General features: G+C 40.4%; 7 protein-coding genes across 25 annotated transcripts; 3 read left to right on the forward strand and 4 right to left on the reverse strand.

The window, feature by feature from the left end:
- Window positions 1-5820: 5820 nt before the first annotated feature.
- Window positions 5821-22501, reverse strand: yme1l1b (YME1-like 1b). Of its 2 annotated transcripts, none has more exons than XM_006634094.3 (19): window positions 22322-22501; window positions 18074-18205; window positions 17368-17533; window positions 15476-15577; window positions 14586-14695; window positions 14048-14198; window positions 13599-13682; window positions 12919-13001; window positions 12742-12832; window positions 12393-12545; window positions 11565-11697; window positions 9851-9913; window positions 9649-9761; window positions 9096-9251; window positions 8399-8550; window positions 7255-7381; window positions 7105-7178; window positions 6780-6866; window positions 5821-6457 (listed from the first exon to the last, which is right to left on the reverse strand). In XM_006634094.3, exons 1-19 carry the CDS (start codon window positions 22352-22354, stop codon window positions 6314-6316), a joined length of 2154 nt encoding a protein of 717 aa, XP_006634157.2. In that variant the 5' UTR covers window positions 22355-22501; the 3' UTR covers window positions 5821-6313. The 2 variants fall into 2 exon arrangements, with proteins under 2 accessions (XP_006634157.2, XP_015209533.1); XM_015354047.2 differs by having other exon boundaries at window positions 13575-13682.
- A 2860-nt stretch (window positions 22502-25361) lies between these two features.
- On the forward strand, window positions 25362-39759 carry mastl (microtubule associated serine/threonine kinase-like). Its single transcript, XM_015353936.2, has 13 exons — window positions 25362-25447; window positions 25604-25807; window positions 26510-26647; window positions 27204-27343; window positions 27460-27548; window positions 27752-27858; window positions 28773-28944; window positions 30080-30252; window positions 31650-32882; window positions 33732-33870; window positions 36239-36352; window positions 37543-37644; window positions 38349-39759. Exons 1-13 carry the CDS (start codon window positions 25433-25435, stop codon window positions 38504-38506), a joined length of 2784 nt encoding a protein of 927 aa, XP_015209422.2. The 5' UTR covers window positions 25362-25432; the 3' UTR covers window positions 38507-39759.
- A 2293-nt stretch (window positions 39760-42052) lies between these two features.
- On the reverse strand, window positions 42053-64779 carry acbd5a (acyl-CoA binding domain containing 5a). Of its 6 annotated transcripts, none has more exons than XM_069191262.1 (13): window positions 64699-64779; window positions 63517-63603; window positions 57435-57555; window positions 53546-53618; window positions 53349-53466; window positions 51676-51831; window positions 50899-51120; window positions 50169-50263; window positions 49565-49796; window positions 48184-48383; window positions 46120-46170; window positions 45384-45493; window positions 42053-44635 (listed from the first exon to the last, which is right to left on the reverse strand). In XM_069191262.1, the coding sequence occupies exons 1-13, from the start codon at window positions 64745-64747 to the stop codon at window positions 44626-44628; spliced, it is 1524 nt and encodes a 507-aa protein (XP_069047363.1). In that variant the 5' UTR covers window positions 64748-64779; the 3' UTR covers window positions 42053-44625. The 6 variants fall into 6 exon arrangements, with proteins under 6 accessions (XP_069047363.1, XP_069047365.1, XP_069047364.1 ...); XM_069191264.1 differs by having other exon boundaries at window positions 64510-64729; XM_069191263.1 differs by lacking the exon at window positions 64699-64779 and adding an exon at window positions 64045-64132.
- Window positions 64780-64826: 47 nt separating this feature from the next.
- abi1a (abl-interactor 1a) lies at window positions 64827-122522 on the forward strand. 12 transcript variants are annotated; one of them, XM_015353991.2, is made up of 12 exons: window positions 64827-65088; window positions 81617-81784; window positions 96164-96340; window positions 101034-101048; window positions 102001-102101; window positions 103291-103431; window positions 105762-105862; window positions 109607-109693; window positions 113523-113735; window positions 117541-117627; window positions 119498-119683; window positions 120615-122522. In XM_015353991.2, exons 1-12 carry the CDS (start codon window positions 64972-64974, stop codon window positions 120788-120790), a joined length of 1569 nt encoding a protein of 522 aa, XP_015209477.2. In that variant the 5' UTR covers window positions 64827-64971; the 3' UTR covers window positions 120791-122522. The 12 variants fall into 12 exon arrangements, with proteins under 12 accessions (XP_015209477.2, XP_015209478.2, XP_015209479.2 ...); XM_015353992.2 differs by having other exon boundaries at window positions 113526-113735; XM_015353993.2 differs by having other exon boundaries at window positions 113529-113735.
- A 46-nt stretch (window positions 122523-122568) lies between these two features.
- pdss1 (prenyl (decaprenyl) diphosphate synthase, subunit 1) lies at window positions 122569-130303 on the reverse strand. Its single transcript, XM_015354000.2, has 11 exons — window positions 130093-130303; window positions 129565-129617; window positions 129089-129221; window positions 128392-128522; window positions 126396-126537; window positions 125735-125846; window positions 125398-125507; window positions 125213-125293; window positions 124867-124980; window positions 123395-123475; window positions 122569-123261 (listed from the first exon to the last, which is right to left on the reverse strand). Exons 1-11 carry the CDS (start codon window positions 130264-130266, stop codon window positions 123121-123123), a joined length of 1272 nt encoding a protein of 423 aa, XP_015209486.2. The 5' UTR covers window positions 130267-130303; the 3' UTR covers window positions 122569-123120.
- A 7585-nt stretch (window positions 130304-137888) lies between these two features.
- apbb1ip (amyloid beta (A4) precursor protein-binding, family B, member 1 interacting protein) lies at window positions 137889-184540 on the reverse strand. Its single transcript, XM_069191268.1, has 14 exons — window positions 184386-184540; window positions 166193-166252; window positions 164847-164934; window positions 163899-164170; window positions 162379-162456; window positions 159581-159740; window positions 154308-154429; window positions 151250-151327; window positions 150813-150956; window positions 149960-150070; window positions 144634-144732; window positions 143541-143655; window positions 142501-142601; window positions 137889-139192 (listed from the first exon to the last, which is right to left on the reverse strand). Exons 2-14 carry the CDS (start codon window positions 166250-166252, stop codon window positions 138716-138718), a joined length of 1905 nt encoding a protein of 634 aa, XP_069047369.1. The 5' UTR covers window positions 184386-184540; the 3' UTR covers window positions 137889-138715.
- Window positions 184541-191134: 6594 nt separating this feature from the next.
- nell3 (NELL (neural EGFL like) family member 3) lies at window positions 191135-199803 on the forward strand. 2 transcript variants are annotated; one of them, XM_015353938.2, is made up of 5 exons: window positions 191135-191246; window positions 193258-193908; window positions 195673-196211; window positions 196778-196844; window positions 197138-199803. In XM_015353938.2, exons 1-5 carry the CDS (start codon window positions 191159-191161, stop codon window positions 198655-198657), a joined length of 2865 nt encoding a protein of 954 aa, XP_015209424.2. In that variant the 5' UTR covers window positions 191135-191158; the 3' UTR covers window positions 198658-199803. The 2 variants fall into 2 exon arrangements, with proteins under 2 accessions (XP_015209424.2, XP_069047370.1); XM_069191269.1 differs by lacking the exon at window positions 191135-191246 and adding an exon at window positions 192609-192714.
- Window positions 199804-208365: the final 8562 nt, after the last annotated feature.

The following is a 208365-nucleotide window of genomic DNA, read 5'->3' on the forward strand; positions in this document are numbered from 1 at the left end:
TGCATTCACATTATGTTGTTTCACAAAATATTATTTATAAATTGTTTTTTGTTATTTTAAATGAACATTTAAAACTTTTGTTTAATTCTTGTAAGAAAAAAACAAAAACATTAGGGGGTGACAATTCTTTCAGGATACGAATTTATGAGTGATTAAAAGGTCTTTCAATGTGGTTTATATTCAACATCAGGAGTTTGCATTTTCCATTCAAAAGAAGGGGTGGTATGTAAATGTCTTATGAATACAGCTGTGTCTTTCAGCAAAGTGCATTATGGGGATTTTGTTTAAAAAAGGAGTAAGCAATTACAGCCCTTTTTAAGAATTAAATTTGTTTTTTTTTTACTTTACACCGAATGTCAAGCATTTGTGTGGCCCAGTAGGTTTTGGATACTGTAGAGTAGCTGCTTAGATAATGTACAATAGCTTTTGTATTTGAATTTATAATATTTTTCATCCTTTATTCTCAGCCATCATTGAAGTATGTTCATTGTCTAAACAAAAATCTTAATGGAAATACATTTTATGTGTGAACTACCCTTTTGTTTAATGGGTAATAGTACTGTACTCTATATTTAAATTCAGCAATACAGTGTAAGGCGTGTGCTTTTATGAAGTGTTGCTTTTTTAAAATTACCTGCATGTACATTATATATATATATTATGTGTGTGTCGTTTAACCCAGATATTCCTAGAGATTTAGTTCTCCTATTTAATGAATGACTAATTAAAAAATTTCAGCTCAAAGGATGTTATACTGTTAGTGGAGTTAGATCACAGTATGTCAACGTTTCACCTGTCAGTTTTAAAAGAGTTAAGCAGCATCTAGGTTTGTGGAGGATTTTGCTTTGTAACAAAACTATAGCTCAAAACTTGGCCAAGGATATAAAAGAACAAGTAAAGGTTTATTCTATGCTGAAAAGGATGACCCAAAGAAGGCTCCACAGCCAAAACGTTGTGTTACTTTTCTTCTCTTTTCAGCCTGGAATAAACCTTTACTTGTTTCTTTGCAGCCTACTCATGCTGATGCAGCTCCCTACTTGAACTACAAGGATATAAAACTTATGTATCAGCAAAGGACTCCCCAGTTTCCCATAACGAAGCATGATCGGTCTAATCTCATTTTCTAACTGCTTACTCCTGGTGAGGTATGATTAGTCCGTTTCCACTATAAATATTTAAAGCCTTGTAAAAGCAAATCGATTGGAAACCTGGCAGTTTATTGCCGAAAAGTTAATAAATTAACAATTTTTAAATATAGTGGCAGCAGTGCCCCAACAGCTATACAGTATATGAGTTATAAGTTACCCAGGTTGTAAGTGAAATCTTCTAGAAAAGACCTTGACTTAGAACAGAAGAAACCTATTCAGTAGTTTTACTGTAATAAACGAGTTATATCTACACGTTTTTTACTGTTAGAAGGATGTTTTCACTCTGCACAGACATTGCACTTCTACCATATGGTATGCCTGTATCACAGCTTTGTTTTTCTGTCAGCTGTTACTTATTTTCCGTTGTAATTGAATGATGTAATTGATTTTTTTGGTATTTACTTCATGTATTATATGCCCCGAAAAATGGCATCTACTACGTAAATAATAACGTATTTATACAAATAAATGTGTGTTCTTTTACAATATTTCCTAAACTTAGCGTTTTGTGGAACTTAACATGTATGTGTTCTGAAAAAAACAACAACTTTTCTACCTTAAATTGTCAATAAGTGTTTGCTAGGAAGCAACAGCTGAGCAATGTTGTTTGTGGAATACACATGCTACACTACGCTCGAAAATGCATTTTCTACATATTCTAAAAATAACCTTTTTTGTGTAAATACAAGACCTACAAACTGACAACTTATGCAGTTGTAAAAATGTGAGAAAAGGTGACTCGATGAGAAAAACAGTTCACGTGTTAAGAGCATAATTTTGTTTGAAGAACTCAATAACTGAATATCTATGCTGTACATTGCTGTTGAAGATATTCAATACTCTGTCTGGATACGGCCAGTAAAATATTACAAATCAATTCACAATAAGGCTGCATTCATTTATTTAAAAAAAAGAGATTTGGTTTATACAGTATGAAAATACGATATCCCAGTTTTAAGTGTCTTCACTACCCACTAAAACCGAAGCTGAAAGTTTCTTCTTCACGAGCAGTGCTTTATCATAACACATACCTAGTATTGCCAAATTATCAGATTTATTTAAATTACAATTCATATTCAAAGCTTTATTTAAAAATATTACTCAAAACAAAACAGGATTTTAGGATATTAGCGTAATAACACCTAACTTGCTTTACACATCTTGATGATAAAAAAAGGCAGGTATTGACGTCATTTTTCTTGTGAACGTCCATGTCTCACTATACTGTACATACATTAATAAAAGCACAGTCAATTTACTCTGGAATTCGAGTTTGCTAAAGGATTTGGAAACCTAAAAAACAAATATCAGCTAATGGATACCTGAAAGCCAAACATTGTATATCTATCACAACCCTAGTTATTTTGTGTTAGCTTTCATTAGTTATTTTTGTAGCTAGAATTAATGACCAAGTGTCAGAAAATGATTAATGCATAATTTGCACGATACAAAAATCATACTCTGTGTATCATTACTTTATGCTTCCTTTTACTGATGGAAAATTAAAAGGGTGTCAAACTACCCGTATATACATTAGAGGAGATAGACTCATATTAAGTAAATTCATTTAGAAAAAGTACTAGAGCAGAAAATTGTGTTTCTGGTTTTGGGTGTTGGTTTGTCCCCTTTAAAATAACTGTGAAACGATAGTCGGATAATTGAAAACACAATGACACCGAGACAAGGTTGACTCGTTGACCTTGTTGATTAAAGTTTCGAAGTATTTTCTCCTCTATTTGTAACTTCAAATCCATTCTTCTCATAGCCTGTATTTGGCTTCGGCGCGTTTGAGCTTTATTTTTTCCCGCTAAGACATTGCTCAAAAGATCTGCGGTGCTGAAAAATATAATTTAATCATTAAATAACAATGCACTTGCGTGTTGTCGGAAACATTAAAGTACAAAAGTTAAATACCTGAAGGTGGCACATTGCTGCTTTGCAGTGCTGGGGTCCTGTGGTCAATTTCCTGGGTACAGTCTGCGTGGAGTTTGTATGTTCTCCCCCTATTGATGTGAGTTTCTTTCCACTGCCCATTCTGTCCATACCATTATCCATAGTGGTAGGCTTCTGTAAAACTAGCCCCGATGGGAATGTGTGCGTGACTGTGTTTGTGTCTGCCCTGAAATGGATGGGGACCAGGGTGAGCCCCTGCTTGGCTCCTGTTGTTTGCTGGGATAGGGCCCCTGCACCCCTGAATTGGAAGAAGCAGTTAGACATGGCTGGGTGGAGGAACTGAATGATTTATAAAAGTATCTAAAACGAAGCCGGCGGCGGCGGCGCTGCTTAGTTTTTCCGGTATTCTGTACAATTGCCTGCATTACTGCCATCAAACATGTCAGCGATGAAAGCCAGGCTACTTCCGATTTTACCACCCAGTCAAACCCTACAGGCACCTTGGTACTGAAAGTTAATCTTCATACACCAGCCTTAAGCTTTTCCTCACGTCGATGCTGACAGGAAAAGCTGCCTCCTTGTGAATTCACATTCCCGTAATAAAAATGAATGGCATTCCTCAATTTATTTTTCCTTCTTCTCTGCTTTCTTTCACTTCGCCCCATAGAACACCGACATTCATGAAAATTCAAATGGAAAGTGAAGAGATTATTCAATTTTCCATTCTACAGAACAGTCTTCGGACCGTTTAGCTTTATCAGACTTTTCAGTGTTATGGTGACACGTATGTCTGGTTTCTCCATTCGACACCACAGGAAGGGTCTGAATACTTGAGCTTTAGGTACAACCACATGGAAAAACACAAGGACTTCAACCTTGTAATGAGGACAAGGAAAAAACCTGAAGTACCAGAACCTTAATATGTATAAGCAAAACATGAGTAGTTATCTAACATTCCTCAAGATAATTTAAATCAATAACCTGTTGAAGAAGTAATTACTTCTGCTCAAGCGTTTTTTGTTGCCATTTTCTCCTTAAGAAATATCTTGTCAGATTTGCACAACATTGAGTACAAGAAATATGAAGACTATATTATATTTTGGAATGGACAATTAAGATCACTTGCCTAATTTTACTTACCAATATACACATGTGCAGCACAACCCATGGTAACCTGTTCTAACACTGCATACAGTGCGTTGAAAAAGTGCTCACCTCCTACCAAAAATGTCATTTTGATTAAATTGTAATGATCAAATCACTTAAAAGTTAAAGAGCTCTAATATCGGCAAAAACTGTCAAGACAATTTGAAATTTAAGGATTGCATAATATTTTTGGACCTCTATTGCTAGTTTGCTAAAATCTAGTTTAATCTTTAAATAATGTACTTATGTGTTATTGAAACAAACTATGTCAGTATTACGTCAGTCTTATGTCAGTTAGCCCTCTTAAGCTGAAAACTATAAATCATTAAATAATGCACTTGTGAAGCATCTTTGATAGCAATTACTGTTAATGTTTTGTTTGGATGGATCTCTTAATAGGTTTGCACTGTGCAACATGGCATACTTTGGCCATTATTCCTGGTAAAGCTCTGAGAGAGTTGTTGGGGACCAGCGATAGATGGCGATCTATAAGCCTCACCTTCAATTGCATATTGGATTAAAGTCAGAATTTTGAATGGAGCACTCAAGCATATTCATTTGCTTTCTGTCAGACCATCCCCATGTGGTACTGACCTTGTGCTTTGAATGACCTGGTGAAATGTGAATTTTCAACCCAATTGTAGATAATTGGGTGACGGATTTTCACCTATACTTGGCACAATCCATTTCCCCTTCAGTGTTTGACAGTTGAGGTGGTGTTGACTGGGTACTATGCTGTGTTAGGCTTGTGCCAGACTATTGCACTTAGACCAAAAAGCGAAAAGCTCCACAATACAATCTCTTTCCGCAATGACCTCTCGTCACTCAGCCATATGGGTCTGTGTAGACTATTGTCGATATACAGTATGCACACTGATGTCCATCCAAGATACAGAACTTTGTAGATTACTCAAAGTCACTATGGGCTTCATAATAAAATCCCTAAATCAGTCTTATTCTCACCACTCAGTTTTGTAAGGTGGCCGGATCTGAGCAGCATTTGGGTCACGTGACATACATTCCACTTCTTAATGATCATCAACCTTGACATTTTCTCGTAACCTTCTCATTATCCAGGATTCACTACCACTTTATTGGTTGGCCTTATCACCATGCAAATTCTGGCTTGGAATTCAATATCTAACTAAAAGAACTTTCAGAGAGATGTTTTTGCTCTGAAGTCATGTTAAACCAATTTGATTACAGAGACCATTCCACTTCTCTGCAAAGTTTCTGCATTACAGGCTTTAAAAATGTAAAGTTTAGGGTTTAAATTTCCCTAAATATACAGTACTTTTATTGGCAAAATAAGAAATTCAATATTTACAAATTTTACATTTCAACCCGTATTTATGACATTTTAGAATACAGATACTAACACCAAATTAAGTTTATGCTTAGTATAAATCACTAATTTATCATGCTGAAAACATAAAAGTAGTTCATATTGAAAATTGTGTAGCACTTCTCTCTTCTGATATCTATAATGAAAAAGTAATTCTATAAGTTCAGTTTACAGCACACACACCTTATATGTAATTCAACCAATAAAACAGATTGGTCAGATTTCCCAAGCCCGTAAATTAATCATAATCACCTCGAGTTATATTAAAGAAGTCCAAAACGATCCCTGTTGCAAGCTAATTTGAAAGTTTATTATTGAGGAATTTTTTCAACTTGTGTCTTAATTCTTGTGTACACACAAAAAAAAATCAGAAAAAAGGTTGTTGAAAATAACTGATAACTGGACGTGAACAGGTAACATCAAAGGGGTACATAATGACACCTCTGAGGCAGAACCTTGACATTAAAAGTGTAACAAAAATAAATAGAGCCCATAGGTATTTCAGAAAGCACGGATGATGAGTTTTATATCAAATGACCGTACCCCTGAGATATTGTTGAAGACTTGCAGGGAAGCAGTAGGGATTTCATCACTACAGAAATACTTCACACATAAAAGCACAATCCTTATCAGAATCAAGGGGAAAAAATGGGATAAAATATGTATACACAATCATATATTAAGAAAAATAAACTACACAGATTCATTCAATGCTCCCCCCCCCGGTCTGTTGCATATTTACATTCATGAACACCCAACCATTTCTGCTGTGAGGAAGACATCATCTCGGCTCCAGTTTCTTTCCATTCATGATCATTTGGATTTCTTTGGCATCCAGAGTTTCATATGTCAACAAAGCATCAGCTAGGTTCTTGTGCTCCTTAGTGTGGGTCTTTAAGATGTTTTTAGCACGCTCATATGAATCCTGTTAAAAAATGAATAAACGAGATATGCTCAATCCCACACTAGTCTTTACTCTGTTGATAAACCTTTTCCATACCAACAAGAACTCCTTAGTCCTCACTACACAGCATCCCACACTGCATGTTCACAACTTGGAAGCTGAAAATCTGGTAAAGTTCATAACCTGCAAAACCCATCGGAAAATACAGGCTTTTTTGAACCAAAGCAAGTAGAGAGATCTATTGTATGTATGGTTGAGCAAATAACCATTTTGAAATCTATAATCAAAATATATTTTTCTTGTATGCATAAGAGCAAAATTTGGAAAGACAGGAGATCCTTACCCTCAGGAGTACTCTGACTTCTTGCTCAATAGCAGCTTGTGTTTCTGGACTGAGTTTGCTCTGATCGGCATACGTCATGACGCCCAGCTAAGGAAGGGGAACATCAGTAACAGTTATAGATGGACAAACAAAAAGCAAAGACTGTTCAGAACTGCTTCGCTCACCACCTGTAAAATTCCACCATGATTCCAGGTAGATAAAAAGGTTTACACTCTGCACAAATTAACCTTTCTTTGCAAGTAAACTTCAAATCACATTCTCCCTTAATCCTCACCTAATAAAGGTCAGATGCATGATATTCTGCAAGGACAAACACTCTTCCTACCTTTTCACTCATTCCAAATCTGGTCACCATCATCTTTGCTATTTTAGTTGCACTGTCAAAATCACTTGAAGCACCTGAACAGAAAAAAATAAGTTAAAATACAATAACACCTGTAAAGGTACTTTAGAAAATGTCTATGGTCAGGCTTACCAGTTGTGATGTTTTCACTCCCAAATATTAGTTCCTCGGCAACCCTTCCACCCATACTGACATCCATCTGAGCTAGTAACTGAGAACGAGTTTCACTCCACCTGTCATTCTCTGGAAGTAATGATACCTTTAAAAAAAAAAAGAGAATGGAAATTATTTTCCGGCATAAAAACAAACAAAAGAATTCGCCATTGAAAATGTACAAGAATTCTACCTATCCTTTTCTTGAAGGATCCCACAGAGTCAGTTTTACCACATGACTCACATGTATGATCTGGATTCCAACAATCATTTATGGAAAGTTGTGCCTCCTGTTTTGCGTCTTAAATGATCCTTAAGTGACTTTCTACTTTTGTCCTGGTGTTCTTGTGTTGATGTTGAATTTAAAGAAAATAATCCATAAAATAATCTGACCTTCATGATTCTGAATTCCCAACCCCATTTGTTTGTGGTGCAAACTAAAAAGATTCAGTTCTCTCTTAGACACTCGCATGGTACAAATTCACATTTTAGTGTGATGCAATAAAACCCTGTAATGTTTCTGATGCTTGCATTTCATTTGCAATTTATTCCAACCCAAATATAAAGAGCCTATTGCACAGATTCCACTATAATGCCTCACGTGCACAGTTTTGAAAAGAGGTGTTGGTTTGAACATTTGTGAATTCTGAAGTGATAAAAAAAAATCAGAAAATAATATTCTGGAAACATTACAGAAACAGACAGAAAATGTATCATAAAATTATAAAGTAAACAAAATATACTGATGGAAACAATAGAGCAATAACAAGAATAAGGTGAATAAATACCCAGCTGTGTCAACAATTCCTATGACACACCAAACATTCGATAGTTATAAAGCCATAAAGAGTGTGAGGAAAGCTGATGTTGCACTGGTTATAAAAAGTATTATGTAGAATATTTGAACACCAACATTTCTGTCCACCAGTAAACCCTAAGAATGCTGGCACAGAAAACGAATGCATCCTGGTTTCTGTACAGCATGTTAAACACTGGCCTCAGTTAACAACACCATTAAAATGTACTTAGCTGCAGCACAGTTCTTTCTTTCAGGCGCCGTATGCATGGGTACCAAACACACCTGCAGAGCTCAGTGGTCAGACGGCAGTTTTACTGTACTCACATGGCCAAGAGTAGGCCCTCGGGGCATAATGGTAGCCTTGTTGATGGGCATGGCGTCTTTGGTATAATAGGCAACAATAGCATGGCCTGACTCATGGTAAGCAGTGATAGTTTTGTTCTTCTTGTCTATCTCAACACTTCGACGTTCAGGACCTGATAAGGGTAAAATCCAGGAGACATTAAGAACACCTCCCCATAAATCTTGAAATCCTTAGAAGTCGCATAGGACAACAGGTACTCAATCCTCTGCACCTGAAGATCCACCAGCCCATGCAATCAAGACTGAAACCCTGTCAACTTTGAACTCAAATTAAAGTGACCTGCTGACAGACTCTTAAGATCGTGTGTAATTAAGCCTTGCTCTTCTATTGTTTTTCACAACTTCCAATAAATGGCATAAGCATAGGTGGTGCCTGAAATTAAATTTCAGCAGACTAACAGTGACAACGCTGATAATAGGGTGAAGCTACCATCTTTGATTTTATGGCTCACAGAAAAGCTGGTTCAAGCAACCTACTGCTGGGTCCTAACACAAGGGCTGAAAACGAATGTTGGAGAGTTCAGTGAAAGTCTCAAACTGCAGAACCTTTCAGGATTTCTCATTCTTACTGGAAATACATATATGGATACCTACAATAAGTACATAAAAATACAGAAATAATTAACCCCCCCCTAAACAAGGATATTAGAACACACACCCATCAGAATTTTGTCCTTGGAAAACTCAAGTTCCTTCATGGTGACCATATCCTTGCCATCCACTGCTGCCTTCAAAGCAGCCTGATTCACCAGATTCTCCAGCTCTGCTCCAGAGAAACCAACTGTTCCTCTTGCAATAATTTCAGGATCAATAGCTATGAAATACACAAAAATACAAGTAGGTTTGACCAAGTTCAAAAACTATAAATCAGCAAAGAGTGCTATACAAAACTTGTACAGTAACAGAATTTCCACTACAACAGCTCATATCACCAACAAGAAAAGCAAAAATCAAGAAAAGTAGAGAAAATCTTCCTTTTTTGGGATCTTTCTATATTTTTCCATTCAAACACAAAATCGTGAACTTTGTGAAAGTACTGCATGGTCACCACAAACCACCGGTCTTGTCACAAGTGAAACCGAGAGTTTGTGCGCATTGTGACATGATGCGGTCCTTTAAAATGTTTTATGGGTCTAATTCCATTCCATTCAACAGTTACAATACACAGCGATTAGGAAACCCTGTTTAAGGAGATATGATACTCTACGCACCACTATCAAATTTAATTTTGTTGAGGTACCACTTCAGAATTTCCGTCCTCCCTTTCACATCCGGCCTTGGTACTGTGACCTGCATATCGAAGCGCCCAGGACGGATCAGAGCACTGAAAAAGAACATTTCACAGTAACATTCAGGCTTCAAACCTTTCCGAGAAAAACTTCACTGCATTAAATTTAGGCAAAAAAAACTTACTTGTCCAAAGCCTCTGGGAAGTTTGTTGCTCCGATAATGATGACCCCTTCATTGGGTTTAAACCTGCAGGCATTTCAAGATTTAGAGAATTGAAACGGCTGAAATTGTATTCAATCAACCTACCTGAACATTACTACATTTCCTATCTGAAAAACGAGTGATGGCTGATGCATACATGTCACGATGGACAAAAATAAACATTTTGGCACTATATTGTGAAACTGTAGTCTCTCCAGGAAAAGTGAAGCAGGGTTGCAGAGAAAATAACATCATCTTCCTTAGCTGGATGTGAAATTTAACAAAAAAATCAAACTGAACTGTTGGTTAATTAACTGTTGTGCCATCACAAATTAAAGTTAAATCAACAGTTTTGTGTAAGTAAATGTAAGGAACAGCTCAAAGCGAAGCAGCTGATAAAAAGCAGAGTTAAAATCACATCCTGGTGGATATGTAAATTTTAAAACAAGATTTGAGGCATGTATAGAAATTTCTATACCAAGTGTTTTTAGTACAATACATCCTTGGGGCCATGTGATTGCAGGCATTATGTGTTTGTTTCTTATCTTGCAGTCTTATAATTCGTGCTCTTATTCACAAAAAAACTAAATAGGAAACAGTAGATCTAAAACCATTCAAGCTTTAATGGAGTCCCTGAGCATTTGGTGCATTTCTTAAAAATGGTATTTTCTTTCTTTGAGAACACGTTTGTTTGCCTAATGCCCTCCACTGAACTTCATGAAAGATCAGCTGGAAAATATTGCCATTTGGGAAATTTACATGACATTGTTCAACACTACTGATTCTCGCATCATTAACTACAAACTGACACACTGATAAATGTGCCCCACCTGTCATCACAGGTAAAAACCTGATGAAAAGTGAAATCTGAACCTTGCTTCAATCACACTGTACTTAAAATATACTGTAGTGATTCATTAAGCTCAGTGTTGTGTTCATATCCACATTATTTTAGATTTTATTCACATAACTCAACTTTGTAATGTGCACATATGATCCTGATCCTTAAAGGTTAAACTAAGTGTGAAAACAGTAAAAATTAAAACCAATTAACCTATTAAATCCCTAAGTCTGCACAACTATAAAATATGTTTTGGGCTAGAGTATTTTCACTGTAAATAAAAACTTTAATTACTAGATACAGTGAAAACACTAGCTGACTGTACCCTAACTATGCTGGATCAAAACTGGCTGAGGGTAGGTTGGTGTTAGTCAGAGCTCTCTTGGCTCTCAGTGACACAGAGACCATTATGACCTCTCGATCCTTTTTTGCCATGCAGCTCTCGTCGATGAACAAGCCTCTCCTCCAATCAGATATGAACCTTTGAAATAGAGCTGTGGTACAGGCTCAAAGGTGGGTAGTTTGGAGGAGCTTACCAATAATTCCTGATCAAAACTAAATCAAAATAGGATACTCAAGACAAAAAAAAACACTGACTACCTGGCATGAAAAATAAAACATTTTTCACAACCTGGTTGTAGAGTTGAGCACTTGGATAAAGAAAACAAGACAAAACCAGACACCGTGGTTTCTACAAGACATAACGCACATTTAATAACATTCTGAAAATACAAATATTTTTGGGAGAAACCTGTCAAATTAAACCGCCTTATATTACAATGACTGGGCAATGACCTGCAGTGAAGGATGCTGATTAACCTTTGGTGCCAAGGGCTTGATTAAAGTGTAGCTTACCCATCCATCTCTGCCAGGAGCTGGTTAATGGTCTGTCGGGAATAGGGGTGCATAGGAGACTCGATTCTCTTTCCACCAACAGAGTCCAGCTCGTCAATAAAGATGACACAAGGCGCATTGCCCTTTGCTTCTCCTTAGAGACAAGGAAAACAAGCCAGAAAGCATTTGAATATATGTGTTCAGACACCTTGCTGAACAAGCCTGGTGAATATTAATCTGTAAAATGAATATACCCATGTGAGGTTTGTTCAATAAAATGGGAGTCCGCCAGTGGCAAAAAAGGACTGTAATTTTCTTGATATCTTTGTGAATTTGTTGAAGAGTGGTTTGGAGTCTCTACTTTGTGAAAAGAAGCAGTAAAAGGGTGTGTTAGGAATATGTTTGTAAAAACATCTTGACCTTTTCAGAACTTGTTTTTTCAATTATATCATTCGATGCACATGTTTTATGAAACATGGGCAAGAATCACGCACCATCAGTTTTTAAAATTATACTCATTAATGAAAATTACAATGATCCTATTTAACACTTTGCAATCCTTTGAATGTAAATACATAATATACACAGATGGGGCCTTTAGACATCAATATGACCACAACTCAACCTTCTCACTGACTTGCCTCTAAGCAGAAGTGCAGTTCAAGGTTAGTAATAGTGTGATGTTCACTGTCCTATCAGGTGTGAATGAGCATCTAATCGACAGCAGTACTACATATACCAAGTAGAGAATCTTGCTGGTCCACTTTTTGTCATGAATAAGGTGCAGTCGTCACCCCTTTGCTCAGCTCCAAAAGACAATAAGTACAGGTTCCCCGTCAGATAACTTACTGAAGAGATTCCTGATGCGACTGGCTCCCACACCAACAAACATCTCATCAAACTCAGACCCCGAGGCATAATAAAAGGGGACGTCCGCTTCCCCAGCCACTGCTCGCGCTAACAGGGTTTTGCCTGTGCCCGGGGGGCCAACGAGAAGGATGCCTAGAGAGAAGGGGGCAAAACAAACGTTAGAAAGCAGGTTGAGCTGCTAATTTAAAAACTGATGGATTCATGAAACAAATTCAGTGGGTGCAAGAGTTACAGAGAGAACTGAAGCCAAATCAAATTTGTGCCTGCTCAGCTAAGCAAAAGTCAGGCATTTATCGAATACAAGGAGTTTGGCTGTTTTTCTACCCACCTTTAGGTAATTTTCCACCGAGCACAGTAAATTTCTGAGGGTTCTTAAGAAATTCCACGACTTCCTGTAGTTCCTGCTTAGCTTCCTCAACCTGGAAAGAGCAACCAGTTGGAAAACCATAACTCGGCTAGCAAAGGCAAGTAAAGACCACTAATTATCGTACAGATGGAGATGTACCCCTTTCACGTGTTCAAAGGTGACATTTTTCATCTGAATGGGATCCACTGCAGCATCAAGTCCTGATGTTGTTCGGAAACGCACTGTCCAAAAAAAAAGGTCGACATTGTCATGAAGGCAACACCATGACTGACATTACTGTAGATGTAAAATGTCAAATTTGGCATAACATTAGGCCAATGCAAAGTTTATCTGAAAATTAATGGGCACTGACTGACGTTTACTTATTTGGAAATTAACATGTAGGTTTGTAAAAACCAAAGCTTTACATAACAGTGAACTGGAAATGAAAATCAAGTTCATTCTGATCTGTTACTTGTGTGTTGGAAGAAAGGAAATGTTGTCAAAAGCAGAACATCAAGAATGATGAACTGAACTGCTCAATTAGAGGCCAAAAGCAGAGATTTTAAGATTTCAGTATTCATATAGAGTTACTCGATTCATTAAAGCATGTTTTAGATGTGTGTGTGTGTGTGTGCATTACCATAAGCCTACTGCTTGGCAATCAATAAAAGCATAAAAAATAAATCTGCACACCCGTGTTATGAAAATGTTTTGAGAACTGGATTTCCTAGTGAAGAATCATTCAGTTACAAGGTCAACACCTGGCATACAACATTAAAAGCAATTAAAACAAATAAAAAAATGCAACAAACCAGGATCAGAAAAGGAGCCTTTACCAGATAAAAATGGGGTTCTTGACAGCCCATAAATGCCCAGCAACAACAGGACCAAAAGAATGAGCCGCATCCTTCTCAATGAATCTGGAAAAAGAACAACAGACATCTAGAAATAAAATCTCTTAATAAAACAGAGGTCAGTATATGAGTGCCTGACCTGAGGCAACTGAGTGTTCATAGGTGGCAGAGAGAAGTAACAATGACCACATTTACAAACTTAAACAGCACCATCTAGCGTTTATGAACATTCACTCAGTCAACACAGATCACAGCAACAAAATGATTAATCATTCCTATCTAGATATGGCATGGATTATCAATTATGACTGATTTCATATCAATTATGAAATTCTTGGATGTCATTATGTTGTCAACATTTTGCACAAACAGAAAATTTGTTAAAAGTAGACAAGCAGAAACTAAACGCTGATGAAAACATGATTACTTGCCTTGTGTTCGCTGTGTGAGTGCCTGAGCTTTCAAGAATCCCTCTGCAAATCCTGTCTTGAAAGCATCTTGCTGACCATCAGGGATATTTTTACTTTTCAGGAGTTTGTCTAAACTTTCTACTTCTGTTCCTCTGTCTCTCATCAGTAGTCCCTAAAAGACAGATCAGGATTAAACCATTTTTTTAGAAAATAAATTGAAATTGGATACTTATCACAAAGGAAGCGTGGTGAGAGAACTACATTTTTTTACCTTACTCTACAAAGGTTTGAGTAAATGTCATAGAAATGTAATCTTGTTTAATGTAATAGACTACATCTATAATCTGAATGTTTTTGATTCTTTAATAAGAAATACTAGAGTTCCTATATACTATCCAGAAACACTATCCATCAAAATAAAATAACTTTAAACAGGAGACACAAGTCAAAAGCATGGAGAGAAGAAAACGATAAACAGTTACAAGTTATAAAGTTATACAGTGAGAGAAAAGATATATCCTTTGTAAAGCTGGTCACAACTAAAAAAAAAACAACAGACCTTCATGAATGATGGGGTGTAGCCTTCAGGCTCGGCAACCCGGTCAGAGTTGGACTGCAGGCGTTTGGTTTTGGATTTCAGCGTTTTAAAGCCTCGGCTTTGAATCCACACTTTTAAAATAAAAAGAAACGTTGCAGCAGATCATACAACAGAGACCTCCATTTGTTTAACCTGATAAGCGATCAGACTGGCATCAGACTTAGTCTGATCTTTGTAGCCTGATGGCAGCCAGGGTTTTTATGCATTGACAGCTGTAAAAAGAAAAATTCCCAACACTGCCTTTAAACTTGTGTTCGGGGCATGAGTTCACCTGGTGTCTTCACTCTAAACAACATTGACAGATTTCTGCTTTCTGAAACTAAAGAAACCCCAAAGATGGCACACCACCCCATGTTTATTTTTGTTACCAAGGATATGACAATTTCTCTGTATCGTACAATCTTATCCCTGTTGTAAAAATACAGTCATATAAAGATATGACCGCTGTGATCAGTGATATGAAACACATTAGAGATTCAGAACATGTTACGTGGCTGTTATGCTTAAAAGTGCCTGGAAACATGATGCATATCGAGAATGGTTTCACTGCACATCACTTTAAAAGTTTTGAAGTGATTTGGTAATGTAGTTTTAACTGCAATAGAGCGATACTGTACTTTTTAGTAAAGGGCTTACACAACACTGCAATGTTATAGTGAACACCGCTGAGGAGCAGTCCAGTGGCGAAACCTGAAATCATTATATAGCTTTTCGCTTTCGTCTTGGAAGTGAATGAAGTTAAGACGGACTGCTAAGTGGGATACCACCAGGAACACAACAAAAAAGGGCCTGTATTTTTTCTACGCTTTGGCATCAAACAGCATTTGTCATCTAGGGTTGTACTTCCTTACCGGGCCAGTGCTGGAGATCTGAGCAAACTGCCTGCAGAGGGGTAGGGCTCTGCTTGCACAGTGCAGGGGAGCCCAGGAGACCCAGTGTCCTGCTGGAGAACCCTTCAGGTAATTACACACAAAAACACAGTTGATGATGATCCAATATAATGTTCTTGTCAAAGAATAAGAAACAATGCTGCTGCACATTATACACTAGAGTGAAAGTTGTCAATGATCAGTTTTACTGAAACCAATCTGACGGCCAGGGGTTTAATGGCTACCTAGGCTACAACAGCCTGTGGGCTTCTAAGCCGTTATCACAATAAAGCCAACCTGGTTTTAAATAGATCAATATCCATTCATTATCAGTAATCTCTACATCCTTCATAGAGTTAAAGTGAGCTGGAGGCCAACACAGCATGTACAAGGATCAGGGCGGGTTATCATTAGAAAAATAATTCTAAAATCTGAAGATAACTTACTTCAACTGATGGAACAACCTGACTGTCATAGCAGAATCAAGTCCATAACTTTCCCCCCCCCCAAAGGGTAAAAACTTTTTACATGCATCTTAAGCTACAGGTTTCTCTCTGGGGATGCTTTTCAAGGTCTACAATCTCTTGTGCATGTTAGCATTGAGATGGTACATGGTTTTGAGTATATTGTACCTGGATTATACTGCTGCATTCTTTATTTTATATTGTCTTGCTAATTGCTGAGTAATTAAAAATGCTTAATCGTTTTAAATACACACTTGAATAAGCAGGCTTACATTTATTAAGACAAAAAACCTTACTTCAGCACAGCAACTCTGTAATTTTAAGGAAATGTCATATAAATCTCTTTCCCCATCGAGTTCTTGACAATAACCAAAAGCCAGTCCTTCTTGATCTTCACTTTTGCCCCTTCTGACTAAATACCCTTGTCCAGTAAAGCATTGCACATTAAATGAAAATCAAATAGCCCTCATTCTAATCTCGCTAATGACTCCCACAAACAGCCATGTGCTCTTCTTGACAGCTCATAAGTACCAACTAGCAGCACCCACATGTCAACAGCCCATTTATGGGATTCAATCAGAGGCAAAGTTGTGCTCAACTGCACACTGTTCACTACATAATAAGATGTACAGATTGGTGGTTTGAGTATTATAAATAGCAGCACTTCTGTGTCATAAATGGGCTCTGCTACATTTTGTCACAGTGATCTTAACACTATATTTTATGGTTTGGGCCTGGAAAAATTTACACAAATGTACACAATCTTCCAGGCAATGGAAGGACAACGTTTATTCCTGTATGCAGATTTACTCAGGGAGTTCACTACATCTACTACCTGAAAATAAAATCTAAACTGGCTTGTGCTGCAGGGATGCATTTGTTATACAGCACAAAATGCAACAAATTTCTGTTCAATGGAAAGAGACTCCTCCTTTTGAATATTTCTGGTAAGCACACACACATTACCACAAAAATCAATTTTTACATTTAAGGTCATTTTATACCTCTTAATTACATTATTGATGCCAGGGGAGGGAAACAGACGTTTAAATTGAGAATTTTCAACTAGCTGCTTTCTATTTTAGTTATTGTCTCAAAATAAATAATAAATAAATAAATCCGTTTCCAATCAGATTTACCAAAATATGACATGGGTATATTCATGACTTTCAAGGTGAAATATTAGATCTGCACTTTCTGAATACATTTAATTTGCAGGACTATTAATTTTAGCAGGTGAAAATGAAAAGCCTAGAATGTTTAGAGAGGAACAAAGTCTAAAGAGACATCTTAACAGAAAGCACATTATACTCCAATATTTAATTACATTAAAAATACCAAGGTCAAAACATTGGCAAGCCCAATACGACTGCATGTTAATCCTGAATTATTTGTGCACACAGTATTTACCATGCTTATTCTGAAAGAAGGATTCAGCCGAGACATGGGATGTTCTCCAAAACGACTGTCCGGGGGGTTCCTCTGTGGATAAACTGGGCAGAAGTCCGTTTACAAGGTCATCCAACTGACTAACACGCAGATCACTTAGACCCAAATCCCTCAAGTTTAATGTGGGCTGAAACAAACAAACAAACAAACAAACAAACAAACAAACAAACAAACAAACAAACAAACAAACAAACAAACAAACAAACAAACAAACAAACAGCAATCGTAAAAAATGATATTTTAAAATTAGTCAAGTCAAAATAGCCAGAAAGAATCAAGATTCCAAAGAACTGTTAAACAACCAGTCTTTGACAAATAAAGGATTTTAAGCAGTTATTAATGTTATTCAAAAAGGGTTCTGGACAAATAAAACCTCGTGTCTAATTTTATCTGTACATACAATACCAGAGAATGGAAAGAAAAGATTGTACAGTATTCAGTCTCAGATCCCACTGAAACTGGATTAATCCATTGATACTCAGACAATAGAGATACCACGCTCAAAACATGGGTGTGATTGAAAAATAACTAGGCATCACCAGCTTAACAGTGAAATTGACTGCGTGCTTATCCATGACAGTTCAGGCTTTATACTAATGCGCATTCTAAAAAGCAATCTTGATTTGTCTGCCTTATGTCAGCAGGACCGCCTGAAGAGCACGGATACCTCAGCGCTCTGGAAGTCCGGTTCTGGGGCCACCTCCCTCTGTAAACACTGAGCCGTGGCGGTGCTCACAGAGTTTGCGGAGTTTTTGAAGGAATGGAAGGCATTGATGAGGTGGCTCAGAGGGACTGTGACCTGCAGGGGGAAAACACAGATCTAGTCACTGACAGAGAACTGTTTGATAGGTAAACAAACTGCCACCAACAATAGACTGTGCCCAAACCTAGGCAAGGCGATGCTATATTACATATGAATATTATATATTAATTATTTCTCATTTCACCTCTGACGGCCACGACCACTCTAATCTCTCCGTCTGTGTTCTCCAAGACTGTTTTCCGAACTCATACATCAGAAAGACCACCGAAACCAAACTTATTCTGCAGCTAGGATCACACATTCTCCCTTCTCTTAACGACAGACTACTGTTCTTTTAAATTTTCTCCATTCATTGGAAGTTTCATTTCACACCTCTCTGCACCCATTCTGACTTCACACCTCTTGATTGGCCTCTCTTTCTGTCCCCTGCTCCTGCCTCTCACTCCTCCTCCCTCCCAACCTTTGTTCTCCCGCTACTTTACCTTTGCCTACTGCCCTGTCTCTCACACCTGAAGAAGGCTCCACGGTTGTGTTCTCTTTCTTCTTTTTTTCAGCATGGAATAAACCTATTACTTGTTCCATTGCAGCCTAGCATGCTGACGCAGCTACCCACCTGAACTATATTACTGTGAACTATCATAATATCACAGCTGGAAGAGATCTGAAGGTTTTTTTTATTTAAAAGTCAAACCATATTTTTTGAACAAGTTCAAGATCCTTTGGTTTCCACTGAGCTTTCCATTAAGAAGCTGTAGGGCAGTGCCTAGCCTGCGTACTCGTCTAGGTAAAGTGATCATTTCTTTGAGGAGAAAAACCTCCCGCTGTGGTTCTTAATATATCATTTGTTTGCTGCGTTGAAAGATCAAACTCTCATAAAATAAAAACTGATAAATGGAACAAATAAAAAGCATTTCAGTTGGTCAGAGCGTGTCTGTCGTGAGGTTACAGCATTAGGTAACTGACTGTGCCTTTGGACTATGGTACTGTCATATGGAATCTTTCCCATATCCATGCTAAAATACTTGCACAATTTGTATAAAAAAGTAAATTTGGTAACAATATTGGGTCTTAATCATGAACAAAAATAAAAAAAATTGAAAATGCAGGAATCACAACTGGCAGTGTATCTACCTTATATTATTTCAATGTTTTCCTAACCTTTCAACGTTACTAATCTTATTAAGACCAAAAAACACCATATTTGCAATTAGACTCTAATACATATTATACTAAATACCACTATCCAGAAATATCAGAATTTTGATTCCCATAGACTGGTTATTTTTGTAATAAATAGAAAGTGATTTGTCTTGACAGACAAATGATTAAAGCATTTTTAACATTTAACAAAAGAAAACACAATAACAAATCAAACTTCTGTCGACTAATCCTACATTTGCTATAGCCTGCTCAATTTCATTATATTTTCAAATGGGTTCTAAATGTCTTAGATTTAACATTTATTATTAACTCAAGATCAAATAAATGTCATTATATGGAAAACTGTTATACATATTTAGGATTAGTGATGAATAGCTAAATCAAAATCAATGAGGATATAGAAGAGGCTGCACAGGAGAGGAGGCCATTTCGCTCATCTAGCAATTTTGACGGCTAGTAGCTAAATTATTAACTGCCAGCAGCCATATCATCCTGCAACTCAGAACTGGCAGCCCACTGAAGCTCAGCGGGTGTGAGCCTGGTCAGTACCCGGAGGGGAGACTCCTGGGAAAAACAGGTTGCTGCCGGAAGGTGTTAGTTGGGCCAGCAGGGGGCGCTCACACTGTGGTCTGTGTGGGTCCTAATGCCTCAGTATAGTGACGGGGACACTATACAGTAAAAAAAGTGCCATTCTCTGGATAAGACGTAAAACCGAGGTCCTGAGTCTCTGTGGTGATTAAATATCCCAGGCCGGCTCTTGGAAAGAGTAGAGGTTTTACCCTGGTGTCCTGGCCAAATTCCCCCCTGGCTTTTACCAGTCATGGCCTCCTAATAATCCCCATGTATGAACTGGCTTCATCGCTCTGTTCTCTTCCCCACTGAGAGCTGGTGTGCTGTGAGCAGACTGGTGCATCATGCAGGTGGGGCTGCACATTGATGGTGGTGGAGGGGAGTAAGGAATTATCATCATTAAAGGATCTCAGACGGCCGTTTCTCCAAAGAAGCCTGGGCATCGGCTCCATTCTAACAATCTATCCGTCCATTTCCTAACCACTTTATCCCACACAGGGTTGCGGGGAGCTGGAACCTCATCCAGTAAGCGATAGATGCAAAGCGGGGTACACCCTGGATAGGATGGGATGCCACTCCCACTCCAGACGGGGCAGACACAGACACAAACACACATACAAAGCATGGACAATTTTTACAGAAGGCAATTAGTCTCCCTGTATGTTTGTAGTCTAACGGAGGTAACCGGACGAAACGCTTGTGAACACAGAGAACACACAGGAACTCCAGCCAACTAGCACCTAGAATCCAACGATGTGAGGCAGCAATGTATACCACTATGCCACCAAGCTATTCCTATTCAAACAATTGGTGTAAAATGATGCCGTTCGCTGGCAGTTTTAAACACACTTCTGTGACGTTTTCAGTTGTGCCTTCTAGTTCAGGATGATTTTGAAGAAGCTCGCTTTGTTGAGTATTTCAACATCTTTGAGGATTTTGAATATCTGGATCTAGAAACCCACAGGTCTTTTTTTCTGATCAAGACCACAACAATCCTGGATAAAAGACCATGTCAGTGGAGGACATTCCTTTGATTCTAAGAATGTATTCAGTTGCTTTACATTCTCGGTTTCTCTTGTTTTTTGTAATATGCTCACAAAAGTGTACATCATGTTTTTGACAGGTTCTTACTAGTGCACAGTACAAACTGAATAACTCTGGTCTAGAGGATGAAAACGCACACCTAGGAATGAGCAGAAGCTAATCTCACAATATAAAAAAAGAAAGAAAAAACAGGTCAGCTGGATGCTGCCTCCTAATACGTTTTGACACCCATTTGTCATAATCTTAAAAAAAAACCATTCCACTGCCAACATTTCCTCATGCTGAAGGACCTCTACACTTGGACATCTTTATAGAGATCTACCTGGCATTCAACCAGTGTCCTCAGAATACAAACACATGCCTTTTTGATAAGACACTCCTTCTGTACTCCAAACTAGGGAAACAACTTGCAGTTAACGTAATATAGATAAGCCTAGATTCTTTAGAACCTAGATCATTCAAAGAACATTTGTAGTTTCTGCACAGCTTCTTCACTACTAACAGCCTACATTTAGAAATCGTCCTTTAACTTGACTGTTTTGTATTAATCAGCATACAGCTAATAAATATCTTTATGCACAATATTGAAATGTACACATATAAGCGTCATCTTCTGGAATAGGCCAATAGGCTAGGTAACTTGGCGTCCTGCATTTTGAATTCTGCAGTGTATACAGGAATATGGCTCCAGCAGTGTAATTTCAGTTGTCAGCCGCAACGCTGCGGCACTATTGTACTGTACTTGAACATTAAGGGTGACTGTACGACTTCCTTTCACTTAGTCTAACAATGTTTACACTGCGATATATATTTAACAAAAGCCTGATAAAATCCCTGTTGAGCACTTGATGACATTTTCGTAGATGCTTAACCATATAAAACGTAATAAATATCAGAAATATTTTTGTTGGAAAAATACATTTTTAGACAAAATACATCAGAAACCGGAACGAAATAATGACGGGTATGATAGCTGGCATATATTTTGGGTCAATTTATCCTCAACATAACAGTTAAAGACAAGGGTTGAATCTTTAATGTCAAGCTTAGTTTTTTTAATAAGCTTTTTTGTCTTATAGTTTAGTTTTTTAATAAGCTTTTTTGTCTTATAGTTTCAGTAACTTTTCTCGATTCCAAAACCACGCTTAGGTGGGTGAACATAACATTCAGGCAGTGCGCAAACTTAAGATAAATTAAATCAACAAAACATACCCGCTGACCATAATTCGTTTGGTTTTATCTAGAAATGTCTTTAGACAAGACAATGTAACTAATACACACATTTATCTCAGGGGCCGACGACTGGTTATGAGTGAAGAGCTTTTATCACAGCTAAGTTGCCATTTTCATTCGTCAAAACCGCTCGCTCATTCTTACCTGTGGCTGGACCGTAGTTGAAAAAGTAAACATTTCCAGTACTATAATAAATTAAATGTTTACAGCTATGCTTCAATATTGATTAACCTAAATATAATCCCGTCCACTTTTGTCCTTTTCCTCCTCTGAAGAAACTCCTCTGCAGTAACCAACACCGTATTATGAAATTGAAAATGGCTTCTACCAAAGGTCAACCGGAAATTCCCCTTTGTCGTTGTAAAGCGATCACTGCCGGGTCACATCTCATTACATTATAGGGCTGTCTTTTTTTTCCATAGGAGATTTGTCATTTTGGGAAGAAGCTTTGTGATTATGCTCTGCTTAACTTAACATGTAAATATGTAGTATGATATTATGAGAATGATTTACATAATGACATAATTTATTGTAAACTTTTTGTTAGTACTTGCTAAATATAATTTCCATAAGTCAACATTCTCAGATATAAACCCTAAGTGGCCTGTAACTTCTTCAAACAAATGTGCATTTAGAAAGGCTTAATTGCTATGAAATATTACAAAATAATTTAAAGGCAAACCATTTACCATCTTATGATCTCTGTATGTTACCCTTACGCTTTTTTTTCCATTTTAAAAAATAATTCTATAAATGATGTAAATTAAAGTTTAAGACATATTTTGCCCATAACCTGATTCATTTTTATGAATGATTCATTTTATTATTAATTCATAATATAATTGTATATATAATTTATAAGAACATTTATAAGAACGATTTTACATAATTTCCACTTGCTTCCTTTGGTTTTCGTGTCCCTGTTCATTTTGAAGAAAATACTGAAAAAAGAAAAGAAATGAAAAAGAAGTACACTGGGTTGACTTTGGCAGTGGGTTTTAAGTTTTTCAACACTTGAATCAGGACCTGTAATAATAATAATAATAAACTTTATTTTATATAGCGCCTTTAAAGGTGGCTTCTCAAAGCGCTTTACAGGATGACAATAACAATAAATAAGAAGACTACAACAATAAATAAGAAAATTTCACAAGACAGGACATAATTATAATTACAACAATACAACAATAACAATAGAGGAGACCGTGGAAGATGGTATTAAGAAGAGCAGAGGGGTGAAGAATGGAACCAGTTAAGTAAAGGCTTTACTGAAGAAGAAAGTTTTGAGTCTGGATTTGAAGGAGTTTAGAGAAGGTGACTCTCTAATATCCTTGGGTAAAGAGTTCCAGAGCTTGGGGGCATAGCAGGAGAAGGCCCTGTCGCCCATACAATGTAGACGGGCTTGGGGGACAGTAAGGAGGGCAGAATTTGAAGAGCGGAGGTTGCGAGGTGGGGAGTAGGGCGATAAAAGTTCAGACAGGTATTGAGGTGCCAAGCCATGTAAAGCCTTGTAGGTGAGCATGAGGATTTTAAAGTCTACGCGGAATTTGACCGGAAGCCAGTGCAAGGACTCCAGGATAGGAGTAATGTGAACACTTGTACTAGACCTGGTCAGAATTCTGGCTGCTGAATTTTGGACATACTGCAGCTTGTTCAGAGTAGATTTAGATACACCAGGGAGCAGAGCATTGCAGTAGTCAATTCGAGAGAATACAAATATGTTGATCAGCTTTTCAGCCACAGTTAATGATAGCATAGGGCGTAGTCTTGCGATATTTCTAAGGTGAAAAAAAGATGTTTTGACAGTATGCTGTACATGTGGGTCGAATGTTAAGCCAGAATCGAATATAACCCCAAGGTTTTTCAATTTTGATTGAAGCTCAAGTACAGAGCCATCTACAGACAGGGTTACAGGACTGGCTTTACGAAGTTGATGGGGGGTACCAATAAGCATGACTTCAGTCTTGTCACAGTTAAGATGAAGGAAGTTTTGAGTCATCCAAATTTTTATGTCAGAGATGCAATTAGATAGGATAGAGACAGCCACGTCAGTGTCGGGTTTGGTATGGATGTATATTTGAGTATCGTCAGCGTAAAAATGAAAGCTGAGGCCATGTGATCTTAAAAGCTCAAGTACATCTTAAAAGAAGTACTGTAAACTTCTTTTAGTCAGTGGAGGACTCCCTTAAACCCAGGAATGTTCGTCTCCGGATACTTTCAGAGCAGCAATATATTTTCTATAATGTGGTGATCGAAATTGTGCAAAAACGTCTGATACTAGAGCTTTGTATTTTATTCTTTAACGAAATATCCTAATGTAACCTTTTAATTGCTTCCCCACTCCGTCTAGAATCCGTCACCCTAAACACGTAAGCCTTTTTAACAACTAGTCTCCTCTAGCTCAGCGTGTCCTGTTTTGTATTATGTTTTTAATACCTGCACTCAAAGCCCATTATACGTCTACATTAAACACCATTGGACAAGTGTTTGTCCAGTCTTGAATTTCATCTAAATCTTTCTGGGTTACACCTGAGCGCCGCCGAGTGTATTGTGGGAATAGTTGGTCCAAACTCTCTCGGGTCTCAGCGCCAATCCTTTATTTACCCATCACCATACGGTACAAAGTGCGTTTTAAAATGTGTTCAATTAACTTGGATCCCTAAACACAAACCGAACAAGATTTCGGAGGCATAGTTTTAGAGATTTTCAAGAACTTTAAACTGTGTAAAAAGAGGTGAGCGTTATACTTTGCGATTAAATGGAAAAACAGGGGCCACTGTACAAACATCAATTTTTAAAGTTAACACAGAAGTTAAAATGTTTTTCATTGTGGCCGAAATAATACTACGGATAATGTTTGCTATTTTATACTGCACTGTCCAAACAAGGGGAAAAAAACGTAAGGAATAAATCTGGGTTTTCTGTACTCAGAACAGAACTGAGTTAAAAACAAACACTTCAGGCATAACGTTGAGCAAGTTTTCATGCGCTAATGCGCATGCTCCCAAAGTCTGACTTATTTCTGCCTGTCTCATTTCGCATAACTAGCTAATACTGCCATATCTTAAGATGAAGAGGAACACACATTTCCAAAATAGCATACTTATAAAACAGATATATGTGCTTCTAATCTTTGTTGTGATGTTCTTAAATATGGAAGTGGTTTTTTAAATTGTATTTTGTAAAGGCAGGCACAGGCCACAATACAAAGGACCTCAACGCGGAGCGGTTTTCAAATTTTCATAACAAGGCTAGATGGGTGTTGATGTTGTGGGTAGATTTTCTCTGATGTTTTTTTATTTCGTGTAAGACGTTTGAAAAGTCCTGAAGTATTTAAAAATATTTTATTGTTATTGCTATTCTGGATTTACTTTGATGACTCTGTGGTCGAGGTAGTGTTATCAGGTTCTGTATTCGTATTTAAAGGTCGAAATTTCCCTCGCCAAAGGCGCGATGGATGGAGAAGAAAAAACCCACAACTTGAATCTTACCAAAATGACAGAGGCACCTGAAGTGCCCAGACCTCCATCGGTTCACGACTTCTTGGTTTTAAAGCCGATCAGCCGCGGTGCCTTTGGAAAAGTGTACCTAGCACGGAAGAAAAGCAACTCTAAACTGTACGCAATCAAGGTATGACCATTGTTTATCATGCCCTGGTTACTTAAAGAAACCCGTAGAACTACAGTGTTAGATTCCATAAAAAAGCATATAACTACAGCAGACGTTTCTCGTAAAAATAATTTGATTTTTAAGTGTATATTGTGAATGTTCGGATTTTAATTCAGCAGAGTACTAAGGGAAAAGTGTTTCCCATTGTGTAAATAGCAATTTTTATATATTTTTTTATTATTTTGCTAAAAATCCACCAAAAATGTACATTCCTGCAGTGGAGTGTAAGCAGAACTGTGGAATATAGTTCTACAAAGAAATTGTGGATAATTTTTGCAGCACCTTTATTTGCAAAGTTGCTGTCGCGAGTCGTTATTGACCTTCATACAGTTTGTGTTCAAAATTGAGCTTTTATTTAATACTTCATTAAAAAGTATATTTTGGTAGGGTGTTGTAAAGTTTTGCAATCAGGTCGCGTATGTTAACTACCCAGCGGTACGGATTTGTACAAATGTAAGTTGGATAAAATTCAGTCAAATAAAAAATAATAACTCAGTTCATTTCAAAATTCTTTATTTATTCCCAGGGGGGCAATTTGCGATACATTTGAGAAAACTAAAAACTCTTCCATATCCTTAGCCATGCAATACAGTAAACATTCAGTTTAATGGACATTTGTGAAGATCTTTATCATTCGTAATTTGTCTGCTTTGTTTTTTCAAGGTGGTGAAGAAAGCTGATATGGTGAATAAGAACATGATAGACCAAGTAAAGGCAGAGAGAGATGCACTGGCTCTGAGCAAAAGCCCCTTCATTGTGCACTTGTACTATTCCCTGCAGACTGCCAGTAATATATATCTGGTAAGCATGCTCACATAGCCTTGCTCCAACGTAGCTGAAAAGGATAGATAGATACTTTATTGATCCCGTGAGGGAAATTGCAGTGCAACAGCAGCTTAACATAGAAAAGCTGCTTTCTAAGCTTGGCTTTAAAAAAAAAAATCAAACTGTTGGTTGTCTTGTTAGATTTCCATTTGGCCATTTCTTTTCAACATTCTTTTCTTTTCAACATTTCTTTTGAAACATTTATCAATCCTTTTTTACGATTTTTTTCAGCGTATCTGGGGCGTTTTTTTTTTTGTAACTGCCCATTTGTGCAATTCATGGATTTTGGCTTTGCCTCTCTTAATTTCTTATTCTGTGCCTGCAGGCATCTGGTCGGATATAAATGCCAAAACCTCGTTTTATCACCCAAATTTCTATTCTGTGACACTCATTGTTGAATCATCCTCTGTTACAGAGAGGTGTATTCTCATAATGTTTGCCAACAAAAGTTGTAACCCACAACTAGTTAAGTGTGTTTGATTGTGAGTTCCATCAGTGCTTTCACAGTGTGTTCGAATTTGTCTCGCCCCAGGTGATGGAGTACCTCATTGGGGGGGATGTCAAGTCCCTTCTTCATGTGTATGGCTACTTTGATGAGGGCATGTCGGTAAAGTACATTTCAGAAGTCGCTCTTGCCTTGGACTATCTTCACAGACATGGGATCATCCACAGGTAGCTCAGTTGATTTCACACCCTCTGCATTATTGGGAGGGACTGGGGAATTATCTCATTTTTTTTTCTTTCTAAACACGCTGTCTGCCTTTTCCAATTTTTTTTTTTTGGAACAGAGACCTGAAGCCAGATAACATGCTTGTGTCCAATGAAGGTCATATCAAGCTGACTGACTTTGGCCTTTCCAAGGTTAACCTCAATCGAGGTGGGTCCACAAACGATGTTGCTGAATAGTTTCAATGTGTTTAAAGAAGGAAGTTCGCTTCATTTCAAAAACGTTTATTGGGGGGGGGGGGTATTTTTGTTTTATTACATCTTATATGTTTGCAGGGCTTTCGTAGTTAAGATATTTTTCTATGTTCTTTTGCCAGTTATATTTGGAATGATGCCATATATTTTTCTTCATAGAATTAAACATGATGGATATCCTGATGACACCTTCCATAGAGAAGCAGAAACAGGATTATTTCCGTACTCCTGGTCAAGTTTTGTCTCTGATAAGCTCCCTTGGTCTTGTAAGTAACACAAAGAAAAAATGTAAATGTTTTGCAAGTCACAGGAATAAATTAATTGTTTACATTATAAATGTAATACATTTCTTGGTTATTTTTTTAAATTTTATAACATCGAGAGCATTGGTGACTGGGAAGATAAACAGTAAATAAGTATGTGTCGCCTGTTTTGTGATCCTGTAATTTTGTAATCTTGACTATTTAGTAAACATAATTGATCTCCTCTTTGATGGCAAAACTAATGCTGTGAAGTCCAGATTTTGGTGGCTGTATGAACATCTTCAGCACCCTTCAAGACATAAGGAACACCTGTACTTTGCACTTAGGTTATAAAAACTTGGACTGGTGCCCTGTAGTTTTTGTTTGCTTGTCAACTATTGATGGTATTTTAAAAGCACAAAAAGCTTGGACCGCTAATTTATTGCATTTAAGACTTGAAAGATTTTAAAATGTCTGTTTACTGGTACTCTTGTATGTTTTGTTTATCTTATCGTAAGAATTGCAGTAATTTGCCAGCCTGGCAATGAGCATACTGTCGTCTGTATTTACACTACACGTAAAAATTAACAATCGCAAATAAAACGACTTTATAATATTACTGAAGCGAAGCTTGTGATAGTTGTTGGTTATAGGCTAATTCACGTGCAGTCCCTTGCATTCATTCGTCACAATATTTTTTTTAACGGACGTTAGAAAGAATAGATTTGAACTAAAATGCTGCCTTGAACCAACACACGATTTTGATTGTAACTGCTAGAGGAATTAATTAAAACCATACACTCTCATCTAACCATGGTTTAATCATGTCTAATGTTTAATTCAAGTGTATTGCAGTGTAAAACCATACGGGAGAAAATGTGTAATATGTAAAAATGTAATGTGTAACACAAGCTTTACTTTTTTTTTATTTCTCATAGAAAACGCCGATGGAAGGCAAACAGCCGAATTCAGCCTCGGCATTTGCCAGCCCCATGTCCTGTGAGAAAGTGCAGCGTTTCCGAGGGACTCTGTACTCGCCTTTGATGACCAGAAGGAGAGAACTGCTGCTTAACTCTCCCGTTTGCAGCAGCAGCGCTACCCGTGCTTCCTGTAAGTGGCGCGGACGGACGTGTTTTCACTCTCATCGTGCTTTTCCAGGTCTCCGGTATGAAATCCGTTTTAAATCCGAAACCATTTGAAAATGGATCCATTGGTGTCTTTCCCACTATGAAGTGCCACATCAGTCTTCACCTCGGCATGAATTTCGCAGTGAACTGGATTGACAGAACGTGCCAGGCAGTTGCTGTTGAAAATAGTGAGGCACGATGTGATGAGAATTACATTGCACAAAAGATAACGTAGCCGCTACCGCATTCTTTTTCCCGGAGGGGATGATAAAAAGTGGTAAAAGGTAAAAAAAGTCAAGGTAATCCATAATAATAACAACACCCTGAAAGGCCATTTTCTGTAGAATACATTGTCTTGGGTAGTGTAGAGAATAAATCCTCTTTCCACTGATGTGAAGACATTAAATTGGACAGCAGTAAAGTGCATATTGTCACAGAAAGATGCTTACCATAATTCAGAAGATGCTTTACTTCTAACTAATGATTTCTGAACTGGCGCAGTGGTTAGCATTGCTGCCTTGTAGAGCTGGGGCCCTGGGTCCAATTGCTGGGGTGCTGTCTGCGTGGAGTTCGTGCCGTATGTTCCCCCTGTGTTCGCCTGGGTTTCTTCTAGGTGTTCCAGTTTCCTCCCACACTCTAAAGACCGACTGGTAGGTTAATTAGGTTCTGGTAAAACTGGCCCTGGTGTTTGTTCGTGTCTGTGTGTGCCCTGCAATGGACTGATCTCCCTCCCAGTGTGTGTCCTAGCCTGCACCTGTAGCATGCTGGAATAGGCATCGGCTCCCTTGCAGCCCTGTACTGGATAAAGTGTTAAAAATTGGATGGGTGGATTTTTTAAATGGTATCGGTGTTATAAAAGGGGGTTGTTCATGTTTCTCCTCTTCTACAACTACAGAAAAAGGGTTCCAGGACTTGCTGTCACATTAACGGATGCGTTTCATAAGCTTTACTCGTTTTCTGCGTTTGGCTGAATATTTGGTAGCAGCTGCTAGTTCTAATTCTTGATGAACTCATGACAGTCGAGATCATACCAAAGCTAAACCGCACAAAGTGCCAAATGTCTCATCCAAACAAGCATTTCTTGGCTTTTGTTTTGTTTCTGTCCTTCTACATCTCAGGCCTTGAGAGTATGGCGGCTAGCCCTGGCGTTCCAGTGAGGTGTCTGACTCCCAGGTTGTTGAAGTCGAGGAACAGGATTGAGACTTCCAGTGCCAGCAACCAGTCTTATATTTTCCCCTCCAGCACAGAGTCTGACAACTGTGTCAGCCCTCAGTGGGAGACTGAACGGCAGGTCAGTGACGCACCTCCGAAAGACAAACGTACACTGGGATGTTGTGGCTCGACAGATGAAATATTGTAGCTCTCCTTTCTATTGTTCTTGTTTTCTTGAATCTCTTTATGATTATTAGTGTTGCTTTTAGTAATCGTTTGTAGGATGAAATAGGATGGATGAAAGTCTCAAATGAAGCATTACATGCTCTAACGTATTGATAAAATATAGAATTAGAATTGAAAGAATCTATAGTCTAATACACTTCACTATTTTACATAATGTAGCTGGTTTAATTTAGAATTAATGAAGTCCAAGAATAACAATATGATTGTGTGGAGAGAATGCGTTTTACATATGAGTTTTGTTTAATTTGAGTAGTAGTAGTGAATGCATATTGAGAATGTCACAATATTTGCTGGACTTCAGATAACGTGTAGCTGAATGTTGCTAGTAGCATTATACTGCCTGAAGCTAAAAACCTGAATAAATTCAAGTCATCCAGCTTCATTTTAACTGTACTTACGATCTGCAAAACATTATTTCCTGATACAAGAATGCTATTAAATTAAAGGGGAACTGCGGTCCCAATTTCTCAGACCAGTTATTAAATCTAGATAACAAAATAAATTCATTGATATTATAGAATGCATTTACACATTTCAAATTAAGCACCAAATTGTGAACTTTGTTTAAGTACCGTAAGTCCCCATGTCCGCATTCGAGTTCCCACGGATTGTGACTTGATGTTGCCCTTCCCGTTCACTAGTCACAGTGATGACTAATGTAATGTGATGTACGAGCGAATCAGTACAGGTTGTGCACAGCAGAAATGTCCTAATGTGATCTGCATGCAGAATTTACAAGTAGTATTGGTAAAACTCGGAGCAATATTTCTAATGGATTAAAAGAGATGTATTCACAAGCCTGCTTCTTTACAATGTAATAAGGCCAATTCACGTCACCAGAAGTTTTGTTGCCTCGTTCTGAATCCCAGAATATGGCTCTGTGCATACCTAGGAATATTTTGTAATGTAAATTTAAGATTTTACATGTTACTGTGTATGTTTTCCTTTTATTGTGGTTTGAAATGTACTCATCAAAGCTGATTCTTTCTAACCCTGAAATATGAAAATAACATTGCAGTTCCCCTTTAAGGAAATTAGTATTAAATTAGTCAAGTAATTAGTCTTGCAAATAGGACACGGCGTCCTTTGTCTTACAAGTACATTTTAGAGATGGGGACTGAGTTATTCTGAACAATGATTTGTTTTCAAAGTATTTGGAAGATGTTACTGTTGATGCAAGATATAGCTTTGTAATATTAGTTAAGTTCCCGGAAAATACTTTTCCAGGAAGGAAAGGTAAAGAAAAGTATGATGAGACCAATAATCCATAGTTGTATTATTATTTTCTAGGAACTGGAAGGAAAAGAGAATTTTCGTTATCCAAAGGAAATCAGTGGGATCAACAAAACAGCACCAGTCAATTCTGCAAAGCTACAGGATGGACTTCCAATGAATAATTTCAGGAAACCAGGGCGGGATTCTGTTCTAGCTCCGATGGACAACTGGGAAAATCAAAGATCTCAAAGAGGAAGCAGAGAAACCGTTCCAAAAGAGTTATCCAGGAAGTATCTTTATGAAAGCGAGTTTACTGAAAGAAAGAAGTTGCAGTTCAATGAAAAGGATTCTTCCGCACCTGGTCCACAGAATCCCGAATCTCATGCCAAAACGCCAACTAAAGATGTTTCAGAAGTTACCGGGCTATTTTGTGTGCCAGCATCGGTGAGCAGCAAGGAAGAAGAAAGCCTTAGAGAGACGACAGCTGTGCCTACTGGAGCTGTAAAAAGATGTTTTGAGCAAGTGGACAGAAGTCCTCCTGATCACGCAGTTCAGGCCAAGAAGACCACTGCTGAATATAAGCGAGGTTTTCCAATATCCAAAAGCGAGACTAAGTTCAGCACAGGCTTAACAACGGCGTTTGCTCTTGTAATGCTTGAAGAGATCCGAAGTGGTCAAGATGCACCTGCAACTTCTAAAGAGGAGCCGTCAGAGAGAACTAGTCCTGTTCCCATCGCTAAAAACCTGCTGTGTGAGCTCGATGAACAGTGCGGCAAGCATAACGTCCTGGATGCTATGAACTCTAGTGTTTCCTCTGTGGAGGAGGATGACCGAGAGCTAAGGAGAAGTCTAAGCCTGGGTTCAGATTGCTCAGTTCCTGATACGTCTGTCACTGACAAAGAGAATGCCAAACTAGACAGCAGCACGAAAGATCTGCCATTTGGCAATGATCACAGGAAAGAGGACCCCCTATTAAACCAGCAGGAGCATTTATCAGGCACCAACAGACTGAAGCCTCTTAGTTCAACAGACCAGTCGATCCAGGGCAAAGAAACGGAGCTCTTTATTGATTCCTATCCTTTGCAATCGTGCGGGACAAAACCAGCTCCTCTCCTTAAGCCTAAGAATATCGTGGCTTTCAGAAGTTACTGCAGCTCGATCAACAGGTCAAATGTGACGGAGAGCTCGCGAATGAGCCTGGGTTCCATGGACGCGATGGAGACCTCGTCGGCCTCCCTCCGAAATTATTCCCCAGCTGTAACGCCTGTGCAGAAGAGCAGAAGATCCAGCACTTTCAGTGCATATCAGGTAGAGTGTCAGGTAGAGAGTTCAGGCTTCCTGATTTGCATTGGCTAAGAATAAATGTGCAGCCTTAGGAGTTCGAAAGCAATTGGTTCAGTTAAAGCAAACGTTTCATATGTATCACAATTGCAAGCAACCTTACAGCAGTGTTTGAACAAGATCACTATGGCTGGTATTGTTTTCCAGTCTGAAATCAACATATGACCTTAAGAAGCCACTTTGTCTTCTGATTATTTAAGATGATGTTTCAGCAGGTTCAATTTAAATGTCCCTACAAAAAATTAAAAACTGATTGCTCTCAGCCCTTCATGAACAATCTTTAATTACTTTGTAGTTTTATTTTTTAATGAGTTTTATTTCTGTGAAATTATTTCAAAGATAATGTATTGCATATAACAAGTGACCAAGGACAGTTCATTTTTTTTTAATCGAGAGGATTATAAAAATGTAGAGATTCTGTTAGTGGCATTTGAGTCATTTTTATTCTTAGGCTATACCTAAATGAAACTTTGTATATTTGCTTGTTTCTTTGTTAAAGCAGAAAAAGTCTGTTTCGTTAAAAAAAGTCTGTAGTCATTATAAAAAAGGAGGGGAAAGATTAGTTGCTACCCTGATCCAATTCTTCCCAATGCCTCAAGATTTCAAATTGAGAGGACCTCCGTAGATTCAACATAATGGAACTATTTATAATTTTATACATCTTTTTAATCGATTGAAATATGCGTTCATATAAAGATTTTTAACTTCGTATCGCTTTCTTGTAGATGCTTTTAAATATTTTTAATGCTTTCAAATATTTACGTTGTATCACTTATCACAATACAATCACGCGATTGTGTGCCCCTGGTGTTGCAGACTCCCCAGCAGACCCCCCCTCAGACGCCATTCAGGACCCCCAAGAGTGTGCGCAGGGGGCCTGCTCCCGCGGCCGGGGAGCCCCTGCTCGGGACTCCAGACTATCTGGCTCCAGAATTGCTCTTAGGAAAGCTTCATGGTAAGAAACCCCTGACCTGCTTTTCCGAGTCTTCATAGCCTGGTCTCCCTGGCATCTGAACCAGAGGAATGCAGACCTGGTGACTGACAGTCTAGGCCAGGAAGACTCAACAGAAGAACGTCATCTTTGTCCACCAGGGTTTTGCAAAATACATTGGCCCTTTCTTATTGACAATACTCCGTCCAGATCTACAAGAAAGATTACAATTTGCCGAAGTTGCTCGTAAGATTTATTTTGACTTTTTATAATGGTTCTTACATTGATTTCCCATTCTTAATGATCGGTGTTTGATCAGATTTGTAAATGTCTTAATACCCAGTAAAGGCTTTAGCTTTAAGCTTTCCAGCACTATTACAGTGAACTACAGTGAGCTCCAGGTCTGACCTGGACAAGCGCCTGGCTGCTAGTGTGACAACCCCTCCTCCTTGAATAATGGGGTGAGGTTTTCTTTGACCAGTTGTGCAGTTACAGTGAAGTGGCATGATTCCGTTCATCTGTGTTTTCGCAGTTCTATCAGGTCAGAGACGCTAAGATAAAATGAATAGTGCATTTCTAAAGTGTTATACTTATACCTCTTCCCAGAACTTGTGATGGTGAAAACATGTGCTAGAACATGGAATCTGAAGTCCAATGAGATTTCTGTAATGTAAGGTTTCTGTTTGTACCTTGCAAAAGGTGAATATCAGGTCCTAAATTCTCCTTTGTGGTTTCGGAATCCATTACTCCCTGTAAAAACTCAAGCAGCAGTTCTGATCGGTTTGGAGGGAGGACAGGTGACAGCTGTCATGACTATTAATGCAGGAGCGTGGGCACCTGGCAGAGAACAGCCCTCGCTGTGGGACAGCCTGAGGAGTCCCTCGCCCGCTCAAAGCCGCTCAGGCCTCGTGCAACTCTGCGCTCTCGGTTAGGGAATTTTTGTCACAGTCAGTTTATAACATAGTCTTGTGTATGAACCGACAGTAGTAAAGGTAGCCCCTCTTCAGGAGACTGGGGAAAGAATCAGAGTCCAGGCTACTGAGGTGAAAGGATCATCAGGCCTTTGTTTCAGCTGGAGTTAAGGCACCCTACAGCCACATGAGAGGGAGAAAACGTTTTTCTTTCCTTTTTCTTCCTCTGCCCATTTCCCCTGGCAGAGCTGTCTTTACAGCCAGATATCAGAAGCTACAATTCTCATTCCCACTCTTCCGCCTCTCCCAGCAGCTGGATGACATTCCTTTCTCGCCTTCCTGTTATCAAAAACGTAATTTGTAGCTGCTTGCAGTCTCTGCATTACATCAGAGTCACAAGGACATATTGAGAACAGAAGAAGCATTTTAAGTATAACTTTTTCTGAATGTGAGGTCATCAGTGCTTCAAGTAACCACTGGGTTACACAGAACGTACAGGCATAAGGTTGCAAGTGTTATAATAACAATAATTTTGGGATTATCTTGTGTTACATATGGGGAAAAAATCTTCAATAGTAATGCTGTACACAAACTGTGCTCAATACCATCATTTTGACTATTTTCCCCACTCAGTTGTTATTCATATGTACTGTAAACGGACATCAGAATATCCTTTTGAATGATTCATTTTACCAAGCATTTTGTTTCTAAAATAACTTCATACCATTCTGCAAACTCCTAGATAAATCAAACGGATATAAGATTTTTATTAAGATATTGAACAAATTCTATTCTTATGGCCTGTATAACATTTATTTAATCCAGTCAGAGTTATCTTTATATTTTAACAAGGGCATGCTTGCACTGTCATTTAAACCATGCTTTTCTTTAGGTTTCAGAATTTCACCACTGTGGTAAGTGAGAGAGAATCCTGCTGATTTTTAAACCTTGATATTTCTGAGTTGCCAGTGTGTCAGGGAAGTGGTGTTGGTTTTCTAGGCTTTTCAGTTTTGGTCAGCAGATGAAACGTGGTACTATCAACATTTTTTAAAGGGATGAAGTGTCTATGCTGTCCTTGTAATTACTTTAACTGCTTGAAGTGCTGGACCTTTTATACTCAAGAGTGCATTTTTTTTTGGGATTAGGAAAAGATGCATTTTTTACGTTTGTTGTTCGTGCATAATTATTTTCCTAAATCTCTGTACTCTTTAATGGATCCTGTATTCAAAACCCTTCTGTGCTGAAATTCTTATTTCTTCCTAGGTAATTTAAGCATCTAAGCATTTTTAAATATGAAGCCCAATGCCTTCATTGTTTTCAATGTCTTGTTTTCTAAAACTCTGTGGCGTATGTGCAAATATTTCATTTTTATTTTTATTTTCTCATGGATCATGACGCAAGTCAGTTTTGTATTTCACAGGATATCAAGCCCGACCTTTCCCAATTCTTTATTCTTAACTGAACAGTATTTACTTTCGTAGATTACATGGTAGACTGGTGGGCTCTGGGCGTGTGTCTTTTTGAGTTCCTGACCGGTGTGCCTCCATTTAATGACGAAACGCCACAGCAAGTGTTTCAGAACATACTTAATAGAGGTGAGTTTGCAGATGCCACTCTGCATTATTTAATGTACTTGTGCTGCTTGAGTTGCCTCTGTGAGAGGGATTACCTATAACCAGCCTGACATTTGCCAAGCATTTGCTGCCACGTATTTCATTGCTGTCTCACTTGCAGCAGTCCAGACACTCACTCTCATTAATGTACTTTGCAGACTTTTATTTGCTCTTCCGTTCAGATTGCAGCACAAGTCATTGCAGGCCATTTCAGGTTGTGCAAGTGTAAGTCTGCCTTCAGTCGTGACTGAGTGGGACCTCTGCTGTTAGGGTTAGGGTTAGGGTTAGGATAGTCGCATAGTTTCAGTTTAAAGGGGAACTGCGGTCCCAGTTTCTCAGACTGTTTATTAAATCTCGGTAACAAAATAAATTAATTGATGGCATCGCAAAACTCTAGAAATTCGACACTACTTCGTGAAAGTACTGTGAGTCGCCATGTTGTCGCAAAACCCTGGTCTTGCCATGGTTGACCACGAGAGTTCACGTGAATTGCGACATGAAACGGCCCTTCCCGCTCACTAGTCACTGTAATGACTAATGCAGTGCGATGTAAGAGTGAATAAGTACAGGCTGTGCAGGAGAGGACTTCACTGCAGATATGTTCCAATGTGATCTGCATGCAGAGTTAACAAGCAAGTTGTATCTGTTGGCAAAACTGTCTTGAAGTCGAGACCAATATTTCTATTGGATTAAAAGAGAAATATTCACAGGCCTGCTTGTTTACAATGTAATGGCCACTTCACCATAGCAGAAGTTGTGCTGCCTCATTCTGAATCGCAGAACATGGCTCTGCGCATACCTGGAAATTGAGTCTATTGTGTGATTATAAATTGGAGGTTTTACACCTAGCAGTATGTGCATTTTACTTTCATGTGGTTTGAAAGGCACTCAACAATTCAGATTCTTTCTAACCCTGAAATATAAAAATAGCGTTGCAGTTCCCCTTTAATTATGAGTCGTGTAGGTAAGTCTTTCTGTGTGAGGATGATGTAGCCCTCAACAGGGCGCTCGCTGACTGTGCGCCAGGGCTAATTAAAACATTCGCCCATAGGGCAAAGGAAGTAGAAAGTATATAGTGTTACACTCATAAAATAAATACAAAAGATTGTCGGTTTTCTGTAGAAATGCAACAGATAAAGTGTATGACATGTTTTTTTGTTGCACACTGTCAGATATTCCTTGGCCAGAAGATGAGGAAGAACTGTCACCGAATTCAAGAAATGCCATTGAGATCCTTCTGACCATGGATATGACCAAAAGAGCAGGGCTGAAAGGTCAGAAGGGACAGCCTTTTCACCTCCATTACCTCCATTTAACAAACACTCATCTGAAACATGTTCAGTAGCCTCCAAATATTTGCTGCATTTGAACAACAGTGAAAGCAAAGTAGTTGCATAGACGACTGACTTGTCAACCTTTATACAGTAATGTGTATTTTAGAGGACAGAAAGACAAGGAATGAACAGTGTCACGCTTGGCTCATTAGTCAGGTAATTGTGGTAGAGACACCGAAATGTGAGTTGATAAACAGTTGGGGGAGAGTTGGCCTTTATTTAAGGAACAGCATATGAGCCTTACTCTAGTGATCAAGAAAAGTTGAGGCTTCCCAGTTTCCACCAGTGTCAGTCCAAGACTACAGCCCGGAATGGACACTCTGAAAGTGTTATCAGAGATTTTGAAAAATTGACTTATAAAAGCAGTGCAGTATGGAGTCCACCAGGGACAAGACCAAAAACGTATGAAAGAGTGAAGTAGATTCATTCCCATCACAGATGTAGTCCACTGTGGACAGATTATTTTTTCTGTGTGAGCAAAAGACTTTTGACCTGAATGAGCCTACGTCCAGCACAGACTGAGGAGTATTGCATACGATCTAAATTGTCTTCCAAACTGTTAGGGGGAAGACTACTACCTTAAAACAGCGTTTCTGTTTTTCATGATTAAGAATTGTTACCTTATTATTTTTAATGTCTTTCAGAATTGAAACAACATCCACTTTTTGAGGGTTTGGTCTGGGACAATCTACAGAATCAACCCATGCCTTTCATTCCGCAGCCAGAAGATGAAACAGACACTGCCTACTTTGAAGCTCGAAATACTGCCCAGCATATTACGGTTTCTGGCTTTGGATTTTAGAATTATTAAAAAGACGTTTTTATTGCAGCCTCTTTCAAGGTCAGAAACATTAAAGTGCTTAGAAGCTGCTTTTTAAAATTATGTATTCAAAATGGGAAAGTGCAATTATTTACAATATTAGAATTGTTGGTGTCTAACCTACTAATCACTGCAGTATTCATTAGAATATCATGATAATCTTTGGGGAGTCACATCAGGATTTACTTATTAAACTTAACCTTAAATGACACTAAACAAAACTATTTTAATCTGTGTGATAGTGCGCAGAGCAAGAGTCTTAAAATCATTTAATATATTTTTTTAACATTTCCCCCCTTAGACTTTTGTAGTTTCTTTATAAACAGACTGAAGCTGTTGTAGCTTCATTGTTATGTAATGAAGACAAAAACTGTCACATATCCCAATAATATTGTTAATCGGGTGGCAGAATGAGCACTACTGATTTCTAACCTGATCACTCTAAAGTACTCAGGGTGACTTAAAACTGCAATCTGTGATTCAAAACTGCAAAAAGTAGGTACCCGTGCACCACAAGAGGTCAGAAACAAACATTTTTTGTAAGTATTTAAGGTAAACATAGGACACACGGCAGGAAAACAATTCGCAACTTCTGCTGGGCCTTAAAAACTTTAGAAATGGCTTTGTGAGAGCCACTGAAAAGTTATAGGAGATCTTGGCAAAAAACACACTACTCTGTTATCCCTTCCTATCAGTTTCACAGCCGGGAGACTGTCCTCACTGCCCAAAGGGGAGACTTCCTTAAGGTCAGTGCTGAGAAAGGAGCAGTGCTATCTAGCTGTCACATCCTCTGAAGACTGAACAGAACTCGCTTTAGGAACACTCCCATTCAGAAGTGTTTTTATTTAAGATTTCTTTACCTGTGTTCTTAGATGTACTTTTACATAACTTTGTTTTCAGCAATTTGGGTATAAATGTTGTCAGACTATGTATTTGTTTGTGTTTGCTGTAATATTGAAAGTTGTAAAATTTCCACATTACTCGGGTTTGTTTTACTTCGTCTTGTTTGCACTGTTATGCATGTATGGAATTAATGTAATTTGTGTGGTAATGGTGGAAGAGACTGTTATAGTAATGATGGAAGATACTATTTTATGAAGATTGACATTAATCTGAGTGGGATCTGTAAGAGTGATTGAATTATGGCTTTGGGATTGTAAGTAACCTTTCATGAAAGTCTATGAAAAGTGCAGAGTCAAAATGTTTAATATATTAAAGCCTGCTTTCTTTTTGTAGTCCGTATCAATACAATTTTTCTTTTAGAGTGTTTAGTTGTTTTTTGTGTTTAGTCTGTAAAACCCAGTCTTGGATTTTGAGTATAGTTATGACCAACAGTAAACTGTTTTCTTAATAAATGTGTTCAAGGAAATCAAAAGAGAAAAGTGTTGAACAAAGAAATGTATAGATTGGTTACTCTTTGGCATTTTTTTTTACTTTGTTCATTTTCAAACTGAGTGTGGTGTTGGAAGATTGTCGGCCTCCACCTACCTCTCTGAAGTCCCAGAGAGCTCACAGGTGCCCAGGATGTTTCAGGCACTGCTGTGGGAGCCCCGTTCAACTCATTGCAACTCCCTGACATCGTGAACCAATTGTGTGCCATCACACGCTGAACACCAGTTCAACAGCTAGTGAAATGGATGAGGCTTGAACCCCTTCATTTCTGGATCATAGAGCTCACCCTGACCTTGGAGTGAGTGTCATTACTGAATGGATTGTAAATCTAGAGGTAATGCAACTGATTAAAATGTCCCAGACTGCGGATCGCATCTCCAAAATGTCACACTGCCAAAGTGGGGAAAAAATAAATAATCTCAGTGCAAACTGCTAAGAGGAAGGACATCTTCCGTATGTTCTGCAAGGAGAGGCTTTTGTATTGATCACCTCATCCCTTGAGCATACAACATTGTCTGTGTGGAAATGATCAAATCTGACTGGAAACAACCGAGGTCTCGGGAAGTCGAGAGGGTGGCAGCTCCGTTGCGGACTGCTTTGTCCATTCTGGTCGGCTTAGCTGGAGCAGATCCCTCTGTGAGCCTGGGAGATTTTTAGAGGATGACTGAATGGCAGGTGCCTGCTGTATTGGGTAACAAGGGAAACAATGGATTGACTACATTCTGCGACGACTGAAATGAAACAAAATGTTTGGTTTTTCATATCAAATGAAAGATTGTGAAGAAGTAGGGTAAAGTAGTGGGTTCAGCAGTGCTTTACTATTGGTGACAGTTACAGGTAGGTTATGGAGATGGACTGTTTTTTTTTAAATCCTGCAATGCACCAAACGACTCTATACTGTACACTGAGAATCAGAAGAAACACTAATCAGAAGTAAACAGAGTGTGAGACAATAGCCCCAGTGTGATTGGAAGCGTTCCAGCAGGTCAGCATGTCAAGATGAGAATTTGACTGCTAGCAAACGAATGTCCAACTTGCTAGGCTCGAGCCCCAACAAACATATGTATAGATACAACATTAGGGGCTCCATGGGAAGAATTGAACAGAACCTTGCAAGACAGTTGTTCAAACAGGTGCACAGCTTGTATTCCTTCTAATGGTGCAGCCTGAATCGGTGTGACGGCCAGAAATGTACATCCCGTCACAGGCTTATGTACGTGACAGTGGAGGGGTCTCTAAGAATGTAGACACAATGGGTTAATACCTAACTAGTACCAATATTTCTACTTCCTAGAGCTTCAGACCAAGGGATGTTTACTTTGTCATGCTGGATATGATAAACACTGATCAAAAGAATCTCCTCGTTTACCTTCATTAAGTGCTGGGTAAATGATTAATTGTCCATCAAGAGTCCAGAAAGACACCATATAAGCTCAGATTTAGACAGAGAAAAGATGAAGAAGAGGAGAAAGAAAAGGGGCAGACCACAAGAGAGAACTTGGACAGGAGCAGACAGTACTTGAATCTTGTGCTAGGCAAGAGTCCCTACTTCCTGATCATCCAAAAAAAACGAAATCCTACTTGAACATTGCTACAGAGAGCTTGCAATTCTGCTTTTAGGGAACGTGGAATTTGTGGGTAAGAGATATCTCTTACAAATGGTTAAAAATCTCCTGTCTTCATGTTGTACAGTATATTGGCCCAATTCAGTCCTTCACGTATTCTTTAGTGTTTGTCTCTGAACGCAAAGAATGTTTTCACAGAAGTGCAGGGCTTCTATTGGCTGTTTGACCCATTTCATGTAAATCTGGTCTGTAACTTGACTGCCTGTCTCACTGGCTTCCAGGACACTGGGTTAGATCACACTTTCACCTATTCCAAGCCAGAGGTTTGTGGGGGGGATTCATAGTGTAGAACCTTCTTCCGATGGCACAGAAAGCCCTGGGCGCCTTTTCCCTCAGTGTCCTCTCCGAGGCCACACCTCGCCTCTGAGGAGCTGATCTTCAGACAAAGGTATACATAGCTAGTTGTGTGTTCCAACGTGTTGGTCATTATTCATAGTTCTATACATGCATTTTCTACCTTTAAAGTTTAAACGACAATCTTGAGATCTGACACATAACATAACAATACCGATATTTTGTGAAAACTTTATTCATGCTTCAGATAGTATTAACATTTTCATGCTGAAAGCTGTCCATTCGTGGCCAGAAAAAGAAACAAAACACTTAAAGCCTTATTAGTTTAAACTTCATAGAAAGGAAGTACAGTATTTTAACAAAAAGACGGCTCTAGAACTGTAAAACTAGTTCTGTTGCTAATGTATGCTTTACATTGAGATTAAATTAATAGAGGTTTTCTATATCCTTAGGTATACCAAGAGAATGCAATTAAAATATTGCACTTTATTTTACATCTCTACAGTCTGAACTGTACAGCTATTATCAACACTATTAGACAAGTTACATTAAAAAGAAAAATAATCAATAAATTATATTAGGTAAATATAAGCTACAATTCAAATGGGGATGCACATTTAGAATTGTTGAAATCTAGACAAAATCCTCTATAATCCACCATTCAGGACATTTATATGTATCCTTGGTTTTCAGTGCTGCAAACTTTTTTTTTTAAGAGTAGGAAACAGAGGTATGATCCATTTAAATCTATATGCTCAAAATGTCTTAGTTAAGTGGATCTTCATCTTAACTTAGCCACCGAAGTTCGGTGTAGACGTATATCCACCAGGAAGATGTCAGAATTGAAAAACACGTAATGAAGGATGCATATGCAGCAGGAACTCATACACCATGTAGTGAAAAGCCAAGGAAGAGCACAGTCCTTCCAGGATGTTAGTCAACATGCTTCTGCTATCCACTGAAAATAATCAAAGAAACTCAACAATTGGCCTTGGACCTCTCTGTATATGATTCATCCTCTTTTATTCTGGCCCGTGATCTATTTTAGGATACATGCGACCATCCTTTTCACGGCCAGAACAAGAAACGCATCTACCTTCTAAAGCATTTGCATGTCTCTGTGAGGATCCCCGTAGAAAAGGCCCATTGATCAGGTCAAGAGGAGACAGACACCATTGGAATGCAGAAAGGCTCAAGCAACAAACACAATGCATTACACAGGTATTTGGCAAGATCTACTTACTGAAAAGAACAGAGATATTAGTAGAAAACTGAGTAAGGCTTAGGATTCAAATGGTTATGTGAAAGAAAACTTTAAAATCAAGACTCAGTCATGAGCTACACATTAACAGATGTTTTCGTTTTACTCTCATACACAACAAGCACACAGGGGTAATTGAGAAACGTCTGTTAATATAGCCATGACTTTGGGATGTGGGAGGAAACCCGCAGAAACACAGCCCAGTCTGTATCTAAAACAGAACTCGAGAGCTCGAGAGCAGCAATAAGCCCCAGTTTAACTGTGCCATTAAACTGTTATACTGTTAATTGTTTTGTTTAGTTTACTAGCTGTTTTAGTCTTTCTGTACGTCTTCACATTTATCAATAAATTAATATCAACAGCTTTTCAGATTGAGGGGAGAGTTAAGAGCAGCAGCTACATAGATAAATGATATGCAAAAAACTAGCCATTAGCTGTTTGTCCAATCAGAATACAAGAGGAGAGTGAACCCTCTAACAGCTCCTCACTCCAACTTTTAGCTCTCATGAAGTTGCCAGTCATGTACCAGTCTTTCACAAGGGTGAAACAATGATGGCTATTTTGACTTCATGTGTATATATCGGTATGCATCACGCACACATCCATTCTTTACAATCACATTAGAGGGTGGAGTAGTGGATTACCCCAGCTGCACTGCCATCAGTGCACGCCCAGACAGTAACAATACAATTAACCATCGTGATAGAAATTTCTTAACTACACCTAATGCATTCAAAGTTAATCAGATGCTGCCATCATACGCTCATAGTGACCCTTCCTATATCTTTAACTTTAGCATTCTTTGAGGTAAATTAATAAGTCATTATTGGTGATTAATACAGATATATAATCACCCAATTTAATTTAATCAACTTAATCAAACATATTTGACCACAGTATTGAACCTCATATATACTATAACCAGAGCTGAATAAAAGAGGATGATCTGTGGCTTCCACTGCAGTACAGCCACACAGCAGAGAGCTACAGGAAAGTTCATGATCAATTTTAAAAAAATAAAACCTTTAACAATGGAATTTAATCAAAATGCCCTTTACATCCGACAAAGGAGACATAATTCTGCCAGCATGCTTCCAAGTGATAATTGTACGTTTCAACTTAAAATATTTTTAAAATAAACAAAAACCGTTTACTACATTAAAACCATTACATACAATTAAACCCCACACAGCCAAGTTCGTACCTTCACGTTAGTCATGTGTGGTATTTGACCAATGAAAGATTATTGTATTTTTACCAGTCATCACATTAAGAGCTTGCATGATTATTTATAAATTGTAATGCAATACATTCAGATCTTCTTTTAATCTTTAAAAGATTAAATTCATTTCTAGTAACAGTAAATCAGTAAATCCTAAGAATGTTGCCGCTTGTTTCTAGTAGTGCCTCTTCGTAGTGCAAAAGCAGGAATTATATCGTTAGACAATAGAGAACAGTGGAGAACAAGTATCCACGGACAGACCTCGAGCACTCTCAGTGTATGAGTCTTCTGTCACAAAACATCCCAGTTAATGTTTTCTGAAAGAAAAACAAAACATCAGATCGGCAGTTCCCGAGAGCTCTCTCAATGCGTTCTTGCGTTGTCTCATCGCCATAAACCACACTGGAACTCGAAGGAGTTATATGATAAACCACAAATTCAAACAGAAGATAAGCGAGTCGGGTCAAACCCACACACGGCTATTCATCCATCCATTTTCTAACCGGTTCTTCCAGTTCAGGGCTGTGGGGGAGCTGGAGTGTATCCCAGCAAGCAACGGGAGTAAGGCAGGATTCACCCTGGACAGGACGCGAGCCCATCGCAATGCAGACACACACTCACACTCACACCGAGGGCCAATTTTCCTAGAAGCCAATTAACCTACCAGTATGGTCTTTGGACTGTAGGAGGAAACCTATGCAAACATGAGGGGAACATACAAACTCCACGCAGACAGCCCACTCAGATCTGGCATTGAACCCAGGGCCAAAGGGCTGCATGGCAATGAAGTACGGGCAAAGCTCATGCACCAACTTGAATGTAAGACACACCCACAAACATGTGTTGGATTCGTTATGAAATGATCCATCCAAATGCGGAATTAGACCACAAACGTCTTACACTATGCATGTCTGTTTTTGTTCAAGCATCCCGCCAGTCAAAGGACTCCACCGTGGGGTACTGAAGGAGCTCAAGGGGTTTGTTCACTGCACTGTGTTCTCAGTGTTGCGGTCTTCTCCCCTAGCAAAGTGCTGAGCCCCGTAGTGTTGCAAAAACTGTGATTACCTTCTATGTCGCTGGAGATAGCGACGCACGAGCCACTGGACGATGAAAGGCCAGACTACCGCGAGCGCGAGTGTGCCAGGAGAGATGTCAAAAGGCCACCAGGAAGGCTTCTGGAAGAACAGCACCCCGGTTAGCCCCCAGAGAGACGCCACCCAGGTACCGTACATCTCCACCCTGGGCGAGCGCCAGCAGACGCGCACACACCTCAGATGTGAGCAAGCGGGTTCGGGAAACAGCCGAGATTGAAAACAGCTTCCACGGTTACAAGAGTAATTCTGATGGCCTTCATTTTGTTTCCTTGTATTTAATGCTAATTTAAACTCACACAGTGGAACAATTTAACTGATTTTACACATATGGTAAAAATAAACCGACAAAGATAGGAACACAGCTGTAGTGCTCTACACTAACAATAAAACAACCTTTATTTATAAACTACAGGAAAAGAACTACATATGTAAAGAGCAAAGCGTTTAATTTAAAGCTAATGGTTAACAATGCTAATATAGGTTAATAAATGCTACAGTAAATACACACTTTGTGCTGAATTTTGAAAACATAAAAGGATCCATTGTGTTTAAATGGACTTCCAGTTCATAATGCAGCCCAGGTCTATTTTCAGATACAAAGTTTGCTGGCAGTATGCTACAAAATCGCATTCCAATAAATTAAGATTATTAGCCTGAAACAAAGAAGCCATTAAGAGATCTGAAGTACAGAAGGTCTGATGTCTTACCTTGTTAACTGGAGGAGGTGGGTAATTAGCTTGTAAAGACAATGATCTTGCCTGAAAAGCACAGAACAGATAAACCCAATAAATGGAGAAACACAAAGTCAGCAAAGCGACATGTTTGAAACCTAAAAAGGCACAAACTCTGCTCAAGAAGCATGTGCGTGATCCCAGTGGGTGCTGTGTGCCTTAGATCATGTTAGATCACAAGCTGGTATTCCCTGTGTGCCCACAGGTAAGAAAGCAGCCACCTGCTTGTTTGGCTAACCTCAACGTGCACAGTGTATGTTGAGCTCAGGGACCACATTCTCCAGGGACTCTTAATGGAACTGCTGGTTAAGAGAAAAGGCTTTACTGAACTAAAGCAAAAGAAACGATACTGTGTTAAAGGGCAATACGTGTTGCATTTAACTGTGGATGATATATGCTCGAGAAGAAGTACTTCAATTCAAGATCTAACAATCAGTACAACTTTCTGTCGTATTGCTGTTTGTTATGATAAGGCTTGCAGCATAAAGATTATTTCTCACTCAAACAGATCAAACATCACGACTGCAGGAAACAAGCTTTTCACTGCTCTTCCGGCAATATACAAGAGACACGCCACACCCTTGAAACCAACAGCAGTCCATAAAACATCTTAAAAAGACAGGGCTACAAAAGAACACAAACTTTCCAGTGCTGGAATATTTACCATAACAAAATAAAAGCCCTGTTATGTAAAAGACTTCAGAATGTGTGATGCTACAGTATGTTTCTTGGAACCTTGCAAATTATTTGTTAAATTTGTTAAAAGTGTTTAAAACATTTTATAAATCTTGTATCCTCCTGTTATTATTAAACTCACTTTAATGTGTCTGAAAGCAATTAAGTCTTAGCCCAGAAATATTATTTTTATTTAGATTAATAAGAAGCAAATGTAGCCCCCCACAATCCTTTGTCAATGAAGGCCCCCTCCCTCTCTTTGAAAAAGGATACACGACAAAAAAATTTCAAGCACGTTTTCAGTGGCTTTTAATTCCAGTGGCAGCAGTCATGTGATTCCATAATTTAAAGCCCGCATTTCAGAAAACGTTTGCAGGACTAGAGATTAATCGTGATTTGAGCTACACAATCACAAAAAATGGTCTTCAATTACAATTATTGTAGGAGTTCAGCCAAATAATAACTTGACAATATGGCAAAGAATCTGATTGTGATTTCTGTGTCAGTGCTGGTTCCAAATTAATCAAAAGCAGCGTCCACTTAATTCTGTTCACAGGCTCAGTGTATGCTACAATGGCCAGGATGCATACCTACCTTCTCCATCTTGAACTCAACTTTGCAAACTCATCTCTTTTTCTTTCCTTCTTCTGTGCCCCTCTCTATTTTTCTTTCTCTTATCTCCACACCCACTCCCCCCTCTTCCTCTGCTATGAACCCGTCTGTCTCTGTTCCTCGTGACCCTTCCTTCTCCTGCTCCCACCAGACTTCTTCTGTGCTGGAGTACAAAATGTCCTGCCCAGACTACTGTTACGCCCTCCTGGCTGACCTCCCTGCTACAGCCTAGAGCACGTCCACACCCTACGTCTCTAGAACTCTGCAAGCTTGCCTTGTTTCTTTCTCTTCCTTTCTTTTTCTCGACTTGCTTCGTTAATCCAATTCTTCCTCAGGCTCCCTACTGCCTCGTGACTTTAAACCCAAGTCTTTGCTTACACTGGTCTCTTCCTCGGCTCTCCCTAGACCTCATCCATTCTCTCTGCCTCTCCTCTTCCACTCTTCCACCAGGCTCTTTGTCCCTCTTCTCTGGTCTCCTCCTTCCAGAACCTTCTCATCCTCCACCCTCGCTCCATGGTGGTGGAATGAACCACCCACACAAATCACGTCCGTCCCGGACTACTTTTCCGCCTCTGCTCGAGATTTCAGCTCTTTGGAGCGCCCCCTGTGTGATGTTCATGCTTTCAGTTACCGCATCATCCAGGTGGGGCTGCGCACTGGTGGTGGTGGAGGGGGATCCCCATTACCCAAAAAGCGCTTTGAACCCCGTGGCCAGAAAAGCGCTACAGAAGTGTAAAGAATCACTCTTATTACCTGAGAGGCCGCGAGTGCCTCCAGCGTGTGCAATCTCTGCAGGACGCTCTGCATGTCTTCCTGCAGCTTGTTGAGAGTGGCTGCGATCTGCTCATTCAAGCTGCTTCGGGTGTTGCTGTCTGTCCCCCACCGCTCCCCGTCCCCTCCGCCGCCCTGCAGGCCTCCCTGGGCCCCTCCTCCTGCTGCTGGCAGCCTGAAACCTGATCCCAGAACAGCCGTCACCGACGGGCCGGCCCGGCAACACGGGCCGCGCAGATTCCGATGGCGGGGAATCTCAACTCAATGAACACTAGTGTTGCCAAAGTAAGAGCTCATGGGAATGGGTGGAACCTCCTAGCTATTGCTTCATTTAGGATTCAAGTGGCACTCAAAACCTGTCTCGGAAAGGTTCTCCCATTGTGTGCGTGAACATCAAAAATATGTCTGTTTCATTTCAATATCTTTGTGTACCAAAAAGGAGCAGCTTACTTGCTCTCCTGTGATGATTAATTCAGGATTCACCAAGAAACATTTTTCCATGCTCTTCAGATAAGAGAAACCGAGGAGGAACCAAAAAATATACTGGCACTCAACTAATACATAAATCCGAGCCTCTTGTTTGAAATACTATTATAGCGAATTTTGGAGTATGAATCTTATTGTGTAAAAAAAATACGAGACTTTTTGGAAAAAGAGATTCATATTAAAATATCTATATTTGAGATCATTCTCCTGTGAGCTCCACGAACAACACTCGCTAAACTGATTTTCTATTGGTTTTCAAGATGTTTCTAGGTTTATTAAAATTTTTATTAAAAATAAAATTGTGTTAACACAGCACCTAATCAGTTAAACTGATTAGAATACAATTGCTCTGCGTTTTGCATTTATCAGGGATTGTTTTCAGATTCACCAGGCAAGAGTAGCAGAGCAAAATGCAAAACAGAAACTAGAAATTGTTGACTTCGGACATCAATTAACCTTAACAGCCCCTCAGCCCTCAGAGAAAACCTTCATGACCACGAGGAGAACATGCGACAGCATCACTCTTCCATCTGCAAACACCATCCGTAAATACCACCTCTATTAAAATACATTCGATTCGAGCTTCATCCTCTGGGGGAAATTTGTCTTATGTCACAGCCCAATACATTACCAACAGAAGACATCACAATCGTGTTACAGGAGATACTCATCATATATACATACATCTGCACATTGGTGGTGGTGGAGGGGAGACCCCATTACCTGTAAAGCGCTTTGAGTGGAGTGTCCAGAAAAGCGCTATATAAGTGTAAGCAATTATTATTATTATTATTATTATTATTATATATGACATGTATGGCCGTTTGCAATCTGTCATTTTACAAAGTCAATAAATTAAAGGAATAATGAACTGTACCTCTTCCTTTCCTGGGTCCTGAAGTGTCAGAGCGTTCGGCACTCAATCTGTCTCTCTGCGGTGGGTTTCCACCGTCTTTCCCATCCTCCCCCCCGTGTCTGACACCCTCAGCGCCTTCCTGCAGACAGCCCCTTTGGGGCTCCCCTCCCAGCACCGGCTCTGTCCTCGCCAGGAAGGGAGCGTGACTCCATTCACCAGTCTCCAGGGAGAGGTTCACGAGAACCTCGGGGTTCTGGAAAAATAACAACAGACGAGATAAAAAAGAAATCCGATTGTATTTTTTATATCCAGTGTTAGGTGATTAGTGGTGTTGCTGACCCCAGTTTGTCCACTACTTCTTCAGCCCGCAGGTGAGCAATGAGAACTGATTGACTAATCAAGTTTTCCCAATTACGTTTTCAATGGTAGGTTTTCCGAACATCAGACGTGTCTGCTGAGGGATGGTGAGGCACTTTTACCACACACACACAAAATTATGTGCCACTCTGTAGACACTTTACTGAACTGAGTCTCACGAATATTATTGTGGATATGATTATTGGTATTCAGACCTCTATTACCAGTAAAACGTCCCATTTTCGAATAAACATGCTGTGTATCTTACCTCTTCTTGACCAAACTGCTCCATAGAATCGCAGTACACCTCACTGTCCGAGTCACTTGGCAGGTGATGCAAGCTAGACACATCCTCACTGTGATCTGAGGAGTACAGCACAATATTATAAAGAGAACATGAACATCCACTCAGCTCTGTTCAAATTATAAAAGAAATCTGTTAGAGAGAAAAAAGATTTAAAGTCACATTTAAAATATCTTTCATATTTTATTTGATACTACATACAACATACTATGTGATGTTACTAAATAGTCTGAGTAACAGGCGAGTGTAGCCATAGCATGGAGGCACTCTGGAATATTATAATCTACAATATAGGACAAGGATGATTATATAACAGGGAAAAATAATCAAATGAAATTTTTTTGAAAACCAAACTCCAAGCTAATTATCAGATCTCTCCTTTGTATGGTCTCAGGTATTTTCATTTTTTCCCCAAACTAGAAAAAAACTCTCATACTCTGAAGATCAAATTTTAAACGCATCAGTTTTTAACAGGACCAGAGACTAGAATACAGTAATGAGAGAAAATGGTCCCCTTTTTAGAGCACAGTTCACTACATCCTATGTTGACGGTAAGGATGTTCAGTAAAGGTAATTCCACAGAGTATTAAAAATGTCTTGTTTCAATTAAGATATCTAACCCTATCCTTGAAGCTCACAGAAATTATAACAGAGGAGTTGGATGAGTACAACCGATTGCATTCAGGTGGCTTACCCTGGAGGTGACCATTAACCCTGTGGTGCTGGTTTGACTCCAGTTTCTGGGTTGTGCCGGTCAGCTTCTCTTCCGAGTCCTCAGCGCTCAACGGGGTCTTCTGACCATCGATCTCCTTCACCGCAGACGGGACATCATGTTCCATGTCGGCACGCAAGACATTCTCCTTTCCCGAAGCCCCCTCGGTCGTTTTCCTCTGGTCCGAAACGCCTTTCACCGAGTCTGAGTGAAATCGAAAGGAAGATCGCGCACGTAAGTGTTAAATGGAAAAGTCGATGCTTATCTTCTTGGTAAGCTAAAGGGTTTTTGTGATAAACACTGCTTGTTTTTTCAAGGTTTCGGAAATTCTAATAATCACTGAATAACTAATACGTAAACCGAAATTAAATTAAATCTCTTTTGAGAAATGTTCCCATACATTTTTCAGTAAAACCTAATCTCTAGTTTCCATTTTAAAGCAGAGAGAGAATATCACTGAAGGATCTCATCTTTGAATGCTTTAGTTTGTTGGTATTGAACACTGTTTCTTTTTTCAGTAACTGCAGTTTTGGGACATTCCAATACAAGGAATATTAGTTTATATTATCTCCTACACCGGGTATACTTTAAGAACCATACAATCTTGGATTTGATTTGTAATGTTCCGGTGAACCAAAAAATCTTACAGATGTTCACAACAACAAGAAACAGCAGCAGAATGCAGGTCTTTATTCTGAGCGGTTTTGTGTGGGATTGCTGAAATCTCTGTTGCGTTTGACTCCTGAAGATCCTCCGTACCTTTTTCAGTCTCCTTTTGTTGTTCTTCTTCCTCCTCTTCCTCCTCCTCCTCCTCCTCGTTTTTATCACTCTCCGACTCAGCTCCGCTGTCACTGCTGTCCATCCTGCCGTTCACCGCAATGCTCTTCGGCGTCGACGTCAACATATTCCCAAAACCTGAGAGCAACCATGGTATGGAACAGAGTTGTGCAAAGCAGCCCTTCTAAAACAGCCCTTTACTCCTTCCAACGCCTCCTTACTGCAGAAGATGTAGAAACGGACACCGAAAGGCAATGGACGGCATCAAAACGATTAGTGCAAACATTAGCTGGTGGACAAAGGAAGGGATGAGAGAAAAACCTGGGGAAGACTACATGACAAACCTGACCTCTGTACGGAACTCACATATTCATCTATGGACCATGTTTATGTACGCTCCATATTAAATACTGAACATAGTTCGATGTCCAGAAGTAGCCAAGATTTGTAAGACATCAGCTACTCCTCCGATGTGCATTAACATTTTCTGATCCAGTTTAGGCCACAGCTTATATAACCACACACTGATACTTCTGTACTTTGTGTTCATCTTCAGACGCTGGTCAAGCACAGAACCAACAGGAACAGTGGCGCTACAAAGCAATGGTTTTGTACAGAGCTCACTAAGCCACGGACACTAACGGGAGCCGGACACTAATGAAGATGACACAAACCACACAAGAACACACTTGCCTTCCAGTGACCTAGCAAATTTTTCCAATCGGGCTGAGCAAGAAACAGAAGCAAACAATAATTATATTAATGCTGATGAATGCATTAGCAGGAAAACCTTTCATGCTTTTCACCCCAGTTCAAAAGCTACTCCTCTTCTTCTATCCTTTCCCCAAATTCTAAGTAAAACAACTAAAAAAAAAAACCCTACACTACACTTCTGTCAACTCTGCACTTTCAAAAGTTATAATCCGAAGATCAAGCAGACATTTTTGCTCTGCAAGAAAATATATATTCATTTCTAAATTTGAGTTTGGGGCAATGTTATCTCGCTTGCAGAAGAAAGTCGGTTTAATTTCCAAAAACAATCATTGTATAAGGAAATTTTGCATATCCCCCTCAAATATTGAGGTATTCTTAAATATTTTTACCAGTTATGCAAATTCTGAAGTTTTTAAAAAATACAACAGTGAGCAGTGAGAATTGTCTAAAAACAGGAAAAATGTTATGTTAATGTACTGTGCTGTTTTACATGTGGGGGAAGCAAACTGAAGAGCAGACTATTGTTTAGCTACAAAGAAAAGACAATGAAAAGTTTGGCATGGTATTTTCTACGAAGGTTCAATTTATACACGATACAGTAGTTTAATAATCTATGTCCTGTAAACATTTCCAAAATAAGTAAAAATCACAGAGATGATTTCCTTATTAAGGGCATACATGATGGTCACTAATCTGTTTTGAAAATGCAATTGTTTTAGGCAGTTCTGCCTAGACTTCATAGGTGATGAATATCAAAGATTTTGATAATCTATCTCAATAACCTTCAGGAAAAATTGAGACATTATGCATACTGCTACCGTATGAATAAACTTATATTATTTTGATAAAGGGATGGCTAACTAACTCCTGCATCACCATGCACAAACTCTCAGCTCGATCTTACAGAATTTCCCTCGGTGTAGCTACATGTGGTCAGTCACCTGAGGTCAGGTCAGATACTTGGGTGATCATCTTCTTGTCCTCCACTATTTCGTAGAACGGTCCCAAAACGCGTAGCAGTTCCTCCACTTTCTCCGTCATTGGCATTGTCTCCAGGATCTGAATTTTAAACAGGAATAGTGGTTTTTCTGTGTTTTGTTCAAATGAGTAAACATAAAATTATTGCAATGGACTGTACCTTTTTCATCTCTTCAACGTACGCAGTCATCGCTTCATCCTTGGACATGCTGCCTAAAGACTTCCAAGCATCCCTTTAGAAAAATATAACACAAGTCGGCTTTTATTAATATCCTTTTAAAATCATAATGAGTATGGTAGCTTCACCAGTTTGACATTCTAGACTAAAGGCTGTGAAACTCCTTCCAGTTATCTCTGTGACTCACAGCTCACTCATTATGTAGGGAATTATGACACATGCTTGATAGTTACCTTCATAAATAACAGTGGACTGTAAAAAGTAGTAGTATGTTTTTCATGCTACCTTTGTTTAAAAAACGTCTGTGCAACAGTTCCAAATTCAATGCTCAAACATGAAACAGTAAAAATAGTGGCTTGAAATATTTATCCTAGTGCTCTAGTCACATGCAAGAACTCACAAAATTATTTTGTACAATGTTTAACATGTCTATCAAAAACTGTAGGCAGGAAAGCCTTTTCCTTTGCTTTAATGCTTATGAAGGCATTTCTCTAACTAGGTTCAGAAAATAAAAAAACGTATACATATGACATAAACAGTGGTGTGAAAAAGTGTTTGTGATTTCTTATTTTTTTGCATGTGTGTCACACTGAAATGTTTCAGATCATCAAACAAATTGAAATATTAGACAAAGATAACACAAGTAAACACAAAATGCAGTTTTTAAATGAAGGTTTTTATTATTAAGGGAAAAAAAAATCCAAACCTACATTTTTGTAGCTATTGTACATTAACCGCTTTTTTAAGGTCATGCCACAACATCTCAATCGGATTCAGGTCAGGACTTTGACTAGGCCACTCCAAAATCTTCATTTTGTTTTTCTTAAGCCATTCAGAGGTGGACTTGCTGGTGTGTTTTGGATCATTGTCCTGCTGCAGAACTCAAGTGCGCTTCAGCTTGAGGTCACGAACAGATGGCCGGACATTCTCCTTCAGGATTTTTTGGTAGACAGCAGAATTCATGGTTCCACTTACCACAGCAAGTCTTCCAGGTCCTGAAGCAGCAAAACAGCCCCAGACCATCACACTACCACCACCATATTTTACTGTTGGTATGATGTTCCTTTTCTGAAATGCTGTGTTACTTTTACGCCAAATGTAATGGGACACACACCTTCCAAAAAGTTCAACTTTTGTCTCGTCAGTCCACAGAGTATTTTCCCAGAAGTCTTGGGGATCATCAAGATGTTTTCTGTCAAAACTGAGACGAGCCTTTATGTTCTTTTTTCTCAGCAGTGGTTTTCGTCTTGGAACTCCGTCATGCAGGCCATTTTTGCCCAGTCTCTTTCTTATGGTGGAGTCATGAACACTGACCTTAACTGAGGCAAGTGAAGCCTGCAGTTCTTTGGATGTTGTTGTGGGGTTTTTTGTGACCTCTTGGATGAGTCATCGCTGCGCTCTTGGGGTAATTTTGGTCGGCCGGCGACTCCTGGGAAGGTTCACCACTGTTCCATGTTTTCGCCATTTGTGGATAATGGCTCTCACTGTGGTTCGCTGGAGTCCCAAAGCTAGAGAAATGGCTTTATAACCTTTTCCAGACTGATAAATCTCAATTACTCTGTTTCTCATTTGTTCCTGAATTTGTTTGGATCGCAGCATGATGTCTAGCTTTTGAGGATCTTTTGGTCTACTTCACTTTGTCAGGCAGGTCCTATTGAAGTGATTTCTTGATTGAGAACAGGTGTGGCAGTAATCAGGCCTGGGTGTGGCTAGAGAAATTGAACTCAGCTTTCCAAAGATGTGATAAACCACAGTTGATTTATGTTTTAACAGGGGGGGCAATCACTTTTTCACACATGGCCATGCAGGTTTGGATTTTTTTTCCCCTTAATAATAAAAACCTTCATTTAAAAACTGCATTTTGTGTTTACTTGTGTTATCTTTGTCTAATATTTCAATTTGTTTGATGATCTGAAACATTTCAGTAAACACTGTAAATGACTGGTTTCTAATAAGGGGAAGCCTTTCAGCCCATTAAGCCAATGTAGCAAAATATCACAAAACATTACACAAATCACACATCTTTATTGTCTGCTTACAATAAAGAGAATCAAATATATGATTCAAGTGAAGTGCTGTTTCTCTCAGTTTAAGGCAATTGAACTATGAATTATTTAGCAGCTGCTTCTTGCTCCTTAGAATTCTTATGTGGTGATATATCATCTCATTGGAGAAAGGTTTTCTCAGGTCACTGTCCAAGTACTATAACAACCACGCAGCATTCCAACATGCCTGGAATTTCTGCTGCCCTTTCACAGACAGCATGGGAACACATGTCAACTCGGAGATGATATAATGGGAACTGGAATCACCGTGTTACACTGATTTATCCCTATGATCACAATTATTGCTCTCATCAATTTGACGGCTTATAACCCGTTCACAAAATAGATTTATATACCCGATGCGAGATTTATTTTCACGTCTCAGTTCACAGATATGAACGCTGTGCCCTTACACAGGACGGAATGAGGAAGTGGGCATGACGACGGAGTCTGCCGACACTTTCCAGCCATTACATTTTTAACATTTTGGTCCGGGGCAGGGCGTCCACTGTAAGAAAGGCACGTCCCTTGCCACCAGCACCACAAACTTGCGCCCAGGTGCCCAGGGTCTGCGTTTGCTGAAAATTCCCACCCTGCCCTTGGAGTCACAATCAGTCCCACTTAGTCAACTAGTGTCATGACTCAGACTCGAACCCGTTACGCCTAGATCGTAGAGCTCTCCCTCCCATTGGGGACGCACGATCAATCCTGGACACAGGGGACTAATGTCACGATACAGACTCGAACCCATGACGCCTAGATCATAGAGCTCTCCCTCCCATTGGGGACGCACGATCAATCCTGGGCACAGGGGACTAATATCACAAAACAGACTCGAACCCATGACGCCTAGATCATAGAGCTCTCCCTCCCATTGGGGACGCACGATGACCCATCACGAATCAGACCCTCAATGCCTGGATCTTGGTGCTCAACCTTAGACACAGGTGACTGTCCTCAGCAGATGAACCACCCGGAGGCTCTGGAACTATGTTTCTGCAGAAGAACCTTGAAGACACTGACGGGACACAAAACCCTTTAAGGTTTCTGAAAGGCTGTGGGGGGTCTGGAAAAAGCTACCCAGCCATGCTGATGAAGCCAATAACATTGGTCCTTTCAAGAAATAGCCGGACAAGGTAATTGGATCAATTAGCTATTGGCAATAAACGAACTCGATTGGCCAAAGGGCCCCTCTCATTTGTTGTCTTTATCTTCCAAACTCCAAAAATAACAAAAGCCAAAGCGGCCATAATTTTACTGAACACATATTCTATTCCATTCAATACTGTGACATGGCATCATCTGAAGGAATTCCAGTGGCATAATCTGACACTTCCCCCAGGAGGCAGAAGTTTTTCAATGGGATATAGGCAACACACAGTGCCACGTTTATTATCTGGGCATCCTTCCACATCTTCCTACAATTATTTCCCACAGCGGCTTCTATTCAGACAACACTTGTTTACTATTCTTTGGAGCTCTGGTAAGCCCGGCCAGGCTACCAGCTGTTCTTGTGCGACACAATTTTCAATTTGTAGAACAGTTTCCAAACACACCCCGTCAATGAGCCGCAGTGAATGGAGCTTGGTCTCGCTGCGCCAAGTGGAAGAATCCTTGCGATGCCTGTGATTGCTGGGTTTTTCACCTCGACTGCTTTGGCCCCATTTTTTAACAAACAAATTATTTGTATGTTAACGGAAGGGTAAAACAAATCTTGAATGATAACGCAGTTCAGGATATATACAATTACATAGCTCTTGGATGTCGCTGTATACTGCAGTCTAACAAAGACAAAAAATAACTGGTGTTCTGAAAATCCACTTTACCATTTGTATTTACCGATTGGATCCCAGAAGCCAGGCCGGGGGATGTTACAGGGACCTTGTGTAGCTTGCTTATAATAACTATAAAACTTCAGCATCATTTCGTTGGATGGCTGAAAAGAACCTGTTCAAAGACAAAAAAAAATACAGCAAATGATACAGCATGCAGACATCCAAGATCTGAAAAATGATCCAATTCAATTTCAAAGTTCAATTCTGTCTTAGTAGGAACCCAGATGCTAAATTCTCACCGGTAGCTGTTTTATTTACTCTAAAACTTCAGTTATGACATTTTGCTCGTACAGCTTCATAGCACACGGATGAACATGACAGTCACAAACGGTAACCTCAGACAAGCAAGCCATAATCACTCAAAACTACAACAGTCACCGCTGAAATAATTTTCTGTGTTCTTGTTGTATTATACTTATACAACTCCCTACAAAGGTGCACAGTAGGAATTATTTAAATTGGATAATATTTCAAAGAGATTTCTCCTGTGAGCGTGCCTAACTTGTTAGAATATTTTTAAACAGCGTCAGAAGTGAGACGCAAATGTAAATCTTCCGTACAACTTTAAAAATAATATAGCACCCTTCCAAGGGTAGAGTTTTTGAATCTGAGAAAATAATCAAACAATGACCCAGACTTGGATAAAATGAACTTACAAAAACATGAGATTCGGAGGAGCATGCAAACACTGTTGATGTGCCAAAGGAGATACAGTACGTACGACAAGTAATAAAGATAAACGCAAGGTCATGCTGGGGTTAGGAACACATGTTACAAATGTCAGAGGGGATGCACACATTGACTTAGTTCCGCTCTCAATTCGGAGTTACTGTACAAGTTAATAGAGACTACATTATGTTAAGGTTATAGAATGCACTAGTTGGACTTCATTTAGAATAAATGCTAATTGTGTGCAATTCTGGGCAAGACATTATAAAAAGGATACTGCACTCTCAGAAAGACTTCCAAAATCATTATGGTGGCTCCCTTGGGTCTAAAGGCAGTGTCACATATAGAATCTGACTCCCTTCAGCCTTGAGCAAAGAGGATTGTTCAAAGTATTCAAAGTCCTAAGAGATATTGACAAACAGGTTACATTCATGAATGGAAAAGGGAAGAGAGGAAAAGTAGAAATTGTGAGGAAGAGTGCTTAGGAGGGTAAACTGCGAGGTTGTGGGAGTCTGGAACACACTACCCTTACCAAGCTGTTGAGAGATTCCCTGGGATCCTTCCAAACACTCGAGATCCTTGGATTAATGAGCAACATGTCTCACCTAGTAATTTTAATCTATTAAATACTCAATTGCTTAAAATAGAAGATACATACCTAAAACCGCGCCCTTTTAGGAGTTACACATGTTTTTGCACATTTTGGTTTTTGTTTTAGAAGCTACATAACAGCTAGAAAATTATGCATATGGCAAGTTATCCAGACAGCTGGCTTGATCAGTAATGGAGAACACACCACGGAACACAAGTACCAGGTCCCTGCGATCGCTGAAGAGCACAGCAGTGCCATCAGTCCCTGGAGAACTTTTCCTCGTAAGAGTTAGGGAAAACTAGAGCTCAAGCATGAAACTGCATGAACCAAATATTCACAGCACATTTACAGGTAGGAGCTAATAAACTCTTCACGGTGGTAATTCTATACAGCGGCTACAACAGGCATCACCTTCCATACTTATCAGTTTCAAACAAATAATCAAATGCTCATTATTCCCTCATTTAGCTTTACTGACATATCAGGTGACCTGCAAATGTTATTCCAACAATGAAATAACTGACATTTTGAATTTGACAAGTCTTGACTCTTGCTAATTCAAGCACACTCTTAAAACGTATGCTTTTTTTTTTGCCAAATTGGAATTTGCTTATTATTATTTAAAGACCTGACAGATGACAATCGTTTATTCAACTAGCTTGATCAGGTGAGAAAACATTCTAATTCATCATAAAGACTGGACCAAGAGGCTCACACCGATGTTACAGAGAAAACAAAAGAGTGAAAGAAAGAGAAGGACAATAAAAAAACATGACCCCCTCCAAATCCCCTTGTGTTATTTAACAGGTGCGAGAGTCAGACGGAAGAGGTACAACTGAAAGCGTTCTCAGACTAAATGTGGGGAGCCTCAGCTTACTCTGCAGATTGTCCCAGTCACTGGCCACGGCACTTTCAAATGGCATGAACCTAAAGACAGCCGTTGATATTGGAAGGTTCAAATTGAAAACAAATTGCAAGTACTTCATCTTAAGGGCGGCACTGTGGCGCAGTGGTTAGCAGCACTGGGGCCCTGGCTTCAGTTTTGGGAACTCAGAATTAAGAGAGAAGATCACTTTATTGGCCCTGTACAATTTCTTGTATGTGGAATTTGTCTTTTCGCATACCCCAGCTTGCCTTCCATGAGACACACAGACAGGGAGAGAGAAGCTTGGGGTCAGAGCGCGGGGTCAGCCATTTATACAGCATCCCTGGAGCAGTTGGGTTTAAGGGCCTTGCTCAGAGTAGGATTCCTCTGCCAGGAGGAAAAAATAAATCACATGACAGAATAGCATAAGACAGGACTGACCAGCCCCCGTGTTGAAAAGGCACAATCCTTTCGATCTTCCAAGTCTCCTTTAAATCAGCCACGAGTAATGACCTGAAACATGGGCAAGCTTCGACAAATTCAGTAAGTTAGGAACCGGCAACTTTTCAGTTTTCAGCCACAGGCGCAGATCCTTCGCCACAGAGCCACCACACCACCATGTTTGCGTGGGTTTCCTCTGGGCGCTCCGGTTTCCTCTCACGGTCCAAAGACATGCCGGCAGGTTAACTGGCTTCTGGGGAAATAGGCCCTGGTGCAAGGGTGTGCGTATTTGTGCCTGCCCTGTGACGGACCAGTGTCCCATTCAGGGGGGCGGAACACCCCGCCTTGGGCCCGTCGCTCGCCAAGACGGGCTCCAGCTACCCCCGTGACCCTGAATTGTATAAAGCACTTACCAAATGGATGTATAGACTAAATCTTAAATTGATTTAGTCTGATTAAATTGATTTAGGCACAATAAATTATGACGAGGGGAAAGTATTTTCCTAACTTGTGTCCATCAGCTATGTAGATAATAATAATAATAATAATAATAATAATAATTGCTTACACTTATATAGCTCTTTTCTGGACACTCCACTCAAAGCGCTTTACAGGTAATGGGGTCTCCCCTCCACCACCACCAATGTGCAGCCCCAGTGCAGCCATAGTGCACCATGTTTCGCCACACACCAGCTCTCAGTGGGGAGGAGAGCAGAGTAATGAAGCCAATTCATAGATGGGGATTATTAGGAGGCCATGATTGGTGAGGGACAATGGGAAATTTGGCCAGGACTCCGGGGTTACAGGTGTCCCCTACTCTTTTCGAGAAGCGCCCTGGGATTTTTAATGACCACAGAGAGTCAGGACCTCGGTTTTACGTCTCATCCGAAGGACGGCGCCTGTTTACAGTATAGTGTCCCCGTCACTATACTGGGGCATTAGGACCCACACAACCACAGGGTGAGTGCCCCCTGCTGGCCCCACTAACACCTCTTCCAGCAGCAGCCTTAGTTTTTCCCAGGAGGTCTCCCATCCAGGTACTGACCAGGCTCAGGCCTGCTTAGCTTCAGTGGGTTGCCAGTTGTGAGTTGCAGGGTGATATGGCTGCTAATGATGTGTTTGGTAAGGGGTGTCAGTGGGGAAAAAATAAATCAGTAACAAATTCAGTAAATTCAATAGATCGTTTGGTTCAGTGAAGTCAGTAAAGGTCAACTGTGATCTCCGAGAGCTTCAGGATGTTTGGCATTTTCAGTTCAAATGATTACTTAACGGATAAAGTTTACCTGCTAATGGAAATGAAACAAAATTGTTCCAAGTGTTAAAAAGAGCAGGTTTTAAGGGCAACCCAGAAAACTCTGGTGGCTTGTCGCTCTGCAGAACTAGGTACTGAAAGACATCAGAATTCCCCAAAACTGCTTTATAAGCCCTGTAAAACATCACCATGGTCCTTAATGTGGAGTGCAAACATTTGAACTAGTATAACCTAAAGAAACCTGAATCAAGCCTAATAAGAGTAGAAACAAAACCTACATTTAAGCGTGCATTTTCTTAATATAAATTATGAACATTAAAGCACTATTCCACTAGATGTCTAGATATTTACAAAATGTGACCTGCTCCTCACATGATCTTTCCTGAAGCATTTTGCACAAGTTACTCAGGGAGAAGTTCAAAGAATCATTTATTACACAGCATACAGTTTTAGTAGTGCTGTTATTAGTTTTATTAGTATATTTGTTTTATTAATGCTTAGAAAAAGGTCAAGTTTATAGAAAGCCTACTGAATTCTGTGTAAACAAAACTGAAGATTAGTCATTAAAGATAAAGTGCATCCTGTGAAGTGTAAGATGGTCATCACATATAAGTAGATAAGAGACTTATCTTTTGACTGAGCAATACTGCTAACACACATGAAGAAGACCGTATGGACCAGTGATTGAAACCCGATGGACTTTTAAAGGGTGTGCAACAAACTATCTTATTATTAACAGAAGTAGTATATTCACTCTGTAGTTGTGTAAGTAATAGCAACATCATATGAGAGATTTTATAAACAACATGAATCCTAAATGCAACTTTTTGGAAGTATACAGTGATTCACCATATCAAACGCTGTAGATAAAACAATCGAGAAGGCTGCAGAAATGTGATTTTGATCCAACGTGATTATAATATCCTTGAGAACCTTTAAGATGGCAATCACACCCTGAAAGAAAACAGGCTGTGTATCTGCTAAAAGAAAACTGTCTAAAAAGAGCTGAACTGTTTGCGAGCAATTTTTCACATGTTCTTAGAAAGGCAGGGAAAAGTGAATACAGATCTACAGCAGTCAAGAGTCTGATTTAACAGCCTCTTCAAAACAGAGACAGAACAAGGGACTATTCTGAGTCTGTTAGGATTACAAGGAGTTGGAATAAATGAAACAGCAGAGTAGATATTAAATGAGTGTCTAATTTGATCAGAACTGGTTCAATACCCTTGTGATCAGAGGTCTTATCACTGTCAGTCTTCCAAGTTCAGTTTGTATTGACTCAGTAACTTGCTGCATAATAAAAATGAAGGGACTCTGGAACTTGACCACAACAGATTCAACCAAATCAGCCTTGTTGTTAAAAATTGACCTAGAAAACACGCAACCATATCAGTATAAATGAGATGTTCAGTGACTGAATTAAATGTGTTTTTCGTTGTCATAACAGTATTTTGGCAGTACCTAAATTGACTTATCCTTCATAATTTTAATTAACTTCCAAAGCTTTGTGTAAGAGGTCTAAGAATATATTATTGTAATGTTTTAGAGCTTTTACTAGCTTTTGTGGACTTTTGTCTAACTTGCAGGAAAGATAATAGTTATTTTCTGAAGAGGCCCTGGCATTGAACACTCTCGCACAGGGATAGGCCAGGGGCTCTCGCGATTTTGTTACTCAAATCAGCATCACGAGTGGTGAAATGTGATAATGTTGTTGATTATATTGCTAAAACAATCTTTGAAAAGATAACCAATCGTCTTCTACCGATGGGATGAAACACATGGTGTTCCAGTTCATTAAAACGAAATTGAATAGATATATATAAAACTGTATCCACCAAATTACCACGTTTACTGCATGGAACCCCAGCTAAAGCCAAGACAATGTTATCGAGCAGCAAAGACAGGGGCACTGCAATATAATATTTGGGAGAAAGATCCAATTTGAGTAGAAAGTTCCTCTGAACAGGTAGCTGCATCCACTGCCTTTCAAATGAAATGCTTACAAGACAGGAATGGGTCAACACAGTAACCTATTGTAATTTCAGCACCCAAACAAAGGACCCGTTACTACTTGTTTACAGTAAACTTCAGTTTACTTCATCTATAATGCCTTAAATGAAAGATAGATTTTCATTTCCGCAGACACACGGCTACCAACAAAAACTAACACGAAGTCCTGCTGGATCAAGGTGCTATTATCCAGAAGTAATTTGCAGGTAGTCTCGTGTAATAAAGCAGAAATCGAAGCACTTACCATTTTGCGGTAAACTCTGAATTACTTTCACTGCAGCATCAAATCGTTGCTCGTGGATTGGTTTTTCATCCGCCATTATGACAGAGGCTGCAAAAGAGTCAGCGACAAATCTTTAAACCTGGGGATTACAAATATGAACTGGAGCAGCTCACCAGCTGCATATAAGATTAAAGTGTACTTTTGAGTACCGACAGTCTTCAGAAAAGAACGACGTATTTGTTAAACGGTTTTATAACTAAATTGAATAATTACATGGTTAGTTACTGCACTGATCAACTCAACATTTCAAAGTTTCATTGAGCTTTTAAAAAGGAGAATTAAATATTAATCACTCGGCACACAGACGTAAACAGTATTTGCCGAACAGGTCATTCCTCTCGTGACATAGGGCTAAATTGTTACAAGAGTTCAAAATTACAAAGAACAAATTTGCACAGACTTAGCTACGTCCACACCTCAAAATTCGTATACCTGTCATACCCTTGTATATTAAATAGTTAAAATACTAGATAAACATGATGTACCTACTGTAAATACGTTGACTTCTCAAATACGTCTCTAAATAGGAACCAACACAAATCTGACATTAGCGCTACGTCCAGGGGATTTGTAGTTTTTTAAGGCCACGGGCGAGTGTACCAGAAAACAGAGTTCAGTCAAATTGACTACAAAAACCACAATGCAGTATTAAATATAGTGTTTTGTGGGAATTGTAGTAATATAGAGGATATTTTAATAAATTAACAGCCTTAATAAAGTATCAAGTCTCAATCTATGCATAATATTTTTACAGAATTGCGTGTGACAGGATTTAAGATTTCTGGAAATGTATTAATTTTCTTACATGCGTCTAAAGAACAATGTATATTTTTTCACGATATTTAGACAAGCATAAAATATCCATCATTTTAAATGCCTGATGAATGTATCAAAATAATTAAAATCAAGCTTAGTTCTAAGAATACACTCTTAGATTACGTATAGCATACATACATATACGAGTCACATCTTTTTCACCGACGTTCAGCGGATAGGAAGAACAGTTCAAATAGTTAAAGACAATTATCACGTTAAAGCAGGGGTGGCGGAAAAGAGAGAATATCTTCTGTCATCTACGCAAAGCGTAAAAGTTAACCGTCTATATCAGCAATGGCTTTCCAGTCTCTCTCAACGTATACATACACGCGCGAAATGTGTCTTTTCCCACACTTGATAGCGACAGTGTCATCATCGAGGTTTCGCTTCAAGACTACAGGTCCCAGCGTGCACCTCTGCGGGTTCCTGCGTCTCCCTGCTGCGGCGGTGCTCGTGTGCGCGAGCCCGGCTGGTGAAAGGTCGCGGTGGCGAAAGCGAGGCCAGGAATCCCACAATACCAGGCGGAGGAGCAGCTTTCTGGGGCAGAGCTTGTGGGTTCGATCAAAGGGAAGGAGAAGAAGAAATGCAGAGAGATGTAAGATGGCAGAGCTGCAGATGTTGTTAGAGGAAGAAATTCCAGCCGGCAAAAGAGCTCTGGTGGAGAGCTACCAGAACCTCACCAGGGTCGCTGATTACTGTGAAAACAATTATGTTCAGGTAAGAAAGGGAAAAAAAAAGAAAGCGATGTAATTCCGAGATGCGAAGTGGATGCCTCGGCTTTTTTTTCTTTCCCCGTGGAAGTGTGGGGAGCCGGAGACAGGAAATGTGAATGTTGCAGCGAAACTCGAAGGGATTAAAACGGGGTTTCAAAATCTTTTCGAAAATACCCCCCCGATGTGGCCCGTCTTTAAAGTTGTCTGCGTTTTTACCGACAGCGGCTCGTCCCTTATCGGCAGGGAAACGGCAGATCTTGTTCCCATTCATTTCCACCGTTTCGCGATCAGTCTGGTTCGCTAGTCCGGAGGGTGTGTCTTTTCCTTATCTTGTTATATTTCGACTGGAGGCTCTTGATTTAAATCCAGGAATGGCTCATTCGCCGACGGGGAAACGCATGTAGAGTTTAAATACGTGTAACGTTTTGGATCTCGTTTGAGAAACTTTTATTTGAGGGAATGGAGGGGCTCACGCGGTCTTCCGTTTTCGATTCTTTTCTGCACTAGTAGCCCGCATTTATCCAGTAAGTAATGCACACAAACTTGAGACGTGAAGTGTAAGATGTTTTTTTTTGTCCAGCTATCCGTAGTTATGTATGGAAAAGAGAACCGCTCTTTTCTGATTAGCGTGACTGTTTACTGTTCAATAGGCTGCTGTGTACAGCCGATCTTCTGGTTTAATACCTTTAGTGCATTAATGTGATGTAAACGCACCCCACGCTGCCAGGTACATTAGGTAATGCTGGTAATCTCCTCCTAAATTGCACCTTATTTGCCGACTCTTGCCCAATCGTTTTTAACACCACGGCGCCGCCGCTTCCTAGTAGCTGAAATTTGCCAATTTATTTTTCAACGTGAAGACTAACGGCGTGACCGCCACACAGGCGTATACAGTATGCGACGAAATCGGACTTCAAAAACTGAAGATTGACGTCTTGTGTATTCCTACGCCCAAATTGTGGTTTGGCATCTCTGGCGAGATGTCTTGGTTCAATAGTGTTATCATTGGGGGGGAAACGAAATGTAAGGTGTTAGTTAGCACGCGTTTTGCCGTTGGGTGTTTGAGGTGCTCCGGTTTTCATCGTCTTGAAGAGTAAACTGCCGATATAGTTCGCCATCAGTTGCGGGAGAACATGCCTTCATATGTGCCAGTGTCAACATGTAACCTGGAAGTAGCCGTGCTCCGTCACTGCTGGGGAAACTTGTGTTTCCAGGACGTGGCTGGCGGACGGCAGCTGCTTGTCCTGCATTCTTGAAATGGTTGAATCTGGCCGCTTGCTGGACGTGCTTTCCTTTCTGTAGCTTCATCAAACAGTTGAAGGTTTATTTCTTGCGTGCTGATAGTTGTCTAAACACGTTCACCTCGAAATATTTAAAGCAACCCTGATCTTAGGTAATGTATGTCGATACTGTATGACTGCTTAAAGCTTGCAAGGGGTATAGTATGAACTTATTCAAAACAGATTTCACAGGTGCACGTCAAAATGTATTCTTCAGTGATTACAGGAGTACTTACGAAATTGAACAACTCATTGGTCCCCTTTATGCACTATACCCGCAGAATATTAGATTTTGCACTGTGAGCCCAGTGTTTTGAGTGATTCTATACGTTTTATGATGGAAACATCTCACTTTGCCTTTTAATGACTGATTTTGATAGACTACCTCCCAGCTATTTTATTGAGAAAATATGAATACGTTAAATAAAGCCTTTAGTTTTAAGCAAAGCCCGTGTTGCCCTTTAACACACTGTGTTACTACTTCACATTAGCTGTTTGTTGTTAGTCGTCTGTGTGCAGTGTGAAAAGTGTCTGGGGGAGAGATTTTCTTAAAGTAACTGAAACCCTCATTTAGTGTCTGATTTTGGCTCCATTTTTTTCTGGTCTGATTTTCAAGGCTTCTGGTCAGTGGATTATAGTCAGCTGGCAGCCTAGCCTTAAATGCAGGTTCTTAAAATACCATTTTGAGGAAAATAAAAAACAGAAGTAGGTTAGGTTTGTGGTTAAACACTCTTTCATAGTCGGGGCAGTACAATAGATAGATGTCATTATGGATATGGCCAGGATGTTTGATCGCATGAACTGCAAAAGTGTTTTGTGGGTTTGATAGCTTACAAGCCTTTAAGGTGTGTCTGTCACAAGGCCAAAGGCCACTTCAGAGAAATATTTGACTTCCTGCTATTGACTAACTCTTGAATGGATTTGGGATTAATTTGTTCAGCACCAGACTTTTCCTTTTCTCCTTTGTGGGCCCATTTAAATGAAAATTTGCTTCTTTGAACTAAGGTGACGAGCGATGCAGCGACATCTTTATCCAGCGTCTGTCAGGGAAGCACGCGCATGTTCTCCAAATGAAAGGATTGATAATGGTCAAGGGTTTTCCTGTGCAGTTTAAAACGCAAGACACCTGATCTGTTCTATTGACATTCCAACTTTGCCTCTGCCATCAATAGGCCCTTTGTGCCCGCGAGATTACAGACAAGACAGTCCAAGATTTTCGACTGTTTTGTTTTAGCGAGGAAAGGCAAGTGTTGCCACATACAGCCGAATACCTAGATGGGCAGAATTAGTAAGGAAATGCAATGAGAAGGTTTTGGAGGCTTAATAACGCACCGTTTGGCAGGCATGCTGTTTTTGTTTGTGAAAACTCCGTAGATGTGACTAATTGGTGTAGCTGTTTGTGGGGTTTTCGAGGTAGTGTTTCTGAACTCTTAACCACAAGTCCAAGGCGTGGCTGTGTTCTGTCGAGAACTGCCTAAGTGAACAGTCCTCGCTGAGCAAGTGGCTCACCGTGTTTCCCACCCACTGATACGTACTGCCGAGTGTGATCTCTAGATCATCTGTACTAGCAATGCAGATTTTTCTCTCTTTAAAAAAAAAAGGCTTTATTTTTTCAGCCAAGCCCGAACCTGCGGTGAAGCTTGAGATGCGCTGCCTTTTTTTTTAAAGCGGTAGAAATGTTTCTTTTGAAGTAGCGGGAGGCTGTCGAACCCGAAAGAGCCTTAATGTAGCGGACGGCTGAAAGGCAGCAAGGTGATCATCGCTCAGCCAGTTGTGCGACTTCTCCTCCTCCCCCACCCCCCCTCGAGGCCGAGCGCTGGTTTCGGAACAGCTCAGAAGTTTGCAGGCCCTCTGCCCGGAGCTGATCTGCTGCTTGGTGATCTGCACTGCCGGCCATGCCTGTGAGCTCCTCTCACTCGAAACTGTGACCAGCCCGGGGCAGGCCTGCTGCGCTCCGCAAGCAGACATGCTGCTGCTTGCAGAACCTTACTGAGCATATTTTCCCTCCTCTGAGGTATCGAAGACAAATGGTTTCGCGGCCGCATAACCAGACAAGCCGCAACAGATGGAGGGAGCTGGTCCACGTAGTCAGTAACGAGGACAGCGATTGTCCCACTTGAATGCTTGAGAATCTCACCAGGCGTGAGACCGGTCATTGCTGTTTCCTTGAGCCTGGCAGACGAGAGTTTTTTTTTTTTTTTACTCTATAGGGAGATTGTTGATGAACATCCTATTTCTGCCACAGTGAATTTTATGGCAGCGCTTTCTGTCTAGATAACCAACCTGTCTAGCGATGATGTTGGCACGAGAGCAAAAATGTTCTCTCTGCTGAGCCGGGAGAATTTCGTTCAGCCGTTTGTGATTTTCGGCGTGCTTGACCAATGCTCTTTAGTGTGTGTGTGTGTGGGATGTAGTCAAACTACCTAAACAAAAATCATATCAAGGACAGACCCGAGAAAGTGTTTTCGTGGAAGATCAGGCAGGTTATAAGGAGTCTGACCCCTTCACCATTCTCCAAGAGAAGCAAAGTCTGACATTTTCTCAATGCAGATTCAATTGTTGTCTTTACATGTTTCAATACTTGGTGTTCGTCGCTAATCTTCTGTGTGTAGTGCCATAAGTGTGTCTGGAGGAGAGATTTGGTTTGAAATGAATGAAACCCTCATCTGGTGTCTAATGTTGGCTTAGTCTTCCTGGTCTAATTTCAAGGCTTCTGGTCAGTGGATAATAGTAGATAATAGTCTACTGGCAGCCTAGCTTTGAATGCAGGTTCTTAACATACCAGCTAAAGAATTACACTAATCTTCTTCCGAAAATTGTGTACTCTGACAGTTGGCTGTACGTATATCATTAAAATATTACTCGGAGAACCATTCCCGTCTCGTAAATGGAAAGCAGCCTCTCAAGTCTGCTTTACAAATCCTGCTGACTGTACAGAGAACTCTGTATAGTGTACAACAGTTGACCCAGAAGTATGAAGTGGTGGAATTCCTGGAAAAATAACAGTCTGCATATTCACAGATATTACAAGGAGGCTAGGGTGGCATGGTGGTACAGCAGCTAGCATTGCTGCCTCACAGCCCTGGGGCCCTGGGCTTAATTCCAGACCCAGGGTGCTGTCTGGCTCTAGAGCTTATATGTTCTCCCCATGTGCACATGCGTTTCCTGCCACAGTCCTAAGACTGACTGACTGGTAGGTGAATTAGCTTCTGGACAAATTGGCCCTGGCTTGATTGTGGGTGTGTGGGTGTGTGGGTGTGTGGGTGTGTGGGTGTGTGGGTGTGTGTGGGTGTGGGTGTGTCCTGCAGTGGGCTGGTGTCCTGTCCAGGGTGTACCCCCACCTTGTGTCTGTCGCTTGCCGAGACCCCGAATTGGATAAAGTGGTTTGAGAATCGCTGACAGAATGGATCAGTAGGCTATGCCGCCTACATTTTTGATCATGTTATGTATTTTGGTGATTTATTAATGCATCTTCCAATGCTTTCTACTAGAATGTAGGAGACTTCCAGTAAGAAACGCATGCTTTTGGAGGATAATATATGAGGATTGTGAAGTTAAAAAAATTTACATATTCTTTATCGTTACTCAATTTGTATTGGAGATCATGAGCTTAATTTGAAGGCTGAGGATGGTATCATATTTGATTTTTGGGTGGTCCACGCACCTGTGTGATAGTATTACAGCAAAAATATACTTGTGTTTAATTCAGTGATTTCAAGTGACCGTGAGAATTGGGATGTATTCACTTATATGGGTGTTAAAGTCATCAGTTGCAATTCCCTTTGAGACAGTAATTAATCAAGTCTGTGATGCCTTAAGACTCGCCAAACCTTGTGGAATCATTGGTGGTGGTTTTCCAAAAGTGCCGATTGACCTGGCCAGTCTAGATGTCCCTTCCTTTCTCCTGAAGAACTCTTTGGTTGCATTTGCTGTATGTTTTGTGTCATTGTCATGCTGCCTGCCATGAATGCAGCACAGTTTCGAGCCCTTTTGTGCTCCACAGACTGCCAATATTTCTGTAAGCGTCAGTATTCTTTCTGCTGCTCCCATCATTAGCTACATCCTTAATGCCGTCTTCTTTCAAGGATCAGCTGGTGTTCTTTGGCACATTTGCAGTTCCTTTCTTCTATTTCTTTTCAGCTTTCCGTCGCTTGAGTGAAAGTTTACCTGGGTCTCCTCTTTCTATAAAACTTTGGAACAAAGCTCTCATGGCTTGTCTTTGAACTTGTGTTCAAAGTCCTAGTCTGATTTTTCTGTTTTTGGTGGTGATGAGAGGTTTATCCTACACCGTGTGGTGTAGACTTTATAATTCTGCTTTCTTAGTGTTCTGTGAGCTGTGGATTAGGATTTCTTTACTCCTATATTCTGGAAGTTGGTGGTGGTTTCACTGAAAGCGTTTTCATGGTTTTCTTTTGATAAGTTTTCTGTCATCAACTGTAAATGTTTGTCTTGGCTGACTATTCCTCTGATGTCTTCTTTTATACATCTCTATCACTTAATTCTTGCATGCTTAGGTTCTGTGCTATGATTCTTATTGATTTAACTTTTCTTTCATCTCCAAATGACTCACAATCAGCCTAAGACTTTTCCTTCATGCTAACTTTTGCCAATGGACTGCAATCAAGGTGCGAGGGATTGAGAGGATGTTCACAGCTCTTTTATGAGCCTATTTACGCATCAGCGAATGCCTAACCAACATAAGACACCTGTCATCTGCTTGTCTCAATATTTTTGCTCCACCAAAACGAAGCTCTGTGATATCAGTTTAATGGACCCAACAGAGTAGAACTGAATTAAAAACTTAGGAGAGGTGCTCATCAGTCACACTTCTCCACAAATAATGATTCATCTCAGAGTTCCTAGAGCTCCGTGAGCCCCTTGATAAGACCTTGGCATACCATACACGATCCTCAGCTTGAAAGGAGCTTAGTACTCATTTGACACTGTCCTCTATTAAAACTTCAGAAAGTCGTATTAAAATGAGCTGTTGGCTGTGGGCATGATCAGATGCCTGCTGCTCACTTGAGGTTTGTGATCGGACTGCACTGAGCTGGCATCCAGGGGGAAAAAAATGCTCTGGAATACCTGCTGGTTCTGCCCTGTAACACCAGGGGAAAAGGGATATTGTTTTCTGTACGATCTTGTGACCCACACGGTTTTCTTGGACTGCAGCTGTGGCCCGTGTGCTTTGCAAGCCACTTTCCCTCCTGCACATTTCGGATCTGTGTGAAGTACAAGTTTTGATGGGCAGTGATTTAGGTTTTTAATGACCATCATTTCACATCTGTAACGGTGTAAGTAAAGACAAGACTGATAGACCCTTGTGAATATTGGAATATTGACCAGCTATTGCTCTTAGCCATATGAGCCCACAGACCCCCACCTGTAGAGCAGGGGACAAGTATTTTACGAAGGATAAGTATTATATGTACTTACAACTGCTTGGCCTACAAGGGCTGATGTTTGTTAAAATGGGGATTTGCTAGAGACAGAAAAAGAAACACCTGGTTTTAGGTCTCTTTTCTTTCCAAAACCTCTCCAGTGGTCAGACTGTGCTTTATGAGAGGGCCTGTTAAGCATTTAAAGGGGTGGTTTGTTTAATCTGCTTTACCACCATGCTCCTTGCTCATTTCTGGTTTTGAAAGTGTTCTCGCTGTTGGAGTCCTTGAGCGCTGCTCGATCTGTTTAAAGTCTTGTTCGAGCTGATCCAGCACTGCTTCCCAAAGAGTGGCGGGGAGGACATGTCAGTGTTGTGCAGGTTTCCAAGTTTCGGTATCCGGATTTATTCTAGGATATGTTGAATTTTACATTATTGCACACCTTTCCGAGCAACCCAGGGGTGAACTATTGCTTTAAAACGCAACTAATCTTGTTCTTTGCCTAGTGACAGCGTTAAGACAAACAGAGAGCCTGCACTGATGTTAGAAGCTTTTAATATGGATCTATGATCTTTAGGTTCTCCTGATTTGGGATATCTGGGTTGATCTCTTACCAGATGTTTTTTTTCCTTAATCTTGAAAAGCTGATGATGTGGAATTGGGCGAGAGTAGAGCCCTGGACCTGCTCTGAGTGTGGTCCAGCTTGGGCACCTGCCTCTTCTGCTTGCCTGGCCTCTGGCTAGTGCTTTAGTCCTCTAAGCTGTGCAGTACTTATCTCTCAATAAGCAGTTTTTGGGCAAGAGACTGACATTTTGGCTGTAGCCTCTTATCCCATTTTTATATTTTATTCTACATGCACTGGAGCCTTTTGCAATCTTTTTTTTCCTGTGATATTCCTGATCTATTTATTTTTGTCTGAAGAAACAAAGGAGAAGAAGTAACATCATCCCACAAACTTGGATATCCAAATGGTGTCATGATTCCCTGTAGTGCGACATTCTCCTTTTGTACACCTTTTCAGTCCCGCTAATAGAAGTCTTAATTGATATTGACCTACTCTCAGGGTGTAGAAGATGCTACCTTTCAAAAGCCATTAATTTGAGGTTTTTAATAATTCAGTAATTGAAATGAGTTTTTCTTTCGGAGTTGACAAACTACAAAACTGGAAGAATGGATTTTAACATAGGGCTGTCTGACATAAATCCATCCTGGAACAGTTTTGAACAAATGTGCTAGACCAATGCGTCTGCTGTACGTGTTGGTGCATAAGATTAGGTGGAACATTTCAGCATTCCTGACTTAATTCTGTTTGTCTTCTGTGGCAGGGGTGGTATAACCTTCAGCATAGAGATACTGTTGATAAGAAAGCTTATGCTGATAAGGACTGGCTTGAAAGACTTGTGTTTTTTTTTGTTTACATTTTAACCATATTTGTTAATGTATTGGGAAGGATGTAGCATTTTGGACACCATGTACAACACGAGGTGTGTTAAGGTATAAATGTATGTGCAGTATTCATCTCAAGGTACAGTAAAAAAAAAAAACTTTAGATACACAATTTTAATTGCAGCATTAATGCTGTGACCTTTTGCCTCATGATAGTCATTGCTTCTGTTTTATAGTTAATATTTTGTGAAATAAATTGCCAAGTCCTGCTGGTTGAGCTTGCAAAACTTTGCAAGTTAATATATGGGCCTTATTTCGCAATTTATTACAGACTGAAATATTTTTCACAGTTTCATGTAGGAACTATGTTTTTGTAGTTGTAATGCTTTTCTCCTCACGTTTAATGGTATGGAGTTCAATGATTTTAAGTAACCTAAGGTTTAAAATAAAACTGTATACACTAAGCATCAAAAGAAACATTTTATGCATGAATGTTCTTATAAAAATAAGAAGGATTTTAGCTATTGTGATTGCTTATGACTGTTATACATGACTGTTGCATAAATGTAAAATTGCCTAATTCATGAGAGAGATAACAAATGTCAAGACTGTGCACTGTGTGGGTCCCAATGCCCCAGTATAATGATGGAAAAACATCCTTTGGATGAGATGTAAAATTGAGGTCCTGACCGCCTTGGTCAATTCAAAGACCCAGGTCAGTTCTCAAAAAGAGTAGTGGTGTTACCCAGTCCTGGCCAAATTTTTCCCTGATCTTTACCAGTCATGGCCTCCTAATAATCTATGAATTGGCTTCATCACTTTATTGTCCTCCACACTGACAGCTGATGTGTGGTGAGTGTACTGGCAGAATATGGCTGCCGTCGCATCATCCAGGTGGGGCTGCACACTGGTGGTGGAGGGGAGACCCCATTACCTATAAAGCGCTTTGAATGGAGTGTCCAGCAAAGCACTCTATAACTCTAAGGAGTTATTATTGTACTTTCGTGTCAGATGTATGTTTAAGGAATATATGTCTTTTTAGCACTAATTCAAGGTTTGTGTAGACATCCTGACTGACAGAAGCTTGATATGGTTTAATGTAACTTGTGTATAAAGCACCAAACAATGGGGGGGCCTTAGTGTGAGAGTCTGGGCACACTAAGACTGTGATCCAGAACGCCGCTGTAGTGTGTGTGTGTGGTGATGCAGCACCCTTTTTTCATTTCCTGACGTAACTGCCTTTCAGCAGGCCAGTCTGCGACTTACTGTAAAACCCACTTACACCTTGTCGATCAGCCCTCCTGTATCTCCGTAGTCCAGATAATGAATTAAACCTGCGGAATTTCTCTTTAATACATCCTGCTACAAGAAAGATAACCTGATGCATTTTTTGTGCAGTTGGTGGTTTCTTTTGATGTTCAGTTTCTTCACGTCGATAACATCAGTTATTAAAAATAGGGCTGCATTTTTATTTAACCCCCAAGCGGTTGAACTGGTGTGTTTAGAAAATGGTCTGTCACGAGCTGGGCTGTTTTTTTTGGCAGGGAACTGACTTAGGTGGGGGTGGAGAAGTGGCTGATTCTCTGATCAGTGGATTTCCAGACACCGAATGATCTATGTGAACTGAACGGCCTTGCCGTTGTTTTGTAACTTCTCTCCTGTTCTCAGCCGTCATGACCGATTTAAAACGCAGCTGTAGGCATGGGGCGTCTGGCTGCCGAGACCGGTATGAATGACTTGCCCGTGTCATGATCTCCGTCGTGAGCGCAGAAATCAGGTCAGGAACCGATCTGGCTCCTTGCACAAAGCCTGTGCAGGAAGCGAGGCAGGGGTAACTGAGCTTTAGTAAACATATGCTCTGGGTGCATTGCTTCTGCCTGGCTGACTGTGCTGATATTACCAAGGAGACCTGTAATCTGTTTTACTGTGACTTAGGCTACATCCTGAGGCTTGGAACTCTGGCTGTCACCTGTTTTGTTTTGTTTTTTTGTCCCGATGAATGTGGCAAATGCAAAGCTGTGGTTTTCAAGTGCGATTTGGGCAAAATTAACCTTCAGTGTGCGCAGAAGCAGCAATTAGTTTTGGTGTTCTTAAACTCTTGGCCAGCTCCTCATTTCTGCCTGATTTCTGGGCGATAACTGGAAGGACTCTGTGAGAAATAAGTACGCCGTACGCTCCCAGCTCTGAGCTGTTGGAGTGTTCTGTATGGGGGCAGGAACAGAAGCTCGGAGAGGTGGGGTCACCAGCTGTGAACTTGGAGCCTTTCAGCCTGGACTCCCCAGCTGTGTGTACACCTACTTGTAACTGCACTGGGCTAGGGAATCTCCCCCTGAGGAGCGTAGGTTTTGTGGGTGTATTCCTGGGATTTTCCCAAATTTCCCATAACAATCAGGAATGGTCCTTGCAAGTTAAATTTATCTGAATATACAGCGATGGAATGCTGCCCAGATTATATTGTGGTTTTTGTTGTTGTTGATGTTCTTTAAAATTTCCTGCCTGCCCTGCAAATCTCGGTTGGGAGTCTGCACCCTGCCTCGCCGTTGAAATTGATATTTTGAATCGATGTGTGGAAAAGATGGAGCTGGCTTACTTTTTCAAAATGTGCCGTTTTGTGAGCCTTAACAATAAGTGTAAAGAGGAATCTTGGCTGGGAAGTCGGTAGAGTGGTTCGCTTTCCTGTGTAGGAAAGACTAATGATGCACAGGAACTTTCTACCCCTTCATTTTCACTCTCCTTTACTAAGGTTCTGAACATGATTGTAGGAACTCATTTTCCAGGAGAAAAAGGAAACCAACAACAAAATCAGAATGGACATGTCAAGTATATCACAGTAAGGCTGCCTTCATGATTTCTAGATTTCTGGCCATGCTTGTGTTCACTGCAGGTTTTAAGTTGGTAACTTTATTCTTCCTATTATGTGGTGTTATAATAGAATTGCATAGAGTACATACAGTATGCAGAGTCTTAGTTGTTTTTTGTCTGAATTTGCAGCCTGTTGTGAGAGTTGGCTCACAATCCTGAGTTATAGCCTGTCAGAGTGACATGTTTTGTATGTAACAATAAGCATTTGCTGGGCATTTTATGTCCTTTTTTATGGATGCTATAAAACTGTTCCAATTCTGCAGGGAATCTTTTCCTTGCAGACAGTATTGTAGGGATGGATTTAATTTTTTTACAATCTGTCCTATTGCCACATACAGATTCTTTACTGCTAAGAGTAGGTAATGTAATTTTGAAAGGAAAAACAAAGGTTTTTGGTTGCACTAAATCTAGAGTACAAAGTGGTGTAGCCTGTTAAATGTTATGGTGATTATTGTAGATATTAGATTATAACACCCAGTTTTTCCGGCTTGTCCAGTGCATCATTCAGACTTTGATGGAGCTTTTAACGCCTCTTTTTTCCAGCTGCTGTAACATTATCCTTCTGTTTCTGAACCGGTTGTGGAAGCAGAAGGTCTTTTGGCTCATAAATGCACTTCAGAATCTTACAACTCGAATTCCATTGTGGATTTTGCAGAAGGGCATAAATGCAAACTTTTTAGTGCTTTGATTTCAGGCCTGATGTCCTGGTATTTGGGTTCGCTGAGTTATATTTCAGTCGTCTGGCTTCCAGGGGTAAAGTCAAGTACTGCAGTTTTCGAAGTTAATGAGCAGCACCGACCTTGAGAGACCCAGGACAGGTGAAGGTGATCATGAGATCCGTCTGTACGGACAAGCAGTCAGTTTCGACACTGTTGCTGTGACATCAAGTCCTCAGGTGTTGGACTACAGCTGTCATTGGAGACAGTAGAAACAGGTGCTGAAAGGACACATCTTTGACAATGTCCGCGTCTAGAGTTGGAGGTGAAACTTCCTAAATGTTATAATGATTGTTGTTACAGTACTGGAATGCTGCTTTATAGTTGACATATTTTAAGCCGACTTGTAGTTTGAATGCAAATGTAAGCTCCCTTAGGGGGGTAAACCTTAATAAAGAGAGATTGTGTTCTAAATGGGAATGGAACATTTTAAAAACTTTTAAAAGATGGAGAGTGGGACTCGTGATTTTTTTTTTCTGCGGTTTTTTAAAACAAAATGTCTCATGTGGCCAAAATGAGACAAAATGTCTCATAGTTCCATTCGCTGGCCAGTGTCTAAAGTGACCTTGTTTCGCTGCATGTTTATGCTAATGATTCAGGAGAGCAGCAGAGATGCCTGCTTCATGATTCCTGTCCTACATAATTCTGCCTCTAATTTTAGTCTGGTGTTAGAGCAGGTAAGTAGTACACACAGATACATATTCAGTAGGCCCCCTGACTATGTAAAACAAGACAACCAGTAAATCTAAAATAGAGCTTTGTTTTATAATTGTGAAGGCTATTTAAAAAAAAAAAAGTGTAGCTCTGGGAATCTGTGTTTTTGGATTTCTGAAACCAGGAGGTTCCTGAAAATAAAAATAAGTACATATCGGACTCACCCCTCCAGTACCACCGTTTGCATTAGACCCACTCTGTGCTTATGAGGCCAGTCCTGGGTCAGTCCCCAGCTGCCTCGAATTTAGGTCAACATTTTGTTTTCTCTAAACCCCTCGTCACGCTGCACTTCTGTGGCAGCCTGGCGCCTTCATACTTGGGACTGAAAGGCCGGTCTGTTGGACTGGATGTCTGGACAGTTTTTGTTTGGTTTTGAACTGCCTCAGTATCGACAAAATCCAGGAAAAGTTTCTTTCGGTCCTTTTAAGAACGGGGCAGCTTTTTAATTATGTTGTGATGCAACAGAACGTATTGTTAAGTGTTGGAATCTAAAGTAACTGGTTATGCTGTAAACATTGTCAAAATGACCGCTAGAAATACACTCTAGTTTAAAAGCTTTTGTATTGCCTAAAAGAAAGAATATATGAACTCCTAATCCTATCCTGAAAAAGGTCATTTGTCGCTGTTAAAGGCAGTATTAAAGGGCTGTTTCATGTTGTGTTAAAACATGCTCAACTTGTCAGATCAGTGCACGGCTCATCTTCCAGGTGCAACATTTCAACTTTTTTTTTTGCTTGCTGGTGGATCTGGGTGTGGTCTGTTGCCTGCGCATGTCACCGCGAGTGCAAAACAGTCAAAAATGATCAGACTAAACCGTTTCAAAAACAAATCCAAGTCAAAAACAGACATGGAACCGACGTCATGTTTCTGCATTTTAAAGATTTTATTTGCTTCTTCTTCAGGACTTGTGGCATATTGCACAAGGAGAGCTTGTCGGTTGTCAGTGAGATCCAAGATGCTGCTCATTTCTCATTTGGCGCTGTAAGCACCCGGCGAACCGAAATCGCTTCGGACGTCAGTGTGCCTTTAAGCCTTTTAAGAGGCGAGCCTGCGGGAAGTGGGTCTCAAAGGGCGACGCCCACTGCTGTAATTCCGTTTGTTCAATCGGCTTTGCCGGCGGAGGAGCTGTGAAATACAGGCTGACAGGGCAGATTAGCGCGACGGGCTCCGACTGTGTCTGCACATCTGTCGCGCTGCGGCGTGACGGCGTGTCAGCGGCTGGGGGGGGCTATGTGCCCGCCAGGCAGCGGCGTGCGGGCGGAGGGCGGAGGAGGAGGGTGCGCTACCCCGTTTGACCCTGAAACTCTCCCCCTGGGAGGAAGCCTGTGGGGTTTCCTTCCTGCTGCCCTGAAGACAACCGCCGATAACGCTCCTTCCACTGAGGGAGACAGAAGGAAGGGTAGTGCAGCGTGATAACGGCCGAGCTGAAGGACCTGCGGTGACCTGCCGGCCCTGCTCTTTCAAAAAGTTCCTGCTTGTGTGCAGATTAACCCCAGAAGCGCACGTTTTAGTAGGTGCTTGAAAATAACACATTTGTAGCCTTTACCTTGGTAATGAGATGGGAAGTTTTTCTTGCGCACATTCCTCGGATGTATTTTCCACAGTTCAGCTGGTTTCGTAGCCTGTAACCTGTTGACTGGGGGGGCACAGGTTTGCTGAGCTCAGGGATGGAAATTATGGGGAGTTATTTTCAGCGTCCGTGTGCCCTTACAATTGCATGAGAAGGTTAAAGGATGTGCTCAGTTTTTTTTTTTAAGGTCACGGGAACAGTACTGCTTCAGGCACAAAATAAATCGGGAACCCTGATGGTAGGAATGTTTTCTGTGTTGCTTAGTTCTTGGCATCTTTTTTCCCCCCTGTTTAAAATGACTTGAAAGAAAGCAACTTCATTGATTGAATTTGCAGGATATAGGACAGTGTATTCTCCAGTTTGGTTTCGAATGCTGGCAGCATGTCTGCAGTACAAAGTGTCGAATGCCCAGAACATGATAAAAATTCACATGACCTTGTTTTCTAGTTCTTTATAGCTCGTGTTTTCTACTCCCTTGGTCTCCTGTAGCCTTGACTTCAGAGCTTCCTATTGTGAAATCGACACACTTTAAAAAGCCAGTCCGAGTGGGTCAAAATGTACGATTCAGATCCTCCGATAGAGACAGCGGTTTTTATTGATCAGAAATCGTTCTAGGCCGTTAGGATCCGTGAAAGAGGAAGCGCTCGAGAAGACTTGAGCTGCCCCGGCAGGGAGCGGGTGGAAGAGACGTCCTGCGCAGTGATGCGCTCGATCTCTTTGGCGTGTTCCATGCAGCTGCTCTCCTGACAGCTCAGGGCAGAGCTGGCAGCAAGACACTTTTTTTGCGCACTAACCTTTAATGACGGCTTTTTCCGCAACACTTGATCAGCAAGGTCCCCGCAACAGGTTTAAGCCGTTAGAATGTTACGATCTTAAAACATCGAGTGGCTTGGAGTACAAATGCATTGGTTCTGTTGATTGTTGGAAGATGCTAATTTTTTTTAATCTGAGAACACACAGTTGGGTAACATCATTAATGGAAAGGCTTCGCTTTACGGGAGGGCAGACAAAGAGCAAATTCACCCAGTCTAATACTGATTGTGGTAATCAGTGAAAATGGATTTTTAATTATGTCTTCAAGTTTTCTATAATGACTCTCCAGTACACATTGCCGTGTTGCAACCATTGAAAAATGCCACTTTGTTTAAAGCAGAATAGCTAGCTCCAGAATCAGGCCTAAGCTTTTGAGTCGTGTTCTCTAGACGGGAAGGTTCCCCTCGATATTTTTAATGCAGTTTTGTGAATTGCTTTGTAGTTGAAAGATGGAGGTTTGGTTGAACTTTTTGTCATGTGCAGCGGCCACCTCGGACTGGCGGTGTAGTTCCCATGGTCCAGGAAAAGAGCCGACCGGTCAGCCTGACCTCGGGAACAGATGGCCACTCTAGCGTTGAGGACTCTCGAGAGGAATCTCCCCTCATTCCTGCAGGCTGTTGTCAGCTGTTGCATCTGTTATTGCAATCCGATCAAAAACAAAAGGCTCAAGTTCTCAACATGCCTGGAGATTTCCTTTTTCTGTCTGGAATAAATTCCCTACCTTCTATAGCTCTTTTCTGGACACTCCACTCAGAGAGCTTTACGGGTAATGGGGATCCCCTCCACTACCCCCAGTGTCCGTCCCCCCCACCCCCCCCCACCTGGATGATGTGACAGCAGTCGGACTGCGCCCGTGCGCTCAGCACACAGCAGCTCTCAGGTGGGGAGGAGAGCAGAGTGATGAAGCCAGTTCCGAGATGGGGACCATTAGGAGGTCATGACTGGTAAAGGCCAGGGGGATATGCCCCTACTGTTTTCCCATTTACAAATTAATCAGAAATGTAAAGGATTTTTTTTTTCTAGAAGAAATGTTTTTCTAAACCGTGTCTTCCTTAAGAAGGAGGATGGTTTTGGTGGCTCTATGGTTTACCACAGTGATACCTCTAGTGACATTTGTGTCACAGCTGTGGTTTGTGAGCTGCATCTAGAGCCCAGTGTACGTGCTTAAGAGCCTTAAAAGGCCTTTCTCTCTTTAAAACATGCTGGCATAAATCTTAACACTACTGAATGACATGACAAATAGGCTTATAGACGCTGACCTATAATATTAACTGCTATGAAATATAATTGAAGCCTTTTTAGCTCTTTCCCAGGATTTTAAAAGTACTGTATATTTTGATGAGGAAATGACCTTTCATTTGTCATGCGTTGCCAGAATTTCTGGGAATTTTTTAGTGATCCTTCACATGAAATGGAAGCGTATATACTCTTATTCCTGTGTTACTAGGAATCAAATAGTTAAGCCAGTTTTGCTGTGAAGGGATTGAGGAAGTAGGGCACTGCGGATAGCCTTCTTCCTAAGAAAGGAAACGTGCTTTGTGTCATTGAGAATTGGAGCTTGAAAACTCTCTATTTTGAAGGTTAATGAAAACGGAGGAGATTTAAAAAAAAAAACCCTTGACCTTCTGTTACTTGTTTGAAAATTGGTTATACAAGTGCGGGTGTGTGATGGAGGATCCGAGATCCGCGAGACATCTGCAAAGATCTTGCCGGGTTCTCCATGGTACCAAAAACAAGGTTGTGACTCTTCTCAAGACCGGCACAAGTGCCAGAACAGTGCCAGGCCACGCTGAGCTGTACCTTTTCTCCTCAGGCCCAGGACAAGAGGAAAGCCCTCGAGGAGACTAAAGCCTACACGACTCAGTCTCTTGCGAGCGTTGCTTACCAGATCAACGCCTTGGCCAACAATGTCCTGCAGCTGCTCGACATCCAGGCCTCCCAGCTGCGGCGCATGGAGTCCTCCATCAACCACATCTCCCAGGTCAGTGCGCAGACCCTGTTTTTTCTCGGTGCAAGTCAGTGGAGCCGATGTGATTGTCTAAGGAGTGCAAATTGCCCCTCTAACTCAATTACTGTGGGCAGTTATCCCATAGTGATGGCACCCAAGGTTAGCGGCTGGTTTACTTATTGAAACGCGTCATCCTAAGTATTACTTTTTTTTTGGCGGGTAATTTTGGACTTTCTCCCTTTTCGGTAACGAAGGCAACAACATATTTTAAGCAGGGAGCTGCGTCGGCATGCGTAGGCTGCCAAGGAACAAGTTAAAGGTTTATTCCATAAATTGCTACTGCTGAAAAAAGAAGAAAGGAAACTGCTACTGAACTGCTCCAGCCTACTTCTGCTGCGACCTACTGTTCCTTCACACCCGAAGAAGGCTCTACAGCCGAAACGTTGTTTCCTTTCTTCTCTTTTCAGCAGGCAGTAAACCTATTACTTGTTCTTTTGCAGCCTACGCATGCTGAAGCAGCTCCCCACTGGAACTACTCAAACAGTCTAATTTGTCAATTAATCAGATGCTATGTAGGAATACTATGTATATGACATGAATGAGGAGACGCTGCTACTACATGGCGAGCAATAGGGAGAAAATACAAGGCGTGGAATAGAAAATGTGCTTTTTAATTTGACCAACCACAGAAAATAGTACCAAACTTCTGTGATAAACAGGGTCTGCTAAAAAATGAACAATCCTACGTTTGAGTTATTCCATATTACAGCTCTTACATCTGTGGGGTTTGCTTGAGATGTGGGGCCAAGATGAGCAGTTCAGGCTTTTCGGACCCTACAAATGTCCTGGCAAAAAAAGTTTTTTTTTAATCTTTCTCATTTTTGTTTTTTTGTCCTACTGTCCTCCAGTGTTTCACTCCCAGCCCCCCTAATGTCGCATCCAAACTTTTCAAAATTGCACATAAAGGGTTCTCATCTTTTAATTTACAAGCCCTCTCCCTCTGTGCCCTCAGTATCCATGGCAATCTGTACTAAAGATAGCTGAAGGAATGAAAAGTCTCGGTCAGCAGACAAATTTATTGATGGTCTGGCCTAGAGCAGCCGTGCTTGTTAGCCTTTTTTTCATTTTTCTTCTGGGGGGGGGGGGGCCCTCTTTTAAGCCTTTTACTAATGGAGAGCAAAATAACCCTGCTGCAGCCTGCTGGAGATGAATTTCTTGTTTGCAGTATTGAAAACCCTGCAGTGTTTTTATAACCACAGCTTTGGTGATAAGATTTGAACTCGCGGATGGCCACATATGGTGCAAACTGTCAAGTGGGGTTTTGCGCTACTGATTAATTGGCTCATTTATTGAATTGATCAGTTGGAGAACACCGAGTGTAAAAAGTACATCCATGACTCATTTCTGATGTGCCCGGGTCTGTTCTGTGCTCCTGGCCTGCGGTGTCCTGCTGTGCCGCTAAAAGAAAGTTAAAAGCGATGGATGGGCCCCGTTATCGGCTGTGCGCAGCGGGGAGGGGAGACTGACTGCGATTTGCCTGGTTCCTGGCCCGAAGGCAGCTGGCCCTTTGATGTGATCGTTACCGTCGGAGTTGGTGCGCAGACTGGCTTTCACGGGAGGAACACGGACAGATCTCAAGACCATTCTGGGTGTGAGCACGGATGAGTGTTGTGTGGTCTCCAGCTCAAGATCTCACTTTGGTAACCCCTGTCCTTAGCGAAACGTACTGTCAGCCTCGTGACGGACTACGTGCACCAGGCACAAAATATTTGTCGTGTTCTAATAGAACGTCAATGCCAGTGAAGCTTAAAGGGGTTTTATGAAACTGTTAATAAAGTCTTGGAACAAGTAGGGGTTTATTCCAGGCTGAAAAGAGAAGAAAGGCAATGCAACGTTTCGGCTGTGGAGCCTTTCTTCTCTCTTCAGCCTGGAATTAACCTCTACTTGTTCCTTTGCAGCCTACGCATGCTGACGCGGCTCCCTACTTGAACTATTAGTAACTAAGTCTTGTATAAGAAGTAAAAGTATTGCAAGTAATTAAGTTTTTTTTTTAAATTGTGGTTCATCCTAGGAAATGTGATTATATCTGTAAACTGCTATGGCTCTTATGTCATTTCTTCTGAGCATCTGCCCTGTGGAGCAGAAAATGGAGTGTCCTGGTTTAGCTGCTCTTTGGCAGGGCCCTAGGATGTGCATGCTGTAGGTTGCGGTGGTCGCAGAGATGAGGGGTGTTGTGCACTCGTTTCTGCCAACTTGGCAGCGAAGGGCCTCCAGTTGACTCCGACAACGGACGTCCAGTTCACGGAATCCATCCTCCTTCCTGCATACCTAAATCCCATTCTTGTCCTTCCTTTATCCCTGTCAGGTTAAACCTTTCTGCTCACCCGTCCGTCTCCTCTGCCATTTCCAGCTCTTTTTGCTCTCCCAACGAATCGGCGAAGTTCTCATACTTGGGTGTTGTGACCGACGTTGCGCCAGCGAAGTCTGTTTTGCAGTCGCAAAAGGAAGAAATAAAAAAAAATGAAGTGTCGTCGTACCTACTCCAGTACATGAACTGGCTGCAAAAGACTGCAGACAGTGAGGGCTTTGTGTGCTTACAAGGGCCTGTGGCAGTGAGTGATTCTCTCTCTTGCTTTGGCTGTAGGGTGCCAGAGAGTGCAGTCAAGACCATAATAATGCCCTATTCTGCTTCAGCAATCTCTACAGGGCGACATTGATGATCGCGGCTTAAATTATTAAAAAGGGGAATCCTAAATGAGCCTTCCAGATGAAAACCAAGATTTGAGTAGTGTCAGTGTCGCAGTGGTGTGGAAGAAAGCACAGATGTCTCAGTTTCTGGGTTTCAGGATCAATTCCGGGTGGGTTTCTCAGTTTCCATAGATAGGCTTTATTGGCTTCCCTGAATGGTCCCAATTTTGCACGGCCCTGCATTAGACTGGAGTCTCGACTGGAAGGAGAGTGGTCGTGTGCTCTCAGTCCCTCCTTCCTTATTACTCTGCCTTGCTGTCACCCCTACTTCAGGATCCTTGGATAATGCTGTCAGAGTACTATGAAAGGAGGAGATCAATCTTTAATCAGCACGGTAGTGAGAGACATTAAGATCTTTTCCTCATTGCACGCTTAGAAGCTTAAAGAAGTTGAAACGCCACCCTGCTGCAGTGTTGATGGAGGCAGTTGACCTACATTTACTGAAAAGCGGGTTTAATTCTTCTTGCTTATAATAAGTGTTTTGCTGGGTAAAAAAGGGTTGCAAATCGGAATATTTCTAATTGAACTTGTGCAGCTACAGTTATTTGGAAATACTTCTGTAAATGGTAGCGTCAGCCAAAACAGACCAACTATTCTTTGTGCTTCATGGTGACTTATTTTGAGTTGCTTTTCCTGGAACCTGTTGGATGTTAGGGGGGTGTTGTGATCTTCCTTTCAGTAGCAAATAAACGAGCACGGTACACAATGAATGCGTTTCGCCTTCAGACTGACATTTTAGAGTGTCATTCTACAAGTCTTGAAGGGTTACAGCTCTTTTTTTCCATAGTGGTGATGACAGTGCTGTGGTAACTAAAACGCCTTTCCTTGTGGGCTGGTGTCACCCTGATATCGGGCTGCTCTGCTCTCCGTCCTAGGCTGTATATATATATGATGTAAGTTCTGTAGAACGGGCTTAGTCTGGGACTTTAATTTTAAGTTTTGCTGTTGTGGAAAGGGTGTGAATGAACATTAATTAATTAGCTTTTTAAACTTGAGGAAAATATTTCTGCCATCATTGATCATCAGGTGCTACTCGTCTGGCTTTGCCTTATTTGATCAAACAGTGTTGCAGTTGCAGGGCTTGTGGGATTGTTTGCGTAAGAGCAAATGAATCTCTTCCGAACAGGAAGCCGAGATCCCAAGATAGCTGATCAGTCTCCATTTCTAATCTGGGGCAGAACTCTTCCCCAATTTCACTGCTCTGACAGCGCGGTCCTTGCTAATTCACAAGTTTCTTCAATAACGGCATATCCCTCTGCGACTGGGCTCCTGGTGTGAAATCACTTTGACTCACGTCTTCCCTGACGTCACGTTAGGTGTGAGTCTGAAGAGCAGTGATACTTTGCGTTTGAGAGGTTTTTTTTTCCCGTTATGTCTTAATGTGCCAAAGGATTGCTTAAAGAGCAGCTGCTGAGAGCCGGGGACCTGTGTTAAAATGACTGACGGCAGTTAAAGAGCTGCATATTGTTATACATTTCAAAGTCTGCGGGATTTAAAGAATTTCTAGAGGGGGATCTGCGTCACAGTGCCTTGCCTGCAAAGGAGCATTTAACGCTGAACTTTGCATGGTATAGGTAAGTGTCAGATTGGGCTTGCTTTCTTGAGGATCAGAAGCCTGCCCCGGATTTCAGAAATGGCTGGCGGGAAACTCCCTTCAGCTTCATGATCTGCCAGAGGCCTTCGAGCCCTTGCAGCGGCCTGCACAGTAAGCATGCCTCCCGCCCAGCTCTGACTCAGTGAGCAGGACACCCTGAGGACCGGTCATTTTCCCTTTCACACACAAACACAGCCAGGAAATGGGTGGGGGCAGGACTGTTTTATTTGCACGTCGTTTTGCAGCACACACAATTGTCTGTTCACGTTGGCACTCTTCAACAGTTTTTCTCGGTGTTGGCAAGGGTACCTTTTGAACTATTTTAGTGTTTGGATTAGAAGTTTTTTTTTTTTCCTCCCTCTCATCAAATGGTACATGTTCTGTCTTAGGAAGTGTATTGGCTGAAATAAGTGCATGTTAGCTGGAGTACCCTGCGCTGCTCTATCAGGCAATAAATCTTCTTCACATGAACCTCTGATAAAGCTACACCCAAAGGACATACCTGTCCTATTTATCCTAGTGGAAGATTGTTCCGTGTTTAATTTAGAAGAAAATGTTTTTAGATCTAGGTTGCGTTTTAGGGGTAGTTTTTTATTCTCCTTTCATTTCCTAAATGATGGTGGTGATTTTTATCACTTTATTTTTTGATTCAGAAGGATAGTTGTTTTTCTGTACAGGTTTTCCATACAGTAGTTTTTGCAGAAGGATTTTTTTAACCGATTCCTCAATACGAGAAAGTAGTTATGACAAAGAGATGCAAAGCAGTTTTGGTCTTGTCAGAGAAATGCGGAGCCTCTAAGCTTGTGCAATCAATCTATAGAACAGTCAGAACTTTATTGCTGCAATATTTAGCTAGCCGGTCATAATAGTCTCAGCAGAAATGATTATGCATGATAGAAGACTGAAACGAAATGCATTTTAAGCTAGTGTTTTGCTCTCTACTGTAAAAGGTGAATCTTATTAGACTGCTCATGACAGGGGTCCTTTAACTTGAAGCATTGTGATGGGGAGGGGAAAATTTGGAAGTGTCTTTTGTCTCCCTGTTTAATGAAATGAATCTTAATGGTAAAACATCTGGTTTAAACAAAGATCAGCTGTCAGTTTTAGTGGGAAGGAATGACGACTCAAAATTATGCCAAGGCCATCTGAGAGCCGAGAGTGCTAAAAACAAAGTCTTGCTTCGTGGTAAAGTTGCAGTAATTGTTTTAACACATGAGTGAGAAACTAGCATCGGTTTTTCTTCGCACTCCCGAAGGTTCAGAGTGTAACGAACTTTGTATTTCCAAACCATTCCAAATCAACTATTTTATAATGCTTTCTGAAATGGAATTTCAAAAAAAACGTTTGCTAGCATGTTTTCTAAAATCATATATTTTATCTTGAAGGTAGGGAAGTTTAAACAAGGGCACATCAGATGATTTTGTAAATGTTTTAGTATCAAAATAGCCTTATTTCTGTAAGCAAATCACCTCCCTGGCTGACCCTTCTCTTACTCTGACGATCAGGGGCATACTATTCATGTCCAAAAAGTCTTCAGATTTAGAGTGGATACGTTCTTGCTCTTAAATAGTAGAAAGATCTAGCTTAAGTCATTCTTTCTTGTTTAAAGTCTTCAATTTCAGTAGTTTAGCTGATTTACTTCTGTTTTGTAATGTGTGCTCTCAATTACACTTCCTCCTTAGAGGTTGGTGGGGGAAAAAGTGGCTTGAGTTGGCAAACGAGAGCAATTTCACTTATTCATTCTTATCTGAGCATTAAACAGTTTAAAACATCAAATCTTCTGTCCTTCACATCACAGCTCTTTGGCGTGGCATAAGAGACGAGGCATTCCTCATATCTTTTCTGGACACAACAAATCCAGGAGCTAGAAAAGGAAAAAAAATCGTAAAGAAAAGTTTTTGTTTTGACATGTGGTCACAAATTTATTTCCACATGATAATGGGGTTTTGTTGATTAGGATGCATTTATACTTTCTGCTTTAGGCTAAAATTGCACATCTGATTGATGCCAGTAATCAATAGGAGAAAATATGCACAATCTTTATAATCTTGCTGCTGAAAGGGGCATTATACTGGAGGCCTTTGATAAATGTTTTTAGATTATAGGTATGAAACTTACCAAGCGGTAACAGGAAATAACACGTGTGCTCTTGCACTGCTGTTCTGTGAGCTGAAACTTTTAGCTGTGGTCAAAATTTGAGTTTTTAATTCCAAAAATAATCATGCAAAGCGTGTACTATTTTTAAGCTCAACTGTATTTGTGCAGTAACCACAGAATGGCGGTGAATAAGTATTTGGTTCGTGCTGTGCATGCTGTAATCATTTTGAATCTACTACTGGATTGGAGGATAATTTGATTCTTCGTGGGTGTGCTGCTTCACATTGCAAGCATTTCTGTGGATAAGATTCTGAGCCTTGTTGAATTGCTGAAACATCTTTATAAGCACCATATACAGTATCCCTTTTTTTCCCCTGAGCTCATAATAAAGGCCTAATAGAAAAAGGGTCTCCAAATGGGTTTTCTGTGTAGAAAAGGGTCTCCAAACATGGTTCTGATGAGGCCTCATCCATCATAATCACCTCTCCTGAGACGATTAGGTACAACTTGTTCAAGCAGCTGATCAACTAAGCATGCAGTTTTTCAATGGAGGGGACCCTGGTCTTCAAGGGTAGAAACTTTATTTTCCATTCCTTAATCGAACTCCACCTTTTTAATTTATAGTAGTTGAATTGTTTCAGGCCTTAAGTTACAAGACCTGCTGGACTGATGCTTATGAATTCCATTTCGAATGTTGATTTGTTCTTTAACTGTTATTTACTCTATATAGGTAGTGCAAGAGAAATTTGCACTGATTTATGTAAATCTTGAAATGACTTTTAGGGCTATTAGAGCTAGGTTTTAACCCAAGCTACCTAACTAATGACCTATATACAAAAATCAACCTGTGTGAAACTTAATAAACTTCCATTTGGTTTAGGAGAAACTGTTTCTGAGTTATGGGGATGCAGGAATTCCCACAGAATCCTCCCTCATGTAGGTTACATATGATGCTGTCTGCACCTGAAGCACATTGCTGTTTCATGTCTGTGCTTTCTGCTGTCGAGCTGCTGTTTATAGACCCGATGCAAATGCATGAGATGTGCGAGACCTGAGAGCTTCGCGATGATGACACACCTTTTGGCTGCTCGCTGGCAGCTGATCTAGCTGCGAGTTCCTGCGAAAGAGTATTCTTGTGTATGTTTTGTTGGTCATCCGTTTGGCTAGGTGCCCTCCCCATTCTGCGTACAGCTCTGTGGGGGAACCCTGGGATGTTTTTCCCACATTCCTTTGTGGAGCCTTTTCCTCGTGACAGAACTGGAAAAGAGCTGGAGGTTCTTTGTGGACCCGAGTCCGCGCGTTCACTTCCTTGCTAAGTAAGTCCCCTAAATAAAGGCATGCATGAGAGGAAACGTCTGAGGCTCGCGTCCCGTTGCTGAACCGTTACGTAGCCCAGAAGCGCTCGTCTCTTGGGAGCGTTTTGCAGAAATGGATTCCTAAAGGAAGTAATGTCAGTGCTACGCTAAGAGAGCAAAGAAATGAAGCGAAGGAGTCCAGAGTGTCGGAAGAGAACAATGGTCTTCATTTTCCCATCATGTGCAGTAACTCCTTGAGTGTCATGAGCGGCCATTTGGATGGCCAGGGCTGGGGGGGGAAACCAGCTCCAATGTGAAGCGCTGTGGCAGCGGGTCACTTAACAGCTGGCCAGTCCAGTGTGGGAGTCGCATCAAGGAAGGAGCCGAGCATTTGTCGTCAAGCCCCACACGGTGCCACTCGTGCTGTAGTTACCCCATCGCGTCCCACCCCACCGAGCTGAGTTTCCCCAAATATGTGGGTAATGCAGAATTGGCTTGATGATCTGAAGGGCGCGAGGTGGGTGAGAGTATACGCTTCCAGTGCTTCAGGAAGAAGACGTTTGGTCAGCGCAACCACATGATGTCTATTTTTAAGACTGCAGGCAGTACAGGCGTGTAGTACATCCTGGTAAACCATGCATAACAAATATTAGGAACAGACACTCCTGAAGTTCGCCCTTTTATTTTGCCTCGAATTGCATATTCACGTGATGTCATCAAGCCTGGTTTTCAAACATTCACCGAGATTTATTAGATGAGATATAATGAACAGGAAGGACGTTAAATTCTTTACCTCTTGCACTTCCTTATTTTTTTTTTTTGCCAACGGCAAGATTGTTGCCGGAGGTTTTCTCTTCACAACCACTTTTTTTTTAACGGAGTGCCCATCCCTTTCCCGACAAAACAGAATGACGTGTTTGCGTTTGCTGAAGCAGTTTTGATCCGATGATCACCAGGGTAAGGTGTTGTTTTTTTCTCCCCCTGTTCACTGCCAAGATTCAAGACTCCCGCCTCTCGGGGGGTAATTTTTCACTAAGGCTGACCAAGACTTCCTAATCCACTCCTTCAAATGTTGCATTTCTTAGAGCCCAAGACGTCTTCTCCTTCATTAAAATACGACGCTGATCGAATAAATACTTGGGATGGATCTGTGTAAAGAGCAGTACCAGGCTGTGCTGTCAGAGGGATGGGCAGCAGAAGCCAGACCTTTGTCGGTCATTACAGGTGTGAAGAGTTGATTTGAGAACTGGTGTCCTTGCTGAATTCTTCAGCAGGAGGGCAGGGTCCAAACCCTCTGGAAAGGGTGCCAGAATGTCTCCACAAATGAGATGGAGCTATCGAGAAGAAATTGAATGAACAATGCATAATTGAATTAAACCTTTTGAGCAACTGATTTTTAATTTCTTTCTGTATTTGGGCATGGGAAATCTCCTTTGTGTATTCTGTTCTGTTGCTCTTCCCTTGCTTTGTAAACAAGGCGGTTAACAATTAATGAATATGCGCAGGTGTGAATTGCACTGGGTTCAGCACTCATTTTATGAGTATTATTAGGGCTTTAGAGATCCATTGTTTGGATTGCAGCTAGAAACTAAACATCAGTAAGTGGGATTGTGAATCCTGGCTTCTAGTGCAGGGCAAATGCTTGTTTCTAACCTTCTCTTACTGTTGAAGAGCTGAAATGGGTTTCAAAAAGCAAGTGCTTCCATTAATGTTTCAGTAAGTCTAATTTGGCTAATTGAGAGCTCAGCTGGAAAAAAACTGAAGGCCCAGGGACGTTGCAGAGGCAGAATTGGGGAACACTACGCTGAAGACAACTTCAGAATTGGTTATCTTTTCGTTCAGGTAGGGAGGGGGCTCCCTGAGCTCTTTTAAGAAATGGACGGATGGAATATTTTGGTGATTTAGCTGCTAAACGACAATATGAGCAAGAATGGCCTCCTCTCTTTTGCACACCTTGTTCTTATTAACGTACGTTAAGTGCAAGGCTTTCAGAGAGGAAGAAGCACCTAGCAGACCAGCACAAAGTACTGAGAGGTAATATAGCATCTCTCCTTCTTTCAAACTTTAACTAGCCCAAAAGGAATGCTTCACAATTTGGATTAATATAAAATTAGTTTGAATTAAACTGATTAACTTAGATTAATAGTAACATGGGTGAGTTATAGGCGCATGAATTGGAACCTTTTATAGCAAAGTGGGGACGGGTCTTCATTATGTTTTTTTTCCCCTCCGCCTGTTCCCTAGGAAAAACTGTTCGTTTGCTTATCCCTTCCCAAACTACCATTTGTTTTTGTTATTCATCATTTTTCTTTGCTTGACGCTTTATATCCACCAGTTAATATGAAGGGGTTTGTTTTTAGCTCTGTAATTTGAGTTATTGGAAAACGTGACTCAGGCAGCTTATGGCAGAAAAGCTCCATATTAGGGAATGGAGCACTGTTCCATTAGTAGAAATTAGGTTCTTAAACTACATTTCTTAAGAAACTTGTTCACATCATTGCACATGTTGTAAAAAAGAAAGCTTTTGCCCTGTCTTTTTAAAAGATCTTAAACATCAATTCTCCTAACTGTGCCCTAAGTTAATAAATATCTGCTTTTATACTGTAGCTTATACAGCATAACACTAACATTCCCAGAGTAAAACACTAGCTATTTCTTCCTTTACTGCTGTTCTTTGTCTCTTTTAGTCTAAAGAAATCCTGTATGAGCTCTTAGTTTCCAAAAATGCTCATCTAACAGGCCTACTAGGGCAAACACAAGGTTTCTTTCATCTCGGAGGCGCTTGTTTCATGGGGAAGAACATGAAGATCTTCCTGTGAGTGATTCTCAGGCTCTTCTTTAATCAGCAGCCATCTTTTTTTTATTTTAAAGAAGACTGGTTACCTCGTATAGTAATTTAAATATGAATACCTGTCATTTAAAATACTTCACATTTTTGGCTTTGAAAAGTATTGTGTAGCTGACAGTTTTAAAGGATATTTTTTCACTTTTTTTTTTCCCTCTGCTTTGCACAGTCTCAGTCAGAGCCATGCATGTAGCCAGTGGTTGACAGTGCAGGCTACAGCCGAAGGGACATGATGGCTTCTGCTGAAATCCCTCAGTAGTCACTTGTTTGTGCATTGCTTCCCAGTAAAACACCTTTCCTGTTATCACTCTTAGGGCAACTCGTGAGCTCGCGTTGAGCTCCTCGTATTTGAATGTTCAGGCTTCCACATTTGAAACTTAACACGTCAGGTACAGCGGGGCAGATTAATAATAATTGCTTATATAGCGCTTTTCTGGACACTCCACTCAAAGCGCTTTACAGGTAATGGGGACTCCCCTCCACCACCACCAATGTGCAGCCCCACCTGGATGATGCGACGGCAGCCATAGTGTGCCAGAACGCTCACCACACATCACCTATCAGTGGGGAGGAGAGCAGAGTAATGAAGCCAATTCATAGATGGGGATTATTAGGAGGCCATGATTGGTAAGGGCCAACCTTCCATACTGTCTTCATGTTCAGTCTTTGATAAATTCCGCCTTCAGTCAGGATTCGTGGGAAATGGCATGTTCCTATTTGCAGGTGAAGAAGGATGCGTCTTAGTTTGTTCCAAGTGCCGCTTATGTACGAGTGAAGTAACACCTACAAGTGATAATGTGAAACTGCAGTTCTGATGGAGTGCCCTTGTTCTTTCATCCTTTGTCTCTTCACTTTAATATGGAGGTACTGCTTCAAGGAAAGCCGTAAAGTTACATAAAAACAGTCCAGATAATGAATGGTCACTCTTGTAGTTGTGCAGGGGTTTATTATAATAAGCCTCAAAGCAAAACTTCTCACTATTTGATATGGCCAGCAGCCATATCACCCTGCAACTCACAACTGGCAGCCCACTGAAGCTAAGCAGGTGTGAGCCTGGTCAGTACCTGGATGGGAGACCACCTGGGAAAAACTAAGGTTGCTGCTGGAAGAGGTGTTAGTGGGGCCAGCAGGGGGCGCTCACCCTGTGGTCCACGTGGGTCCTAATGTCCCAGTATAGTGACAGAGACACTGTACTGTAAACAGGTGCTGTCCTTCGGATGAGACGTAAAACAGAGGTCCTGACTCTCTGTGGTCATTAAAAATCCCAGGGCGTTTCTCGAAAAGAGTAGGGGTGTAACCCCGGCGTCCTGGCCAAATTTCCCATTGGCCTTAACCAATCATGGCCTCCTAATAATCCCCTTCTATGAATTGGCTACATTACTCTGCTCTCCTCCCCACTGATAGCTGATGTGAGGTGAGCGTTCTGGCGCACTATGGCTGCCGTCGCATCATCCAGGTGGATGCTGCACATTGGTGGTGGTGGAGGGGAGACCCCATTACCTGTAAAGCGCTTTGAGTGGAGTGTCCAGAAAAGCGCTATATAAGTGTAAGCAATTATTAATTAATTATTATTATTATTACTATTTCTGCGCGCGTGTTTGTGAACAAGGCCTTTGGGTATTGATGAAATATTCACTGTGCTTGATGCACTCCAGTGACTTTGTTGCAGACGCACTATATTGCCCACTGGAGTGAGCTGATCGGGGTCAGATGAGGTGATACAGCCCATCGAAAGTCACTTATGGTGAAAATCGAACAAGATACTAAAAAGCTAGTATGACCCACTAATAAAGAGAACAGCACATTCTTGCCTTAAGTTAAGGCTGGCGTAACTGCCCTGCCATTGCTCACGTGACAAGAGCGCATCAGATGTTCTCTAAATTTGTACTTCTTGCTCATGTCACGGTCTGCCTTTTGAGAGCAATAGCTGTAGGAAACCACGCACACAAGAATGGGGACTCCACAAATAGCAACAGATAAGCTTCAGTTTCTTTTTGTTTGCTAAATGCATTTCAGTTGGTCTTTTTATTTTTTTCTAAAGCTTCTTTTTTTTGTTGTTTTTCAATACATTAATGAGATGGTCTTTGCGTGTGTATATTTAGAGCAGACGGAGACTCTGATCCATTTTAATGAAGAGTGACTTCACTACGTACACAATTATACGTTGCCCCTAATTTTGTTAGCTGAAAGCAGAGGAAGAGAATATTAAAATGTTTCTATTTGAGCTCACAAAACTGGTCCGCGGCGTGCCAAGTCATTTCAAGGGCTATCATTGAACAGTCGAACCTGACTTAAGGAACAACGGAAAATTTAAACAGCCCTTTCTTGGTTGCTGTGTTTTTTAACAGTAACTTGGCAACAGGGAATTACAGGATTATTTACAATGTTGGTGGTGAACTTTGTTAAAGCAAGAACTTCAGATAAATTCTGTTTTTGCGTAATGACCTTGCTAGGGTTTCTTGAAACTGCTCGGTGTTACATGTTTTTCATTTTTGCAATCTTTTAAAATATCACAATAACATTTCTTTGGGGTGCTTTTGTGATATTTGTTTTTCACATCTGTTTTCCCAGGTGTTGTAATGCAGTTTCATCAACATGGAAACTAAAAGTCCATGTAATTTTAGGGGCTTTTCCTTGCCTCAGTTGCTACATTTTTTCCCGCATATTTCCACTGGTCTTTTTGATCCCTAAGCTATTTATTCATTTTCTGCTAAAATATTTTAAAACCATCTGTGTTGTCTTAAGGTAAACCGTCTGTCAAATCTGGCATATCCTGGAATTTGAGTCCCAGGCTTGGGTTCTTTCACAAGAAAAGGCTAACACAAAGGTGGCATTTGCTGTGGACAGATGTCTGTGGATCATTTGCCAAAGTGTGGTGTTAAACCACCAGGCCTCCGTGTACACATTTCTTTAATCACCTGAGAGAGGCATCTGTTCCCGGTCTCTACACACAGGTGATCACAAATATGTTGGGTCTGCTTTTCCCTCACAGGGTGTCGAGGCTGCAGTCTCCCCTCTTCATGCAGTCAGGCCCCCGGCACTGCTCAGCAGCAGGTGGGGACTGCAGGTTAACAGAGTCCTGTTTAATTCGGGGAGGCAGGCAGAACGTCTTTCTTTCCAAGACATTTAAATGCTTTAAAGGCCACAGAGCCATCTTTAGTTAATGGGGGGGGGGAAATCGCTGAAAGTGAGGAAAATTTGCCTCACGTAAGCAAACAAAACAGGCTTCTTATACAATAACTTTATTGTAAGGTATTACCCTGTAGGTTTTCTTTTTTATTAAGAGGGATTCTTGTTAGCTGTCTAGTCATTTGTCTTGGGTGTGGTTTTGGTTCTATCGGAAGTTGAAAAGTGTTACTTTTTGTACATTTGGTTAGAACAAAAGATGCATTCAAATCTCGGAAAAGTCTGGAGATCCAAAATCTGCAAAGATCTGCATATCACCTTTCTGGAACACGTCAGCTTTCTTCTCAGCCAATGTTCAGCCAATGCTGAACTTGCTTCATTTCAGCATTGGCTGTAAAAGTGTTTTGAATGGGTTAATGCTGGCAACAGAGTATTTTATTTTAATGTGAAATCCTTCATCTTTTCCCCCCCACTGAATTAGGGCTGACTATACAAACTTTCATTTAGCAATGGGTCATTAAGCAAATTTTGCCAAGCATTGTTTTGTCATTTATGCTGTTTGTGCACATTAGCGTTGTAGTGGTGTTAGAGACTTTGCAATGCAGATCGCGGCTTTATGATTTTAATTATGTTGAGAGCCATTGAATAAAGCTCTCCGCCCTCCACTGTTTCTGCACTGTGCTCACAGACGTTTCCCTTTGTCTTAGACTGTGGACATTCACAAAGAGAAGGTGGCCCGGCGAGAGATTGGCATCTTGACTACTAACAAGAACACGTCGCGAACTCACAAAATCATTGCACCCGCCAACATGGAGAGGCCGGTGAGGTATATTCGGAAACCAATAGATTACACAGTGCTGGATGACGTGGGCCATGGTGTGAAGGTAAGATCTTGCTTCAGGTGTCCATCTCTCCATCTTCTGTCTGCAGGCGTCCGACCTGCCCATACTTACGGTATCTGGTGCTTATTGGCTAGTGGCATAAAACTGGTTTTACACCACTGGTGCGAGCTTTTCTCGTTTGACTCTTACACTTCACCTCTTAAGGCCTTTTAATTCTAGAGTTTGGACTTTCTGCTCACTTAGAGGAAAGTTTCACTGCTATTTTTCACTGAAATTGTGATTAAAAAATAATGGTTAAAGCTCTATGCTGATTTCCCATCCATTATTAATTTCTTGCATGTCTTCATTTGTTCTTGTTGCAAACTTTCAGGGGAAAGTTCTGATGGCAGAGCACTTTCTGCATGATTATGTACCCATGCAGGGTTACCTCTGGGAATGAGACTGGCTCTAATAACATCAGAATGATCCCTCAATTCACTGAACTGTGCCCTGTGCTCAATATGGCCATTAATCACAGAATCAGATCGTTGTCAGACAGATTGAATTATGTTCCAGTTTATTGCTTGGCATTGTCATTTTGGGGAATGATAAACAATGTAAATGCAGGCTAAAAGCGGTCCTGCCAGCTTGCATTTAGTTACCCACAAATCATAAAGGCTGTTTTCCAGGTCTGACGGGATGATAAAGCCTATCCTGCAGGTGAAGAAGTTGTGTACAGGCAGCGAGCGAGACAGCTGTGGTGGTCTCAGGAAGTCTGAGACCCGAGTGTGGGGGGGGGATGGGGAAATATAGGCTAACCCCTCTGGGCCATCCATCTTCAAGCCCATCGCAGACGCCACAGTCCCGTCCCGGAGGCGTGGTGGCGATGAGAGGAGGGGTGTGCACACAACATGCCTACGGGCACCTGAGAGGCTGGCTGTATCGCCAGGCCGTACCGAACAATCCCTCCCCTAACCTCGGCAGCATTCAGCCAGTCACACGCCGCCGCTGGGGAAACCCGCTCGATATGGGGCTAGTGACGTGACCCAGTTCGGACCCGGGGTCATAGAGCCGTACCTTCACCCGGGCGAGCACTTTCACTGGCTGAACCCCTCGGGATCCCCACTTCACTGGTTTGAATCATTCAATATTCGTACCCCGCTTTCAGTCAGTCGATCTCCTTAACCCTGTAAAAACAAGACATTTCTGCTTTTCCGATTCTTCAAAAAGTTTCGTTGCAGCAGCGCTAAACATTTGGTTGTTGTGTGCATTTTAATTCATTGGAAATGTATTTGGTGGGATCAAGAATTTGAGCTTTAAACCTCAGTCAGCTCGGCAGTCAACTTGGGTTTTTTGGGTCTTGGCATTGAAGTGTATAAGGAGTGCTCCCCACGTAACTGATGCACCACTGGGGACAGCAGATGAGTCCTGTGGGTACGTTCACAGTCATTTAAAACAAGCCAAGTTTGTGCTTTCTATGTCTGGCTAAATCACGGCCAGTTAAACCGTCTCCGAGTGTTTTTCTAAATTATTTCACAGTAGGCTTTCACGGTGGCACAGTGGTTAGCACTGTTGCCTTGCGCAGCTGTGGCCCTGGGTTCGGTTCCAGACCTGGGGTGCTGTCCGTTTGTAGTTTGTATGTTCTCCCTGCGGTCGCATGATTTTCCTCTGGGTGCTCAAAGTTCCTCCCTCAGACCAAAAACATACTGGTAGGTTAATTGGCTTGTGGGAATACTGGCCCTAGGCGTGTGTGTCCCCTGTGACGGACTGGAAAGCCATCCAAGGTGTACCCTGCCTCATACCCCTTTCTTCTTGGTATAGGCCCAGGAACGAGTGGGTAGATGGATGGTTAGTGGATGGATTATTTGAAATTATCGGAGATGAAAACGATTTCTAGTTGGAAGCAATTGCTTTTACAAGCGTTTTTTACTATGGTTTCAAATAATTATCTGATCGATTGGTCAGAAATACTGGGTTCATTTCCTTTTCATCAAGAACAAGCTGTCACAGAAGTAAATGAAAGTAGAATTCCTCATCCTGTGCTAATTCTTTGCCATCCTGTGCCAATTATTGACAAGGCCGTGAAGTGGTTTCTTGTATTAGGTCACGGCTGCCATTTGTCAGCTCGATGCGAACTGCTTCAGAAACAGTTTAGCATTTGATCTTAAACCATACTTTTGGAGAATATTAAATACAACAGTCTGTTATATGGTATAAGTCAAAATAATTCAAATGTTTGCCAAACCTTAACTCATTTTTGAGCTAGAATGTTTTAGGAATCAAAAGTAAAACATTAAGCATTACTCATTTTGTAACAAAGAGCCATTTTCTCTGTGTTTATCAGAAGGTGCGGCTCTTCAATGATGCTCCATTGCATTTTCCTGTTGGCTTTTAGCAGCCTCGGAAAAATTGTGATTAATGATTGTTTTCTTTAGTGCAAGTCAAGTTTTCTGACAGTTCTATTCCATTTAATATAGAGCCGCCTATATAAACAAAATGATTTCGGCATAACCCCATCCAGTACTGTAAAGTGTTTCTTTTAGTCCATTCGACAGCCCGAGAATATTGTTGTTTTTACTTACATCAGTATTAACAGTTGGTTTGTTAGAATATCTTATTCTAAATTGAGTTGTTTTAGCTCTTTAAGTTTCTATAGGTTATGGTGGATGAGAATCCCACGTTAGAGGGGTTAATGTTCCGTTGGTGCGATTGGAGTCAGAAAGTCAAACGGTAATGTTCTGCTTTCACAACAACTAGAAGGAAATGCATCGTAACTGCCTCTGCCCGGCGATGGTAGATGCAGGGTGGTGGTGTCTGGGGGGATTGTCAGTTTTGCAATGTATTCCTAAGCGTATAAAAAAAGTAAGCCCAGCATTTCAGTGAAGCAGCTTCTGCCCCTGAATGAAAAGGAAATGCTAAAGCCCATAAATAATAAATGCAGTTCCAGTAAATAGAGTCCCTCCTCTCTCACGTGTTGGCCTGCCCTGCCCTGTAAGCGAGGCTGCAGGGGAATTGTTGGGGGGAAGTGAAGGGGAGGTGGGAGCCGCTGCAAGTAGATGTCATGGCCTGACCAGTGGGGAGGAGAACATAATGATGTAGCCAGTTCAGAGGTGGGGATTATTAGGAGGCCATGATTGATCAAGGCGAATGGGAAATTTAGTCAGGATGCCGTGGTAACACCCCTACTCTTTTCGAGAAACCTCGGTTTTACTTCTCATCCGAAGGACGCAAGGGCTTCCAAAAAGGTGTAGCTCATGTGTTGGGCAAATAACCCAGCCTGCTTAGGGTCATTATAAAAATGCTCACCTGGCCCGGTTGCCCATAACTGGCTGGCATGGCTAAAAGAAAAGAGCCCTTGCTAGCTTTGAAAGAGGGGTGATTGTTGGGAAGTGTTTAACCTGCTTCACTGACCAAGAAAGCTCACCTTGCTGATGTTTCATGAGCAACATGTCTAAGGTGATGTCAACAGGGAACTCTGGAACATCAGCCACGGGCAAGAGTGGGTAAAAGTGCAGAGTCAAGATTGTGATGTGTGTGCTTTAATTTGAAATGCAAGGTAAAACAGGAAACAAATGCAAGTTTCATCCTGGGGCATGAGCAACCAGTTTGAGCAAAAACAGTTTCCAGAGTGGGATACCGTCATCCCCAATTTGATTTTTTTTCATGCTGTCACAATGTTTCCTTTCTGTCTTACCTATATAGATCTGACGGATTTGGTTTTAGATGTAGCCTTTATATTTTGCTGCAGTGAAAGAAGTTCAGAAAATCCTGACTAGTTGATCAGGGGTATAAGGAGGCACCTCATAAAGTCACTATTCCACGCATGCCTGTATATAAATTAGGTGTACACAAAGCTGTGCCTCATGATCTGCAGCCTTGAATCTCTTCTGAGAACTGAGGAGAGGCTCAATTATGCAATTAACGAGCTCACTAAAGTAGTACTTGGGCTTATAGGTACTCATCTGTAATGAAAACCCAGCAGATTCCATAACCTTCCAGGACTTGGAGCAGTGCTCTACTGGAAATTAGAGTGCTAATTGTGCCACTTTTTATTTATCTTGTGCATGCAAGTGCTATTTTAAATTGATCTTAACTCTGTTATCTGTTCCATGAAATACGATGCTCGTGCTGGCCACATGAGATTATTAAAAATTCATAATTGGACGTTTGCTCATCATCCAGCAGTGTGTTCGTTTCAGTCACAACTAACAGGGATCTGAGACTTGATTTACTATTGTGATTATTTTCCAATCATTAAGGAAATTAAAACAATTCAAAGTTTTTGATCAAGTTTTATTAAAATGGTGTTACTGAGTAATAGTGATTTTTCTGAATGGTTACATGCGCTTACCCACACAATCTACATGGCTGTTTTTGAAGGCCTGCTAAGTCTTTCCTGTAGAATTCCTCACAGTATCACATCAGTCTTGTCAGACACAATAAGTATGAGTAGATATTGCGTAATATTTGTTTGTAGTACTACACAACCATGGCAAAAATAAAAGGAAATTAAACTTATAGCTTAAGATAGATAACCCCTTGAATTATAAAGATTTTATTTACAAACAAAAGCATTTAAGCCCATAAGTGTGTACGTGTATTATATTTTTAATCTCTGATTTTCGCAAATGATATATGATCTTTTTTTGCCATTGCTGTGGAGGCTGATGTGTGGAGCTCAGGGCTCTTTTTTTAACTTGGCTGTGGTGTTTCTGACATGTGCTTTCTTTTTCTTTCCTTTTCTGCCCACGTTAAGTGGCTAAAAGCCAAGGTAAGAGCTGTTTCTCACCTGCCCCGTAGTGCCTCAATGTATTATTTATAGGCTGCTGGAACTTACAAACTTTGCCTTCCATTTTTCATAACCGCTTTGTACGTCGATAGGTACAGTAGAACCATTTTAGTCATAATGTCTCAATGTATCTTAACAGATATGTTGACATTAAAATAACCGTCCACATAGTGCTTCATTCCAAGATTGAATTGGCCATTTTGCTTATCTGTATTTTCTATGGGTTTCCCAGATAGATTTTAAAAGTGAAAAGGTTTGGTGTATCCTGTTGTGAATATTGATTGTGCATGATATGAAACTGCCGAGGGGAAAGAGACATTAAAGCATTTGGGGGATTTTGATGACCTGCAGTTTGTTTCACACTACATGCCTAGAGTGCTTTGTATGGTAATTCAGTCTGCAGAGTGTTAGTGTTGAATCTGATCAAAGTGCCTTTTTTTGTTTCCTGGCAAAAATCATAGACAGAAGACATTTCCGTAAAAGCACACATGGTGAGAAGCTAATTCCAATTTAAATGATAGATTGATTTAATAAAAATAATGGTAATGAGAATGAAGTATCTGATTGCAGTGGGAATTCTCTCTCGGGTGAGCAGTACAATGTATTTTAATCTTGAGACTTGGGTCTAACAAGGCTTTTTTGTTAGACAAAAGGTAAATTTAGCTGTGTCGTATCTTTATCAGAATTGGAGGTCCTACACACCTTTTCTGGGTGACCTGACACCACCATGGTGGAAAAGGTTAACACGTGTAACGTGTACAGCTTTTCAGTTACATCAGAACCGTTCTGAGAAGGAAGTGCATCAGGTCATGAATTTGTATCTGGGAAACGCTGCTTAGCTTAAACCTGTAATCAAGCTTGACTCTTGATTTATTTTTTTTTTGGGGAGTCGGTCATGTCCCCTGAGTTTTCTTCTGAACCGTTTGCTCTGCAGCACGGGAACAACCAGCCAGCTCGGGGAGGAACACTATCGAGGACCAATCCACCAACACAGAAGCCCCCTAGCCCCCCGATGTCAGGGCGAGGGACTCTGGGGTAAGCGTGGGGCGTGTTTTATATGAATTTGTGTGGCTGATGTTTTCCAGGGCTACTTAGTTTACTGCCATAGTCATATGACACATAATGGGACGTTATTAACGTTGAGGTAAATGTAGATTGTGGAGTGATGCAAGAGAACGGTCCACCCCATTGCAAGCTACAGCGCACAAAAAGGAACCAGAAAGGGCTGGTTTTGGAAGAGCCGCTTTGACTTTTGGGTGTCCTTGTACATGTGCACACTCGGAGGAATGGCCTACACTGATAAAACTGAAACCTTCTTGGTAGTGGGACTGAAGGCTTCAAGGGGGACTTGATTCAAGTCAACCCGAGACCCTGACACAGCCAGCCTAGTGGGCTTGAGGATGGAGTATAAAACACGAACTGGTGAAGACGTGGAAACCTCAGGGTTTCCACAAAGTGCATTTCACACATAAGTATACGGGCATCTGGCACAGGCTCCTCTCGGTCATGTTTTTGAAGCCTAGAAATTGCTAGATGAAATACTTGCAGTAAATTGCTAATAGCTACCTAATATGTGTTTGAAACTCTTCCTCAAATGCATCTTAGTCTTTTGTTTGTAAATCTGATACTCAGTCTTGCACGAGGCAGGTGTGTATATCCTGGATGTGTAGGTAGTATGCGGAGGCTTTCGCAGGTGTTCATTCTATCGTGCAGGGCTCCGATGGAAGGTGAAAACATTTAAGGGTTACGATTTTTAGTGCTTGTTATTTTTTTTTCTTTCTGAAAGTGAATTACTACAATACTTCCTCCTACCCTTCTGGTATGTTTGAGAGAGTGTATGTGATACGAATGAAGTGTGAATGATACTTACCCTTTTTGTTGTTTCCCTAAAATCACTGCAGTGTTTTCCCCTTTGGAGTATTGTATTGTGTTGATCAAGATGGCCACCAGTCACCTTTCCTGTTTGTAGTATCACAAAAATGATTTAAAGGGAAAGGTTACTGGTGAGCCATCTATAAATAACCGATGTAAGGTTAGATGTAAAGTTAAACCCATTTTTAAGACAAGGTGTTAGGGTGTCTCTACTTCACCGCCATGGTCCAGTTCTGGATTATAATGTGTTCAGTTCTTAAATCCTTTTTCTATGTTATTCTTTTTTTTTAGTTAAATAATCGAAATGTGGCCTCATCTCTGTGTGATAACTCTTATTTTACGTCTCTGCCAGACGAAACACACCCTACAAAACCCTGGAGCCTGTCAAGCCTCCCACTGTTCCCAATGACTACATGACGAGCCCAGCCAGGCTGGGCAGTCAGCACAGCCCTGGGAGAACAGCGTCGCTCAACCAGAGACCAAGAACTCACAGGTAATGCTCCCCCAGTCCTGGGGTTTCTTCTCTACTGCCAAAAGCTGGCCAGGTAAAAATGATTGGAAATGCAGGGATAACTCTTTACATATGTTTTCCTCCTGAACTTGGATTCAACTGCTTCTTCATTAATTAAGGATGTTTGGCAAGCAAATTACATCACCAATAATTCAAATTAAAATATGATGCATGCTAGGTACACATGCCCTTTATAGGTCCATCCATTTGCTGCCTATTACATTTCAGGGTCCGGAGCCTCTCTTGACAAGTAATAGGCGCAAGGCAGGGCACACCCTGGATGGGTCACTAGTACATCACAGGGCACACACAGACACAGACCCACTCACCCCTGGAACCAGAAGCCAATTAACTTCCACTTTGTCTTTGGACTGTGGGAGGAAACCGGAACACCCAGAGGAAATCCACACAAAAACGAGGGGAACATACAAACTCCATAGCAGATAGCACCCCAGATCCTAATTTGAACTCGGGGCCTTGGCATTGCGCGGCAGTAACGATAACTGTGCTGCCCTGATTTCATGTTGATCATTGTTTGTGTTCCCTGCTGACCATCTGCACTACCCTTGTGGACCAGCAGGGGTCCACGAACCACAGGTGGGTGGCCAGATGTAGCAATGAGAGGGAGAGCAAAAAGTCTCTTAAGGATGGGTGTGATTAATATCACACACAAAAATAATTTCCTGTAATTGTTTCAATTGCTTTTAGAAAACACTTGGGTCATAGAGAACAGTCTCTTAAGTACAAGGTGTTGTTTTTAGGAACTGTATGAACCCTCTTAGCAGTTTTGCCTGCCATGCTATAAAGTGATCTCACTGCTGAAATGAGTGTTTGAATTAATACCTTGGAAAATATGTTTGCTGAAGTCTGTAGAAGATCTTCTTTCTGGGTAGTGTGTTTATGGGGGATTTCCCCCACACAAGGCTTTTAGTTGTCGATTTTTTTTTTTAGTGTCCCATATGATTAATACAGCTTTTTTGCTATCCAGTGTGGTCATGATAGCCCACAGTAGGTCCTATGTTAGGTTTCTCCTTGGCAAAGTCTAATAAGAAAGCTTAAGTCAGTAGCTATTAACCAAATTGCTCATATTGTAGCTGTTCATCATATTTCCAAACGTGCAGTTCTCTGGGATTTATCAGCCTTTTACTGTTGGCCACAATCACTGTCAGGGAGTTCTCTGCTCCGTATTAGTAGAGCACCAGTGGTAGTTGGTAGTTTGAATTATGAGAGAGGCTTGCAACTCATGGTGACCTAATCTCATCTCTGGGTTTCTGAATTAATATTCATATATTAATAAATTTATTCTGAATTTAAAAATTTCATGAATAAATTGTTTTCCATTTCAGTAATAGAGCAGATGCTATTCTAACACAGGACTGCATATAAACTATTGTAGTGTATACTGAGGTGGCAGTGTAGAGTAGTGGTTGGAGCGCAGGGGACCTGACAGTGGTTGTGGGTTCAAATCCTAGTCAGGGTGTGCTGTGCTCTTGAGCAAGCTACTTCATCCATACTGGTCCTGCAAACCCAGCTCTACAAATAGATCCCAAAACTGGTGTGGAAACAAAATAATTATCTCTTTAAATAGGTTTGGATAAAAGATGAGACTAGGGCTCATCCCCCAATGTGGAAATTATGAGCTCTTATGTACTGCATAACTTTACTGTATAATTTATTTCAAAGCTAAAATATACTCTAGTAATACTAACTTGAATGGCATCAGTGTGTGTGTGTGACTGCGTCTCTGTTCCTTGTGGGGTACAGGAGCACTGTGCATGTGTCAGTGCGCGTCTGTTCCTGTGGGGTCCAGGGTCTCAGTGTGTGTGTGTGTCTGCGTGTCTGTTCCCTGTGGGTCCAGGGGCTCAGTGTGTGTGTCACTACTGTGTGTCTGTTCCCTGTGGGTCCAGGAGCTCTGTGTGTGTCACTACTGTATCTGTTCCCTGTGGGGTCCAGGGGCTCAGTGTGTGTGTCACTACTGTGTGTCTGTTCCCTGTGGGGTCCAGGGGCTCAGTGTGTGTGTGTGTGTCCCTGTGGGGTCCGGCGGCTCAGTGTGTGTCTCTCTGTGTGTCTGTTCCCTGTGGGGTCCCGGAGCTCTGTGTGTGTATCCCTGTGGGGTCCGGCGGCTCAGTGTGTGTGTGTGCTACTGCGTGTCTGTTCCCTGTGGGGTCCAGGGGCTCAGTGTGTGTGTGTCACTACTGTGTGTCTGTTCCCTGTGGGGTCCCGGAGCTCTGTGTGTGTGTGTGTGTCACTGCGTGTCTGTTCCCTGTGGGGTCCGGGGCCTCGGTGTGTGACTGTTTGTGTTCCCTGTGCAGTGGTAGCAGCGGTGGGAGTGGGAGCCGGGAGAACAGCGGCAGCAGCAGTATTGGCATTCCCATCGCCGTGCCTACACCCTCCCCACCCACACTGGGACCTGGTAAGGCCTGCACCTGCTCCGCATTCAAACCTCACCCTGCTGGCATTGCGGGACAGATAACGCACCATGACTGGATTAAATAACTCCAATTTTTTAATATTTTCTTCATTGCTTGATAAAGATTGTCCAGTGATGGAGGGTTAATCATTGCTATTTGAGCGTGGGTTTGAGGTGCTTAGGTATGCTGACACTATGTCCTCAGTCCCTTCCCTGCTGTGTATTTGCTATGTGCTTAAATAAGCTTTTTACATTTTTTTGTTAAGTAGTGTTGAGGATGGAGACATGATCTGATCTGAAATGTAGGGGATTTTGGTTATAATGAAAATAACCAAAAGCTTGAAAATTCTAGTATTTCACATCCGTCTAGCATCATCTACCAATTTTAGTGTTGTACAGCTTTTGCCCCAGCTACAGGTAGGGGATAATAAAATGGGAACACCAGAGTCACTTCATAGTGTTGCCAGTACAGCCTGTGTATGCTATGGCATAGAGTGGACCAGCACCTGGAATTCTGTAGGAGGGAGGCAGACTGTTCTTCCTCGAGAACTCGAGCCGAACGTGGGTCACATCGTGCCCGACAGACCTCTGGGCAGCCACACGTACTCTGTGGTTGGAGACATTGTCATCCCGGTAGACCCTGCTACCAGCAGGAGAGAGCTACTGCAACATGGGGTGAAGATGGTCACCAGTACCATTTAGCAGGGATTAGCACCGACCTGGCCTTCTAAGAGGAAGGATGAGTGATCCCGAACCATGCAAGGACGATGCATCCCTTAACAGTAAAGAGACACCAGACCCCTTCACTGTGGGAACCAGGCACCGAGGGTTGAAGACGTCTAGAGGACGGTGCCACATGTCCACTCGTCTGTTTCTCGAGAGCGTGGTGAAAGAGGATTCATCTGATCGGGTCACACTTCTCCACTGCTGGGTACTCCACTTACCTCCACTGCCTGTGCTCTTTGCACCACTGGTCTCTCTAACTTACATGGCCAGGACTGAAGGGCAGTTTGTGCACTGCAATCCACAAATGGGATCCCTCAATATGGAGTTCTTGGCCAATCGTTTTTGATGAAATGGCCTGCTCGCACCCCAGATTGGAATTTTCCGTCAATTAATCTGCAGTTGCTCACCTGCGTTGTCTTGGACGTCAAGTTAATGCACAGATATTGCAATCCTGGAGTCACCATTGCTCATGGAACATCAGCAAATTACTTTGTCTTGGTCACTGAAGTTCCTACCAAACGCACAATTATCCCTCTTTTCAAGTCACTGGGGTCTCCTCTTGCAGCCATGTGATTGGTAATTGTAAGTGAACAGACTTTTCAAGTTTTATTTTAATGTAATCCTTAGCAAACTGGTATGTTATTTCAATATACTTGGGTGTTTCTATTTATTTCTATATATAAAGTCGGGGACTTTGTAAATGTATCAATGCTATATAAACAGTACTGTTTAAAAGTCTGGAAAAATGTGTACCAAGAGGATGGGAGAAAAAATATTAGCCATTACTTTTCAGTATAATTAATTGATTTGGTAACTTTCAACTTTGAGCATGTAACTTTTTCCAAGTTCTAGTATGCTATAGATGCAAATGAGGAGGTATTGGGCTGTGGGTACACCCAGGAATATGTCTGATAATAGATATTATTTTTACTAGAGTGTAGGTTGTTCAGCTGGCCAGTGTGTATGCATTGCACTGGATTTCAGAACACCTGTACAATCACTCATTTTTAAATTATTGTAAGGGTTTGGAAACAGCAGCAAGTCCTGAGGGAAGTACTTTGGTTCTTCTTGATACTTTTACCAGGTTTTGTAATATTTTGGCACCCCTGAACATGCAGTTACCCCCTGTTTAATAATCTTATCACAGACAGTGCTCTAGAGGTTGTCTTTTTAGTGTATTTGTCCTCCTTATTAACTGTTTGGACAGTGTATGAGTGTTAAATTATGGGGGGGATTTCAAATTTGAGTTGTTTTTAATATTGGCTGCACTGCACAGACAATGGTCTCATCAAGAGTGCAAATATATTGGTGAATGTGGGGTTTATAGTGATGACAAGTTTTTCTGCCTCTGCTTCTTTGTGCAATTTTCAAGCTTTTCAAAGCTTTACTGTAGGTTAAGTACAAGTTAGTGTACAGATGTTTCCAGTGTAGGTTAAGCTCTTTCAGTGGTGCTATACTAGGCTGTAAAGGAATTGCTGTATGGCAGGGGTCTTCTGTTCCCTGAGAGCCTCAGTCCAGTTAGTTTTATAGCTGTTAGGCATTTCAGAGTGTCACATCAAACTATTGTTTAGATGAACACTTGTGAACTTTAACTCAATTAAGCAGGAAATGTGGTCAATTAAGCTCCCTGAGGTCTAGATGGTCTTCAGTTTTTTTTTGTCACAAATGATCTCTAAATTGCTCGTGTTCTAAAAAAAAATCGCCTGTTTAACTAGCGATGGAGTCAGTCCAGGTCTTTAGAAACAGCCCAGGAGAAGGGTTGGAGACCCCTGCTTTCTGGTCTTTCGTCTTCCAATGTGCTGCGAAAACACGAGGCCTTTGTCCGCAGCCGTAGTTTGTGGAAATTTGCTAATGCAGCTCCTGATGTGAAGGCTACAGTAACAAAAGGCTCCTTATGAAAGATGCCATACATCAGAGCGAACTTTTAAAATGCGATTCATTTTACCAATTGCATTATCATAATAGTGGCACAGCTGATTTATTCTGCACTTGCATCCAGCAGGAAAATCACCAATTAGGCACTGGACCAAATGAGCACAATTTAGTAAATACTGAAGCTGTTGAAAGGGCCTGGTGAAAGGACAAAGCCCATATTTAACAAGGGGGTATTTTCTACCTTTTCACATTTAATAAATCGTTTCAGGGAGCTAACCTTTCAGCGAACAAGAGGGGGTGCCCGTGAGAAATGGGAAGGCTGGACGAAGCATCACGCAGTTTTGCAGGGGGGCCTTGTTATTTATGTTCTTGGAGCTCGCCGACTCCGCCAGCCATTAGCCCAAAACAGCTCACTCTTACAGATTTTTCTTTTGATCAGTGCGAGAGTTACCGCCACAAAAGGGTGTAGCTGTTCTGCGATTATTTTTTTATTTTTAAATGTCCGCAGCATGTATTGACAGGTTTGCTTTTGCACAGGTTTCTCCCGCTCATGATGTTGAGGTGGGAAAGGCAAATGACCTCATGACTGCGTTGTGCCCCTACCACATCCTAAAGTGCAGTGTGAATATTGCAAAAAAAATAGTTGCATTTACATAGCGCTTTTAATGAAAACAAAATGTAGCGAGAGCAGCAAGGGGCAGTAACATTTCTACTTCTTCGGCTGCTGGCAGGATGAGGCCAGGGCACAGAAAGCAAAAAAGGGTGCAAGAGGAAGGAATCTTTTAGGGCAGCAAGTCGCCATAGTAACAGTTGTTAAGGTGATTCAGGAAATATTAGCTTTGTGGTTTGTATTTTCCCTTGGGCGTGAGGATTCAAGTATTCATAAAAGTTGGAGAGAAACTAATTCTTGTATTAGGGCGTAAAAAGCTCTCTCCTTCAAATCAAAACAGCGTTGTTGTGATGCCAACCTCATAAAAGCGTTTTGCCGTTGTGTTTTTTTGCTCTGCGAATCAAGTTCAGTTGTCCTTTTTGACGTGTGAAACTGGCAGAGTCCTAGTAATAAACCGCTTCTTGTTTTTGTTGTTGGCGTGCCTGAGCAAGTGTTCTGTACATGTCCTGACATGGATGCTGTCCCGGTTGTTTCAGTAACCTCAATGTTGGCTCCCCCCGGAGCACCACCACCTCCTCCCCCTCCTCCTCCTCCTCCGCTCCCTGGGACAGCACCAGCAATAGGTGAGACACTCCCCCCCTTACATTGTGCTGGTGGACTTCGCTGGATAGTCACTCCACTCCACTGCCTGGCTCGTCTTACAGGCCCTTGCTTTCCAGTGGGTGCAGGTGCTGCGGTGGTGGCGGTGGTGGTTCAATCGAGTCGATCAATCCGAAGTGCTTCGAAGAAGTCTCTAATGTGTCTTTTCAAATAGGGTTTAGAGCTTCATGCGGTGTTGGATAATAATAAATGAAGGTCGCAACGTTCCTTCCAAACTTCGGCGTTTCACCAGCGTGGAAACGCGAGGCTGCCCTGTTCTGCCCTGACATAAAAGTGGGCAAAAGAACAGCAGCTTGAAATGAAACTTTCTGGACAGCGAAATCTGTTTGGAGACCAATTTTTTTTTTAAAGTTATTTTTCTGAACTCCACTGCTGTCTTTATAATGAAACATTTTAGGTTCTTTCCTTTAGAGATCCGAAAGGCTTCAGTTCTCTGAAAGTAGTGTGTAATCTGCCCCCCCACACTGTGGACCTTGTCCTAGGTTGCTTTCTCAGCTGTGTGTTTTCAGGCATTTTATGTATTGTGCCAACAAAGCTAAATCCTTCTAAATATAAAACCTGATTTTGACAGGCATTATAGACTTCTTCTGCTTTTCAGACTTTCCAGAAAGATTGAAATCCTCTGAATCTTCCAGAAGATGTGTGGCATTTCATTTTTTCCCCCTCCACTGTTGCTTTTAAATTTGTACTCGTGAACTCAAAACAAAAGTTTTTTGTTGACTCATGCTAGGAATGCAAAAACAGATTGTTTTTAACATCCACTTGCCATGATGCTTGAACTGTAAATGTGTTTGAAATGACTGATTTTTTTTTAATAGATTGAGCCAAAAGAGGCTAAAAAAAGGTTATGGGAAAGTTCATCGGTACTCAGGGAAAGTGCCTGATACAATGTTCAGGCTGTTTTCACAATATTTCTTTTTTATTTCAATGACTTAATAGACTTATTTCCAAAATTGATATAAGTTGTCCAGTTGGTGGGAGGTATATGAAGATTTAAAAAATAATTCCTTCAGAGTGCATCAAATTGCTTTTATAAACCCTATGAGCTTTTATAAACCCTATGAGTTACCTATAGATCAGCTGCCTAAATGCTGGTTTCTAATATAGATGAAGTTTTTAATGGTGAATTAATTCTACAAAACCTTCTAAGGCAGCTTTCCTAAGATGAAGAGCTCTGTGTGGCCGTTAACTGTTGAGGAACAAACTGCAGTTAATCGCTGCCTGGGAAACGCAAATCCACTGCAGTACAGGTTAGAATGTTTCTGTGCTGTAGATGGTGATGGCTGTTTAATATAGCGTGTGACTGTTATGGCACTAGGACCTGGGTTCAGCAGATTTACTGCAGGAGCTGGATATCGGAGAGGAGGGAGTGAACAGCTGTAAGGACCGAGCGTGCACATTAGCGTCGGGCTGGAACATGGGGTGGCGACACTGGGAGGGTGCCCAAACCCCCCCCCCCCTTCTAAGCTGGTCCAGCCCTCGAGGGGTCCCGTGTTCACATTCCCTCTCCCTCCGCGGGAGCTGCTTGTTTTGCTTATTCGAGGGCGTGGAGAACTGACAGCACACAGCAGTGATCAGGCTCCCCTGCACTCTCTCTCAGCCACAGTGTGTGCCCAGAAAGAGAGAAGGCAAGAAAGGGGTGCTTTTTACAAAAAGTCCTCTCTTCAGGCTCCATAACGGTAATAGTAGCATTTATGAGAAGTCCCAAAATCTTATTGTAAGAAGAGCTGCGCCTGTAATTATGATGCAGTAGATTTTGCGTTTCCCTTGTAGTATTGTGTGGTCTGTACTGTACTTCTGCTGAGGTGACGTGCTGGCCACACAGAGCACATCAGCATACAGAAGCCCTGATCCTGGTGGGCCCACTTTCTGCTGGATTTTGTTCAAAATGTTGAATCAAGGATTTGAAGCACGCCTTCTTTGTTAATCTGCACCCTTATTTAAGACAAAAAGGCTCTTAAAAGGCACTTTTTGATGAACAGACATAGGTGATAACGATAAGTTCTTTTGCTTCCATCCTGTTGGTTTTGCTTTCCAGCCAACTCGCCTGCACGTGCCAAATCCTGGCGAAAATTGAAATTGCGTTGCCTGTGGTTAAAAATGTAGGGACATAGCAACAGGGTTTTTTTTTCAGGGTTGGGAACAAGTGGTATCTAAGTTTTTTTTTTTAAGAAGACTGTTTTTTAGGAATTCTGCAACGTTAAACGTTGAACTAGAAAATTTTTTGAATTAAAATTAGTGATTGAAATCAGCAGGTAATAGTGTTTGTACAAGCTCATGGGGCTTATGTGAGCTCTTTAATCAACACATAAAATGAGGATGGGGGTGCTGGCCTTGTATTAAAGGCTTGAATGCTTTTTTTTTTTACAGGATATCGGTTCATAGTGCTTTTTTCCTTTAAGTTCAGCATTCTGGGTCACAGTCTTCTTAGAATTTTGTAAATGGCTCATTTGAAATAACTGTCTAAGTGGACAATTGATTTTTTTTCCACAGTGAATGTGCAATTATGCTTGTGAATGTTCAGAGATGTCAGATTTTTAGTACATCTGCTTCTATCTTAATCTTTTCTTTTTACTTTCTAGATCATTAATTCTTCCTTCTAATGATAGAAAATGGTATTTTCTGTAATGGGAAAATAAGTATGTTTAAGAATACTGTAGATCTTAGTGAATGTGCTGGAGTCGCAGCATTGATGTTCTTCAGTCCCAGAGCACTTAATATAGATTAAGTTTTTAATGGTGAATTAATTCTAAAAGTTTCCATTTCAAACATTCTGTGACAACTTGTCTAAGCCCTTTGGCCATTATCTTATAATGGGGATTTTTTTTTAAAGAATACTCTGATTTTTATAGTGAATGTACTGGAGTTGCAGCGTTGATATTCTTCAGTCCTTATTTGATTTTGAATGTTTACCAAGATGTGTAATATATAAACATTGTGTTGCCAAGGAACAGCACCACTGAAGTACGAGGGTGGTAGAGTTCAGGAAATCCTAGAACAGAGTCATGCAACGGTTTTATCTGGTGTAAAAATCGGAATAATGGCTACAGTGAGGTATGGCAGTGAAAAGTAATTTCATGTTTGGAACAAAAGCTTTGCTCACGAGTTTAATGAGGAAATGACTGGCTTGTATGAGGTCTATACTGTTTTCAGAAAGAGTGCCATCCATTACATGAGCATTTCTGTTGGAAATAAGACCTTTAATACATGGACCATTTTTACCACTTAAAAGTGTGAGAATTTAACAACACATGCTAAAGGCACAGTGTTAAATACAGAAGTAAATACAATATCGATGTCTTGACTTACTTTCTGAGCTTTCCAGCTAAGATACAAATGAGACCTTACCCATCAGCTCTATTTTTCCTTCTAAACAGCATGTTGTGATTTTCTTCATGTGCCATTTGCCTGTATTCGGCCAGAAAGTCCACGTCAATTGCAAGTTCATGCGTCTTTTGCTGCTGTGATCTCGTACAGAAATGCATGCATCCAGTTCAACTGCCTAGTTTACGAGCTCGTGTCTGATCCATTGAGAAAATGCGACTGTAAACGTGGCTGGTCTGTTACCACTACACACTCAATACAGCATTTGTTGTTTTATAACAAGACGATCATTGTTTTGATGTGTACAATTTCTGCATTTTTGTTGTCCTTAATCAGATTGCTTGCTGCTTTCCCTCTCTCTTCCCTCTGGGTTGTAATAACCCTGTTCCAGCAGCAGGGGGAGCCGGGGCCTGTCGGTAACTGGGTGTCGCTCATTTTCCCTCATTGGGTTTCCTCTCTCAACGCTAGCAGCAGCAGCAGCAGCAGCCGCCGCCGCTCCAGGACCAGGTTCCGGACCGGTCCCTGGCTCGCAGTTCGGCACAATAACCCGGCAGATCTCTCGGCACAATTCTACAACCTCTACTGTCTCTTCCGGGGGCTACAGGCGAACTCCTTCCGTCACATCTCAGTTTTCTGTGCAGCCCCATGTTAACGGCGGGCCTGCTTACCCTCAGAACTCAAGTAAGGATCTTGGCTTTTCTCTCTCTCTCTGGCTTTTCCTCACTTTTTACAGCACAGGGAGCACCGGTTTCAGTTTCCTATGGCCTTTTTTTTTGTTCGTTTGTTTGTGGTCACTTTTTTGGATTTTCAGATGCTGTTTGGTGGGGGGGGAATTCACACATTGCACACGTTATGAGCTGTACATGGAAAAGAAGTTTCAGTTTCTCACTTCTGTTAACCCCGCCTAGTGCATGTCACACAGAGTGCCACCATTGTTGACTGTCAAAATAGCTTTATTTCAGTGCACAGCACCTCACCTTCTCCCTGTTTGTTGGGTTGTGCAGTGCTGCTGAAGAATCTTAGCTGTCTACTGGAGGCCTTTGTATATACTGTAAGGAGAGACTTTTTAAAGAAGAACTGCTATAGTAATCATAGCCTTCATCATCTCTGGATGTCTTCGACAGGTAGCAAGATCTATTACAGACAGTTTTGCCACTCCAAGTAATGGCATTTATGCATTGCCTTTTCTGCTGCCAGTTGAGTCTGTAAAGAAGCTTTCACTGTTGTGAAGTTTTTTCTTAAGTGCTAAATGGCTGTTAAATTCAGCCCTCTCTTCAGTTTATTTGAGCATTTTGGCAGCTGAAATATATGTGTAAATAGGGTACGTTTTCCAGGCCTGCTTTAAAATTTTACTATTTAATGTAGCCCAGTTTCTGAAACATCCATCTATATTTAGTCAGACATACTAGTCCTTTGTTTATAAAGTTTTACTTTCTAACTATGTAAATATTTTTTTCTGAGTACGTCTGTATGTGCAGTTACAATAGATGAGAGAACATTTATTGAATTTTTAGAAAATTGAGGGCTCTTTAGCTGGGCTACAGTAGCAGAAAATGTAGCTCGCAGAAGAGTCATGATAACTCTGATTTCCAGAGTTAGAGGAAATTAAGTGACAGGCATGGGAGTTGTCACACCATTGAAGTTCTCTGGGGCTCTTAGCTACATCTATAGAATATGGTGTAAACATCTCTTCTTAACATCAGTCATAAATGCTGTGCAGTGCTTAAAAGTAGTCAAGATTTATTAAGAAAATCCGTTTCTCTACTGATAATCACCCACTTTAAAATCCTCCTGTAGGAGAAGGTTAATCTGTGCTTCTCTACCAGCTTATCCTTGGCTGGTTTGGAAAGTTCCTCAGTCTTCATGATCATGACATTCATTGACATCAGTGTGAGCTGTGTCTTGGAAAGATATGGAAAGGTTTGTTTATTGGTTCCCCACACTGCCTAAGAGAGACAAATGTCTTCAGACAAGTGTCTACGTAAATACCTAAGTATTTTCTCAGAATTAGCCTTTTAAATGTCAGTCTTTGCCATTTTGCGTTTGTATTCAGGTTGCAAAAACAAGTAAAACACCCTACACTGACATTAAATGCCATGGATGTTTGCCTGGTCTGGGATGTGCTCTTTTACAGCTTGTGCAGTCTTTGCTCCTAAAGCTTCGACACTTTTTCTTCATACATTGTTCTCATTTTAATGATTTGCAGACAATTCCAAAGTAGGTGAACTACCACAGGCTGGTATTGCCTGTGAATTTAAATAGTTCTGTAATGGTACCAGAATCTAAATAATTATTGTAAATTGTGAAGGCTCTAGTATAGTTCCCTCAGGTGGTACTCAAAGTCTTATCACCCACACTTACCATTATTTGTGCCCCTATTCCTGTCCACTACCTCTTAATCTAAATACGTGCATGTCTTGAATTCTTACACCCTGTAATTTATTACTTTTATGAGGTACAGTATTAAAAGACTTCTGATAATTTAAACATGCGATCTCATGTTCTGTATAGATTTGTGCAGTGCCATAAAATTTAACTGAACAAGTTAAGCCAGACCTCTATTTTCTAAACCCTATGGTTCAAAGTAAACCCTAGGTTACTTTGAACACTGTGTGTTTTGTCATTAACAATTTTCCATTTGGTTGTTAATGGCTAATGAATATAAATAGCTCTTGTTTCTTTAGGTGTAATTAGAAGACTCGGTAGGGCCTGGCATTTTATTTTAAGTGCTTTTAGTACCCGCAACACCTTTCCTCTGTGCTAATATTCAAACAGACAACATACCTCGGGCAAAGTAAAGACGATTTTGTCCTCAGGAAACACCTGGGCGAACTGCTAGATCAGCCTGTGTTACTTGTTTTTATCTTTGAGACACTTCATTCTTCATTGTTCTTTTATTGCTACAATACTAAAGTGAATTCTTTCTCCTTATGTCGTTCCCAATTTATTTTGGGTGAACTAACAAACGTTGTACAAGCTGCTAAGGAAGTTCAAAAAGACCAAATTCAAGCCTGGGCAAACACCTGGAAGATATCTTTTAATACAGAGCGGTTCCGTGTGTAACATGTAGGTAGCAAAAACATAAACCATCGTTTTGTTTATGATTTTAATTAAAAACGGAGCTTAAGGAAGCTGTTATTAAAAAAGCATGTGACAGATTTACGTCTCAACAAAGTAGGGAAACCTAAACAAAACAAAAAGCTCACAATGTTAGGGTGCTCAAGTGTGTAATTTAAATCGAGGGATGCAAAAAGGGTACATTGCACTCTTGTGAAGCCTTGTTTGGTATTGTTCCACATTACTAAATCAACCTGGAGAGGAGCAACCAGATACATTCCTGGGGTTAAAACAATGATTTTCACCTTTAAAAAAAGAAGACTGAGAAGGCCAGATTCAAATATTCAAAATCCTCAAAGGCATTGATAAAGTCAGAATAGAACGTAAAATGTGGATCAAGAGGAAACTCTGGGGAAGTACATTTAAGATGGAACAGGAGGCCCTCTTTACACAAAGAGTTGTGGGAGCATAGAACAAGCTACACAGCCTTATTGCTGCAGTCCCTTCTTCAGGAAATGACTAGATGAGACCTTGAGGATCAATGAGCTACTAGCACCCAAAGAGCCCAGAAGGGCTGAATCTTCTCCTCTCATTTGTAACCTTTAAGCTGCTGTAAGAGAGCAGCAAGGTGGCGCAGTGGTGAGCATTGCTACCTCACAGTCCTGGGGCCCTGGGTTCAGTTCTGGGCCTGGGGTGCTGTCTGTGTGGAGTTTGTATGTTCTCCCTGTGTTCACATGGGCTTCCTCTGTGTGCTCTGGTTCACTCCCACAGTGCAAATACATACAGGCATGTTAATTGGCTTCTTGGTAAAATTGGCCAAGTGTGTGTGTCTGTGTCCGTATCTGTGTGTGTGCCTTGCAGTGGACTGATATCCCATCCAGGGTGTACCCTGCCTTGCTCCCATTGCTTGCCAGGATAGGCTCTGGCCCCCCTCCTAAACTGGATTAAGTGTTTCGACGGTGGATGGATTTTCTTGTAAGAACTTCAATGACTTTTTTTTAAATTAGACAGGGTGCACACAGCTGGTGTGCCCATTTGTCTTTTGACCAGTTAAACTTCCCTGGACAGTATGCTCTGTCCTGAGTGTCCGACTCGCATGGGATAATTACACAAGAGGGTGAAACACAAGTGACCCTCATCTTGCTGCCTGGGAAATGGGAGAGTGTGAGTGGGGAAGAAAACGGTGGGGGAACAGTAACACTCAGAGGAAAATACCGCCCTGGGCGGACCTCAGGAATTCATGAGCCAGAGGACGTCGGTTCTTTGTACAAATCCAACATCTCAGCTCCGTGGCGTTGGTGAGAAGGAGCACCTGTATCTCAGCCTCACCCGTGTACGCCTTGATTCCCCATGACTGATATCTGCTTGTTTGTTTCCTCCTGTCTTATCCCTGCCCTGTCTCTGCCTCTGTTTATGTCACTGCTTCCAGTGTCTATCGCGCCACCCCCTCCCCCTATGCCTCAGCTGACTCCACAGATACCTCTCACAGGCTTTGTGGCCAGGGTGCAGGAAAACAGTAAGTCTAAAAACACCTAGCTGTCTCTGAGAGTAGCATGTCTCACACACGTCTTGTTGTGCCGTTTGTGTGGATTTTGTAGAGCTAGCCGTGACATTTCTTCTTAATCTCCCTCGTTTCATAACCTCCCTCATTTCTAACCTCTCTCATCAATGCATATTGCCATTGCTATGTGCAGGAATGCTCCTGTTTTTTTCTCCTTCTGCGCACTTACACAATTAACGGTGACGATAAAATAACCAAGTGAAATTGTGCTTTTAAAAACCGCCATCAAGCAGCTCTATCCAGACAAATGAAGCAAACTCGGGAGTGTTTGGGGGCTAATTAACGGCCGAAATAGAAGCAAAAGCCTGTAATCTGTCACCTTCATTTCCCGTTACAGTTTATAAATCGGTGGTCTGCCGATGTTTGTATGAAGCAGACTGCTGTAAATTAACCTTTTAACATTCCTATAGTTCCATTTCTTCTCAAGATACCATTAAAATCCATTATATATATAATTCTCAAAAACACTAAAAGACGGCTTTAGATGGTACAGATAGGCTCTGCTAATTCTATTAGTATTGAGCAAGCTGTGTGTTTGCCAGTCTGGTAATGCTTGTCCTTTTCATTTGCTGGCTACGTTCAGAGACAGCCTTCCTGGTGTCATAGTACACTGCCCTGCTTCCAGAATTTGTGTTCACTTCTGAATGGCAATATGTATGATAAAATGCTCCCTCAGTTTAGAAATTTAATGAGCTCTGTGTACTTGGCTCTGTTGCATTTATGAATGGTTTATACATATGCCTTTTTTAAAAAAAAAGTCAGTCTAAAACTAATATAGAGCATTAAGGTTTGAAGTACTGTAGAGAAGAATTTTGAAGGCTGCCATCTTCTGGACATCAAAAACATCTGCATTGAATTCTCATCTTTGTAAACATTGTGCTTTTATCAAGTAAGGTGTTGTGAAAGATGTGGTTTGGCAGGCACATTTCATTCAGGCTGTGGGGGTTTTATATTAGAGAGGAAAAAATTGGTACTGTATAAAGTCCAGTAGTAAAGCCAACTTAGATTGAGGACATAAGACACGAAAGGAACAGAAAGGGAAATTATTTGGGAAAATACAAATTATTTTTTGTTGTTGATGGATTTTGCTCAAAAGCAAATGTAAAAAGTCTTTAAATCTAAAAAAGGGCTAACTACATTTATTGCAGTGCTCTGTTCGGCCCTCTTCTGCCAACGTTTTTATGTATTCTAGAATATACTTAGTGTAAAAATGTTCCCGTTACGTTTCCCTGATTTTATGAATAACGAGCTTTTATTATTCTGAGTTTGTCACCCAAAGAATACAAGCGGAAGAAAGTCAAGTCTTTCAGGATTTGAGTTGTCCCTCTTTGTGTGCACTTAGCTGAGCTTTTCCTACGAGATGCACCATTTATTAAAGCACAGTTAAAAAATGTCATTAGGAAAGCGCTTCGAAACTGTAAAACTGTCGGGCTGAAACCTGAAATCCTGAACCAGATTCCCCATGTGGATAAAGTGGCGTTGTACCTGCTGGTACTGCATTTAGACTGAAAAAGAGAAAGAAAAAAGGTACCACTTTATTTCTGTTTTTTGCCAGCTTGATGCAAACTTAATTGGGGCTAACGGAATGCACTCACTGCCCTAATCAAGGATATCTAGATTTACTAACAAGTCTCTTGTAGCTGGAATACACATCCTTATGCCTGTTGCTTTTCTATGATTGCATGGTTCATTATGAAAGGCTGCGACAGCAATGCATGCAAAAAGAGCAGTTGGTTTTTTGTTTTGGTGCAAGCTGCACGTCCAGTCCTGTGAAGGCCAGGGCGCGTGTGCTGACATCTGGTCAATTCTTCGCACGCTGTTCCAGTCGCAGACAGCCCCGCGCCCCCGCCTCCCCCGCCCCCCGACGACGTGCCCATGTTCGATGACTCCCCCCCGCCGCCGCCCCCCCCGCCGGTCGACTACGAGGACGAGGAGGCGGCCGTGGTGCAGTACAGCGACCCCTACGCAGATGGAGACCCGAACTGGGCGCCCAAGACTTACATTGAAAAAGGTAAAAATAATTCTTGACTGTTTTTACCGGACGCTCCGCTCAAAGCACTTTACAGGTAATGGGGACTCCCCTCCACCACCACCATCACCACCATCACCCTCCACCACCACCAGCGTGCAGCCCCACCTGGATGATGGGACAGCAGCCATAGTGCGTCAGTATGCTCACCACACATCAGCTCTCAGTGGGGAGGAGAACAGAGTGATGAAGCCAGTTCAAAGAGGGGGATTATTAGGAGGCCATGATGAGTGAAGGCCAGGGGGAAATTTGGCCAGGATGCCGGGGTAACACCCCTACTCTTTTCGAGAGCCAGCCTGGGATTTTTGATGACCAGAGTCAGGACCTCTCATTCAAAGGATGGCACCTTTTTACAGTATAGTGTCCCCGTCGCTATTCTGGGGCATTAGTACCCACACAGACTGCAGGTTGAGTGCCCCCTACTGGCACCACTAACACCTCTTCCAGCAGCAACCTTAGTTTTTCCCAGGAGTCTCCCATCCAGGTGCTGACCAGGCTCACTCCTGCTGAGCTTCAGTGGGCTGCAGGATGATATAGCTGCTGATATAAACATAGGAATTTTAAAAAGGGTACTTTGCACTCTGCAGAGGTTTGATCTCAACAGAAGAAAGCTTGTAACTCAAGTGATTTTCTCTTGATCTGCAAAATCATATAATATAATCACCAAAAATCCAATATAATTGTAAATATAATCACCCTCTTCCAGTGACGTTTTACATAGAAATGACCTGTATTTTCAAAGAATTTCCCATTTCACCCTTAAACGTGCAAGTTTGAGCATTCAGGTTGTGATGGAAAAATCTTGAAAATATCCGCTTTAGACAAGTGTCCATTTCGAATTCAGCCTCCGTGAAGGAGGTTTTACTGATTACTCTCGTCTCGAACCCTTTTCCGGTTATTTTTCTCCCGACAGTTGTGGCAATCTACGACTACGCAAAGGACAAAGACGATGAGTTGTCCTTCATGGAGGGTGCGATTATCTACATCATCAAGAAGAACGACGATGGCTGGTTTGAAGGCGTCTGCAATGGAGTGACGGGCCTTTTCCCTGGGAATTATGTGGAATCCATCATGCACTATGCTGACTAAAATCAGCCACTAGAGGGCGCCCTATTTATTCAGTCATATCTAGACACAAACGTGTATCGACCGACAGAGCTTAGAGAAGTGCATTACGATATGACAGAATGTTCCTTTTTCGGATTGCAAATCAAATATTTACTGTTGATTTTTTTTTTTGTTGTTGTTGTGGGTGGGCGGGGACTTTAAAGGTATACTAAGATGAAATAAAACAGAATGGTTGAATATTGGTAACATGCTTATGTCCAGTAATGTTCTTTTGGTCTAAAGACGGTTGTCGTATTACACCATTGTATATAATATGAGCAGCTGCCAGTAGGTTGTCCGTAGTGTGTTCCTTTAAGTGTCTTTCACAGTGTCTTGACCAGTTTACACCACAAGTGAACAAGTAGGGATTTATGGTTTCTAAATCAGGTTTTAAATAGTGCCATTATTTTTTTTCCCAGGTTAACTGACACAAGACTAGAGTCATGCATTTTGGATGTTGTATAATGCAAATTGAATTGCTCGTCAGATTACCTCTTTTAGGCTAATGGTCATTCCTGAAACGTACTTAACTTGCTTAAAGCATGCATACAATTTTAAAAAAATGTATTGTAATCTATACTTTTTAATCCATTATGCTTCCATTATGTTGTAATATTTACAGTGAGCACTCATTTTATTTTAAATGAAATGTCTAAACCATTTGTGGATTTGTTGATGGTCTTATAATCTTAAATGCTCTGATTTGTATTTAAACATTTGATATTAAATTTACATTATGAATTTTACATCTGGTTACGTATGTGAAACAAGGCTCTTATTTTTTTTATCTTAAGAACAAAAGTCTGGAATGTTATCTTGCCCTTTAATATTGATTTGAAATAGTAAACATTGAAATGCCTGAACATAAATTTTAGATTTGGCAAGTCTTCAATCCCCTGCAAAATGTGCTTTTCTGAAATTCACATGTAGGTCTTATTTACTGCTTATATCGCAGTATACTGGAGTCTTTTCCAACAGTGCTTTTTGTGTTGGGGGCATAGTTTCAGCTGTTCTTATTCTGATACATTGTAAGGGTCTGTTCTTCAAGCCTTACTTTTCAGCTTAGCCTTTTTTATTTGCTTGCTTAAAAGTACTACTGGAAGTCATTTCACATTTCAGAAATGGACCATTGTAATTTCCTTTAGCTTTAATTTGAAAAATACCAGTATAACATTGACTATTGAAACAGCGTAAATGAACCCACTTCTATGAGTATTGGGTAAAAGTGTTTGAAACACTGGTCCATCATGATGGTTCACTGTAAACATTGATGTTTTACATTTGTCTGTGTCTGAAAGAAATACTTAGGTTTTAAAGAATGATAAATGCTTTCTGACCATTAGAAAACATTACAGTAGGAAATTAGTCATTTTGTACTGCAGTTTTTATACATAGATAAGAATCGTATTCAGTTTGGGCCTTAACATTCCTTTTTATAACATGCACCACTTTTTTTACAATTACCCATAAAGAGAACAGCTGTATCCGTGGAACCTAACTGTTCATGTCTTAAAGAATGACCACTAATATATAACATTTCAGGATACTGCAGCTAACAACACCTTGATACTATGTCTGCTTTGTTAAGCGTTTAAAGTGTTCTGTGACGTCACTGTCAGGAAAACAATCTGACATGACTCTTTACCTTTAATTTGTATATAACATGTTAATTGAAATTTATGTACAGTCTTTTATAATAAATCATTCTCCTACAGACATTGTAACTGTGGTATTTAAAAAAAAAAGAGGCAGAATCTTGATTTAAAAAATATTGCCTTTATGTAAAACCAAGTACAAGAGGTGGGGTCAGGTGAGGTTTTTTTTTTTATTCCAAATTCCTCTTACTTGCCTTTCCATATATTTTCTTTCACAGCACTAGAATCGGCTTGGCTTACAGAGGAAACCAGAATGGACCCCAAAAGTAGTTGGTTACACTGTAAAAGTAGATTAAGGCCTTGGTTGTTACCGTGAAGTTACAAAATGAGAATAATAACCTTGTCACTAGACTGTATGCGATTTCACACTATTGGCCTTGCAGTGTGGACGGATTTTTAAGTGCATTGTAAACATATCCACACCCTCGTACTTTTCCCTCTGCGGTCATCGGGAATTTCCTTGATTAAAAGTGTTTTCTCCTAGGATAACTGTTTTAAGGAAAGTCTTTGGATAAGACAGAACTGTTTGTGACAGTAACAGGTACTGTGATGTTGGAGAATTGACTTCTTCTTCTCTGTGAACCTACACAGAGTGCTCCTGTCCTTGCAGGCCCAGGGAAGAGGAGTAGCTGCCTCAGGCAGAGGAAGGTTCAAGGTTCACTTGTCACGAGTTAGAATGATTTCCGACAGGTGGACAAGTGCCTCCCTCTCTGGGGAGGGACACAGCTTGCGAATCTGTTGGATGGCCTCTTGGCAGTAACGGTGGGCGAGGTAGCTGGTTTGCTGGACACCATCACTCTAAAACAAGGAGGGGGGGGAGGTACTTTTTACAAATGCGCTTTGAAACTTTCACAGATATTTAAAAGACTTCAGGCACTATCCCTAGCATTTCAATTGAGAAGTAACAAAAGCCTGTTTTTTTTCCCCATACCTGCAGTACGTATTGCCAGGCACGCTCCACATCTCCTGCAGAACCGAATCTCCGCATTATCATTGCATGCAGTTCAGGAAACTGAAAAATATTTATAGGAATTTGTCATCTTCATGAATCGGTTGTTTATATATTTAAGTATGACAATTTTAAATAGGCATTAATTAGTAGCTGGACAGACACCTTGCAGGTTGACAGTGGGGTAATTACCCGTAAGGCACGGAAAAGCCCTCTAACCTTTAATACTAGCTATAGTTTATATAGCCACTCTTATAACAAATGCATTGAAAACAGAAAATCCTGTTACCCATTTGTGCTAACTACATGAAAATTTAACAACCAAAAATGAGTCCGTTTTGCCCCAGTGAAACAAGCCCAACCTGTGGTTTTGTTCTTTAGATTAATGTAAAATTTTACATTGTGATTCTTTTGTATCTGCTGCCATTGCATAGTATTTTTATTAATTCTTTGTGTATATAAAGCAAGTGTATGTGTGACAAATTCATTAGTTCAGAACATATGGAACACATTAACTCGCAAACCAAATTCACACTCTGAGGATGCGCCTTACAGATTAAGCTGTTTTCACAAGCCCCAAATGGCAGATTTTATGTGTGCTGCTGTTCACACAGTTAGCTTTTTTGCATTAGAACAACCGATCTCAGTTGGGAAGAGTCAGTTTCAGTGTTAAAAGAAAAACTAACATATGCCTACAAAGCAAATATTACTAATAATTAGTTTGTCCAGTATTACTTTTATGGTTGTTGTGCAGTATAATATTCAAAATAGAAAGGGTCTAGCATGGAATTGAATTTTGGTCTAAGGACATTTTAAAATTCTCAGTCTACACATACCATGTTGAAAATATAAAATCTTGCAGCTGTTTGAGTTTTGACTAGTTTCCAAACTATCTTATAGAAGACACAAGTATAAGATCTGAAATTGACTAAGAGCTCTGATATTTCTTTATTTAAAACAGACGTTTCCTCTTAAGGGGAATGGAAGCCCGGATGGTTTCTGTTAGCATGAATTAACAGTTTAGTGATCTACTCTTTGTTCACGCAACATTCAGTGTCTTGTTTTCGCCTCCATAATCAAAGCACTCCGTTTTAATGCTCTCTTCATTTACCCTATTGAAAGGAAGTGACAACATACACGAAAAACACAAACATCATCTTGGAAAGAAATGTTCTCTACACTTTTTCTTTGTAGAAAAAAAAATTCTTGAGTGGGCATTTGAGTTGGGTCTCATCTGGAGACTGGATTATCAGTAAAAGGTGAGTTTAGACATTTGTTCACAACTTAATGGACTGAAAAGAACAAAGAAAAAGATTGATCAAATACTGCAAGCCATGTTCATAACCAAAACCACACTTCTACATGACTGGACTAATCTATATATTGCTTTTTAAAAAGGATCCTTACTTGGACAACATTTTCAACAGGTAAAGTAAGATTCAGGAGCAACATACCTGTTGGCAGGCAAACAAGACCGGACCTGTAGCCAGGCCCAGCCTCAGATCAGCTGCCGAGGGCTTCCCTAACTGATTCGCACAAGACGTGAAATCCAACACATCATCTATCAGCTGCAAAACAAAAAATTGTACAATGCGTTTGGACAGTGGTGCATAAGCCTTTTATTTTAATAGCTTAGAGGAAGTTCCCCCTCCCCCCCGGGGACTCAGTACTAATTCCTATCCTGCTAAACTTACTACAGTTTTCAGAACCTTTCCTAATTTATTTTCTATAACCAGTTTCTAAGCCTTGATACAATGCCAAGTGTATTCTTCAAAAATGCCTACTGTACATAACAATTACCTGAAATGCGATTCCAATATTCTTCCCATACTGGAATGCAATTTCATGTACCTCTGGGTCTGGACTTCCAAGGATCGATACCTTGAAACAATAATAAGAACATCCAGTATAACTTAAGCTTTTTCAGTTTGTTTTCCAAGATTTACAGTGTATCCATTGCTTATGCCAAGACAGAACGTACATACTGCTTTACAACTGTTCGCTATAAGACTTGCGGTCTTCTTAAAGGTTTTCTCGAGGTAGTGCTTAAATCTCTCGTTCTCGTTTTCTTTTGAGCCGAGCTGCATGAATTCACCTGGAAACAGAAAGGTACAGTGAGTCTGACAGGATGGGCTCCCGCCTTTGGAGGCATGTGGCTGGAACAAATTTGAACTAACATGTTAAAGAATTTTGCAGCCTGAAAATTAAATAATGCAGGTGAATACATATGTGTGTTTCAAACACGGGCGAGTCCCTCCTGTCCACAGGTAGCTTCATAAATCGGGTGGACAGCCTTGAAGGTGGACGACGCCCAGTTCTTACCTCGCACTAAGTCGTCAATGACTTGAGACAAGACTGCCACCACAGTGTTGTTGCCAATTCGAGCGAGAGCCATGGAGGCTTTAGAGAGGATGAAGTCACCTGCCAGGATAGCCTGGGGTAAAGATATCAAATACGGTTAATGAATGTGACACTGGATAAAATAAGAGGGTTTGTATGAAATCCAAAAGCAAAAGTTCTCCAAACCCCCACAGCACTTCAAATATTTCTACAGCTAAATCTGAAGACGCCCTTCACCAGTCCGCAAGCTCTTGGTGTGCACGCAGTGTAACTCTATAACCAGGTTTAAGTTTATTGTCGTATGTACCCTAGTACACTGACATGCTTACTTGCGCATTTTCCTCACGTGACAAATGACACAAAATATATGACATCACAATTCTCAGAGACCAGAACAGGTTTGGGGAGGATTTCAGATATGGAGTTTAGCAGCCTTATGACTGGGGGGTAGAAGCTTTCTTTGACCCTAGAGGTCCGGGCTTTTATACTCCTATAATCTTCTGCCAGAAGGAAGAAGAGAACCAGAAGTTTATGCACACTCAGAACTACTCACGTCATCTTCACAACCTGGGCCTTACGAACTGCAGGGCATACAGCACTGATCAGGATTAGGGACAACGGGAGCAAACCCGAATGGGCTCACCTTTCTTTCTCCCCAGATTTCGTTGATCGTGGTTTTGCCTCGCCGCGTGTCGGAGCCGTCGATGACGTCATCGTGGACGAGGCTTGCCGTGTGGATCATTTCCGAGATCATGGCTATAGAGCGCTGGCATGGAAGCAGATCCCTTTGGAAAATGGAGACATTCCATTCATTCTGTCAGCGGTCAGTGTGCCCTCCAAGTATTGGCACAGCACAGTCAGAAGTGATTTTTGCTTTACTGCCAAGCCATCTGTGTTTGTGATCGGCGGATTAACATATTGAGAACGGTCTATAGTGCCTTGCCAAAGCAATAAGGCTCTGACTTTCATGTACGATTCTGCAAAATTCCTAAACGCTGCATGCACGTTGGTTTAAACTTAAAATTGTCTTCAAAACCTCAAAATACTCAAGCCGAAGACTTCCAAGAGTAAGATCAGTTGAAGGTCAGCAAAAGCTAAATAAAAAAACTAAATGTTCCGATTGTATCTTTGAACCTGTGACCTCAATATTTGGTGGAAGCACCTTTGGCAGCAGTTACAGCCACACGTCTTTTTCAGCAAGTCTCTAAAAACCCTCTAAACTCTCTTAGATCTCTAAAAAGTCTTTCCACAACTTTCCTACAGGGTTCAATTCAGGACTTTGATTGGGCCACTCAAGAATAGTCACTTCCTTATTCTCAAGCCAATCCAATGCAGCTCTGGCCTTGTGGGTTGGATCATCATCCAGCTGAAAGGTGAGTTTTTGTTCCAGTTTTAGGTCTGAAACAGGTTTTCCCTCTAAGATTTGCCAGTATTTTACTCCATCCTGTTCTCAGTCCTCATTGAAGAGCAAAAGGAACTACACCATAATGCCACTGCCATCTTGACAGTGGGGATGGTGCTGACTGAGTGATGCTCTATGTTGGGTTTGTGCCAAATGTTCCGTTTTGCATTTAGACTAAAAAGTTCCAGTTTTGTCTTGTCTGACCACTACAAACATATGGCAAAAGGTTTTGAATCCTAAAGGTGCTTTGTTGCAAACCTCCTATGGGATTTGAGATGGGTTTTACACTCGGTCATTCAGGCCAGCTTTCTGCAGTGACTGGGATATTCTTGACTTACAGACATTTTCTCCCACCTCACCTGCTACCCTCTGTTTCAAAGTCAATGCCGGCCTCGCAGGTGCACACCTAACCAGCTTCCTCCTCGCCCATTAAGGGTCTGAATACTTTTGCAAGGCACGACAGATGTTATTTATAGGAAACGCCATGCGTGCGCGATCATATTATAAGAGCAACACCAGAGACTTAAAGATACTTTGAGTTAAACCCTGTGAACCCAGTTCACAGTACATATTGGGAAATAATCACTTTAATTAAATGCCAGAGTGTAAAAGTCAGTTTTTAATTTCTTATCCCTTTGAGATTGTAAGGTAGAAACAATCGTTTTGACTCTAGTGTCCCAGTACTTTTTAAGTCTTTAACAGTTTCCACCAATGGCAAATCTTCCCATTCAATTTAGTCCACAACTTCCGCATAAAAAACAAATGATTTATTTGTATTTGCAAGTTCGGAAAAGGCAGCCGAACCAACTTCACTTTTCTGTTTTCAGTTTTCTCCTGTCTTTGTTAAAGGACGAAGAGGTTTTTTTAACCTCTCAACTTATTTCAGCTCCAGCCGTCCCACGGAACTGACCAAGAACCCACAAGCCACTCCGCCAGCGGTTTGGGGGCGTGGTTATGGCTCTGGATGGCTGAGGGCGCTAACCGTCTGGTCGGGGCGCTGCTTGAGCAAGGCGCTAAGAAAATGCCCAGCCGCACGAGTGGATAAAAACGTCAACTGCTTTGGATAAAAGCAGCATTATTAATAAGTATGAAAACGGGGGTCAAAACGTCGCCCGCACTTCTCTCCTTGCCATAACTTCACAGATACAGCCTCTCGTCTGTCCGAGAACAGCCTGACCCACTTCTGAAGAGAGACCCCCTGTTCCCGCGGCCTCGGAGCCCCGACTCCAGCCCTCACCGGTCCCGGCCGCTGTGGACGTTGCACGCTCGGGCCATCAGCGCCACAACCATTGGGCGAAAGGCCTTCCCCTTCCCATCGAAGTAATAATCGCACAGGGACTTCAGCTCCAGTTTGGAAACGAGCAGCTCCTACCACACGAGAAGGAAAAAATCGGTTGAGCCGGACGGAATTCAGCGTGCCAGCCCCGGTCTGCACACCCACTGGGCTCCCTGTTCCCAGCGTCTGAGCCTTCGCAGGCAGTATGGACAGTTCCATCCTGCGCAGCGTTACAAACAGCACACCCCCTTAACAGTTTCAATCAACGCAGCCTGGGTCAACCTTGGAAATATGTTTTTTTTTTCTCACCAACAGATGTACAGACCCCAAGACAGCCCAAGTTCCGGGCCCGAGACCTAACCAAATATTTAAATGCAAAACTGAAAGAAAACGGCAACAAAGGGCCATAGGGTTATACCAAACTGGAGGGCTGGTGAATACTGGGACACGTGAGTAACCTGTAGCATGTCTGGTTTCTAAGAAAAACAAACTGGTAAAAAGTGACACGTCTACTTGTTTTGCCATTTAAAACATGAACTGCCCAGAGCTAGCTTGCAGTACCACAAGCAATAAGTGTACATGGGGGATATTAGAAAACAAAACGCAAGAGATACCAGACAAACATCACATGTTTACCAACTAAAGCACGCGGATTCACCTTTTTGATATCGTCATACAAATTCTTCAAGTCTTTCTGCACCAGTGGAAATGGATCCTTCAGGTTTGCGTCACTATGTAGCCTGTTGCAGCAGCGTGGATTTTCCGTAGTGTATAAGGATCTGAAGTTACATCTGGGAACAGGAGAAACCCCGGTTTTAGCTAGCGTTTTTAAAAACCTCCGCCTTCGGTCATCGAATATCTCCAGAGGTCTGTGGAGTCAAACTCACGCAGCAGGCTGGACAGGAAGACAGGCCCTCGCAGGGACCACACACTCTTTGACCCATGTGTACCCTCCACGGACAAAAAAAAGAACATGCACACTCCACACACCAGGCAGCCACAGCTGGATTCGAACCCAGGACCCATGAGATGTGCCAAATGCCATGTCTGATTTTTGTTTTTACAAGAAAAACTCAATTTGTGCTCGAATGAGTAACAAAACATTTAAACGCACTGTAACGACATGACATATACCTCCACCAAACACTTGGTTTCTTGATTACAGCTGATTGGCTTCTACATTGCACCTGCAAAAAAAAAGGAGGACAACTTGGACAGGGTAAAGAAACGGAAGTTCCTTTTAAAAGTTATATCACGCTACCTTTTCACTTCCAATAGTTAATTTATCTCCACTCGTTCTTAGGCATACAGGACTTACTAATGAGTTCTATGGAATTCATGAAGGTCTTATTTCAATTTACTAGCACAGTGGTGAAACACCCCGATCTGAAGGGAGTAAGTCTGTACTACGAGGGAATTTGACCTCTTAAGGAGGGGGGGAGGAGTGACAGAGCTGCCAGGCTAATGGCTTTAGTAGTGCACAATACATTGCGAGTACCCTGAACAACTCGTCTCCGTTCATTTTTATAAAGTAATGCAAGACGCATACAAGTCGGATCTGACCGCGAAACGATTTATTCCCCCATATCACGGAGCGGGCTGGAAGTACTCATTGACCTTCTCCGGTGTGGACATGCCTGCCCACAGACTGCCTCGCCTCACCTTGTTTCCCGCACCGGCGGCGAAGGCGGCGGCAGATCCCAGGCCAGATGAAGTCCCCTTTCTTCTCAGGCTCCCTTCCGCGACCGCAGCAAACCTCCCACACACCGCACTAAGCAGCGGCGCCCCGCCGAGTCCCGCAGTCCACCTGCAGCAGCGCCTCCACGGCAGCGCCATGTTCTCTCACGGCCCCTCCTCCGCCAGGTTACGGAAAAGAGCCGCTCAGCCGGAAACGGAAGCGCGCAAAGGCCGAAAAGGGCGTAGCTGGGCAGGAAAGGGTTATTTGTTATATGTATATATGGCTGCAGGACAAACAGCTCGGGTAGTGTTGTGAAACGAAACCTGGTGTCTGATAGATACGTACGGGGCGTATCTCAGGTGCTCAGGTTCGTTTTTTAACTGAGAAAGCGGACGGGAAGGCGAAATGTGAAACGGGAAGCGAATCAACTTAAGGTTTGGGTACGGACAGGCTAGCTGTCAAAGTTAATTGTGATGTTGTCGTTGCCTTTCTAAAACTTATTTGGCAGTGCAAACTTGGAAGTGAAGCTTGAAGATCGGTTTTCAAGTCAATCATTTTTTGGCTGTTTGCCAAAGCGATCAGAAAGATGAGAAATCACTGAAGGCAAACCTGGGCGATTAAAAAAAACAGCACAGCTAGTAATAGCAGTCAGGATGCTGATGGACATTTATCTCCTCTTTAACATTTCGAGTAGCGTTTTTTTCTGCCCTGTGAAACTCCCTGTTTTAATTTGTTCCAGCTTGCCCCTCTCAGAAGTACATTAGCTAAAACGTCTTACAGGGTTAAAACGAGTTCACGGACTTGCACGAACCTGTTAACGCATTTTAACATAGGTGCCGTAAATCTGTAGGTATTTTTTAAACATTTGTTAACTATAAAGTATACTTTGTTACTATACTACTACACTATACTACTACTATACAAGTTCAGGTGGGTAACTGCGTCAGCATGCGTAGGCTGCAAAGGAACAAGTAATAGGTTTATTCCATGCTGAAAAAAAGAAGACCACACAAAACGTTTTTTTCAGCATGGAATAAACCAATTACTTGTTCCTTTACTACTATAAAATACTACTTTCTATTGTGCGCAACAAGGTCTCGGGAGTGTGTGGGTTGTGATTTGGATAAATTCTAGAGTTAGGAATACTGTAATTCAGTTATAACGGCCAAAAATTAATAAGCAGTGCCTTTTCTCTTATTTTTCTTATTACATGATGTCCTGTACAAAGTATTGTCATACCCGTGTCACAATTAGAAGTTTTCAACCATTTCTTGCTTTGGTCAGCACCAGTCTTCAGTTATTTCCCCAGATACTATGGTTTTTGTAATGTTCTGTGCTATATTGTTCTCGTAATTTTGTTGTTCAATAAAGAGACTCGGAGAATAGGCGTGAATATTCGTGTGCCTTTACTTAACCGACATCTTCGCCCAACTGACGTCATACACGCAGGGCCTTGTGGGTAATGTAGTTTCACAGGTAGTTTGGCATACACGGCCAGTATTACAGGATTCTTGTCTGGGCTTCGGCTGGGCCACTCCAGGGCGTTCACCTTCTTGTTCTGAAGCCCCTCCGGTGTCACTTTAACTGTGTGCTTGGGGTGGTTGTCCTTTTCTCTGCCCCAGTCTAAGATCTTGCACTGACTTGGGTTAGGTTCTCATCAAGGATGACCTGTATCCGATTCCCTCTAGCCTGACCAAGTGCCCCAGTCCCTGCTTCTGAAAAGTATCTCTTTAAGATGACGCTGCCACTTCCATACTTCACGGCAGTGTTACGTGGGTGATGAGCGGCGTTCGGTTTGTGCCAGGTATTTTGCTTTGCATTCAGGCCAAAGAGTTCATCTTTCGGTCCCTCAGACCACAGAATCTTATGCCACATGATCTCAGGGTCTGCAATGTGCCTTCTGGCAAAGTTCAGGTATGCTATAATGTGGTCTTTTCTCAGGAGAAACTTCCAGCTAGCTGCTCTCCCATAGAAGCTACAAGCTACAGTGTTGCAGAGATGATTGTCCTCAGGACAGGCTCTTCCATCGGGGTGGTTTCCTGATGATTGACCTGGCTGTGCTCCTGGGAACTTTCAGCACTAGAGATATGTAATTATACCCTCTCCAGATCTAGCTCTCCTCTCACAGACTCTACCACAGCTCCTTGGTCTTCAGGGCAGGGTTTGTGCTCTGACATGCACTGACAACTGAGGGACCTTATATAGCCAGATGAATTTCTTTTGAAGTCATGCCAACCAATTGAACTGATGCAGGTGGACTCCAGTTCATGTTTTCGAGTGGTCGCACAAGGAAATTAGATGCACATGAGCTCACTTAGAATTGTTGTTCAAAGTGGGTAAATACTTACCAGATCAAGAGATCAGTGTTTTCTTTAACAGTACATTTCAAGACTTTTCATCCCACTTTGACATTAATAAGTAATTTTTGTAGATCAGCAACAACAAATCCTGTATAGATGTATTTGTATTTGATTTTTCAGCGTAATAAATTGTGGGAAAAAATACCAGGAGTGAATCCTTACTGACAGCACTGTAGACACCCTTCTGATATGTAAAACAATTCATTGGGATCAATTATTGCTATGAAAAGCAATACAGTAATTAAATTGAACTACAACATGTCCTAAGAAGAGCAGCCACACCAATTCCCAGGTTGAAAGGAATCTGCCACACTCACTGGCTAAAGAAAACAAAACGTTTTAGTCCCGAACAGAGAATACTGTAAGGGGACTTAATTCGAGTATTAAGAATCCTCGGACAATTCACGAAGACCACTGAACAGACTCCTTCAGAATCAAGAGTGCAACACAAAGCAGTGGCGACCTCTAGCGGTCACAAAAGGAAGCGCTGCTTGTGAGAGCTTTCACAGTACTGGGTGTGGGTCCCTGCCATTTAGGCCTTCTTGTACTACTAAAAGATCGAAATACCTCAAATCTGTTTTTATTTCTCCATTTTTAAAGGACGTCTTTGTCACAGGTGTCACAGGTTTGCCTGTGGAAATAGAATAAAGTGTCCGATCACATTTTAAGAGAGTTTTTATAGTGCTTTTTTGTGTCATTCAATCAATATTCTATGAAAACATCATGACTAAACTCACAGGGGTATGCTGCTGACTGTTGGCTTTTACTTTTTTGCAGGTCATATTTTTTTAACCAAAAGCAAGGATACTTTATATAAAAAGGGCAACTGTGTTGAAAGATCTTGAAAAATGTCTTTCTTATTTATATTACAGCATCAGATTTTTCACTTTAAGCAATGTTGGTGAGCTTAGCTGCCTCCTGGCTCCCAGGTCCTGGGCTCAATGGCAGCCTCAGATAGCTGTCTGTGTGGAGTGCGCATGTTGCCCTCGTGTCCGCAAGGGGTTTTCCCAGGTGCTCCAGTTTCCTCCCCATGACGGGTTCGATTGGCTGTTCGAAATGGTCCCTTTTTCTCTGTGAGCCCCGTGATAGGCTGGCGTCCCGTTCGGAGTGGGAGGAGCAGTCTGGGCTGTCTCAGGTCCCGTCTCGAGTCGTGTGCTGTCAGCACAGGCTTCAGCCATTCTTACGTATGGGTGTAGGGGTGTAACCCCGGCGTCCTGGCCAAATTTCCCCCTGGCCCTTACAAATCATGGCCTCCTAATAACCACCATCTATGAATTGGCTTCATCACTCTGCTCTCCTCCCCACTGATACCTGATGTGTGGGGAGCGTTCTGGCGCACTATGGCTGCCGTCGCATCATCCAGGTGGATGATGCACATTGGTGGTGGTGGAGGGGAGTCCCCATTACCTGTAAAGCGCTTTGAGTGGAGTGTCCAGAAAAGTGCTATATAAGTGTAAGCAATTATTATTATTATTATTATTATTATTATTATTATTATTATTATTATTATTATATTACAACCATGACCTAGACAAGATGTTTCTGATGAGGGCTGTTTCTTTTCAGGGATATAATGACTGACTTTCTGTACAATACTCTGCTGGTTTTGCAACAGGCGCTGCCTCTGTTGCACAGTGACTGATTTATATAGCCCTGTAAACCTTGTAATCTATCTAGGCCTGTAAAGTCCTTAGGCGTTCCTTCAGTTTTAAAGTAACAGTCACACGGGTTTCAGCTGACATTTTCTTGCTGTGCCGTTAAGTTACAAAAGGGAAAGTGGCAGGCCATTACATTCATGGTTGATACACCCCTACCCCATTTAAAAATTGGCTTGTTTTTGCCATTCATGATATTCAGCCCGAACCACCAGTCTACCTCCTAGCACATGTTAACCACAGGAGGTTCACTTAAGAATGGAGAAGGATTAAAGGCTGGCTGTCCTTCACTGGTGCTGTGGCAGTTGATTGAAAGTCAGCTAGGCACCTTCTGGATCTGCACATCTGCCTTCACAAAAAAATCAATTTATTAATTAATACCTGTAAGTAAATCAAACCCATGACAGTATTCATTTGTAATTAGTGTTATCAGCCATTTAAAAAAAAATGTTTTCTCTCTTTCAGTAATTGAAAAGACAGCAGGAAGCTTATTCTTCTCTTATTGAGGCCTCTAGCATTACTGCAGTATCTGCATGATTCAGCTTCATTATTAGTTGTGTGGAATACCTGCGGTTTTCAGTGAGTTCGTGTTGCTTTCCTGCCTACATATTGACTGGGCTCCTGTGACCAGCAGAGGGAGGCCTGCTGGAGGTGGCCCGGTCATATGTGTTGCCACAGCAACAGACGTTGCTGCCCTGACCAAGGCTAAACTCGAAATGTGCCATGAACACACACGGAATTTCAAGCTCTGACAGTCCCATCGAAATCCGCAGTCACTGACAGTCACTGACAGTGTCGTCCACATTTTACAGAACACTGACCTAATACTTCATCTGCATTTGTAATTAACATGGCAAGTCAGCTCACAGCCAAAACACACCTGTCCACCCTTTTATTCCCCTCATTCTTGTAATAATGAGCAACAGCTCTGTTTCTGGCTTTCTGCCTTTTTGGATATTAAAATTTAAATTAAACCCAAGATAAGAATCAAAGTATTAGCAGTTTACATATGTACCATTAACACCATTCTTGGTGTTTTTCCAAGAATGGAAAAAAGAACTTGGCAGATGGAGATAAATGCAGACTATAACTTAGCAAAAACATGAACCACAAACACATTCACATATATGGCTAAAAGCATGGAAGGTAAATTAAAGCTTTTCTTGCGCTGGAATCTGTCTAGTGACGAGCAAGCAGACATTCCCGGGCTCGAAGGAATGTGCTACACCGACAGGCTGAAAAGAGATGAACCCTTTCATTTGTGAGCAGAGGGGGGACAAGGGAAACTGACACAAGCATTCTGAATCCCTAAAGACACCAACCCTGTGAACGGTATGAAACAAGGTCACAAGAGAATTCTACTGCACATGACAGAGCATTAAAATCCGTGGACGGGAGACACTTCTTCACACAAAGGTCTGTGGGCGAATGGGACAAGCTACCCAGTCATATTATGGAAGCCGAAACTCTGGTTTCTTTCATTAAACAGCTGGATGAGATCACACTAATGAACTCCTATCTACCAAATGGGCTAGAGGGGCAAATGCCCTCTTGTTTGTAACCTTTCTTATTATTTCTGCCAATTAAGATGTTGTCTGCACATCATTATGGTGCTGAAAAACGACTGACAAAATCGAAAGGGAGTGATTCTGGGGGGGGGACGTTAATGAGGTCTTGACTGCTGCGTCAGTCAGAATCCCTGGACCAGTTTTGAAGGAGGAGGAGGGCAGCAAGGTGAAGCAGTGGTTAGCATTGCTGGCTCCCAGAGAAGAGGTCCTGGGTTCGATTCCAGACCTGGGATGCTCTCTGCATGGAGTTTCTATGTTCTGACATAGTAGTAGGTTAATTGGCTTCTGAGAAAATTGTCCCTGGTGTGAGTGTTTGTGCCTGTGTTTCCCTGCAGTGGTCTGCTGTCCTGTCCAGGGTGTGCCTGGCCTTACATCCGTTGCTCTCTGGCCTTCCCGAGACCCTGAATTTGAAGAAGTGGTTAGAAAATGGATGAATGGAGGTTACAGTAGGCTAATCGTTAACCCTGGTCTCCTGGCTAAACTCCACTCAGGACTTGTACAGTCTGCCCATCAGCCCCCTCTTAATTCTACCGGTGAAATAATTGATCACTTCTCTGTGTCATCTGTTGTGTTGGGAGCTGCTGGTGAATAATAATAATCATCATCATGAATTCCATACGCTTATATAGCGCTTTTCTGGACACTCCACTCAGAGCGCACTACATACATGCAAATTGTTATTGTTAATGTTATAAGGTGGTAAAGCCCAGTGCTAGATAATCTTTAATGCTGTTTTAACAAAGCCTTCTACGTATAGATTTGTTGCATATTACTTATTGGCCACCAGGTGGCATCATATTGCACTTTAAATAAAGGTAGAATTTACCAGTCAAATGCCCGAATTGCAAAGGCAATTCGACGAGGAATGCAGTATTGATTACATAGTAATCACCTCTTGAAAGCGTTTCTGTGTGGATGTTTATAGTATTTTATGTGGTCATTATGTAAAATCAGGTACATTACTTGTCTCTCCTATGGTTGTGATGTTAGAAGTGTTGAGCCGGTTTCCGCCGTTCCGAGTCGTGGAGCTCGCAGTCGCTGGTGCACACACAGGCGGCGGCAGAAGCTGGTCGTGCCTCCCCCCAGGCAGTGTGGCCCTGCGCCCTGAGCTGACAAAGTCTGGCTAAAACGGGGCTCACACCTGGTAGAAACACTACACCCTGAGCTCTTTTCAGGCTCCTTCTGTCTCTCCTCCTTGTGTTCGGATGATGCCGAAATGTATTTAATCAAGATTAGACTACCATAATACCTTGATTTCATGCTTATTTCTAGGCTGAGATTCTGCCGAAGAAATATCTGTCAAACGCGTTGCTCGTATCCAAACCTACCCGTTAAAGATCCATCTTTTCACTCAAGATTGAAATATTGTGATTCAACTGACTCCTGGCTTGACTCACTGTGCTGTGCTTTATCTGCACTTTTTTCTTTTGTTGACGCGGAAAAGAGAATGTCGTGTATTTAGCAGAAAAATAAGAAGAGGACCATGTGGGAAACCAAAAACAAATGTGAAGATTTTAATGGGTAGTCCACAACTGCTGCACGGTAGCTCAGGTACAGTACGCCAGTTGTGCTTTGAGTTGGTTAATTGTCACACTGTTACTTTTATCCCTTGTTTTCGGTGCTATCGAATGCACTCTGAAGAGCGATGTGGATTTGGTTCATCGCACAGAAGTGTGTGGTAAAGAAATATCACTTTTTTGCTTAAACCTTTGTGTAAAACGAAAGGGAATATGCAGTTGCCCTTTGTATTCTCTTTTTCTTAGCTAAGGAAAGCTTCTTTTCTATTGGTGCACAAAGTCATGCTTCACTCAATGACACAGCGTTCTTAGACATTCTGTAGCATTGTTAAAACTGCCATTAGAGTACACGTCATACTGCAGCTTGCGAGTCTGTCTCCGCCAGTGCTTGCTGTGTACTTCTCCTGCTGCATGTTCTAGTCATACCATAGTAGATCACTAACAGAAATCTAAAACGCTGAATACATTTATGAAATGGAGAGAGTGGATAGAGGTTGTATTTTCTGTTTCACTTCTTCTACGGATTGAGGCAACGTATTTTGTACCGCCGGTATTAAATTGTGATACAAGTATTTTTATGCAGTAGACATGGCGAGTGCATAAAATGTGTAGAAAGTTATACCATAATATACCGGTGGTTAAGCTTGATTTGTGTTCCTTTAATAAAGGCATAAGTCTAATTTAAGATGAAATGAATTTATTCACTTTAAACAAAAGAAAGAAAATTCTGTTTACATTGTCTACAGAAAATATTTGAATGTGATCTCCTTTGCTGCGCCGGTGCAGACAGAATGGGCACACATACTGTAGTAGTTATACCGTAGGAGTACTATCAATACTCTTATGGATTAGGAGTAATCCATACTTTACATTAAACTGCTAACAAAATATTAACATGTCTCAGTGAATATATTTTACAGTTCCTGAAATCTCTTAACTATGGAAATGTTTGTGAACATACACAGGAGAAAATAAATAACTTTAAATCTTTGGCTTCCACCAAATTGAACACATTTTGGTGTTTTAAGCAGATATCATGCGGTTACTTACTGTTCAGCTCCCAGCAGTATAAATTCTTTCATATTACAATAACCAGCACAATGGCGTGTTTTCCTTTAGAAGGATTCAATTGCTTTATCACCCGTTCTATAAAACATATGCAACATATTTTTCCTAAAACAACAAATTTACCCCTGGAATTATGACGTGACAGCCAAGATCCTCAATTCGACCAGCAAACTAGTTTAATTTTGTCTCAGATATACTACGTAGCTTCACGCTTGTCTTTTTTCAAACGTGACTGCGGTCCGAGGAACATGAACGTAGAAATCCCACTGCAGAAAGCAGAAGAAAGCATGCTTGATTTGCACGTCCTCTGTACAGTTCAGGACACAGCAGAGGTGAGCTCCCGGCCCACACTCCTGCAGGACTGGAGGTCCTGCACGGTGAGCTGGGAGTGCAGAAGAGGGGGCTCCTCTTCCTGTGGTCTCACAAGGTCCGGGGGTCCTCACTTGTTGCTCTTCTTCTGCATGGCCTTCATCAGCTCTGACATGAAGTCTTCCTGCCCACCCCCGGCCGACACAGGGGTTGTCCTCTTGGGGGGCTGGGGAGCTACTTTTCGGGGGGCAGGGGCAGCACTGGGCGCTGTAGGGGCGGGGGGCGGAGGGGGAGGTGGCGGTGGGGGTGGGGGGGGAGCCCCTCCGCCCGCCCCAGAACTGGCTCCCCCGCACGGAGGAGGAGGGGGCAGGAAGTCGGGGGGCGGCTCTGGGAGGTCGTCGGGGGGAGGGGGCAGGGACTGGTCTTCGGCCGGCGGTGGAGGGGGGAAGCAGATTGGCTGGCCATGGGGGGGCGCCATTCTGGGGGCCGCGATGAGGCAGGGCTGAGGTGGCGGTGGGGGCACAGGGTCCGGCGGAGGAGGGGGCAGGAATTCCTCTGGAGGCGGCGGCAGCGAGGAGGGATCGTTCGCTCCGTCCCTGGCATTGTCCTGTCAAACAAAAAGGCAAAACTTCCCTTCAGATTCCCTTCCTCTGCTGCTAAAAGTCATGCCATCTTAAGCTTAAATTCACATCGAAAAAGATGTCATATTTATAACAGTACCGCATAACTTAATTCTCATGTCTTTTGTCAATTGAACCAAACATGTAAATGTGAAACAGCTTTATCACACTTGTTTGAGTTTTTCAGGAGACTTTTGATTAGGTTCATCATAAAATGTCAGTAAACAGTCAGAAATGAGTCTTTTTAAGTGGCCCAAGCTATAACTATACTGATAAAATATACGCAGTGGCGTACCACAAGGATCCATTTTGGGCCTGTTGGTTTTCCGGATCTATAGTGGTGACTATAGTCAAACTATAGTTTGCAGATGATACAAAAACGGTGGGGGGGATGGGGGCAGGTCTGGCAATCACTGACTGCAGTTCCTTTCCCCAGGGTTCTGAATTTAAATTCAACTGAAATATAGAACCCACAACTCTCAGCTAAAACTCATATTGGTTTTTTACATGCAGCAAGCTATCAGACTTTTGCATCTGCAGTATCTTATCTGGGTTCTTACATACTGTGTGTAATTTTGAACTGAGACTGAAATATACACGTATATAAATGTACAATTTTGCTATTCAGTTAAAATTAAACTGAGAGACTAGAAACACGATAAATGCTTATAGCTCCTGCACTCAATTATATCATTTTTAATGTCTGTCAGTGTTTTTAAAAAACAAAAAAAACTGACACTTCCTTATTCCTTGTTAGCTTCAACTTTCAAAACTACTTACTTAATGTGTATCTTCTTTGCAAAGAAAGATGTATTGAAGTAACATTAGGTTATGAATGCGACATAATCATTCCCCCCTTATCTAACAATTACAGATGTCCAGTGTGAAAAATGTACTGTTCCCTTCCGCGACCTGAACTAAATTTGAAATGAGCCTCTGGGGCTGAAACGCTAATGATCTGACCTTGTGAGGGCACACTGACCACCTCCCCCCAGCAACAGCACAAAGCAGACCTGCTCACCGCTCATCCCTGATAATGATGCATCTGCGTACCGAGCTCACATTTACACATATTACAGTATCTTTAAGAGCGGGAACGTATTGCGATTTGTTCTGTAGTCTCAGAATCCCTTCCCCTATGTTACGATGCGTACAGTGCCTTGCGAAAGTATTCGGCCCCCTTGAACTTTTCAACCTTTTGCCACATTTCAGGCTTCAAACATAAAGATATAAATTTTTTATTTTATGTGAAGAATCACCAACAAGTGGGACACAATTGTGAAGTGGAACGAAATCTATTGGATTTTTGAAACTTTTTTAACTAATAAAAAAATGAAAAGTGGGGCGTGCAAAATTATTCGGCCCCTTTACTTTCAGTGCAGCAAACTCACTCCAGAAGTTCAGCGAGGATCTCTGAATGATCCAATGTTGTCCTAAATGACTGATGGTGATAAATAGAATCCACCTGTGTGTAATCAAGTCTCTGTATAAATGCACCTGCTCTGTGATAGTCTCAAGGTTCTGTTGAAAGCGCAGAGAGCATCATGAAGACCAAGGAACACACCAGGCAGGTCCGTAATACTGTTGTGGAGAAGTTTAAAGCCGGATTTGGATACAAAAAGATTTCCCAAGCTTCAAACATCCCAAGGAGCACTGTGCAAGCGATCATCTTGAAATGGAAGGAGTATCAGACCACTGCAAATCTACCAAGACCTGGCCGTCCCTCTAAACTTTCAGCTCAGACAAGGAGAAGACTGATCAGAGATGCAGCCAAGAGGCCCATGATCACTCTGGATGAACTGCAGAGAACTACAGCTGAGGTGGGAGAGTCTGTCCATAGGACAACAATCAGTCTTACACTGCACAAATCTGGCCTTTATGGAAGAGTGGCAAGAAGAAAGCCATTTCTCAAAGATATCCATAAAAAGTCTCGTCTAAAGTTTGCCACAAGCCACCTGGGAGACACCCCAAACATGTGGAAGAAGGTGCTCTGGTCAGATGAAACCAAAATCGAACTTTTTGCCCACAATGCAAAACGATATGTTTGGCGTAAAAGCAACACAGCTCATCACCCTCAACACACCATCCCCACTGTCAAACATGGTGGTGGCAGCATCATGGTTTGGGCCTGCTTTTCTTCAGCAGGGACAGTAAAGATGGTTAAAATTGAGGGGAAGATGGATGCAGCCAAATACAGGACCATTCTGGATGAAAACCTGTTGGAGTCTGCAAAAGACCTGAAACTGGGACGGAGATTTATCTTCCAACAAGACAATGATCCCAAACATACAGCAAAATCTACAAAGGAATGGTTCACAAATAAACGTATCCAGGTGTTTGAATGGCCAAGTCAAAGTCCAGACCTGAATCCAATCGAGAATCTGTGGAAAGAGCTGAAAACTGCTGTTCACAAACGCTCTCCATCCAACCTCACTGAGCTCGAGCTGTTTTGCAAGGAAGAATGGGCAAGAATTTCAGTCTCTCGATGTGCAAAACTGATAGAGACATACCCCAAGCGACTTGCAGCTGTAATCGCAGCAAAAGGTGGCTCTACAAAGTATTAACGCAAGGGGGCCGAATAATTTTGCACGCCCCACTTTTCATTTTTTTATTAGTTAAAAAAGTTTCAAAAATCCAATAGATTTCGTTCCACTTCACAATTGTGTCCCACTTGTTGGTGATTCTTCACATAAAATAAAAAATTTATATCTTTATGTTTGAAGCCTGAAATGTGGCAAAAGGTTGAAAAGTTCAAGGGGGCCGAATACTTTCGCAAGGCACTGTAGTTCAGGACCCTATGCAGATGGTATAATCTGGAAGTGGAAAAGGCCAATGGGGAGGAGACGACCAGGATCAGGGCAGGTTGACAAGCAGGGGGGGCGTGACGACAGTGAACTGGAGCTTGGGGCGTGGCTTGGGGCGTGGGGCGTGGAAGTCCAAGGTCCTAATCCGGTAGATCCATCCGCGACAAAATCAAGACACAGTTAAAAACTGTAATGGAATCCGGTACAGGGACGGGGAGGAAAAACAGGATGGCGAGGCCAGGCGCCCTGAACCCTGGGCTCAGCAAGATCAGGACGCCGACAGGAGGCCTATGCCCTCAAGCCACAGATGTAGGGCGACTTGGTGGTAGGCGGGCCTCCGGGCGTCCGTCTTCCATTGCAGAGCCGGGAGTAGGGAGAGCGCCTGGCTTAAATAAGGAGGGGCAGGATTGGAGGCAGGTGCACATGATCAACTAAAATGTGAAAGAGCCGGAGCGCCCTTAAAAGTAAGGATTACGATCGTGACACCCTACCTTGGCCTCTGCCCGCTTCCAGGCTTCTGGGAAGGCTTTGCTGAGAGTCGTGTGTGCAGGGGCTTGGGCTGCATGCCCATTGGCTTCTATGGCAACTTTTGCTGGAAAGCAAGGAGAATGTTATCACGGATGGATATTACTTGCCATTTCTACACAAGACAGTATAATGAATTCATCTGCAGTCCTCTCATGATACTTTTCCTTGTTACTTGAATATTTAACCTCCAATGCCTCAAGAGTGTTTCTGTCACAGGAGTTTATAACTCAGCTTTTTTTATGGTATGTTCAGGCTGATGTTGCTGCAGAAGGCCACTGTCACCTATTGTATAGTCTAGGTAGTGAGTGGAATTGTGCAGCATTAGACAAGTAGTCACCTTTTGCAGATATTTTTTTTCTGATACAGTATGTCCATCAAATCATCCATGTTCTAATAATGCTTTTATGCAGTTCAGGGTCTGGAGATGCCAAAGCCTGTCCTGGCAAGCAACAGGAGAAAGACCCTGGATGGGACGCCAGCCCATTGCAGGGCAAATAGACACAAACAAATTCACTCTCCCCAGGGCCGGCTGTATCAGAAGCCAATTAACATACCAATATGTCTTTGGACTGATGGAGGAAACTGGAGCGCCCAGAGGAAACCCATATGAATACAGGGAGAACATGCAAACTCCATGCAGATAGCAGTCCAGGAGTTGAACCCAGGGCCCCAGTGCTGTGAGACAGTAATGCTCACCACTGCACCACCCTTTTCTGATAATGGTTCCCTATAAGTGGGGCTGCAGTTTTAACCAAAAAGCAGGTTTATCTTACACAATTACAGAACAAGTCTATACAATCCATTCAGAAGACAGACTACGCTATACCTATTACTGAAAAACTGAATCTTTCAAAAGTTTCCCAATTTGCATTGCACACTTTGGAGCTGAACTAAGTTTCAAATGTTTTTTTTTTTAAATCTTTATTTTTCCAAGTTTATAATTGGCAGGCGTTTCGATATGTTTCCTCTCACGCTTTCAGAAAGAATTCAGGGTTAACTTTACCTCTGGGAGGTCCAGAAGACTTTGTGGTGTTTGCAGCAGCTAAGTTTGACCAGCGGGAGGCCAGTCCAGCTCTCTGCACTGCTACTTTGTAGTTGTCATAAAGTGTCTTTCCATACTGAGGGAAGGCAAAACAGATAGGAGTTCATACAGAAAATACCTCTTCAAATGACACAACAAGTAGGTTTTAATATGAATATAATTTCCACCTTTTTTTAAGGTTGCTGTTTAACGTGCAGTTCACTGCTGTTGTATCTTCAATTATTGTGATGAGGTTTGAAATCCAATCACCATTTCTGTTTTTTTAGTCTGAGTTGGCTTGCATTTTTATTTTAATAAGTTGTCACAGTTTAAGTTTTGAGAAGTTCTGAGAATCACAATCTTGACCTAATATGTTCAAGAATGGTTAATTTTTTTTTATATTAACCAGGAAAGAAAAACATGATGCAGACCTGATAATGATGTCAAAGATAAAAAGTTATTTTGAATTTTTTGTGATGTAAACCCATTTTTAAATTTAATTTAGTTTTAAATAGTTTAGCTTTAGGGGATTTTTTAATAATAAAATTTATTTAAAATTAATTCTAAAGAGAAGAAAGACAAATAACATTTCAGGAAAACAGAGACCGGTGTTGTGTTTAATTATACTGTATTAATACATCCTGCAGTCTAGAGCACTACAAGCAGGAACTTCACATCCTGTATTGTTCAAGCTCTTTCCCAAAATACTACTGAACCAACCTCAGAACCCCACGCACTGTTATTAAAAGTACACACAATGTGAGGTTTAAAAATATTACAAAGCTGAAAGAGTTTTTTCCACCTAAAAGACAGTGTGCTAGCTACTTCAAAAAGGTGAATGTCTTTGTCTTTTTCTTCTATATTTTTCATAGGAATAAAGAGTAGATCAGTATTTCAGAATTTTATGTAATTCATACATTTCTAACTGACTTTTGATGGGCATACTGTTGAATGCCAGTTTATGTTTCATCTCAATAGCTTTAACAGGTCTGGCTTGTTTATCGACGTTCATTGCAAAGCATGACCAGCCTGTAAAGGGGATTAGATGAGTCTTTCCATGGTTTACTGAACTCACCTTGGCTATTCGTATTGCCGTCACCCACTGGTGCATCATGTACTTGTCGTCACAACACAGGTATTTGATGTACTGAGACTCCTTTTGGATCTGAGGGTGCTGGCAAAAAAAATACAAGTCAATCCATTACTTACTTACTTTTAACTTATAATATATGCATAAAGACAGAAACGTTGTATTCCTTAGGGAGAATGTTCGATTTGTTTGAAAAAACAGGCCTATTTACCCACTTACTGTACATCTTTTTATTGAATGGCTTGTGCTGAGCCTGCAGAAATCCCGACATTTTGTACCGTGCCCATGATTTTAAAATTGTTCGACAAGGCATCCGAAGCCTCAACTGACTGTTAACAGCTCCCATACCAATCTGGAAGACGAGACGGACAAACATGCCCATCCTTAGAACTGTTCATCTTTTGACATGCTGTCACGGATGTCGGAAGGGATAAACCGTGGAGAGGCAGGAGAGTGGAAAAAGACCCTATGCGAAGCGGCGGAACGGGGAGTTAGCCCGGGCTCAGCAGTGCAAAGAGTTCAGGAATGCCGTATAGAAACCTATGCCCTCAGGCCACGGACGGAGCGGCGACCTGGTGCTAGGCGGGTCTCAGGACATCCGAACGTCAATGCTGAGCGAAGCAGAATAAGTGACCCGGAAATATATAGCCCCAAAGAGAGAGACACCGGAAGGAGAGCAAAGCACAGGAAACTAGGGACAGGACAGAGAAGGAGAACCCTCTGGCTGTAGAGGGCGTGACACATGCTGTGGCACAGGGAATCAAGATGACCGTTTCGAGCTAATCCCATGCATGTTGCAGCTTGAGCCTGGTCACAGTCAGCTCATGATTTGACCTAAACTCAAACCTATGACGCGTGAGGCACAGAGCTAGCTCAGCTCTCTGGCCAAGGGTTCAATCGTTCTGGGGTGCCCTTGCACAGAACATTCATAACCCACTTGGAGAGAGATTGTAAAACAGATGAGCTCTTTTCTGATTCTTAGGCATGTCTGTAGCACATCTTCTTGACTTTCATCAAGTTAGATTGTGAGTTTGAGAGCAGACCTTGCAGCCTGGTGAATACCTTCTTCCAGAATGGGTTAGTCATTGAATACTGCTGCTGCCTGCTGCTCTTCCTGTGCTTCTCAGCACTCAAAATAAATTTGCCGGTGTTGTCCAAATGCTTTTTATGAGGTCATGGCCAGAAAAGAAATAATAATTCCAATGCGAAGCAGATGTTTTGACGATCTCTCAAATTTCTGTCTAAAAAATTAAGCTTGAAATGGTCGCCCGAATGTGTTATGCTAAGATGTGCTCATTGTGAAATGCTCGCTGTCCTGTCCTGACATTTCTCATATGTGCTGTTCATCCGGACTCACACCAGATGGCGTGAATTCTTTACATTTCCTGTGAATGATTAGAGGAAGTGAAATAAGGATTTCTAGAGTTATTGTCAACATAATTTATCTGGTGGTGCAGGAAGATGGCTGGTCTTAATGAGACCTTTTCTGCAAAATGTTAAAGTACTTCAGTAAACAACAGAAAGCCATTCTTAATACCTTAAATATGTCTCCTCTCCAGTTTGCAGGTGATAACACAAACTCACAAGAAAATGATTACAGGTGTGTGACAGTAGCACTTATTAATGACTCTGTCCCTTAAAATATTTTGTGAGGTGTGCTTCATAGTTAAATTACACATGCATATAAATCAAGGGTACACTTTTTTAAAAGTCATGGTAAAGTGATAAATCTATCATTTTACAATGACCAAGGAAAGGGATGTTCTTTAATCTTTCTGCTCCTTTTTAGTCAAATATATATTTTTGACGCAGCAGAAGAGACAGCAGTGACAGGCATTTTTCTGGCTACTGAGAAGGTATGGTACATCGTACATACAGGACGAATATGCCAATCTCTGTAACTCCTCTCTTCCTGAGTAGCTCTAATTATTTGGTCAAAAATAGAAGTCTATTTTTTCCTCTAATACTTTGTTGTGGATATCCTTTAATATCCAAATTAATTTAAAGAAGCTTTCAAAATTTTTTTATAATAATAAAAGGTTAATTTATCCTGTTTTTCTGTTTTTCAAAATTGAAAAACCTTGGGGTTATATTCGATTCTGGCTTAACATTCGACCCACATGTACAGCATACTGTCAAAACATCTTTTTTTCACCTTAGAAATATCGCAAGACTACGCCCTATGCTATCATTAACTGTGGCTGAAAAGCTGATCAACATATTTGTATTCTCTCGAATTGACTACTGCAATGCTCTGCTCCCTGGGGTATCTAAATCTACTCTGAACAAGCTGCAGTATGTCCAAAATTCAGCAGCCAGAATCCTGACCAGATCTAGTGCAAGTGTTCACATTACTCCTATCCTGGAGTCCTTGCACTGGCTTCCGGTCAAATTCCGCGTAGACTTTAAAATCCTCATGCTCACCTACAAGGCTTTACATGGCTTGGCACCTCAATACCTGTCTGAACTTTTATCGCCCTAGTCCCCACCTCGCAACCTCCGCTCTTCAAATTCTGCCCTCCTTACTGTCCCCCAAGCCCGTCTACATTGTATGGGCGACAGGGCCTTCTCCTGCTATGCCCCCAAGCTCTGGAACTCCTTGCCCAAGGATATTAGAGAGTCACCTTCTCTAAACTCCTTCAAATCCAGACTCAAAACCCTCCTTTTCAGAAAAGCCTTTACTTAACTGCTTCCATTCTTCACCCCTCTGCTCTTCTTAATACCATCTTCCACGGTCTCCTCTATTGTTATTGTTGTATTGTTGTAATTATAATTGTGTCCTGTCTTGTGAAATTTTCTTATTTATTGTTGTAGTCTTCTTATTTATTGTTATTGTCATCCTGTAAAGCGCTTTGAGAAGCCACCTTTAAAGGCGCTATATAAAATAAAGTTTATTATTATTATTATTATTATACTAGGTTGTACTAATTGAGTGTGGTTACAGCACTAATATTCTAAATAATACAAATATATTCTAAGTAAGAATAATCCTGTGACATGAAGCACAACACAAAATCCTTTGCATTGTAATTAACACTTTGAGGTTGAACAGTTTTAGTAATTCAGCGTGCCTTTATATTGAAAGAGTTTTTATTTAAGTGAGCTGTGGAACAGCAAGACCTTCAAAAACATAAACTGTATGCTCTTTCTTCTTTTAACGTGTTTCGCTTTTTTTGTGTTAATCACAGAGGGATTGTTAAAAATAAACAGCCTAACAAGTGGCCAATTGTTGAAACAATACTTTAGCACACAGTTTGAGATACATTCCTCATTTTATTTTGAATGATTTTTAAGCCCTACAATCCTTCTTATGTGTTTTAGATAGATTTGAATGTACAGCAGTGCACTGGAAATGCAGTTATAAACGTACAGCTGTCTGAGACTGTGTGGTTGTGTGTTCAGGGAGTGGTGTTGGTGTGTAAATGGCCAACGCTGACCGTACCAGCAACACCAGCCTCAAAGCAGCTAATGGCAGGGCTGAAGTCTGCACAAGCACTCAAGAATGGCACTCAGATCTGTTAACCACAGTGTCGAAGTGCAAATACTTTCATATAATCACTACCAGACGAGAGCTTTCAACTCCTTTTTTTGGTGTGAGGTTGTATGTCGTACCTGCAAACCACTCACGTACAGTATAAAAATGAGAGACTTCAGGAAGCTGTTTCACAGAATACAAGCCTATTCTTCAGCCAAGGCCTCCTTTTTCTTTAACTTTAAAAGTTCAGCTGTGGTTGAAACCATTTCATGGTGAAACGTTAATCAACAGAATAATACTTTAGCTCTGTAACATCTTGGATATAAATGTGGGTAATATGTACTCATTACATACTTTATCTGATGAAATATTAATGGTGAGGGATTGGCAAATTTGTAACAATCTCTGGCTAATTTAGTGTAAAAACTCAGCTTTAACTCAATGCAGGCCAGGGCATAATAGGTCAATCAGATGTACGATGAATGGATCACTTATCTTCTTCTACATTTATGGTAAGAGCAGTTATACTTGTAAAACATCATGAGTTCTCAAAGAATTATGCAGAATTCCCCCTTACCTAGGACTTCTAACTGCATAAGCCACTGTTCTCTGTTAACGCTGTGTGCACGATACTGCTGCCAAAGGGATTTTGTTATGTGCTGCTTTAGCAGATATTAAGACTGCAAAATTACTCACAACGTGTTTCTAACCAGTCATATTCAACATGCAGCTTCACTCACAGCATGACAGTGAAAGTAGGTAGTTGCACCTGTGTTGATTTAAGATGCTAAGGAGACTCAGATGACACACTTCAACACTTCTGTGTTTGATCATGAGCGTTTCATTGCACCTGCATTGCTAGCATGTGGATTGTATGAAAAATTACAGTGCTGTGTTAGTTTTCATAATGAGTTTTCAACTTCTGGGACGTCTGTTCTAAGAATGTTTTCCTTGTCGTTTAGAAACTGATAATCCTTTAGAAAATAATCAATTGTGTATTGTGTTCATCACCAGATGGTTATCTTTTGTAAATTGCTATGAGGTCTATTAATTATGTACGTCATACACATGTAAATTTCATATCCTGTAAGTACAGTAAATGTTATTTGATATATGTCTTTTTGCTTCTACTACATAGAAATATTTTCTCATTAATGGCAATGTGTGTAAACTGCTTTCTCATTTCCACAGGCCTACTGAAACCCATTCAGAGTTATTGAAACTATTGAAATTATTGAAAAAAAGCCTTTAATGGGCTTCATCTTTAGTGCAAGTTCTTTTCATTAGTGCAAGTTTCTAGTCATTTAGTACTGTACATCAACCATTTTGATGTCATGGTCTAGACCTTTGCCATTTTTATCATGGATATATTTTGTAGTTTTTGTCTTACAGAGGGTGCTTTGTGCAGTTGCTTTTTCAGCTTTAGTACCTGCAGATCTGCTTTAATTTTTTTACCTGAGTTCCCTTCATTTAATGTTTTTATTTTCTATCTTCCTTAAAGATGTTTACTCTTGACTACCTTTGCCGAAAGCAAGGTGATACAGCACAGCGAGATCATTTTAAAGCATAGAGCTGTGTCATGCCGCTGATTAATTGTGGAAGACCAGCAAAACAAAGTACATATATAGCGCACAACCAAACCTAGGGCAATACTTTGTAAATTTACCTTTATTAAATGTTCATAAGTGCTGCTTTACACAATGTTAAAGAACCATAATGTGTATTGTCTGTAAGCTCAGGCAATCAGCTGAGCTTCCTTTGCTTGAAGCTGTAACTTATTTCTAGTGTATTGTATCTCAGATCAGATGAGTTATCAGGAAAACCTGGGTCTCTTACCTTGAGGACAAAACAGTAGTCTGTAGGTGCCTTGTATTTGACTTTGTACTCAGTGCCATAGTAGATGTTCACGTTGTCAAACTGTATGAAGCATGCCAAATCGCGTGATGTCTGCCGGAGAACAGGAAATGAGTTAAACCCTTCATGACTTTGAGCTCAGATGTGCTGGAGGTGCTTTTAACAGACTCTGTACAGTGAAAACATTTATGGTGTCACTTGGGTGCTTTTAGAAAAAAGTGTGATATTTCTAGCTATAAAAATACACAATTTTCAATGCTGTATGAATGTCTTCTACAGATATTAGTCATTGTGACTGAAATGCTGAAAGTATATTATGTATAGAAATGTGTCTGAAGTATGTAATGTTAAATGCATGGTTTTATAACAGACCCCCGTTCTTAATCTACTATTAACACTGCTATTTATACTATTATTAGTAGTAGTGGGAATAAAAGCAGAAAAGGTCATAAATGTTGCAATAGTGACAGTAATAGCATATTGTCCTTTCTTCTGTATGGTTCTATTGGAAGGTAAAATAATGAATTAAGCTTTATGCAGAGTCAGGTTTAGTATTCTCTTTTAAGGTGCATTTGAGACTGTTAAAAGTGCTTAAAAATTATTTGACACTGAAACTGGAAGGAAACATTTTTTGTCTCCCTACAAAAATGTGCCTCTTAGCAATTGCAGAAAAGGTCTTGTTGACAATCATCTAATATTTGCACAAGTGTTTCATTTGAAGAGGGACTCTCAGATATCATGGTAGGGCTGTTGGGGGAATTCTTCATTTACACAGGCTTGAATGGCTTAGCTTGATTTTTTTAGGTGCCTTCGACGTCTGTCTTTACTCTCTGACCTTGGTCTTTCCTTTGGGCACATAATAAATTCCAGAAGCCCGAAGAAGAAAGTAGCGCCGTTTCCAGGACTTCTTTCCATCTTCTTTCAGATAAAGAGCCCCTTCAAGGTCTGGTACAATGATGGACGTTCCACAGAAACTTTCCTGTGTTCAGGAGCATAGGGGCAAGATGTGGAAAGTGAAAAGTTTAAGCAGTCACATTGAATCATCTTAGCCTTTCTCATTTCAATCCTCTGTGGGCACATCGCTAAAGTTCAGGTCAGGGATTTTCAGTTACAAATGTCTTTCTGAAAAACAGCATTCTGTAACATGAATATTACTCTAATGGTTTCCTGTCTTAAGGCAAATGGGAATAATGTCTGCGATGTATGTTTAACAAATGCAACATGTGTGGTCAGCAATGAGCCACACATATATATGTATACTGTAGCACACACCTCCAAAAGAGACTCCTTGTCCTTGTCCTTCATTTCCCTTTGTTCATTTTTCTTTCCTTTGTTCCCAAGATAAAAGTCCTGAGAAGGAAGTTAGCAAGAAAGGAAGAAAAATAAATAAGCATATGTAATGTGAACCAAGAGTAAGTGGGGTTATGATTTGGGGATTATTTAATTTATTATTAATATTTTACATAATATTTAATTTGTAAAAACTACCTATTTTACATTTCTTTTAAGACATAATTGAGAGCACAACATAGTTGAGAAAAATAAACCAACTTTTTGCATGTAGATCTAGGATGTGTTGTCACTGAATGACTTCAATTTCCTGTTGTTATTTAGGTGTTTCTGTTTCTCTAATTTAATTTACTACTGTAAGGTGGAAGTAGAGACTATGTGAAATTATTAAAATTACAGACAGAGTGTTTTAAATCCATCCATCCATTTTCTAAACAGCTTTATCCAATACAGGGTCGTGGGGGAGCCAGAGCATATACTTGCAAGCAACAGACACAAGGCAGACACACCCTGGACAGAACAGAGCCCATTATAGTGCAAACAGACACAGATACACACTCTCACACCAGGGCCAGTTCTCACAGAAGTCAGTTATTCCACGCGTATGTCTTTGCACTGTGGGAGGAAACAGGGGCACCCAGAGGAAACCCACACGAACACAGGGAGAACATATCATTCATTACAATCATTACACAGATGGCACCCCACCTCAGGAACTGAGCCCAGGGCCCCAGCTCTGCAAGGCAGCAACGCTAACCACTGAACCACTGTGCTGCCCGTATTTTATACAGCATTTACTGCATTTGAAAAAGAACACAATTGGACTACTGTAACATTTTCAGTTGTGGCACAATTAAAGGATTTCAGCCTCCAAAACTCGTAATAGCTTGAAAGTTCTTGAACAGGCCGAGATAGGACAGGTACATTGCAGAGCGCACTTTCGTTGAAATGGGTACTATTTGGATGATTTGGATGGATTTTTAAACACGTGGGCTGGGCAGAACAATTTCATATAGTATGTTCAATGAAAGGCACAGCAGTGAATAAATGGGTGATTGGGGCGCTGTCTCAAGGGTCAAACTGCAGGTGGCACTGGTGCTTTACCATTGATCATGGTCTCTTCCCCAGATCACTCCAGCACATACCATTGTGCAATACAGAACCAACATCCACATGTGTAACAAGGAGGACATTGTAAGCAACTTTGGAGCACGACATTCAATTCCAGTGGCTGAGAACCTTTCTAAGTTCTGAAGCTCTACAATGCTACAGCCACTCCCTGTGCATGTATTCCTTTATATGTTTAGAAATGGATGATGTGGATGTGGCTGTGTCCTTCGCCAAGGAAGACCCAGAAGCTCTGGATTTAAAAGCTCTGTAAGCTCTGTGTGTGAAAAGGCATCTTTCAGTGGAGGCGTAGTGTTGAAGTTCTATTGTATGTGGCTTCCAGCAAAGCCAAGGTGAAATACGAGGGAGAGGTTAGCAGTAAAAGGAAATGAAGTATGGAAAAAATGGGTTTTGTTTTTACAAACATAACCTTTGAAATTGCTATGTTTGCCGTGCCGTGGTTGATGTGTTGTTGTCTTATAAAGGCAATAATGGTATGCAGGATAATGACACTAAATCCAGCGGTATGCAATGGATGGGGAAAAAAAACAACAAGTTCTACAATAACCAGATGTCACTGGGATTAAACATATGGTGATAAATATATGAAAACAGAAGAGGAGCCAAGGAACTTCGTGCACTCCAAATTACAAGACCTGCGTGATGTCATGAAAGGGCAATCATTCTTTGAAGCTCTTAAAATGTCTTTAAAGATGTAAATTGTCTTAAGAGTCACCTAGCTCTGATGGCTATGCTTTCTTCCTCGCTTTTGTAATTAAAAGGCAGTTTCATCTTTATTTTTTAATCAATCCTATTAATGTTCTATGAAGTACCTTGTAAATTTCTGTGGTCCTGGCAACATCTGTGCCCTTCAGGAAAACAACAGTCTTCTGTGTTGGACTAGGCATACTTTAGCTTAAATGAGACCTTTTAGCTTACCATATCTTAATGATATCTTTGCTGCAAATAGATACTGTAGATCCGGATAATTGATTTTATTCAATGTAGTTATAGTACTCCGGTTTTTACTTAAAATAGTGCAAAGCTGCCATCCGTGAGATTGTGGCTGAGTGTCTCTAAATCAGAAAGTGCCTTTAAACTCCTCAATGCCCTCATTGGACGTCTGCCATTTCTCTTGATATGAAATGTGGATTTCTTAACTAAATTTTACCTTTCAAACAAGAGCTGGCACTGTTGTAACATAAACGTCTGTCAGGCACTTAAAGTTAAAGCAACATGTGCCTGACTGCTATTGTTGGTGGAGCCTCAACACAGGTGTCGTGGTGAAGTCTACAGGACTCTGCATTATACTTTGGCACTGGTGTGCTATATACCCAGTAGAATGTCTCTTATAAATGTACTTTTATCAGTTTGAATATCAGAATAGTCTGTAAACGAGGTCTATCTTGCTCACTTGGAGGTTTCTTAATGTCTCCCAGAGTTTGGGCCTCAATCACCCGGGAAGCCTGTTCCATGCACCCAGCACTCTGTGGTAAGAGAAGTGTTTTTCTATACTCTGTCCTAAGTTCCCCGTGGGTTTCCAATTGTGACTACTGAGAGTGAAACATTCCCCTGGGTCGAACTTATCTGTACTCCTTAGGATTGTACATCCCTGGATCAAATCTCCTCCTAGTCTCCTGTGTTCTAGACAGAATATATTTAGCTCCAGAGTTTGTTTTCCTTTCTTTCTCTAGTTCTAATACACTGTTTGCATTACTTACAGAGTCCTGAAGTTACTCTTATAAATGCCACAATTTTTAGACAGAATCTTAAGGCATGGGCAAATGAAGTGTGATGAGTTAAATAAAGATCTCAAAACATTAACAGGTCCTTGAACTCAAAGTGAACACATTCTTTGAGGTATGTGACTGTTGAAACAAATGACTGCCTACATAAATGTCAAATCTGACATGAAAAGTTGTGTTTTTTTTACCTGAGGGTTTTTGAAAACTGCATATTTATCTTTACGTTCAAGAAAAAGAATTTTGTTTTCGCTGTCTCGTGTCCACTGAGACAAAAGTTCCACTACATTTTCGTGGTCTTCAAAACTTCTCTCTGTTGGAAAGAAAAGAAAAACAGCAATGTCACATTACTGACTACAAGTGGGGCCTTGTGTGATTGTAGACTGCCTTTAACGAGGCAAATGCCTGAGGAAATTTGAAATGATCTGATATCCTATATTCCCAAGGCTCAATAGTTCATGCACACACTTTTATTACACGAGAACATAAAAAGTTTGCAGGCACAAGGAGACAATCAGACCCTGTCTAGCTTATTTGATTTTTATTAGCTAAGGATTGAAGGGATCATCCAGACATTCAATGCTGATTCTACTGAAGTCCTTAGGATTGACTTCTACAATGTCTTTGAGGATCTTGAATACTTGAATCGGGGTAATTTTCTCTTTTACATACTAAGAAGACTCAGTTCTTTTAGAACATCAATGTAGGGCATTCCTATGGGCCTGTGAATGTACAGTATGTGCTTGCCTGTTTCTCTGCTCTGATTCCAGAACAATATCTTATTTATAACACAGTGACCAAAATTGCACACACTATTCTAAAAGAGGTCCAATTAGTACATTTTACAATTTCAACATAAATCGTACTGTATGTCATTGAAATTCCACACAAATTCTGTCTAATGGCCTTTAGAGGTTCTACAGTGTTTTCTAAAAATCCCATTTTGATATAGTTTGCAAACAGAGATTCTTTACAGAGTACTGTATGCCAGAATCTAGCTAAGTGATTTTAATTAGGAAATACAGTGGTGCTAAAACAAATATATAAGGCATTTAGTTAATTATATAACCCAGTTTTGAGCATTCTTCCCTTACCTATACCGTCTGTTTTATGTCCATTAACTAGTTAAGTTAATTAAGGAAAAATATCTGTTTCTAAATCCATGTTGTCATACTGATGACCTGCTAGTTTATTTCGGAGTATTTTCATCATAATTTTATATGTAACATAAATAAGATTTATTGGTCCGCAACTACTTGGTATGGTTTTTGTCACCATTTTTGTGGATTGGCGCCACATTTGCCAGTCAGTGGGTAATACCATTATCTTTAGTCAGTGTTGACTGCCTGTTGACAGCATTGAAGAGGTTGGAGCTGCGTCAGCATGCGCAGGCTGCCAAAGAACAGGTCAAGCTCTATTCCAGGTGGGTACCCTGGGATACCTAACGCAGCTCCCCACCTGAAGGTCTATTGCATGCTGAAAGGAAAAAGAAAAGACAGCCTTCTTTTGGTTTTAATCTTGGTTTTGGAAACTACAAATGAACTAAACCAAATAATTTCCCGAACAAAATGATCCTGAAACTAGGATCAATTCTTCCCCCTTCTCTCAGGGACAGACTTGTCTTCTTCTAAACCTGTCTATTCATTTGCAGGTTTTGACTTCACACCTCTCCTCCAGTTCTTCCTGGGTGTCGATACTCCTTTTCCCCTGCTCCCTGCCTCCTCTTCACTACCCTGTCTTTTGTTCTCCTGTAATTCATTAACTGCCGGTTTCCCTCTCTCCTTCACACCTGAAGAACAGCCAAAACTTTTCTTTTCCTTTCAGCGTGGAATAAACCTTTACCTGTTCCTACTGATAACATTGTAGAAAAAAAAATGTATATGCCATTTTTTCAAGTATAACATGCCATAAAAAGTGATAGATATAACTTATACATTTTAACCAAAAAAATACAATTGTATTGTAGTACTGCAGGAATGGATAGTTTTGAATAAGTGGATCTTACAAAGAATGCAAAATTAGACAGATGCCTCACTAAGGTTTTCATGGCAGAGAACTGCAGATAGGTTTAGTAACATCTTGATGCATAGGATGATAATGTTCAGAAAGCTTTTGGTATTGTATGGGGAACAGCACTACAGCAAAAAATGTGGCATTTGAGCTATGAAATAAAAAATAAAGGCATTTTGAGTCATGGAAAAATCCATAAAAACACAACCGGTGAATGGTTAAGATTATGGTTGGAGCTGTTCAAGGTTTTTTTTCCCTACGGTCTTCTCGAGGCAGTTAATGACTTTAAAGACTGTGAAATTATAAGAATTCTTTCTAGATTTAGGCTATCCATCCTAAGGTTCACAATACACTATAGCTTGATACATTTCTGCTGTGTGAAGCAGATCTTCAAAATCCTAAAATGTTGGATTGATCAGACCAGTAGAAGCCTTTGTCACAAATCAGAAATATTGAAAATGAAGATCATTAGACTGGCTCTGCTAATCTTTCCTTAACAAGATCACTTCTCTATCTAGGAGGGTTTATGTGTTGCAAAATGCAGTTAAGATCACAAACAGGGTTCACCTCAGTTGTGGCATGTGGGATGCCTGTTCAATTAGAAAAGAAATGAAAGATTTCAATGAAGAAAACCTTGGCCTTGTCTGTCTCATTATACCGTTCAGTAATTCAGTCAAACTCTAGTTAAAGCAAAGACATGAAGTAATTGCAGAGATAGCACATCAAAGGTTGGCATGACTCATCTGGCCCCGGAAATGGCAGCCTGCCTATGGGGCTGAGGCTGACAAAAGAGATCAAAGGAATCCCATCCGCACCAATGCAGAGCTTGTGATGCGCTAGTGTTTGGTTGATCGGGCCAGTTCGGATATATGCAAGGCCGGATCTGGAGGAACATCAATCCTGAGCCTGGATTCCGCAGTGGGATTGTGGAAGACGCTGTGCCATCTTGGAAAGAGTAACCCAAAGTTATCGGGGCTGCCGTGCTGCAGCTGGCTTTGGTAAACCGCCAAAGAGAAGTGGTGTAAGAAGCCCTAGTGAGTGAGTGACCCACTTGCTGACGCATGTCAGTGAATAGACAGAATGGCAGTCTGATGAAAGTGAAGGGAGAAATAAGAAGAAGGAGAATCATAGGGCTAATGGCGGACTGAGATTAAAAAAATGCTCCCGTTTGGTCTAGGTTGCTAGGATTTAATGAATGAGGACAGATTTCAGGAGGAACCCCTCAATATAGCAGCTGAAACGTTGACCAGGTGGAAGTCCAGCAATCATTTGAGATGACGTACAACTCAAAGGTTTTTTATTTTTCTTTAAAGTCAAATTCGTTGCTGCTTTTAACCTATTTTTCACTTCTACCCTCTTGACCTCGTTTTAAAAAAAATGGTGTTGTCGAACCCCTTTATTTACAAGGAGCAAAAGCATTGGAGCAATAGGTGTTTGCTGTCGGATAATTAGAGGCTAATAAAAGAGCTGTGAACAATCTATCCTATAGTTAGACTCCAGTGTTTGGAGTCTGTAATTGAAAATCAAAATGAAAAAAACATATGACAGAAATTGAGCATACCAAACCCATTGGAATATCCTGTAAAAGGAAAGAAATGATCGGTATAATGACCAATCAGCCAAGGAAAACATCTGCAGCAGATGACAGAAGATCAAAGCTGTCAAGAAAAACCCAAAAGCAAATGTCAGTGAAATCTCCAGATTGCAGGGGTAGAGATCTGAAAATCTGCAGTCTGTAGAAGACTGAGACAGCAGAAAAACAAAAGCTAGACCACACGTTGTAGACCTCTCATCCACACCAAGATCGGAAAAGCCAGTCTAGAACGTGCTTGAAAACACGCAGTACAAAAATGACCCAGGTGAGTTTTTGAAGCACCTTTAATAAAGTCAAGTGTGAAGGTTCAAGCGTAAAGAAGGACAGGAACTTCAGAGGCTGACAGGAACATCAACACCCTTCTGTGGAGGTCATGACCTGGACATGCATGGTCACATCTGGAACTGACTGATCTGTCTTTATTGATGATGCCGCTAATGAAGGTTTCAACTGACTAAACTCCAAAGTTAACAGCAACTTCTGTAAACACTCAACAATGTAGAAAAAAAGCTTCTATACTTCACCATCTAGCAGGACGATGACCCATTCCTACAGCCAGAGCAACCCAGAAGTTCATTAGGTGCAGCATGTGCCAAGTCAATCTCCACATTTAAATCCAACTGGGCGTGCAGGTGAAATGCCCAAGAAAAAGGTGAAGCCAGAAACCCCGAAGACACAGGCAATAACTCAAAGTGGCTGTAGAAAAGGCCTGGCAAAGCATCTCGGATGATTACAAAATGAGTTTGGTGAGCTCAATAGGTCAAAGACTTCATGCAGTTATTACCTCAGAGGGATGTGCAAACAGTGTGGACTTTTACCCTTAAAGCGAACGTACTGTACAGCGTGCTAATACTTACGATCACTTGAAATCTCCCAGTTGACTGAAAATCTTTTTCTGTTGAATTATGATTAAATGTTTGGATGGAATTACTCAGAGATAAAGCGATAGGATAGGTTCTTCACAGCTCTTTTATTAGTGTCTTACTATCTGACAACAAACCCCTATTGCTCCAATGCTTTTACCCACCTACAGTATCTTCCAAACTACTCTCATGATCAGAAATACAAATTGCTTGACTGTGATTTTTCTGTTCCAGTATGTGTGGACGGCACTGTAGATCAGTGAGGCCACCCCTGCCTCTGTCCTTCCGCTGGGTTTCCTTCAGATCTCTCAGTAACATTATTCTGGTAATTACTGTACATCAATGATTGATCAACCTGATCTATGTACAGTAATAGATTAATATGCACCAATAATATACACTAGTTAATGCATTGCGTATATGACTGTACTGTGCGCAAGTATAAAAAGTGTTCTGACACATGCATGCAGTCTATGCATGTATGCTTTTATAAATAGTTTCTGGGTATAGATTGTGAATATGGATTGACTGACTAATTACTCGTGACTGACAAACTCAAGCAACATTGTTGCATCAATGCTAAATCACTTCGTATGTAAGGAAGTTGATTGGGCAAAGATGATGAGGAGATGTAGCCTGTTGATTGTCAAGCCTTTTGAAAGTCAAGAAAGAAAAATACAGCAGCAAGCCAATGTCCCCTCCTTCTCATGTGAACAACACCTTCATGTCATCGGTGTTGGAGGCTGGACCTAGCTCACCATCACTCATCGCCCACGTGTTAAAATCACACGTGTGATGGTTAGGGCAGGAGTGTCTAGCCACTACAGAGCCCCACTTGTAGTGTTTTGTGACAGCCTGACAGCTAATACATATACGGGACCGTAACAGGAATATGTTTATCTCCATATTTTCTGTATGTATGAAACTGTATACTGTACAGTCTGTCATGTAAGGAAAAACAACACTTATCTAGAGGCCATCTCTTTACAGCACTTACCTATTTGTAAGTCAGGGTTACATTCATACAAACACCAGTCGGTGTTGCAGTCACAATGTGTCTTCTCAAAGAGGTTGTCTAAGATATCACGGACAGTCTGTGTTTCATCCACCATCAGCGTTTTGGAGCTGCCATCAGTCATGATCACTTTTATGACAAGCTGTTGAAAATGAAATGGAAGTTTTTGTTCAAGTAATGAGCAAGAACTGTTTAGCAAGAACTAAACATCAATAATTTTAAAGAATTGTTTATTGAGTTCTACAGCTCCATTTGTAAGTGTAACTACTACCAGCTGTAGAATGCAATAAATATTTATTTTACAATTCTAAAGACATCTTTAGTGTGTGAGTGTTACTTCTACTGATTTACAGTACATCTTAGATTTAAAACAATGAGATTTCGCCATCACATTTGACTGTATTGAGATAAACACAACAACAGAACACTTCCATTGGAACTGGACTAATCACATTAAACAGATCACAATTAGACGAGATGAAAATAATGAAACGTTGACACAAGATTTGGAAGACAGGAACATGCTGTTTGTGTTAGAACCCAATAGACTTTTGAAGAACAGAATTAAGGAAAAGAGAAGTGGTTTCACTCGGTTTCACTTGTATTTAGATGGATTTTAATGTATCGTGTTTAAAAGTTGGAAATTACACTGATATATACAGTATATTATACAATATACATAATAAGAAAACATATAATGTTTTCTTATTATCAGGTTCAGCTTCCCAAAGATGGTATTATCTGCTGAAAGCATTCTGGCTGTGCAATTAAAATTATTCAGATTGAGAGTTGTGTTTTAATACTACTATTTTGAAATATTTCCAAGTTTAGGGATTTAGACTGATTTAAGAAGTTTAACATTTTATTTTAAATTAGATATCATATATCTAAATATATTTATACTATTTCAAAAATCAATACGATAGAGACAAATCATTTTTTAATGAGTAGCTAGTATAGATATGCTGTACTGTTATTATACTATGATATTAAGTATACTTTTAACACACTATTCGTTTCAGTGTTTTTTTCTGTAGTCTTTTATTGTCTTATGATTGTTTTTCATCAGGATTTTTTTTCCCCCAAGATAATAAATGAGTAGTAGTTACTAATAAAAGTACTAAAAAAGATTTGCAAAGCAGTAATATCAACTCCAAGTTTGAAGCATTATCACTCCAAGTTATAAGTTATAATGTGTTTGTGTGAAAAGATGATCACACAAAACATTTGTGTAAAGAAACTTATTCAAAGAAATGAAGGCATGGGGTTGGAGTTGGGGTGTTTTGGCAAGAGTGTTTTGACATGTCTATTTTTAAGGCGAGGGCTTGAGATTTGATTTTTGAAAACTGTGCATATGAGGGCAACCACACTTTTAATATGTCTATCTCTAAATCAATTTCAAGATGTCTGAAACTGAAACAGGAAGCCAATGTTATAAGAGCCTTCTTGAAATACTGACCAGGTGTTTCTCAATGAAAAACAAACATGGTTTAATTTGTTTCCCCTTTCCAAAGGTTTTCATCATCTTGTACCCCTCGGACTAGAACTATTTCTTTCTCTGAATGCTGTGTCTCTTAAAAAACGTCAAATGAATAAAGTAAAATATCTAGTTTGTTTTGATTGACAGCCCATTTTCCTAATATACAGCATGTTATTCCATGCAATTACAAAGTAAAGCTTTGAAGAAACAAATCATCAAATAGAGGTGAACCTCAAACAGTTACCAGAAGAATCTCTGTCAATATGATGGCAACATATCTATTAGCACATTTACACAGATTGAGTAAGGTCACGATTGAAAATCACGCTAAATTTACACAGTTTAATTGTACACAGTCTCCAACATACAGAGTAGCTGTACGTTTAATTGTTAATTGCTTTACCAGTGTTCCTATCCTGTAGTATTTTCAGGTGGGAACATTAATCAGCACCCATAAACCTCTAGTTCTTGGCTTCTATTAAAAAGATGAAATTTGAAGTGTGACCATGAGAGTCTGCTGTTCATCAAAGTGACTTTCAGGATGTGAAACTATCAACACATCACTTGGGAAGGAAGTGGAAGATAACTCATCTAGGTATGCCTGATGCCAGTAACTTTCTCTGTTTATACAGTATATTTATTCTTTTGTAATGATGATAGCAGTTTATTCAATTCAAAAAGTGACTCTGAGTGAGCAGGCTTGATATCCAATTTACAAAGACTAGTACTCAGGTCTCTAGACTAAAGCTACATTTGATGAATTCAACCAGTTTAGTGGAGAAAATCAGTAAAAATCCACTTAATGTGCCTATAATTTTCTGTGACTTCTTTTGTTCTTTATAATGATACCCTAACACAAATTATTTGAAATCACTACTCATTATGTAAGTGCTAGACAACACTGCGTATGTAGTAGAGGTATGATGGTACTGGCTAAAAATTGTTATAAAAACAGTTGTGCAGTTTTTGCAATAAAATTGGACCATGAGACACTACAATAAAGGTGCAACTGAATGTTTCTGCAGATCCTTAATCTCTGTTTGTATTGTGGTCCATGAAAGTATTATTTAGCCTTCACAGAAGATTTACTAAAAGTGTAAAAAGATTCATTAGACTTGTCTTACAGTAGGTTTATATCACTGTCCCAAAAAGTGAAACTACAGCTGTAAATATGTCATTAAGTGTTATTTTTATAGTGGAGGTGAATAGGACCCAACTCTATACAAATTAAGTTGTATTTACCTATGTGAGGATGACAGATAATAATAAGAAGAACAAGAAAAAAGTATCAATATTTTACCTTTTTAACTTTGGCTTCTTTCAGTTTTTCCAAAGCAAGTTTTATTTTGTCAGCTTTGGCCTGGACCTCAATTTCTTCCTGGAATAAAACAAAATTACATTTTCTTGTAATGGGAATTTTTCTCATTTTACTTCTGTATATTTATTTGTTTCATTTCAAGAACCCCAAACTAGAAACTGTCACAAATATATACAGACTGTTACTTTGCTATAGGGCAGAATGAAAATACTTTTGCCTTAATTAAACCAAGAGGCAGATCACTTAGCGTTTTTATTATATTTGCTGTGTATTTGCAAATACCGTTATTTTTACCAATCAGACAGTAGGGTGTATTTCTTTAAATAAGATCATCAAAAAGAATAAAAAGTACCCTTAACTAACAGCACATCTCCAGTTTTCCGCACTGGAAATTGTCACGTTTGATCCATTCCAGACTAAATTTGAGATTCCCCAATGAAACACATGTTCCATTATGGCTGGCCAGACAGTGCTGTATTTGATTCTATGACTATGAGTACAAAACTGTCTGCTTTATAGATAGACATTTTCCCTGAACATGACACTATAGATTCCTAATGTTTGTGCTTTGAAAATAATCTGGTCTGTCTTTACTATTGGCAGGCTCTATTGCTACTTGAGAGGCCCATACAAGGGACAGTTGAATTTGCAGTTTCAAAACGTTACAGTAGTTAGATTTAGAATATTCTTGACATATGGGATATTTGTCACAGGATATTTGTCACTTTATTTAAGGGGGATTAAAACATGGAGAGATCTGTATATGCCTCCCCTTGGCGACCTACAGCATGTACGTTGGAGATAAGCAGATGAGGAAACACAAAACTAATACACATACAACGACATGCTGTCGACAACAGTCAGTGCTTTTCAGTTTTAAATGTCTTTTAGGAAAAGGCTTTCTGAGTTGTGTTAGTTGTGTTTTTTTCCCAGCAATTCTGAAGTGCTGATCAACGGGATTTCACAATAAGGATACAATCATATTTTATTAAGAAACATGTAACACATGTATGTTTATCTTTTCATCTCAAATCCTGATAGCAATTTGACTTCACTGTCCCAATGCTTATGTATGGCACTACATGTATAGTACTTACATTTTCGGGACAGCCTTTAGTTTTGGCACTGTGGTTTTTGTAAACAAATACACAGTTCTAGCCAGATTATTCTTTGAAACGGGGGGAGCGGTGGTTCTGTGGCTAAGGATCTGCGCCTGTGGCTGGAAGGTTGCCGGTTCAAATACCACGGCCAGCAGAGGAATCCTACTCTGTTGGGCTCCTGAAGATTAACCCCAACTGCTCCAGGGGCGCCATACAATGGCAGACCCTGTGCTTTGACCCCAGGCTCACTCCCTGTCTGTGTGTCTCATGGAGAGCAAGCTGGGGTAAGCGAAAAGATAATTCCTAATGCAAGAAATTGTAAAGGTTAAATAAAGTGATGTTAGTTATCGAGCCGGTATATCTTTCTGACAGGTTGCTAACAAGGCGCTCTGCTGTTGTCACCTTTGTCAGCTGTTTTGGAGGCTCCGGGGGTGGCAGCGGCTGTGAGGAGGGTCCCGGAGGTCTCGCGGCTGGGAGGCTGTGAGGAGGTGGCGGGAATGAAGAGGGAGCAGAGGCTGCAGAGCGATGCTGCTGCTCCGGTGGCGGCGGCGGGGGCAGACTGCCGTGGCTGGCCTGTCTCTGCCCTGTCAGGTTCTCCTCTGTTTCATTGATGTCTGCCACCAGATCGGCCATCAGCGCGTCTAGGTCATTGTCTTCAAGAGCGTTCAAGGACTCTGCAGGTACAGACGGCAACACCTGTTGCTCAGCACTCTTTTTTTACTCATATTGCAGACTGTGAGACCTTCAAATCTTTGTTTCAGATCAGAGATGACATACAGCTAATATTGGAATGCTCTGGCTACATGCTATATTTAAAAAGCAATGTCAGTGCCTATATTCCTTTGATATCATCTTAATCTGAAATGGATTGAATTATGGAAAGACACTTTCATGATTTTTAAATTCTTGTAAATTCTTGATGCTTGTAAATTCTAGCTTTTCCAGTATTCCACTGCAATAATGTTTACAACTGGCAACTAGAAGGGACTTCTGATGGTGTGGGTGTTTTGAAGCTAAGAGTATTTGAACTGGGTATGCCTGACCATAGTGCTCTCTCTCTGAACCCGTGAGGCAATGTCATGAACCTGCATGTCCAGGCTCTGACACAGCTATAACATGGTATAATGAATAGCAGCTGTGGCTGAAAACCAAAGAGATAATGAAGAGATCTCAAAATCAGAGTCTCTTTATTCATATAACCACTGCTGCCCCCTGTCAGAACAGGCAAATGATGTCCAGCTATTTGTTCATTATGGTGGCACAGTCTCATTTGCCCAGAACCAGGTTTGTGCTAATACAAACCTCACAGACTCTGTTTGGCACTGTAATGTTGAATCAGAGTGTACTCACCGTTCAGATCCTTAAAACCAATCGAGAAGTTGACCTCTTTATGTGAACTGGATGGAGACTGGGGTGGAACAGTTTCTACCCCTAAACTCTATGGAGAAAAAGAAAGCAGGCAAATATAAATGGAAATGAAAAACCTTCAAGACCTTATTCCTTGTTTTGCTTTAACAGAACCCTTAAAGAATTAAATAATACAATTTAGTGTCTTAAACAGATTTTTTTTTAAATTCAGGATTTATCTGAACATGCTCTATATAGAATTATATTTCTTCCATATCCATGTGATTATGACCAAAATGTTGTAATGATAAAAAGAATTCCAGCATTAAAATTGCAACGTTTTCTGGCAAAATATTTACAGGGATATTTTAGAATAAATCTTATTCCAAAGATATTTATGCCTAGTTACTTCATAGAATTTAAATAACTAAGAATAATACCACATTATGCTGCTGTATAACAAAGCTGATCTTTGGCTAACACAAACCAAAAGTGTAATCACTCAAGAGTCACTGTATGTTTGAAAAGTAATGTTAGACACCATCCAATATGTATTTTTTTGGTCCTTGATCTGTGATTTTGGCTTAACGTGAGTCAGGATTGGCAGGGTGAAGGCAGATGTTCCAGAAAGACGGTGGAGTGTTTGTAGGAGACCACAGATTGATAAATGTATTGCTCTATGAGACGTCTGGGTTCTTTCTACAACATCTAAATTTGCCTTTTTTCAGCTCATGACTGTTTTATTGTAGTACTGTATAATACACACAACAATTTAAATAATTTAAATTTTAAAAAATCTTTTAGAATAATAGCTTGCACATTGATCTACTGTATCAGCTAAATAAACAGCTATATCAGCACTGTGTTTTGGGTTTTTATCGTGCTTGAAACCCAACCATTTGCACAGTACTGTATATAATGTGGCAGTTACGTATGGCAGAGATGATATCTGGGATACAGAGTGGTTTAAACAGTGCCTGCCAGTAGCTGAGGTGGTTTCTTCAAGCTGAGGACCTCAGTGCACTGCTCAGTGTGCATTATCTTTCAGGCTCCAGCCAGCATGAGAACCATGCGTCATGATGACACACGAACCCCCTGCCAGGAGGCTATAAAAAGAGGTGCCCGTGCTCAGCTCTGTAACTAGAGGTTACCTGCCGTTTCTGTAACTTGCCTGTTCATGTTTTTTTTTTGTTTGATAAAATCAGGAACTTTGAATTTCAACTTTAGGCATCCGGGGTATTCATTTGATATCCCCCAAACTTATGCTAAACACCTGCTTAGCATTACTATACAGTACGGTATTCGGCAGATAGCAAGCTTAATCCGTCTATCTTTATCTTTTGACTTACTGCTGTTAAGAGGTCCATCTCCCCCAGCAGGTCGCTGAACATTGCATCAATGTCATCCATCTGTAAGACGATGAAACAACATTATTCATTTTTTTTAAATTCGGAAATCATTCTGTTCTTTGTCAAAGAAAATATCATTTTGCACCCAAGACTGCTGGAAACATTTTACACACCATTCTTCAGTATCATCGGAATGCTACACATGGGTCAGAAAATGAAACATTTGAGTTGAACTATTTCTTTGCAGAACGTGAAAAAGCAAACAGTGTAGGGGAAAAAGTAATATGGCCGATTTCCACACAAAGCTTAATTAGGACACCCTCCCGACCAACGCCATGTATCTGTGTGGTATTGCTTTCTGTGGAATGAAACTGCAAGAGTTGGCCTGCAAGTATAGGGACAGGGGTTGCAAGGGTATGCAAAGCAAGGGATGCTGGGAAGAAAGGATTAAAAGCCCAGGGACAGCTCCTAGCAATGCTTTCATTTCTTAAACTTCATTTATGCTTTGAAAAGATTTGAGTATATTTTTCAGAGGGGAGAATCCGCCAATCCCAGGCTTTCCTGACATACTTTTTCCTGACATAGTAAAGAAACAATGAGACATAGGTCCAGCGGATCTTGAAAACAAAGAAATCTGGTCCCTATTTCCATGTGTGAAACACTGTATATTGCTGAAGATTACAGATGTAACGTTGTGAGAATTTTCAATTCTAGCCAAAGATTTGAAACCTGTTTGAGGGGAGGCAGTCTATGAATTGTATAGTGCCAAATACTGTATGTTTTCAGCAACGGGACTGTGTTTGGACTGCCTGACAACCAAATACATGAGAATGCTGTTGTTCTGAGAGGAGGTTTGGCCTGACTGAAGGGGACAGAAAATGAAGGTGCTATTATTTTAGAAACACAGTTTCAAAGGCCAACACCCTCTGACACCATGCTGTAAAAGAAATAATCCCCGGTTTAGGGCAGATTATTTTCGGGTAAAAGTTCAGGAGTGAAATTCATAGTAACTCTGGACTCTGAAGTGTAATATTTAAAGTTAGATTTAAATGTGTCATTGATGCACTTATCCTTGGTCATCTTGAGCAGAATGAGTACCCGGACACTTCCTGTGAGGACAAGCTCATTCATTAACGGTATTTAGTAAAAGGTATTAAAATCAGGTACTAGTCTTTGAGAAATTCGACAGACCTTTTTTTTTCCGATGGGGTTCTCACTGGTTCAATGGTGAGTGGACACAGATACTTCAAGCATGCACTTGCAGTCATGTAGAGCCTGAAACAGTTCACGTTTCCCAGTGTACATGTCTCACTGCTATAAACTAGAATAAAGCATAGATCCAGGTGGCTTGGGTTTTTTTATAATTGCCCTGCTCTGCTCACCATGCTCACTGAAACTACACAAGCAGAACTACTTGCACGTGGTGTGTAGGGTCTTCACTCTAATGAAGAAGTAGCATTATTGGTACCATGGTTCCTAGGTTTTGTTTTGGTGATTACAAACTACACAGCTGAAATAACAGAACAGCATACCACTGAGCCACTGTAATAGGCAAAAACATCTGTACCTACCTGATGTGACTGGCCACCAAGACATTTTTCAACATTTTTTTATGTGAGCACAAGGCCAAGTAAAACAGATCATAGGCTGATCAACCTGTATCCTATTTTTCCCTCCAAAAGGAAAAAAAAATCTGTCTAGGGTTAACGTTGAAATATTCCAAATGTTTTCCCTTGAACATGAGCACTGGGTTTAGGAGAGCTAAGGTTAAGATAGTTTGAGTCTAAACATTTTTCTGTTTTTGTATCACATATGGGCCTTTTTATGGCTTGAGGTAATTTCCCCTTGATCTTCAATGTTTTCATGGAATACATCAATTCAATTGGACACCGCACTCCCAGAGCTGTCTCTCGGATTACACTTAATGTTGAGCATTAAGTGTCTGACAGGCTTCTTAGGATTTGTTAGGTTGCAATTTTAACTTCCTGAGACATAAACCACATAATATCCTGAATATTCTAAACTCTTAGATCAGTGCTCACAGGAAAACCTGAAATCGAGTCATTGAAATCTAATACCATTATTTTCTATATCAAAATGGTTTGGCATAGCTTCTAAGCTTGAAACTTAAAGTGTTTAATACCAATTTTATTTCAATCTCCTCCTCCCTGTTTCTTTCTTTTATCTTTTGGACAAGCACTTGATGGCATTGACGTGAGGTCATTGGTTCTAAATCTCTAATTCAGGTTAAGTTGTTAGAGTTGTTGATTTTTCTTTTACTTCTAAAATCTTGTATTGTATATAGTATGTAGATGGAAGATTTCTGACTAATTTGCTTAAAGAAAATAAAACCAGTTAAAAAAGTAGAAAACAAACTAGGAAGTTCATTCACAATCTCCCTTTTAATTATTAAGATTATTTTGTCTAAGATTGTTCTGGCTGAATTATTTATTATGAGACATTTTCAGTACCATCAAGTTCAGAACATTTTTGAAGTTTTCACTATAAAAGAAACAAAAATGTTGACAAGATCAAAGTTTTGAACTACCAAGGACTATCATCAGCACGGACACACAATTTTCAACCCTGTTCAAACAATTTTCAGCTCCATTTCACAGGTCAAAATCCACGAACTGGTGTGCATAGATGCACACTATTTTAAATTCAGAGTGCATTTAATTTGGAAAACACTGAGCCATACAAAGATCAGCTTGTGTTGTAGATAAATGAACAATATACAGTACACACATGCAACATAATAACCAGAGTTTATTTAAATTGTACTGTTCTTAAGGTGTTCCTTAATAATAGATGGTATAATTCAATGGCCAAAGAGATCACCATATCAATCTATACAGTATTTTGTTGTCCTTTCAGATATATTTAAATAGTGTTAGGTTCACATCAAATCAGGGGTTATTGTTACTGTACATATACTGTACATGAACAAGTACTAGGTTTATTCCATGATAAAGAGAAGAAAAAAAACACAGCATTTCGGCCGTGGAGCCTTCTTCAGGTGTGAGTACACCTCACAAACTCATACAAAACTCATTATTCTGTGATCTGTAATACTGTAGGAAGTTCACTGAAATATTTATGGTGATAAGAAGGTATTACTGTGTGCCAAAGAGAGAATATTCCAGTTCGAACATAATAACATTGCACAAATCTGAGAAAAAGAACAAGAGGAACAAGACGTTCCTGTGAATTCTCAGTATTATCCCAATAACATCACTGCTTACAATAATATGTTTTATAGGTACAGTGGCTTAACTTTTACACCAGCTTTTCAGGCTTTTAGAGTGATCATGACCCATAAAACTGTCTCAGGAAGATTTCTGCAGTCTATATATATTATTACTTGTTCACCTCAATTTCTTTTAAAATGACATCTCTTAAGATACATAACAGTATGAGGCACCTATTTGGTAATCCTTCAGCTTCTCTGATCCTTGTTTTCTGACTGATGCTTTGAAAATCAAGTAAACATTGCTCCCGCTATCTGTGTAAGTATCAATACTCCTGCAAAGAATCAGTCTGTATCATGTGCTTCAGTTTAACCCTTTGGCTACTTTACCACTTCAAGGGGTTTAGGTGTACTGGGGGCTGGGGGGTCTTTCTGGAACAAACCGGACTTGTACCAGCAGGAGAGTTTGCACTTGAGCCAGAGGAACACTGACATATTGGTGATTTATACTGTATGTAGATTATCTGATTAGGAGCACCTTGTTGCCTGATTTCATCAAGACTCAACATGGGTGGGCCCGAGAGATCACTGTATAGATCTATCCAGTAAATGTTTTTATAAAAGTCCTTTCAGATATTTCTAAACAGTATTACAGTAGATTCACATCACATCAGCACTGGGATCGAGATCTTTAAGGAACATCTGGCTGCAGCAGTAAGAGGCACAATTCCCTCTAGACCAGGAGTTCCACACCAGTTCCCCAGTATAGTGGCAGAAGGGGTCAAAGTGCTATAGGAGGCATCCTTTAGATGTGGTGTTAAACCGGAGTCCTGATTATTTGGGTAATTCAAGATTTCCTGGCACAAAGTAGAGGGGTTAACCCTGGTGTTCTGGCTAAATTGTCACTTTTCTGATCTTGCACAGTCTCTCTCAGTCTCCCTACATTTACAATTAAATGCATTAGGTACAGTACCTGTGGAATGAGACTGCTAGCACATAATAGTACCCGTGGGTCACCCCAGCAGTATTGGATGCAGTGGGTTCTATGTTTCTCCTCTTAAAGATGCACGTGAAGCATTTTGGGTTGAAAACTGCTTTGCAAATTTTATTCATCACTAAAACTAGGGAACTGCGAGGCAGGGAGATCACAACAGGCCACTTCCTGTGGGATCATGAAAGTGCAGCTGAGCACAAAAAGAGCTAACACTTGTTCTTATACGCCTGTATCTCAATCACTAGAATCACAAGGGAAAAAAACACAAGAACTCTAGGCGTTAACAGCTAATTATGACTTTATAGAAATAGACAGAGCAGATGGATGGGGACAAATATGAAATTAAAAGGTTCACTTTTTACTGACAAACACTGGATAGAAGGAATAGGGGAGTGGGACTCTACAGGTATATCAAAAATAACATTAAAATGGAAAATAGAAAAAAGCTTAGCAGTAGGTGTATACTATGAATCACTTAGGGCAGAAGGGGTTGCATACTGTATCAGGTATCAGGCATACATGTAAGGTATCAGGTTGGTGCAAGCAAAGGAGAAACTATATTAAAAAGAGTTTTCCATTTTACAAGGACCTTTAATGATCTATTCCTTTCCAACAATCAGGATATAAATTAATTTGATAGGAACATTGGGGAATTATGACCATAGCATGGTACCATTCATGATTGATGCTTAATGATTTTTCTTTAAATCTTTAAACCTTCTCTCTAAACTCAGGGTTTAAGATTACGAAGGGAAGTGTAAGTGCCTAGAAGTGGTGAACTGGGAAAGGCCATAAAGGGGTGGAGGTACTAGAACCATTACTGTATGTTAAAAGCACAGAATAACCAGAACATCTCACATAGGAAAATACAACCGATATTGTATCGCTGAAGAATTAAGAGCAAAAAAGGAACTTTCTACAGACTCTTCTAAAGACCACAAGTTAAAAAAGGAAAAAGAGTCAACCAAACTACAGATGCAGATCAAAAAGAGAAAATAGAGGCGTGAAGAGGGACAGAAAAGAACATTGCAACACAGGCACATATATTACAAAACGTTTTACTCAACATTGCAGCAGTAAAAAAAATAGTTTGAAGTAAATAATTAACAAGTCAATAGAGCTTCAGTTATAAAAGATTAAAAAGAAATAGTTAACATACTGAATTAATAGTTTACACGACTTTACAAAAGCAAATAACACTCAATATGTTCTATAGGGGATATGTCATCTTTAATTACCACCACATTGTGTTATTTTCTCAGTTGAAAGACATGAGGGATGTTATTCATACCCAGGATAAATCAGTCCACCCTTTGGATAGAAATTATGATCGCAGGTTGGAGAGGAGCAAATTTAACATTACCTCCTGTAGAGGAAGACGGAGACAGAAATTTTTTTCTGACCTGAGACAGAAAAATACAGACTAATCTGTCTTCCGTTGGGCTAAACAGGAAGAATCCTTACTAAACAAAACAACAGGATTCTTGCAGACAGCGGATACAGAACTATATAAAGGGAAGATCTTATTCTACTAACTTGCTAGAATTCTTTGAGCAAGCAAAAAGCACAAATTACAGTACAGCCTAAGACATGATATATTTAGATTTCCATATAACTCCCTCATAAAAGTTTCTTTCTCAGTATAGAAGCCACAGGAATGCAAATATACGCACATGAGCTTTATTTGATTTTATAGTGTATTGAGCATATTGATGAACAAAGATGATTCGACACTGAAGCTTTGTTTTTTTCTATAATGTCTTTAGTACAATCTTGATGCTTTAATTTGACATTTTACACTCCTTGCAAAACATACAGTATGGGCCTTTTCTTGCATTCCTTCATAAAAAAAGGAGCAGGTTAAGACAGCAGAGCTTGAATGTCATGGATATAGATGTGTAACTATTGCCGTGCAGTGTACATGCAGTATATGGCAAGCTCCCAATATTGTTTCATTCGTTTTGATATTAGTCGCTACTCAGAGAGCAAAAAGTGGAAAAAAAAATACTGTACATTAACGCAAATGAAGGTGGGTCGTAATAAACTGTGTCGAGAAAGCGTCAGAATCTCCTTCGCAAAATGGTGCTTTCTCTCTAGGCCTTTTTCAATGGTAGCACCCAGGAAGCAGAAGCAAAACATGTACCCTGAACTAGAGGAAGTGGTTGCTGCAATGTGTGCTTGCTCCACATCAAAAATGTAAGTGCACCACTCAACAGGAACTCTGACATACGAGTACACAACTTCACAAGATTATTTAGAAACTGCTCTTAGGACATACTGTATCTGTCTCCATAGACAAAATTACATACATTTCTTATCCTTTATAACAGTGTTTTTCCTCACCTTGAGAACAGCAACTCAAATTGTGAAGTGAACAGTGAAGTTGAGAATTCTGTGATTATTTTTGTTACTGTCTGTCTTTTGCTTTTTATTGTAAGTCTGTAAGTGCTTTTTATTCAGAAGGGCTTTAGATCAGAAGAGAAGACTTTCTTTGCTCACCACTGATCTGTAGGACCCGCCTTGTGGCTAAAGGTTGCAGATTATCTTCCTTTGATGGTATCGCTTTAGTGTAGATTATTGAAAAAAACAGTTTACCTTTATAGTAGAGAAAAGTACACACTTTTAAAATGCATTCTATCATTCAACCTGCATTATAAAGCTCGATATTCCCAATTATGGATCTACTCCAGAACAAACTAAGAAAGCACAACAGTGCAAAAGCACTATAATTCAGTAGATAGACTGCATGCTTAACAGCATAGAGGTCTTGAGTTCAAAAACCACTTCCTCCGCATTCTGCACAACAGCTACTGGTGACATTGTTCTATGTTTTTTCAACCACGGCCCACCAGAATGTCCGGTCCCCACAACGGATCGATATGGGTAAATAAACCATATCCTGGTTATACGTACATAGTACACACTAACAAAATTCCAAAACAGGAGTACTTTAGATGGCCTATGTTAGACTGTCCATTAACTAATTTTAACATTAATTTTGCTATACTATTCCTGATTGCAGGCAATAATAGTAATCGCAAAAATGTCTTTATTTGCGTCCTTCCTCCTTGCTACCCCACAGAGTTTACAGTAACAAAACTGTTTCACTGAAAATATAGCCTGTATTTTTGACATTCACATATAAGGCATTTAACATCAACACCCTCCTCCAGTACTTTCCACTGTATGTCTTCCTCTGTTAAAGACACCAAGTGTAACTGGATTAGCAAACCTCAGCCTCTGACCTCTAATACGGGTCTACTTACTGTGCTAACATACATTAACACAGCCCGTCATGCATAAATTGCTCATCGTGGTGAGGGCTGTGTGAAGCCAGTATATGTCCTATATGTGCAAAGAAGGACTGAGAGCACACAACTGCTCTCCCAGCAGATGGAATGCCAGTCCACTTCCAGTTCCATGGAGAAAGCAGAAATCTAGGATAGCCAATCAAGCCAAATCAGCAAAACTCAGGGAGATGGAAGGAAACTGGAAGGCCAGGTGAAAACCCATGTGAACACAATGATAACATGCATTCCACACGGACAGGTAGGTGCTCGAGTCTGTGATTAAATCCAGGAACCTGAAGGTGTGAGATAGCAGCACTAATCATAGTGCCACATCTATCATGAATACCCGTCTATCAGACTAATTTAAAGATCATGCAGAACACAGATCTAATTCTAATATGTGCAGACTAATGAGGACTACTATTACTGTCATACAATTGTTTCTTTTTAAACAACAAACAGACTACACAGCAAAAGTTGGTGCTTGCTACAATTAATATACTATGAATTGAAACTAGAGTCGAAATAAATTGAAATTCATTTGCAATAAGCTAAAGGCATTTCATTGACACCCTTCAATGAATTACGAGGATTAATGGAATTAATCCAGGTGTTAAGTATGGTGCATTTGAGTTGTAATGCTCAGACAGTATATTAACATTCACTGACACATGCTATTGGTGAAAGGAGCTGTTTATAATTCAACCAGATTGGACGTGCCACAGAGGACTTTATCAGAATTATTCAGTTCAGCATCTACGTCATGCAGTGATTGTCTTAATTGTTGTAAAAGGGATATAACTGCTTTATCAACCTGCAGCTCAGAACTGGCAGCCCACTGAAGCTCAGCAGGTGTGAACCTGGCCAGGACAGGAGACTTCTGGGAAAGCTAAGGTTGCTGCTGGAAGAGGTGTTAGTGGGACCAGTACGGGGCGCTCACTCAGCTTTCTGTGTGGATTCTTATGCTGTAAAACCTGAGGAAATCTCAGTGTGTTTCTCGAAAAATGTAGGTGTGTTACCCCAGTTTTCTGGCCAATTATTATTATTTATCTGTTCCATAAATCAGCTTCAGTGGTTTGATCTTTGAGACTGAAATCCTAACAGCTGTGAACATCACAGGGCCCCACCAAGAATATAGCAGAAGTTAACAATTTTAAGTCAGGTGTCTCAAATAATGTAGAGAGAATTATTTTAAAGGTCCAGGAGCCCATATCTGAAATTATAAGAATAAAATTGTTTTATAAGTTGCTGTTTAATGAAGTCTGAACTACAGGTGAGTTTAAAAACACAATCCTCAGAGACTGTCACATTGCTTCAATGTGAAACTGAAATTAAAATCTATCAATATTGTAGTTTGTTTTACTACATGCACGCTGTTGTTCTTCTACAGTATGTTTCATGTGGTAAAAGACACTTCTTTAGTGAGAGTCATTAGATAAATTTGAATAACAATGAATATATATTTTAGGTTTTTCGCATACAGCAAACCAATTATACCACAGTGTAGAAAATGTTTCACAGTAAAAATTATGTGCAAGACAATCTGAAGCAGTATACACAGAGAAATCAAAATTATGGCCACATTGCAACTTTTATCTGCTTTTTATGTTTTTCATGCATGTTTTTATTTTCTACTTTTTTATTAATTTATTATTAATTTATCGTCTTTTCCTTGAAAGTCTATAAATTTAAGTTTGCTTCATTTATTGATTGAGTTTGCAATAGAATTTTATAATGAGGTGCTTGAAAAGCATATTGTTCAACACTGAAAATGATCTTGCTGAACCTCTACTGAACTGTAACGCCAATTGACCACATTGCAGAAACATGGACAAAGAGCCAGAAGACATTATCCCTTCCTCGAGGGGTGTGAAAGCACATGTGTGGGTTTTGTTTGTTCTCCATAAGCTGACAGTTATACGACATGAAGGGCAAGATTCTCACAAAACATTGTGCAGTCTCTCGGAATGCCCTTGTGTGACAAAAGCATTTCTGAAATAAAGAGTAAAGGGAGAAAAAAGTTATTCTCTGTTATGTTTTAATGGCTCAGTAGTCTATTAAATAGTCACAGCACACATATTCTGTCAGGTCCATGCTTATCATTCAGTCCTCGCTGCCCTGAGAGCACGTACTGCTGTCTCTAAACCTTCAGGTGTCCTCGGCAGCACTGACAATGAGTCGGCTTCCACTCCCCTCTTCCCCTGTTGGCGTCCTACATGGCACAGGGTGGAACCCTACTTCAATCCCCACATACACTCTTCCTCACTATCTGGTGTCCTACACACCTCATCTTCAGCACCAGCCGTGTGACTCCTCTTTCCCTGCTGGCATCCCACCTGGAGAAGAGTGGTCCCCCCACTCTCTAACCTCCTCTTTGTTTCTCCCTCAACATCAGGCGCCCTACCCGCCCTGTCTTCAGGCTCTTTCCCTTTCCTGCTGGTATTCCACCTGGAATAGTGATGACCCCCAACTACTTTCCCCTCCCCCTCTACCTGTGGCCCCACCTGCCCAGATCTTTGCATACTGTATCTACCTTTCTTCTGTGACTCCTTGCCTTGCTCCAGCTAGGCACTCTGTATCCTAACTGATGATATTTCTTCCTCTAGGGTCTATAAATCTCTGCTTTTTGTCAAGAGAAATGTGGATTCTGCCTCCGTCTTAATCACTCTAAGTCTGCTTTTCAAGCTTTCACAGTTTGTGCTTTGCTTTTTCTGCTTACCGTGACACCTTGTGCTTCCCAGCATGTCAGGCTGAACCAGATGCCCCTGTCTCTGATATCAGCCTTTGCTTTGGCAGGTCTGCTTTCACAAACACTTCTGACAGTTTTAAAGCTCAGGACACACCCGACCTCAGCAGTGGAAATTTCGCCCCATCGCCCTGTGGAGTGCTAAATATTGACTTCGGTTGTTGTCTGTTTTGTGGGCCACTCCCCATCAGCTGCATTATTTGTATCTCCTGCTTTCACACTTCCCTGCAACCTCTCTAACCCTCAATGACCCTCAATCTTTCTCATTCATTACTCCCCACCCTATCTCTCTTGCCAACCTCTGTTTTTAATTGCAGCCATAAGACGCCTGAGGTCGCTGCATCATCTTCTCTGGGGTGTTAAAAGCTCTGTCAGCCTTAAGGCAATTGGACACAGAATCTCCTCATCAGTTCCTCCACATGTACAGCTATTGTGGGGACATACTCCCACTTGTTTTGCATACCCATGAGTCCCAGCCTCTCCTTCAAGTTAGTCAGCTCCACCTAAATGACTATAATCTGCACTGTGTCAGCTTTGAACTCACAATATAATTGGTCACTGAGGCAAGGCAAATTGCCTAGCTTGCGAAGCTGGCAGTGTAAATATTTTTAAACTAATGCCTGTCGGACCTAATCCATGGCACCTCTTTTGGATCTGAAACAAATAGTATTTCACAATCCGCACATCAGAGAAAAATGCTGTCTCGCACATTCCCTTTTGGATGCCTTCACGGCATTTACGACTGTGTGACACTATCATTCTTCCTCTCAGAGTAAAAAAATATTATAATTAAGGACACAAGGATATCCAACACATGAACCTTCAAGGTGCCTCACCTGTATTTGCAAGCATTTATGCCTTTGTGATCTCCAGGACATAATGCTTATCAGTGCTTCAATAAAGGCACTGATACACAGTTTTCACAAATTAATTCTCTCTTGCATTTCAATCCTTTGTACTGCATTGGTGGTTTCCTTGTCCTATAGTCTGGTAGTTGGCCCTCAGGAAAGAGGGAAAGGCCAAATTGTCTTATGCCTAGCACCTCAATAATTGGCTGATGTTATTCCCTGTGAAGGGGACTTCTATTGAAAGTTCATGGGGAATGTCAAGGTCTCCCAGACCTATAATACTCTCCATAATTATTCTCAATAAACCTCTCTATAATTATTCCTACAGTAAATGCATTTTAAGCATTTTTAACCCAGTGTTTGTATTAGGTGATATTATGCCTTGTGGAACTCACTTTGAAAACAACAACATTGACAATGATGGCAACAGCAGTAACGTAGATTTAAGCTGCTGACGCTGTTGCTGTATTCATACTTCTCATCTGTATATATTTATATCTCGTTTATTAAGTGCTTCTGCCTTTCAAGGCTTTTAGTGAAATAATATTGATATTTCTGCCTACAATGAATGGGATTTAGTTGCAAAACCTGACAGTCACACCAGCACAAATGCGCAACATTCCAAGAAAATCTGAATTGACTTTGCTGAAGCAAAGTGAATTGAAGGGGGCTTTGCCTCTTTCTAATAGGAACACACTTTTTTTTGGCATTTGACATGATCTAAAGGTAAAGAAACTTTCAGACGACCTCTACTACCTAAGACGATTGGTAGATGGTCCTGGTCCTGGAGTGCCTGTCTGTCTTGTGGGTTTGATTCCAATCAGCTCTTAACAAGTGCAGTCAGCTCATTGTTGGCTTAATAGGATCAAATCTTGCAACTCTTCAGGTGCTGCTACTTCAAGAGCCCTGGAGAACCTACAGGCACACTGGCCCTCCGTGACCAGGACCGCACTCACAAGATCTAAGAGGTCGAATCAAAACCCATTCCCTTATTCTTCCTTTATGAATGTCCATGTTATTGCTGGTATGCTAACATGCACCAGAATGCATCATCTAACAAGATGTAGAGGAGCAAGAACAATTTTGTCTTTCTTAAATAGTCAGTTTTGCACATCTACATCTATCATCTATATTGCATTGTGTGTCTAAACAATATATACGATTAGACAGGTATAGTGAACAATACATTCCATGTTCTGTGCATTAATAGACAAGGTGTACACAATATTTTGAAAAAAAAAACAACAAATTGCTCTTATCCACTTTTATGTTAAATGATGGTGTATATTCCATAACTATGACTCTTTCAAACCATGACTAGTGTCCATGACCACACAGCTATTTTGGAATCTCATGAGTGTATGACTAGTCTGGGCATGAGACATAAGACAGCTACATGGGAAATAGCTTTTTGTTCACCGTTGTAATAAAAAAATAGCTCATGTCTAACTCAGAAAAGACAAAAAAAGGACAAACGATGCATGGAAGTTGCGATTTTTCTGTTCTTAATAATCACTTCATTCGATGTCATTCAAATTCTGTCTGTTTCATGTGTCAGACAAGGAATGGAATACATTGGTATTTCCTTTTAATATATTGGTATTTCCCTCTCTTAGGACACATTTCATTTCATTTTTAAGGGCCTTCTTCTAGGCAGGTCCATTGACTTGTGCCTTATTGGCTTAACCAGTTTTCAAAGGAAATCTACTGAGATAGTAAATCTTTCAGTGAGTTGGCATCCTGCCACGAAGGCTATAATCATTTGACACAATACTTAGAAAACAAAGGGCTCGGCCACAGCTGAGTCTTAGAAACAGATGGTGGTTTCAGCGCACCCATGAAAGATTGTTATTGTAAGAATTTCTCAACAAGGTTTCAGAAAATAGCAGTAACAGCATCTCCTCTTGTGTTCAAGCCACTGTTATGGAAACTGCACTCTCTATTCTCTGAACACAACTTCAACTTACATTCAAGGTGACAAAAGTAACACAGTTTCACAGCAATGTGATTGGATGATTTGTGTATTTTACAAGCTTAGTACTGTAGGTGTGGTTGACATGGTGAATGAACAGAGTGAGTATTTTACCTAAGTGGTGACTTCACATTTACATATAAATGTTTTTGATTTGTCTGCAATAGAAATCCGATGGCTCCCTGAAACTGCGATGAAAGACTTGACAGAACTTAATTGTTATTCATAAAGACAAAATGCTTGTTCCGATCTAATCCCTGAAGGTTTGTTTGTGCCTGTGAATGCCGTTTTTAAATGAGGAAATGTTTTGTTTGCTTCAATTGAAATGCATCTTTTACATCTGAGCTCACTGGTTTGGTTCCCACCTCTGTCTCTACAGTAACAGAAACTGTCCTTGTCTAGTGTTCTTCCAAGTGGAAAATACACATAATTGGTCATAGTCCATAGAAAAAAAGTAATACTTAAATAGGAAGTAATTGAAAAAGGGCTGATCATATGTGGTGAGTCTTCCATGGCACACTAGTGCAAATGAAATGCCCCTGGCAAAGAGGCTCTGGTCGAGAAGTCTTACTCCTGTGCCATAGATTAAAAGGAGATGTGACACGACACCACAAAGATCCCCCAGTACCTACACAGACATTCTAATAAATACCTTGAACAACTACTTTTTTAGTATAAAATGTGTGCGACGCAAGTAGCAGTTCTCCACAATAAAGGAATCTGTTTTGGTTTTGACTCAAGAAACCCGAGATTTTCCTCCAAGATGATTTTCTTTGTGAGGATGCCCCGCTCACGCTGTTTATTCACACAGTAAATTATGGAAGTAATGGCCACTTATCCCACATTAGCTGTTTACAGGAGAATGTTCACAGATCTGTTTTGAAAAAAAATTGGTTTCTTCATATTTGTGTTTTTACTTTTTTTTTACTGTAGTATTTTCATTCATATTTTGAGAGATGTAGATGACCTGCAGTATGTGCTACAGGCAGACTAATTTCTTGCCATGGGCATTTATTTTTCCATGCCTCATGTTTGTAATGACACATAACCTTTGAAAATCTCAATTTGTAGAATTGAGAATTGATATCTTTTCACCCTGTATGTTAGGGTGAAATAGAATAGATGTTTATTAAAGCTCTCTTTTAAACCAGCCATCCCAGATGTCTAGCACAGTTGACTTTATTTCTGTCTGGATAACTGATATGGAAACAGAAGCTAAATGATAAAGAACAGAAAATGGGTCTGGAACTCAGTCCATAACTCTCAAAATGCTCTTTATGTTCTTGATGCGTAACTTACATCAAGCTCCTTGAATAAACATCAAGCGTTCTCAATTGGTTTACCCCAAATTAATAAAAGAACAATAAATATTTCTGTCATATTTTGTGCGCATTGTGGTCTGAAATTGTTTACATTTAAAAAGGTTTTTTAAACCTTTGGACTGTGGACCATCTATATTAAGGAATGTGCAGCATATTAGTGTTAACACAACACCAAATTGTCTTCATATTGTTAAAAGAGACCCCAGCTCAATAAATGTCACCCTTACGTTTTAATATGAGGGTGTTTGACTTGCAGCTGTACTGTATGTCAGACCCATTAGACATTCTGCTTTCTGACAGAGTCAATTTTGGGTATACCCCCTGTATGGAAGATGAATAGGGAATGAGAATCAGTATAGCTGCAGATAAGTCCAGTCTGTAAGACTTTGTACCTTCCCCATTTCATACAGAGAGTTAGGATTTCTTCTCACATACTTAATAACGAGAGTATAGTACATTGGAAACTACACTCAGCTGAGGACAGTGGGAATCCAAATAAGTTTGCTTTGCTTCTCAATCAGAGTTTAAGGTATTTAAAGAGGAAATCCTCTTTTAAACAGGTTAAGAATATATCTGGTATTATCAAAGAGAATAATGGATTGTTCTTAATTATCCTTGAAATGTAAAAAAATGAAACTAAATGGTTTGAAACTTTAGGTTTTTACTCTTAAACCAAAAAATATAAGGAAGAAAATACGGATTTGCCTAACTATTTTTTAAGAATCCTTAATAATATATATATTTCAACAAATATGTACAGCAAATGCTTTTGCTGACACTTTCCAGGCAAAGATAAAACACTGGGTGATTCACAATGTTTTTGTTAAATAGATGCATTTTTAAAATGTTGATACTTATTGGTGTCAAAGGTAAAACACTCTTATGGTAGGTGATTTATTTTTTAAATATGGGTTATTATCCAAGCTCTGAAAAAGTCCCTCTTATTCAATTAATTGCAGCCTGGTATAGCCAGTGCCTCTTTCATGCTAAAACTGATTTTAGATCAGGGTGTTTCAAGAGCTTCTATTCTTTCATATTTAAAAAACAAATCTAAAAATATTAGTAGGGCTGAAGAACATGTTGCAAGATTTTTTTTTAAATCATCTCAGAATCTCACACAAAATGTCATGGAAAAAGGGACAATTCCTCTTTTTTTTAAATGCTTGGCCTCTTTAGAGAACTAGAAACAAAAATAAAAGTGCTATAAGCAGTATGTGAAACTTCTTGTTTTTATAGACCGTAGCTGAAAACTTTATCACAACCACTCACACTCAGTAGAAAAAAAAAAACAAGTCTCTATTATTAAGCCCAAGTTCTATCTGTGCTGCAATTCACTAACACTTATAACACGAGAAAGCACCACCCATCTATAGCCTTATCGCTGCAAAAACAGCACTACTTTAAAAACAGAAATTTGTGTACCCTGAATAGTTTACTTCTAGAAAGAATAAAACAAAACCATATAATGTGACAGCCATGTTGAAGAGAGATTAAATAAAATCTCTCTAGGTAAATAAAGTACTGTATGTATATTAATATTATTGTCCTCAGATTCTGAACACAGTACATTTATCCTTTATCTATTGCTCTTTGTATTTTTTGCAATGTGAGTCATGGTGACTTGAACCAGCCTATATCTTATCGAAAGAGGAATAGTGCACATCACTCAGCATCACCATCTTTCTTCTGTTGATTATCTTCACAGAGTGAGGCCAGAATAGCATTGGGTAATTCTCTACAGTTCTTGTTTGTTTTTAAGATATGATGGCATTAGGCATTATATTTAAGGATTGTTCTTGGTAGTTTTTTTGTGTGGTTAAGAAAATTCCAAATCCAACTGACTAATTATAGCACATGCTAACCCGACAGCTCTTGGCTTCTTGATTGACACGTATAAACAGCTTAAACAGTAGGAGTAGACCGCTTATGCTCGAAGAGTTATGATTACCAATGTACTTCAAGAGAACGACATAGAAACGTATCACTGGCAGTGCCGGGTGTTGATGAAGCAGTTTGTGCTGATGAGCCAAGGCAGGTGGGATAAACATCTTTCAACAGAATCAGCAATGACTAGTCATTATATTGTATGCACTGTATGAACCTGGAGGTTACTCAACTTTACCAGTATACCGGTATCATAAGGACTGCCTATGTCTGTCTCCTCAAACTGAACAGAGAAAATTTGCTGCAGCAATCAGAATCTCATCAGGAGTTAGGATGCCCAGGGTAAATAAAGAATTTTCATTTTAATACTTCAGCCACACAAACCAATCATGGGTTTGTAACACCCGGCCAGACCTCCTGAATAGCTGGACGCCAAAAGTCCAACAATACTGCAGTTGAGTTACTAAAAAAGACTGAAGGGAAATGAGAAGACGGGTAAAGCATTTCTTCAGATATTCCTTTCTCAGCCACATTTCTCAGCACATTTCCTGTTGTCTCTTATGTTCTTCGTGAAAAGATGTTAACACCATTCCAAGCAATATCCAACACAAAGACCGGCTAAGCAGCAGGGCCGATCCCTCTCTGACACCATCAAGTGCTGTTAATGTGACTGAGGAAACACAGCTTACTGGCAACTCTATACTTTATCCTGGGAAATTATTTTCACAACACAAATGTGTTGTCACCTTCTTTAAAGCAGTAGCTTGAAATGGGCTACATGAGTACATGAAGCAGTAAGTAGACTGCAAAATCAACAGGGTTTTTCTTTTTTTAAATATGCATAGTGCACAATATGAGGTAAACAATGCCACATAACAGGCTGTTGTTTTCTCTGTAATTTCTTAATATGACTTTGACTCCAGAGAACGGGGATTTCAAAAGATTGTCTCGAAGACACAGTTGCCCCTGTAACAGGTTCTGAGTGGTTTACACTCAGCTACCATGAGCAATTTGCATGCACACTGAGTTCAAAACCCCCTCTTTTCTTATTCTTTCATTATTTGAAATAATGAATCATTATTGCGCACACACTTAACTGAAAAACAGCTCTTACTTTACTGAAATTGTTCATTGCAGCTGCACGTCCTTTACAGTGTATCGTACAGGAGAAATAATAAATTATTAACTCAAACACATCATCTTATACAAGTTGTTCATGGTTCATGGCAAAAACTTAAACAAATGTTAAATTATATACAGCCCCCTTAGCCACTGATCTTTAATCAGATCATAACAATATGCCTTTCAGATTCACGTCTTGGTTAGTCTTTGCTGCTATTTAATAAATACCTTGAAATGTACAAACCTGTTAATAGTATATATATCCCATTCAAATGTTGGCCTTGAAATACAGTACAAACAGAACCATGAGCTATATTCTCTTAATAAACATGTCATGCCTAAATGTAACAATTTGAACAGAGGCAAAGCACAAACATACTGTACAGACACAATTCAAGTCTTCTTTTCAAATAGTAAAGATTTTATTCTAAATATTAAGAGACACTTAAAATTCTCTACTTTGAAACTAGTAGCAGATTCTCTTGTATTTTTAATGCCTCTGGGTATATTTGACACAGTGTAAGAGTACAAATACTTTTAATTAATTTTTACACAAGGTCAAAAGGGAAGCCAAGAAGCTCTTTGCTACTATAAAACCTACTGTGTCTGAAAAAAAAAGATTTCTTAGAGAAATTTAAAAGAACATCTATTTTCCCCACAACATGTAAAGAAGAGAGAAATATCAAATAAAAAAACTACGTCATGCTTACTCTAAAAGTAAACTGTACAATGTGCTTTGATCGGAAATCTTAACACTAATTTGCATTACAAACCATATAATGCAGAGTGAGTCAGATTGAAACAAAATTTAATGAAAGGTCTTACCTTTAATTCTCTCCCCTTAGGCAAACTTGACCAGTGTAATATTTATAAAAGAAGGCATGGAGTTACACCGTGTAACACAGGACTGAGATACAGTATACTAGGATCTGCTTCTTTTTGTCAGTTACTTCGACTTCCTGTCTTTTGAGGAAGTTTGAAAAGGATTTGTGCAATTCAGTGAAACATTTTGTACAATTTAAAATTGAATTCTTATGTTTAACATTCTACATTAATGATATCTAACATAATGTATACATTATAGATAATATAATATTCTGCTGATCTTGTGAATTTGTAGATTGAATTATACAGTGACAATAAGTACTGAGAAGCAAAGATTGTCATCGTGTTTTTTGTTCCTTTTTGTTTTTGTGGTGGAAAGAGATCTTATCAAAATAGTACTCATTTTCTGTGCAGTAGCTGGAACATTCAGTGCCAGCCTTCAATCTGTTCTGTTTCTTAGCAGGTGAGGAACGAAGGAACAAAGCCTTTTAAGATCAGAACTACAGTAGTTTCCTTCATAGGATAACAGTCAGTGGAAAAGTTATTAATTATGATTACTGGCAAAAAATAGTTCCGTTCAATATTTGTGCTAAACTAATTAGTACATTTGTTTATCGACTTGGCTGAACGTGTTGAATTGCATTGTGGTCATTCCAGCCTTTTAACGGCGCTCTGCCCTCCAAGTAGCAGTGAATAATGGATGCCTTTATCTGGCCTGATCAGAGAGAGCAATGTGTACTGCCACTGCCCCCATCTGACGAAGCCAAAAACTCAGGAGGAGATTCAAGTCGCATTCCTGGAGCGACACTTTGAGGTAACTTTTAAAATCTCCGTTATTCAAATGGGTATATATATTACAACTTACCATACAAGGAGCAAGTACAAGTTTGCCTTGAATATAATCAAATCCTGTAGTGTTGCATGTTCTACAGACTATGTGACTGTCCCTAACCCCATCACTTTGGTATTGAGACATGACACCTGCACTCTAATACTTGTGCTTTTATGGAGATGAACCTGGAAAAGTACCAGCTTTAATATCATAAATGTTAAAAAATAATACATTGATGATTTTACTTTACTATTTTAAAATGATTTTCTTAACTTTCTAAGAGTTACAGGACAGTGGAAGACTGACCATGGCAAGACGGAGAAGAGGTCGTAGTGGAATATCAATCCAAGAAATCATTTTATGTGTTAAAAAAGACTCCTTTGTGTATGGTTATTCCTGTCAACTTGTCTGTGGTATAAAATGCTGCTGAATAATCTAATGTCACAACAGTAATGCCCAAACTGTATACTGTAAGTTGAAAGACACAGTTCAATTTAAAGCCAATATTGTTTTTTAATAAAGGGCATTCTGCCATTCCAGGCTCTTTCTCAGGAGCAAGCGGAGTTCTGGAATTGTGAAACTGGAGTTTTTCTGTTGCCTAGCGATGGGTTGTGGTACGTTAGGCACAACGTTCTCCAGGACACAAGGCAACATGCCTCACTGCCTTCCCTGTTTTGGCAATTGGCTTTCACAAAGGGGCTCTGAAGTCAGGAAGACTAATGACCGAAGCCCGCCTTGAAGGTTTCGTCTTCAGGGTGCGAAAATTAAGACTTCGTTCTCATGAATGTAGCTAGGGGATTTCAGTGAAAAAGATAAAAGAGGAAGGGCTGTTGTGCAAGAAAAGGAAAGTGTTGTGCACATAACCTACATTTTTGCTGTTGATTTTATGTGTGTGTGTGTGTACGTGCGTGCGCAGAAGTGGTTCTGAAAGGAACTCCATTTCAAGAACTATCTATAGCAAGAAAAAAGAGCGGCAATGTATTTATTACAACATCAACGATGCCAGAAAGAAGAAGAAAAACCAAACCCAGGATCTTTTTGTGGTGCTTCAGTTCCTAAAGTAGAAAGAAGGGAAACAACCGTATTCCATTGAAAAGCTTTACGCGTTCGACAAAGAGAAGGGTGAATATTTAATCATTTCTTCCTTAATGTCCCCCTTTTAGTCACCATTCAGATGCCTCTTCCATGGCTATATTATCTAGAGCAGTCTATCTGGATGAAGACGCCAAGGCACACTCTCTGTAGTCAGGAAGGAGTGTTAAATGAGGTGCAGATTGAGGAATAAGGTTTAGAAATAGAAATGTCTGAGATTCAGGCTTGAAGGCTTTGAATGAGATGGATACTAACTTGTTCCTGAACAACACTGACTTAGAAGGAACTCTTAATGTATTAAGAATACATTCACTGAATGTCTGAACAGACTGATCTTTTAGATGCAGCTGTAACATTATTAAACATACTGTAACTGTTCAAAATAAGCAGAAATATATCAGACTTTAGTGGCATTGAGCCTGAGCTGCTGCTATAAGAGTGGCGTCAAGTCCTGATATTAAACAGTGTCTCAGTTAAATCAGTTCTAATTTTGTTTAAAGGGGCATTGACCCATTAGAATATTCTAGCTACTTTATAGGCCATTTATAATTGGTAAACTCAGACAAACTGTTTGCAAAGATTCTTTTAAGAAGATGAATTCTTAAGCGCTTAAGTGAGATTTACAAGACTTAATTAGGATTATGTTTCCCCTTGTGTATTTATTTCGGAATCAATATTTATTTCAGAACCTCTGTTAGGTTCGTAGGTCGGGCAGTGAACTTCAATCAAAGACTCAAACTTGAAGATTAAGGAGCTTTCAAAGTGAGGGATAAAGCCACATAAAAGCATAAATTCGGAGCAGGATACAAAAGATACTGAAGTCTTTGAATAGCCCTGTGACACACAGTTTACGTGCATGTCACCACAGAGGCACTGCTTAGATCAGTCTGTCCCTCCAAACTGAACAGCCAGGCCAAGCCGAAGCTGGTGAGTGATGCCACTGTGAGGTCAACATCTTAGAAAGAGCTCCAAAGAGTGGAGGAAATGTGCATCAGTAAAAAATGTCAAGAGCAGTTTGAAAACCAGCCTGTATTTTGGCAAGGAGGAAGTTATTACTACAAATAAGCCATCTGTAAGCTCAGATGGAGATGGAGTGTGAAACAAAGCAGCTGAGTGAGATCCTGCTAAAATGAGGTAAAAGGTGCTGGGGTCAGATGACACCAAATTGGAACATTTGGGTCTGCAAGACAAGTGCTGAGTTTGGAAAAGACCCAAACAACAGCACATCTCCCAGTCAACACCATCAAGCATAGTGGTGGCAGCGTCATAGTGTGTGGATACTTTTCAGCAGGGACTGGGAAGTTTGGCAGGATTGAAGGAAACATGGATGGAGCAGCGTACTGCCAAGAAATCGAAGAAGACCTGATTCAAACCGCCAAAGACTTCAAACCGAGGTGAAACTTGACCTTTGAATAGGACAGTCTATAGCACAGGGCCAAAGCTACACTGGAGTGGCTTCAGAATGAGAAAGTGAATCTCCTTGAGGGCTCCGAACAAAGTTGTTCCCATTGAGAATCTGTGGAAAGACTTGAAAACTGCTGTCCGTAAACAACATACGAGCCGTCCGAGAGAACAAATCTGTAAAGAAGATTTGGCAGAAACCAGCCAGTGTGCAAAGCAGGTAGATACTTACGAAAAAAAAAAAACTTGCATCTGCAATTGCTGCCAAAACAGAACAGTTGGCACAAACCCAACATAGAGCATCACTCAGTCAGCACCATCCCCGCTGTCAAGATGGCGGTGGCATTATGCTGTAGTTCCTTTTCTCTTCAATGAGGACTGAGAACAGGATGGAGTAAAATACTGGCAAATCTTAGAGGAAAACCTGTTTCAGACCTAAAACTGGAACAAAAACTCACCTTTCAGCTGGATGATGATCCAACCCACAAGGCCAGAGCTGCATTGGATTGGCTTGAGAATAAGGAAGTGACTATTCTTGAGTGGCCCAATCAAAGTCCTGAATTGAACCCTGTAGGAAAGTTGTGGAAAGACTTGATTTTAGAGATCTAAGAGAGTTTAGAGGGTTTTTAGAGACTTGCTGAAAAAGACGTGTGGCTGTAACTGCTACCAAAGATGCTTCCACCAAATATTAAGTATGCAGGTCTGAATAGTTATACAAACAATACATTTCATTTTTTTCTATTAAGTTGTTGCTGATATTTACTGTAACTTACAGTGTAGTGAAGAAGTACTGTAAATACACCATCTAGGATTTTAAATTTTAACACATTTAGAGATATTTGATCTTCATCTACTCCTCACCAAGTCCCAGTAGTAGATCAAGCTAACCTCATCTGACAAATAAAATGCAAATTGTCCTTTGTCATTAAAAATCAGCCAGTGTAAAAAGTAAGTGCACCCTTAGGTCTACCATCTCAGTTAAGACGGTATGCAGAATCAGGCGCACCAAAACAAATGATAAGTTGATCATCAGGAAGTGATTGCACCCGTATATAGTGCGTGCTCATTTAGAAAATAACAACAGAAAATGTGTCTCACTAATGAAAACTATTCATTTTGATGCTGAAACATTAAGAAACCCTTTCTTGCTGATCCATCCTAAGTTGAAGTGGCCAAAACATTTAAAGCCACAACTCGTTATAGTAACAAAAGTGCAAAGAACATCACAGAAACAAGTTTTTTTAAGCTAGACTAGAAGTCACATTATAAAAATTAAAATCCACTGTCATTTTGCTTACAAACTTCAATACAAAAATGAAAAAAAATCAAGAATAAAAACCCTGCAATTCTGTTGTTCTGTCTCTTTATTATTACCAGATAGTGTCAATAACAATTCAGTTAGTTTTCTCTCTTAATGTACAGTATGTGCTTTTCAATGTGTAAAGCAAGCAATAGGACCCATCGCATTATACTGGAAACCTCTAAGGTCTTTCGTAAAACAGACGTTTCCATCTCACAAAATGGAGTTTGTAGAGAAAGTTCGGGAGGGAGGACAACACCCAGGTTCAATCAGACTTGGCTGTCAGTAGCTAGCAATCACTCCTGATGTCACTCCCTCTCCTAAACACTATAAATACTGTACATGATCCCCTTCTCTCCCTGCGTCTTTCTCCATCCCACCCCACTCCATCTCCACCCCTGCAGCTGCCCCTTGGTCACTCCTGGTCACTCCCCTGTCTGCAGGGGGGTCCCGGCCTCCTCATCCTTTTCACTAAACCCTCCATAATCCTTTTAGTGCTCTTAATTCTTGGGTGGTGTTATTCCTGGTGAAATTTTAAAAAAAATTGGAATACAGTTTCTCTTCAAGCATGAAAAGGCCACACATTCAGAACATTTGGATTAGAAATACAGCAAAACACAATGTGTTTTTAATTGTGGAATTTTGTTTTCAAAACTGTTTTCAGCAGATTCATTTGAAGTCTAAAGTTCTCTGAAAGGGTGGTATACAAGGCTTCTGGGAGTTGGTCTCTGCATGCTTAGCACTTCCTGTTGTTGTTTTTCGTGCTGCACACTGAGGCGTGCTGGCTTGTAATTTGTAAAAGCGTTCTGACTTGGAGGCAGATTTTGCACATCGTTATTATTCATGGTCAAAGCTGAGTGAGAATGGGAATTTTTAATTGAACCCTAAATTTAACACAAAGTTTCTAAACCAGTGCTGTTACAAAATGTATTAATCTATGGCAATGAATTTATGATTCATTGCCATATAACGCAATAAATAGATTCTTCTTCTGCATTTTATTGTCTAGACAATTTCTCCTTGCGTATTGTTTGTATACTGTGTGCAGTCTTTGATTTTTTAAATCTTATACAATATACAGTAAGATACCTGATATCTGTTAGTGTTTGTATAGTTTGCAGATGGATGAAAAGCTTGTGACTTTCATCCAATGCACTTTATTTTCTGTTCTGGTGTATATTCCCCTTCATCATGATAAATATTAGGAGATCTGTCCTGCTTCTTACAGGAGGTTTTTACCGGAGGAGAAGCAGTTGATGATTTTGTAATTGTTCCTCTTTCAGTTGCGCTTCACTTCAATTATTCTATAAAATTGGTATGAAAGATAAACACAATCAGCACATTGTGGTTATAGGAATAGAAAGGAAATCGTATGTTCAGCATAACTGAAAATGCAAACTGTCCAAAATTCTTGGATACCTTGTGTCTGAACAAAAGTGTGGTTTTAAAATAGCACCAGATTTGCCAGATTTGCAGATTGCCAGTGATTATTTTCTGAATAGAACGCCTCATTTGACAGAGACGAGATATCAGAGTGCAAATTAAAAATTGCCTTCAGAGGATTGACCATGATGGCAAAGGAAATATGTATTTTCTATATAGGTATGTTTATATGTATTTTTGCTCATAATCTGATGTTCTGTATCGCCTCAAAAATATAGATAAATGTAATGTTTTTCCTTATAAAATGAAAATAATGGAAACACTATGTATTGTCACACCATAACTCTCAGTTATTTATTAGATTTATATCCACTGGCATCAGATCGCAAAATGTTATTTTATGGTTTCTGAATGTCAAACATGTTTTCTCACTTGAAATGTTATCTGCAAAATGTCAAGATCACTCAACCCCGCAGCAACGGAGAATAAGATTTTTCCATTGAAGTCTATGTATTAAAAAATAGCTATTTGAATTTTTTTTCACACATAAATACCTTTAAAGGATTTTTCAAAGAAAAAGATGTTTCTTCAGATCCAGTGCACTGTGGGATAACTGAACACCATAAAGCAGTCCGGGATATCACATTTCAAGGGAACAGTGGGTGGAAACAAATGATGGGGAAACCTTTAACTATGTACAATGTTGAGGTGGGTAGCTGCGTCAGCATGCGTAGGCTGCAAAGGAACAAGTAATAGGTTTATTCCATGCTGAAAAAAAGAAGAAGAAAGAGAACACAACGTTTCGGCCGTGGAGCCTTCTTCAGGTGTGAGAGAGACAGGGCAGTAGGCAAAGGTAAAGTAGCGGGAGAACAAAGGTTGGGAGGGAGGAGGAGTGAGAGGCAGGAGCAGGGGACAGAAAGAGAGGCCAATCAAGAGGTGTGAAGTCAGAATGGGTGCAGAGAGGTGTGAAATGAAACTTCCAATGAATGGAGAAAATTTAAAAGAACAGTAATCTGTCGTTAAGGGAAGGGAGAATGTGTGATCCTAACTGCAGAATAATTTTAGGGGATAATAATATTATTATTGCCTTAATAGAATCTAGCTGTTCATTTGTTTCAGACTTAGTGCAAGTAACCTTCAGGCATGTTTTTGTAGAGCTGTCCAGTGTCTTGGAAAGCTGAAGTGAGAATTCTGCTCGAACACCACCAAGGTTTTGAATTTTACTTTTCTGTGTGTCGAAATTGTCATTGTGTTTTTGTTGTTCAGATGAAAAAAAAACAACAGCATTTATTCACTTTCCTTACAGAACGCAGATATCAGGAATGTGTAATTTTATTTTTGATGCTCTTAAAGATGCTTTACGATTCCCTAAGTTTGCAGTAAGAAAGACATACATTACTATGGCCTGGTTGTCAGGCACAGCTACAAAGGCAGCAGCTGTATCAACAGTCTCACTGTTCTTAACAATAACTTCTGTAGCCTAGCTGTCAGCTGATGTGAAGAATCCAATCAATTCAGCAGTGCAGGAAAGGAAACAGATTTTTGGTTTTGCCTTAATCTGTTGATATTTCCAAAATCATCCAACAAATTAGTTCTGAAAACACAAATACACTGTAAACTCTGATTATTTTTCTTTGCTCCAGTTTTCACCAAACATGTCCACATTAGTAGTAGGAGTTTATGTTTGGTTTTTGCAACATAATTCTGTCCTCATGAAATCATTTACCAGGCTTTGAAAATTATATTTTTCTTGTCCACGCAATAAAGCTGAATGAAATTTGTAGTTTATATATTACTATTCTTTTCAGAGACTACTAGAACCCCACATCTACTTATTTAAGCTGTGGCTACCTATACCCCCAGTAGATGAGACATTAATTCATTTAGATCCATCGTAAACAAACCGTTTGTGATAAATTTGTGTGAATTCATGTCTCATCTACTGGCAGTAGGAGCTATATAATAGAACTATTTATGTCTTAATTTAAGAACACTTATGATAAAACTTCCTTCTTTTTAAAAAAATATTTGATTAAGAAGGAAACCCGTGACAATAAGATAATAATGCATTCGTAACAGACCAATTTCTTTTCAGTACACAATTCTGAAACGACTGTAAGGAGTAACAGTAGCCAGCAAAGAGTTAATAAGAGGCAGGGGGAAACCTGATGCTAATTAAGTCTAAGGAATTCCACATACTGTGGAGCTCTTCAAATCTCTTCCGTGGAGGTCAGAAACGGTAACTGGGGAAAAGTAACCCAGTCGTCTAATTTTGTAAATATTTGCCGACCACAGGCAGGGCAGCAATTAAGGACTTCCAGGTAATTTTCCTTTACTCTCTTTAAATATCACACCATTCCCCCCTCGTCCTAAGATCATTCATAGCTACGGAATGTGGATCAGAACTGGAATCAAGATGTTTGGAATTGGGTATGACTGTAACGCAATGTTGTATGATATGAAGCAGGTATTGAAAGACAGGGTAGTCTGGTACTGTAGTTTCGTAGATGAAATTGAAGCGGTGGTGTGTTCCGTATATTTTTAAAGTATTTGACTAATGTATACTTTCATATAATTTGCTGGTGTTGTTATCGGTACTTGTTCTACAAAACTATTAAGTGTAGAAAAAAATATTCATGGTCTGTGTCTGATAAAGGTTTACTTTATGGATGTCAAACTAGATTTTCAGATTTCGTGTGGATTTCATAATATAAGGCGTTCTTTCAAGCTTAACTTTAAAAACAAAATTGATATTGTAATAAGATTGTCATTGTTTTAATGGCCATAGGAATAGTGAACGATTAACGTACTTGTTATATTACTTTTAAGGGGATGTTTAACTCTTCTGTCGTATTACATTTCAGAAAATAAAAAAAGGAAACAGAATATGACTATTTCCAAAGCCCCACTTTTTCTTATGCTGTGCACAGTATTACTACCTGGGAATGTGGAAAATGTCGCTGAGATATGCAGGGGGGCTCACTGTTACGGCGCGGAGACCGAAAACGCCAGACCCTGTTCCGGGACTCACTGCTCGGGGCGATTAAGACCTCGGCCGTACGGATCGGCAACGCAAGGCAGGTCGGCACAGCCTGTCCCAGCCCTGCACGGCGCCCATCCACTCTTCCCGTCAAGGACGACTGCGGGTCCCAACACCATTCCCCACTCGCCACGTGGAGGCAGCGAGAAGACGAGGAGCGGGGCCGCGGACGGCAGTTCAGGATGCACGGGCACTGACTGCGTCTCCCCGGCTTGGCCAACCAGCAACGACACCCGGGAGTGCAAGGGGATTGAATGTAAACTACCCGTGAGGATGCGGCTGAAGCCCCGACCTACTAAAGCGCACCAGTGCGTGGGCGAAAGTTGTCCCGGTGATGCCCACGGCCAGCCCAGTCCGGTGCACATCGCGGACAGGGCTGCCCAGTTTCTCGGGGAGTTCACTGACTTCGGATATCCTCCGTCGGAATTTGGAGGAGCTCCCCTGGGTGTTCAGCTCACGTGCGATATTAAACCAGGTTAATTAGATACGCTTTTCAATTTGGATTTCAATTCACGGAGATATAGCCATATACTGTTATACATAAGGAACAAGTAATAGGTTTATTCCATGCCGAAAAGAGAAGAAAGAAAACACAACGTTTCGGCTGTGGAAGAACGCTCCACAACCGAAACGTTGTTTTCTTTCTTCTCTTTTCAGCATGGGATAAACCTATTACATGTTCCATTGCAGCCTAAGCATGCTGCCACAGTTACCCACCTGAACCACTGTGTAAATATGATGGTTTAGATTAATGACTGATCTTATCTAGTGCAGAGAAGTGCAGGGAGATGTAGAATATCTCCATTTAAAATGAGAACGATATTTGTACTTGCAAAGCCGTTTAGTTTTTAATGTATTTCTTCAATGAACTTTAATGCTTTACTGCAGTGTTATGAGAGACGTGAAAGGAGTAAGGAGGAGTTGTTTTCACAAACTTCGAAATTTAAAGCAAGTTACCTTACCTAAATGACTTAAAACAATTCGTCATGAGTGTTACCTTACCTAAATGTTACAATAATAAAAACTGGGTAGCACGGTTTGAAGTGCCTGGAAAAGAATTGGTAAAGTATCTATATATTTTTTAGTGGAAACATTTTCGTGAAACGTGTGTTATTATTTAAATATCTTGCGTGAATTCATTGTTAAGGAGTGCCAGGCTACGTTTGTATGCCCTTAAAGAGCAAAAAAGGCATCTCTGCTTATGGTAAATAAACACTAATTAAATATAATGGAATTCATATTTTGGTCGTGTTAGTATTGTGAATTGAAACACATGGCAATATTTTCATCTGGACTATATACGTCTTGCTATGAAATAATAAAAGAATATTTCTCAAGTATTATCCTAGTCCAAAAAATAGATTGCTAACATATGCACATGACAGTATTTTCTTTGATTACATGCCCAAAAACAGCATCTTTGAACTATACATGAAACAACTTCTGCAAGCAGGGACGTCATCATTTTTCTGCTAGGATATTCGGCGTTCAATATGTACTGCAGCTGAAGTGGACAAAAATAACAGGTAACACATGCCTGGAGCCTAGCAGTCATGATACATGAAGAACATGCACACCACAAACAGTTTCATTTAATGACAATTCTTGAAAGAAAAGGCATCTGGGATATTTGTGTTTTGAAGTGTGCTTAATTACTGGGTTTTAAAAGAAAAACATAAAACAATATCATTCACTGGTTTCCTGCTTGTAAAGATCACATTTAAAGTGCAAATGGATAATACATTTTCTCCCTCATTATGTAAGAAAGATCTGTTAAACAGTTTTAATTTGTTTTCGGTTATTATCAACATACTGTATGTTTTAACACTAAAATCAACAAAAATGGGCCAAACATCTAAACAAGTGCAAGTGCATTGGTCGTTTTTAAAAAAATAATAAATGGATTTCATGATCCTACAGACACAGACAATAGTATGTTTCTTGGCCAAGCAATTCTATTATAAATCACGTCAGTTTCATGCTAGTTTGATCCAGTAAAAATGTAAAGATGAATGTCCTTGGAAACTATTACCTTTATTCCTGTTCACTGACCCGTGACATTTCATTATAGACTGTGGCACTGGATGAATCTACCCCAGGAAAAAACAGAAGATAAATCTCAGATGTGAAAATGTACTCTCCTCGCATTTCAGACTTACTAGCTGTAGCCTGAGTTCGAATGTATTACAGGTTGATGCATTGAGCGATGATCACTTTATCCTTTTTTGCAATGTTGCAGGAGAGAATGAGGTTCCCTCAGAAGACGCTCTCATTCTCCAGCTGCAACTGGCCAAAGGGCAGGAGAAGTTTGTAGAAGCCTTAAAAAGCCAGCAAAAGGTGCTCGCAGACTTGCAGCAGAGACTTACTCATCAGCAGAGCGCACTTCTCAGCCAGCAAAGGGAAATCCTGGAGCAGCAGAGGAAAATGTACGAGCAGATGGATCTCGTGAAGGTGCAGTACAGCATGCTCTTCGAGGCGGTCAAGCAGATGTCTTTCCAGAGCCTGCAGGAAGACATCCAGAGCTATTTTGAAAGCCACCTCCAGGGACTTCAAAATCAGGTCAGGAACCACCTCCAGAAGTCCTATGCTGTGCACAAGGTCGAAGTTGACGCCAAAGTCATCGACGTGGGAACATCTGTGCTAGAGTGTGGTGCTTGCGGAGCAGAAGAGTACTGCAACTTTCAGAGCAGCCCCCCCCAGTGTGAGAAATGCACCATGTGCCCACCTGGCTTCTTCTTAGTGTCTGACTGCTCCTTGAATGCTGACCGGGTTTGCCAGGTAATCCATTTTATCAGCTCTGAAGCTCTGTACAATAACTATTTCAAAAGAAGAGATGGCTTCTTTACTGTTTACAAATTATTTTTACACAATAATCTTTTGAACATATTCTTCAAGAATGCTAAGCAGATATTCACAGACTCTGGGTTTTTTGTACTGTATATTGTGCTGGTAAAAAACAAAACATTCACCTGCTTTTTACTATTTAAGTTATTTCTGCACAGGATTGCTGAATGAGCACCTCATTTTTGTGTTTACAAATTGCTTTACAGTTCTTTGTATTAAAAGATGTTCACAAACTGCATCAAGATTCTCTAACATAGAGGCTACTATTTATCTGACTGAGATAAAGAAGAAACAGGCAAAACAGCAAAACCAGCACCTTTATGAGGGATGTTTTCAAAGGGTTTGTAATAAGGAAGTGAAAATTACTTGAAAACCTTTTTAAAGAAAATCCTTTTATTGTTAAGCTGAATAAAATAGAAAAGCAACACTGGATAAGGTTCTTAGGGAAAAAATCAACTTAATTCCTAGTTTGATGAAAGTATATTTCTCATTTTGTTTAGGACAGAGACGAATGCCTTGAATTGCCAAACTTGTGTGGAGAGCGAGTCAAATGTCTTAACACTCCAGGTAAGTGTATGTGAAAAATCATTTATCACCACATTAATTCATTGTACTTTTCAGTCCTTTAAATGTATATTTATACTTCACTTTTATTAATTTTTTAACCATTATGACACATTTATTTGGAGGAACCTTACAGCTGGGGTAAAGTACAGATTTCTATATATCTAGTAGTACATATTATTTAAAAAAAACAATTTTAGGACTGTATTAATTAGTTTGTTGGGAAAAGAAAAATTTGAAAAGACTGAACCAATGCTGTCTTTTCAGTCTTATTGAGCCCTACATTCATTACGCAGGTGGATTCAGGTGCCTCGGCACCTCTGACAGAGAAGCTGTCGCTGGAGTGTGCGGACATGCCCACTTCTTCAACAGGGACCTTCAGGAATGTCAGGCATGTGCAGACTGTGAAGGACAAGCAGTGGCCTTTCCCTGTTCCGCGGTGAGCGACACGGTGTGCACTACGCTGTCCGAGAACAAGCTTTCCGACTCCTGGTCCGCACTGGTCGCCGTGCCTTCGGCCCAGTCCACACCCAGCCGCATCTTCCCAGGCCTGTACCTGGACATTGAGGGCCAAGAGCAGACTGACTTCGTTTCCAGTGAAGACGGCAGACTGATATTTCAACAGCACGGGCTCATATGGGCGGATCACAACTTCGCGCTCAAGCACAGCTGCAGGAACTTCCTCCAGCTCTCCATGAGGCTGAATAACAGCGAGGAAGGGTTCGACCTCAGCGGCGTCCGGATTGAGCAACCCGACGGCAAGCCCTTTCAGAGCGTCAGCGTCAGCAGCACAGCTGAAGTGGAGCCCAACTACACGCTGTCGCTGTTTCTGAAAAGCCCCAACCAGTACTGCAATCAGAGCAAGGACCTGCATGTGTACGATCTCAACACACCCTTCAGTATGCTTTGGCTGTCTCATGACACAGGCGCGGTTGCAATGATAGCACAGATGGCGATGTCAGTGCAGTATCAGACCAACTACCGGCCCGCCTTCAGAGTGATTTCAGTTTCGGACACCTACATGATCAGCCTGTCACACGACAGCAGGGCGGTGCGGTTCACCGAGAGCGGGGTGGTGAAGTTCGTTTTCCAACAGGCGCTGTACTCCATGGGTCACAGCTGTGTCCGGGAAGGTTTCTCCTTGGTTTCTTATCTGAACAGGAATGGGACCAACAGCGAGCTAATGCAAGTGTTCAAACCTGGAGTGAACTACAGAGACACGTCGATCTCCTTGTCGGGAGCAGCGAAGGTCAGCGGCGGGGACACGCTCAGCTTTGAAATCCTTTCCCCCGCGCATTGTAATATCAGATACTTTGGCGACAACTCTGGCATCAGCACGCTGAGCCTCATATGGATTCCATCTGCAGTCTCCACGGCCCTTTCCGCGACTGTCTGCAGAGCCGGATTGCCGACAGGTGCGGTTAGGAACAAAGTGCTGTGCTTCCAGCAGGTCACGCCCAACGAGGAACAGGTTCAGCTCATCGCTTCTGGGCAGTTCGCCCGGAAATATTTCGTTTTCGGGGCGAGTGGGGTGGCCAGCCTGACCTTCCACTTAAAGATGATCCACTCCTGCAACGTCGTCAAGCTCACGCTCCATCGCCAGCTGAGCGACCAGGTGCAGCCCAGGCCTCTCGCGCAGCAGATCGGGGGGCAGATGCCCGAGGGGAGCGAGTGGTCGAGCGTCAGTCTCCGCGCGTCCTTCGGCGTTCGGAATGGCACGATGATTTACATCACCCTGGACTGCACCCGCGGCAGGATCAACCAGATAACTCATGAACGGGGCACCGATCTGTCTCTTCTGTGGGTGTCGTCATGAAGTCGGGGAAGCTCTTGCACACTCCCTCGACGAAATGAAGTTTTGCCTTGAAATTAAACGGCTTCTTGAAACGCAAGTGGATGAGGCACTCGTTTCGTAGACGTGTTTCCACCAAAACCATTAAAGGAAAAGCCTGAGGCTTGGGTCTCCTACAGGTAACAAAAACTGTAATTACACAACGTATGGTGCTGAAAAATATATGCTTGCATATTTTATGGACTGAGGTGTTGTCTGTATTTTGCATTTCCATTTTTGTGCCTTATTTCTACGGGTGAAATGTTCCTCTTGGGCAGTGGTTCCCACTCCTGGTCCCGGTGACCAACACAGCTGTCAGGTTTCTGTTCCAGCCGAGCCCTCAGTGACACAATCATATACTTCATAGCCTGAATAAAAAGTTTCATTTGAACTGCTTGTTCCCAGCTCTTGGAGAGGTTGGAATTTGAAGTTGAAATTTGCAAGTGAAATAAAATCCCAAACTTGTGACTTGAAACAAAATGCAAACATTCATTTTTAGCACCTTCTTAGATCAAGTAAGGCTTCAATGATCTAAAGACGATGGGAGCGAATGAAAAGCAGCAGGTGTGTGGGTCACCAGGACCAGGCTTGGGCACCACTGCTCTAGAGGAATGTACAGTATTGCAACAAAAACAACATTTGCTACCTTTAAGTTGAAGATTTTACTGAAGTACTGATTCTTTCAAGTACTTGAGCTGGTTGGAAAATGACCAATTCTCCCTAAGGGAAAGTGAAGTTAAATGCTGATTTTTATCTTCCACATTGCAGGGCTTATTATGACATTTGTTTTGCTGCTGCTCTATTGGCAATAGATTTATAAGGCAAAATGCACATTTACTGTATGTAGGCATTGTAATGTACGCAGAAGAAAAAAAAAAACCATCAGCTTATAATGACATAATTTCAGTTGTGTTTTTGTGTATTTACTGTGTGTTGATATCGCATTTACAATGTGCTGTATATTGTGCAGTCACTTACACCAATAAATGGAATGACTTATCTCTTCCCTGGGATGACAGATGAGTTCACAGCCACTGAAGAGAGAGCTTGTTGTATGTACACTGAGCAGAAGATTAGCACAACAGAAAGAAATGAAAACTTTTTGATCAATAAGTAAAGTAATCCAGAAATGTCCAGTAATATTACAATGTTTTTCCAGCCGGGGATCCAGGAATCCCTGGGGATCCTCAGGGACTATCCGTGTTTCACTCCCAGTTTTTAAAAGTGTGGAAAACCAACATCATCTCATAAAGAAGCTCTTCTTTGACAGGATGTACAGGGGATGTGCAACTTCACTTGGATTTTTTCGTTATAAATGGTATCATTATTAATAAAAATGTACAACATGTTTTGTTTATATTGGGGTCCTTATTGAGAATAATGTCTTGAAATTGGGGACCCCTCCCAACCAGATTATTTGAGAATAATCATTCCAATTCTATAATTGTTATATTTATAAATTATTTTTAAATGTCTGGGCATGAAGAAAATCCAGTCACTTGTTTGAAGCAGAATTTAGTTACACCATAACAGAATGAATTTTGATGAACCTCTACAGTAGTTGCTAAAGGTATTTTATGGTATTGATTGATTTTTATTTTAGTCCAAGAGGAGATAATATATTTAATCGCGTACTTTAAACATGTAAAAACATCCAAATTAAATTACAGGTCTGTGAAAGTCACAGACATGATAATACATAATAATACATGATAATAAAGTCATGATAATACACAATGATATAATATAATTAACAAATCACAAAAATCTAAAGTTAAACAAATAAATATAGTAGGTGCTTTAAAACATTTCTGTTTTTAATAATCTTTTCCACAAATGAGTCTCACCCTAAATTAGTCTCACCCTACCGTATCATAATACTATATAAATCTTTATATGCATTTTTATATCCTGATGAAGGTTCATATCGTGCTGAAACATTTATACAATTGATTTTTGGGTACATGGAGTAAAAGAACAAAAATGATAAAACATGTTACCGGTTTCAAACACTTTAAGAAGGATGAGGTGTTTTTCTGTTAGAACCCAGCACAACTTTGTGTTCCTTAAATGGCTTGTACTTCAGGAACCTGTATTTTCAGTGTGGAAAGAATGGAGCCCTAATAAACATGGTTCCATCTAATGTGAGTAGAATCTGGGGTATTTTGCCATTTACACAATGGTTTATTAGGGTAATGGTATGTAATTAAGATTGCCCAATTTTATGAATAATGTGATTATTCTACCATTACAAAAAAAAAACACATCAGAAATAATCAATGCTCACACCTTGAGAAGGCTCCACGGCCGAAACGTTGCTTTCTTTCTTCTCTTTAAAGCATGGAATGAACCTATTGTTCCCTTGCAGCCTACACATAAAGATGCAGCTACCCACCTGAACTAGAAATAATCATTATCTTATTTCCTCAAAACAGTTCTAGAATTTTACTGTGCTTATTGCAAGTTAACATTTTCATGCAGGCTTGGAAGAAAGAACAATTCCTGCTAGGTTTTAAAGCTGGCATTCCTTTCTCTGTGTCTAAGTCAATGGGGGGTTGTTGTGCTTCTTCAATCCTTGGTTGCCATACTGTAGATTGCTTGTATTTTCCTCCTTACCAGACTGCCCAGTTTGGAGAGAGAGCCTGATCTGGGGAGTGCCTAGATGATACGCAGTGATCAATGATCAATTTAACTAGACTCAAAGAAACATTTATGCCCTTCTAATCTATGTGTTTGTACACATCTTTGTTCTTCAGCTATTTTGTAAGCTCCTTGGTCTTCAATCCAGTACTTGAAATTCACTACCTAACTGAGGGACCGCCCTAACAGGAGTATTTAATCTAAAATCAGGTGAACCATGATTATCGCACACTGAAAGAGACCATTCATCTAATTATGTGACTTATTCAAAGTGATTTTGTGCACCTGAACTAATTTAGGTATGCAAAAAGCAACTTCTGTCACCCACCGAATCATTTGGTTTGAGCAATCACATGTTGATTATAAATATCCACTTTCAAAAATGTGTATACATTGTTTCTAATTCACCCAAATTAGACAATCATAGGGAATAAACAGATCCCAAGCCTAATTATCCAGTATCCCAATGTTATGTATCATACAGTATGTACTGTATCACATCCTCTCATGTCTTAAGTGTCTTAGCTGAACCTTCGCAGCAGAGTGAAATACAGTCGATGTAAAGGAATGAGAATAAGCCAAGCACAGCATGCACGTCTTTGAGCAGAAATGTGTTTATTTCTATACTGGGCCCTGTATTCAAGTTACTAAGTAAGATTCACTGTATTTCTAAACTGATTTCACTTCTACATACCTTTGGACAGATATACTCTAATTGGTTCTCAGAATATTTTAACATTTTATTTTTATAAAAACACGTTTTAATCCTTTTTTTCAAGTCATTTATACAGTACATGTATATAAGATACAGTATAAACTTGGGTATAATGTGAGTATTTGCATTGGAATTTTAAGGTATTAGTTATTTACAAGTAAATTAGAGTATTCTAAGATTTGTAGAGCAAATGAATAGCAGGTGTGCCAAGAGTAAAACTCCAGCTGTTTTATGTTGTAGATCAAATGAAGGCCTATTCTGTACAAAGCAGATGACAAAGCCACACTTATATAAAGGTTACATGAGTTTTTAAGTCGAAACTATTTAGTCCATTATTTTTAAAAGCATGGCATTATCTGGCAGGAGAAGAATATTCAAAGATATGTCTACAAAGGTCATCGACACTGTTTATGACTGTCTTAACGCAGATGTACAGTGATCAATACTAACAAATTTAAGTTTTTTTGTTGAATTAGTGTTTTTTGTTACCATGAAAGAATAATTGTTGCTAGCTCAGTATCAATGTTAGATACATGTAGATTACATTTTTGGTCCTTTGTTCTTTTCCCTCCAGCTGAGCTTGACTTAATTAGATCATTATCTTTCTTAATTAAGACCAGTATTTGTTCAGCTCTCTGTACATTGACCATTTAAGGAAGCCTATAAAACCTACAGCACAGTGACTCATCAGTGCCAGGATCACAGACCCCCTGTATTTGGGTCATGCAAACTTAAGACCCCCCCCCCCCCCCCCCCCCGCTAACCATCCCTGTTGTGTGAAAATACAATTAAAACTTGAATCCACTAGAGAAAGAGATATAAAAACTTTTCATTCAACAACAGAAAATGGAAATGGATAGATTTCATATAAAAGTTTCATTGAGTAAGATATCAAATAAATAGACATAGATTAAAAAATAATAATAAATACATATTTTTGTTGAAGATAAAATGACAAAGACCATTTTCTTCAGAATCCAAATCTAAAAATCACTAGCCAGTGGTGTTCATTCCTGGTCCTGGAGGGTCATGGGCTCAGTAATTCATAATGTTTTGAAGAGCAGTACTGAAATTGAAAATGGATTATCACTGCTGTTGCAACATAAGTTATAGTTTCTTCTTTCCTCTCAGGGCCAAAAGTATTTCAGGAAATTTCCTCCTTATTAAAAATCAACTGAATTTCATCCATCTTATTAGTATTTAAAGTGTATCTTAAAAGTATTTAAAACAAACTCTCAAAATAAGTTGAATGATGGAAGTTCTTTTAACTTAAGTTAACTTTTTTAAGAGCCGAAAGCAAATTAAAAAAAAATTGAAATTTAAAATTGAGTCTGTAATTAAAAACGTGGTTAGCTCAAATCTTACATTAAATATAGGTGATAGTGTGAGACAACTCCGGGGTGTAATTTTGACTACTGGAATGTTACAGCTCACAGTCTGCAGATTAGTTATTTCAGCCTCGTGCATTACATTGATTTTGTCATTTTGTCTTTTCCATTTTTTGTTTGGACTCCGGACCCACAGCTCAAACCACAAATGAAATTCACCAATGAAAAGATAATACAGACACAGAAATCCAACCAACCAGTGAAATGCAGGCTGCTATTTCCCCAAAATACCACCAAGAAAACTGTTTTCCACAAAGAAACCTTGAGGGTATTTGCTCATAGTTTGCTTCACCGTTTGATGCAACATTCCACTTTGGCAAAATTAGTACATAGTTTTGTGCATAGAACAGCAGGACATCCTGCTATATTTACAGTGTGTTTTCTATTATGTATTTCTCTTTTAACAAGTAGGTCCTGGAGGGGATGTAAAGATACAGTATGTGTTCTTCAGGTGCAATGCAGTGTACTGATCAAAGATAATGCTTAAAGTTTTGGATAATAGAATCTGACAACTTCTTTAATTCTGACAGTCTCTACACATTGCATGAACAGTCTTTAAAATTGTGAATACTCAATTGTGTGCACAGTTCACTTGGATATACTCATGTAGCCCAAGAATTGGTGCTGTTGTTTATTTTTATCCCATGTCCTAAACTCCTAGAACTTACCACTGTATTGTAGCACTGGAGCCGTGGGATCCTGCAGCATTCCCAATGTTTTAGCATCTCTTCATCTGAAATGTTGAGGTTTGGTTGGTTTCAGAGATCAAAAACCCATGAAGCAGTCTGAGCTCTGCACGGCATTACAGGATAATTAGCACCAATCACAGGGTCAGTTGGTTCTCTCACTGATGCCCCTGCAAGCTCACCTGTGCACAGTAAGTCCCAGCTGTCATTGGTGTGTGGAGAGCTGAGAATATCTTGGCCAGCTCAGGTCCACACATTTATAATGGCATATTGCCAGCTGTGTTCTGTCGCTTGGTTAATGACATATCCCGGTCTTGAAATGATGATATTAGATTGTGTTCTCTGGACAATATATTTGCAGGCAATATATTTGAGGTTAAATTCCTTAACTATCAAAAGATAATGACCACAATTTACTACGTAAAATGGGAGACCGGAAAACCCCCGAAAAAATTATACGTATATTAATCTCTCATAATATAAACTGTGAGATCAGAAATGAGCCCCTGCAGTCTGTGAAGGCTGGATGACCATTTGATTCTATTCTACATTTGGCCTTAGTGACTTGATGTAACTAATTATTTGGATGAGGAGTCAAGTCACCTGGGTTTTATTATGAAGTTATATACCTTACCTTACCAACCTTACCTACTGCAATGTTTTTTTCCTCTATTTTTTTCTCTAAAAGCTGAAGAATACTACAGCACTAATAATATAATTCCTTACATTTATATACACTGGACACTCAACTCAAAGCGCTAGGTAGTCCATCTGTATATCATTGCAAAGGATCAGTGGAATACTGAATTCCCTGAAAAGTTTTGCAAGAAGATTCAGATCTTTCAAGACTTACTGTACGAGTGAGCTGAAAAATAAAAGTTAATTTATCTACCACTGCCTAGTGGTCTGAAATTTTGGTCTGGACAGAAATCATACAGAATTTGATGACGAAATGGTTTTACATTCAAATTTCAGTGAAGACACTTAATCAAAGACACTGGCTTTATTAATTTAAATATCACATACTGTAGCTGTCACGAACCCCACGCAAACACGCAAGCGCTCCCGCATTCTCACGAGCAATATTCACCATAAACGGCAACGCACCAATTAACGTCGCACGCACTCTACCCTCCCTCTCCTCTTGAACCTCACTCACTACTGAGGTTTCCTCGCTGAGCTGCTCTACAACTTCCTTCTCCTGAAGACTCGCTTTTCTCTCGTCTGTCCTTACTTTCTTTTAATTCCTTGCAACAGTACTCGACCACAACTTCGCCTTTAATTTTTGATATGGAAGCTTTTAAACCTCCTGACCAGACGCTACCGGAGACTGCTACGCACAGGTTCCTACCTGCTCCAGCTGGTATTCCCTGACAATAGCAACTTTAAAGCTCAAGTAGGAATCAATGAATCAAAAGCAGAAAAGCTCATATTTGACCCTGAAACCAAATTTAACATTCAAAGATCCATTTAAAGATATATTCCAAGAACTAGGATATTTCTACAAACTTTCTAGAGGTCTCCAGATAGGTCCAGGATATACGTAAACAAAGTATGGAGATCTTTCTTTCAAGCCTATCTAAAGACGTCAGATTTATTAAAACTCAAAATTAAATTTGGTATTGCTTAAAATGTTGATTATCTTAAACAGAAGGCTATCTTAATGTGAAGAGCAGTCCTTGTTCTTTTTTTTTAAAACGTGTTTGCAGGGAAAAACAACTCTGATTTGGATATGAATTACAGAGGGAAAGCTTTTTTTCTACAAAAAAAAAAACATTTAACTAGAACCGTGACCTAGAAAAACTTCATTGCTCTGCAGAGAACTGAATGAAAGAAACCTGATAATACCAAGTCTGTTATTTTGTTTCCCTTATAACAGGCTTCTTTCTCTTTGGTTCCACTCCAAATTTCTTTTTTTCCCCTATAGTTACTAATTATCTGGACTTTTCCCATCTCATTTTTTAACTTTTGTCTTTTCATCAACTCCTTCATCTATGATATGGGCTGTTTCCAGGAATGTGTTACAACACTCCACACATTTTCACAGAGAAGATGAGCTGATGATGTCTATTTGAAACGTGGCTGACTTCCCTCAGGAAATACCACACAACATCCTCCTGAATAATTGTAATGTTTTAGCTCCAGACGCACCTGGTCGATGTATATTGTGTAAGTCTTTCATGAAAAGGGAAAGCCTTTCTCTGAGCCCCTGCTCCTAGTTTGCAGTTGTAATTGACAACAAAGCCATAGCCTCCAGAAAAACCACCATGAGTCAGTCCTTTGATCTCTTTTTTTTTCCCCAACCTTAGTGTTCAGGGGCTGTCGACACTTTGGGTTATATATAAAAAGTCCTAAAGCGTGGCCAGCTGGTTCCGAGACCTAGTCTGTGGTTTAGTTTGAGGTTTGTAAAACACTTGAAGTATTTAACTCTGAAAAGGATATTTTGTCTGTGACCTGCCTACCTTGAGTTTAAGACGGATTGACCTTACCAACAGTTTCCCACGAGAAACCACCCCTTGACTGGTCATCCTCTTGAAGTACAGCAAATTCTTGGCAAAGTCTTTTAATAGCTGCTATAATGTCCTAATGTAATTGCACAAAAACGAGTTGATATCTCAATCAATGTTAAATGTTAATTCCCATTCACGTGTGAAATACAAAAATACATATTTGAAAACTGATAGGACAGTATATATAGTTTGCATGTGCTTCTGCTAGTCTAAGAATATTACACTACACTGTGTCTTGACATTGAGAGATATGTGTTGTTTAATGTGGTGTAAAGTAAGTTGAGCGTCTCATTAAAATAAAATGTATTTTTGTACCTTTAATTGCTATACCATTTAGTCAGTGACTGCATGATGAATTACTTGAAAATATAATTTCATGCTTGTTGGGATGAACACTATTTGTGCTATGAAACATTATTTTGAAGAACTTTTACACATGCTGACTGATAAATATTTTATTAAAATTAAGTAGAACCTCAGGCATCAGACTCTTTATATAATTTGAAATGTCTTTAAGCTTCCTGTTCAGCTTTTGTAATGGATAGAAAGAACTGAATTCACAGTCCTGAAGTGTAGTAGAAACCATTTTCTGACAGTGAGATAACCCTAAATGAAACATGCCATCTGTAAATATTCTTGTTTTGTGGAAGCAAACTTCCCAATCACCCTTGTTTAAAAAAAAAAGTTCAATAACATTAGGGTTGGACTAAAAAGGCAGTTCTCTATAAGAAAGCACATTTGCAGAGGAATGTAGGAAAAGCCCACAATTAACCACAGATTTGCTCAGAAGTACGGAAATTAGCAAAATGCACATACTCTACCTTAGGAAGACAGAGATTGCTTTGATGCAGGAAAATAGCTGTTCTTAACTTTCAAATACCCTTAAGCACCCCTTGATTTTTCGAGTACTTTCGAGTTCTTGTTCAAAGATAAACACATACAGTATATGTTTATATATGTGTATATGTGTGAAGTAATAACTATACTGTACATACAGTATATGTCTATATGCAGTTTCAATGGACCAGAAGTGCCAAACAATTGTACAGAAGATCAGCACCATTTTTGTAACAGGCTGGCCTTTTACTTGCAATAATAAGGTAAGAAAAAAGCAAATGCTGGGGACCATATACTGTAGTCATTCAAGTATCCAAACAATTCATTAAGAAAATGAATTGAAATCAATCTATACAAGACACAAATTTGCCATGGAATGTAAAATTAATATACACTTTGGGGCACCAATAGTTGATAGTTTCCAAGTCATCCCTAAGCAAAACAAATGTGTAACATTAACAAGTGGTTCACTATGCCTGCCATTAGTCAGATCGAGTGAGGAATTTTGCGGTTAATCAGTACTGCTTTGATCTTTGGAAGTCAATTCAAAATCAGGAAATACAGTATTAACAACAGAATCAGAAGTGTATTTTGTGTTTGATAAAATACTTGTTTTGTTTGGTAAACTTAAAGACATTGTTATGTTTCAGGGACTGTGGGCGAGATGATCATCCTGTTAGAACGATTAAGCAAATGTCATCTGGCCTTACAATGTAAAATGAATATGTATTTTCCCATCTAGTTTGTGATTCTTATCTTGGACTATTTACAGAATTCCAGTATTTAAATGGTATACTTTTATACAAATCTACCGTTATTTCCTTTGAATTATAAGCAATGTGGACTCATTTGATATTATAAATACTAAGGCATGAAACTTTGAAACTTCTGTAGGTAAACTGCAGCATTCATTATTT

Source organism: Lepisosteus oculatus, chromosome 6 (assembly GCF_040954835.1).
Source record: "Lepisosteus oculatus isolate fLepOcu1 chromosome 6, fLepOcu1.hap2, whole genome shotgun sequence".
Lineage (NCBI taxonomy): Eukaryota > Metazoa > Chordata > Actinopteri > Semionotiformes > Lepisosteidae > Lepisosteus > Lepisosteus oculatus.

Coding starts and splice junctions, on each gene's coding strand:
- yme1l1b (XM_015354047.2), bottom strand. CDS start 22,354: ATGTTTACTTTTTCAACTACGGTCCAGCCACAG. Junction 9,914..11,564: donor CTCCTGGCAGAGATGGATGG/GTAAGCTACACT, acceptor AAATGCCTGCAG/GTTTAAACCCAATGAAGGGG. Junction 8,551..9,095: donor CAAGGACAAAATTCTGATGG/GTGTGTGTTCTA, acceptor TACCCTTATCAG/GTCCTGAACGTCGAAGTGTT.
- mastl (XM_015353936.2), top strand. Junction 26,648..27,203: donor CTGCCAGTAATATATATCTG/GTAAGCATGCTC, acceptor GTCTCGCCCCAG/GTGATGGAGTACCTCATTGG. Junction 27,344..27,459: donor AGACATGGGATCATCCACAG/GTAGCTCAGTTG, acceptor TTTTTGGAACAG/AGACCTGAAGCCAGATAACA.
- acbd5a (XM_069191262.1), bottom strand. CDS start 64,747: ATGATGACACTGTCGCTATCAAGTGTGGGAAAAGACACATTTCGCGCG. Junction 53,619..57,434: donor CCAATCGGTAAATACAAATG/GTAAAGTGGATT, acceptor ATTTTTCTAAAG/GGATGCTTGGAAGTCTTTAG. Junction 45,494..46,119: donor CACCTCCTCCAGTTAACAAG/GTAAGACATCAG, acceptor CTGTTCTTCCAG/AAGCCTTCCTGGTGGCCTTT.
- abi1a (XM_015353991.2), top strand. CDS start 64,972: ATGGCAGAGCTGCAGATGTTGTTAGAGGAAGAAATTCCAGCCGGCAAA. Junction 65,089..81,616: donor GTGAAAACAATTATGTTCAG/GTAAGAAAGGGA, acceptor TTTTCTCCTCAG/GCCCAGGACAAGAGGAAAGC. Junction 113,736..117,540: donor TGCTTACCCTCAGAACTCAA/GTAAGGATCTTG, acceptor CACTGCTTCCAG/TGTCTATCGCGCCACCCCCT.
- pdss1 (XM_015354000.2), bottom strand. CDS start 130,266: ATGGCGCTGCCGTGGAGGCGCTGCTGCAGGTGGACTGCGGGACTCGGC. Junction 128,523..129,088: donor TGTATGACGATATCAAAAAG/GTGAATCCGCGT, acceptor CTCGTGTGGTAG/GAGCTGCTCGTTTCCAAACT. Junction 125,294..125,397: donor TAGCGAACAGTTGTAAAGCA/GTATGTACGTTC, acceptor TATTGTTTCAAG/GTATCGATCCTTGGAAGTCC.
- apbb1ip (XM_069191268.1), bottom strand. CDS start 166,252: ATGGATGACATTGATGCAATGTTCAGCGACCTGCTGGGGGAGATGGAC. Junction 164,171..164,846: donor TGGTTTTAAGGATCTGAACG/GTGAGTACACTC, acceptor CTGTACCTGCAG/AGTCCTTGAACGCTCTTGAA. Junction 139,193..142,500: donor GGAAGCGGGCAGAGGCCAAG/GTAGGGTGTCAC, acceptor TTTGTTTGACAG/GACAATGCCAGGGACGGAGC.
- nell3 (XM_015353938.2), top strand. CDS start 191,159: ATGCTGAAAAAAAGAAGAAGAAAGAGAACACAACGTTTCGGCCGTGGA. Junction 193,909..195,672: donor CACGTGCGATATTAAACCAG/GTTAATTAGATA, acceptor GCAATGTTGCAG/GAGAGAATGAGGTTCCCTCA. Junction 196,845..197,137: donor CAAATGTCTTAACACTCCAG/GTAAGTGTATGT, acceptor TTCATTACGCAG/GTGGATTCAGGTGCCTCGGC.